The 286000-nt window shown below is 46.6% G+C and overlaps 12 protein-coding genes, 1 long non-coding RNA gene, 1 other non-coding gene and 1 pseudogene across 15 annotated transcripts; 9 read left to right on the plus strand and 6 right to left on the minus strand.

The window, feature by feature from the left end:
• Positions 1-713: 713 nt before the first annotated feature.
• Positions 714-27441, minus strand: LOC149332693 (protein Skeletor, isoforms B/C-like). The gene is made up of 15 exons (XM_089558284.1): positions 27312-27441; positions 24194-24266; positions 20806-20914; positions 17302-17467; positions 16441-16519; positions 15588-15771; positions 13857-13995; positions 12946-13088; positions 10437-10560; positions 9421-9540; positions 7149-7346; positions 5280-5479; positions 3243-3303; positions 2336-2499; positions 714-999 (listed from the first exon to the last, which is right to left on the minus strand). The coding sequence occupies exons 1-15, from the start codon at positions 27400-27402 to the stop codon at positions 823-825; spliced, it is 2028 nt and encodes a 675-aa protein (XP_089414410.1). The 5' UTR covers positions 27403-27441; the 3' UTR covers positions 714-822.
• A 2789-nt stretch (positions 27442-30230) lies between these two features.
• On the minus strand, positions 30231-62199 carry LOC149332694 (protein Skeletor, isoforms B/C-like). The gene is made up of 16 exons (XM_089558283.1): positions 62145-62199; positions 60225-60383; positions 59055-59127; positions 57169-57277; positions 55879-56038; positions 54779-54851; positions 53720-53900; positions 51189-51318; positions 47844-47986; positions 45458-45581; positions 42822-42941; positions 41762-41953; positions 39216-39415; positions 35422-35482; positions 34300-34463; positions 30231-30711 (listed from the first exon to the last, which is right to left on the minus strand). Exons 1-16 carry the CDS (start codon positions 62197-62199, stop codon positions 30442-30444), a joined length of 2214 nt encoding a protein of 737 aa, XP_089414409.1. The 3' UTR covers positions 30231-30441.
• Positions 62200-70029: 7830 nt separating this feature from the next.
• Positions 70030-95362, minus strand: LOC149332695 (U4/U6.U5 tri-snRNP-associated protein 1). Its single transcript, XM_089558285.1, has 21 exons — positions 95003-95362; positions 94178-94226; positions 94024-94082; positions 93437-93599; positions 92110-92215; positions 91334-91408; positions 91166-91262; positions 90892-91031; positions 89186-89258; positions 88550-88623; positions 86066-86125; positions 84254-84372; positions 83090-83184; positions 80584-80711; positions 79795-79962; positions 79540-79644; positions 77689-77773; positions 76225-76315; positions 71156-71378; positions 70253-70374; positions 70030-70166 (listed from the first exon to the last, which is right to left on the minus strand). The coding sequence occupies exons 1-21, from the start codon at positions 95253-95255 to the stop codon at positions 70142-70144; spliced, it is 2310 nt and encodes a 769-aa protein (XP_089414411.1). The 5' UTR covers positions 95256-95362; the 3' UTR covers positions 70030-70141.
• On the plus strand, positions 72244-72366 carry LOC149332696 (U6atac minor spliceosomal RNA). The gene has a single exon (XR_016285392.1). It is a non-coding gene; the product is annotated as a U6atac minor spliceosomal RNA (small nuclear RNA).
• Positions 95363-98146: 2784 nt separating the features above from the next.
• LOC149332697 (kunitz-type serine protease inhibitor dendrotoxin DaE1 pseudogene) lies at positions 98147-101932 on the plus strand (annotated as a pseudogene).
• Positions 101933-104488: 2556 nt separating this feature from the next.
• Positions 104489-105197, plus strand: LOC149332698 (uncharacterized). The gene has a single exon (XM_089558286.1). It carries the CDS (start codon positions 104489-104491, stop codon positions 105098-105100), a length of 612 nt encoding a protein of 203 aa, XP_089414412.1. The 3' UTR covers positions 105101-105197.
• A 2881-nt stretch (positions 105198-108078) lies between these two features.
• On the plus strand, positions 108079-108888 carry LOC149332699 (uncharacterized). The gene has a single exon (XM_089555844.1). The coding sequence runs from the start codon at positions 108082-108084 to the stop codon at positions 108685-108687; it is 606 nt and encodes a 201-aa protein (XP_089411970.1). The 5' UTR covers positions 108079-108081; the 3' UTR covers positions 108688-108888.
• A 2079-nt stretch (positions 108889-110967) lies between these two features.
• Positions 110968-111601, plus strand: LOC149332700 (uncharacterized). The gene has a single exon (XM_089555845.1). It carries the CDS (start codon positions 110990-110992, stop codon positions 111593-111595), a length of 606 nt encoding a protein of 201 aa, XP_089411971.1. The 5' UTR covers positions 110968-110989; the 3' UTR covers positions 111596-111601.
• A 5182-nt stretch (positions 111602-116783) lies between these two features.
• On the minus strand, positions 116784-119290 carry LOC149332701 (uncharacterized). The gene is made up of 3 exons (XR_016285249.1): positions 119136-119290; positions 118070-118177; positions 116784-116928 (listed from the first exon to the last, which is right to left on the minus strand). It is a non-coding gene; the product is annotated as an uncharacterized LOC149332701 (long non-coding RNA).
• A 5505-nt stretch (positions 119291-124795) lies between these two features.
• On the minus strand, positions 124796-159674 carry LOC149332702 (uncharacterized). 2 transcript variants are annotated; one of them, XM_089558287.1, is made up of 19 exons: positions 158766-159298; positions 157428-157928; positions 156624-156706; positions 154821-154941; positions 151764-152015; positions 149327-149445; positions 148184-148291; positions 147958-148084; positions 146543-146744; positions 145731-145875; positions 136327-136491; positions 136161-136228; positions 134338-134419; positions 134023-134092; positions 133222-133435; positions 132055-132145; positions 131388-131501; positions 130387-130565; positions 124796-125786 (listed from the first exon to the last, which is right to left on the minus strand). In XM_089558287.1, exons 1-19 carry the CDS (start codon positions 158784-158786, stop codon positions 125653-125655), a joined length of 2796 nt encoding a protein of 931 aa, XP_089414413.1. In that variant the 5' UTR covers positions 158787-159298; the 3' UTR covers positions 124796-125652. The 2 variants fall into 2 exon arrangements, with proteins under 2 accessions (XP_089414413.1, XP_089414414.1); XM_089558288.1 differs by lacking the exon at positions 158766-159298 and adding an exon at positions 159316-159674 and having other exon boundaries at positions 124798-125786; positions 157428-157719.
• Positions 159675-160323: 649 nt separating this feature from the next.
• On the plus strand, positions 160324-176925 carry LOC149332703 (UBX domain-containing protein 1-like). Its single transcript, XM_089558290.1, has 10 exons — positions 160324-160543; positions 160669-160722; positions 160841-160927; positions 163367-163477; positions 166818-166949; positions 168258-168377; positions 171894-171965; positions 172633-172795; positions 173806-173986; positions 176713-176925. Exons 1-10 carry the CDS (start codon positions 160491-160493, stop codon positions 176754-176756), a joined length of 1017 nt encoding a protein of 338 aa, XP_089414416.1. The 5' UTR covers positions 160324-160490; the 3' UTR covers positions 176757-176925.
• A 1354-nt stretch (positions 176926-178279) lies between these two features.
• On the plus strand, positions 178280-198001 carry LOC149332704 (arginase-1-like). Its single transcript, XM_089558289.1, has 10 exons — positions 178280-179489; positions 183394-183466; positions 185152-185255; positions 186013-186190; positions 187253-187343; positions 192698-192754; positions 194415-194519; positions 195301-195377; positions 196020-196079; positions 197520-198001. Exons 1-10 carry the CDS (start codon positions 179334-179336, stop codon positions 197726-197728), a joined length of 1110 nt encoding a protein of 369 aa, XP_089414415.1. The 5' UTR covers positions 178280-179333; the 3' UTR covers positions 197729-198001.
• A 4144-nt stretch (positions 198002-202145) lies between these two features.
• Positions 202146-203335, minus strand: LOC149332705 (beta-1,3-galactosyltransferase 5-like). Its single transcript, XM_089555846.1, has one exon. The coding sequence runs from the start codon at positions 203269-203271 to the stop codon at positions 202243-202245; it is 1029 nt and encodes a 342-aa protein (XP_089411972.1). The 5' UTR covers positions 203272-203335; the 3' UTR covers positions 202146-202242.
• A 9339-nt stretch (positions 203336-212674) lies between these two features.
• Positions 212675-226515, plus strand: LOC149332706 (ubiquitin-like protein 7). The gene is made up of 9 exons (XM_089558291.1): positions 212675-213140; positions 216087-216188; positions 218062-218147; positions 218630-218711; positions 220409-220466; positions 220763-220928; positions 222312-222587; positions 224091-224153; positions 226179-226515. Exons 1-9 carry the CDS (start codon positions 212987-212989, stop codon positions 226326-226328), a joined length of 1137 nt encoding a protein of 378 aa, XP_089414417.1. The 5' UTR covers positions 212675-212986; the 3' UTR covers positions 226329-226515.
• A 15814-nt stretch (positions 226516-242329) lies between these two features.
• Positions 242330-274248, plus strand: LOC149332707 (retinol dehydrogenase 13-like). Its single transcript, XM_089555847.1, has 7 exons — positions 242330-242432; positions 258593-258816; positions 260869-261108; positions 261510-261602; positions 264662-264865; positions 272667-272776; positions 273522-274248. Exons 1-7 carry the CDS (start codon positions 242407-242409, stop codon positions 273849-273851), a joined length of 1227 nt encoding a protein of 408 aa, XP_089411973.1. The 5' UTR covers positions 242330-242406; the 3' UTR covers positions 273852-274248.
• The last annotated feature ends 11752 nt before the right edge of the window (positions 274249-286000 follow it).

The following is a 286000-nucleotide window of genomic DNA, read 5'->3' on the forward strand; positions in this document are numbered from 1 at the left end:
CGTCGTGATGGTCACGAATGTGGACAAAAAATCCCCCGAGACACAACCTAGGTTGCAGGTAGGTCACCTGGGTCACGTGACTTTGTGACGTCACCACAGCCTGCTCCACCGGATATAGAAATCCACCCTTCGTTGTTGGGTTCTTTTAGTTACGTAAAAACAAAATTTTTATTCGTCGATCACGAATGAATTGCTTTGTTTTAACGTCTTTCGTTGGTTTCTAGCGTTAAAAAAGTAGCTACATCTTCAAACTACTTTTCAAAGCTCACTTCTGCCTAAGGCCTCGCACAGAAGTCGGTGGTACCGGAACAAAATAAATAAATTTTGAGCATGCCATGAACATGCTGTTTAGTTTGAATATAAACTTTGAGTTTCCGATATAACGCATGACGTCATTTGCTATTTTTTTTAAATTAATGTATGTGTCTGATGGACATGTAGCGCATTACTGCAACTCACAAAACAATTTATAACGTTATTATAATGCTTGGTGCTATACCCGGCAGCACCAAACAAGGGCGTGTTGCACTCTTCGTCGTGAACCGTTCACATTTATTGCATCCCAGAATCAGGACAATCACTATTCGAACATTTTCTCGTCTAGGCACACTAAGAACTTTCTTTTAAGCACATTTGACAGTTTACCGAAGGTTCGCGATTTCACAATTAAAATGCAATTCCGTGATCAGACCACCTTCGGTTGAGACGAGACAACTAAGGTGCTGGCTGGCCGCGAAAAAAAAAAAAAACAAACGCACCGTGACATTGAAAACATAATAAGGCCCCAAAAATGAACATGCATGCATATTGCGGGCGAGTGGGTCAAGGCATCCTTGTGAGGAGGCCTCCGAGCAACAGCAGCAGCGGAGACATCGAGGAGGCTCCCGGTGCCACGCCCTTGCCCTTCTTGTCTTCGCTGGGCACCTCGCCGAGCGGCTTGTCCTCTTCGCCAGGGTTGGTCACCGATATCTTCCAGCCGAGGTAATTGTGCGTGAAACACTGCACGGGACAGTACGGGGCAATCGACAACGTCACGGGATCATTTCGCAGATAGGCCCGCACGAGAAACGATGCGGTATTGCGTATGCTAACTTGATGGCACATGCCTTGGCGTACCGGAATCATTCACCATCACAGTAGACTTCTTGTAACCAATATTTCAAGGTCAATACAGAAAAAAAAATTATCCCTCTCTTTAAAGACACTCGTTGAATCGCATGTCACAAGCTGTTGTTTTGAATAAGTAAGCGTTACAAGTAGACAACCAGCGAAAAGGACGCGTTCACAAGGAGGAGAAGTACACAGGACAACGCTGGAAGCAAACCGTTAAGATCAAGAGTCTCCAAGAGCTCTAGGACGTGCCTTTTTATCTTAGAAAGGCTTAACGGTTTGCTTGCAGCGTTGTGCTGTGTACTTCTCCTCCTTGTGAACGCGTTCTTTTCGCTGGTTGTCTACTTACCATGCACCAACTGGCCCAAGAAGCTACGCTTCTTCAATACTAAGCGTTACAAAAGCAACAGAAGTGACGTGTTACATTCGGCTGTTCTGTACAGTATGCAGACGGGCGAAAAAGCTTGCAGCGCCTTACGATTTTTAGTCGCGCGTCAGCCGTTGTTTCAGCGCGTTGTGCCGTTATCTCTGCATAATCATTTAATTCAGAGAATCCAAAAACCGACTATATTACAGCCGTTTGCCTTCTTATGCCATCTTTTGAATGAAGGAGTTCTTTTAAGGTGCGCGGCCTTAGAAAACGATTGTTGAAAAGGCCTATTTAGTCCTCATATTCGGCCCGCTAAGGACGGGGAGACGTGATATAAATGAAATGAAATGAAAGGAGGCATTCGAACCGAAAAGAAAAAGCAAAAGAGCTCATGTAGGCTTCGACTCTTATAATTTGGGTGTCTCCATTCTATCTAGGAGAGACTGGGTTGGCAATTTCGTGCCTGCGCTGCTCAGCATGTACTTACTGAAGTCTCCACCAGCGGACATGGCTATCTCAGTTTAACGCCCTTTTGGGATGAAAAGGAGTGCTTCCACTTCCTTCACCCTTTGCAACGCCCTGTTAACACCCTTTCTTTTTTCTTCAACAGTGTTGGAGGAGCGGATACCCTTTTCAGTTTTCACTTCACCCCTTTTCGCAGAATGGTGGGAACAAGGCTACGAAGAAGTTTAACTGTGGTCGATTGTCGGCTCATTATGGGTGTGCACAAATTATATGTATGGCGCATAAAATGAAGAAAGGTGTTTTAGTGTTACATCAGCTTAACAAAACTTGCTGAGCGGTGACATTAGAGTCTCAGACGGCAACGCATAGCTATACGCTGCGCTGAACAACCTGGTAGTAGACGAGGTTGGGCGTGTTCTGGTCGGGGGTCCAGGTGAACTCCCCCGACTGGCCGGGGCCGCATTCGAGCTTCAGCGTCTTCTTGTACTCCTCCCACGTCTGGGCGCTGTCGCTGGTGGCGAGGTCTTCCTCCCACTTGCAGTAGCGACCCGTCCCTGGGTTGCACCGCGCAGAAGAAGGCTTCAGTTACGCGCACGAGAAACAACGTGAACCGATATGCTATTCTCGTGAAAACGATGTGCAGCCTCTGTATTGAAATTAACGAGCCTTCGCCATTTGCTTATAAGCCGTTTAGCAAGGCTCTCGCCGCAGCCGTAGCAGTCTTTACTATCCCAGGGGAGGTGACGAGAATTATTCCCATCTTCAAGAAATTTGAAACGCTGGTCACCGGCAACGAGTCACGCAACATAGCCCAGAAGTAAACCCCTCGTGCCCTATAGCTGCGACTTGTTTCTCCGAAGAGTAAATATTGAAGGCCTTTAAGGGTTTAGGAAATGGCTCAAGGAACAAAGAGCCCTGTATTGCCTGTGTAGACCTATCGCCACAGCTATCGCTATCGATGTTTAGGCCAGTAGGAGGAAGAAAAAGTCCAGGAATGTTTGCAGGGACGCATATCAAAGCCTCGTGGATATGAACTGCGAAGTCGGTATGGGCGCACGCATTTTACTCGCGAAACCGGCCAGTGGCGGCGAAATCTGTATTTCATTTGTTGGTCTTTTATATCTTATAAAAGTTCCATTTTCGGTGCCAGTGGTGTCTCTGTGATTAAAGCGCGGTAATCGATCGATACAGGCCAACTCAGTGTCCGTTTAACGGTGCAAGCATGATGTTGACCTTCGCAGGTCTTTCCTCCTAACCCTTCCACAAATAACAATGTCCCCCTAAACGGTGTACTTACCATTGGACACGTCCGGCTTACTTTGGGAGTCCAGGACCACTCCTGCGAACAGCTGGTGACCCTGGTATGAAGAAAAGGGGGTTGACGGAAAGGCACCTTTGTATGCTAAGCAAAAAGATTTTCGTGGCCGTAACCGGGGAGAAATACGGCGGAAAACAAAAAGCCAGGTGACGTATTCGTGGGCGGAGCGTAGCCCCAGCCTATAATCTTTATTCTTTTTTTATGTATGTGTGTAACTTTCTCCGGTGTATGAGATCAGAGAGAGCAAACGGAAAGGGTCGTTTTTATGCTATATCTGGTGCTTCATAAGTCATCTAAAAAAATGATAGGGTTTTAATGTAGTTATACCGAGTAGACGAGCGAAAGCGTGTGTTAAGCCTTGTTGGCTCATTGCCATGTCAGCGGCACGTGTGGCGACCATACTAGACTCAGGTTGAGCTCTGATCGAGGTTAAGCGATATCTGATCTGTTTGCGCCGCGGGTGGAAGTTGTTGAAGACGACGATGTGCGATGCACAGCGTGAGAGTGCGTTGCAGTTTAACACGAGGCATGACCGGCTGCGATGTTTGTACCCTGGAATGCGAATTGCCGTCTGTGTGACGTGCCTGAGACAATTGATCATTGCTTCATCCTGTGCCGTGATGCCATGTTCTTTTGGGACATACTACAACGAACTCTTAAGAAGGACATTGAAATTACACCATACACTATTAGATTTCTGCCTGTTGGCAAAAACTCTGTTGTGCCTTGTGATCGGTTTGTGTTGATGGGACTATTCAGTCTTTGGAAAAGCCGTATGATGGACAGACATGCCGAGCCACCAAGATCGTCCAAATCTGTGTTTCGTGAACAGTGTGCTTAGGTGAGGAGTGTATATGCTGCACGCGAAGAACCTCCAAGCTGGCTGCCGTGCCTAGATGCATGTGTGTGCCTCCCTGAATTTTGATGTTTTGATGGGGATGCAGTGTTGAGTTAGGGCTATGGCGGGCTCCTATTAAGCAGCCCGGTAACTTCAGACGTGAACCAGTTTCCTTGAAGTCTTCCCCCTTTTTACGGAAGTTCTTCCATGCAATAAAGAAAAAACAGCGGCGATAGCGTAGTGCTCTCGTGCAGTGGCCAGGGAAGCTGATTTGCTCGCGTCGCCGCGGGTTCGAGTTCCATTCCCTTTATTTATTTAAGGTCAAGGTAAAGATTTCAGCGATGGCCTGGTTCTTGCAGCTGTGGTCCTGAGGTAGAGCTTTCGCTCTGAAAATTTTTGCGGCCGAATGATGGGCGTTTCAACATCTACCAAAGAAAAAAAATGGAAATACACGCCGTTTTTCTTGCTTTAATCATCAACCAACTGGCCCAGAAAAACTTCTCTTTGTAATATGCATCAGCCTTTCGCTTTTCTTGTCCTCTGTGCAATCGTTTCAAGGAACTTTTAATGGTCAATCCATAGAAGTATGTGTTCATCTATAGAAGAGTAACAGCGCATGGCAGGGTTTCTAGGCGGAGTCAAGAGCAAGTCGCATTGTGTACGAGTGCATAACGGCCTTTAACTTCTTGCTTGGACAGGTTTCTTCCGGCCTGTTGTCAGGACAGTTTGTGTGCGTGTTGTGTGTGAGAAGTCATCAGCTAGTGGTAGGACACAACAGGAAGAGTCGCGAGACAAATAACAAAACACAGCACAAAAGAACGCTGTGCCGCGCCCGTGTCCTTTTTGCGTTCTGTTTCGTACTTGTCCCACGTCCGTGCATGCGCCTTCGAATAACGGGCAAGTATTTTACATTCATGGGAAGTGCTGCTTCTGAGAAGTCCTTTGTCACTCTAAGCCAGAACCGAGTAAAAAAGGAACAGCACCACCAATGACCTGGTCCTCAAGACGAACGATTGATCCGTGCGGAAACTCATTTTGATTGGCATTCCTTTGTAATTTCTCTCTGAAGGAGTAATGCTGTGCCTTCTCAGAGACTTATGCTGGTGGCAGTGCATTTACTCATAAAGAAGTAACCCCATGTGGCCCTTTTAGCCCTTATTGGCATAGAGGGCGCGTACCGGCTTTCCGAGCTTTGCGGCCTCTTCCTTCGAGCCGCCGCCCGTGCTGCTGTCGGTGATGTAGAAGGGGTGGTACTTGGACGGCTGGCTCGGGTCCGTGCCGCCTTCCACGATGAACTTGTACGTCTTTCCCCGCTCCACGTGGAGTATGGGGATGAGCTCGTCGTTGATCCACCAAGCGATGCCCCAGCCGGCTCCGCCTGAACGCAGCGCCATTTTCTGAATTAGGCCCCGTTGCCCACCAGGATCCACGCTAATAATGTATTAGGATTAGAGTCAGCATTGCGCAGAAATGGCGGCGTCTGCCGCGAAATTCGCTGATTGGTCGGCAGAGGTCGCGTGACCTGGTGACGTCATAGACTGTGAACGGAAGAAAGAAGAAAGAGCAGCAAGCAAGAGAAGCACCGAAGTAGCAATAATGAGAATCTCTAACGCTATCACATCTCACTCGTTAGGGGCGTTAAGTGTCCCGCAAGTTTGTCGAATTTTGCGAAAACAAGGAATTCGACAGATGTGCACACTTGTTGTACGACACGCAGCGGCCGATACGCGGTTAGTCGTGAGCGGAGGCAGAATTATGCAACATTTAAATACCCGCCGCGGTGGCTCAGTGGTTACGGCGCTCGGCTGCTGACCCGAAAGAAGCGGGTTCGATCCCGGCTGCAGCGGCTGAATTTCTGTGAAGGCGAAATTCTAGAGGCCCGTGTGCTGTGCGATGTCAGTGCACGTTAAAGAACCACAGGTGGTCGAAATTTCCGGAGCCCTTCACTACGGCGTCCCTTTTAGCCTGAGTCCCTTTGGGCCGTTAAACCCCAATAAACCAAACCAAGCAACATTTACATTGTGTAGCCTAATAGGTTAAACTCGGCGAGAGATGAACTGCATGGGCCCGCTGTGCAGCTTTTCGCGGCTTCGCATGACATTTGCGAACGCCATCTATACTGTCACCGAGATACTCAACATCGTCCTTCCCTCCCATCTTCCGCTGTGCTTACCCTCACCCCCGCGCCGGCGCTGCTGCATTCCTCTGTTCTCAGCTACCACCTTCCATCCACATCATTGCTCGCTTTCCCTCATTCGCAGGTAAACTTTTAAGTATGTTGTGGAAGTGGAGGGACAATTTAGACCGGGTAACTCTTCAGAGAAAAGCTGAGAAAGCGGGGATCAAACAGTCTGCATCGCGTACAGGGTCGCTCATTATTAAAGAGAACATGGGAGCGCGTGGTCTTCCCCGCATGAAGCGCTGCCGTCGAGCGCTGGCGGGAATGGGCGGCATCAGGCGAGTAGTGCTTTCAAAAACATTTAATACAATGCCGCTTTTTGTATTCAACGCCATGGCTGATTCCAGATAGGCCGTGTGCACGAGTGAGTACATTATTCACTGCTACTTCGGTAGTTAATGACGTATTAATCGCATGTAAGCATTTGACCAAATGAGCGGCTTACAAGCTGGCTCCGTCAGCGGCGATTTTACGGCTCTTCAATGAATAATAAACGCATAAAACGAGAAACATCGCCTTAGCAGCTTTCACTGTAAAATCAAGAGTTGAAACGTTCCATTCCGAGCAGGGTGAGCCGTAAGTGACCGCCTTGAAATCAAGCAATGCAGAAAGTTGGGCGAGTTGGTAATACATGTTGAACTTAGCAAAGCGCAATAAAAAGACAGGGACAAGAAGAAGAAGAAGCACGCAGGACAAACGCTTGAAGAAGTTTTCGACCTGCCAAAACAGCCTCCCCCGGCCACAAGCGTTTGTCCTGCGTGCTTCTTCTTCTTCTTGTCCCTGTCTTTTTATTGCGCTTTGCTAAGTTCAACATTGAAATCGCTCCGGATTTAAAAAGAAGGCGAAGGGGCGGCGTGCCCGCACGTACCAGTGATCTTCTCGTAGCCGTTGACGCCCGCCGTGGGTCCGATGCGGGCTGTGAACGTGTCGATGTTGTACTTTTTGAAGAGGTCGCGGCCGCCGAACAACTTCGGACCCCCAGAGGGCGGTGGCGGCGGAGCCCCGTGGCCAGCCATTGGCGGACACTCGCGCTTGGGGCTCCGGCCAAATTGCAGCAGCACGGGCGCTGCGACAGCGTGCAGAACAAAGGGATCGGCCTCGGCGGCGCCATTCCGTTTTCTCTCGAAGGCACAGCACAAAAAACTTAAAACTAACCAGCGTCATCGCCACTGTTTACAAGAGAGGGCACAAGATACGCGTAAGATAAACGCTTTCCTGCCGGTCTCGAGTCAACCATGTTGTGCGCCAGCAGCACTCCCCTATCACCGTGAGCCTTCTAATCTAATCCGTCCACCTGAATCTAGCGGGTGTGCCCCACATTGAATCACAGTACGTGTACTGGCCAAAGCATGCAGGACGCTCCGAAAGTCCCAAACCCAAAACCGGAGCAATGGGAGGCCGCGCTATCCAGCTCAAGCCTACAGAACCAAAGACAGGTGGTTCGCCAGGGGCAGATAACAGCTGAAGCCGTAGAAGCCCTGGACCACGGGTCCCTCCCATTTCAGGGAGCGCAATGCTCTTTATTGAGTAAAATATTTATTACCGTCATCCTTCTCCTTTTCCTCCTGAATATCTGCCGTCGCCTGCTACTTGTGTCTTGTCTTAGAATCCATCCCAAGGTTAACGTAGGATAATGGGTTTCTGGGCTACGGAAAGTGCAGCCCAGGGTCAACCAGGAGGCATTTTATGAGAATGGATAATGCTAGCATTAGAAGCAGTCTTGTAAATCGATATTTTGATGCAGTTCGGTTAGGGCCAGAGCAAATAATGCGGTGTGGAGTGCTGTGTCATTTGGTGCATGATGCTTCAAATAAACACGTAGAAAAAGACGAAAACACAAGTAAAAGGAGGTCCAGAGGGGAGATAGCTTTTGCTAGAGGTCAAATACCAGTAATGATGTTGCTTGGCACGGAAAAAATAAAGCATGGAGAGAGAGAGACTCTTTAATGAAATACAGAGAATTTAGCCGGCGTTTCAATATCGCTGGCATGCTACTCTGCGTGGGGAGGGGAATTTGGGAGATAAAGACAGAAGGAGAGCAGGATATTTTGCAAAAACTGTTTGGTATACCATGCCACTGACTGAGAACAGGTTGATGGTGAGTTCCTGTCCTTGTTACCACAGTTAGATGACTCGAAATGTCACGCATCAGGCCCCCGTCACTACGCCGTAGTGGAGGGCTTCAGATAATTTCGACCACCTCAGGTTCTTTAACGCGCACTGATAAAAAAGCACATGGGCTTCTAGCGTTTCGCCTCAGTCGAAATGAGGACGCCGCGGCCGCGTTCTAACCGCCGCATCTTTCTGGTCGGCAAGCCAAGCACCACAACCACTCAGCCACCCCGGCGGCTAAGAATGAAGTAGAAAAGTGGTTGTCGAAACAGATGTGAGCATGCTCTCGGGCAACGCCGGTCACTTGGTTTATTATCTTCAGTGTTCAGTTTATGCAGCACTTTTTCCACTGATCATGAAGGAAATGTAGAGAGGCTACAAAAAGTTTTTGCAGTGTGTCATCTAGGATTCGCCTCGAGAAAAAAGAAATCCGGACAGACCTTTTCCGTGATGTAAGCTCTAGTGGTCTTTCCTTGTCACATTTATTCTACCTTTCACGGTTATTCCTGCGACGAGTTGCTCGAGTTCCTTGCGTAATAGAGACAATCCTTTTTGTGACCGTCTTTCCAGGTGCGTATGGAGAGTGGTTTGCCGATATTTATTGTATCAACAGTGTGCAGCGTTAGTTGCAGAGATTGTGGTTACTTTCGCAAAATTTTGAAGGCATCACTGTTATATGTGCACATTCTAATTCGATTATTTCACCATTGTGGCCAGAATACGGATGTAAACAAACTTATTAACGATGCCTTGGCTGTTTTCTTGAACCAATCATTCAGTTTTCACGGACAGGGGCAAAATGTATTGAAACGTGATAGAAGAATGTCAGTACAACTTTCTGTGAAGGGTGAGGTGAAGATTTGTCAACCTATATCGGAAAACTCGAGATAACTGCGTATATTTGATTTTTTATTCGTGTAGTTAGGCTCACTCCAAGAGTCGGCATCACGTGGTACGAAAATATTCGCCTCCCCCCCCCCCCCCCCCCCTTTCTTCCCTGTCCCTCACTGAACACTGCAGGCACTTACCCTTGGTGTATATCATTGTGTGGTAGAGCACGGTTTCCGGCTGGTCTTTGTTGGTGGGGCCCTGGGCCGCAACTACAGCCACCTGGCCGGTCGCCGGTATTGGCTTGTCTTTGCTGTCAGCTGCGCGAAAGCCGGTTAAGCTCCAGACTAAGCCAAGAACCCCGGTTCCCGCACCAGAAACGCTGTAATTTAACACATCCGTTCTTCCAATACAACTCCACCCTTACAATCCGCCACGTCGGCTGAAAGATCCAAGGAACAGTGGGGGCATGGCGCGCATCACTCGAGCCAGTTTTCAGAGACGACGGATGATGGAAGGGAAATAGGGTAGATATTTTGTCCGGACTCTAGTGCGATTTGGTGCGAAGAGGAAATATCGATTCGAAGAACAGTGCATGCTACGCTTTCTGCCTTCCGTTCACGTTCTAGGGAGACCGCTGACTACACGACTGCACCGCGTGCTTGTCTAATCAGGCACGCATAATCTTGCTTCACGCAACCATACCGGGTCACAGAAAAAAAAAACAAAAAACATGTGAACTGAGAAAAAAGTCAGTATGACGAGAGTCTAGGGTCAATCAGCAAATAATCTGGGTCTCATCCTGCTATTAAAAACCAAATACGAATATTTGGTACCCAATTGATTTCAATGAGTTCTCACAGACCATGTATTTTAGCGGTATATTCATGGGGTGTAAGAGAAGGACAGAGAAAATTCTCTGTCTTCGCCTTCCCGTCCTCCCCTCCCCCTGATGCTTAAGACTTTAATGTATAGGGATCACCGCGCGGTATTCGCCTACAACCGCTGAATAATTTTCCATTTCATTTCTTCTCTCATACTATTTCGGCTCAGATTTCAGCACCCGAACAGTGGCAGTGAAGTCGAAGGACAGCGTATGTCGTTACAACAAACTTGACCTGCTCGTGCTTTTTTCACTTTTTCCGCCCGGTGTACCTTAGACAAGGCGCTCGTAATATAGGTGTGGTATTCGTCACTCAGGAAGGGAGTGGCGTACCTGTGGTCAGCTTGCGGGAGTAGACGGCTTCGAGTATGCCGTTAGCATAGCTGCCCTTCTTGAGCGTCAGGTCATCGGTGCCGCCCTGCTGGGTGTCCGGGCACACGCCACTGGATCCGGAGCACTGCGCTCGACACAGGTAGATTAGCGTCAACTGTATACACTCACCGAAAGTGAATGGGCATCCTCTGCGGCGCAATTTAATTACTGCTCATCCTCTACGTTTGATTAATAAAGGTTTGCTCTCTCTCTCTCTCTCTCTGCACTGCGACGCAACCTCCGACTACATAGCATACGCCACTGCAATGCCCTCTGCAGTTTTTCCAACGATATCACGTGAGCAGCGACTGGCCAACCTTTAACCGTCGGCTTACAAGCGTGGCGGTGGTGGTAGCAATTTTATTAAAACAGTAATAATAAAGAAGGAAAAAATCAGCAGGATCACAGAAAGGGCTAGGGCAGAGAAATAAGGGTACGAAAAATACGGGAAATTATAGCAGAGAAGATAGATGGAGAAGTAGAACATGTTACAACGGGGGTACGTTGTAACTAGTTACAACTAGTGTAAAAATTAAAAAAAGAACGAGAAGTACAGTTAAGACTCTCCAATCACAGACACGTGGCGTCAGCAAAATGCGGCTGCCGACATCAAAGCGCACGGTTGTAGGAAAGTCGACCGCTGCATCCAGTGCCCTCTTAAGGCCACCGCAATAGCACGTGTATGGGGACGCGCACATGCCACGGCGCGTGCGCGGCTGGCATCCGGCGCTGGTTCGGTATATGCCTATAGCAGTACATCTTCGCTGTGCTAAAACTCTCTTTCTTCATCACTGCCCATCGTTGTCGATGAGAGAGACAGACTGCGAAAACGAAGGTGAACCGTCGGTTTGGATTGTTTTACCGCGAGAGCTGTTTCTAGGACATTTTAGTACTGGAGCACACGTCGCCACCCAAACCAATTTAGTTTGCTTAGCACAAGATGGCGCGGAAAGTTCTTGACCTTTTAGTTAAGTTCAACCGAACAGAATCAGACTGCAGAATGATATAATTTGAAAAAGACATATCAGGAAAGAATCGCTCTATGATAACTCAGTAGGCAGCGCCCTACTCATTGAAGCTAGAACGCGAAGCTACAAAATGAAATTTAACCAGAAGATGACACATGCGCAGTGTCTGGTAAATCTATAGGAATAATTGAACATGCTAGAATGTGGCAGTATCAATCCAGATCTCGATACAGGCACAGTCGCTCACCGTGAGGATCTAGGGTTTAGAGACCACAACGGTCATGCTAATGAATATGCGGTAGAAGTCAGCAATAAGAGCTCGGAATATTGGTGGCTCAAAATCGGGGCGGTGACGGAAGCTTAGAAGTTCAGGATCGCCCCGCCGCGGTGGCTCAGTGGTTACGGCGCTCGGCTGCTGACCCGAAAGACGCGGGTTCGATCCCGGCCGCGGCGGCTGAATTCCGATGAAGGCGAAATTCTAGAGGCCCGTGTACTGTGCGATGTCAGTGCACGTTGAAGAACCCCATGTGGTCGAAATTTCCGGAGCCCTTCACTACGGAGTCCCTCATAGCCTGAGTCGCTTTGGGACGTTAAACCCCAATAAACCAAACCAAACCAGTTCAGGATCAAAACTGTATTTAAAGAAAATTGGCGGGTTTGTGGAGAATACCGTCAAGTTGGACGGGCAGTTCAAGGAAATATAACGGGAAAAAAGCTGAGTGTGGTGGCAGGTGCCGCCAATCCGATTCAAAGGGGACGCTCCTAACTTTCATCCAACCATTCAACCTTGCGCTTTCATAGCATCTTGCACTCTTTAGGCAATTAACAAACTGATGCAGCGGCCCGAGTAGAGCGTCGCTAGAGGCTGCACATGTCCCTTTTTACTTATATGCTGTAGGAATGTTACGTAGATGCGCCATTTAGTTCCTTACTTTGCGCGTTTTTGTAGTGTACTGTAAACAAGCAGTGAGGACGACAGGGAAGAGGTCTGTGGCAGACGCGGTTGCGGCGACACGCGTATTATTACACCGAAGCTGTTTCTAGGGCAGCATATAAGATGGCGCTGCAAGTTGCTTAGAAGTAGAGTCACTGGAACTTAGAAGTAAAACCCCTGAAGGTGCTGCACTATGCCTCGTCCCCTTAACTCGAGATTGCGCTGCGTCCTCTTTACAGACGAGGTGGTGCTGTTAAAATGTCATGCAGGCAGTTGTTGTTGAGCGATTAGACAAAAATTACTGGTGAAAGGTCAGCGGGTTCAGCTCAGCTCTCTCTGTTCTGCGACTTACCAAGAAAGGGTGAGCGTTGGGGATTTTTTTTTTTAACTTCTGCTAGTTAAACGTGGGACAGAAAGGAAAATGAAGGGACCTCTTTCTTTGAGAAGTTCCCACATGGCCCAATGCTGATGCCCACGTGGCCCCTTGCTAGAGTCGGATGGACGACGTATGTTGTTCAGGAGGTGCCTAAGAGAAGAAACTGTTGGGCCCCCGCGCGCCGTACCGCACCTGCGCCTTGGCCGTAAGGTGGAAGTCGACGACGTTGACCCGGTTGTCGGGTGCTTTGATGAACAGCACGGCCACGTCAGCGCCCTCCATCACGCTCTTGTCTGGGGCACCGCTGACGCCGAAGGCCGTCCACGTGCCGGGCACTGGGTGTGCACGAGACGGAAGAGAAGACCACTTGTTACGCCTAATGCTTCGCTTATTGCACTCGTAACGCTTATCACCTCTGTTGCGCTTATTGGGCTTGTTGCGCTTATTCCGATTGCTACGCTTACTGATCCTGTAACGCTTATTGCATTTGATTTGCTTATCATATTAAATCGCTTATTGCTTCCGTTCCGCTTATCATATTTGTTACGCTTATTTTTTTATAGACTTTTCGACTGCTACATTTATTGCATTTATTTATTTATTTATTTATTTATTTATTTGATTACTGCACACCTCAAATACCTCTAGTAGCTGTAGTATGCCGACAAGACGAGCTATTACTCTGGCAGTTACACTCGTCGCGGCTTCTACACGTTTGGTTTCTCGACACTCAACGCCACCTAGCTGCTCAGTTCAGAGCAGGCGCACCCATTGTTCTTCCGGAAGACATCATCTCTGGGCAAGCATATGTGCATAGACTTACACTGCGACAAGAACCACGAAGATTTCTTCCTGAAATAAGAATTCGACGACTAAAAGCAGTAACGCACAGCGCATAAGCTATAGGGCCAAAAATTAATAGGAAAATCCTGGCTTCCTCTATAATTGCGCTCCGTTTATGTAAAAAAAAGACAGTAAATGGTCGCATTCGTACGCCGTGGCACATGCAGCTACCTTTCATGTGGTTAAAGAACGGGTGAGAGAAGTCTGTTGGGGTAAATGCCCGAGCCCGCGGGCCGGCAGTACACGTCCGCTAGACTCACTGGCTCGGGCCCGCACGTGGAAGGTGATGGTGTCCGCCTCCAGGTGCCAGCCCACTTGTATCTTGTCGGCGATGACGGCTTCGCAGTTGGCGAACTGCGACGGGTCGTCCGGCGCCTGCTGCAGGAGGCCTAGTCTCGACTGATGTAAGAAAAAAATAAGAAGGTGAGAAGGTGAGTTCAAGCCGCAGGAACGGAAACAGATATTAACAAGTTCGAGACAAGTACGACAAAGCAAGAACTGGTCAAATGTTTAGGGGAATCCCCCAAGGTGGAGTAGATTTGTAATAAGGGAGTAATTACTCATTGACATCCACCCGAGCGCAGCCATACGGCTACAAAGGGAACCTATACAGCTTTCTCAGAAACTTTGTAGTTAAAGAAAACTTCGTCCTGGTCCGCGGTTCGAACCCGGGACCACCGCTTCACCGGAGCAGTCGCTCTACCAATTGAGCTAACCGGGACGGCAAGCTTATGGTAGGACGAAAGCGAATTGATCAATAACTCGAAGTCAATGAGTAATTACTCCCTTATTACAAATCTACTCCAGCTTGGGGGATTCCCCTAAACATTTGACCCACACTGTTCCCACTTCGAGTTATTGATCAATTCGCTCTCGCCCTACCATAAGCTTGGCGTCCCGGTTAGCTCACTTGGTAGAGCGACTGCTCCGGTGAAGCGGTGGTCCCGGGCTCGAACCCCGGACCAGGACGAATTTTTCTTTAACTACGAAGTTTCTGAGAAAGCCTTTCCTTTGTAGCCGTATGGCTGCGCTTGGGTGAATGTCAATGAGTAATTACTCCCTTATTACAAATCAAGAACTGTGGAACGTGGTAGCGGGCGCTTGATGACATAGACGACCTGACGTCGCTTCTGAAAAGCTCGCAGACTTTTCTCTCCCTGCTTATAGCTGCACCACTCTGTTGCCTCTACAAACGAGCACATCCATCGGCCTACCGGGAACACACGGTAATAGATGAAAGTGCATTCTCAAGTGTCCTCTTCCTGGCTAACACGTTTCCCATGGCTCTGTTTTACCAGCAGGAAAATGTACCAATTTCCAGTCATAACCGCACTGCGACAACTTTATCCAAAGGAAAATTCCCTGCATAGCGATCGCTATTCTTTGGGGGTCGTACGTAGTCCCTCTCAGCGCACTGGTCGGCATGTACTGTACAGTGGTGAGCAGCCTTGTCTAGAGCGCTTGAGCAGTGCGCACTTGGTAACAAAAAGCGAAATTAGAGAGCAGCCCCTCATTACAGGGCAAAGTTTTCGTGCCTGCTTTGTTTACGAGGCTATCTGGCGCTACTTCCGTGCAAGCGTTGCAGCTGGACCCTAGAGGCTGCCACAAAATCTGGATTTGTTTGCAAGGAAGTGCACCGTCCGAGCGCTCTAGACAAGGCTGCTCACCACTGTACTTTCAACAGAAGCTGCGGCAAATGTGAAATTTAGTGCTATCGCATTCCACTTTTGAGGTGACTTAACCGTCTCCATAGTATTTTAACAATGGTGCCGAGACGGATGAGAGGTGTAAGGTCGAATCAGGGATCTCGTCCTCAGTAGTGCCTAGAAGACGACGACCGTCGTGGCGGGTGTGCCGATTAATTTTTCTCCGGTGCCTATTTGTGCACCCAACCAGCTCAGCAGGGAGTTCTGATCTCATAACAAGTACTTGCCTGCAAAATACTTAAAAGGTGCCTGGAAAATGCCAGTGTTGCCAGATCTTGTGCTCACCTTCTTTCTGGGTGACCACACAGAGCCAGGAGGAACGTTTAGGTCCTTCGGGATACGAACGTGGATGAGGGGCTTCGTGAAGTTTGCGCAGTAGACTGAAAACCAGTCAATGTCGTCCACGGTGGCGTTGCCCGGCAGGGTGAGACTCAAGTGTGCGTTCATGTATTCTTTCGGCCTTCGGGCCCTGCGAAGAGAGACGGAAGTTTGTTACCACTCAGTGTACAGTTACTCTAGAAAGTTCCCAACCCATTTCGCATGCATTGGCAACAGTGATTGAACTTTGCAGTGCGGATGGGGGAGAGCGGTGGCGAGTCTATAAATGTCGAAAAGAAGCTATTTATATAATGCTGTGTCCATCTCATCGTCTCTTCAAAACGTGACAGGTCCGGTAACGCTCGTGGTCAGATCAGTCAGGCCATAAAGTGCAACATTCGGCTTAACTCCGTTTGGTTTAACAAGGACTGCTATTCACAGCAATGCCACAGCTGTACACTTAGGAGGTCCTTCATTATGGCCGAAAGAAGTGCAAAAAGCAAATGCGAAAAAAAAAACGTAGGGACACCTAAATCCATATGTGTTGTCCATGCGGTAGCGTTAGCAGCTGTTGGTGCCTTCACCGGAAGTGAGGTCACTTCTCTGTAGCCAATGGGAATGCTCTCGTCTGGTGACATCACTTACCTCCAGCCGATAGCAATTATTCGGTCAAGTTGTGCCACTTTCGTCAAGCCAAGGAGTAACTTTTATGGCCGACGAAGCATTTTGGTCCAATGGGGCATCTAATGGTGTTGCATTAAAACTGCTCCCCCCCCCCCCCCCGGAAACAAAAAAAAAAGAGCACGTAACACAAACTCGCCTTTTTAATGTCCGCTTCTGTACGGTAGCCCCTCGTTGTCCCACAGACGCGCCCTCTCTTCCGACGAGGAAATACGCATCTGAAGATGTGAAGGAACAGTTAGATAAGTTGCACCAAACATAGAGTTCATGCAAGCGGCGTGAGTTTCCTTTAACATTTCCTGACGTTCTGCCGGCACCGCGCTGAAACACAGATTGCGTTTTTCCCTACAGATATATGCTTGGCCACAAACCAAGATTCCCTGCCAGCAGTGTACAATTGTAATGTGGAAGTAATAAGCAAGTGATGTACAGTCTTTGTCAAGTAACCAGGCTGCATGGTTTGCTTCTAGCTCGAACAGTGGAGCCCTTAAAGCTTCTCTGAAGCTGAAATCGTTGTTAAAGGTAAGGACTGGGGGTCTTCTTACCTTCCAACACCTTTTGATCTTTAGGAAAGCCACAAGGGTTCCACTATACAAGCTAAAAGCAAACAATGCAGCCTGGTTACTTTTGACAAATACTGTAAAATTGTAAGGTCTATGGTCCAAATACGAGGTTCTCAGGGTACAACTGTGAGGTCCAGAGAACTGGCCAGTCGTGGAACAGCAACGCAGAAGGCGGCACACACAGAAGTCGACACAGAATACGTGCTGTCTACTTATGTGTATTTTGTCCTTTACACATGCCGTTCCGCAATGTATGCGTACTACCAACGCGCCAGGTTTTCTGTCCAGCTGACCAGACTTGAAGGGCTATAGCCACACAACTGTAGGTACTGTCTTCAGTCAAGCGCGGTAGTGTAGAATTTGCTTAACTAAGCCCCGCTCTCGGTATCCATATCGAACACGAAGACCGTTAATTATGCAGGCTGAAGGACCCGAACCTGAGGCTGAAGCATCGTAGTAGAAACTCCTAAGCACCAGAGTTTTCTTGTCTTCTACAACGATGGCCTCGACGCTCGTGTTGTGGGCGCCTAAGACCTGGGTGGCCACAGTCACTGGCTTTGGGTAGTCCAGGCCGGCCGGGATCTTGACGTGCGCAAGGCTCGTCTGCATGAGTAGAGCAAGCACAGTCGGTTTCGTAGCCTGGCTGGACTTCTTCAGTCCTTCAAATCCAGAGCGGACACACGCGGGCCACATCTTTTCCTACCAACCCGTACCCCTTTTTAAAAAAACACAAAGCACAACAACAGCATCAGGTTTTCTATCTTCAACGACTCATGGCATGGCCTATCAACAAATTGTGGTTTTACGCTGAAGGTACTAGCCACGACGTTGTTATGCGTAATTAGAAAAGAAGCAGGGCTCTACGCGCGCATTTGAGCTAGAAATTGCAGTTTGAAGTTATCGGCTCTAAGTCCCTCCTCCTGGCAGTGGCGGCAATATAGAAGCAGCCTGAGTGACGTTATGGCCCGACAGCGCCGTCGTCTTCTGCAAAACTGCAGAGGTCACTTCACAATATTTACACATTAAGCAACAAGGAGATGCAACGATAGATAAGCGCGGATGTTTCATAGACCTCCATTATTCTTCTATCACACAGCGAGTATTTATTGAGTCAACTATTGATAGCTCGAAATCGAAGAAGACCGAAAATTTCTTCAAATTATGTGAAGTTCGAATCAAGCAGGCACTTGTTAATAATGCTCTTGATATTGCCGCGCATCTTCGTACTGTTTGTTCGTTCACCCTCAAAGCCGCCGGCTGGTGGCTTTATCTTTTGTGTGTGTCGCGAGATGCGACCAGACTTATCTCATTGATCGTGACCACGCGCAACTGCTTCCACATTTTTGCAGATTGTTGTAGTTGCTTTTGGTTCCTTGTCTCGAAGGTTCCCTGCCAGCTTTAAACTGAGCGCGGCCGAGAACTGCAGAAATTCTGTTCGACGACCGCCGAGCACACTTGTTGCTACGCCGCCGCCGAGTCATTCAGTTCTTTGTGGGCGCAGGTCTGATAACTAATTTTGTTTGGAAGCCTTTTCGCTGCCTTCCTGGTCGCCGGACAGCCACACCACTGCGTTACAATATTGGCGGGACCAAAGGATCAGCTCCAATGATGGTAAGTTTGAAATGTGGGGATGCATTTCGAAAAACTTTTAAAGGGGTGGAGACACCAAATTTTGAAGCTATAAAAAGCCTACTATGGGATTCCTATGTATGCAAGGGCACTCACAGCCAGGTGTTCGACGCAACAAACGTTTAAAAGATATTTTAATTCGGTTCCAAAGATTACCTAAATGCTCACTCTCACGATCTAGACCCATCGCTAGCGCCATCAACCATGACGTCACAAGGGGTGTAGAAAAATGAAAGTTTTAGTGACGTCATACCAAAATACAGTGACGTAGGATGAGCGGGGCACAGCCGCGTGAGCGCAGTCGCCGCGCCAGCGAGCCGCGTTTGCTGCTAACCGCCGCTCGCTCGGTTTGTGGCGCGCCGTTGCGAACAGCGTCGCAACGTCCGATTGCAGCTCGTTGCCTGCGTCCGGCCTGCTAGATGTCAACGGCGGACCGCTCGCGGCAACAACAACGACGAGAAGCGGCAGCCAATGCGAGCGCGGAGAGCGGCAGCGTCATGATGACATAGGGCGCACTCCTTGGGGCCGGGCGGCCTGCGCCAGTCTTCGTGCCGAACGCCGGCATCTGAAGAACGCGATAGTATTGTTTGTTCACGTTCATAGCAAACCCTGGGATATATGAATATCAAAAATGCATCGTTTCTGACGATCGTTGGCAAATACCGAGTTCCTGGTAGAAGTGATGACTGCGATATGCATGCAAATTTCATCCCATAGCCGGTTTTGTGCTGCTGCTACCTGGTGCGGTTCGCCTGCCGTCTGCTAGCTCTGTTACTGAAGACGTCGTAGAAATCGAACATATATTTTATTATGGGACGAGTTCACAATAAAGGGGTGCCGAGCGGAGCACGTTTCTGAGCGCTGGCCAGTCCCGAAGCGCCCTCAGCTGCGGAGTCTATGCGAAAGCAGCTAGGCCTAGCGACGACTAGGGCAGTCTGGGACCAGCGCGCAGGTCGTCGGCCGGCGTTGCCGCAGGCAGTGTCGTTACCGAAAGATCCCCTTTTAGCACAATCATGCTGTCGTATCTCGAATCTAGAAAGCATCCTTTCTGGTAGCATGGTTGTTTTGTATTTTCTTGTGAGGACGTGAAGTACGCCGAGTCTGCCGGCCGGTCGGTCAGCCTGGATACCGTCTGCCGACTTCATAAAAGCGAGCTAAAGAGTGTTCTTGACGTAAATAATAAACCATGGGACAAGAAATGTGAAAAAAGTGTCATTTTTGAGGATCGCTGACCAATACTGAGCTGCTGGTAGAGGTAACAACTGTGATATGAGCAAATTTCTTGCAACAACCGCGCCTAGCAGCTGCCGCTGGCGCGACGTTGGGGTCCGGCTCGCCTGGCGCCCGCTAGCTCCGCTGCCTAAGGCGTCGATGAGATTGACCATACTATTATTTTATTGTGAGATGATTCTGTTAACACTACAGCTATTTGTGAAAAGTAGGCCTTTCATTATAGCGCAGGCGACTTCCGAAGCGCCGGCCGCTTGCTAAACAGGCTATAGGCCTAGCGACGACCACGGCAGCCAGGCAGCAGCAGAGCTCGTCGCCCGGAGCGCCCGCGAGCGGTGCCGTTGCCGAAAGCTCCCAACATAAGCAGACATGCTTTGTCGCTGCTCGAGTATAGCTGGCAGTTCTGATAACAAGGCGATCTTGTCTTTTCTTGTGGTATTTGTACACCATCCCAAGCAGCGCTCAGGTACTGCTGCACGGTAGCGAAGTGTGACACCGGTTGTGGGCGTAGCTTGGGAGAGCGGCGCAGCGATGCTTACTGGCATTTTGCAAAGTGTTTCGCATCCTCACGCGAACCCGCGAAGGCGATATTAGCGTGCGAACAAAAAAAAGTCGATGTCCTCACTCATTGGAATCAGATCTGTCAGAATCCGAGCTGCTGGGACTAGATATGCAGTTGTTTGTTTTCATGCGCTGGTCAGCACGTGTGTGAGAAAGCAGACGATGCAGCAGTAGGTGCGTCACAACTTTTTGTGGGCCCACGTGACCAAGCGAAGCAGTTGATCTTCCCCCTCTGTGACGTCACTGTACAACTCGGCGTTCCGAAACCGAAACCGAAAATCATTCACCTAAAAATGCTATAATAAATTATTCACTGTGAATATATGAATCTTTGAGTGTGTATCATGCTTCCTGGAGCCATAAGAAACGTTTGAAACTAAGAACGCGCGAACCACAAATTTGGTGTCTCCACCCCTTTAAGCTTTTTTCGAGAGTATAAGAGACGTTCAACCCAACTGCTGTATTCCCGACGCCTGGTAGCAGCGGAAAAGGCAGGTAAACCGCGTGCCATTCCAACTCACCGAAGATTGAGGGCAGTATACGGCCAGGTAGCGGTAGTCTCGTATCGTCTTGCGGTTGTCAAGCCTGATAATAATCGTCTTTTTGTCGTATCTGGCGAGTGGTCGGTACCTGCGAAGAGACGGTGGTAACAGTGGAGTTGGCGTTAGTATGGGGGCTTGGTCGGCCTATAGCAGAATGACACAAGAATTGCCGTACTCCGACCATTGAAGATGCCCCCCCCCCCCCCCCCCCCCAAGGAGTAGTACAGTACGCCGCTGACCGTGGCCCAGTGTTCATAACTGATGTTTCTTTAAGCTGTATCCTACTATAGATCCGCGGCTTGCTATACTACTCTGCTCACCAATCACAGGAGAAAACAAAATCAACTTATTAATATTTCATTAAACAAGTCAGAGGCAACCAAATTCATAGCTTATATTTTCGTCCTGTGTTTAACCGGTAAGCTTCCTCAGGAGATTAAAGATCTCGTCTTGTTGAGGTCGCAAGAAAAGCTTGAACTGGGGACTACTTCTTGTTGCCAAGGGATTCAGAGTTGCGGCTTTGAATATGACGGAGCCTCAGAGAAGACTTAGTTGTGTCCACCACGACTGATGACAGCCGCTCCTACAGCTATAGCTATTGCTATTACAACTACTAAAACCACTATTACTTTACTAACACTGCAGTTACTATCACTATTACGATCACTACGGCTATTGCTATTGCACTAATGTGAGAATTGCGAACAGCTGGTCAAGCTAAACCTTTTTCCTTTTTCATCTAAAAGTGCTAGATCAGAGGAAAAAATTCAACTTCTGCGACAGCTGGGGTGTAGAGAAATGCTGATTCCAGTCGGAGTGTTAGCAGTTCGGAGTGGGGGCGTAGATTGTTTGTTGCGTTTATGCTGCTACGCTCGTGTTAGAGTAAGAGGTAATTAAGCTCCAGTAAATTCCTCGTGAGGTCACAATGGACGTTACTGTGTTCGGACCAATCAGCGTTTGAATTTCTGACCAATCAGCGTGGTGCTTAGCCAGGGTGATTGAGAGACGGCATGCGTAACGTCATTTCATCCTGAATAATCGGTATGCCGCGTTTTTATCACATAATGCGAAACCCAAATTCATTCTGGCCAGTCAACGTGATGCGCTTCACCTGGTGTGTTACACCGACAAAGACGGCGCATAAACGGAAACATGGCATTAACAGCTGGCGCTGTCCGCGCACCTTTCTCGGTTCTACCAAGCGAGCACGCACTTTAACCCCGACGTATACTCCTTGGAGAGGCGCACTCGCATGTTCTTCGCACATCTTTAGGTTCTCGAGAAAGCAAACGTTTTTAACACTTCAGCCTAACATTTTGAATTTTATGCCATCTATCAACCCGAGAACAGGCACATTTAGCGCAGTGTTCGACAAATGGCAGTATTAATCGCTTACGCGACGTAAAACCCAACAAAACTACAATTTCCGCTGCTTCTACTATAACGATACTGCTACTACACCTCGTGGTCCTTCAATTTCTGCAAGTACCTCCAGTACTAATACTCCTGTTATGGTTGCTGCTGCTGCTGCTAGTACTGCGGCTAGCAGTGGTGCTACTGCTACTATAGACCAGATTTTTTTACCCTCGCACGCAGGCTGCGGACGCGCGCCTACTCTCGACGCCAGTCGCCATCTGTCGGCGCGCGCGGCCCGAGGGACTGCGGGTCGCGCCGGCGCCGCGCATAGAACGCATGTTTACGTGTTCGCTTCTGCCGTTTTGTGCTCCATCAGCTAACGTATGAGGGTGTGTGCTGTGCGTCACTACTCACATTTGCCCTCTTCCAGACAGTGCTGGGGTTATCTAGTGCGCAGTTACTCGTTAACGTGACATCCGAGTGTAGTCGACCAATTGTAGTGTACGGACTGGAAACCGGCACTTCTAAGCAGATTTCTGCGCTGTCGTGTCGTTTGTCGTCGCCTTTTACGTGCGATATCATCTATGATAATTTTATGCATCAGAATGTAGATCTATTGATTTGACTCAGTGGAGTAGTAACTGGATAGGCGAGCTGCAGACTGAAGGTTGTCCCGACGGAGCGCGTGTTTTCGATCACCATGTACGTGTTCGGCACCCTTGCGCTGAGCTTGCTCTTGTTCCCATTAAACACATTTCATGCAGAGGATTGTAAGCACGACCGCTACCGATTTCAGCTGCTTTTTCCGCACGCATGTTAGAGGTATCTGGGGAAAGGTTTATCTATAGTATCTTTCTGCTGTTGGTATATACCTTAGCTTGGTTTGGTTTATTAAGGTTTTACGTCCCAAAGCGACTCAGGCTATGAGGGACGCCGTAGTGAAGGGCTCCGGAAATTTCGACCACCTGGGGTTCTTTAACGTGCACTGACATCGCACAGTACACGGGCCTCTAGAATTTCGCCTCCTTCGAAATTCGGCCGCCGCGGCCGGGATCGAACCCGCGTCTTTTGGGCCAGAGCAGAGAGCCGTAACCACTGAGCCACCGCAGCGGTGCGGTATCTACATTATTCATAGGAAAATATGCGCGATTTCATTACATTTTCCACACTTAGCCAAACGCCTACGCAACGCTCTCACACGCGGCGAGAGCTCCTGAATAAAATAACGCGACTTCGGACCTCAGAATTAGTGAAAGCTGGATTAGCTGCTCATATCTATTCAAGCTTTTATAAATTAAGCGGAAGTACGTTTTTATGCACCAGGTTGCATAAACCATGACAAAATATGTTTTCTGTTGGCGCTGCGACTCAGTTGAGCTCACAGCGGTAATTTGTTGATAAACTGGCGCGGCGACAAGAAAGCCGTTTGTGGAAGGGGGGCGGGGGCTTTATGGCCGGCAGGAAGGAATAAGAGTGCATGTGAATTGGAACTGCATACTAGCCGCACACCTAATTCTTGATATTGAATAAAAAGTTTCTTTGCGGTGGAGCACCAAGACGGAATTCGATTAAGCACGAGCGCGTTCTAATAAGCGCCGGCACAATTAACTTGAATGTCAAACTAAATGTCATTAAAACGCGTCAATGTTATCGCTTTGATAATGTAAATACTTCCTGCAACACAGCCACGCAGCGGAAGTATGCTCGACAATGTTTTTTTTAGCGCCCGAAGCGCGGCTATATGCAGGCGCGGCCGCGGAACTGCCGCAGCCCCGCAGTCCCCAACGAAACGCCCGCACCGCGGCGCGCCAGTCGGTGCAAAATGGCCGCGCCCAGGAGAGGCTCAAAAATCTGGTCTATATCTATGATGATACTACTCCCACTACTGCTACTACTGCTACTACTGCTGCTAGTAGTACTATTTACTACTGGCATTCATAACAGTACCGCTATTAATCTATCACTGCTAAACGAAACGCAGGTATCGCTTCGAAGCTTGCGCAGCACTCACGTGCCGTTCTCGTCGGGCAGTGCTTCGCCGCGGCCGTCAGGGGTAGTGGTGTCGCCGGCCCAGAAGAAAACCCCTGCGCCAAAGAGTGTAAACGAGCATAGGAGACCCAACGACAACAGACCTCGCTCCAATATCTATTTTCAAGTGGGTGCTGTAGTGTAGATCACTATTTTGCGAGAATTACACGACCAACACCCCCTTTGGGATAGTGGCTGAAATTAAGCCATATACACGACAGTATCTGTTACTCTTCATTCGGAACTTCAAAGGGACTTCCCCATTGTAGGACATCACCGAACACGGCGACTACTGAGAAAGACGCCCGCGTTCAGCTGGTGCATTTTCAATCCACACATTAACTGCTTGCTCAAAGGAACATTAACCCCAACTTAGCTAAGCCTAGGGCGGCGTACTGCCTAAGAAGGATATCAGTCATTTAGGCTTCACTAAAGTTTTGTTGATACAGAAAATACGGCGGATTAAAACTCTTCTCACAACTCGCTATACATTTTTCTATGCAACAAATGACCGCACTTCTGCGAATATCACCTTGGTTTCCCGATCCTCGCAAATTTTTGGTAAAACCCTAAAGCACAATAATACCGGCACTTTGTAGTTATGGGACGCACGTAATTGAGAAATACAGAGGCCAAATACAAAACAAAAAGCTTGCGCAAAATAAAAAAAAAAGCCTAGAGCTACGTCGTCACATGTGACGGGTCAGTAGTGGACTGCGTCCGTAAGTCGTAATGATCGACGTTAGAACCTCACTGCTGTGGCGAGAAAGTTGAAATCGTTTATCCCATTGAGAATTTATCGACCAAGGGAAAACCTTTCCATGCGTAACTGACGACACGGAGTTATGATTCTGGGAGAGAGAGGAAGGGGTAAAGGCGGGAGGTTAACCTGAAGATTTCGGCCCGTCATACGAGGCACACAACTATTCTACTAAGTAGTAAATCGATTATATTTGTCATCCATGTAAGGTGGGTTGAAAGTGATCATATAAAGTGTTTCCAAGTTTCGTATTGGGCTCTCTTGTCCACAGCGCCGAGGAATTATGCATGCAGCAGTTGGCTAGAAGCTGCGACAGATGATGCTGCTAGTAAATGGGGGGTAGTATTCCCGTATATAGAATATCTAGGAACGATAGCATGTAGTACATCAAGGAAATCTGTGCAAGCGAAGAAGCAGCGCTGCACTTGCGAAGTCGGCTGTCCCACAATGAACATTTGACGTCAGAGGGATTATGTGATCGCCGCTCCGCGAACAGCGTTGTGAGCGGCGCGGGGAAAACAGTCGCGCAACTTTGCTCCTTGTGAGAGCATATTTATTTTATTTATTTACAATACCCCTAAGGGCCCTCGTACGAGGGTATTACATAGGGGGGGGGGGGGGGGGATACAAGCATGAAAATACGCACTTGAAACAAAATACATATAATAACGAAGTATGAACTAAAGCTAGTAATGTACACAAATATCACAACAAACAACGCAGAATAGAACACTCAGTAAATGCACATAATGCAACAAAAATACAAAATATGTTAGTCCATGGTTTGCTTTAACGAATGCTGAAAGGATTGTAAGTTAACCTCAGTACTTCTGTGTGATGGCAAGTTATTCCAGTCTATTATGGTGCGAGCAATGAATGATTTCGCGTAAAGCGATGAACGGCATGTTATGCGTTTTATTTTGTTATCGTGGTCACAGCGAGGAAAGACTGCAGGGTGTGGCAAAAAGAAGTCGTCATGGAGGGCGGGATGGTGATACAGTTTGTGAAGTAAGATTAGGCGAGCGAATTGGCGAGGGACATTATATATGGGCACTATATGGAGGCAAAGGTCCCTATTTGATCTGGCTGCCGAAGTTCTCGATTTCACGCTTTCTCTGTTTTCACCGTCCTCCGCTTCTGCGACTGGCCGAGTGCGCCCGCGTGATGCATCGTCCTGCTAGCGGTGGTTGCTGTTTTGCTTCGGACGAAAAGGAAAACTTCAGCTCATGAGACACAGCCAGGTCGTAACCAACTGCATGAGCGACTGCGTTACCCATTCAAACTAATAATAATCGCGGCTAAAAGAGTGGCCAAGTTTCCCGTTTTTTATACCCGCCGACAAGTTTTGACCCTCATTGGGCGCGCTCGCAAGCAGTAATGGGTAAGTAGGTTCGAGGAGGGAGCCTGCAGGAAATGGAGAACGTCGCTATGTTTAGTATAGAGAAACCTTGTTTCGTGTTCATCTGGGAAGGGTGTCTCGATGCCCAGCGAGGCACAGTAAGTCGGAGTAGAGTGGTGGTAAACAACTGGGGACGTTATTTGCACAACCAAAAAAAAAAACACACAGTGGTAAAGCATTATCCGCTCATTCTAGGTGTTTCATGGACAGCGTCCACGATGTTTTAATGGTTGAAAATCGGTGCACTGTAGTAGCTGTGGGCGAGCTGTAGTGAGCTGCTGCTCTCTGCCGTGCCAGCTGGTGGTGCACTAAGCTGGTCTGCTGTCATAACTCCTTAATTTGTCAGCATTTATCAGTAAATTTAACATTGACAGCTGTGTGCGGAAACTTTATCGGGCTTTAGCTTTAACCTTGTCTATATATTGATGGTTGGTTGGTTTATGGGGTTTAACGTCCCAAAGCGACAAAGGCTATGAGAGACGCCGTAGTCGAGGGCTCCGGAAATTTCGACCACCTGGGGTTCTTTAACGTGCACTGACATCGCACAGTACACGGGCCTCTAGAATTTCTCCTCCAAAGAAATGCAACCGCCGCGGCCGGGATCGAACCTACGTCTTTCGGGTCAGCAGCCGAACGCCATAACCACTGAGCCACCGCGGCGGCCTTGTCTATATATTGAAGCAGAAATCGCGGCTTCATCCGTTCACTGAGAGAGTGCACTCATCAGAGGGTTTGATTGATTGATTGATTGATTGATTGATTGATTGATTGATTGATTGATTGATTGATTGATTGATTGATTGATTGATTGATTGATTGATTGATTGATTGATTGATTGACTGACTGACTGACTGACTGACTGATTGATTGATTTATTTATTTATTTATTTATTTATTTATTTATTTATTGATTGATTGGATTAAACTGAACTGACACTCACCGGGCCCCCTGCCGTCATAGCTGAAGTCGACCAGATAGAAGGCGTTCTCGCTGGCCGCGTACACCGCACCCGATATGCCGTGCTCGGGCATCCAGAGGCGCCCGATGAACTTGCCGTAGTGCTCGGCCCTCACGCCTGCACACGAACTAACGGTGACACGTCGTCCAGAACGACCGCGAACGCTCCGTGGCTGATACCGATATGACTGACGAGCGATACGTTTCTACGGGAGGACCGACCGGTGGAAAAGCGGAACCAGCGAAATAGGATGCATGCAGACGAGAAGCGAATAAGCGCGGAATCATCTGACAAGGGACTGACTTCACTACAGCTTTAGCGACGCTGCTCGAAGCGCAGCGGGTATGGTGCACAGATGGATCCTCTCGGCAGGCAATAAGTGGCAGCGATAGGACCACCACTGGTTGTGTTATTCAGGCTTTCATACAGTTATAAAAGGATGAGTGACGCTTTTTTTAAGAAGCATTGGTAGTTGCTATCACTGCCACACGCGAGGCCTGTGCTTGCTCTCACTTCAGTGTTGCTTCTTCGCCTCGGCTGCCGTTTTCCAGCACGAAATCTCACTTTTTTCGGGAAACGGCCAGCTGAAAGGCAGCGCCTGTACCGTCGTCATTTTTTCCTGACCTCGTCCTTTTGAGCTGGAACACACACGAGTACATTCCGCCTCCGTAAGTTCACGATTCTCCTGCCATGACAGTCGCGTGGAATGCGAGTGCGCCTCGGTGATGCGAACGCTGTAGCTGCCGCCTGCGAACAGATGAACACAGGAAGGAACGCACCTTGGCGAGGGAGCGGCAAGCATAGGGTCACGAACAGCAACAGCGCTGCTGGCGTCTTGTGCTCCCGGAACATGACTGTGAGCATTCGAGGTGATGATGATGATGTCCTCAGGCTGAATGACACATACCCACGGCGGGGGATGCTGATGATCGTGATGACGACGGCGACATTCGTTGTGCTATAGGCACGCTTGCGCTCTGATCATTTAGACTGGGTGCCTGAGCGCTTGTTTCTGTCACGAAGTTTATTTTAGAGCGTTAGCTGTGATTAGCTCGCTGCCTAAAAATGTGGCGTCGCGGCGGCCGCAGAGCCTGCCGCCAGGCACCGGGCAGCCACCCACCTTCTGCACACACCAGGGCAGCCCACCGAAACCGAGCACCTCTCGAATACGAGGCGGATGCTCCGAGGCCTCCGCTACGGCTGTTGAGTGGTTAGCGCGTCCACGCTAATATACTAACTCCAATATGTATTCACTTTTATTGCGATCATTTGGCGGAAGACGATGAAGATGACCTCTGATGATTGATGATGATGTCCTCTGGTTATGATGATGACGGAAATAAATATTTAATTAGAGCTAAAGTTGGTGGTCGGTTCCCAGCGGAGTCCGTTGGATCCTGCAGCCGCTCTGCCCTTTCGGTCAGCTCCTGCTGAGATAGAGGGAGAAACAGAACGTTTAATCACTGCTGCTAGAGTTTAAGAGAGTCTTCATGGGTGGAGTCCCTAGTCCAGGACTCCTACGGCGGCTGCGGAGGCTTGGGTTCGTTCGACCAGTGAAACCTGATCTTCGGATTCCCAACTGGACAGCACTGCCTCACACTGCTCCTGTGTGGCATTGTGTATGAATGGGACTGCAGGGCTGCGTTGACATACCCATGTGGCGTGATAGTGTGGCTGTCTCTCCGCTCCGTGGACTTGCTGGCCTGTATGTAGTGGGGTATATCTTACTGAGGATGCATAAGCATGAATAAGTGTTTATTTGGGACTGTCTCCTTCTTACAGACTGATCTTTAGTTAGTTGGCCGTGGGGAGGGGGATAGACCCTCCTTAGTCCCCCAAGGTGCTCGAGTATGTCGCCGTGCGCCTGTATAACTAGCTCGAGTCCCAACGCATCAGCCGTTGCTCGGTTAGTACGTCCTCGAGCGATGGCGTCATGGTTCCCTGCTAGGCCGACTTATCCCGCTGCCCACACGATGCAATGTTGTTCGCTTGAGGCGCGTTGGCTTAGAACGCGGATAACTTTCTTTCCAATTCTACCTTTCAGGAAGTTCCAGTAGGCCATCTGCGAGTCCGAGATGATTGCGAGGGATTCTCCTCTTTTGTTGACTTCGGCTACTGCGAGAGCAATCGCAGTCTCCGCAGCTTCAGTAGAGGTACAATACCTTATGGTGACGCTGGCTGGCTCCTTGTGAGCGTAGTCGATTGCCGCTGCCACCACGACTCTGTGTTCTGGGTAGCTGGCTGCGTCTGCAAAGACTGATAATTTTTTGCCAGCGATGCGCTGTTCTGTCGCCTGAGTCTTTGCTTTCCTCCTGCCTCGGTGCAGTTGTGGGTGCATGTGCTTATGGATGGGTAGGACTGTGTAGGTCGATTTGATGTCGTCCGGTATGTCCACCGTATCTTGAATCTTCTTGTGGCTGTCAGGGTAGCCTAGTGGGCTGAGTAAGGCCCTGTCCGCGGTAGTATGTAGAAGTCGTTCTTTCTGGGCACCGTCAACAGGGAGCAAGAGTGCTTCCTGAACCTTAATAAGGCACAACTAAGTCACACACACACACACGCGCACACACATCGTACGACGTCAAAGCATCATTTATTGCACCACTTTTCGGATGGCCGCATTCGCTTCTAGTTACAATTTCACAGCAGTAGTGCTTCCTGCTTGTTTATACCATACATAGCCTATACGCTTGAATATACGTCATAAACGCCTTATACACAGTGTTGTAGAAACCGCAGCCGTGTATTTAAATGGGCTGCTGCAGCTCCCTTTCGATATATATCCTAACGTTCTGCATTCACAGAAATGCCAGTCAGGCATTTAAATTCGTGCCTGTCGCTCACCGTCGTTAATTGTTAATTGTTGCGCCCTACAAAGCAATCATCATCATCATCACTCAACAAACGTCGCAACCTGTTACACACAGCGGCATACGCACGATGTCGTGACATAACGCTACAGCACCATAACATTTATTGCGCACTACTACCGCTGCGCCCACTCGCTTCTTACAAGACACAGCTCAAGTAGCCACAGCCCACCCTCGGCTAAAGCGCCCATGCAAGTCGCACACTGTCATGGACGGGATTTCCCCCGTTCCGCGGTTCGAAGTGGTCACTCCGGTGGGCCATGCCTCGGCCCCAAGGCGAGCAAAAGCAGCGGCGGAAGAAGCAAGGTGGTCAGCGGCACCTGACTCGTGGTACTCGACGACCCCCCTTTGCCCGAGCTTGGCGCAGGCGCTGGAGCCGGCGCAGGCGGCGGCGGTGGCGACGGTGGCTTCGGTGTTGGTTTTGGTTTGGGTTTCTTTGTTGTAACCAATGGATTGTCCGCTTCACCCGGGTTGGTCACCACAATCTTCCACCCGAGATAGAAGTGGGTGTAGCACTGCAAAGTATGACACGCGAAGTGAAATCGGTGAGGCGAAATACAGCTGCCCACTCTTAAAGGACTTAGAACACCAAATTTGTGCTTGCGTGTTTTCTTTTTTAAAACGATGCGTTAGACACTGGTATAAATGAAGCACCCTGTGAGATTCGACTGCGACGGATAAATAATTTAGAACTGAATTTCTTCTAGATGCTGTTTCGGTTTCAACTGCCGAACAATGGCTGTGACGTTTAGTTGATGTTTAGGTCAAGTGAGGAATGAAAAATCTGCTGTGTAATTGCTGATAGGTGGTTTTATGTCCTTCAAGGCCTTGAAGACTAAAGTGGTGTAGTAAATTAAAACTGCGTATTAATGATGATAGTTTCTCTAGAGCATCACGTGACCTAAACCCCCGACTACACGTCGCAGCAATCGTTCGGTCGATGAAACCGAAACTAAAATAGCACGAGAGGAGAAATGCAGTTATGAATTATTTAGCTGTCGCGTGCGAATACCACGTGGCAATCTATGTATTCTAATGTCTAACACGTTATTTGAAAGAAGAAAAGACGCGACAAAATTAGGTATCTATAGTCCTTTAATGGGACACTGAGGACAAGCTGAAGTTTACCTGCAGGAATCGATTAATTTATTTATCATCGTCATCAGCTTAGCTGCTTCCCCTGCAGCTCAAAAGCCTCTCCCATAGGCAACCTGCAGTGCCCAGGGTGCGCTGCAACTCTGCAACTGTTCCACAGTTGCCCTAACCCTAACCCTAACTGTTCCACAGTTACCCTCTGCAACTGTTCCACAAAAAGGGAACGCAGGTTTAAACGACAGACAAGTAGCGTTAATAACAGCAGGCGTTTAGGAAGCAAGAGAGAAGTGCCCAACGGAAAAGTGGGATTATAATCAGTCAGAACAAGTAACTCACCAGTACGAAAATGAAACAAGTATAAGTGGCAAACCACTGGAAAGGAAAGCGAAAGCCACGACACTGTGGGCATAAGGAAATTAAGGAGGCCATCGAACAACGGACGGGTGTCTTCGAGAGAACACGGAATGGCAAAGATGGCGCAGCTTTCTCTAGAAGGAACAGACGGAATATGTGAATCTTATCGACAAAAAAAAACGGGAAGTACAGATCCTTGTCCAGGGTAAACTAAAACAGTCCACTGGCCGCCGGAAAAGTGAAGTTCGCGATGGGGCGAGAAATTTCTGGAAACATATAAAATGTGCGGATAAAAAGAATCAGGGGAAGCAGGAAAGGATTCAGAATGCCGAGGAAAATGTTTACAAAGAGTCGACGCTGTGATAAACATTACATCAGTTAAAGCTGAAACATTTAGGAGCGACGATAGGGCACTCACCGAATAGAGAAGCAGCACGGGAAAGCATAACATAAAGAAGCTTAGAACTGACCAATGTTAACTGCGAAGAGGTGGCGTCAAATATTCCTAAATGCGTAACCACAGGGTTAGAAGAAATTCTATCTAAGCAGCAAGGAAACGTTGTCAAAATTACTAAAAACATTCATAACAAATTAGCAAATTCCAGACAGTTGGTGACAGTGCATAATAAGTTTTATTTTAAACGGAAAGGAGGTAGGACGAAAATCCGTCTGACTGATTACGATAACATCTGTTACACACAAGCTGGCAATGCAAGCGGGAAAATTAAAAATACAGACATAGGTACGAAGCAATTGGATAGCTGAAAAGCTTCAGAATAGATTTAGAAGCGGGAGACCATTAGATGATAGCCTGTTCGTGCTTATCCAATGCATAGAAATAGCTAGGGCCTTCCTAGCTAGCTAGCCTTCCTGCATTAAAGCGGTGCGAACGACAACGCAAACAGAGAATTCCTGTGAAACGTACTGAAAGATGAAGGTACCGGTCATGAGATAATTGATTTCCTGCAGGAAATATACCGAGATAACAAAGTTGAAAGTACGCAAAGGGTTAAGGCACGGTTGTCCTCTTTTACCGCTGCTGTTCAATATCTTATAATAAATATAGAAAGCAGGCTTCATGAAAGCAATCTAGATTCTGTCGTACAGATTAGGCGGAACGGTACAGCAGCGGCTCACCGGTTTAATGTAAGCGGACGGTAGTACAATATCGTCGTGTTTTATAATTCTAGCTCTTGAAGCGGGGTGGTTTAATTAGTGTAATCACATAAAGCTACGCATCAAGATTTATATTGCAGTCCTGTGCTTCACGTGACCCAAAAGGGTTAAGGCACGGTTGTCCTCTTTTACCGCTGCTGTTCAATATCTTATAATAAATATAGAAAGCAGGCTTCATGAAAGCAATCAAGGTTCTGTCGTACAGATTAGGCGGAACGGTACAGCAGCGGCTCACCGGTTTAATGTAAGCGGATTCAACTGCACGTCACTTCTATCGGTCAGTTGATGAAACCGAAACCGAAACAGCATTAGAGAAAAAATTCATTTACAAAAAATTTAATCGTTGCAGGCGAATACCACGCGGTGATCCGTGTATTCTTATTTCTAACGCATCATTTTAAAGACGAAAACATGCAATCAGATTAGATGTCCGTAGTCCTTTAAGCGCCGTAACTGCATTCCTATGGGCCGCTGTACAAGCTACCAGAGATCATCGATGAACGACAATTTATATCGTCATAGGCAAAGCTTTGTGCACTCACTCTGAGGCCGCTGGCGCATGCAATGCTTGCACCTGCGGTGTCGAATGAATTACAGCGGTTCGAACTAGCTCAGGTCTCAACGACTGAACGTTATTTTTAGCCAAGACCTTCTAAACTACAGACCTGCACAAATGGCATTGCTCCAGCGCGCATGTTCTGTTCATGTCTTTTGCCGCTAGGATAGAAACATTATGGGCGGCGTGGCGCTAATATATACCCATTGAGAAAATGGCCTCCTCCATCATTTTATTTCAAACAGGTCAGTTTTGTCATTTGTCCACATAATCATTATCATCAGTATAATCAAAGAGTATAAAGTGCCGACGAAAAGAAAGCGGTCAAAAAGGAAGACGTTTTTTATATTCTTCCAGAGCGAAAAAAAGTCGTTATTAGGGCTATTTTTATTGTTGATGTTAAGATAGCAGAGAAAGAAAAAACAAATGTGTGCACAAAATTGCAAACGATGATGATGATCATAGCAGACGATCAGGTTAACCGAGCGCCCTCAACGGCTAAAAAGCTAACGAAAGTTGGCACACGCTGCTCCATAGGACCCCGCCAAGTGTGCAGGTCTGTAGTTCAGTAGGTCTTGTTGTTACCAAGGCCATTTAAATACTCAAACTAGTGCGCTGCCTTCGGGCCGGCATAAGAACTGCCCTTTGTGAGATTAGGTGGAGCAGCTTGGCTTCACATGTCTCGTGTGAGTGCAGTCCTTTGTTCCCTTCCGGCTCTCCTCCTGCTGAAGGTCAAACTGCAACACCCGATGACCTAGGCGAAACGGCGTAGTGGAGCTCTCGCTCCAAAACAATCCTGGCTTGCCGCAAGCACGAATTATCCGACTCGGCACTGACGTGAGTCAGCTGTATCACGCATGCAAAAGCGGCTGCGACCAGCAGTGCGTCGCGTACTCCAGTGCCTGCTGCATACATGTCGTACCTGATAGTAGACCAAGTTTGGCGTGCTCCGGTCGGGGGTCCATTCGAAGTTTCCCGCATTGCCAGGTTGGCACTCCTCTTTGAGCTTGCTTTTGTACTCCTTCGCTGACTTGGCTTTCTCGAATCGGATCCCTTCTTTGTACTCGCACAGCCGTCCCACTCCGCCTGCGCCGAGTTGCAGGTGAAATGAATGAATGAATGAATGAATGAATGAATGAATGAATGAATGAATGAATGAATGAATGAATGAATGAATGAATGAATGAATGAATGAATGTTTATTTCGCTTTTTGCCTTACAGAAAGCGTGGGTGACGAAATAAAAGCGGTTCGCAATAACCGCTTGACGGGCTTCGTCACCCGAAAAAGTCGACGATGACAGCAGCGGCAATTCTTACGGCATACAAATAACAATTCACATCTCAAACAAAACAGATTGTGCTATATTGCAGGTAGGGGGGTAGATATATTAAACAATGACAAGGGAAGAAAAAATAACGGTCGACATATGCATTTCAGCACTAATACAACCTAATCAATAAAAGTTTCACGAAGTGCACGAAAAGACATTGTGTTTATATTGTTATAAAGAGAAGAGTTCAAACATCTTGGTAGTATATATTTCAGCATAGTAAAACCATAGTTCGTTCTACATATGGGTACCGAAAACATTTCAGCGTTTCTAGTTGTATACGGCGTGTTGTGTGGCACCAGCTGCACAATACGGGACAAAAAGGGGTCATCTCTTGCAGTCTGCTTTTTGTAAAAACAGGCAAACCTGTACTCAAACAACCTAGGAACTGGAATTATTTTGTATTTTATTCGAATGGGACGAGTTGGGGCGTCATAGCAGGAATTTGTAATGACTCGTAGCATTTTCTTCTCAAGGCACGCAGCGGTTGCTAAGGTTGCCTCAAAGGTTGGAGAAAGCAAATATTGGCGTTGCCTGTTTATTTTTTCTTTTCTTTGAAATGGTGGGCTAGGTACACAAAGAATTGAGGGCGCTCTATACGCAAGCACCAAAAGGCGACACAGCGTATGACACCTTCTTTAAACATAGTTTCTCCTGGCAATAAGTGGACAGCGCTTGCGACGGCCGGTCGTAAAGGTTGGTAAATTCTCACCTTGTGTTAAGTCAGGCCTGCCATCAGCGCCGAGAACGACCCCTGCATAGAGCATGTTTCCCTGCGTTTAGAGAGAGAGAGAAAAAAAAAGAGCAAACCTCATCACATCGTCTTTATACACAATGGTCAACAGACCTTTTATGTACTTCTTATAGACGCTATAGCTTTCCTATATATAAATATATATATATATATATATATATATATATATATATATATATATATATATATATATATATATATATATATATATATATATATATATATATATATATATATCCTTTTGTCTATTCATATAGTCTATAGATCAACACCGATCGGTAGCGCAAGCAAGATGTAGTGGAGCTGCTGTCGCCGGTTGAGAGGACTTGGGTAAAACTAGGGGTGAAAGTAGCCATAGCGCCCATAGAATTACATGCAACCAAAAGCTTTGAAAAAGCAGTTTTCCTATTTCTCAGTGAACCTATATGTCGCCCCTTCATGCATGAAGAACAACCAAGTTCATCCTAGAACATATTCTGAATGTGTGAAGAGTCATTTCGAAGGCGTTGAATTTTTAACACCGCGTTACGTTCGACTAAGGGTGATTTCTGGCGGTGGGCACGGGGCGCGAACACGGCCCATATAAACAAATGTGAGCAAAAATGTGAAAAATATTTTTTCTTGTTTCACAGGGTGCCCATAGAGGCGGCTGTTTGATAACAGTTGGTCAGTGTTTTGAAAAAAATGCCGCCACCGCCTGGAAGACGAAGTAATGAGCGTTAGCTATTCGGTAGCGCCATCTATCGTCCATGTGATGTATTGCCAGGTGATTAGGCTACTTTTCTGTACCATACGGTGAGCGGGCGCCTACCGCCTCGAGGTCGGATATTTTTTAGCAATTTGGGCCGAATGACTTTTTCGACTCTTTGGAGGACCATTTTTCCTTACCTCAAGGCGGTAGATGCCCGGTCGCCATGAGGTATGAAATTGTGAGTTGCCGAGTACTGACGACATGCCATGTTAAGCCTAACCTTAAGTAAATATTAACCTAATTAGACAATACTGGTGATGGTCTATACTCATCGAACCCGTTACGAATATGCATTAGTTAGATCATGACGTCATCGGTTAGTTAATTATAAGCAATTAAATGTAAGGATAAACAATTAAATATTAACTTCATTATTTAATTTTGGTGTCAGTGAAGTTCGCGGTGCTGTATTTTGTTTGCCGCATCCGGTCGCGTAGTGGAATGCCAATTATGTTCTTTTCTTGGGCCCTCTGCACAACCGCACAGAAGGGGTCAGCAACCCAGCGGGAGAAGAGGGGGCGCCGAATGGCGGAGGATTACAGGAGACGTCAAACTCCCCGCATGGACGGAGTCGTTAGGTGGCATCCTGTGTGCACGTGTGTACGGCGAGGCTGACCAGCGTCACAGTGCGTGGCTTTTGTGCTATGTCGGCAGCGGCGTGCTTTGACGTATTGTCACTCTAGCTGCAGGCATGAGAAGCGAGGATGAGAAACAGATGGATTGAAGTGGCTTTCCTGGAACTTGGGTCAACCGGACGTTGGGAAAGTGGGAAAGTGAATGTTCGCGAAGCTCGCAGCAGTGATAGTAGAAAATGTACATATGTGTACGGTGTCGCGAGGGGCTACCTTCTTTCCCCAATCATTCATTGGTTGTATTTTCCTTTCCCCAATAAGTTATTGGGTGGATGTTTGTACAGTACCTGATTGGTTATTCTCTCACCGAGGGCGGGGACATAGGATTTAAAACCCGCTGCTTCGGCAGGACCGAGGGCTGGTTTCGTCACGTAGAAGTACGAGCCAGTCAAGTGTAAATATCTTTTCTCCTTGCTTGTATCTTTCTTTGTGCTTTTAATTGTTATAAAAAGTTAACCTCTCCTGAAGTGTCCTCTTGCAATGTGATTGAGCAATTCGAATCTGCAAGACGTCAAGAATCCTACAACAATCATCTTCAACAGCAATTCCCCTCTATGAGATCTTAAGAGAGGATTTCAACTGGCGCAGCCGTAGAGGGGACACTTTTAACTGTGTCTAACCTGTTCTACTCATGTAGAGGATTCCAAATATGTAATTCGTTTTGTAATGCCTCATTAATTACTGATTAAAAGCGACTAAAAATAATCATGTGACTAGTTAATTGTGACGTCGTAAAATCAGTGACGTCCCTAATCAGCAATTCGATATACTAATGACGCCACCAATCAATCACAAATTGGGTTGCTATATCGGCTTACTATGGGGGCCGCCATCTTGAATTCTTCGGACAGAAAATTTCACGCCGAAGGGAGGTGGTAGCAGACCCCATGAAATCAAGAAACATGAATAACAGCTAACGCTGCTAAAAGAGCGTGACAAAGTATGCTACGTCATTTCGAAGCTATCTTTATAAAACGCCACGATAAAGGTTGAACCACAAGGCAAGAGTATCTTCAGCGGCGCGTCAGCGTCTCATCTACTGGTGTTGTCGCTCGGCGCCCGCAGTAGAGGGCGACCAAACACATGAAAGCATACAAACTGGCGTCTCCAGACGGAGGTGTGGAGAGATCGTGGATAAAGCCCCTCAGTTATCCCCTATCCGTACTTAACCGTCCTCTTCAGCGGCGACGAGAACCCATTGCGGGGTCAAGGGCGACCATAGCACGGGGATAGGGTGGCTAGGAGATATTCTAGCCACCCTAACTGGGACAGAATGAGAATTGCTGCCGTCGCAGCGGCGTGTATTAATCAGGAAGTCGCTGCCAATGTGGGGCTGTTCACTGGCCCCCACCAACCCCCACCTACGCGGCAATTCCGGCGCCGCCTCTCCAGATATCTACGTCTCCTTGCGTCGCCTCGCTCCAAGTGCCGGAGGCCCATACGCGGCGTCGAAGGAACGCTTCCTTGTGGTTCGACCTTTAATGTGTGTTGTGAAGACGCACAGACCTACAAAAAACTCTATATAGTATATCCGCTGGGCATTTCCCCGAATCGCGCAAGGCTCTCGTATTCTGCCGCCCATGCTACATTCCCTCACAAATACGGCCGTTCAAACGATATCAAGGTTTAAAGACAGCCTTGAAACAGCACGACAAAGGAACCGGAACCGCGAACTGTAGAAGGCGCCTAGCTAGCACAGTTATGACACTAACAGGTAGCGTTGGCGGACGCCGGAGCCTAGAGTCCCTACTTCGCCGGTGGCTCTGTCGGAGCCGGTGGCGGTCTGGGCTTTCGTCTGCGGCATCGTCTGCTGCAGTGCGCGGTTCTCTTTCATGCGTTTGATAACTGCGTAACTGCGGCCGGGCTAATTGAAAGAGCGAGTTGGTCGCCCATATTCACTCCGCTAAAGGTCAAACGTAACTGCGGCCGGGTCACGCGAAGGCTTGAAAGTGCGAGTAGTATTGATTTCGCAATAAAATGGATCCCCTTCGAAAAGACGCTTCATACTTTCAGAATCTGTTCTATAGGATGGACTTGGTTGTTCTTCACGAGGGGACATCATTTGTGCGCTGTGAAATTGGAAAACTGCTGCTTTGAAAGCTTTGGCTTCCATGGGTTCCTATGGGCGCTAAGCCTACTTTTCACCCCCAGGTGAGTCCGTCTGCCATGAACTCCCCTTTTGTTTCTAAACACGGTGTTGGTCTATAGACTGCCTATAGAACTATAGAACTTGTCTTTAGAAAGACTACAGAATTTATTTTAAAAATGTATTAAAAATATTTGTACAGGCGAAATGTGAACACAGCGTAAACATGGGGCCCCAGAGCCACATGTTATCAAAACCCGCTGTCCGCCAGCCGTACACTCACCTTCTTGCCGAGCTCGGCGGGATCTACTTTTGACGCACCCCCCTTGCTGCTGTCGGTGATGTAAAAAGGGTGGTACTGGGCGGATTTCGTCTCATCGGAGCCGGTTTCCACAATGAACTTGTAGGTCTTCCCCCTTTCCACGTGCAGCACGGGGATCAGCTCGTTGTTGATCCAAAAGGCTAAGCCCCAGCCGGCGCCGCCTGTGCGCCGCGTTGGAGGGACCATGAGACGTTGAGAATGAAGACTGCCGACAAAATTGCGCTCACAGCGTAAAACGAATGCTCATGGGTGTTCACACCAAATACGGGTCTTTCGAACTATAGTGAACTAGAATGTATTTCGAACTAAGCTTGCGGTTTTGCTATTTAAGTCACACAGAAGACACACTAAGGCTGGCCTTTATCTATGTAGATGACAGCTTTCGATAGAGGTTCTACCGAATACGGAGCTTTTATAGCCGAAAAAAGTTGGAATAGAACAGGAAATATAGGTACCAACACAGCTGGCCATATTCGCAAGCAAACGGGGGTGCACTCGAAACAAGAATTAGCGTGTACGGGGGTGAAAAAGGAGCAACCTGTCCTCTAGCGCACTCTCTTTTCGGGGCAAGGTATTCTGCCCGCGCTCTGGGGTACATTTCCATCACTAAAGATACAAATACAGAATAATAACGATTGGTAACAGAACAACATCGAAGTTCTAGCATTTGCGATTATTTTAACCGACGTTTTCATCTCCTCTCTCTGCTGACCTCAAGACCTCCGGTGCCACGTTTAAATGTCTCCTCCTCCCATGATGACTGCATCATGTTAATCGTTTTTGTGATGGGAATATGCCTCAGTTGTCAAGAGTAAGCATTCCGCATATTTAGAGATCAATTCTACCACGTGACTTGGGCAGCACACCCTGCCCCTAAAAGGGAGAGCTCTAGAGGACAGCTTATACTCCCTTTTAACTCCCATACAGGTAGACTCGCGTTTAAAGTGTGCGTCAAGATAGTTTTTTTTTTTGCGCTGATTAATTAAGCTAAGCTAGCAAAGTGCTCTCGCGCGGTGGCCAGCGAAACTGATCTGTTCGCGGGGCCGCGGGTTCGAAACCCAGTCGCGGAAATATTTATTTTATTTTTTCATGGGCTGATGATATGCATGCTATACTCCGTTTCATACATATCATGGCAACGCTGCCAAAGCTAGCGCGCCTGTTCGCGCAGGCTAAGTCCGCACGCAAAAAAGTAGTTCGCCATACAACCAAAGTGAACTCAAGCATATTTCGTAGCGACAAATCTTAAGTGCCGTGACTGGCACCTCCTGGACTTCTTTTTACCTCTTGCAACATTTTCGTCCTGCGACTCGTCGAGATTTCGAGAAGCAAAAAGTACACGTGGCGGTGTGATACGCGGTTGGTAGGGCGAATCGCTTCTACTAAATCCGCGCCCAAAAAGTTGTTCGCACTCCGTGAAAATTATGGCCAGAGCGCCCAACACTGAGCGCCTCACAGCTTCGACCATCATTTTCAATGGTACTACATCGTTTTATACCGCTCTTTGTATCCATCCAAACAATGAATGGAGTTTTATGCCGTTCTTTGTATCCATCCAAATAATGAATGGAGTTTTGAGAAGAACGAATGATACGTGGCGAGGTAATATAGTTTCGCGGACGCACTACTTCAGCAACCTCCGCAGCGTTGCCTGCTATGTATGAAACGGAGTGTAGGTTTGGCCAAGGTCACCCTCAAGGTCACCATTCCATTGCCTGCAGCTGGCGCGATGCTCGTCGGAACTAACCCGAGCTTACCCGAGTTGCTCCGAGGCTTCTCGCAAGATTCATGGTTGCAATCGTGTTAAGTATTATTTTCGTACCAAAAACATCAATAACCAAGCCGACATCAGCCAACGCGAGAGCGACCGGCAGGCCCGGCGCGCGCAAATATGTTGGATCGGATTGGCTACGTTGCGGGGTGACCAGACCAGGTGGCTCAGAAACTCAATTGTGATTAAATTTTGTGTTTTTTTTTTGTGTTGGATTGGCTGCGCGCGCAATCTGTTGTATTGGATTGGCTACGTTGCGGGGTGAACATACCAGGTGGCTCAAAAACTCAATTGTAATTAAATTTTTGAAGTTTTCAACAGCCATACGTGTACCAGACGGTGACTCTGGAGGACGCGGGTAGTAACTAGCCTGCGTTAAACCGTTAACAGCTACAGAGAGATGCGCGGTAACGGATGGAAATGAAAGCCATATGTTTTTTTGGAAGAGCAGACAAGTTTACTGAGGACAAGCACAAGAAAGACAACACAAGCGTCGCGCAATTCACTCTTACAGAATGTTGCCGTGCCAACAGGCCCAGGTTGAAGTCGGCTTGCAGCTACGACGTTACTGGCAAGTTTCGGGGGAAAACAAGTCCTAAATTTCAGGAAACTCCCCAGTGAACTATAGCCATCGTGGGACCATCCGTACAAACGAGACTCGTTACAAACGAAAGCACGAAGCGACAAGATGTGACCTTGGGCTCTGGTTACAGCTCGGCGAGGCAGCCACACGTACCGGTGATCCTCTCGTAGCCGTCCCTGCCCGCTGTAGGCCCGATGCGAACGGTGAAAGTCATGACATTCTCCTTCTTGAGGATGTCGCGGCCGCCGATTTCTTTCATATCCACGTTGGTGGGCAGATTTGGCTCGCGGGTGAACGGGGGACAGTTGCGCGCCGGGGGCCTGCCGAACGTCAGCAGGATCGTTTCTGCGCAAAGACACGGCCGCAAACGGTCACGGCATCATGCGGGTCTCCTGCGCCAAGTTCTTTCTGCACCCTGAAGGACAAGTTCATTCGCTGTTGTGCGGGAAATATACGAAGTAAAACACACGCACACTCTCACACGCTCACGCACACTGTCTCACACTCTCACGCACACTATCTCGCACTCTTTCACGCACACACTCACTTTCTCGCACTCTCTCACGCACACACTCACACTCTCTCACGCACTCGCACTTTCTCGCACTCTCTCACGTGTACACACTCACACTCTCTCACACACTCACTCTCTCATGCACTCTCCTACGCACGCACACACACTCTCACGCACTCTCTCGCACACACTCACACCCTCACGCACTCTCCTACGCACACACTCACACACTCTCTCGCACACACTCACACTCTCTCACGCACACACACTCTCACGCACTCACACTTTCTCGCACTCTCACGTGCACACACTCACACTCTCACACACTCACACTCTCACGCACTCTCCTACGCACACACTCACACTCTCACGCACTCTCTCGCACACACTCACACTCTCACGCACTCTCTCGCACACACTCACACTCTCACGCACACACTCTCTCGCACTCTCTCACGCACACACTTACTCTCTCAGGCACACACTCCCTCACACTCACGCACACAAAAAGTGCACGCTCCTAGGTATTCGACGCGCTTATAGCATACAGTGGAATCACGTTAATTCGAACGCGCTTAATGCTGCTCAATCCGGCAAAATCATCGATTTCCTTTCTGTTCAAGTTATAGAGGGTCGACTGTAATTTGTTCTACAGGCAGAAACGCACGGGCGCGTTTGAATTTTGCAAGCCATACTCACGCCTGGTGACTATCATGGTGTGGTAGAGCACCAAGGTCGGATCGTTCAAGTTTACCGGACCCTGGGCCGCCACGACGGCTATTTCGCCTGAATTCGGGATGTCCTTGTCCTTGCTGTCACCTGCGTAGTAGACATTCAAGGGAGCACACATACTACCCGGCCGGGAACATGTCATGGCAGTCTAGTATTTCCGAGGCAGCTTCTGGCATTAGTCTCTTGGGGAATCGGAGGAGGGCACAGTGGGGGACGGATCAAACAAGGGTTAAAGGACAACTGAAGCGGTTTTAGAATTCGATGAGTTTAAGGTTGCCGAATGTGCAAAATGTGCAGGTAAAGCCTGCGAAATCGTTTTGCTCTACCATTTGAAATGGTGGCGTAATCTCGGAATAAATTCGTCGTCGGCGTTCAGGCTTCTCTGAAGTGCAGAGCGACGGGCAGAGGCCCCGATAATGACGTCACGTATGACAGCACTACGTTTCCAGCGGAGAAACGGTTATTCAATGGATGAAAACCGACGCCATCGAAGGTGAAGCTCACGATGCATTGTTTGGCGCCATCTGACGACGCACAGCAGCATGCAGGCTCAGGCAGCGGACATCTGAAATTTCGGCAACAATGACGTCACTGACGAGTTTCTTCGCACCCCTCCAACGTAGTGAGGAGAAGCCGAAACATCGTCGCGGTTTTATTCGACGATTATGTCACCATTTTAAATGCTAGTGCAAAAATACTTTGCATGCTGTATCTAGAAGCTTGATGGCTTCGAATTCTTGAATAACCTCGAATTCTAAAAAAACCGTTTCAGCTTCCCTTTAATTCCATCCTAGTTGAAAGCAAGAGGAAGAAATGGGCTTGGGCGAGGCATCTAATGCGAAGGCAAGATAAAAAAAAAAGAAAATGGACTGGATTCCAAGAGAATGCAAGCGTTCCAAGAGAAGGCAGGAAAATGGGGACTTTTTTTGGGGGATATTTTTTCCGGGAGAATTTTTTAGCAGACGTTTTTCCCGGAGCCCGTTTTCTGAGTGTACCCTGTCGAGACGAGCACTCAAGATGCGACGCTAGCACAAAATCGGCTGCGATTCCGCATCAAGCCGAAGCAAGCCGAAGCAAGCCCAATCAAGCCGAATCAAGCCGAATCAAGCCGCTCGTCTGTCAAGGCCAGCAAGCCTCCCTGCATCTAATCTGCATTTTCTTCCCATCTTAGCACTTGATTACTGCTGCTCCAAAATGCTCGGACTATGTAGAGAGAGGCTCAAACACCACTTGCACGCGTTGCAATGAATTCTGCTTACTGAAAATGTCGATCACCTAGAAAAGGAATAACTAACTTTTTGAAACGACACGCAAATAAAACAACTGCCACACGAATGTAAGCACCCCCCCCCCCCCCTTCAGCCCCCCACCCCCTACCAGACTTAACCTACACCTAAATACACCTAAGTGATAAATATTAAAGGAAGGAACTCGTCTATTTGACGCTGCCAAGTCGCTCCCGCTGTAGTCAGTCCTTCTGGTCCCGACCGCCACGCGCAATCCTCCCTTACAAAAAAGTTTTAGTTTTAGACAATCTATAGAGTGTCTATAGACTTCTGTCTATAAAGTCTATAGACTGTCTATAGACAAAAGTCCATAGGCAATACAAATGCCATAGACAGTCTATAGACAATCTGTAGATTTATGGTCATGCACTTTTAGTAGACTTTTGTCTATAGACAGTCTATAGACTGAATAGACAAAAAGCAATATCTATAGGAAGTCAATAGAGTTATTAAGAAGTCTATAGACTGTCTATAGACCATTTTTATAAGGGATAAGAGCACCGGAACACGCGTTCGAACCGCGCGGCTGTCAACTGTTCAACAGGCTGTTCGTCAGCGCCACCCTAGAGACTCGAAATCTTACTGTGAATAACGTACGTATTAAGCTTGTTTCGAATACTTTATAATTTCTCCCTGAAGTTGTAGACGTGTTCTTTGAGCACATAGTTTGGTTTGGTTTTAGGGGGTTTAACATCCCAAAGCGACTCGGGCTATGTGGGACGTCGTAGTGAAGGGCTCCGGAAATATCGACCACCTGGGGTTCCTTAACGTGCACTGGCATCGCACAACACACGGGCCTCTAGCGTTTCGCCTCCATCGAAATGCGACCGCCGTCTCTCTCGGGTCAGCAGCCGAGAACCATAACCACTGAGCCACCGCGGCGGCTCTCTGAGCATATAGTATAGTCAACACCATAGAGCCGTAGGTTGTGACCTCCTCTTTTTCTGCTGCGTATTCCACATTTCATAATTTTTCCTTAATTTTATGAAAGCTGTCTTGCCAAATGTTGTCTACACTGTCATACTTACCCCCCCCCCCCCCCCCCCATCCCATTATACGGCCTTAGTTGCGGTGTAGCTATCTCGAAATTAAATACGTAATCCAAGAATAGTTATTCGGGTCGACCTCGGCACTTTCCAGACAATTCTGATCGACAATGTAGGTTATTCATTATCTAATGACTACATTCTAGCCATGAAGCAAATTATGTTCACGGCAAGGGAACACTGTTCTGAACAACTGGTGGCTGGCTTTATCCGCATAGTGCCCTGGAAAAACCTGTGCGCACACATACAGAGACGAGTAAGCATGTTGTACCGGTCTTTAACTTGCGCTCGTAGAGGACCGTGAGCAGGCCGTCGGAGTAGGTCGACTTCTTGAGCTTCAGGTCCTCCTTGCCACCAATGTCCTTGTCCGTGCACACTCCACTGGTACCGGAGCACTACACAAAACCGTACACGCCACCCATATGTTCACGCTAAGAACTGGCGCTCTATCAGATAGAGTATACTGTACTCTCTAGCAGCAGTTTACTCCGTCCAAATTGCGTAAAGAGTGAAACGTTTTGCCTACCCTGCTGTGACACTAAAGCGTTGCATTTCCTTACATTTGTAAGCCATGTACAGGGCGCAATGCAAGTTTTTTTTTCACATCGAGCACCGCATTGCATATTAGCGGATATATTTGTGGTTTTAAAAATTACTGGCTTTTTAGAGGATTATGAAAGCAGCTCCAGCGGAATACTTGGCGCCACGGCGGGACTCCCGCCCCAGCACTCTGTAAAAGTGTATGTTTTGCCGACGCCAGGATTCTCAAACACACTACACCTTCAGACGCTACTGGACGGGGAATTGACAGGAAACCACGTAATCCCTTCTGCAATCCGTAAGCAAACGCACATGACTTCGTAAGGAAGGGGGCCCCGCCAGGGTGGCTGGGGATTCCTGTTTTTGCTGCTCGACAAGCTCTCCCAAACTGATTCGGCTCAACGAAGTTACATCAGGTGGCGGCACGCCTCCTCGATCTGGTCTTCTCGCTTCATACGCGACACCCGAAGCTCCATTGCCCCTAGTTCCATGTACTATACTCCGTTTCATACAAAGCAGGCAACGCTGCGGAGGTTGCTGAAGTAGTGCGTCCGCGAAACTATATTACTCCGCCACGTATCATTCGTTCTTCTCGAAACTCTGATCATTGTTTGGACGAATACAAAGAGCGGTATAAAACGATGTAGTAGCATTGAAAATCACGGTCGAAGCTGTGAGGCGCTCAGTTTTCGGGTTCTCTGGCCATAATTTTCACGGAGTGTGAACTACTTTCTGGGCGCGGATTTAGCAGAAGCGACTCGCCCTACCAACATCATACCGCCACGTGTACTTTTTGCTCCTCGAAATCTCGACGAGTCGCAGGACGAAAATGTTGGAAGAATTAAAACGAAGTCCGGGAGGCGCTAGTCAAGGCACTTAAAGGGTCAGTCTACTGAATTTTATCGACCATATTTTCTTTGCGGCAACCGATAGCTCTTTACTCAAATTACCGTTTAGGCAGCTGTGGTGCCAAGGAGTGTGGTAGAACATTTTAAAATAGTATTTATTAATGTGGGAACACATCTGTATGAGATGGTAGTCTCATCTGGCAACCATCTGGATTTCCGCCGCGCGGCGACAAACATGGCGGCGCCCGTCGAAGCCGGACCTCTCGCTTCGGACTGAATTCTCGTTGTTGCTGCCTTTTTCAGTGCGTTCACTGGCCATAAATGGGGCGCCTGTCTTTCGCTTCGTCTCATCTCGCATATAAGAAAACATATAAGAGATAAATTTGCTTTATTTTAATAATTAGAGTGACGATTCTGCCGCTCCTAGGCTTAAGTGGAGAGTCGGTTTGTTTACAGCAATGGTTCCCGTCCTGACGACCAGATGGCGCCACTATAGGCTAAGTTTATTTTTGCGTCTCTGCTAGCATACGCTGAACTAAAAGAGGGAATGTGCCTGCGTTTTGCGTACGTGTAACTATAAATATTCATGTGATTTACAGAAAAAGCGAGCGGTACGCCTTCTACAGTTTACTAGAACAAAACGTGCGTTTCTCTGACATTGGGGCATACAAATGGTACGTAGTATATTCACTTATGCTTCTACAAAAAAAGATTACCACTTTCTTGAACAAAATGAACGTTTGGGGTCGCCACCATGCTTTTTTACGCGACTTTTAACCCCGAAATAAAATATAAATTCCTGCCTAAACCGGGCGCAGACCCCTCGTTATTGATGTTATAGAATGCCAACTACCAGAATATGCCATTATTTATACACTCATCTCGGTGAGTAGACTGACCCTTTAAGGTTTGTCGCTACGAAATATGTTTGTGTTCGCTTTGGTTGTACGGCGAACTACTTTTTGCTTGCGGACTTATCCTGCGCGAACAGGCGCGCTAGCTTTGGCAGCGTTGCCTACTATGTATGAAACGGAGTATAAGCAAGTTAGAATAAATGGGCCCTCTTCTCCTGCTGTCGCAGGTGAGGTCCTGAACTGCAGCTCCCTTGCCCCCCCCCCCCCCCCCCCTCTTAATCCAGCGCCGATAGTGTTAGCTCTCAACGGCCACTCGCAGGTGGCGCGACCGGTAATACACTCCGATTCCAGTTTTATTCCGACGGGCGGGTTGTATTGCACTGCTGAAGAACGCAGATGCGAAAGACGCCCCAACCTGAGACTTTGCCGTGATGTAGTGGTCGACGATGGACACCTTGCTGTTCTTTGGGTGGATGAAAGCCACGGCCACGTCGGCCTGCTCCATTGCGCTCTTGTCCGGCTCCCCGCTGAGCCCAAACGCCGTCCACATGCCGGGCTCTGCGTCAGGCAAGGCACGCCAGCTCCGCGTGACAGAAAGCAGCGGAACCACACACAGAATGCGAATGTCTTGATGCCTTTAGAAGACACATCACGTAGAAAAAAATATTCAAGGGGGCACTTTGTTGACCTAAAGTGCGGTGAGGCGAAAGCCTTTAGCGCGCTGTTGCTGCTTGTGTCACTGATGCGTGGTTAAGATGTTAATTAAGTACACAATTGTTTATGAATCTCAAATGCTGGAGACACTGGAGAGCGTTTGGGAGGCATCCATCTGATTCGACGCCTTTCTGCAAACACTCTCCAGCGTCCTAGAGAAGGAGAACTGCATATGCGTTGGCAGGAAGTAGCGTAGCCATTAGCACGCTCGGCTGCGGAGCGGAAGGATGGTGGTTCGAATCCCATCGTGCACAAAGGTTTTTTCTGGTCTGACTAGAAAAAGCGTGACACCTCTGCTGAAAACCTTCTGCTGACAACGTTCTGTCGGCAACGATGAGGCATTAAGGTCTTTCGTCTTAAAACCGGCGTCGTGCACGGTCTGTCATACAATTCGGAAAGAAACCCGGCGCTGTGGTCTATCACAAAATTCGCTGATTGGTCGAGACAGTTATGACGTCATCGGGTACCTGCACGCTAGCCACCTCCCCCGCCCTCTCTCTTTAGATGCAAAGCCACAAACAGCAGCCTCATCACGGGAAAAAAAAACCGGTGTTGTGGTCCGGTATAAAATTCACCGATTATAAAGCTATCGCACTCCCCACATGCAATGTAATTAAGTGCCCCACAGTTTCTTTTTTTTGTGTGTGTGTGTGCGGAAAGGAGAGGCGCAGTAACTGCCTCACTCAGCGTGGACGCTTGAACTGCGCCGTGAGGGAAGGGACGGAGGAGGACCCGGGTAAAAGAAGGCAGAAAAGAGAATCACGGTAGTAAAGGGTTCCAGGTTAATTTCGACCGCCTAGATTTCTTGAACGCGAACTCACATATCGCACAGCCCTCGGGGGTAAAATGCATTTCGTCTTGGCTGCAGCTAGAGCTTATGGCTGGAGCTCCTATTTCGAAACCACTACGATGGGGCACGTATAGAGCCGGCGCAATTAACGTATTCGAAATTAACGCAAAAAAAATGTTTTTAAAGCCTCCGCGTTTTGCGGTAGCTTTGGTGCGACTCTGGTTCAGTTTGTTTTAGTTTACTTGTCTTACAAGCGTGAGAGTTTCAAAAATGTTCGTCGATTTGTCGACACGACGACTTCAGAACGAAAGTTAAGGTACTTTTGAGACCCTAAAAGTGGTGTTCATCAATGGTCTTCTATGTGAGGACTACATTGACATTGCCTAATTAATCTTTTGGGAGGCTAGATTTTGGTCTGTATACAACCATCGCAAAGATCAAACGTTTATCATTGCACACAGTGAAAAATAATTCGTTATTGGTGGGAATAAATAAATATGCTAGAGGCGTCGTGGTGATTCGATACTGTTTGGGAGCCCAAGCGAAAACTACTGGCATTTACACAGCCTGTATTGCATGCACGGCGCGTTGCCCGGTATTTAGAGGGTGAAACCCGTGCCACATAACCGCAAGAAATGGCAGTAAATGCGTAAGGCATCAAGTTTGTTAATGTCATTATTTTCGGAGTTTGTGCTGCACGTCTACATTTGATACCATCATACGAAAGTCACGAAAGTCAAGGCAGTCAAAATTTCGCTTGAAGGTAAACAGTGCTAATGAGTACATCTCTGCACAGTAGTAAAATGTAAAATAAAATAAATGTAAATGATTTGGTTTGGTTTATGGGGTTTAACGTCCCAAAGCGACTAAGGCTATGAGAGACGCCGTAGTGGAGGGCTCCGGAAATTTCGACCACCTGGGGTTCTTTAACGTGCACTGACATCGCACAGTACACGGGCCTCTAGAATTTCTCCTCCAAAGAAATTCTAGCCGCCGCGGCCGGGATCGAACCCGCGTCTTTTGGGTCAGCAGCCGAGCACCATAGCCACTGAGCCACCGCGGCGGCAAAATAAATGTAAATGTATATAAACAAATAATATAAATGTAAATAAGTGTAATAAGTAAATGTAATACAAAAATTATTTTGCAGAAAATGCCGCTGTTCTTGCTTGACGGATCCAATAAGTAGCCATCAACTCGCCTGTCAGCACACAAGCTGAAAGTATCTGCCAGAAGTGCTAGTAAGAATGGCGCCCTTCGCACTAACAATGCAGTACAGACGCAATATCTGAACGAAAGTTTTGTATAAACCACTTGCTGCTAGGCGGGAACTTGTTACTAACAATGCTGAATGCTTTTCTGCCGAAAATGGCAGTAAGGGTAATGCCATTAAATTTATGTGTGTGGCACCACGCGAATGTCATTAAAACCTAAGGCAGTAAGCCCTTAATGACATTAAATTTGTGCGCGTGGCGCGGGGATTAGACCCATCAGCTGCTGTTCCATCACGCACGATACTGCAGTGTATGAGGCGCCGTGCTAGAGCGACCGACGTACTATCACGATTTAAAGAAACGCGAACAGAGCGGAGCATAGGTGCTCCCCTGTTCGCATTTCTTTTGATCACGCTTTTGCTTCGGTGGTAGCAAAAATTCGCTGTGGCTTAGCTTGGTTAAGTCCGGTAATTGCGAAAGCAATATCCGTACCCACGCCATGGTACAGCTGGTAGTGTAGCTGGTGGTGGTGCTTGTGGCTAGACTTGTGGTGATGCATCGGTTATGCAATCCAATCAAATCCCATCCAATCCAATCCATTCCAATCCAGTCCACTCCTATCCAATCCAATGCAATCGAATCCAATCCAATGTAATCTACTCTAATCCAATAGAATGCAATCAAATCCAATCCAATCTAATGTAATCCAATTTAATCCAACTAATGCAATCAAGGTCAAATGAAGGTCAATGGTGGTCACCGCCGCGGCACGAAGGTGGTCACCCTGGAAAGTGCAAGTAGTATTGCTTTCGCAATAAAAGGTGCTAAAGTTGTCCGTAAAGCATTGTATATGACAACCCTAACGACTTTTTCTTACCACCCAGGTAAAACCACCGTCAAGAGAAATTCTAATAGAGGAGCGGGTAGGCGCCGTGTTCTTCGTGTTTCCTTCCATCGTGATAGAACGTCTGGCGCGATAACACTCTCTCTCAGCGGAGCCGCTGCACGCTCCCGAGTGACGTCATTGATGAGCCGGACTCACTCGCATCTGCCTTCAGCTCGATCGCTATGGTGTCTCCTGTGATTTTCCAAGCCACTTGTATTTTATCTGCGACGATGGTCTCGCAGTTGTCGAGGGTGCCTTGGTGTATCTTCACCATGCTTTTTTTCGGCTGGCATATATGGGAAAGAAAGAAGAGAGAGACTGAAAAACTGAAGCATGCCCTACGGCACTGAATTGTTCAGAAAATCCGCACGCACGCACGCACGCACACGCAGACGCAAACAAACAGAATCGCCGAATGATGTGACTTGCTATGCAATATGTAGGTCACACTTTGCCTTTCCCGTATCCGGTCTCCCGCTGCCCGTCCACTCAGGCGTACACCGGTGCAAAAGCCAATCTACGGTTTTTGGTAGCGACTATTTCTACAATTCTTTCATCCCCAGTATGCAGCCATTGAGTTGTAAATCACTTTCCTACATCTGTCGTCAAAATTTATGATAATTCTTCCTTCAATACTGGATTAACCAACCCGCTGCTGTCGTAAGACCAGGAAATTGCAGCATTGTAATTTTTGTTTTTGTTTAGTCCATTTCCTCATCCAGCCAATCTTTTTTAAAGCGGTTATTCTGTTTTATAGGCGCATTGCTGCTTTTTGAGCGTCATATTTCTTGTCGTTTTTTGTATTTCATGTTTGCAAAACTTGTCGTTATCGCTTGTATGCTTATCTTTTTATTTTTTTCTGCTGTGATATTTACTGTTGATTTGTTTTATTGTTTTGATATACCTCCTCTTCATCAGCCTCATTTATATTTACATGTATATTTACTGTTGTAGTCTTGTGTTTCGCTTTCGTATGTAGCTATTCCCTTCTGTAATGCTCTCGGGTCCTGAGCGTAATGAAATAAATAAATAAATAATCTTGCATTGCACTTTCACGCACACTGTGAAATTGTTCAGTCGCCACCGAACACCGTTAAACGGGCCATTGTCCCTTACATGGCTAGCTCAGCTCACCATCTGGATAACAGAGGATCTATTCAGAAGCGTGTATAGGCGACAGCGTCGAATAATACGTGGACCTCTATGGAAGCTCCCTTAAGGGAAGTGCAAGGAGAAGGTATACCTGCAGCATAAAAGAATACCTGCTGCATGCAGTAGGGCTATCCGGGCGTGGCCTGGATTAGCCTGCACGATTCTCTCTTTTGTGTGTGTGTGTGTGTGTGTGTGTGTGTGTGTGTGTGTGTGTGTGTGTGTGTGTGTGTGTGTGTGTGTGTGTGTGTGTGTGTGTGTGTGTGTGTGTGTGTGTGTGTGTGTGTGTGTGTGTGTGTGTGTGTGTGTGTGTGTGTGTGTGTGTGTGTGTGTGTGTGTGTGTGTGTGTGTGTGTGTGTGTGTGTGTGTGTGTGTGTGTGTGTGTGTGTGTGTGTGTGTGTGTGTGTGTGTGTGTGTGTGTGTGTGTGTGTGTGTGTGTGTGTGTGTGTGTGTGTGTGTGTGTGTGTGTGTGTGTGTGTGTGTGTGTGTGTGTGTGTGTGTGCGTGCGTGCTTGCGCGCGCGCGCGCACGCGTGCACACATTGACGGCAATGAAGCCTGGCCAGAACCACCTACAAAACACATGAGACGTGGCAGGACGTCGGATGAGGCTTTTGTCCGGCAGCGGACGTTTCAGTGGACGACAACAACGGCGACGATGCACGATAAAGACGAGGTGTTAACAGCCAAAGTGCTCTTTTCCATCTCACATGAAGGACATTGACTCATCCATCATCTGTGATGGCGAGGTGGTGGACACAAGGACTATTAAGGATAATTGGCAGTGTTTGTTTTGTTAATTAAATGCAGTGCACTGAAAACAGAGGGACACGAAATACAGATGAAGACAAGCGCTTGTTTCCATCCACCTGTCTTTCAGATGCACTGGTCTTCATTACCAAATCGGTCAACCAGCTAGTCCATCTGGCAGCATTACTGCAGTTGTTGTGCAGAAGGAAGATTCAGAGGATGTTGACAACAGCGTCTATCACTGGGCTATTCTCTAACCCAACTGTCTTAATTTCGCACTTTCTCTGTCTGCAAGCAAACATCTTAACGCGATAGTATTGCCACCTACCCACCTTAGCAGGTGGCAATGAGATTTATTCAAAAAATCGAATACATTTGCCCCCTTCCCACCACGTAACTGCCCATCAGCTCATTAATCGAGAGAAAACAGCCTCCAGAAGAACTGTCTGTGCAAAAATGAGCCTTATGGGAGTTCGCGGACCGAGCAACCTGTGTCTTACAAGCCCTACCGGTGGCTGTCTTTGAAATAGTCAACTGCTGGGACAATTGCGCATTGCTTAACCGCTGTGCGCAGCTGCTCAAGTAGCGGTATGAGGACTCGCTGTGGTCTATGAATCTATGAAAGCGAATTATTTGCGCAGGAGGGATCTATGTTGCTATCGCATTGTAGTCTTAAGGGTTTAGGTTCAGCGTCGTTTATGTACCTCTTTGGCCCCAAACGTCCTGGGGCAGTCAGTCCCAACAGGGAATATCCTCACGCGGAAAATTGGGCGTGTTGGTACATCCTCACCTTCCTCCTGAGCGCCTGAGTGCTGGGAGGCACGTTGAGATTCTTGGGCATCCTTATCTCCATTAGGGGCTCCTTGCACTTAGCGCAGTAGAGCGAAAACCAGTCGATGTCGTCCACAGTGATCCGTCCCGGAAGGGACAGACGCACATTTTTGCCGGCGCTCTTCTTCACCCTGCCGATTCTGCGGGCAGAAGTCGAAGCAGCAGTTTACAGCCTCCATGGCGTAAATCCGGTTCTCGGTGTCGTTATATCTAAGTATCAAGTATAATAGGGTAGATGAGATAGATAGATAATGAGGATAGATAGATAATGGGATAGATAGATAATGAGAGAAATAGGATACATAATGATAGATGATGGGATAGATAAGAGATAGATAATGAGAGAAATAACAACCACATGCCGCTGGTGGGATCCCAGCACACGACCTCCGACCTCGGAGGATCCGAACATCCTCCGAGGTCGGAAGCCGTGGGTTCGGATTCCACTGGCGGCATGTGGTTGATTTTTCATATGCTTTCATTAATCTCCCATTGATAAAAAAAGACATCTTTATGCTCCTTGATTTCGGTTACTGTTGGCTTCCGTCATGTATGTCATAACGGCACCTCTTTTAATTTCCTTGTGTTCTTATCATATCGTTATCTTGCATCATCATCTGACTAGAATATTATGTATTACGATCTTCTTCTGACCTTATCTGATCATTTCTGATCTAGCGATAGTACCTAGTGATAGCGATCTTGTGATATAGATAGTGAGCCGATCTGACCGAGAGCTGGCATTAAAACGAAACCCGCTAAAATGATGTGGTTGCTCCTATTTCACGGCGAACTTAACTTCCCTGCAGCTTCCATCACTTATGTGTACCGTCTTTGCCAAAGTACCACGTAAGGGGGTCTGCTTCTATGCGCCACCCCTAGAGACCGGAATGTCTCTAAATATAAGGACAAAACTCCCGATTAAAACAACAAACCCCGTTGGCTGTTACTTTTGACAAGTATGGTACGCTGCATATCTGTTTTGGGCAGCGGTTGGAACACATTTGATGCCACGCACATTCCTTTCTCGTCGGGAAGCTTGGTCCCCTTGGGTCCCGGACGGTCCCCTTTTCCAGCCATGAAGTAGGCATCTGAAAGGAAAAAAGGAGGAAAAAAGTTTAAGTGAAAGCCACGTGCGATTTAAACAGCTAGCTGTTATATATTACGAGTAATTATTTTTTTCAGTATGAATACGAAAAAAACAGCAAATGACGAGAAAAGCTGTGTATTTACTGTTCTCGCGTTGACACGAGCTAATGTAAATTAAGGCCTGACTCAAAGCATTGCATTTGCATACCTGGCGCATCTTCAACACAAGCATCTGTTGGAGGAAAGCTTGGGACGTTTACTCTGGCCCAACGCATCTTCTGTTTCATTTCTGATAATACACCCCCATTCGCTGATTTTATCCACCCGTATTTCCTTCCTAACATAATTCGACAACATCCCTCTTTGTTCCCTATACAGCAATGCTGCGCTGCGCTGGAAGGTACTATCGTACTCAGCCATTCATGACTTTTCACAAACTTCTTGTGGGGTGTGTGTGTGTGTGTGTGTGTGTGAGAGAGAGAAACATTTCGAACGAGACGTCGAGTGTCCATACGACATTTCGGCAGGAGGACCAGCCTTTTTCGAGCCTCGAAAAAGACTGGTCCTCCAGCCGAAACGTCGTGAATTAAATCTTGTTATGTTTTTCAATTTCTGGTGACTTTATCTCATATATATATATATATATATATATATATATATATATATATATATATATATATATATATATATATATATATATATATATATATATATATATATATATATATATACGAGAGTCTTTAAGAACTCCTACGAACAGCATGACGTGGCATTGACAAAACTCTTTTTGAATACACCATAAAGAAGTTCTTTAAGAGTTCAATGGAAGCTCAACGTCACGTGTGAAAAGCAAATACTCCGAGACTAATTCCATAAACGAGGAGAAAAAGTGTCGCCATTGCGCACCGAAAGAACACCCTTTTGGTGGCAGATAACAGGTTTTCCCGCCGCCATGAGGGCAGGAAATGTCCCCGCGTTGATATATCCACTAAACACTCGCGGGCTGGGCGAGACAGCGTTTGGACGAACCTCCCCAGCCGTCGTAGTTGAATTTCACCAGCAGCAGGGTCTTCTTGTCCTTGACGATGACGGCCGTGGCGTTGGCGTGCTTGCCACCGATTCTGGTCGCCACGGTCGCTGACCGCGGGTAGTCCAAATCGGCCGGGATGTTCACGTGCGCAAAGCTCCTCTGCGTTCGCGAAGTACCAATTTTTGAATTTCATGCTAATGCAAGGAATGTTCAATACCTTCCACTTTCTAGCCATAATCTTTTTTTTTTATTATGCAATGAAAATCAAAGATTTTGCATTCAAATGAAAGTCTGGAGTGTCCTCTGTTTCAGAGACAAATAATTTCTTCAACACATTCCCCGCCAGCGGAGATAGTACTCGTGCCATCCGAGCGTCTGGTCCCTGCATGCCATCGTAGTAGAGCGAGGATGGATGCTTTTCCTCACCCACATCACGGCTAAGACCTTATGCTATTGCAATCTTCGGTTGTTTCCTAAGAAAAAAATTCGCTGTGGCTTAGCTTGGTTAAGCCCGGTAATTGCGAAAGCAATATCCGTACCTACGCCATGGTTCAGCTGGTGGTGGTGCTTGTGGTTAGACTTGTGGCGATGCATCTGTTATACAATCCAATCCTATAAAATCCAATTACATCCCATCCCATCCAATCCATTCCATCCCATCCCATCCCAATCCACTCCAATCCGATGTAATCTAATCTAATGTAATCTAATCTAATTTAATCCAATCCAATCTAATCCAATCTAATGCAATCAAGGTCAAATGAAGGTCAATGCTGGTCACCGCCACGGCACAGGCGTGAAAGTGCAAGTAGTATTGCTTTCGCAATAAAAGGAACCTCTAAAGAGCACACGCTCGCCAGTGCAAGGCGCTGGTTTGTGCAGACGAGAGAACTTCGCTTCCTTTTGATACACTTTGAAAGGAGGCCCGCGCAATACAATATACACCTGATTCCGGCTCTTCCGGCATGTTCGAAAGGGCCCTAATTCTGTTCCTGTCGAACACGAGAGCACCGCGGGATCGGTAGGGCTCTTTATCGGCGACGTCGACCCGAAATATTTTTTCCCCTACACGTGCATCAAGAGGGACCCAATTTGCAGTATTCAGCACTCGCTCGTTTACCATAGCTAAAGTTACCATGGCAACCTGCTCTCGCCACTACATTGAGGCGCGCCGCTGAGGTCACACGGCTGGACGCTTCATGACAGCATTGATCAGACAGAAAAAGGACCCGATAAGATGTTCGCGGCGACGGCATAACGAAGGTTCCAAACGGATTCGGTTGGCTTACCTTGGATTTCCTGGAGTACACACTGAGCCACTTGAAGTCTGTAATTTTCTTGCCAGCTGGCAGCCTGAGCAGCATTCTCTCATGGGCAGAGGCTTTCAGCTGTTTCCTCCTAAAAGACGAAAATTTCATTTTCGGTTGTATAGTATTAGCGCCCTGTCGCCAAGTTTTGCCATGTTCGTCTCTCCAGACTATCCAATAGCGTTTGTTTCTTTGTCGCTGTGGATGCACGTTGTTGGCGGCTACAGCTTCGCTTTACAGAGCCAGTCATGCAGTTTTGCTTGCTTCCCTGGCTGTCCTTAAGCCGTTTTTGTGATAAGAGGTCCGCATTCCTGAAGTGACTACAAAGCGGACGTAAACTGGGCGCTCTCTCTGGCTCGAGAAAACGGCAAACCCTACCGCCGTCACCATGTCGGTGCCTAGAGGCTCCCACCGCCATTAATTCATGCATAGTCACCTGTTTCTGGTTTCGAACTCTTAAATATGATTCGTAAGCATTTATAGCCGGAGTTTTGTAATGTTCACTTTTCGAGAACAATTAGTAGAAGGAAAAGCGGGTCAGCTGAAAGGTCACGCGGCCAACACCTCCACATTTGCGGCTAAAAAAAAATTGGCTGTGGCTTAGCTAAGGTTACGCCTGGATATCTCGAAGCGAAAAGCTCTCGCTTCTTTTCAGCCAACTCCCAAGCTACCACTTCTGGATTGGTGTTTCTGCGCCGTACGACTGTAGCTTCTTCTTCTCCTTCCATGGCCAGTGTCTGCGCCTGTTCTATGGGCAAGCGGGCCTTATATACCCCTCCTTTCAAATGCGCACTGCGCGACTGCGCACGGCTGCGGCGATAGCTCAAACGGTGGCGAGGAGGAGAAGCGGCGGCGCAAATGCGCAGTAGCGCGCGGCGGCGGCGAAAGGTCAGGCGACGGAGTCAGTGGCGGCGAAGGCGGCCACCTGCGCCGTGCGTGACGTCGCTCGGTTTCGCACATGCGCAGAAGTGGCAAATCTGGCCTCCGGCTCACGCGAAGCGCGGTGTTGACTAGCCTAGTGAAGCTCTTCGCTTCAAAAATTGGCGCGGACCAATGGGGACGATTCGAGATTAAGGGCACGCGTTTAAGCAGAACGCAAAAACGCAGAAAGAGCACCGTTTTGAAAAAGCGGTTCTCCCCAGATGATGTTCCGGTATAGGGGCGCGTTAATAAAACCAAGGTACGAGTGTTTTTTCAGTGCACCCTCGTTCATTGCACTGTTATTGTCATAAGTTTCGACAAGGACCCGGAAAACGCCTTTAATGTGACCCCGAGGACACACTGAGTTGGGCCTGTATCAATGAGGTACCGCGTTCTAATCACAAAGAGACCACTGTCACCGAAAACGGCGCTTTTACAAGCTAGAAAAGAGGAAAAATAAAATGAGATGCAGGTGTCGTCGCTACCGGCCGATTTCGCAAGCGAAATGTGTGCATGCGTCGACACCGACTTGATGTGCGGATCTCAGAGACGCTACATCGCCATTCGCATCAAAACGGTGGCAACCTGTCCCATTTTTAAATACATCTTTCACGGCAATAAATGCTTCTTTCGCTACCGGACAAACGTCAAGACAGCCAGAAAGAGCTAGATAATCATTTTTTACTGAGAACAATATTCGCGTAACGTGTTCCTTAAACTCCGGTTAAAATTCATCCACATTATAAACGACGCATTGCTGAAGCCAGCATCGCAAGGCGTTTTCCTACGTGCGTCTCACTTCATCGCTTCTAGACCCCATTGCACGTAAAGACACCTTTGCACGACTCCCTTTGTTCAACATGAGCCAATGTAGAACCTCGCAAACTTGAGCTTGCCTCAAAGGAATCGCCTTCGAATTTTTTTAAAGCGAGTATATGAGTGCTTACTTGCTGTAATAATTCGTCAACACCACGCCTCTTCCGTTTGGCTTGCGCGCCGTGCCGACCATAATGTAGGCACCTGGAAATTTAAAAAAAAAATGGCTTAAGTCAAATATCACATTTTGCCCCTGCTTTTCTAGCGTGCTACCGCCAAAGAATACTTGATAGCTCAACGACCACCCAGGCGACATCGTCAACGCGACATGCAATTTATTTCAGCCAACATGCCTTCAGAACGAGTTAATTGAAAAGCAGAATTGGCAGCTTTTTTGTGCTCCAGTGCATTTTACAAGCTGTCGATGCACTCAAGGTATTTACGCCGACGGCCAATTGTTCAAAATCAAGAGAGTGGGACGATATTAAGCTTTGAACGACGATTTTCTGATTGAAATAATATTGATGCGAGCGGTTATACAAATGTTGCGATTAAGTTGACCTCAGCTACGCCAGCAAAGCGGCTGTTCGATGGACTAGGGCAACGTTTCTTCAAAAAGGGGGAAGTGCCGGCGCCCACTTTGAAGCTCAATGGCGGTGCAAACAAAGAAACCTGAAAATGTTGTAGGAACTATTACGAATGCGCAACTTTTTATGAATCACAGCTAAAAAATAACTTATAAACAATTTTCATTACTTTTCGGAAGTTATTGCAATGTAATGTCCTTACTTTTTAGAGCAGTATATTTGTAATGTTTTTAATTACTTTCTCGAGATTCCTAGGATAGTAATTAGTCATGTAGTTTGCTTATTTTTCAAAAGTAATTTTTCCATGTATGCCATGCCGTGTATGCATGTAGAATGGCAGAGCTCGTCGGACGTCGTCATGGGGGTACAGTACATAGTATATGTACCCTCACTGTACGTAAGATATATCAATACAAGAAGAGAGCAGAGTAGGTCGGGGAACAAACACGAGTTTCTGATAACTACACTATAAATCAATAAGAAATGGGCATATGGGCAGGGCATGTGGTGCGAAGGCAAGATAACTGATGGCCCTTAAAAACAGTGCAGTGGCTTCCAAGAGAGAGCAAGCGTAGCAGGAGCGGCGGCATTGAGTCAGGTGGGTGGATGAGGTCAGGAAGTCTGTGGGGACAGACGCCTGCAGATGGTGCAGGACAAAGATGTTTTTGTCCTACAGCGGACATAGAATGACGATGGTGATAATGACAAAAGTACCGGGCTCGCGTCCGTCGTAGCTGAAGTCCCGCAGCACCAGGGTGTCTGCCGCGGCCGCGTAAACTTTCCCGTGGACGCCGTGAACGCCGGTGTCCAAGCTGCCCATGGGTTGGCCATCGTACCCGCTGTCCGACGAATGCTTTGGCGCATGACGAGCTCCTGAGTGTGGAGAATAGCATTGCCAGTGTTGTAACGCGTGACGTCACGTACAGAGGGCAAAATGCATGTCTAGAACGGCCGAACTGCGTGCTCCGGGCCGCTCGGAGCTACGTGCGCGACATCTAGCGATATGACGCCGGGTTCGAGACGACGGAGTGTGGGCATGCGTGGCCAAACTGATAGCGCTGCCTGTCTTTTCGGGGCTCGCAGGCGTCCGCGGCTTTACCACCTGCTTTTGTTGCTTGTAGCGCTGATTTGCGCTGCCGTCTGCGAAAGAACATACGCGGCAGAGCGCACACCACTGACTTCTTTGTTTTTTACTTTCTTTTTGTGCACTTGCAAAGCTCTGGCGAGGAGCAATTCACCGCATCACATACGCGCCGGTGTACTGCATCGTCATCGCGGCTACGAGCCTTAGATAAGGGACCGAGGTTTGGCATTTTGCCTTCTTCGGCAAATGCCACAATAGGCATGTGATTATTGAAAGCATACTGGGGCCTCAGGTGAGGTGGCTGTCGTCGCACAAAAAGAAAGTAAAAAAAAAAGAAGCCAGTGGTGTGCGCTCTGCCACCTATGTCCTTTCGCAGACGGTAGCGCAAATCAGCGCTACTAACGACAAAAGCACGAGGTAAAGCCGCGGCCACCTTCGAGCCCCGAAAAGACCGGCAGCGCTATCAGTTTGGCCACGCATGCCCGCACTCCGTCGTCTCGAACCAGGCGTCATATCGCTAGATGTCGCGCACGTAGCTCCGAGCGGCCCGGAGCACGCAGTTCGACCGTTCTAGACATGCATTTTGCCCTCTGTACATCTGCAGCGCTATACGTAACAGCACAACACACACACGTGTCGTGCAGCGGAACAAAGTAGGTCTATTTGCTACCCTACTTTCTTTGGCTGCAATTCTCTGCGATGCAACATCACGAAGAGTTGTAGCAAGTTGGCCATTGCTGCAAAACCATTGTAATTAGTGTTTATGCTTATTCTACCCTCTGGCGTCAGGGAGCGGCATTTAAAAAGCTCACACAGACTGCCACACAAGAATACGCATCAATACACTCAGAACCGAGGCTTGTGGATGCGACGTTACACGCGATAGATTAGTGGAACGGGGTGGGGGGTCTTTTCCTCAAGCCTCTTCCTATACTACCCGTTGATGCGACGTGCAGATACTGAAATCTTTTCAGACTGAAACTTAGACCTTATTCCGAGGTGTCTATATAAGCGCATTTCAACGGTATACGTACAAGATTACTTTAAATTAGTTCTTGTCTTTCACATCCATCTGCTTCCTAAGCTGCCTACGGTTGCACTTCAAGAGGTACACATACGTCCCTGATGTGAGGCTGTAGATCTAAAGGTCTTCACGATGACAAGGGGCTTCTCCACTCGTCAGCGGATCTCCGATTACAATTATTTTAAGGGGAAAAAAATTGACGGATGATTACTATAGTCGGTAATGCGAAATTTGAGCGCAGCTCTTCAGTCGTGGCAGCAAGTACCTGCACGGCTGGCAGTTGTCCCTTGCTCCGCTCTCGCCGTAGCGGGTGGCGTTTCGCTCTGCCACTACCCATACACAGAAACACTACTATTACCTGCTGCTACACTGAGCTACCATCGAACGAACTGCGTAGGCAAAACCTTCAGCTGGGCGGCTGCGAAGTGCTATAACACATCGCAGCGCCATTTACGTTGCAGTCGAGCGGGCTCCAATTGCAAATCGCACCGCGAACGTCGCGCACGCGTGAAGATCGTTCACCTACCTTGGCAAGTGAGGACGCACACTGCAAGCAGCAGAAACACCAGTGTGTAGACCATGGCTGAGCAGGGCGAAGTACAGAGCGACCGTTGGACGAGCACGTGGAGCCACGAATGAAGGAACTTCTTCTCCTCAGTAAACATGCAGGAACGCGCCGATATCTTCCTCTTCTTCTCTGCTTCGTTCGTGGCCGCGGTAACAACGTCAACGATAAATTTCAATAAATGCTGCGTACTTATATCAACGTGACGTCTCTATGCACTGTTAAAATGCGCTCCTTTGGGTTGGCTATCAATTTTTTTTTGTGTGTTCCTCTAATACTTTTGCCGTCCATCTGATATCGTTTTCCATTTTTTTCTCTTTCCCTATGGCTTAAGTATTCTGAATCCCAGGTTTCTAAATTTTCATGATTTCTTCTGTTTTGATTTTGTCCAAACTTATTTCAGATATAGGTATCTGCGTATTTTTTCGTTGTTTTTTTTTTCAATTTTTTTTTTGCTGCACTCTCACAGATTGTTATTACAGTGTGTTTCGTGTGCCACCCACCTATATAATACCCTCTACTAAATCAGGTGTGGGAGAGTGGTCAAGTACGTCAAGAGTGGAATAGGGCTAAGATCACCCTAATCCACAAGCAGGGAAAACCACCGGGCTTATCTCCGCCTCAATATCACTAACCTCCTGCGTAGGCAAACTACTAGAGAAAGTCATTCAGAGGAGGCTAACCACATACACCGAAGAGAATGATGCGTGGCCGGCTGAAATGGTCGGATTCAGGCACGGCCTTTGTACAGATCCCATGCTCAGACTACATAACGATGTAGTCAGAGACTTCAGGAAAAAAATACGAAAGCCATTCTAGGCTTAGATCTCAAGAAAGCTTTCGACAACGTCAGCCACGACGCCATTCTCGACGGGCTCGCTGAGCTAGGAGTAGGCGAAAAAACCTACAACTACATTGGATCATTCCTGTGAGACAGGACGGCGATCATCAGCTTTCAGGGCTTAACATCGGAAGAGTTCCCGCTGGGTAACAGAAGCACTCCGCATGGGGGCTGTGCTCTCACCCTTCCTTTTTAACATCGTAATGAGGAAGCTCCCCCGTAAGCTTGGGCATCTCGATTACTTAAAATTAAGCATCTAAGCGGACGATGTGACCGTCTGGATCTGCAAAGGGAACGACTCGTACATCACATCCAGGCTCCAAGAGGCAGCAGATATAATCACCAAACACGCGGAGGACGTAGGTCTATGCTGTTCGCCAGAAAAATCGGAGCTCCTGGTAATGACCAGCAGTAGCGGGAAGATAACTCCAGATATCAAAATTAAAGTCAATGGGAACGAAGTCCCGAAAGTCGATGAAATTATAATATTAGGTATGATTATCAACCGCATGGGTAGTAACAAAAGCCTGATTAAGAAATTAAAAGACCAGGCGGAGCTCGTAGTCAGAGTTTTTAAGAAGACGTCCAACAGAGGGAGTGGCCTCACGGAGGCTAGTAGACTCAGACTCGTACAAGCTTTTGTCACGAGCAGAATCTGCTACGCGACTGCATTCCTAAATATCAACAAGAGCGAAGAACGGGAAATAAACACCATAATTAAGAGATGCACGAAGTGCGCTCTAGGGCTCCCCATAACTACTTCTAACGACCTTCTAGAGAAAATGGGGTTGCATAATGAGTGGAAAGAGCTGGCTGAGGCGGTCAGGATATCCCAGAGAGAGCGGCTCGCAGGAACGACGGCAGGTAGACAAATCCTCGACTGGGTAAACCTACTAACGCCCAGGGAAGGCGAAAGTGTCAGAGAAAGCATAGATAGAGAAATCAGAAAGCATCTATACGTCTCGCCCATATCGAAGAACATGCAACCCCTACACGACAAGGGCAGGAGGAAAAGCAGAGCTAAGCACCTCGCTAACAAATTGGACCAACTCCCGCCGGGATCGGTCGCCTACACCGATGCAGCGATCGGGAAAGAAGGCGACGTAACCTCGGTCGCCCTATTAGACACAGAAACCGAGATCTACCGCCGGTAGAGGCGGAGGAGATTGCAATAGCCATTGCCATTGCACGACCAGGCGTGAAACACGTCGTCAGCGATAGCAAAGCGGCGGTTAGGACTTTTAGCAAGGGTAGAGTCAGCAATCGTGCTGCCAAAATTCTGAACGAGTCGTCCCTCTCCGAAAGCGTGACTATAATCTGGACCCCAGCACACGCCGGTCTCGCCAGCAACGAGGCTGCCCACATGCTCGCCCGCTCCTCGCTACCTCGGGGTGCTGCGGACGCCTCCACAGCATCATCTAAAAGCAAAGAAAGTATTGGTACGTTTAAGGATGTAACCGAAAATGTGAAGAAAGACCGGAGGATATATCCGCCACCGGATAGATCGTACGACTTCGATCGTACGATCGAAGGAGTCGTACGACTGGAGAAGACTCCAAGCTCGAAATTTCTTCTCGCCTTTGTGGAGGAGTTGGACGGGTGCCAGAGGGCGGAAGAGGGACGGTGCAGAAACCGAAATTTGTAAATTTTGCGGCCACGTGGCAACATTAGATCACATAATTTGGAGATGCGTTCGTGCCCCAGGGCGCAACGCGATTAAAACTATCGTTGAATGGGAGACCACGCTGAGAAGCTCCGACGAAAAAACTTAGCGCTTCGCCGTCCGCCTGGCAGCCGAGGCTGAAGACCTCTTCTCCTAGACGGGATCGGATGTCCTCCGGCCGCGGTGCGACAGACTGCCTCCCCGGACGCCTGCGTGCGGACCCGGAGGTGGCTACCGCGCTATATTCGGCGGAAATAAATGTTCTTCCTCCTCCTAAACAGTCGTGGCGATATAGCAAGGCCAGTGATGATGTCATCACCCCCTAAACCCTAAAAAAAAAAAAACAAAAAAAAAACACTGGAGGGTACACTTAAGCTCCGCCTTTAGGGTATGACGCAACAACGTAAATGGGTCCCTTCAGCGGCGTGGCCCTGGCATCCTCTTTGTGTATCACTTAGAAGGCACAGGTACTGTTACTTCCTTCACAACATGATAGCATCAGAAATGTCTCTCCCGCGCAAGCACTCTTTCTCTTGGGCTAGTTTCTGCCTAAATACCGATTTATGTGGAATTGGTAATTTTCGACTTTACATTCATAGATCGCTGGTCATTGCCACAAATCTCGGAAGCGCGCACCAAAAGGAAACAAAAGATTATTTCCGTTTCTCGATTGTACAGCTAGAAACACAACACAGGCGGGTAGGCTCGTGCGCGACTTGACGTGAAATGATCGACGCTATTCACGGCGAAAGCAGAGTACATCTGTTAATTTTACCGCACAAAAGCACTGTTACAGTTCCTGCGCAGTCTTTAGGATGACTGTACTCGTTGCAGTGCAGTTATTGCAGCCTGCGGATGCTTCGGATCTCCACAAAGCGCACAAAACATCAATGAAAACGAAGCTGAACCACAAAATCCCAGACGGTACACAACGTTCGAAGGACGTTCGATCAAGTTCCGGAAATCCAGAAAGGTTCGACAAACGTACGACAGCGGACGTCCGGAGGACGACCGCCATGTAGGATTGTTTTTGAAATTGATGAGGCTGTTCATAATCGTCGTGCTCGTCTGACCGACACTGCTGCTGTTGGAGACGTTCGCGGGTGTTATCTGCTGCGTGTCCGCTTCTGGTATTCTGGTTTGGTTTATGGGGTTTTAATGTCCCAAAGCGACTCAGGCTATGAGGGACCCCGTAGTGGAGGGCTCCGGAAATTTCGACCACCTTGGGTTCTTTAACGTGCACCGACATCGCACAGTAACGCCTGTCGGCTTCTATGTTTCGCTTTTTAAGCGGAGGTTCACTACCAGAGGCCTCGGGCTGAGATCGCCGTGCGTTGCCGATGACCTTCAAGACTCAGCCAAAGTCAAACCTTCAGTTTATAAGTTTGGAGAGCTGGTGGAGAGTCAAGCAATTGGACAGGACAAGGTCATTTCAAGGTCAACCAAAATTTGGTCACGTGATAGACTTCGGGCTCGCCGAGGAGCCTAAACGCGGCGTTTACGTGATAGGGCGTGACGTCACGTTATTTTTAACTGAGTACATAACGGAAGTAGCATCGGCGCGCCTGGCACGAAGTGCACGTGGTGTTCACGTGCTAGGCAGTGATGTCAGGGTCTGCAGCAGCGGCGCGCCATCGAACCGCATAACAAGACTTTTTGCCAGGCTAAACCATCGTGAAGCTACCGCTTCTCATTCTGTTTAACCAAAGCTAAAGCACCGTTAATTTTTCAACAAAGCGCGGGTTCCGGCATTCTCGAGAAGCCCATCGCATCTGCTATTAAAACGCGCGGCTGTGGTTACAGGCAGCAGCAGCACCATTTTCGTTCACTTCGCGCCCTTTTCCAACTGAAATTTATATGTCTACTATATCATGAAACTATTATATATGACATGCTTATTTTATTGCATAAAAAAAGACAGAGAAACATGAGAAAATTGATTTTTTTTTTTTTGTCTTGTGCAGCAGCGGCAGTCGCACGACCGTTGGCAATAGCGGAATCGACGGCAGCGACCTAAGTTTCGCACAATTTTCCGATGTCGTCTGGTTCGAACCGTGTTTCACTGCGCTTTGACTGCTAACGGCAACAAGTTTGCAGCACAACGACTATCCAAAGGTAAGCAAGTTTATTTTTCATGCGGGTAGTACTCACCAAGACGGCAGTAGCAGCAAGCGGCGGAAGAAACTTTTGTTCTCGAAAGTTTGCAGTTCCGCCTGGTTATTCTCGGCGACGTTGTACCGTGCTTCCAATGGTATGGTGCACTTTGGCAAATGCGTTTTAAGCTGTAAGGACGCGTACGCAACCAAGTCGGCGCTACGTAAGCTCGTAGCTGAGGGTCGGAGCGTCGTCAGCAGTTCCGTGCTACGTTCACGAAACTAAACGAACCGTTATCAGTTTCTTCAGGTTCCGTACAATGCCATTTTTCCGTGGTTCCATGTTGTGGGCTTTGGCAAATACGTTGCAAGTATTACACATCTTTAGCATACTGTGCAGTGTTACCGTAACTGGAGTACTGGGATCCGGCCCACGGCGGAAGTGCCGCATGTGTGCAGATGATGATGATGATTGTAAGGGATCATTAGTGTACGCGGGGTCTCGGAACGCGGCTGGGAGCGCTCAAAGCGAAGCGTCTCCTATTTGGAACGCGGCCGCTCGCGAACGCGCCAAGAAGTACGGGTGTCCACTCCGCCCCGCGGTACCGATTCGCGCACGTGCTGGCACGAATGTCTATTTGTGTATTTGTGTTTTTATTTTGTGGTGGAGAGAGTGCTCTACCTTACGGAAGCTGGAGGGCTGGCCATGCCCTGGATGAACCAATGATGTTAAAGGGGCCCAGAAACACAATCTTAGTTAACTGTTTTGCCTGTTGATTGCATACAGTGAGTTATAATGGTGCTATTAGCGTCGGCAATACCGCGTAAACTCCGTTTTTTAATATTTTAATGTCCTCCCAAAACAACTTCATGGATCTGATGGTGTCGCCACACAGTGGCGGGTTTTTAGCAGCGGATACGACATCACCTGGCGCGAGCTTGATGACCGGACAAACAGTAAATATACTGCAAATTGTGTGAATAAATAGAGACACATTTTGTCACCTGTCTGCGTTTTATATTAGATCAACAAAAACAATTTGTTTGTCTTAGATAAAAGCCCTGCAAAGCAAGTAAAATAAAAATATACCACCAGGGGCGCTCTGGCATGGAAACAACACTGCCAGTCTCACAGAGAGCAGGCAACCATGGAGTACAAACTTCCGCGACGTGCTCTGGCTGGCTGTTTTGATTTGTTGCGCCAGGTGCCGTCATTGGGAGAGCGAAATAGGAGTGGGAAGCCCCGCCAAAATCGAGTTGAGGGCAGCGTTTTGTTTGCTTGTTTTTTGAAATTTCACTGAATAACTCCCGTTCCTGTGCATCGATTCCTGTAATTCTTTTCAAGTCAGCATCTGTGTGACATAAAGAACCCACCTGAAGTATAGCCGGTATTCCCCCAGGCAGTGTTTCGCAGCCCCTTTAAGGCCGCAACATGATTGGAAGCAACGGAATGTGGGCCAGGCCTTTAGGGCTTTAAAACTGGGCCCCGGAGCTGGAAGCGGGGTTCTGCGCTAAGGTGAGATGCTACGCATCATCGGCTACGCCGAGTAGGGGCCTCCCCTAGTATTAGCCAGTTCCGCCTTTTGGTTGTTTGTCTTTTTGCCGTTGTATCTAACTTGTATATTCTGTAAATATTTGTATATAAATCTTCAGTTATTGCCTTTTTTATCCCTGCATCTCAACTGATCACAAGACCGTCTCTGACAGGGCGCCTCCGGTGCAGAGATCAAGCTTCAGTCTTCAAGTTACCAACCGTCTCTGGCGGGGCACCTCTGGTGCAAAGATAGGGAACCTGTGAAACTTTACTATGACGATGCCGGGTACCTGGCGCCATCTGGCGCCCTCGATGCGATCTACGCATGCGCATTGGCGGTGGGCGGGTTACCGGTACTTCAGTAACACTAATGGTAGCACGGTATGCTTAAAGTGTCTATTAAGACAACTACACACACCTTTTCAGCACCTTCGGCGGTACTTGTGCGACCGCTGAAACTTTCTGCTCCCTCCAGACTGGAAGAAGCGACAATGTCGCGAGTTGAAGCTCATGTAACATTTGGCGTCATGAGTATTTTTTTTAAAAGCCAGCCGGCATTCGGGGCAAATTGTGGGTGTCTTAGGTGAGCAGGTAGAGGACTCCGCACCAACAACGGTTAAGACACTGCCGTTATTCTTCACTGCAGAGGAGGACAGTGGCCCTGTTGGCAGTAACGCTTCTGCAGGTTCGTCGGAGTAAGTGTCGGGAGTGCAAAGGTGCTTGTCTCTGTGCATTCTGCGAGCCGTCAGCTCACGAGCAGCAGTCAGCATTTATCGCAGGTAGAGATTACGTTGCACTGCAAGCCACCACTGTCATCTCTAGCGAGCCGGCTTCAGAATCTGACCTTGAAAGAGAGCTGCAAACTTGGGCACTAAAGCAGAGTCGAATGAAGTGCAGTAAGCGTCCTGCTAGAGCTTTTCAGAAAACACCCATGCCATTCGTCTCTTACCGCTGACGCTCGAGCACTTAAAATGCCCAGACGTCGTCGTCCAGAATAGCCAGTTACACAGCATTCACCAGTACTGCCATTTTTGGGCTTGAAAGAGGACTGCCATGCGATCGGAGGCTTGCATGATCTTTTTATTTATTATAGAGTCCTGCAGCATCCGAAGGCATTACTGCAAGCTTGGGGGGGAGGGGGTGGCAAATTTTGCTGCGGGCGGTGTTTTGTTGTTGCGCGAACGAATTTTAAAATTTCCCACTTTGTGGCCTCAATCCAAGATTTCTACAGGCAACCTTGCGTGTGTGACGTCACTGGACGCACGGCCGTCGTTATTCACTCTGCGTGTGCTGAAGGACAAACTTCTGAGCTGGCTTTTGGTCATTTCAGACAAATAATGACCCAAGCTCTCACTTAGTCACCAGTTTGGTCAATAAACGTGCACACAATATGTTTTGTGACAGTAACCGTGCCGTGCTGTCACTGAATGGTCCGTCGTAGCGCCATTTGGTCGAAACTCAGTTTCAGTTTCGGTTTTCTTGTCTTTTGCTCTTTTTTAAATGCTTCTTACTTGGTATTCTGAAAAGCAGTTTTCTGTAACAAAGCGAGGGAACCTAAGGAATGTGATGCAATTATAAACTCAAAGCATTCAGCCCCAAGAGTTGAACTTTAATGAGTGATTGTGAAGAACTGCATAGTGAATCTTATCTTGAAGTTGTGCTAATGATGCACCAAAAACCAGCAAAGGCATCACAGCAACAGGTGACAATCACTATTCACCAGTTTCAACTCGAACATGACACGTCCCATCTTTATTTGATTACACAGAAATTTTCCATGTTTGAGGTGTTTTATTTACACAGGGCAGGAGGAAGTAATGCAAGGTGTTACTTAGGCTTCATTAACGAGCTCCTGAAAAAGAAAGGAAAATATTCACATTATTTATGCAAGACAAAATAAGTGAAAAACATTGACCATGCATATAAGAGATCACTCACTGGTTGAGTGCTTTTGAGCCGCCACTTAGTAGGATATATGGGCTCTGCAGTTCCTTCTGTTTCTCTTGAAGCAACTTCAGCGTGCTGAGAGGAGTGTCAGTAGAGCTCATCTGCTTCAGTTTCTGTGGGAAGCATCAACGTGGAAAAATACTTAGCCAATAGCTTTTACGAGCAAAAAGCTGTCAAAAATTTAATGGCTGAATAAGGTATCAAAAAAGCAACAAAGGTAATGAAAAATGAGCTCTCAAGAAATGAAACAACCAACAGTCCTTACTCCGCTACAAGTGGTCAAGAATGAAAGATGTTAAGTGCTGCACATGAAAAAAGAAAGCAGCAGCCTTTCCACTTGTCCTTACTTCGCCACAAGTGGCAAAGAATGAAAGATTTTAAGTGCTACACACGAAAAAAGAAGCCAGCAGCCTTTCCACTTTCACACAGATATGTTCAGGAACTAAGAAGTCACTAGATAGTAGTTACTAAGGTAGACTGAGGTAGGTAGGCAGGTAGGTAGGCAGGTGGGTAGGCAGGTAGTAGCAGTATAAAACTTTATTCCGCAAAATGGGACGGGACAACAAACAAAAGAGGTAGGCAGGTGGGATGCTCGTCCTGACCTCGCTTTTTTGTGTGTTATCTTACCACTACGCTCTCCATTCAAACATCAGAAGTAGATATAAGGACTAGTCTAATTAAAAGTTTAAGGATATACAGTATATGCACTGGCAAAATGACAGCCTATGTTCTGCTACAAGAAGTTCCTCAATAGAAGGTGGTCAGTAAATGAGGACTGGAACAAACTTCACAAGATTCAAAATATAAGTTTGTAAGCTTGGGCTATGAAAAGAGAATTCATATTCGAAGAAAAAAGAGACAGCAGATCAGGTTTTTCCGCCAAGAGAGCCATACCACATGCTGGTCGAGCTTCTTGGCACGCTTGTCGACCTTGTTCTTTCCCGATCCCTTGCCGTGGAATTTGTGGGACAGGTAGCGGAACGCTTCCTTGGCATTGAGGAGTCGTCCGCCATCGTCGATGTACTCCAACTTCACGTCCGGCTTGTACGCATCCTTCTCCTTGAAGTCTGACACGGGGCCCGAGTAACGCTCTCGCCGACTCGCCTTGTCGTCATCGCTGATTTTATGGTAAAAAGAAAGGGGTGGCAGACGGAAAACAATGTCACGACTTTTGTTAAAAACGACAACGAAACGCGACATCAGCGTCCCTGGTGAAACGCGCACGTCAAAGCGAGAGCCGTGAATCTCGTTGCCGCGCACCTTATTTTGTACAATTCAAAAGTCGCGCCTTTTTTTTCCGCGGGACGGCAGAAAACAAAAACAAATTCTCCGCAGATTCCAGATTACATTCGAAATTGCGCTGTCAAATCGTCTACCTTGAGGGTTACACCCATGCAGAAAACAGGAAATGCACACGCACTTCCAAGACAAATAATACAATTTCGTTAATTACGTAATTGGCAAATTAACGCGTTAATTAATCAAATAGTTAATTCAAACGACGCAATACGATGGAGCGTCAGTTTATGCTCGGGCCAATAAACCAAACACACACCGCTAACACCGCCTTCTGGCGTGGGTCGCCCTTTGAAATAATTCAAAATTAATAATTTGTCGCTGGAAATCATTCTAAAACATCACAAGATACTTATGGTGACAAACCACCGCACACTACCAGCAATGCGCGGCTGGACCTGTCTGGCGATTTCACGCGGACGGGCCTCGAGCATCTGCCTCGGAGAGTTCACGCGGATGGGCCTCTCAGTGAAGAGCGAATTTTTGGGTTTTTTACATTAAACTTGAGCGTGGCGCGAATTTGAGATAACAGACAAGTGGTTGACGGTCATTGAAATAAGGATTACTCCATAAAGTACACTCAACTTAAGCCATTGGCCGTTATTTTTGGTGTTTATAAAAGTGGTCAGGCTGCCTGAGGGCCGCCGAGCAGGGCTATATAAGTGCGGAACGCTGCCTTGTAGTTTGTGTTGTATAAAAGGAGAGACGGTTAGCACTCCCCTTGATAAGGACGGAACGGCCTCTGGGCCTCACAACACACATGGTTAAGGCACAGCCGCTTACTTCGCGGCACTTAACCTCATTTTTTTTTTCTCTTTTTTTTCGCGGTTTTACTTTCCGCTAAGCAGAACGCTCGGCCATTTGCCGAGAGCGTATTACAGTTTTATGCATTCCTCTCGTTCTCGGCGTTGATGACGGCGATACAAATTTTATTCCCGCACTCCACTGAGCATTACATTAAGCACAAAAAAAAAAAGATGGCGGCTGAATTAAGCCAGATATTCGAATTTCCAGCTGCATGCTGATAGTGAAAAAAACCTAGACACATCGTGTAAGCTACCCAAATGTATGTTTCGACTAGCTCTAGCTCATTTACATTGTATTTTTTTTTAAACCATGTCTAATAGAACTGCAGGCAAGAAACTGCAACATTGAAAAGGAAAATGAACTAAGGTGGTCAGAAATCAGTATTTGATATCATTAAATATTCTGGAAGTGCTTGAAATTCTGCACTTGATAATAAAAACAGTGGGCCTATATTTTATCTCTTTCTTGAATAGGCATTGAATGAGTGGGCATGCTGTATAGTTCAGACAACAACTCATTCTACATTGATTTAACCTATGCCTTCCCACCCACAATATTCTACATATCAGCCATGATATCCCACAGAACAGAGCTATCTGAAAGCTGATTTCAAAAGGAAGGGTGAGGGCTAATGCGTAATTGACATCACAAATTGAAACAATTTATTTTGTGCCATGGAGCCTCATTTCAAAAATTACTGATTTACAACTAATGGGCTGTTTGAATTAAACTGAAATTGGTTTCTGAGGGAAAGAAATGGTGCAGTATTTGTCTCACATCTCTGTGGACATCTGAACCAAGCCGTAAGGTAAGGAATAAAGTAGACAGTGGGGCAGTAGTGGAGATCTCCCAAATAATTTCGACCACCTGGGGATCCCTCACTTCAAATGAGCATTCTGTGTACTTCTAAGCTACAACCATATTAATCAGCTCTCCAGAGCACCCCATTCTATTTTCTCCACCGTGGATATGGTTTTAAAAATTTTCTCATGAGGATCTCCAAACTGAAAATCTCTGGTGTACAGATAAAAAAAAAACTGAGAAGGAAGTACTAGAGTGACCAATCCAGACACAACCTTGATGTAAGCTTTTATATTCTTGAAGCTTTAGTAGAATCAAGGACTTGAAGATTTTTTAGGTGGAGGCCTTTAATGCCTTATCGTTGTAAGCAGGAGTTGTCGACAGAAATGTCACGCTTTTCATTTGGTCGAAATGGTCCTGACTTCACAGTGCGCGAATTTCAAACGGGCCAATTGTACTTTGGCTAGTAACCATGCAACCAATTAAAGGGATGGTATAGTGATGCTCCAAGTAAGTGGGACTGAGGTTAGCTAATTGCTTCATTACCCAATTACCCTAATTAACCTTTTAGTCAGGCCAGATAAATAAATAAAACCGAGTAGGAAATTGGTCCAGTTGAGGAATCGAACCAGGGCCTCCAGAGAGCAAGATGAGCACGCTACCATTCTGCCATGCCAGCTGGATGGTTTGGAATGAACAAAGGCCCCTCTAGTAAATAAGGTGTCTTCCACTCCCATCTTCCTCCCTTCCCATTACAGCAAGGTTCAGGTGTCCACCCAGATATGCCAGACAGATACATTTCCTTTCCTCAAAAACCAATTTATGGATGAGCAAGGCCTAGAGCTGAAGGGGCGATGGCGTTTTGTGGACTCCCTGGCAGCATTCCAAGACACTGTCCCATTCCACTCTTAGAGGCGAAGCTTAACATCTTAACCTTACATCGGTGACACAAGCAGCAACACCGCGCTTAAGGTTTCCGACTCTCCACACTTTAGGTCAACAAAGCGCCCCCCTGAATTTTCCAACACTACAAAAATAGACACCAAAATTACGTCATCTGGAGCATTTACAAAAGAAAAAAAATCTATCTGCCTTTCATGTTCTGCTCTATGCTAATGCTATGCTGTCAAGGCTCAATACTATTATTCTTACTTGAGTACCTAAGTAAAAATGCTGCTTAGATGAGTCACTTCCATTATTATCCCTTCTTATTTTTCACAGAACGTAAAGTCAGTAACTAATACTATCACCCCACTGCTATGTACACGAATGTTGAAGCTGTCGTTTAAAAGACTTACACTTGCAACATGAAAACATTTCCAGCAGCGAAAGCTGGCATGCTCGCAGGATTATCTCCTACATGAAGCAGCAGAACACCACAAGCTAGGTGCTTCAGGTGCCAAATAAGAGTCGGTGTCATTACTGCGTCCACTTAAAGCATTACACACACCGAACTACAGATGATGTAAGGTCAACACAAGTACTGGCTATCAACTACTGCAGTTTATTTGCAGAAGTGCATTGTGTAGGTTTAGAAATAATCTATATAGACAATAGGGGAGCAGCAGACATGATAGAGTAAAAAATAAAGCACATGAAGAAAGAATGCGCAAGATTGAGACTGACATACCACTGAAACATTGTTAACAGACACACCCTGCACGTGTATGGCCCAGCACGCTAAAGGCATGAAATATATTCCACAAAAAATTGATAGAAGGACTTGTACAAATTAATGATGAAACTTGCTGCACATACGGAATGCCTGTTAAGTTAGTAGGGAAGCCCAATCATAACAAAAACACTGGTGTAAGGTTGTCTGTGGCTAGTCAGTGCTCGTGCAGTCACGATTTCATAGTTGTGCTGTAGGCCCATTTTAATATTCAAGATTCTAGTTGTTTTTTTTTGTGCAGCCTACAGATTTCATGCAGCCTTGAGAGTGCACACTATCTTATCCCCCCAGGAAAGTAGCTTTGCAACAAGTTATAGCAGGTACTATCAGCAATAAATGAAACACAAACAAACACCTGAACCGTGAACAGCAAAATGAGAAATTCTTAGCGGGGAAAACCTCAATATTAGTGAAGGGCAATTTCATTTTGAAGGCGCAAAGACTGCCCTACAGAAGAATAAATCAAACCTCACTTGTATTTCCTCCCCAGGAGGTAGTATGTTGGGGTTTTTGTGTAGGCACTTTAGCTCTCTTCTTCGAGTTTCATTCGTTGCTGATGGTACTGAAATGCCAGCTTTCTCTATCGTGTGTTGCGGAAATAAACGCGCCCCGTAAAATGCTTCTTTCAGCTAAACGGGCGTATTGTTCGAGCTCAAATTTCGCATAGAAATGGCATTTGGTCGGCAGAATTGTTTAATACCACGTTTGCTTGGGGTACTTACCTGATTCGAACAGAATAAGTCGGATATTCACATCGTCTGCGGCGACGATGAAGGAAATTAAGCTGCTCTGTCAGCTATCGCACTGGTGGCTCCATCTCGTTTGTTGGTCGTGAAGAATCAGCAAAGGAGGGGGCTTCGGGGGGTTTGAAGGCGCTCTTTCAACTGGTTTTTTAATGGTTACAGAAAACTTAGCTTGGCAAAACTAAGTTTTCAGCAAGTTAAGTTTTTTGTGAGCATTAAAAAAACAGTTGAAAGAGCGTCTTCAAACCCCCCGGAATCCCCCTCCTTTGCTGATTCTTCACAACCAACAAACGAGATGGCGCCACCGGTGCGATAGCTGACAGAGCAGCTTAATTTCCTTCTTCGGCGCCACAGACGATGTGAATATCTGACTTATTCTGTTCGAATCAGGTAAGTACCCCAAGCAAACATGGTATTAAACAATTCTGCCGACCAAATGCCATTTCTATGCGAAATTTGAGCTCGAACAATGCGCCCGTTTAGCTGAAAGAAACATTTTACGGGGCGCGTTTATTTCCGCAACACGCGATATAGTAGCAGCATACTTTTGAAACTGTCTAGCACACTTAACGATTTCTCCAGTAATGAATATGCCTGCTATTTAAGACTGAAGAGAACACACAAAAAAAAAGCCAGGTACTCACTAGAACTTTTCCTCAATGGTGTATGACTGTGCATTCAGGGCACTGTGCTTCTTGGGTTTAACAGCTTGCTTCTCTCCCGTTTCGATGTAGCCTGCACGAACAGCTCATCTCATAAACAAACTGCCAGAGCAATCATGGCAGAAGTGATAACGCTCGCCAAGCAATCTAAAAAGCATAGTTCATTGTCATTAAGCATGGAGATTTATGCGAACAGGCAAACGTTTCCGCATGAGCTTTTTGCTCAACAGGAACTTTTTAAGGTGCTCATTAGTTATTCTATAAAGCTCCAAAAACATATACTTGAAACATGCACTGGCAAATGTTTCCAGGTGAGCTTTGTGCTCGACAGGAAAAGCCTTCTGCCAGTGCATGTTTCAAAGAAACATTTTCTGGAGCTTTATAGAATAACTAATGAGCACCTTAAAAAGTTTTATGGGCACCACTGACATGCTATGCACCAATCAATTCAGTCCATATCACCTATAGTAAGGTGAACTTTACCAGAAATATGAACGACTTGTGTGCTAGTATAATGCTAGCACACATCAAAAACAGTAAAATGGGCTTACTATATCTTGACCTAACTGGCCTGAATTAGACAAACAGAAAAACAACTAACAAATAACTGAAAATAAAACTTTCTTTTAGAATTACTCTGGTTACCTGCTTACAGTAGTTTGATGGCTGATTTCAGCTTGTATCACACGGTCTGCCTTCTGTGCATAATGCGAGGGTGATTACCTCCTTACCAAAAGTAAGGTAACAAAGAGTTCTCACAGATATAGTGTTTCACCTGTTGTCTTAAACTCCCTCCAGGGCTGCAGCAGACAACCACAGTTTTATTGCACAGCTGTTAGATACTTCACACCACGGTGCTAGAAGCACTTGAGGTGATACCGAGGCATGCCTCTGCCATGCAGATGCCACGGAGAGCATTTGCACGAACTTCCTGAACATAAAAACTACTATGTCTTTGCCAGGAATCTTTGTGCCAATAGACAGCACTCTAATAGACAACTCCCTGACTCTCCTATTTTAACCTATGTTTGCACAATTACAAAGCTTAGACAACACATTGGACACCATAAACAATTACCCAACTCTTTTCAGACAGAGATTAGCTTGGCCAGAAAAAAATAAATAAAAATAAACAATAGGAAAAATTTTTAATGTTAGAAGTCTGCGGTTATTCCTTTCATTTTATTTTTTTGCGGTTTTTTCTGCGTTGATTTCTGTTGCGCATATTCCTGCTTTGCTTGGTTCAATGCGAGTTGCAAAGTTCTGCTCTAAATCGAAGCTGCGTACGCCTCCCTCTTTTCGTCTCTCCACTTCTTTGTGTGCTATATATGACCTACCAGGTTCCAATACTTCCACGACTCACACCGAAACCCTTTCGACAGATGGGATGAGTCGGGCATGAATCACACACACAAGTAAGCGTCAGCTATTCACACATGCCCTCACCTTTCTTAACTGCCAGCTTCAGGGCCCCCGAGACACCAACTGAAAGGTCAGGTTCCTCTTCTAGAATGGGCTCTTTTTCTCGATCCTGGCACAAACAGCAAGATAAGAGAAACAAAAACAAGCATAGCGGGCAGCTTATTCAGCGCGAGCTCCACCACTGAAGCGAATGGCGCTATACTCTGCGACAGCTTTTTCTGCCAATGGAGTGGAAGCTATGAAGCCGAAATATACACCCTTTCTTCCTAAACAGCAGAGTTTAGTCCCTGCCTGCAGTTACCGATTTTCTCTTAAAGCGTAGTACATTGTTAATATTTTTTATTTAAGACATATGTACAGTCTAGCACGGTTATAACGAAGTCGGCGGGAATCGGAAATCACTTCGCTATATCCGCTATTTCGTTATATGTGGACTACGAAAAAAAATGCAAACATCGGCATACCGATTTATTGCCGCTGAAAGAAGTCGTCCAGCGTCCCCTGAACACGTTTCGCGAGTGCGGACTTCAGGATTGCGGCTTCCATACCATCCAACTGCGAACCAAAGATCTGGTCGAACTCCGCGATAACGATAAAAATGAGCCACGCTTCCAACATGCACAATGCTGCCGCGCTTTCTCCCTGCCTTGTGCACCGCGGCACTGACATAAAACAAAGCGCGCGCTGCCACACCTCCTGCAGACTGCAGTCCAGCCGTGGCGCCGACTGCCTGGGAGAAATAGAGAACCGAGATTGGCCAAGACGGCCGCTCTCTGCGACGTCATCGAAAAAAAAAAAATCGTCTCTGTTCTTTTTTACATTTTTCCCCTGCGCGGCGTGCTCTACCCCGCTCTACGCCGTGACGCCGTTCAAGGACGGCGCAACACGAGACCGGCGTGCCATGCGATGCAGTGAAGCAACCTTTCGCTCCGCAGGAGAGCAGACGACGCCACGAAAGGACGCCGTAAGCCGAATTTTGCTCTTATTTTCGCGGAAAAAATCGCCTCAAGGACGCAAAAATGTGTTGATTGGCAGATTATTTTTCGGTTGGTATTAAATCTCTTCGTTATATCCACTGACGCTCTCTTATTTACTTCGTTAAAACCGGACCCAAAATGTATTGAAAATGCAAAAATGGGAATGGGAAATTGAAATCCCTTCGTTATAACCGCTATTTCGCTATAAGTGGCTTCGTTATAAACGGGCTAGACTGTATAGCTTAAATGCCAACTTTAAATGTTGAAAGCCAAGGAAAAGAACAGTTTTCTTGATCAGATTACAACAAATTTGCTGGGCATGTCCAGTTACAAGAAGTCTCCATAGATGGCGCCAGCTGCCCCAGTGACCGGATGAATGCGCCACGGAGAGCAGTACACCAAGTGGCCAGGTGCACCGTCATGTGCCTATACTATTTGGCGGAGTGAAACAGTTAAGGATGCTCCACCCCTGTAGCGTTCCGCTGACTGTCAAGAAAAACTGTCACATTTGTATAGCGTCATCTCGTGCTCAGAGGGGGGATTGTGCGACTCCTCTTGCTATGGGAGAAGTCTGTGGATAACGATGTACAATTTTTGTCAAGCGCGGTATTCGGCCACTCCGTTTCCCGGCTACTAAGTTTCCCAAGGTGGTGCGTTTCTTTTTTCCGCAGTCCCATGAAAACCTTAAGAGCTAATTTTTACTATATCTGTCATGAAACCTCACTTAAGAATATTGCCGCATGCAAGAATAACTGATAAAGGAAAAAGGAATACATTCAAATTTCAAGTTCCATTCACGCAAGGTCCACAGCACTTCCCTCTTTCCCACACATGAATACTTTCTCTTTCTGTAGAAACTAACGAAAAACGGATCAATGATGGGAACAAAATGCAGAACCTTGATCTCCACAGGTTTTTCTTCAATGTCAACCTCGTTCCAAGCACCACGATTTGCCGCATCTGGTCCACCCTCTTCTTCAGCATTCTCCTCTATGTCCATGTCCTGCAAAAGAAAGTAAGAGCTGGTCAACAAGCATTAACATCCCATGACAACTGTCACAGTCTACGTTAGGATCACACATTAAGCAGATTACCCTCATGAGCCAGCACCATGAATTATAAGAAAGAAAGGATATAAATTTAAGTCACGTGCCAAGAGTTCCTCGGCTTCTTCGTCACGGTTTCCAGACATGCCATACGTTGGGATGTCACCAAGAGTTCGGCAGAATTCCGCTGTAGAGTTCAGCACAATTGCTTTTGCAGAGTCTGCGTTGCCTTCGCCCTCTTCTTGGTCGCGAGCCAGTCTAGCAGACTCAGCTATCTGTGGTGAGAAACAAACAATGAAGCATTCACAGACCTGAGCAGCTACCCAAGTAAATGAATTCGAATGATTGTTACAGCACTATCTGCGGCTAACAAAATTTCAAATCTCTCATACTGATTCAGGAAATCCGGAAGTCTGTGCAATATGCTTATGGGAATCCCCAGACGCGCAATGGGATTCCAACGTAGATTTGAAAAAGCTGCGCAGCTTTTTATTCTGCACAACTCCACTGCTTCACTTTGATTACCATACTAATTATTACTAACAATGAGGAGTATTAAACAACCAGCTGCTTCAAGTTGTCTACCAATACAGTCTCGCTCTGCCATTACATGGCCATCCTCACCAGCTCAGCAAGAACAGCAGTCAAAACCAAAATTCCTAGTCTAATAGTAGCTCCCACTCCAGTCCCCAAAATGGGACATACTTTCCTTTCACTACAATTAAAAACCAAAAAAGAATTGTAAAGATTTCATTAGCAGCAGCCATACAACTGCACTTAGGCGCACACCAATCCTAAGTACTTCATAATTATATTGGCTGAAGATGAATATAAAAACACCACAATGCAACAGTAAACCAAGAATATAATATCATTAACTAGTCTATATTCCCCACCTTCTGGAAGGAGCTACCCTCAACCTGACGCAGCCGCCGTGCTTTGGTTAGTGCAGCTTCCAAAGACTGTTCAGCATCATCATCTTCAACAGCCACGCCAGTCAAGTCTTCATCGGGTCCAACCACATCTAACGCAAGAAGGTGCACAAAAGCATGAACACACTGTACACCACAACTGCGCTTCGCATTTCAGATTTGAAAACAGTACTGTCCACTAAATCCGAGACTGCAGTTTAAAAATCGGTGTGGGTACTCTTTCTTATCAAAAATTAAAAACTCTTCTCCAATGTGCAAATGAGCAAGAAACATTAGAGTGGAATCTGAATGTAGGCAGCATATATATATATATTTAACAACTTGTGGAAAAGGCTGTGGCCAAACAAGCTTGTACACTATAATTAATTGTCTGATTATCGCAATGCCTTCAGGCAAAAATGAAACTCAATAAAAAGACATCGCAGCAATGGTACGCGTGGCGCCATCTCGCATCCATCGGAGAAACGAGCTCTCCACTTAGCACAGCTGGGTTTCTCCGGTGGGTGCGAGATGGCGCTACGGGTACCATTGCTGCGATGTCTTTCAGTTTTGAATCGTCGTCGCCACATACGATGGGGATTTCCAAAAACTTCTGACTGAATCAGGCAAGTACCCCACCTAAATGTAGTATAAAACAAAACTGACCACCAAATGCAACCTCTGTGCGAAATTTGAGCCCAAACAAACGCGCGGTTAAGCCGAGAGAATTTTTCTTCGATTTTCTCTGATTTACGCAACACGCGATAGTGTTTCTGGGGCGCTTGCCCGCTTGCTTTATGTGGTTTCAGTTCCGAGTATTGCCGCATAGATGGCTTTTTTTTATCGCGCTTTCAACGCTCGGGGGTCAGTCAATACACGAATCACGATCAGGCCGGGGTGCGAACCCAGCTACAAACGAAATAAAGGTGAGGGCGACGCGCTCTTGCGGAAGATCCTGCGTTCTGGCCGTCTCCGAGCCTCCGCACTAAGGCTGCCATAAGCCGCGTCGCTGCCACCGTGTCTGTCGAGGCAGACGCAAAGAAGGAAGACCACAGCCATCACTCGTCTAAGCTTCAAAACAAGAAACCTCAGTTTACTGTTGTTGTTGCGACTGAGCGAAGGATGAAAAGGAAAGTGTACGGGCCTGCCCACTGGCTCTAGCCGAGCCACCACCGCTGCCACGTGCAAATAGAGGAGAGTTCAAAGATAAGAGGAAAGAAAGAAAAACGAAAAAAGACGCGCGTCACACAACGCAACAACCGCGTCCGCCGCGGTGGACGCTGGCTGGAAGATCAGATAAGCACCGAAGCCGCGCCCGCTCCACCGCCTATCGATTTTTTTTTTTTTCGTTAGAGTTGCGGAAAAGATTACCAGATAGGACAGATGCGAAGATAAACACGCAGCCCTACCGCGCTATCGCTTCACCAAGTCAGGTGACGAATCATGCGTACAGAACATGAGCGACCGTTCTCGGCAGCTTTCAAGCAAGCCATCATATTACCGGCGGAGGCGCGAAAAATTCAGCGGCAGCGCGGGGACTCGATGTCGCCGATGTCGCCGACTTACGTCAATGGGAAGGGCGCCTTTAGCGCGTGATAACGCTAAGCTTATTGTGCACCCGTGGAGGATTACTGCCGTTCACGCTCGGCATTTACGACTGGCGTCTTTTCTTGCTATTCTGATTGCTTGCGCGTTGAGGGGAACGGAACGCCGCCGTAATCAGGGCATTGAGCCATCTTCAGTGGTGTGCCGAACTCCGTCGCCGCAACTCGGGCACTCCGATACGTTGGAGGCTGAGAGCATTCTTGATGGAAGCGCGATGCTGAGTGCTGCTCGGAAGTACTACCGGGGACAATTTTGCCAGGACGCGCGAGCGGTGCTAATGACGTTCCGCTTGCGGCGCGAGTTTTGTACAGCCGTTTCCATTCTTGCTCGAGGGAATGCAAGTCTGGGAATGTAAAAGTTGTTCTTCCAGTATAAATTGCCAGTAAAAATTGTTCTTCACTCTAGGTGTTAAAATTTTGAAGTGTGGTTTTAAATAAAGCCTCAGTGCAGTGTGTAATGGCATCGTGTGTTGGGAAAATAAATGGTTTTGGAAATGCCTACTGTCACTCAGCCTCTTTTTAGTGCCAGAAGTACTATTCGAACTATTCGCTTCCAAATTATTCGAAGAAAATCGCTATTCGCTTCGAATTCGCTTCGAATCAAAAAACCACTATTCGCACACCCCTACTCTTTTCACTTACTTGCATGTTGCTCAGCTGAACACGTAACCATTTACTTGCACAAGCGAACAGTCGAACATGTTTTGGAGGATATCCGTTTGCACTCGAGCCCTTATTTGATATTAAATCCAGATACCAAAGCTATGTCGTTTTCAGAACACTACTATTCAATTCAACCCAATTAGACCAATAAATCAACTGGACACTTCTACAAGGTGATGTTAAAGCTTCCCTCCTCCACAGGCAGCGCATGCAGGTTTGCTCACCTTCCTCCTCAGGAGGTTTTGAAGCGTCCTCGAAAAAGTGCTGACTTTGAGGATTCACAAAGACAGGCTCGGTAAAGTTGTTCTCGGGTCGCCGCCTGCAAACAACAGAAAAGTACAACATTCAGTGCTGCCTAGTCCAATCGACCAAAGGATTTAGCTCTCTCACATTACTGTAGGCAAATGCGTCAGCCTAACCAGGTGTGGCCACATAATACAAATATACGAGCAAAAGCAAGAATACAAGGGCAAGGAATAAGCAGTTGGCAATGACACAAAAAAAAAAAAACACTTCGAATAAAACAACGGAGATAAAAATTTCGGAACAACTTTTCATGGTCACCAGTTATATATTAAACATGCACAATTATGATAACTCTGTCATCATGACGATCCAAGCCATATGTGACAAGAGATGGTTCATACCTGCTCTGCTCCAGATTACTACAGCCAATTAGCTGCACAACACACTCAAAGAACCACTTTAGTTTTTCTTCCAAGGCCCACTAAAGAGTACTGAATAGTTCGAAACAATAATACACTGCCTGCAAAAACTCCAGACAAAATGTCACCATCCTCATACTCCTAGTACCCTTCAATGCTGGTTGTACTCCTGCGTACTACGAAATTCTACGAAGAGTTCTTTGATGGTAAGCCACACTTCTTCACAGTAGAAGCACCACTCAGCTTTGAAACTTGTTTTCGTTTTGCGAGCACTGAAAACCTCAGTCATTCTAAGGATGCAGTACTACTGTTCACATATAACCGTCACGAGCGGGTATTCTATCCAATAAACCTGTAGTCCGCCTTCAGACTTGACACAGCATCAGCTAACTACCTGCTCTGACATGAATACCAATAATGCTAAATAAGGAGCTGCTTTCTGATGGCCACGTCTGCTTAAAAGGATTAAAATGCTACGCTGCACAAAAAGCAAGTTGGGAACTTGCTTTTTGTGCAGCATAGGTCAGAAGGCATGGAACATCATCCACAACCTTATTAATGTTTGAACAATGCAAGCACACCCCATTTCAGCATGTGCCTCAGGCAAACCACTAGCAGAACTTTGCTAGTTGTAGAAAACCGAAAGCTGCAGCAACCATGTACGACCTACCAAGGAGAAAAAATGAGTACACAGTGGCACAGCAGAGCATAACGCATTACTACCTTGATCCATGGTCCCTCTTGTCGTCTCCATGGCCCGGTAGAGGAGCAAGGTCATCTGCACTGAAAGTCTCGCGCTTGCGCGTCTTCCTCACTTTCTTCTTGGGTTTCTTGAACTTTGCCTGCAAAAGATAAACATGCAGTGACGCACGAGATTCATGCAGGCTCTCATTAACATAAAATCATCATCATCATCATCATCAGCCTGACTACACCCACTGCAGGGCAAAGGCCTCTCCCATGTCTCTCCAATTAACCCTGTCCTTCGCCAGCCGCGGCCACCATATTCCCGCAAACTTAATCTCATCCGCCCACCTAACTTTCTGCCGCCACCTGCTACGTTTGCCTTCTCTTGGAATCCACTCCGTTACCCTTGAGGACCAGCGGTTATCTTTCCTTCGCATTACATGCCCTGCCCAAGCGCATTTCTTCCTCTTGATTTCAACTACAGTGCCATTAACCCGCGTTTGTTCCCTCACCCACTCCGCCCGCTTCCGATCTCTTAACGTTACACCTATCATTTTCCTTTCCATAGCTCGCTGCGTTGTTCTTAACTTAAGCTGAACCCTCTTTGTTAGCCTCCACGTTTCTGCCCCATAGGTGAGTACCGGTAGGGTACAGCTGTTGCATACTTTTCTCTTCAGGGATATTGGTAAGCTACCATTCATGATCCGAGAGAACCTGCCATATGCGCTCCACCCCATTCTTATTCTTCTAGTTATTTCCCTCTCATGATCCGGATCTGCGGTCACTACCTGCCCTAACATAAAATAGACATGTGCAAGTACATACTACAAATGGTTGATCAAGTGTGCATTATTTTGATAATTTAACAACTTAAGAACTGTGGCCCGATTTCAGGTCATCGACCCTTCCCATGAGATGCGCACCACAGTTTAAAAACCAAACCGATGTAAAAACCTGCTTCTGTCAATTCCATTTCTTCAGAAATGTGTAATGTCTTAAAGCAATTACTTCTCCTTTTCCGAGCACTTCCTCCCCGACTGCTCCTACGGTTGAAAATCTCATGAAGAAAGCACATTTCCATTACAATAACATACAATGTCACATACTATTCAGCTCCACTTAACCAGGATGCCAGCAAAAAAAGATTTAACCCTTTAAGGCGCTTTGTACACAACTGTGTAGACAGCAAACTCACAGCTTTTTCTGAGAGACTGGTGCACCTAGCAGTGATTTCATTGTTTCAGTTGAACTGTGCAGCCTTCTTGTCGCAAATAAGTTGGTTTTTTGTGCCATGTAGCGAATGCAGTAAATAATATTTCACCCAACAGTGGGCTAGGTAGCAGTTTGTCCACCATTTTTGTGCAGACAGATTTTGTTGCAAGTAAAAAAATTGATTATTTTTGCTCAATTTCGGGCGTTATGTGCATCTTCGAAACGCAAAATGATTCCACAATTGCTAGGGTGCTTACCAGACACATGAGAACATTTCGGTGCTACTATTTCTAACAAATCTGGCACTTTGTACGGAACTCTGCACATCGTTGTACAAACTTACCTGCTGGTCTTTCACGCTCAAAAACTAGCAAAGTTATTTTCTTGAGGCCTAAATATACTACTTAGGTGAAAAAAATAACTGATTTCAATAAAACAAAAAATGGCGTCTGAAAGGGTTAAGAGAACACAGGCAACTACAGCTTTCAGGGCACAAGTTTTATAGAATTATGAACTAAATGCTGACATCGCAGCAGAGACAGTTTAATCAACTCCACAGTCTAACCAACGCATTAACACAGTGCTTGTTCGATACAGAAGAACAATAGCCTCAGAAGGAAAAGTAAGACTACATACCATCTCATCAGGGGTGAAGTACTCGGTAGCAAGCTGAGGAGCAGGCATGGCCAGGCTGTCCTAGAAAACCAATCAAAAGGCAACTTGAAAAATGACACCTGAAGAACAAGGGCAAAAAGGCAAAATCAAAAGAACTCAAGGCTATGAAGGAGAGTTTTTCAAAATGCCTGCAGGGGACCCAGTGACAAACATACAATTTAAAGGCTATTAACTTCAATCACGATAGTCCACAAATGGCACAAATGATTTAGTAAGATCAATTCAGCTGTACATTTTGTGTCTAACTAAAATAAACCAAAAAAAGAGCTTTTCTACTGCATTTACAATAGGCCAATAGTAGAACACGGATGTGTTGGTTAGATCCCGCAAACTTCAAATCTATTTAACATGCTAGGATTTGTGCAAAACTGTGCTGCTTGATTTGTATCTCGAAGTTACAACTTCACCAGTAGTGCTATTGAAATTAAAGTACCCCTGAGATAGGGTCTATCGAGCACAAGTTAAAAGCACTTTCAGTTAGAGATGCTTTGTAAATTTTACCATTACAGAAAAAAAAGTACAAAGAAACTTATTTGCTTCTCCTGCATTTCATGTCAAGTATACAAGGCCATGGGTTAAAGATAAGGGCAGTGAAATTAACAACCAGCACATTTCAAAGTGAATTCTTTCGCCTCACAATCAACTAAGAATCGATAGCATAAGCAAGTCGTCAAGTGCCAATCTGGCCTGAGGGGTTTAATGTCCCGAAGCAACACATGGGCTGTGAGGGATGCGGTAGTGAACGGGTCCGGATTAAATACGGCCGCCATAGCCAGGATTCAATCCCAAGCTGTTATGACCAGCAACCAAACATCAACGCCACTGAACTGCCATGGTACATTCGAGCGCTGATCTGAAATTATATTACAAGCTCTAGAATGAGATATGTAAAAGCATGTGCAGTTATCCTTTTTTGTGTTTGCTTTTTTTATTGACTGTTGTTGTTCTTTTCTGTTATATTGTTCTATATTAACACTCTGGCCTGTAGTGTTATGTATTCATTATCCTCCCCACTGCAATAATCCCTCCAGGCACTGCAAGTACAGTGTATTCACAATTGGGGTCACAAACAATACACGTATCACCCAAAAATCGCATCATCAAAAGCGAGAAAATCCATATGCAGAAGCAAAGAAATGCATTCATGCTAATCTGTTTGCCAGTGACAGGATTTATTTACGGCCACAGGCCGCTGCTCACTGCGCGAATGCGTATCATGCACACCAACAATCATGACGTCAGTAATGTACGGGCCGTGCGCAACCCATGCTCATTCACAATATTGGCAATGTGCCAGTGCATACTAAGCATCGTGGATCAGTGATATGCAGGCAATGCTTAGCACTAAAGGGTGCGATCGAGGCCCAGCGTTTTCATGTCATCTGTAGTGGCACGGGAGAATGTTTGGAACATCTGAAATTCTGCATACCGCACACAGTGCACTCCAGCGAGGGAATTTCACAAATTTGTATCATCCTCAGATTAGTATCAACCGTGATCGTAACATTGAGATTCTACTGAAAGTACGAATAAATAAATAAAATATAATGAAATGTCTTAACACAAAGCTGACAGTAATAAGTGTAAAGCAAGAAAACTAACATAAATGCAATTACTTCACAGGAAAAAAAAAAAAAAGGACTCTGCCTTGCAACATAAAAAGCACTTAAACCAAATGAGACATTCTCAAACTCGTGACAGGCTGCAGAGAGAAAAAAGAACAGTGCACAAACTTTACGTTTCAGCAGGAAATACCAGCAGCTTTCAACAAATGTCACACTTTTTTTTTTTTCCAATGCCTCTAAACATTTACATTCAATGCCTACACCTTATTTTACATGTGACAACGAGATCAATAACACAGAAAATAGATTGCACATTTGATCATCCCAATCATGATCGTGCCATCAGTACCACTACTTGAGGTATTTAGACTACCACTGGAGCATTACCACAATGCACTACGTAGCAATGTACACTCCGTACATGGTCAAATATTTAGGGGAATCCCCCAAGGTGGAGTAAATTTGTAATAAAGGAGTATTTACTCATTGGGGGATTCCCCTAAACATTTGACCAACACTGTTCCCACTTCGAGTTATTGATCAATTCGCTCTCGTCCTACCATAAGCTTGCCGTCCTGGTTAGCTCAATTGGTAGAGCGACTGCTCCGGTGTGGCGGTGGTCCCGGGTTCGAACCCCGGACCAGGACGAATTTTTCTTTAACTACGAAGTTTCTGAGAAAGCTGTATAGCTTTCCTTTGTAGCCGTATGGCTGCGCTTGGGTGGATGCCAATGAGTAATTACTCCTTTATTACACTCTGTACATATTAAATATCTTTCACACTCCCTTCAGAGTTTTCCCCAGACAGGTCACCAGCAATTTAAATTAAACCGACATTTCTCTGGCACCATGCAGAACAATCAAAGTGCACCAGTACGCACCAACTGTTTTTGCTTGAGCTTCATTCGTACCATCTCCAGTTCCCGTTCCTTATCTGCCTCCGTGGGGCCCGCACCTGGAATGTGAACATACCACCACGTACACAACCTTCAAAATGTAATACGATACAATCATCATCAGCCTGAATACACCCACTGCAGGGCAAAGGCCTCTCCCATGTCTCTCCAATTAACCCTGTCCTTTGCCAGTTGCGGCCACCGTATCCCCGCAAACTTCTTAATCTCATCCGCCCACCTAACTTTCTGCCGCCACCTGCTACGTTTGCCTTCTCTTGGAATCCACTCCGTTACCCTTGAGGACCAGCGGTTATCTCGCCTTCGCATTACATGCCCTGCCCAAGCCCACTTCTTCCTCTTGATTTCAAGTAGGATGTCATTAACCCGCGTTTGTTCCCTCACCCACTCCGCCCTCTTCCGATCTCTCAATGTTACACCTATCATTTTCCTTTCCATAGCTCGCTGCGTTGTTCCTAACTTAAGCTGAACCCTCTTTGTTAGCCTCCACGTTTCTGCCCCGTAGGTGAGTACCGGTAGGATACAGCTGTTATATACTTTTCTCTGCGATACAATACGCAAATAAAAGAGAAGAATGGACCTCAAGAACTTGCAGAAACTTACCAATGCAGAACTTGTCCCGCTTGACTCCTTCAATTTCTTCGTCGTACTTATACAAAAGAGACTTCTTCTTCACCTAAACACAAGACAAGGGTGAGTGAGCCCACAAAAGTTAAGCAAAAGGTTCAGCGACGCAAGTAGAACTTAAAAGCCATGTTCAAGAGTGCCAAAAAATATTTAGCAGCAACCGTTAAGGGTGGGTTAAGAACCACGCAGAGAGATAAACTGACTAGCTCAAAGGAATAACTAGAAGAGGGCAGTGTGGTTCACAAGTGGCAACTCATTTATTTCAAGGATATACTTTCCTTTGTGGAAAAGGATTTTCCGGGCTAGTTGGTTCATTTCTGAAATAAAGATTTAACTGCGCGAAATGGTTAAGACACAAGGGAGACACATTCACGACACATGCGCTTCTAAGTGTCGTGAATGTGTCTCCCTTGAGTCTTAACCTTTTCGCGCAGTTAAATCTTTATTCCTTTGTGGAGCAACTGCGTAAAAAAAAATGAGTAGATTTGCATAGTTAGGCCAGATGTAAATTAGGAGCACTTCGGTTTTCACTTCGGTTCCAGTGTCAGGATCCACTGTTTATAGATGGAAGTCATTCAGATAGCAACAATGGGCTAATATGCAGAATCAGTCATTCTCTACTTTCCATTCATAGATCCCTGGGAGTCCTCATACCATTACAGACGCAGTGGTGCAGCTGTTAAGTGATACTCCACTGCCCTGTCACGGCAGGTGCTGCCATTGGTGGGGCTTGTGAGGCCCAGGTTGCTCGTCCCGAGCAGCCTCTCGAGACCAATCATTAACTAAAAACTGCCACCGCGGTGATCCGCGGTGTGGTGTGATCCGCGGCGTCAATACAGACCCCTCTTTCGCATTGACCCCGTTTGTGAATTCCGCACGCCCCGGAATTTAAATAGACGTGACTGTAATTGCCTGCACCGAATTCGTCTGGACATTGCCTTTTCTAAATTCTATCTTCATAAAATTGGTGTATCAAGTAGCCCTCTGTGCCCGACATGTGGTGTGCGCGAAGATATTGAACACTTGATTTGCCACTGCCAAATCTTTAATACTCATCGCAAGGCACTGTTAAATGCAGTAGGACTTCGTCAGGACGACCCCGTGCACCTGGAGCATGTCCTTGGACCCTGGACTGATGCAACTTCGGCTGAGCGAGGGACAAAAGCTTTCTTAGTTTTTCTAAGGGACACGGGTTTAGTGGACATACTTTGATAGTCATCTAAGGGACACGGTTTTGTGGACATACTTTGATAATCATTGTGTGTGTGAGAGTGCGTGAGTGTTGAGTATGTTTGATGTCACTTTTTTTTTTTTCCACCCTCTTCTTTCATCCTCACCTGGAGTAGCATGCCAGGCCTATAACCAGGCAGACCTCTCCATTATCCATTAAAGTCTCCTTCCTCCCTTCCTTCCACCTGCCACAGTGGGCAGTTTGCCCACAATCCAGTGGGCAGATAAACCACAACCCGGTGGACAGGTGGTCAGCCTGCCACAAAGTGGGCTTCAAACAAACAAACAAACAAACAAACAAACAAACACTAGCTAAATGCAGAGAATGGCCACTATAAGTGCTAATGCACTCAAAGAAGAACTTAAAATACCACACTTTGTTATTCCAAGCACTCCATCCACTGAACACGAACAATTTTATGAGTGGCAAGCAACAAGCCCTGAATACTCACAATTCCAAACTCATCAACTTCGGAGTCCTCATAAGGCTGGTAGCCTGGCTTGCCCTTGCGGTTTTCCACATTTCGCTCAGCCCTCTCAGCGTCTACCAGGTTGACATTTTCAAGCACATCACCACCTTCATCCAAGACGCCTAGAGAACAGAAAAAGAGCTTTGATCAGCTGAGCGCTTCTTCATAATTCGTAGAGGCCAGCAAGGAACACTGTGTTGTCAGCTTTTCACAGCTCAGTGAGACACTCTAGCAGTAAGGATGTTCCCACAGTTACCTTGATCCTTCAGCGTCAAAATGACGGTCTGGCCTTCCTTGAACCGGCCTACACCGTGAAGAACTTCAAGACCTTTGAGGTGCTTGGCTGAGTACTCCTACAGAAGAAGAGAATATAAGCACTCAGTTAAAACAAGTTCAACATTCATTAAGAAACTGCCAAACTTACCTTAGCTGGTCTCAGCTCTTCTTCCACAAGCTTTCCAACACCAAATTCTTCATCCATTTCCTCTAAAAGCTTGGCCTACAGTAACAACAAAGACAGATGCTCAACTACTCAACATTATAATTCCTCATTTCAATCAAATTTCAACGTGAACGTCAAAGTGCAGACTGCAGCAAATGTCCAATGAAGTCGAGCTCACCTCCGGTCCACTGTGAGCATTATAAATCAGTGGCCTAGCCAAGCACAGCACTCGGCAAAGCATAGTAAGGCACAGAAAGAATGTTTAACCACACATCTGTCATGAAAGAATAAGCCATTCTGGACCCATGTTTCTGAAGCACTGAGACCTATTTATTTAGCTTGCTTCTATGCATGTTTATAAGTTCAGCTTTTCATTCCATTTTTTCTAGTCACAAAGATCAAAAGGCTTACTACTTTGAAGCTTTTACATTTAAGCAATAGCTTTGTATCTAATGCTGTCTAAAATATCAACAAAACATACTGTCTGATGAAATATAAGCAATATTACAGATGAATCTTCTTCCATTTTTTTTTGCTTTTCTTTTAGCATTAGTTCAAAATGAACAGTGGCGATGGTCACGCAACTTGAAGATGAACAATAACCACATACAGCGCAGTCAACATGTTGTCATCTGATGTCCATTCATTCTCGCATGCATACACTGTGCAATACAAGCTCCGACCACCACTAGGACTTATTAAAGTTTGCGAAAATAGAAAAACAGCCATTCAAAGCCGCCAAATGAAGACCTGCTCACCCTCTTTTCAGCCTTTTCTTTTTCTTCCTGGAGCTTGCGGCTTTTCCTGACCCATGCCAAGGCATCATCGTCTTCATTTTCCACGTCACCCAAGCTTTTGACCTCTCTGGAAAGAGACACGCCCTGGATATCAGCCATAACCCCACACTAACAAGAAGCTGGAGGTCATATTTAACATTTTTACTCTCAACCACAGCGGCTATCAGACAAAACATTGTGCTCAATTAAAAACAGGTCCGGACACCGAAATTTACCTTTTTGATTAAAATTATGACTCCAGCACTGATTCAAAGGAGTATGTCCAATGTTCACGATCTATAGGCGGCACAACAAAATCCAAGGTGGTTGTCTGGAAAAGGGCAACGCTGTTTGGTCTATGCGCACCATACCAGAATCTTAGCGTTGGAATGTTGAAGTTGGTAGGCAACAATATGGCGCTGTCATCTACTGGCCCATTCATCTGAGAAAATATGAGCCACACCGTAGCACGGAAGGCGAGAATTCTTTGATTAACTTAAGGCGGAGAGCTGCTGACCGATAAAGCATGTCACATCATTTATTTCGGAGTGAAAGCTTTCACTACACTAGATCAGTGCAGGCAGCGGAGCTGCATGTATTTTCTCTGTTAAGGTATTTTCAAGCTTGCCATGTTTGGCTGCAGAGCACACGGCCCAGTTCAGCCCATGTACAATACGGGGCCATCGGATTGGTAGAGTTGGTAGAGCGACTGCGCCAGTGGAGCGGGGGTCCCGGGTTCGAACCCCGGACCAGGACGAATTTTTCTTCAACTGCGAAGTTCCTAAGAAAGCTGTTCACTTTACTCTGTAGCCGTACGGCTGCTCTTGGGTGGATGTCAATGAGTAATTACTCCCTTATTACCAACCTACCCCACCTTGGGGGATTCCCTAAACATTTGATCAAGTATATAAGGGAAATGCGCAACAACTTAGACAGGACACAGAAAGAAACACATACAACAGTTCACGAGCGCATTTGATCAAGACTGTTTTACTTGTTAATTTGAAAAATGATTTCTTGTGCCGGAGATAGGGGACTCCTAAAAATGTCATGCGATAACTAACTTAAAATGTTGGAAAAGCCACTGAAGTTGCCCTTTAGGTGCAACAGTTTGATTACATGAAGAAAGTACTTGGTTACACGACTGAATATGACTGAAACACAGCTCGTTCCTCAAGTTGCAAAATTATTCTGGTCAAGCTGTGATAAACTGCATTTGACTAACACGTAAACCTCCCTCTGAAACAGCAGGAACTTGCTCCACCACATGCCGTACAAGTCACCCTTAAATTTAGGTGATTACACTCACCTATACTTTTCAGTAATTTTCCTCTTCTCCCGGTTAGCAGTAATCTTCTCTCTCAGCTTTTGTGCTTGCACCTTTTCCTGCATGTTCTCTGTCTTGACAAAGACCTCTTTCCGCTTCTCACCTTCCTCTTCATTGGCATCCCCGGGCGGCACATCTCCAAGACCTAGCAACACAGACACAATTTCATGCACAAATTTCACAAAATCTAACGACCAAATTCTGCAAAGGTGAAGATAAATGAAAAACACCTAAATAATGACAGACAGAACAGCTGTGAAGCATTACTGTGTCTAACATTTTTTCCCTGATTTTCGTTTCAGGCTAATAACGAACAAAGAAAAAAAAAGCAAAATAATACATTCAGCCCTGCCATGTCTGTTCTTATTCTACGGTGATGGAAGTCTGAACGTCATGTTGCCCTCCACACTCCATTCAACAAACAAGCCCACCAACTCATCTAGGCATGTATGCATACATGCAACAGCCTCATACACTCAGCCCAACTTTAAAAGCAAGGTGACTCACATATTTGCACACACCGCACAGCCAACAAAGTTTCAAAGGAAGAAACAAGTGAGAAATCTTACCTGGTATTCCACCTCCATCTACTTGTAGTGGCTTAAGTCCAAGTTTCGCTCGTAGCTTGCTGGGAGGAGGAAAAAAAGAAAATGACAAGGACGATACAGTACGCAACCCTGCCAGTAGCAGTTGGTAGAGTCAAAACCAAAATAAGCCACTCACTTGGTCTCGTCAATGCTGAGAGAAGACCTCTCTTTGTTTCCACTGTCACCTGAAGAAAGATACGGCACATAGTAAGTGTGTTAGAACTTCAGACAGATGGTTACTATCAAACACTACTGAAACAAGTCGTGTGCACCGACGACGCGGGCAATCCAGACACAACCAATTCAATATTCACTGATGCTAACATTAGAGCACTTAGTGTCAAGACCACATTAGCTTAGAGTTCAGCTACGTTGCCTACTGTGACAAAGTACACACTCTGCCCTACTCATTAAGTGTATAGGCAAGTTATTCGAGCATGCAGCAGTGCTGACTACATGGCAAGATCTATATTTGTAAAACTTTCAAAATACAGTACTTCTTGACAAACATTTTGTAACAGGCACTTGAGAGAAAAAGAGCAAGGTCTTGGCATCTGTTGAAAAGAATGTGTGTACGGAGAAGTTAGCACGAAGAGTGATTTTATGGGCACCGTAAGGTGACCGCAGCTACTTCCGGTTTTCGCGACCAAATCGTGCATATAGCCATAATTTAATGCTGTCGAACCTGCAGCAAGGCTTTGACAACTGACATTTCTTCCCCAAGTACTTGTTCGTCTGCAGAATTCTAACGTTCCCTCGTTTCCTGAACGCGTGCTATGTTTGACCTGTCAAGAAGCAGCTTCTCAGAAAACTAACAGGCAGCTATTTGTTGAGACACACGGTGTTCGCACAGTGAAACGTCAGAGACAGCTCCTATATCTGGAAATAACGGATACCGCGGTCAGTCACGGTAGGTTTCAAGCAATCAGCACTGCGCGTACAGTGCCACTCAGGTACTCACTCTCCGATCCGCTCTGCTCTTGCTTGATTCGGGGCGAGATATCGCGTTCTTCTTTAACCCGGACCTTCTCTACGGGCTGCTCCTCATCATCGGCGGGCGCGCGGGTGCGCTTTCGGTCGCGGTGTCGGTGTTTTTCCTTGGTGCCATCGCGCTCCCTCGATTTGGAGCGCGAACGACGCGACTTTTTCTTGTCCTTGCTCTTTTCTTTGTCCCTTTCACGATCCTTGTCCTTGTGTTTCTTGGAAGAACCCATAGCTACTTTATTGCAATTCGCAGAGAATCCACCCGAACTTTCACATACACACTGGCTTTAAAACAACGACGACAATACGTTCGTCGCCATTGTATATTGATTTCGATTTTGGATTGGATTGGATCTGTGGTACACAGATGGTTCTCTGCCGAGCTAATAAGGCTTGGTGCTTTAAAAGTAATCTCATTTGCTGTTTAAATTTAAACGGCAAAAAAAAATTTATAATGTACTCCAAGACATAGTTGTAAAAACTTTTTTTTTTTATGACGAAGAGCGTAAACTAGCGTAAACTGGGTATAGGCTCAACGCGGGAAATTTGGATGTGAAGAATATAGTTACTGTAAAATCCGTCCATGGTTTCGCAATATTATTCACAGCTCTCTGCAGATACCCACACAAACTAGCTACATTCCACCAACTTTCAGATATTTGTCACGTGACCGTAGTTGCAGGCCTTTGGCCAAGTGGCACGCGGCCTGTAGTAAGCGCGCGTGCTCGTGTGCTTGCGTGTGTGTTAAGTACATTTTTATTTATTTATTTATTTATTACAATTACCTACAGTACCCATTAGGCATTATCGTAGGGGGGTTAATTTGCAAACATAAATATATAAAAAGAAACATAACAGAAAAGCGGAAGCGAAAGCATGCATTCAGTTCTGAAGAAAAAAAATCAAGCGGTCATTTTAACAAACAGGACGGAAACACATTCAATGCCAAGTGTAAAAGACACACAGAACAAAAAAATTGTTACTCAGTTTCACAACGAAGTACACTGCATGTAAGGTAAGACAGGTTCAAATAATGTTCTCGATGGCAGGTGAAAAATTAGGCGCAGATACTACCTCATCCGGAAGTAAATTCCAGTCTGAAATTGAGCGCGGAAAGAATGAAAACTTAAATGCATTTATGCGACTTTGATATGGCCTGATTTTTTTGGAACCAGGCCATATCTGTCCTTTACTGTGCTTTACTTGCTTTACTTACACTGTGCAGATCTGTGCTTTACTTACACTCTCTAAACAAGCCTGCGTTAATGGATGGAGTATTACGTCATGGACGCGCCATTGTTGCACACTACTCATAGATTCCAGCATTCGCCCATCCGTTATGTTGTGGTTCGTATAGTAAACGAATTAAGCACACTAACACGTGAAGAGATCGGATGTTTTTTCTTTGAACTTTTTTTTTCCGGCGACTTCAATGCAGCTGCGCTGTACATATACTGCGCAGAAATAAACGGATCCAGCATCTGAATCCTTTTCCCCCAATTGCAGCAAAGTCCACCATTTAACCGCCTGGGTGGCGCGCGTGATTTTCTCCTGTTTCGTCAAATATGCGCTGACATGAAGATATTTACAGAGGCACCTCGTTAATATGGTCACTTCGGTTACCGAACAAAGCTGTCCAAAGCGAGTCGTCCATAATAAAGAATCGCGAATAAAAATAAAATTCAGAAGAAAAAACAAAAAAAAAAACGAAATGAGTAAGATCTTTTTCTATACATAGTGCCAGCCAGTAAAGATGAAATTAGACAATTTTGGGAACTACAAGCCCATTATCCTGGTCCTCATTAAATGCGGTGTAGTTTGTCCTTTTGACGTGTTGCAACAAAAAGAATCCCGCCTTGAAAACATCCACCAAGCAAACATCATCATCATCATCATTTATTGAACCTTTAAAGATCCCGTCTGGGACATTACATAAGGGGAGGGGGGGGGGGGGGAGTCAGTGGTGTGAAACGGTCATACAAAGGCATGTAAACATAAAAAAGCATAACAAAAATAACAAGAATAACAAGTTTGACGTGAAATTAGCGTCAGGTAATTCAAATAGTACAGAATATGTAACGCAAAGCAGTAGTATATAAAATTCAACATTAAAATGTACGGAAATTAAATAAGTGGGAAAACACTTGTGGGGGGGGGGGGGGGGGGGGTGTCGCAATGGCACAAGCAGTTCAAATTGCAGGCAGAGCATCGCGAGGGAAGTAGCTATAGTTGGTTCAAGTGGTCTGTTATTAGCTCTAAATCTGGTGGGATTACTTTCGATGACAACGGTTTCAGGAAGGTTGTTCCATTGTTCTATGGCGATGGGAAGGAAAGATTTGTTGAAAGCGTTGGATGAACCATGCAACCGCTGAATGCTGAGGGAGTTGAATAATCGGCGAGATGAGCGTAAGGGAGCAGATAACAAAGTTAGGCGTAGTGCTGAGATGCAACGCTGCTGAGATACAGTTCATGGCGCCTCATGCATGGCTAAACGACCTAACTCCTACTGCGACTCTCCATATCCCATGAACCGGTACTACATATATAATCACTCAGTTGGCTCTGAAAGGAGCTCATTGTGGCTATGGCACAAAAGTGACAGAGAGGCTTTTCTTCACAGCCATTCATGCGTTAAGGGAAATTTTGCAACTGCAACTCATGAAACCACAAAAGAAAAAGGCCATCACTCAGTCATTCCCCCCCCACCCTTTTTTTTCTTCACTTCACTCAAGATGCAGAGTGTAAAACATGTCTGACTGAGGCAGTAAAGATTTTGTTCTCATCATCGTTCATATTAACGTGGCAAAAATGCATGGGACCTAATAGGCTCTGTGCATTTCACCCTTGTGTACATTGTCCGGACAGCGAGTTTCCTTTTACAAGTATTAATGAGGCGTAAATACATTGAAAAAATTTGGTCTATTAAAGATTGCCCGTAATTCGAGTCGCCTGTATTAAAGTGGGTCAACGAGGCACGACTGTATTCGCTAACGCCCCTTGAGCCCAGCTATCGTTTACGCGCCGGTCTTTATCGCTGTGGCTTTTGAAGAACATGCATGCGACCCCGAAAGCCGCGGATAATCGAATGCTACACAGAACGGATATTGAATGCGGGGAAGACATGACCAACCATTGTAACAAAGCAATTTTTAACAAATATACAGGTTGCATAGTGAAACTCGCACGAGTGTAAAAGCTTTCAAAAACTGATTCTATTCGTGTCTAACAATTAAACTGCACCTGTGTAAAGGCACAGTTTTTGAAAACCGGGACTCGACCCTTGGGAGTTTCAAGTTAAACGCAGGTGTGCATGCTTTGAAATCTACTTGAACAAGCAGCATTCACTGGAATTTCATCTGAACATACGATCAGGTAGTGTACACCTGCACCGTTGCCATCATGAAGAACGGCACACACGTAATCCTGACTGTCTTGTTTTTGGTTATGTACATAGGTGAGCAGAGATATATGTTATTTTCCTTAGTCTCTTTTTTAACTATATTGTGCCACACGCTCCAAACAGAAAGGAGTAAAACGGGAGTAAACTATCTAGGCCGCCGCGGTGGCTCAGTGGTTACGGCGCTCGGCTGCTGGCCCGAAAGACGCGGGTTCGATCCCGGCCGCGGCGGCTGAATTTCTTTGGAGGCGAAATTCTAGAGGCCCGTGTGCTGTGCGATGTCAGTGCACGTTAAAGAACCCCAGGTGGTCGAAATTTCCGGAGCCCTCCACTACGGCGTCCCTCATAGCCTGAGTCGCTTTGGGACGTTAAACCCCATAAACTAACTAACCAAACCAAACTCTCTAGCGCTCTTACTTTTATGAAAGGGAGTGCGCTAGAGGACAGATTACTCCCTTTTTTACTCCCATATAGGTGTACTGGTGTTTAGAGTGCAGTTTCATAAAAAAACGCCCGCTGCGGTGGCTCAGTGGTTAGAGCGTTCGGCTACTAGATCACCTGGGTTCGAACCCGACCGCGGCGACCGTGTTTCGATGGAGACAGAACGCAAAAGGAACCCGTTGGCTGCGCGATGTCAGTGCACGTTAAAAGATCCCCAATGGCTCGAAATTATTCCGGAGCCCTCCACTACGGCACCTCTTTCTCGCTTTCCTCTTTCACTCCCACCTTCCTTCATTCGCTCATGGTTCGGTTGAGGTGTCCACCGAGGTGTGAAGCAGTTACGTACCGCGCCTTTCATTTCCTGATAACCAATTCGTCTTCCAGAGAGTAGAAAAGAAACGGCAAGGAAGGTCTGTATTCGTCCGCAGTTTGGGAAGGGATGAAAAACGTGTGCGGCTTGTTAATTATTCAAGCGGAAATATTCGGTCCCTCGGCAATAAGGCTTGCAAAGCGAAAGGATCTGAACCATTCCCGCGAGTAAGAGTTAAACTGTTCAACATTTAAACGCTTCCAACTTACCGCGCCTATTCAAATTGTCCAACTTGAACGATGGCTCAAAATGGCCCAATCTGGACAAGTACCCCACCCGTGGTATGTTGTAAAAGAACTGTACTTCAGTTCCAGGTATGGTGTTTTTGTCAGCCATATGAGGAAGTATTTTTAAACTTCCAGCAAAACCTGTCAACTGCGGTGCTATCACGGCAAACATATATGGCATCTATGGTGGCGTCCTCGTCTCGCGCCACGGATTCTTCCACCGTGTCTCGTGTCAACGCTGCTCAGCAACGGCATTGTTCTCGCGACTCTGCAGCATCGACATTTGACTTTGTGACAGATTTGTGAGAAAACACGGCGTCCATTCACCCGATTTTAGCAACTTTCGTTTTCGCCGCTGCCGAGGTGGTAACACTCTTATAAAAACATCCTTTATGTTAGGCGTTTGACAGGTCCTGGGCCAAGGTCACGAGGGCGAGTTGCAGTTTCAGGTCCTGGAGAGGTGGGCCAGAAGGGACACGGGGGGGGGGGGGGGGAGAAGGCTGAGTGGCACTGTGTAAGGCGGTGTTCTATACCTGCATATGTGTGTGGGCAGTTTGAGAACTGAGGTGTGGAAGTGTACGGGTACAAATAAAGTTTGGCTGCTGTATGTAAGAGAATTGCAATTGCAATGTATTCGGCGAAGAATGCTAGCTTCACGGATCGATAAGGATGGGTGTCGCGGTGGTAAATCAGCTAAGTCCAATTTTTGCTGCGTGTAGTATTTGTGGACACTGAGTTTGCAAGCCCTCACTGTGTGCACCGTCATTGGGCTCGTCCATGGGATCCTCGGCGCCCGGTGTATAGTATCGCAGGCAAGCTGGTGAGCCAGCTCATTGCCAGGAATGCCCATGTGACCAGGGATCCACCCAAGGGTCACCGGTCGTGGGCTCATCTAAGGTCGATCGGGTAGGGAAGAGGAGCGCTCTTTCGTGAAAGGCACGCAGAACTGCCTATTGTCTGTATAGACAACGTATACGGGGGCGGGGAGTATAGATGGCGATGACGGCGATTCTTTTGTGCAGTACGTTTCCTTTGTGCTGTCATCATCATCATCAGTCTAATTACGTCCACAGCAGGACAAAGGCATCTCTCACTGGCCTTCCAGCTAACCCTGTCCTGCGCCAGTTACGTGCAGCCTTATTCCGTATGAAGCGTATATGAAAGATCATCAGCCCACTCCGCACGTGTCGACGCGCATGCGCAGGCGGCTCGGCCGCGGTGCCCCGCTACTGCTCGTTCCGCAGCCACCCGGGCTACTGCGAGTACGGCATCAAGCGCTTCTACTGGGACCGGCGCTCGGGGAAGTGCCGCCAGTTCCACTACAATGGCCGCTTCGGCAATGCCAACCGCTTCGACACGCTCGCCGAGTGCCGCAGCGCCTGCGACGTCCGTGAGTGGCTCTCAACAGAGACAGACGCGAGAGTTCCGTGCTAAAGGCCCTATGCAGGCGAAGCATCAGTAGGCGAAAGGAAGTATAGAACTATTGCGTAATGGGCCTCTTCAAATGGAATTATGCGACGCCAGATTGTACGCATATCTACAGCCCCCAAAAATCTCATATGAAAAAAATTTTTGGTTATAAGAATCCTCATGGAACACGTACAGGAGCAACAAAGTAGAACAGGGTAGGTTCGGGACAGTTGGTAAGCCATGTTGGAGAAGAAGCTGTACTGATACTTGGGACAAGACTTAGGGCAGAGAAATGCCCCAAAGTCTTACCCAAGTCACGGTGCCGTTTCTTCTCCAACATGTCTTACCAAATGGCCCAAACCTTCACCATGCTTAACTTTGTTACGCCTACATTGGGCTCTTTTAGGTGTTACTACCCGTACAGCAGCAAGTGTGCATGGCTTCTAGCCTCATCGCTTACCGCTTGTAGCTGTCCACTTCTCTGCCCTCCTAAGTCCAGTCCCCAAGTCGCGGTACGGTTTCCTCTCCAGGAAGTAATGAGCAAACGTCCCGCGCCCTTCAAATCGCCGAGGGTTCGACCGTGTTCCATGCGCATTTTTCTCAGTTCCATGCATGACTGAAAGAGCAGTTTGCATGTAGAGCTCAGTCACCTTGCTTGGTAAGAGTGAAATAATATTATGTAATATACGTGATAAGAAAGAACCAATCTTTACAGTGTACACACAGCTACAATCTTCCTTCTTTAAATTACGCTGGGCACAGGGGATATCGATAGCTATATTAGCAGTTGCTTCACTGAACTGTCACCGAGAAGAAGCGAAAAAAAAAAAACCCAACAACACAAAATATTTATTTCGTTTGAAGGTTAACTCATGAACCAGACGCCAAGTTGATCGGAGCGAACTGTGGTTTAAACCACTAAAGTCGTATTATCAGAATGACATTGTGGCACTTATTTGCACTCGTATAGAGGGAATATGTGAATGAGAACACTGATGCTAAGGGACGCACTAACCACGCTCTCCGCTCTCTGCAGGGAGGAGCTACGACAAATATGTCTAGGAGAAAGGGCACTTCGAACTTCGTAAGAAATACTAATAAAGAAGGTTGACGTTCATGTCCATGCAATTTCATTTGTGGGGAAATCCGACGCGCTTGCCCCATATCTTGCATGCTTTCTCCTGAAGCAGGCACAGAGAATTAGCAGTCATTTGGGGATCTGTTAATGACCAAACACAATACAGGAATGCGTCTAACGGTTGGTGGCTGCAACTGGAGCCACCTCTGTTCTGAGTCTGCTCCTCGTTCTAGTTCGATCGGCTGCCTTCGCTCCGGATTATTAGGCCGCCGCCGCGCGGAATCACTATGGCGCGTCATGTCTGCTGCTCCCATAGAAATCTACTTCCTGTATTGTGTATAGGGCACAACAAGGAGGATGCCACACACCCGGGTCAAACTTGTATTGGCATAAGGGAAACGCGGCGGGCCGGGCTCTGACTACCTAAATTTCGCGAGTAGACCAACGAAACTTGAGTCATAGTATAAAGGATTTAATTGTGGAGTTTAACTTCCAGAATCGACACGTGGGCTGCCTGGAAAAGATGCCTAGAACTAGAAGGAGGTGATGTGAAGAAGATGCCTTCGGCGCCTTGAGGCAGTACTACTGAAAAAAAGAAGAAAAAAAACTCGCCGGACGGTTACTAAAGTTAACGCGAGTTTCAGTGATATCTGTTGGTATATTTTCACTCCTCGATAAATTAAGCTATAAAGATTTCAAGAGCGACATGCATATGTGTATAGGTGTAGACCGCTGTTTTTATTTTCACACTCAGCCTTTCCTTTCCTCAAAAAACCAATTTTTGATGCTCAAAACCAATTTCCAATTTGGGAAGCGGCTAGAGATATGTTCGAGGTGTTGGACCAAAACCTGGTTCGCAAATACAAAGTCTATGCGTGTGTATCGGGAGGTCGTCACATCAGTGGGAGGAGTTACGAGGTAGAGAAACTACTGCGTCACTTGTGACGTCACTGGGCTCGAATCGAAAAGCGAGATGCGTTGCCAAGATACGCTCAACCATCAAGACCTCCGGTGCAGCGTTTAAAAGCCTCTTCCCATTGCTATATAACAGCATCAAGTTGCTATGCTTTGTGCTGGGATTATACCTCCGTTGCAAAAAGTAAGCATGCATTAGGTATATTAAGTAATTGAAATCTACTCCGGGACTTGGACAGCGTACCTGATAGAGGAGGGCTTACTCCTTTTTACTCCAATATAGTCAGATTTGTGTTTAGAATGCACACCACCACTACGTACCACTGCATGCTACTACTATTGCAACAACGCCGACGCTAAATCCAAAGAACGAGTATTTAACAGCTGTCGCTGTAACAAGATGGCCGTATGCGCTATATACTCATCAGCGTGATCGCTTCTTTAGCCAGAAATATACATTGCCGTCCACTCGACATCGGCGCGATGCGCACCGCCCCTTTTCCACGCAAGCGCAGAAACTGAAAAGTGATCGTGATCATAACATTCACCATCTCTCTAGACTCTGTAAATTAAAGCACGGCCTCCCCATCGTCGCCGCAACCAGCCGGAGGTCACGAGAACAACGACGTAGTGCCCTGCGCTCCGCCTGTCCAGCACACCTGTCCGCAAGATATCGAAACTGGTGTGGCAGTGCAAAAAGCGTCGGCGGGTACACTTTCGTGGAGACGTGTCGGAATTTCGCCAAGAGAAGAATGCCCAGCACTGCGGCACGGCTTGCTCGGGCAGTGCTCCTGCTGCTGCTTCGGTGTCGAAACCGGAGCGTGGCCGGAGGAGGAGCCAGATATTTTTCACCTGGACTCTCAAGGAAGAAGGGGGATTTAATGTTTTCTTTTTTTGTCCTGCGTAGTTTTCACTTCGCAGAAAGGTTTACAAAACCGCGGCGGCTGAAGCATTCTCGGAAAAAGATTGTAATCAGTGTTGACGGTAAGTTTTAACCGACCGCTATGGACCACGCGGAGTTCTCGGACAGTGCATGTGCGGACGCGAACACGATTCAACCTCTCACACTACTATTCAACTGACAGCAGATAAAAGGGGGATGCTCAGGGGTTAAGTTGGCTCATTGCTATTGCCAAAAGAGAAGCGCGGGACGCAAAGCGATCTAAAAAAGAGAACAACCAAACGGCAACTCTCGTGTCCTTTTTATTTTTTACCGAGAGAAAAAGAAAAGAAGATGCTTCGACCTAGAAGAAAAAGAAGGCATGAGGCAATAAGCACAACCAAAGAAAAAAGATGGCTGTCAGATCTATGTGCAAAGCAATAGCATTTTTGCTTCATTAGTACTTAGTACTACAGGCGGTCCACTCCGTTTTGTCGTGATGCACTCCTCCTTCCAAACGTGGCGTCTGAAACCTCATCCTGACAATCATCATCATCATCATGACTCTAGATGCTATCAAGCACATCAGCGCATCCGGCCGGACGTCACGAGCTCGTCGACGTGTCGCCGTGGCCACCGCCAGTCCAGCAGCCTTTCCGCAACATGCTCAAGCCAGTGAGGCAGTGGAAAAGGCAGCAGTGAACTCCTGTCTTGCTTCCGGCGTGGATTTTCACCAAGAGACGGGATGCCCAGTACGGTGACACGCCTCCCTCTGGCAACGCTGCTGCTGCTGCTGCTGCTTCTGGCACCTTCCGCCTGTCTTTGTCTCCAAGCGAACCTTCGAAGTCAGCGCGAGGTCCATAAGCGCGCGAAGCCACCCGGAGGTGACGACGACGGACGGCCCATCGCAGACCTCCAGAGCTTGGACAGCGCCAGCAGCAAAGCCAAGACCAATGCCAGCAGTAACAGTCACAAGCAGCGACCGCACTTGGTGGACGTCGGCAAGCTCCTGCAGGTCGTACTCTCGTCGCACTCCAACAACGGAAGTGACCGCGCCGCTGGGTCTTCGTCGAAGCGGCAGCAGCAGTCGGTCGGAAGCGGACCCATCGGCGCGTCCATGGCAGAGCTGGTGGCCGTGCAGACGCTGCAGGGTGACGTGTCCTGGATCGAGGCAAAGTTTGTGAACGACTCGCACGGCACGCAGCCGCGACGGCACCGCCACAGGACGCGACCGTACAGCCTCGAGGAGCGTATCATACTGATCGTGCCCTTGGTCTTCTTCGCGCTGCCCTTCATTGTCTGGCTTACCTGCATGGTCACGTGCATTGCCCGTTCGTCGGCTAAAAGTCCATACTGAGAAGTATATGGGCTGGTTAAATTTGAGCTGACAAGCCCGCCGTCGCATATACGAGTGTTTGGCAGTGGAAGTATGGAAAAAGTCCGTACTCGCAAAGCTTGTGAGGCAAGTTGTGCGGCTGACTCTATTTGTGCAAAGTTTGGGTTCCGGAATAGCTCTGCGTTACGTACTATGGTTTGCAACGGTTTGATTCCATCAAGAACGTTGAATTTGTTACAGACCGTATAACATTCAGTGAAAAATATGATAGAACGAGCGCCAAAGGTAACTCCGGATAACTTTTTGGCTCTTCAGCTGGAGTCCATGAGTATGCACATGCACAGAATTAGGCGCGCCTTAGGAATGAGCAACTTTGTTACTGTAGTGTACGAGTTAGAAGAGGAAGCGTTCAACTATAACCTGGATCAAGCTCGCCAGGCCTACGAAAAACGCTGTGGATTGTGCCCTGACTGCCGAAATTGTGCAAGTAAATCAAACAAATTCATGCCATTGGAAAGCTTTCGACGATACCTTTCGTACGGCTAACGTCGGTTTTCCGTACTGTTCATAGTTCGCGTATAATTTAAGCTAACAATTTCTTGAAGTGCCTTCCACCACCCTTGAGCAGAAGGGTACTTTAAATGTAGACTTGAATTAAAATAATTTTTTATCGCTGAATGCAACACAAGTGTGATGCGCTGGAATTAAATGAACAGACAAGCTGCACATAACGGCTGTAATCCCGGACCCACCGTGTCCCAAAATACGGCGTACCTTCTTATTTCCGAGTTGCGCTTGCAAAGCAACCTCCTTTCCACCATTCATGTCGAAGCAATTAACTGTGGCATTTCGGTGCTGCAAAATAAGCCGCACTGTCCAAGCGATTAAATTAAATGGAAGAACGGTCACCTAAGAGTCCCGACGAAGGCGTGCTTGTATGGGATTGCTCGAGAACAAATAGAAATCTGAGAAAATCAAAACAGTCATTGCTTCGCTCCTGGTGCCAGAGGCGGGGGCCTTATTCTGTAAGAATCCATTATCCATTTTTCATTTATGATTGCTGTGGTCCTGTGGCATTGGTCACTGCTGTTTGGTAACGTATAGTCGCGGCTTTCACGAGTCCGCGGGAAGAGACCGGACCATTGGCTGGTTGGCTACCGGGCTTATAGCTTATACTATAGTGGCTGCATATACAACAGCCGATGGTTAGATGGACAGTGCGTGCGGAGAGTGGCGAAGGCGATCGTCGACGTGGGCGCCTGCTGCCTTGTTACTTCCATGGTTGGCCTCTTGCTCCTTTCGTGTGATGCAGCCGTTAATAGAATGGAAAATGGGTTTTTACAGAATACGGCTCCAGAAATATAGAAAGGTTGCAAAAACTTGGAAGCCAGCTACCCTGTAAAGTAATATCTCCTTCACCACGCTGAGGCTGACTACAGCGCTAGAGACTGCTTCTGCAAGCCTTATAGAGCTCCTGGACTGTTAGGAGCCGGCTCGCCTGAGGAGCAAGAGCCACACTTATTTTTCTAGTATATATTCTTTTTCTCCTGCTTATCCTGCATACACATGGCGAGCAGCAGCTTTGGCACAGCTGTGCTTCATCTTTCATAGTTACTGGTATATGTACGGCAGGTGTGTTGCAGCTGCCAAGCAGTGGCTCGCAGTGATGCGCTAAATTCTTTTATCACGACGCATGGCGGGACCATGCAGGAAAGATGCGCGACATTTTTCTGATTCCAGTGGTCTCCCGTGTTGCAAATAACGTTTCTGCCGCCAAAACAGGTTTCTGGCCGCCAAAGTGAAGGTTTCGTTGTGCAGGGCAGCTGACTTCCTAGATCTCTGTAACCTGACCACACCAGTTTAAAGGTTTGTCCAATGTCTCACTTTAAACCCATAGTTCGTCACGCTAACCATCCAGTTGCCGCGAGGTACAGTCGGGGACAAAAGTCTCTGGACCCCGTGTTCCGTAAACGAAGCAGGTAGCTCTATTAGCCTCCACCTGGAGACTACACTTGTGGAAGTGAAAGAACGGGATTTTGACTTTCATCTCCACAAGTGTTGTCATCAGTGAGCAGCTAACAAGAGAGCTATCGGCTTCGCTTACGGAGCACGCGGTCCAGAGACTTTTGCCCCCGACTGTGCTTCGTTTGTCAAAAGCAGCCAGAGGCGAATTTATGGGAAGATGTGGTGGCTCCTCCGCTTTCACCGTGGAAGGTAGAGTTTCGCTTGGCTAGTACCTGCCACTTGCCACCTGTAAGGTGGTGTGTTACGCCGACGAGTAGTGGCATGGCAGGTGGCGTGTCACGCTATTCGCCACCCTCCGCGGGGTCTTCCCGTGGGAGCCACCATCCAGGTAGCGTTTCACTCTGCTACTTGGACAACGGGTTACACCGACGCCGACGACCATGCCGACAACACCTACGACTACGAAGACTATATACTACACGGAAGCTAGGAACGGGCGCCTATAAGAGCTGCGCTCTAAAAAAGAAAATCTGTGTAACCAGAAGAAGAAAAAGCATGAATTATGTGTCTTACTTGCTAAGTCTAGGCAATAATTGCAGCCTTTCCCCTGCCCCCCTTCCACCCCCCCCCCCCCCAAGAAAAAAATATGGCCGTCTGCACTGCGCGCTAGTCATTATAGAGCCTTTCCTTTTTAGTTTAGCCACTAATGCGGTACATTCCGTTTGGTCAGGGTGCACAACTACTTCTCCAAGCGGGGAAACTGAAATGTGATCGCGATCATCATCATCACTCTAGACACAAAGGGAAATGGCGGCAACAGCATCATCATCAGCCCTCAAACATGGAGGAAGGAAGACACGGCCTCTTCCTCGTGAACTCATAAGACCGGAGGTCACGAGCACTTCGACGCAGACTGCCGCCTGTCCAGCAGCGCCCCGACATAAGACGCCAGTGCTGTATATATAGTGGAAAAAGAAGCGGCGAGCATCTTCTTGCGAGGACGCTGGGGATTTTCGCCAAGAGGCAGGGTGCCCAGCATGGCGACACGACTCCCTCAAACAACGCTCCTGCTGCTGCTTCTCGCACCCTCCATCTGTGTGTGCCTGCATGCGAACCCTCGAAGCCGGCGCGAGGTACACAAGCGCGCAAGGCCTCCCGGCGGCGAGGACGATGGGCGGCCCATCACGGTCCTTGATAGCATCGACAGCGCCGGCAACAGCGGCGGCAGCAAAGCCAAGGCCAATGCCAGCAGTAATAGCCATAAGCAGCGGCCGTACTTGGTAGACGTCGGCAAGCTTCTGCAGGTCGTCCTCCCTTCGCACTCCAACAACGGCAGTGACCGCGCTGGTGGGTCTTCGTCGAATCAACAGCAGCAGCCGGTCAGAAGCGGGCTCATCGGCGCGTCCATAGCAGAGCTGGTGGCCGTGCAGACGCTGCAGGGTGACGTGTCGTGGATCGAGGTAAAGATTGTGAACGACTCGCACGGGAGGGGGCCGCGACGGCATCGCCACAGGACGCGGCCTTACACCCTAGAGGAACGCCTCGCGTTGATCGTGCCCGTGGTCTTCGTTCTGCCGTTCCTCGTCTGGCTCACCTGCATGATCACGTGCATCGCACGTGCGTCGACCAAAAGTCCCTACTGAGACGCTTACGCTGGCCGCACACTCTATAGCCGATGTAGCAACGTCGTGGTTGAAGCCGGGACTGTAAAGACTCGAGTTAGCATGACAGTTTGGTCATGACTTCTACGACTGGGCTCTGCATGGCATCTGCAGAGTAGTTCGCGCCTTAGTTTAATTCCGTCAATAATGTTTAATTAGTTTTACCAATTAACGCTCAGTAAAAATACGAATGAACAAGTGGTAGAAGAACTGCATGGAGGACATTTTTTGTTCGCTTGCTGGTGGCCACGAATACGCGCAAGCGCATAGTGTGCCACTGTTACGGCGGCGGAGAATTCTATGCAAAGCACCTTTCCGAACCAAGGCAAAATGGGGTGGAGTTTGACGCCCAGCATTATCCGGTGTATGTTCAGCGTTGTGAATGAGACAGAGCCGAGAATTCAGGTAACAACAAAGATATTGTCAGGAAAACAGGCAAACCAACCGCGGTACTACTGGAGTACATGCTGCTACTGCTGGAGTACATGCAGATTACACACAAGCGGTTACAATTAAATAAGACACATTAATATATAATAGAATGAAGCGAAAAGTTTAATTTCAAGGGAGATTGAAAACAAGCACGTGGTGATCGGAGGCTCAGCGACAGTCCATTCACCAGGATACGGAGTGGTTCTCGAAGGTGGTGGTCCTTTCGGCAGCGGGTTGTTGAGGGAGACGCGGTGTCGTGGTGGTGGTGAAAAATATTTATCGTCTGTTAAATTTTTTACATAAAGGTGATTAGGGTAGGGCCCTATTGGCCCTTTCCCCTCACACTGCTAGGTGGAGCTCCTATTCCGGGACCCCATTGGCAAGCAACGCCGCCCGCGTCCGTTGAACCAAGGCCTTTTGGTTCTTTAGGTCTTGACAGCCGAGCAGGGCCGCCTCTCAGTCCTCTCTGGTGGGGTTGGGGGAGATATATAGGTTTGATTGACACGCCCAAACCATGTGGAAGGTGTCAGCCACATCCCCACAGAACTGGCACCCGCCATCAAAGGATGTGTTGAAACGTTTAAGCACCGCCGGGCATAGTACAGTGTTAGAATTTTGATGAGGAGGCGCTCGTCAGCGCGATCCGCTCCCAAGGGCCCGGGTAGCGCCGGTGCTCCTCCTTGCAGTAATCGGTGATGTGTTTGAATGTAAGGGCCAGGTTGTCTGATTGGGAGTAGGCTTGCAAGGACAGGGAGATAGCCCGGGGAGAGAGTGCGCGGGCGGCCTGATTGGCCTGTTCGTTTCATTGGAGTCCTTGGTGTCCGGGGGCCCAAATCAGGCTAAGTGGAGTTGGATCTTCGTATCGGCAGCTATACTGCAGTATATATGCGCCAGGCAAGTGGGGGAGCCCATCCCAGCTCACAGTTCCAACAGGCCCATCGCGAGTCGGTGATATGTTTCGACTTGAGATTAGTGAGAGCCAGAGCAATGGCAATCTCCTCCGCGTGTGTTGCGCTGTAGGCTGTGAAAGTGAGCCCGTTAACTGTGTTTGTGTTGTGTACGACTGCGGCCGTGTATCACCTCCCCCGCCCCCCGTGGTGTGGGCCGGCAACGTTCACGTAATACACGTGTTGTTGGTTACCACAGTATCGCGCCAACGCGTCCGCGCGCGCCTGGCGACGACCGCTATGGTCTTCTCTGGACATGTTGGCGGCTTGGAGTCCTGGGTATGCTCTCCGGCGGTTCTACACCTGAAGAGCGCATTGCCGCAGGCAGCGGTCGGTCCTCTTTTTTGTACGCTTTGCGGCGGACGCCGGATCTTTTGTTATCCAATCACCACACCTCTTTAACGTCGCACACGCTCACACACCATTTTGTCACTGCTTGGCATTCATCTTAACCATTTAGCCACCGCAGCAATACCTGCAACCAGAAGAAGAGGAAGGCACGAATATGTATTCGATGCCTGGCAATGATCACCGACCCCAACCCTCCCAATAAATAAGATGTCCGTCCGCTCTATCCTTTAGTCTTCATAGCATCCCTGTTACTTTAGGTCCACTCCAGCTCTTCGTGGCACACACCTACTCGTCTTTTTCCTTAGCGGGGCAACTGAAACGTCATCGTGATCGTCACCGTCATCACTCTAGACGCTATCAAAGCACGGCCTGTCCCACATCAGCGCCTACGGCCGCCGGGGGCCACAAGGATGTCGAGGCGGTGCCCTAGCCGCCGACTGGCTAGCAGCCTCTCCGCAACATCGTGAAGCCAGTGTGGTAGTGGAAAAGGCAGCGGAGAGCATCTTCTTGCGAGGACGCTGTAGGTTTCCATCAAGAGGCGGGGCGCGCCCAGCATGACGGCAGGGCTACCTCAGGTAACGCTCCTGTTGCTGCTTCTGGCACCCTCCATCTGTCTGTGCCTGCATGCGAACCCTCGAAGCCGACGCGAGATCCACAAGCGCGCTAGGCCGCCCGAAGGCGGCGACGGCGGACGGCCTATCACTGTCCTCCAGAGCGTCGACAGCGTTGCCAACAGCGGTGGCAGGAAAGCCAAGGTCAACGCTAGCAGGAGCAGCCACAAGCAGCGGCTACACTTGGTGGACGTCGGCAAGCTCCTGCAGGTGGTCCTATCCTCGCAGTCCAACAACGGCAGTGACCGCGCCCGTGGGTCGTCGTCAAAGCAGCAGCAGCCGGTCAGAAGCCGGCACATTGACGCCGCCATGGCGGAGCTGGTCGCTGTGCAGACGCTGCAGGGAGATGTGACCTGGATTGAGGTGAAGTTTGTGAACGACTCGCACGGGACTGGACCAAGACGGCATCGACACAGGACTCGGCCTTACACCCGAGAGGAACGTCTCGCGTTGATCGTGCCCGTGGTCTTCTTCGTGCTGCCGTTCCTGGTCTGGCTCACCTGCATGGTCACGTGCATCGCGCGTGCGTCTGCCAAAAGTCATTACTGAGACGCTCACGCTAGCTGCCTGTAAAGTCGAGCTGACGGGTGTGCCGTGATGAAAAGTCTGGGCTCCACAATGGCTCCGAACCTTGATCGCACCTATGTTTCATTCCGTCGAGAATGTCTGATTTGTTACGCCGATTAACATTTTGTAAAAAAAATGCGAAAGAACGAGTGTCAGAGCCACAACTGAAGGACTTCTTGGTCCGTCTCTTGGCGTCTACGAGCACGCGCAAGCGCACAATACGCCGTGCCGCGGGTAGCTTCTTCAGATATTTTCGCAAAGAGCGTAAAACGTGCTATTACAAAATGTGACGTAATTCATGCTAGCTTCCTTCTGATAGTTTATTTAATGGCCCGAAGGGTGTTTGCAAGGCATTTATATAGCCGATAAAGATACTAAAATTATAAGCATACTTTGATAAATTTGCGGTATCGTCTGTGGTATTTTGGAGGTAACGCAATTTTTATTCCTTTTAGACTTGCTCAGCAGATCTGTCAATAACAGCGTTTGGAGCAGAGCCAAACATTCGCGTTAATATAACGTTTACAGTTAGGCACGTAGTGATTGCAATAAATGATTTGTAGCTAGTTCTCAGTAATAGCCATGTGCGTTTCTCGATTTAAAGAAACAGGGTTCTTCCCGTGGCTTCGGAGCTAACAATTCAGGTTCTTCTGGTGCTTAAAACCGAAACAATGCAAGCGGCCAAGAAGCGTACGTCAGCGTACGTCACGAGCGTACGTCACGAGCGTACGTCAAACGCCGGCTCATGGATTATGTGCCTCTTTCAGTCGAACTGCACTCCGAACTGCGGCCAGGCGTCCGCTGCCAAGTGCCGGAAAGGCGATGTCAATTGAAACTTTCTATTTTCACCCCACGCCGTTTATTAATAATGACCCTCTTGAGTGCGTAGGGTAGAAACAATTTAGTTTTCTGATATGAACCCATTCAACACGTGTGCTTGCGGTGTCCAACGCTGGCTTGGCAGATGTCCAGAGGAATGCTTGGAGCCACTTCCGGAAGATGGGGTTTTCTTCCCTCCATGGGTGTTAATTGGGTTCGGAGGTAAGCTCGACGCACGCGCAAGAGTGCTGAGACGCGAAGGACAGGGCGGAAGTGGTCGTTGCGCGCACCATGGGTGAGCTAGCGTTTTCCATGTGCCCATGAAGCCAACCAGACCGCAGCTCTTTGACTGTACTAGTCGGGGAAACTCCGCTTCAAAACCCCGCTGCACTTCGCGGGTTGGTAGATGGACGCGCCGCAAATAAGCTGAACTGTCAGCACATCCTGCGACCCGCGCCTCCGACTTTTATTTCTCTACTAGGCTACTCTCTCCAGCACCGTTCTGCAGTTCTCCTGAAATCCGCAAGTGGTTGGTCGGTGGTTGTTCGTGCGGTGAGGACGTGTTCTTGAGCGGCTCTTGGTAATGCGTCTTGGAGACCGGAAGTTTTGCTGTTTTTAACGCGGCAGAGGGCATCGGGAGCGACCTATCCCAAGAGTCGATGTTTTTCCTTTTTTCTCTGTTTTTTTTTGTTAGGCCCAGACTTGGCTGCAGAATTTGAAGATGTATAGATTATGAGATCATGGCCAGGTTTGGTCAAACCGGCAGCTAGAAATTGCAGGCCTAGGCGAGTGTTTCTCTTCCCAAATCACGACTTTCTATCAAAGAAGCAGATTGGAATATCCCCTTCCCAGCGCCACGCTCACGAAAGAGCAAGCAACCACTCTCAGGCAGCTCCAAATGCACACATTCCCATGCCGCGTAATACAAGCCAAAATTCATCCAGATATATACTTTGCAGAATGCAAAAGCTGCAGAGAGTACGCTAACCTTAACGTGGGCCTGCAGTAAAAACCCTTTAACCACAGAGGAGCAGTGGGAGACCGCGCCGCGCAGCTCGGATCTGTGGCAACAAGTGTTGCTCACAGAGAGAGCTGACCAGGTTGCCGAGTTGCAAGAGATCAAGGCCACCAAGCGACAGTAGCCCGCCTGCGCCAGAAGAGAGCCTTCCTCTTCAAAGGCTCTATAATAAAGTTTATTATCTCTCTCTCTCTCCCACTATTGCGAGCAGCTAGTAGTACACAAGTATAATAGTTACCAGAATACAGTTACTCTTCGCGTAAGAGCTCAAGGTTTCCGGTGGGAAGATTTCTTTGACCACAGGTGCGTCAGCCCGTGGCATGGATCTCTGTCGGCGCGTGGCAGTAGGACTATTTGCGCAGAGACTGAACTATATATAGTGCTGAGCTGTAAACGGTACGGCAGGTTAGTGGAACCAAGAACACCGGTATAAGTTTTCGATATTTTCTAACAACCTTGTGTTAGGGAAGGACTACGTGGTCCTCTACAGCTGTCCGGCGTGTGGTGTCATCTGGTGCCCGGGTCGATCTGCGCATGCGCGCTGATGGCGCGCTCTAGCGATGGCAGTGCGTGCTATGCTAAAGGTCTTTATTAGCGCCGATGAGCGCTGGTCACTGGGCCCGAGACCATGCTGCATGGCGTGTTTGCAGGGACTGACGGAAGCGGGCGACTAAAATGGTGTCGTGCCCATTATTAACGATCAGCGGCGGTAAAAGTCCGAGCCACGCGCTCAAGCGTTTATGTTTCAGGGGTTTCGTACCTGATCTGTGGTATCGTATAATATCATCAAGCCTGTCCTCTCTGCGCCAAAAGTAAATCCTAGAACGCCCTCTTCGTCTGCAAAAGTATTAACCAGAGTCTCTAGGTCTTGAAAGAATGTCGTACGCAAAAAAAAAAAAGGACGAAGCATTTAACATATAAACATAAAAGAGCGCCTGGTTTCCTTTCCTGTTATTAAAGTCGGAAGTTGCGCCTCTTTCCTGTTCTGTGTTTCCTTCCTATTTCGTCCTTTTTTTTTTGGCGTACGACATTCTTTCAAGACGATGTACCAACTAACCCGTCAAAAAGTTCTCTGTAGGTCTCCCTGGCTATCAGCTAATAACACAATATCGTTCGCAGACATTAAACCCGGGACGTGCTGCACGACCATTCGCATAATTTGTGCCAGAGTTTATAGACCTTTTCAGGACCCCCGGCAAAACCGGTTTTCTGCACTGTGCGGAGAACGTGGGGGACCTTCATCCCAAACTCTTTCCTGTACGACGAGCACAGCCCGGCGCCCAATATGGCTGCGCCCACGGACCTCTTTTTGAAAAGGTCTATAACCTATAGACTGTTCTTGTAGCCTCCTTTCCATGTTTATCATGTAAATCATTAACAGCGAAGGTGATAACGGGAAGCTCTGCTTGAATCCTTTGTGCACCTCAACTGCTGTCGCGCCCCTTACCTCTCGGCATGCAATTTGTACTCTATCATCTCTCTAAAATTCGTTTAGTAATTGTATTATCTCATGACCGATAGATTCGCCCTTAAGTATGCACAATAGGAGAACACTGTTTACGCCGTCAACACAGGGACTCGTTTATCGGACGACGGTTGGTTCTTTTCATTTGATAACAGTTGCGACATATGGCAGCGTCGCGCACACGCGTATGGTCGCAACCACTTTGGGGTACTGTTTATTTTTCTTTTTTGCTTTCCGCCATCCCCCTGGGGTATTTTTTTTTTTTCGTTATCAGTTAGCTCGTTCCAACATCCCCATTCCCGTCTTTTCTTTGCGGAGGAACGCACCCTCTCCGCCATTTCTCTAGTCTGATTTTTGCTTGCATTTTGTTCCCTTCTGCTCCCCTTTTTTTATGTGTTTCCTTTATTTGGTTGTTGCTGTTTTGTTTTACTTCCAGGCGCACCCTTTCACGCGAAGATTCGCAGAATGAGTCTCTCCAGGCTAGGTAGCGCTTGTCCATTTTGTTCATTTTGACTTAACGAGAAGTACCCCAGAGGCATATCATGCGCACACGAAATTCGGCTCCTCCCGTCTACGTTTCTCCACGCCACACTGCTCCGAAAATCCTAGCGCCGTGCCTGCTTTCTGTTTCTTTTCTCATCGCCGCCTTCCCTCATATTTTGCGCATGCGGAATATTGTCCTTGCTAGTAAGCGCACTTGTCTCCTGCTCGTCTAAGTCCTTGCGCTCTTTCACTTTCTGTAAATATTAACCAGTTGACCCGCCTTGTCGTTGTGTACAGTATATATGGCGGTGGTGGTGGTTATTTTGGGCTATTCCGGGGATAGGATGCTGCGCACTAACAAGCGAGCAGCGTGTGCAACTAACACAGGTGGCGCGCTTACGTAGAGCGAGCTCGAAGGCTAGCGTCCCCCCCCCCCCCCCCCTTCCCGATACACATCCCATTCGCCGCCGGAAAGAAGAAAAAGAAAACAAATCAAAAACTACGGCGCGCAGAGACCGCAAAGACATGACGTAGGCTTTACGTTATTGTCACCTGACCAGAATCAGTGACGCCCGAATAACCATACCAGTAGAGACATGCGTAGAAACATAGCGAAGAGATGCAGCGCAGGAGTGAGATACCTACGAGCGCTCTTTCGCTTAGTCCTGTATCTCCAGCGTGTATCTCTTCGTTAGATCGCATCAACTAGCCCCACGCGACACTCGTAACGAGCACGCGAGATGGAGAAAACGATTAAGGTATACTAATAACGTCACAGTCTGCCACTGGCGATTTTGCAATTTTTTAAACTTTCGTCACGAGGACCGAAAAGAGCGTCCATCAAGCGCTGGAGTTTCAAGCAGCGCCCTAACTAATGAAGGCGTGCAAAGGCGACGGTCTTGACCCATTCCGGCGCACACATATCTATTTGCGGAAGGTTTTCCTGCGCGTGACGCATTTGTCCCAAGCGCTTCCGATCTCCGCGTCATACTGCGCAGTTACACATCTGGAAAGGGAAGAGAAACCACGTGACCTCCCCTTCCCGCTACCCCCCCCCCCCCCCTCCCATATTCCCCCTTCTTTGTGGGGTGGCGCAACAGCTCGCAATATCATACGGTATAGGTGTAGGAAGTAATTGTGCTAGGTAATATAATTCTTGAACCGTGTATTGAAATTTTTGTAAGCGGATCCCCAAGAGGGCGGAACAAGTCCTGTATACCGTTCACCAGCGAAGCCCCCGCATGAGCCGATCGCACACGAAAATACCTAACCTTCTACGCTCAGATATGTAATGATGTGCAATGTCAATAATTTGTGCTCAGCACGAATGGCGAAATACTATGGCAGCGTGCGAGCGCTGTATCACCTATAAAAAGAGGCGAAGCTTAATTCAAGGCACAGTTTATTGGGCATCTATAACGGGGTGCAAGGCCACGCCTTGGGCTAGCTGAATTCTTTATGCTTCATATTATTCGGCGCCTTCCGCACTTGCGGTGTACATCTTGCGCCCAAAAGTCCGCAGCCTGGGCACTGGAAAGCAAGGAAGACGCACATGCAGCAGACTCCACGCGGAAAAGAAAGCGTTTACCGCTACAGTAGCGATGTGCATATTGCGATGCGGCACTGTCTCTCCGGGATGCAGGCTCCGTGCGTATGTGCAAACGAAAGAAAGTGACGGCCAGTCGGAACGCAGATAATGCGCAAGAAGGGAGCTGCATATAGAAGACTGATAAAGCCGCTGTTAACGCCGCACTCAGGCACACACGAACAGATTGAGCAAAAACACATATAAACAGACGAGAGTGAAGGCAAATTGATAAGGGGTAGATCACAATAAGCTGCTTCTTACAAACACATTTTACCGTGCGGCACATGCAGGGAGCATTTAGTGTGTATGCAATGCATGAAAGAATTGCAACAGCAGTTGCGGGTATCGTTAGAAAGTATACATACATACTTCATCCTCATCATTTATTGTACCCTTAAAGATCCCGTCTGGGACATTACATAAGGGGGGGGGGGGGGGGGGAGGGGGGGGGAGACAGTGGTGTGAAGCGGTCATACAAAGGCATGTGAACGTAAAAAAGCATAACAAGAATAACAAGTTTGACGTGAAATTAACGTCAGGTAATCCAAAAAAATACAGAAAATATATGGCAAAGCAGTAGTATATAAAATTAAACATTGAAATGTGCAGAAATTATATAAGTGAGAAAACACTTGTGGGGGGTGACGCAATGGCACAAGCAGTTCAAATTGCAGGCATAGTAGCGCGAGGGAAGTAGCTATAGTTGGTTCAAGTGGTCTCTTAGTAGCTGCCCAAATCTGGTAGGATTAGATTCGATGACAACGGCTTCAGGAAGGTTAATTGTTCCACTCTGAGACGCTTGTCTTGGTGCTCAAGGGAAGCCGTGAAAAACACATCACGAGAGTTGGTGCGGTCGGATGTCTCCATACAGGTAGAAATTACAAATCGTCATCAAAAAGCAAACAACCGTATACCTCAGCTGAATATTGCGCAAATAGCAACTGCGGCGCAGAGCACCACCTCTCGGCGTATGCGGCAGGTGCGACGGGCATCAAAACAGCCACCGCCTGACGCATATGTTTTGTTGAAAGCGAACCCTCACTCGTCACGCCGGAATGAGCAAAGCGCGCGTGACGTGCTCACCTCCGTTCCTTCCCGGTAAAGCCCTTTACTTGGTGCACTTGTCGCAGGGGCATCCGCGCGTGCCGCACCGGCACTCGCTCGGAGCCGCGGTGCAGGTGCACGTGGGATCTGCGGGAAAGGGAATAATACATCGGCAGTCAGATGTGTGTACGCGTAGCCACGAATTTAAAATGAGTCCAAGATTGTAGGCGTGTAATGTTGCGTAGGTAAAGGTGAGCAACCTTGACGGAAAGCACCGGTGAATCCAGTATTTGGATATCTACTGCGTAGCTTTCGCGCCCGGAAGGGCAATGGAAAGTTGTTAGCGCAGTCGGACAGCTGTATACGGACATTACACGATAACTTGCCGTTGCTACCGGTGTCCCAATAGAGAGAGAGAGAGAGCTTCCACTGAGCATGCGCAGCTGACGTAAGTAAAACCGGCATACGTCTCCTCTAATAAGTCTCCGGTATGCTCAGTCTCTGACTTAGCCGCATTTTCCGTACAGACTTAGTCACTGAAGTTAGCGTATTTGACGCACGACAGTGAAAAAAACACTCTAATTACTACTCTGCCCCCGTCAGCAGCTAATGAGCGGCAAACATGAGCAATGATGCGACGACCTTGGACAGAGCACCGTATATTTACACGGGCGCAAGTCGGCCTGAGCACTGGCAAACGAACTGCGTGCGCTTTTGCGAAAGAAGTTAACCGCTGCAGCGGTAAAATGCGTAAAGTAATATTACTGTAAATATGTTATTCCCTGAGTCGAGCCAAGTTTGCAGCCCATAACGGTTACACTGCGCAAATATAGGGCCCCGACTTTTCTCATTTGTAGCAAAAGGCGCGTTCGACTGAGCTCTCAGATTGCCCTGCCTCAGAAACAAAAGGCGCCACACGTTGCAGAGATAGTCTGCGTTCTAGCAGGGAGACAATTAGAAGCGGCCCATAAACTGAACCGCGAAAGAACTCAGCTCGAAAATTCGTTCGAGCACGTAATAACCTGTCTTACTGGTATACAAGTGGCCTCGGGAGTATTATATTACTATAATTCCAGAACAGAGGCAGATATTTGTAAAAGCTCACCTCCACACTTGCAGGCGTGGTCCATGGTCCTTGGAGAAGGGGTTAGTCTTCTTTCCACTGTTTTCTTCGCGCGAAGCTGGCTTCCGCTCAATGTGCTTGTGAACAGCGCGCCGCGTTTTTTATAGCAGGTTTTCGGGCCGCCGTAGCGTCGTGTGCAATGCGTATCTGATTGGCTCTCGCCTCATCGGTGTCGTGCGCAAGCAGAGCATGCCGTGCGCAGATCTGGAGCCAATGAGAATGCTGCGCTCGGTCGAAGGGCGGAGCAGGCAGTGGATAGGTAAATTGCGTAGTTGGCGACACCAGTTTCCTCTACCATATGAGCTGGTTGCCGCAGATTGCCGCCACCAGCTGATATCCCATTCTTGGGGGCGCAGACAGGCTTTTGGTGCATAATGTCGCATCGATGTTTAGAAACAAACTTAGCAACGAAGAAAATGTGGCAGTTCGGCCGACCCCGATGCTGGTAATGTTGTTTGCAGGCTGAGGACGTTTGAGACGTGTAATGAATTGGTAAATTGGTTTTCGAAGAAAGGAAATGGCGCAGTATCTGCCTCACATATCTCGGCGGACACCTGAACCGCGCCGTAAGGGAAGGGAGGAAGGTAGGAGTGAAAGAATAAAGGGAGAAATAGGTGCCGTAGTGGAGGTCTCCGGAATAATTTCGACCACCTGGGGATCTTTAACGTGCACTGACATCGCGCAGCACGTGATAGTACATTTCACTCCTTTCGTTGATGTTATGGTCGTTGCAGCAAGAGGAAGGGGAAGCAAGAGGAAGGGGAAGGAGCATTTTAATTGCAGTAGTACTACTACCCGCACTTGAAGCAGCCCTGAAGCCCCTGGAAACAGAAATGAAATAAATGAATGGCACAATCGGCACAGCCGCGAACCACTAGTCATAGACTGCGCGCATCGCAGAGCGCGTATGCAGTATTTGTGTGCAGTGGGTGCCTGGTCTCTGCGACATCGGAGGCAACGAGGAGGCCGACAATCTTGCCACCGCCGTTCATCAGCTTCCTCCAACGACGTTCCACTCTCCCTGGAGGATGTTTGCGTGGCGACCACTGTCAGGAGAGCGCATCTCCGTCGTCGGCGCGCGCTAATTATCGCGCCTCCAACGCACGATGGTACTTTGAATGCGCGTCGGCTGCGTGTGGCGAGGGAAATACGGGTGCGCCACGGACTTACGCTCAGCGACGGGTGCAGTGATGGCGGTGCAGTGGAGTACCGATTTCGTGCAGTCGCGTCTCGAGATGCTCGCAGCATACAGGGGCAGGGCATCATTTCGGTCTTTCTTGGCGCTCACCGCACGGTAGCACGCGCGCTAATGACAAACGAATGGTGAGTCTCTGTACATTCAATAAAGGCGGGCTTGTCGTCCCGCTTGGTCTTCGTCAGGTAGTGCCCACGTGACGCGAACGCTCCGTGTATACTCCTTCGTACAATATGCGGCCAGGCGCCCTATCCCGGCCGCTTGTGCAATGCGCCGAGCGCGCGATGAATTAGTGATAGGGCAGTACGTGCGAGAGGCTTTACATATACAGTGTGTTTCCATTTTGAGAAAATATGGGCTTTGGTCGCTCACGCCCCTTTATACATCGGACAGTGCCTGGACTGGGGAGCGAGCGGCGCAAACTTGTTTAGCTTTTGTATCCTATAAATACTGCACATTAGCTCTCCCCTATCCTCTCTCGCTATCGTTTCCCACTGTGCTGTTCCTTGCTCTTCTCTCCTTGTCCCTTTCATTTCCGCCGGCCACACCCATGGTGCTTAAGGCTGCCGCGGCCGGCTACATCATTTCCTTCCTTTTTTGTATTTTTCTTTCAAAAAACCACTGCTGTTGCAGGGGAGCGGAGTGCCCTTCGCAAAGTCTGGCAACGCTCACCACCTACGTGCATATGCATATTCAATTAACACCTCCGTTGAAGCAGCCGACTGCACTCTCAGCCTTCTCCCCCAAGCGGTGCTGAAGTAGAATGCTAGAACACGTGACTAGAACTTGCAGCGCACGTCAGTTCCGCGAACTAAAGCCACTGAATGAACCAAAAGTAACGATGGTAACGACTTACTTTGAACTTTGTCGCTTTCCCGCCTTTCCCGCAACCCTGCCCGCGCTGGGAGATCTGATCCTCTCATTGGTCGAAGCATCACGGTCACGTGTTAAAGCGCGCCTTTTAACGTCACCATGTTTGCACTCATGGAGGTTTGCACTTATCCATTTCGTTCCTTCGTGACTTCATCAGACGCCGGCGCCATTCCTGGGTATGCTTCGTATTGTTTTTGCGCAACGGAGTTTTAGCAGAAAGCGTTTCGCCAGCGTTGACGGCTTTTACATGTTGCGGCGATGCCGAGCTTCTGTTGTGCTTACGGGTGCAACAACCGAGGAGACAACGGGAAACTAGTTTTCATTATTCCATCCGTGAGAAACAACGCACAGTAACGGCTGGGAAAACGTCGATAATGCACTGGATCCGCGCCTCTGTGAGCTCGTCTTTCACTGCTCAGTCGTGTGTTTTCGGAGATAAAGTGTGAAGTGCGAGCGACTGCAGTCGTCCTTCACAATAAATGACGTTCGTCGTGGTCGCAGTTTGACTGGTTCGCTTGCGGGCTCCGAAATCCGCGCATCGTGTTCTCCGAGCCCCGCCGTTCAAGCCAACGTTTTTAGATCCCTTTCAGTTTGAAAGCTGCGGTGCGCGGATTGTCGCCTTTCCGTTTCCTTCCGTGCGGTGGCGCTCGCCACGCTGTTTGCCCGACCAGCGTGGCCCTTCGCGTCTACGCCATGGTCACCGCCGCCTGATTTGGAGCAGCCAGCAGATATCAGCATGGAAGATATCAGCTGTCCTGTGCCAGTTGTTGGCAGTGACGCTTATCTTACAGTATACAAAAGCTTCAAGCAAGGGTGCTTAAAGCATCCCACCAAAAAGATGCTAGAGTTTACCAACATTGTAAACAAAGCAATCCCGATTTCTTTGAAGGAAGGTCCCGTTTTTGAAAGGGACGTTTCTTGGGAGCTGCTAGACGAGCTTGAATTGCAAAACCTTGTTCGGCTTGGATGTGCAGAGAATATGGCCACTTTTACATGCCAAGTGCTGCATTTTGTCATAGTGACACGCATCCACTTCTAGGCGAGAGACGTGAACCGTCGGCTAGAGAACAGAGAAATATTGTCATTGCAAATAAAAAAGCTCGCCTTCAAGTAGCCATTCCCTCCGTGCTTCCGACTTAGTGTGTCTGCATTTAATGCTTGTCTGTGTTCAATGAAATTAACATTCTAAAAATGAAAGTGCAGTACGCTGCTCCTGTCTGTGCTATCATTGCAAATAAAAAGCTCTTCTATAGTTATTCCCTCCCTGCATCCAGCTAAGTGTGTCTGCATTTATACTTGTGTTCTCTGAAATTGGAATTCTAAAGAACGTGCAAAATGCTGCTCGCATGTGCGGTGCTTCGTTGATAATATAGCGCGGAATTTCGTGACTGATCTAGAAGCGGAACATCGCTAGTTTTATCCTTTCATTAATGTGTCGTGCATTCTCCCGAAGAAATATTGATAGCTCTACTCCAACATACGCATATCATCAGCGCTAAAGGTCGCAAACGTGATGCGATAAAGCGCAATGCAAACGATTGGTTTTTTGCGAACTGGCATCAGCCTGCTCTTTATCTCACCCTTACTAGCCAGGTGAAACATTTCTTTAACCATGAGGCTGAAGTTTCAACGTGACAGCTCCAAAAGTACAGCAAATTTGAGTTCGACGTGTTCGCTCCCAATGTTATCGCGGATGAGAACAGGCTGTCACAGCAACTGCCAAGCGCGAGCGCTTCGGCGCCTCCGGGCCGACAGCGACAGCAGCGCCGCGTGGTGAGTGGAAGCGGACGGGGGCCGCTTTCTCGGGCGCGGCGCGGGGGAGCTTGCAAACTGAAAGGGATCTAAAAACGTTGGTTCAAGCGTCTGGCCCTGCAAGTCAAGTGTTGATCTTGCGGGCATTGCTTGGCGCATTCGTTTGGTCTAGTTGGACACCTTCGCTCACGAACTCGAGATTAAAGCAGCGGTTCGTTTTGTTTCTGCCCCCACGGGTCATGCTGCTCGCGGTGCAGGTCTAGCTTTCATGTTGAGCTCACTGCTGAACTTATTCGTTCTGGCGGGGTTGCTACTAAAGCTGGCCATTACACTACGTATGCACGTGCAGTAACGGCAGCCATCTCTTGAATACGCCATATCTGCGTATATAATATTTGAGTATGCAAGCCAGAATCTGCGTTAAACACAGTCACAGACATGCTCAAGGCCGTCGTCACGGCCGCCGTATACACGTGGAAACCTGGCTGGTTAAAACTTTTGTAACGTGGACAGGTGAAGTAAAAGGGATCCCTCATGCAGGGACGCACGCAGTGACCCGAAGCATTTACAACATCCGATCTTGTTAAAGCTGTTGTTGTACATGCATACGGCATGCAGATGTGTTAACAGTCGTGCGTTCGTTTTCAATAATCTGAAAGTTCGCACTATTTTTTTTTTTCGTGCCTTGCATCCTTCCTGATAATGTTCTGGCACACCAAATCTTACTTTATTTGTCCCGGTAGTAGAGGCTGCTGCTCGTTATGCATGACAACTATATGATGCAAGCCAGTGTCCTCTTATCAACCATTACTGCATGTGCTAGCACAAGATTACAATTACGGCCCCAAACGAACAGCATTCTAGTGAGTCACGCAGAGCTGCAGCTTCGCGCGAAGCAGTGGTTATAAAGACTTTAATGGATACCGTCAAAGAGAACAATTCATGCATAAAAATTTTTTCGATGACAACCGAGTAACAGGCACGCAACTAGGTCATCGTATTCGCCAATCTACAGGTGAATACCTCCACAGGTATTGCAACGCTAGCCTGTGACGTATCTGAGGCAGAGTCACTTCGAAACAATCGACAAGCTTTCCTGCATTAAAAAATATAAATCAAGACAAGTGGGCAGACACGTCCTGAACGGCTCAACTGACTGAACTCCACTTTGACAGTAGAATATATCAAGGAACCATTGCACCTCCATTGGTTCATATGATGGTCAAATGATGGTCAAACAACCCCCCAAGGTGGAGTAAATTTGTAATAAAGGAGCAAATTACTCTTTGGCATCCACCCAAGCGCAGCCATACAGCTACAAAGGAAAGCTATACAGCTTCTACAGAAACTTCAAAGAATAATTTGCCCTGGTTCCCGTACTGCTACGAATTTTTCATTCTGCATATGTGGGATTTAACCTATTATGCTATTGTGTCATACCCTTAGTGTGGAGCCTAAAAGTTCCCTCCAATTTTTTTTTTGTTCTCGTAGCTATAACAACAATAACAATAAAATAACAATAACAATTGCTTACAATAACAACTAAAAATGTTATATTTTTGTTATTTACCTCTTCTGACTATCAAGTGTGCGTGCATTAATTTTGAATATTGTGATTGAACTGTGAGCTTTCTGCGAGTTTTTTTTTGGTTGTTGTTGTTCTATCGCTGCCTGCTTTGTAGGGGGGCTGCGGGCTTCAGTCAAGTCGCTTGTTGTCAAGCGGCTTTTATCTGCAGTCTCCCCTATCACTGATGGAAATAAACAAATTATTATTATTATTATTATTATTATTATTATTATTATTATTATTATTATTATAACATTTAGCTATTGCTTGTTCACCTGGCTTGAAATTATCAATTGGAAGAAATCACAAGATTCAGTAGTCTGGTAATAATGAGAAAAACAAAAGCAATCAGCTGTTATTGCAAATACTGCGCATTTACAAAAGTGAGCAATGAAAACACGCACTACTTTATAAGGATGATCAACAGTGTAAAGTTTATTTAAATACAGCAGCACGCTTGCCTTACATTCATAAAACACGGCATATCAGTGCCGATCACTCTAGCTGCATTATCATAGTCTAAAGGCCACAGATCTACACAGTTATATGACTATGGCCAGGAGTGGTCCCTCTATAGAGTTATGTACAAATAAGGTACAATACATATGCAAGTTAGCTACAAGGGCTGAAAAACAAAATGGAATGGAGGTTTGTATACAAGGCACCAAGTGTCATATTTGTAAATAGGGAGGCACTTGCGCATTATTTTGCTCACTAAACTTACGTCCAAACATTACGTCGATGTACAAGTACAGCTTGTTTGAGCAATTACAAGCTGGCTGACAGAACTGTAAAATGTTCTGAACAATTGCTTAGGCTGGAAACATGCAATACAGGACAAGCCTAAATGTGCTACACACATAAAACAGACAGTAAGTATTGTTGACATAATATTGCACAATTCTTATGGCTTCGTTGTCCCATCAAAATTCACGCCTATGCTATCCAGTCAGCTAATTGCAGCAAGGCAATGCTCTGTAGCTTTCATTATGCCTCTCAAAAAAGCACCATGTACTGGGTGAAGTCCGGAAGACTTGATGGTCTTCAGTGGAAGCAGTAAGGTTTGCAAAGCATGCCAAAAGACGAGATTTCTTCACCACTGTGCATGGTTGTTATGCAGTGGCCTGTTTTTTGCCACAAGTGCACGGGCAGGTGCAAGACACGTTGGCAGCGGCCATGGCCATGATTTCCAGCTCTTCAAGTTCGTCTTCAAACATCATCACCAAGATGTCTTCTACCCTCCTCTCTGAAAAGGGACAGACATATTTCGTAACAGTTTTCATTCCATGTCCAAGCCTTAGACAAATTCGAAAGGCAGGTGTGGTGCAGACACACATCAGGGATGTCATTGCGGTGTCCAGACAGCCTCATTTATTCATGAAATGGAATGTGCACATGCAAGCAGAACCGGTGGTGCCATCTAGGCAACATTAGCACAACTACAGTAAAAGCTCGTTAATTCGAACTTCACGGGACCGGGAAAAACGTTCGAATTATCCGATGTTCGAATTATCGAATGGCCGCGAAAAAACCGACAAGAACCATTTGCATTACGGTGTATGTAGGGTATTTACTCGCGTAACGAACCCACTTACATAATGAACCCACCCACCCCCGATTTTTGCCTAAGAATCTGAAAAAAAAAAAAAAAGCGTCAGTCGTTAACGCTTCCCTCCGTTCGGCACCGTCACGGCCCACAACGCATTTCTTGGCGGCGCGCCAAGATGCTGCGCAGAGATAACATCACTTTTGACGTTAGCTCCAGCAAGGGGGAAGCGAACTTTGGCAGAGTGCCAGCGCTTGTTCGGTTGTGCAAGCCTCGTTTTCAGCACCGGCACGCCCCCCCCCCCCCCCCCCCCCCCCCCCCAACGCATTTCTTGGCGGCGCGCCAAGATGCTGCGCAGAGATAACATCACTTTTGACGTTAGCTCCAGCAAGGGGGAAGCGAACTTTGGCAGAGTGCCAGCGCTTGTTCGGTTGTGCAAGCCTCGTTTTCAGCACCGGCACGCCCCCCCCCCCAACGCATTTCTTGGCGGCGCGCCAAGATGCTACGCAGCGATAACATCACTTTTGACGTTAGCTCCAGCAAGGGGGAAGCAAACTTTGGCAGAGTGCCAGCGCTTGTGCCGGGGTGGGGGGGGTCTCGTTCGCGGCTGAGCGCGTGCTTCCGTTGGCGATCGACCGATGGGTGGAAGCATGGACGACACTCGCAAAGAAAAAAAAAGTTTTTCGCTCGTAATTTGTAGCGCCCGTCCGAAGTCATAGCCTTCATGGGCGTTGGCTGGGACCGCGCTGACAGTGCTTATCCGTATTTTCGAATTAACAGGGCTCGAATTTACGAGCATTTAGTTGCGAGTTCCGGAGGTTGCGCGGAAAAGAGGGTAGGCAGCCGCCAGCGCGGTTGCCAACCCCCTTCCCTCCGGTGCCGTCCCGCCGGCCACCGCGCCAGTGATGGCGCCATTTAAGCTTTACCCACTCTTCCAAGGTTTTATCTAGTTCCATCTTCTGTCCCCGTTTAGGACATACGCAGCCTCTAACTATGCGGAGGAGGTGCTTTTTTTTTTTTTTTTGGCCACATGCTGTGTGCCAAGCCGCCCAGACGCGGTGGCGCGTAGTTCGAATTATCCGTAACGGAACCGACTCGCTTTCGAATTAATGGGCTTTTTTATACACAGATCTCTATGGAGCTTGGCCGGACCAAGTAGTGTAGTTCGAATTATCCGAAAATTCGAATTATCGAGTTTTGAATTAACGAGCTTTCACTGTATACCATTGACCTTCGAAATATACGAGTGATTATGTGTGGTTTGCTCGCCCACCGAACAACACTTGCAACAAAACGTGATGGCTTGTCTGAGATCACACGATAAAGTGTAGATCCATGGATGTCGCGGGATTGCAAAACTGGAGAGTGGGGAAGACACGGGACCTTTGAGAAAGGGAACCATGATCACCCACACAACAAGTAAAAAAGTGGGACGTGCGCTTCTGCCAGAGCAGGCGGCAGGGTGCATCACCCTGTGGCAGCAGTCTCGCGAAAGCAAAGAGTCCTTAGGTATTTTGTCTGCGACTGCAATTGATTTCATGGGCACTCGAAAAAACAAAATAAAAGTGAAAATGAAGTTTTCCAGAATTCTCTGTAGTGCACCTTTAATGCTCACATAACAAAAGAGATTACTGAGTGCTAATATGAAGCATTGTAAAGTGGCCATTGCATGCAGATACTTCCTTACTGAAGGCGTGATGTCAGTGGTCAAATATCCGAGGGGCAAGGGTGCAACACATAGCTGGCAAAACGCAACAGGACAGTTCACAAAGCAGCAACCTGAACTGCAACTCATGCGGGACTATCCCTCCCTCCCACGCTCCCTCGGGATGCCTGAAGACAAAGCACCGGTTATGGAATGCCACCCCAAACACAGCGTTCACGACGACCTGTAGCCCACTTACCTCTCATATCAAAATGGTGTCGTAAACCAGAAACCGCGTAAACGAAAGCATGCCACAAGAATATGCCCTAAGCGGTTGAGCGGGCTGGCTTAGAGACCAATGTTTCTGTCGCACGCTTTTTCTTATCCTCGGTAGCTTGAGATACATAGTTTCGAGATTCTAACCACTTTAACAAATGAAAAAGCGGTCTCCAAAATAACCGCAGCAGCTAGTGCTCATGGGCCGCAACTATCCTCTGTATGCCGGGCTGTTACCATGTGCGTCGCATGTATTATCGTAGCGATCTAAAATAAGCACATTGCTGCCTGTCAGGTCCACGGCAAGCTGTCCACTGAATCATGGCACGAGGCAATGACAAGCTGCGTGGTGCGGCACTTTGTTTTCAGACCCGGGAGCATTAAAGCCCCTAAATAAACTAAAAGTAGCGACATCTCCTCCCTCCTCCTCCTATGCCGGCGCTCCTTCTCTCGGCTTCTCCCGGGCGCCGACGGTGGCGGCACCTAGGCCGGGAGCAGCTAGCAGACGATCCCAACCGTCGCCTTTTGGCGCCCGGCAGACCGCGCGCTCGAATGAGTTTTGTGTTGCGTTTTCTGCCTTGGCTTCGGTCAAAATGACATCATGAAATGAGAGATTGAAAAATCAGTTACTGTAATAACTGCCCAGACCAACGTTGCACTGCTTTATAGAAACTTTTTGTTCTTCGATCGCTTTGACTGCGGAGCACACGTTGGAAGTGGCGCGCGCGAGTGAGTTCGCGGCACTAGAGTGACTACCATCGCTCGACGAGTGGCTTTCTCGTTGCTCGCGCTTTGGCGCGCAGCGGACCGCACGCCTGCATGATTTTTGTTGCATTTTCTGCCTCAAATTCGGCCGCATTGAGATCTTGGCGTGGGAGATACAAGGCACGAAAAAAAAATATAGAGCGTGACCTTTCATAACTGAAAAAAGAATACACAAGTGTTAACACGTCACCACTCCGCATTAAAGGCCATGAGGAGCTTTTCCAGTGTCGAACTTTGGAAATGGTCTGGATCATTGCGTGCGCCCCTGCGTTAGCAATTCATTTGACACCACCTATCCACATTACATAGCTCCACGCAGCGTGATTTTCGCAGGAATTCGCGGCAGCGACGACGGCCTAAACCCAAAATGTCTGAAACTATATTTTACAGAGGTCCTTGCTTGCATTCTCAAGTATTATCCACGCAGATATCGAGTATTCAAGCGACAGGTGCGTTAATGTGCCTAGGCACAGTAACTCCCGATTTCGGTTTAGAACCCGGCTTGAAGAATACGTTCAGCAATGCGCGCAACATGAAAGCTTGACCTTAATCGCAAGCAGCATGAGCAGCAGGAGCTTCAACAGCAAGTACCACACCTTTGGTGTCGAGTTCGTGAGAGAAGGAGTGCAACTGTAACAAAACAAATACGTCTAGAGATGCGTTCAAGATGAAACCTAGACCTGCACCGCGTGCAGCATGAGCAGAGTAGGCTCAAACAGCGAGTACCGCCCCTTTAGTATCGAGTTCGTGAGCCCAGGAGTCCAGCTGCAGCGACACAAATACGGCAAGCAGTGCGCGCAACATCAAGCCTGGACCTGCATAGCGAGCAACGTAAACGGCGTGGCTCAAACAACATGCGAACGAGCCTGCGAACGAGCCCGACTGCAACCAAGCCGACACGCCGCGCAATGCCAGCAACATTAAACCTGCACTTCAGCACGGCTTTCGTACCCGCTAGCGAACGAGCCTGTTTAAAATCATGCCAAACGGCATTTAGTGCGAAGACAGACTGCAGCCGCTGGCGCTTCACTCCAAATCATCCGAAAAAACACGACTGCTAACTGAAAAACGACCACAGAAAACGAAGCGCGACTCCCAGCCCCGGCAATGGCGCCGGCGTCTGCTGCGGAGCCAAAAAGCGCGCGCTAACACGTGACTACGGCGCCTCGGCCAATGGGAGGCTCAATTCTCCTGCGGAGCGCCAGGAGAGGAGGAGTGTCGGAAAGTTCAAAGCTTTTCGCTACTTTTGTTTCATTGAGGGGCTTTAGGGAGCATGCTGCGGTGGCTCTCGATGGCCGTCAGCGCATTGATTTTATGCACAGGTTTTTGCTGCATGCTTGGCAGTCGATGCTATATGAGGAAAGGGCAAGTTAACTCACGTGATATGTGTATGATAATGCCGCTTGGAAATGTTGCAATGTTACGCCGTGAGCTTAGATGAACTCGTAATATCTGAATGCTTGGTGGGTTCGAATAGTAAATACTATCAGCAAACTATTAGAGGTTTCGAATATTCGCATGGCCATATTAGCAACCCTTTTATTGCTTTAACAGGTGCGGCTGGTAGTTTGAAGATTTGAGGATGAAGGTGTAAAAATGAACAAGGAGACTCACTCTTCATGATGTGAAACCTGCTAGTCACACTGTCAGACATATCAGGAACATTTGGATTCCTTGCGGTGTCCGACTTGTCTAAGCTGTCCTCGAGGACATTATGGTCAGAGTCAACATGCATCGAAGGGAACTGTGGCTGGTCCCCATCCCCATTCTTGGAGCTCTTCTTGCGTGAGTGCCTAGAACAAATGACAAACACTAAGAGACCAAACTCATCATTTCGTACGGGGAGGATAATGCTATATATTTTCACCTCGAATGCATCACAGGCAGAACTTTAATGGCTTGTAAACAAAAGACTTGCATACTTCAAAGACTTAGCAGGTGTTGAGTAGTACATATGCATTAGTGCTATCAAAAATGTACTTGGCCCCCTTGTCAAGGGGGAGACCATGGAAACAAACTGCGGTATGAAGAGACAGTAAAATGATAAAATGCTGAGCCTTTACAGACTCTTGGTGTAACCGTGTCAACGTATTTAATATGCAGTGAGCATGTTGAGTACTTGCACAAGAAAGTCTCCACTGTCAGTGATATTTTTGAGTTGAAAAGCCAAGGTTATCCCATACAATTCTAGCTGCCGCGGTGGCTCAGTGGTTATAGTGCTCTTCTGCTGGCCTGAAAGACGCGGGTTCGATCCCAGCCGCAGTGGTCGAATTTAAATGGAGCCGAAATTCTAGAGGCCCGTGTGCTGTGCGATGTCAGTGCACGTTAAAGAACCCCAGGTGGTCGATACTTCCGGAGCCCTTCACAACGGCGTCCTTCATAGCCTGAGTCACTTCGGGACGTTAAACCCCCCTGAAACCAATCGTACAATTCTCTGGAATTCTATTCTGTACAAAACTGCGGCATTGTTTGGTCAACTGCTCTGTCCCTTAAATGGTCTGTGAGCATGAGGATCATGTTTATTCTGTTTATGCCCATGTTTATTGTTGCAACAGATAGAAGTGCAATGGTGAGACAGCTTTTATGACAAAGAGGACTGCAAAAAAAAAACTCACTTTCCAAACTTAAGCCCCATCTCTCCAATCTTGGTTTCTACAGCACTTTCAAGCTTTGTCATGTCAAGTGTGTACTCCAGCAAGAAAGCCTCGAGCACAAATGCAGTGAAGATGCTAGACAAAGAGAAAGAAAAGTCAGACACCCATTTAGGTGGCACAAACACTCTTGTCACATTGCAAAGCACTCAGGGTGAAACTCCCATATGGGATTACTAATCCCATATGGGACCCGCCTGACCAAATACATACCACAACAAAGTAAAGCTACATAGCTTTCTCAGCATCTTTGTAGCTGAAGAAAAAAAATTTCCTAGTCCAGGGCATGAACTCTGGACCACCGCTTGTCTGGTGCAGTTACTCTGCTAACTAGACTAATTAGTGCAGCCAATGAATAATTCCTCCCTCTACTCCAACCTGTAACTACTTTCACCTTTGGAAAAAGCAGGTGCTTACATCACCTTGGAGAGAGTCTACCTCACGTACATTACCCAGCAAACCAAAAACCTCTCAGAGACGTCTAACTAGACGTCTCTGAGAGGTTTTTGGTTTGCTGGATAAGGACAGTAGATCCCTACTGCACCTTGGGGGAGTCCATTAGATACACTGTACTATGATAAAATTCCAGAGGTTCAATCTCCAAAAAAGACAAAGCCGAAAGCAAACTCACTTCAATACGATGACGACACATGACAAGTGGAACAGCAAAAAATAGAGCCGGGCAGCTTTGCTTGTGACGTGCACGAAACCCTCCGTCAGAAGTGAGACTTGAGTTAAGGAAATTTCTTTTACCCAAATAGCTGAAGGAACTGCACACTTGCTGGATCTCTAAATTTAAGCAAAGGTTTGCCTCACGCAAGCAAACGATGCTTGCATGCTGGCACCTGCTAAAAGAGAGAGGCAAAACAAAAGCAACGTGTGGTGTAAAGTGCCAGAAGAAATGGAATGCAAGCCATCTTCACACACTAATATCATTGTACGATACAAAAGGCTTAACATTGATACTTTGTAATAAGGCAGTAAATTATTTCTGAGCACCCAAGTATTGTGTTCCCTTTTTAAAAATTTACTCCACATTGGGGCTTAACACTGATACTTTGTAATAAGGCAGTAAATTATTTCTGAGCACCCAAGTATTGTGTTCCCTTTTTACAAATTTACTCCACATTGGGGCTTAACACTGATACTTTGGGGCTTAACACTGATACAAAAGGCTTAACACTGATACTTTGTAATAAGGCAGTAAATTATTTCTGAGCACCCAAGTATTGTGTTCCCTTTTTAAAAATTTACTCCACATTGGGGCTTAACACTGATACTTTGTAATAAGGCAGTAAATTATTTCTGAGCACCCAAGTATTGTGTTCCCTTTTTACAAATTTACTCCACATTGGGGCTTAACACTGATACTTTGGGGCTTAACACTGATACAAAAGGCTTAACACTGATACTTTGTAATAAGGCAGTAAATTATTTCTGAGCACCCAAGTATTGTGTTCCCTTTTTACAAATTTACTCCACATTGGGGATTTCCCCTTAACATAATTCACTTTTTTTCCACAAAGCACCTCTCCTTTATTCATTAAATTCTCTCTCTCTCTTTTCGCAAAGCAGATTCCAAAGCAGACACATTTCTATTGAAGAGTACATTAGTTAATTTTGTGTGACGGGTTTCACTTTCTGAAGAGGAATGTGCCAAATAACGCTCAAACATTATTAGTAGAAACGAAATAAATTAATGCATCACTTGTTTTCATTTACCCGCCAGCAGCTCTTTGCACACGCTATAACATTCTGATCTTGAAATATACCACCAAGGAGATGGTAAAAAGGATATTGTGCCACTGATTGACAACCATCAGTTCAAAGAGCACGACAAATGAGCTGAAGATGTCGTTGAAGTTGTTCTTGCAGTAGCCTGCCGCATAGAAGGCTGAATTCTGCAATTTGGGATTGCCACAGTATTTCACTGTCTCATTGAAGCCCCCATAGAAGGCGATCTTGTCTCGGTAGAGCTCCATACCAATCACAGCATAGACGTAGTAAACTGCCTGAGAAATATAGAACAAATAGAAAATTTGTACCACAGTGACCAGAATGATAAATTCCCAACTTAGGTATATACACTCATTTCATTGTTCAGCCAATTAATTCCTGATGTGATAAGTGACCAAAGTATCCTGATAAAACCTGCAGCAGTTGATTCATTTCCCCTGTGCTCATACAATAGTTGTTGGATAGTGTTGTGAAACAAGCACTAAAATATAAGGGCAGAAAAAAAATTACCCCAGAAACAAAGAAACAAAATATATCAGTCAATAACTGTGTTGTTGGGCAACTATACGGAGGTAGCTGTGCAATAAGCATGCTCGAAAATGACGCACTAACATCAAACCCAGCAGCTTGACATAACTTAGGTTCATTTAAAGTACGAAAACATATTTACTGCACCTGACAAAATAAGCTTTAACAAATTACTTCATTAATAATAACAGTGTTCAAGAAGCGAAGGAATGTTCCTTAATATTGACTTCACGTAACCTAAAAAGTACAATGTACAATATGGGTAAGACAGACCAGTTTACAATAAAGGGTTTCACAGAGAAGCTGTGTATGTAAGATTAGAATGTGTGCTTACGAATAAAACACCGCCAAAGGTCAAGATCGATGGCCCAAGATTTGTAATCGTGTTTATGATTCCACGAAACCTGAAAAGAGACAAGCATTAAGACCAGTTAGACATAGTACTTTTTCTTTTACTAATAAAGCAACCTAAGCACTATAAGCAGTTTAATAATCTTTTGTGCAGTGAGGAGCTACTGGATCATGACCTATACTAAGACTGCTGTGGTGTGCATGTATGGCTCTTGGTGTCTTGATGTCAATAAATTTAATTCAACATCATCCCTGTAACATGCATGTGATGAAATTGGCATCAATTCCTGGGTCTTACTTTTTGAAGTTGCGAATCAACTTCACCAGTCGCAGAACTCGCAAGACCAGCAGTATGTCAAGAGTCAAAGTCCTGCTTGCATCTGCAAAGCAACAAAAAAAATCCTCACATGACATTCATTCACAGCTCAGTGCAGTCTGAACAAAATATCAGTTATGTGCAGTGACTGTGTATGACTTGTAACACATATTAAATGCCCAGGTGATAAATATTAAACTGTATTTAGATAAGTGGACTGCTCTTTTCCCAGCAAGGATAGTTAACACTCCGGCTGCATCCCAATCAAAATGGAGATAAGCGGCTTTCCTTTTACTCAGTAAGAATAGTTCACACTCCAACTGCTTCAAGTCGGACTCCAGTTAGGTGGCCTGAGAGGTTTTACAGATTTGGCAGGTTTCGTGTAGGCTCCCCAGCAAACCAAAAACCTCTCAGAGACGTCTAGCTAGACGCCTCTGAGAGGTTTTTGGTTTGCTGGGCTCCATGGGTCTTGATATGAGATGACCTCACAAGCAGCTCAATTTGAAAGTGGTCTTCCATCAAGTGCCCCTGCTTTCAGAACATGACTATGTACCTGATAGTTCTGCATAGCTACTTGCCTTTCTAGATGGCTCATTGCTAAAAGTTCATATGCTGTCTTCACCTCTTCCAGTGTGCACAGTACACCAAAAATAATATATGCAGCCATCATTAGCTCTAAACGTAAGCTGGAAATTGCCACCACTGCTTCAAATGTAATACTAGGTGCCATCTTGCTAGCCAATGTGTATGAATTCAGAACAATGTATAGCACCTGTAACTCAACACACTAACTTGTAAAGGTCGCTTATCAGAAATGAAAGATGATAAAATGGAAATTAAGGATTCCAATTTAAAAGTTTTATATCCAATCAGTGAATTAACTGATTCAAACTGAGCTTGTAGGCTCTTGACTGGCGCTATCTAGAAATAATTACAGAGTGACAACCTTAACAGGTTGTACTTGGAACCAAAAAGTGCCTATTATGTTTCGTACTCTTGCATTTTAGATTCGCACGATATCTGGTTCACCTCCAAATGGACCAAGGTTAAACCATTTCATTATTAGCTAGCCTTCAACAGTAAATATACTGCACCCGGCTGCTTCCAACACAAACGGATTTTGATTTAGTTGATTACCAGGTAGTGACTAGTAGCTATTCAGTGACCCTGCCAGTAAGACCAGCTGAGTTACATATTAGAATTAGTAGACTTTCAGATGCAGGTAGTTGACTGGCCTTGATGCAAGCTACGAATAGTTGAGTTTTCCTTCGAGATGTTTGCCAAGGCTATTGGGAAGAATTTCAATTAACCAAACTCTGCCTTCTTGTTCCAATTCAGGGATTAGAATCTAAAACATTAAATGATTAACATAGATTAACTAGGCTACAGTGTAGCACATAAATTAGGAACATATCTAGTGTCAGCAAAACTAGATAAAGCCAATATAATGGATTTTTTTTCAGCTCCCAGGCAATTGTGCCCTTTCAATTCAATGCAGTTACTGACAAGAGACGGGCAGATTGCCAGGCTGCTTTTAAGGCAAACTTTTAGTAATACGAATTCTGCCAATCACCTTCAAGAACATATCGAACAAAAGATTAAATGCAAAATGTTGTCACTTGTTGTTGTCACCTTATATTTTATGTTTGCTTCAACACATAGTATCAATAGGTTGTTCTTTCTTGTACGCTGCCAACTTATTATAGCATACAGTTAAAACGATACCAGATACACCACAAAAGCAATAAAACTTATGATTGGAAAAGTGCACTCTACAGATAAGTCAAGTAATCATTCAAACTCACTTGATGCCCCAATAGCAACCTCATAAAGTGTTCCAATGACTGCAGAGCCAATAATGATAACATCAAACCTGTCCATGAGAAAAAAGGATGTCACAAAATATGTCAGTTTTGAAAACTGCAACAAAGGAAATTGAAGTCTGGTTCATTGTGGCAACCGAATACTTACACATTCCATGCTTGCTTGATAAACCTGACAAATCCAAAGGCGTAGATTTTGAGGAGTATTTCAGCGCTGAATACAGTCAGGAAGAACCACTCTGCTTCATAGACATCCAGTCCGATGACTACGGCGTTGATTAGAATCAGCAAATCGAAAAGATACCTGAAAAAACTGTAGAAAAAAAAAACAAAAAAGTTTAAAGCTTCATATTAGCAGATATAATAACACTAAGCAAAAAAGTCCTTCTCACACCTGGTAAGTTCTCAGTGATGAGAACTGCCACAGGAATTTCTTGTTAGTACTAATGAGAAACAACGACTACAGCACAGTATTTTATATCTAAGAAAGTACAGACCATGAGGACTACCAGTGAAGAGAGCACCTATTATAAAGCTGAACCTCATTACAATGAAACAGTTTGTAGCGAATTAATGCATATAACAAAGGAATGACGATTCCTCTTGAAAGTTAAATCAACACGGGCTATAACGATGTTATGCATATGACAAAGTAATTGCCAAGCCCCTTCAATTTCTTTATAGTGAGGTTCAACTGTACTCAGAGGAAAAGGCCACCAGCAATTCTTTAGCATAGATGCCAGTAATTGAAGTTTTCATCTTCATTGCTAGCTTATGATTACCGCTTCACATGTGTGTTCCAATTGGGTAAATATATGGTACGTCTTATATGTATGTAAAAGCTGAAAACGTGTAAAATAGAAATTTGTCACCTGGCAATGATTCTTGCCTGAAGGCAATGCAGTGCAATGGATAACCAGTATCTGAACTTTATTGCACTTGTTCATTTTTTTACATGCTTTTATATTACCCCTGGAACTAAGCTTTTATGACCCCAAACCACCGTGTAAGGTTCCCAGCCACAAAAATGCACCCGTTTCAGCCACTGGACACTTCTGAGATACTTACGTCACCCTTAGGCAACCCGTATATTAACGACGACCAACATCAGCTGAATTACATCCATCTGAGATATTCAAAGGCATCTCCTAATTCTCTCCAGTGATTCCTTTCCTCCGCGATATGTGGCCCACATTACTCCAGAACCTAAGCTCATCTTTTTATCACACATTCAGTCACCCCTGACTGCATTTCTTTTCCCCTTGAAATCCACTGCAGTATGTAGCAGACCATTGGTTACCTAAGTGCTGCAGTGCATGCTCTTGCTGAGCACGTTTTTTCCTTTTAATTTCTGCTAGGATATCACTAATTTGTTCTTTTGTCTGCATTGTTGTCTTTCTGTTTCTCAGATGGCCGCTATCATTTTCCTTTCCGTAGCACAGTGTGATGTTCTCAATTTATTATAACTCTTACGACCCTTATGACTGCTGCTGCCTTCATGGGGTCATCAGAGTACCCCTCTAGCTTCATGCAGAAACGTGCAGGATCCAAGTTCCATGTGCGTTGTGCATCTGTGCAACTAACAACATGCAGGTAGAAAAGGCATGCGGGCTTGTGAAGCAAAAAACAGGATCGGACTGGCTAAAACCATGTGCGTTTGTGAAATTCAAAATGCAGATTAACATGCCCCACTTTCGCTCTGACATGAAGTGGAACGCACACAGGAGCCCGTGCACTCCCTCGCTCATGCACAGCAAACAATGCTCCTCTAGACCCATTCCCACCTTCCATGTCTATCAACTTTACCGTCTGCCCCATTTGTGTTCCCAGATGGGTTGCACCTTCCTGAAACTAAAAATTTACCAAAATCAATGGCAACTCATCACCTTTCAATTCTTGCACACACCATTTTCACACTACACAAGAAAGCAAACTGCTTAAGCTTTTTTTTTTAGAAGATATGCATACTGCCTTTTCACAATTTTTGGTGCTTAGGAGGGTCTCTAGCAGGTAGTTCATGCTGTTCTATGCATGCAATTTCTACACCAACCATGTTTCGACAAAAACCAAATCTGCGTATCATGCTCAATGTATCCCGATGTTCGGAAGGATTGGTCTCCTTTTGCATCAACTCATCCGTTTCTGCAAAACTGTACGATCACCCACCAGACAAAAATGAACTGAAGTTGGCAAGGCGTGACAAGCATCTGATCTAGCAGCTACTTAAGTGCAAGCAGTATGGACATTAAAGGTGCAGTGAAGAGGAATCTGAACTCACCTTTTCGCCGCGGGAACTCGATCTATACGTTCCAAGCCTTCTTAGAAACGTCGACTTATTGCCCTGCGTGGCCAATTCCCCTAATTAAATTGAATTAACATCCGGCTCCCGCATTTTTTTTTTAATTCTCCCCGTACGGTGGGCAGAGTCGACGAACGCGTGGAGTGCATTTCACCCAGTCCCGTGGCAGCTTGCTGCTCTATCAGCAGAGTAATGCGTAGTAATCCGTAGAAGCAAATAGTCCACGTGTATTTTTATTTCTGTGGGCTTATTTTGCGGCTATATTATCTGCGAATGAAACTATTTATTCACGGAAACCTAAAAAACAAAATAAACGAAAGCAAAGCCTCCAAGGAGCTGGCTGCAAGGCACTCCATGCGTTGGTCGACTCCGCCCACTGTATGGGAAAAATTCGAAAAATAATGGCGGGAGCTGGACGTTAATTTGATTTAATTAGGGAAATCGGCCACACAGGGCAATAAGTTGAGGTTTCTAAGAATGCTCAGAACATGTAGATCGAGTTCCCCCGGCGAAAAGACGAGTTCAGATTCCTTTTCAGTACACCTTTAACTCTTGTTTTTGTGTTTTACAGAGAATAATCAGGGATACTGCCCTTATCGCGATATTGAGCCTCATTTATGACAGCATGAGAGGCATGACTAATTATTATTCTGTAAGTTGGAAAAAAAAATTGAAAATTTGTTTTGAGGAAAGGAAATGGTGCATCGTGCACTGTGAGGAAAGGAATAGAAGCGGGAGCCAAAAAAGGAAGACAGAAAGAGGTTCCATAATGGAGGAGGAGGGCTTGCCTCAATCAAAACGCAGCTGCTGTGATCAGTTTATGGCTACTTCACCACTGTGAGTGCTGTGATGTGAAAGGTATGTTGTGGAGAACCTTCCTTAGGAACATGTGGACTCATAAATTTCTGATATGACTACTGTTTTTGCACCAGTGCCCCCCCCCCCATGTGTGTCATGTCATCAGGAACAAATCAATCCCTGAAGTCAGCACTCAGTAGTCCTAGTCAAATGTCAGAGAAGCAATATCATGGGCTTCTCCGACACTGGTGGTTCAATTAGTAAACCCTGTACTATGCGAACCACCTCGTTGCATAGATATCTATTCGCAACTTTCACGGGCTGTAGGGGGTGCCATTGGAAATCCAATACGGCAGCCCATGAGATGATCTAGTAGGTGTTCTAGCTTTGTGTTGAGCTGTGCTACACTGCCTTAAACTACATTAAAATATTTGTGCGAGTGTGCTGGCTTAGGTGAAGAACCTCTCAGTGTAGGTCATGTCATGTAGTCTGGTGTGAAGATATGCCCGGAATTGTCAGCCAGCGTATCCAAGCTCTCTGTGAGCAGGCACTGTGTATGTGATAGAAACCATATGATGCAGGCATGTCTGGTCTGGTATGCAAACAAAACATTCAATTGCTGATGTTGCTACACACATTGAGGCAGATCTAATCGCGCCACAAAGGGTGATGGGGAATGCTCGACATATGCGCGGTGTAAGGGTTCGGTAGCGTTCGCGCGGGTCATCGGAACGCGGCTGGGGGTGCTCAAAGCGAAGCGTCTCCTTTCTTGGAACGCGGCCGCTCGCGAACGCGCCGGCAGGTATACGGGTGTCCCCCCACCCGCGGTACTGATTCGCACACGTGCTGGCACGGATGTCTATTTGTGTTTGTTTTTATTTTGTGGTGGAGAGAGTGCTCTACTTTACGGCAGCTGGAGGGCTGGCCAGGCTCTTGAAGAACCAATCATGTTGAGAGCACAATATGATTGGAAGCTACGAAATGTGGGCCGGGCCTTTAGGGCTTTAAAACCGGGCCCCGGAGCTGGAAGCAGGGTTCTGCGCTAAGGTGAGATGCAACGCATCTTCGGCAACGCCGAGTAGGGGCCTCCCCTAGTATTAGCCAGATCCACTATTTTTATTGTTTGTCCTTTTGCTGCTTAATGTCTCGAGTACCTAAACTTGTATATGCAATGTAAATAGCTGTATATAAATCTTCAGTTATTTCCTTTTTTATCCCTGTGTCTTCAAGTCTTCAAGTTGGAACAAACCGTCTCTGGCGGTGCACCTCTGGTGCAAAGAAGAAGAAGAAGAAGAACCTGATCTTTACTGGCGCAGTCGACAGGATCCTGCGGCCATCGGAAGACGGCGCAGGAAGAAGACAAGGCAGGGAGAAAGGTGACGATCAGGCAACAGCAGCGTTCGAGAAAGGACCTGCGGAGAGACGGCGGCAAGGACGCAAGGACCACGGCAGTATTTCAGCGACGCGGGACTGCGTCCGGTCAAGGAAGCAGCGCGTCGAGAACTCGACGGTCACCGGCGGGTCGCAGCAAGTGGCGACAACGTGCACAGGACCAGCGGCGTCCGACAGCTCATCGCAGCATGCAGTGAAAGTGGCGGTGGACTGCGACGCCAAGGAGCTGGCAAAGCGGATCGACGCATCGAAACTGTGAGTTTCCTTCGTCGTATTGTTAGCGTCCCTGTGCATGTGTTCGAGCCGGTAGGACAGTTGAGGGATTAAGACGGCGGTATGGAGGGCTATCCATGCCGGCCCTCACTCGATGTGAGGTACCAAGTGGAATTAGCGAAGGCGCGCTTAGCGTACTTTCAGGCTGAACTTGCGAAAGTGAATAGAGGAAAGGCGCCGCTGTGCGAGGAGAAACCTCAGGATGTTAAGTGCGTCTTGGATGAATTAGAAGCAAAGCGCCAGCAGCTAGCGCTGGAGCTCGCTGAGCTCAAGGCGTCTAGGAAAGCTAGTGAACTAACCAGGGAGAACTGCTCCGAGTCCCGAGAGGTGAGGCAGCCTGTGCTGGAAGACAAAGGATTATGCTTGTCATGCACAGGTCAGGGAAAAAGCAGTGAGGACGCTGAAAGCAATCAGCCGGTATGCGGGAACGCATGTTTCTTAGGAAACGCCGCGAAAGGTTCAGGAAGTGAAAACAGGATTCCTGAAGGAAGCGGAAATACCACAGCTTTTCCGCCACCGCGGGCGGCTAGCAAAGAACAGGAGCAGCCCAATTCTAGTGATCTAGGGCCAATCGTGACCAAGGTGTCCGATAACAAACAGGACAGCGGTGGAATTCCTGTAGGCTCTATAACTAAGATTGTGACCTCTGACGCGGAGCTAGTAACAGCCAGTGAAAATCTGGCGTTGCCGCAACCGCACACTGTGTCGGGTATGGAGCATGAAGTGCCCCGTAGCGTTTCTGGTGGCAAGAGCCCTTCATCCGAGGCAAAGAGCGGAGGTGGGCCTGTTGGGCCGACCGGGCAGAACGCCGCGCAGTTGTTGAACGCACCCGGTGTGTGCCCGACCAGGTCAGTTGAGGACCCGGAAATGAGTGGCGACTTGCCGCAAGGCAAGCCCGGGTCAAGTGACTGTCAGGGAGCTCATGGAGCCTCGGAGTCAGACTATGCCATGGGGCCAGCGGGCGCTGATCAAGCACGGAGCGGCGGTTTCAAAGTTTGCTCGTGCAGTAAAGGTGCAGATGGCCCCGGGCGAGGTGGAGTGGCAGGAGGCAGGTGGGTAGCTTTCACACTGAAAGTCGGCGCGTGGAATAGTACGTTCCGTGCCGCAGTACGCCAGATCAAGTGTAGTAAAACCGGCCTCACTGGTAAGGTTAGACTGAGAAGGAGATATGCCCCTTACGCAGGACACGGCTCGTACTGGCGCGCCGGAGCGAGCGTGCCCTCAAGGGCGCTGCGTGGTCAGGGATTTAGACCCATCGAGTACCACGAGGTTTTTGATCCTGGAGGGCACCGGCTTTTCAGTTCACGCCCCGTTGTGGCGCCAGCCTAATGAGTGAGTTGCCGTTTAGGCGTTAATTGTGTTACTGACAACACGTGGTGGCTCGAATGGACACAGGGACGCTCGGTGCGACTAAGGAGGCTCACGTGGCCACTTACGGACGTCGTGCGAGTGCTACTGAACGCTCCACTTGCGAGCGTCTGTGTGTGTGTGTGTGCTCGTTCGCGAGCAGGACGCGGATGTGCATGCAAGTGAACTGAGTAGCCTGTCAACTTGGACTCCGTTTTACGGCGCACAGGAAGCGTGTCACTGCGTGTATTTGAGTGTGCAATTTGCTTGTGTTGTGTTGGTGCCCGTGTGCATTTTTTTTTTTTTGGTTTTGTTCGTGCCAGTGTTTGTGTAGCTGCGGTATGTCACCCACAGGGTGGTTTTGTGACCCGTACCGATCCCTTTGTTAGAATTCTAAAAGTGGCATTTGAGCCCTTTGTAGAATCTTGGGAAGGGCGTGTAAGGGTTCGGTAGCGTTCGCGGGGGTCATCGGAACGCGGCTGGGGGTGCTCAAAGCGAAGCGTCTCCTTTCTTGGAACGCGGCCGCTCGCGAACGCGCCGGCAGGTATACGGGTGTCCCCCCACCCGCGGTACTGATTCGCACACGTGCTGGCACGGATGTCTATTTGTGTTTGTTTTTATTTTGTGGTGGAGAGAGTGCTCTACTTTACGGCAGCTGGAGGGCTGGCCAGGCTCTTGAAGAACCAATCATGTTGAGAGCACAATATGATTGGAAGCTACGAAATGTGGGCCGGGCCTTTAGGGCTTTAAAACCGGGCCCCGGAGCTGGAAGCAGGGTTCTGCGCTAAGGTGAGATGCAACGCATCTTCGGCAACGCCGAGTAGGGGCCTCCCCTAGTATTAGCCAGATCCACTATTTTTGTTGTTTGTCCTTTTGCTGCTTAATGTCTCGAGTACCTAAACTTGTATATGCAATGTAAATAGCTGTATATAAATCTTCAGTTATTTCCTTTTTTATCCCTGTGTCTTCAAGTCTTCAAGTTGGAACAAACCGTCTCTGGCGGTGCACCTCTGGTGCAAAGAAGAAGAAGAAGAAGAACCTGATCTTTACTCGCGGAGACCAAACACGTATTTCAAGAAAATTTTAAATGCTACGCACAGGGGTAAGACTGCTGTTTTGCGAACACTGAGTAATGAAAAAAAGGTGACGAATTTCATTTTTAAGGCGGAAGCCTTTAGTGCCTCATCATTGTAAGCAGGAGTTGTCGACAGAAATGTCACGCTTTTCAATTGGTCGATATGGTCGTGACATCACAGTGCGCGAATTTCAAACGGGGCCAATTTTACTTTGGCTAGTAACCATGCAACCAATTAAAGGGATGGTATAATGATGCTCCAAGTAAAATAAGTAAATAAATAAAACCCAGTAGCGAATTGGTGGAGCGCTAGCCACTCCACCATGCCAGCTTGATGATCCTTCACTCCCATCTTCCTCCCTTCCCTTACAGCGAGGTTCAGGTATCCATGGAGGTTGAGGTGTCTACCGAGATATGCGAGACAGATACATTTCCTTTCCTCAAAAACCAATTTACCAACGAGCAAGGATGGCATTCTGTGGACTCCCTGGGAGTGTTGCAAGACGCTGTCGCATTTCACTCTTGGAGTGAAATACTGCGCTTAAGGGTGGACATGGGTCTTAGAGCATTTTTTTTATTTACAGACCAAATGCAATGAAACTGCACAGACTTATTCAGTTTTTTCTGCTGATTTCAAATATGCAATTTGTTTATTTCCAGGCCAATTAGTTCCTGAGATATTATTGTATATCATGCCATTGTCTGCTCAAACAATAGAAAAAAAGTGGGCCACCAGAAATTTAATTTTAATACGTGCGTAGATACTACAAAGTGTGAGGAATGCAACGCTGGAAGCAGTTTTCAGTTTTTTGTCCGTGTGGACAAATGGGCTTAATAGTTAGTTTTCAAGTGAGTTAACCAGACATACAGTGCCAGAAAACACATGACACACATGAAACTAACTATTAAGCCATTTGTCTACATGGACAAAAAAACTGAAAACTGCTTCCAGGGTTGCATTCCTCACACATTGTAGTACCTACCCACATATTAAAGTTAAATTTCGGGTGGCCCATTTTTTTTTTTCTATTGTTTGAGCAGACAATGGCATGATATATATTAATATCTAAGGAAATAATTAGCCTAGAAGTAAACAAATTGCATATTTGAAATCAGCAGAAAAAACTGAACAAGTCTATGCAGTTTCATTGCATTTGGTCTGTAAATAAAAAAAATGTTTTAAGACCCATGTCCCCCCTTAAGGCACGGTATTGCTGCCTGCGGTGTTGACCTCACCGCACTTTAGGTCAACAAAGCGCCCCCTTATATTTTTTTGCACTTTTTACTCGGAGAAGGAAGAACAATCTGTTGGTTGCCAAAAAAAAAAAATGGTGCTTCTGCGTTCCATCTAATGTCTAGAACACAAAGTGGCTCTACAGGCCACATCCCACAAATTGGTGAACCATACATCGACATGCGACGACATGCCTTTGCATTTGCTGATGGCAGTGCATGTGTGCTTGCAGATGCCCGTAAACAGCTATCTTTCCTGCTTTGTCTATCAAGTCACCTGAATAAGCTGTGCCCGTTTGTGCAGTTGTGTCACAGCAGCTAATATTGTTCTCATACTCACCTATGTGCAAGTTTCATAACGTGTACTTAGAAGACACAGATCGCATTCTCTTGATGGCTGCCAATTTTGCTCATCTAACAACTTCAGTAAGATTTTGCACGCTCTGCAGTTATACGCTGAAAAAGCGCAGCAGCAGTGTAAACAGGATAGTTATACTCTCACTAATCTGAAATACTACATCATAACCTTTGACACGATTGCAAAAACTTCCCATGCAAAAGTGACAGGCATTGCTCATAAGCAGATTGAACACAGAGTAGACAAAAAAGGAATCCTTACCAATCTCCAGCAATGCTGCTGGCATAAAAGACAAACAGCAAACTCTATTGAGCTCCAACCTCACCCCCTGACATGCTCGAATGCAGCATACTGCACTATACATTCTGTAATAGGCAACCAAGAGAGAGAGTGCTAAAATGCTAAGAATTGTATTGTGCAGAACTACAAGTTGCCAGCATTCAGTGTGCAACTAGCGTACTTAAAATGACCCTCGCTTCAAACACCTTAATGCAGATATATCATTACATTACCAGAACACTGTCTTGAAACCTTTCTCTCCATCGTTGATAACACATGTTTACGTTCTCTCAATCACATTCACTCTAAAGCTAAGTAGTGCTGTAGAAAAGTCAGTTTGTCAACTAAATGACCTCCTTAGTTCAGTGTACTGACTAAAAGCCTAGTTACTCGTACACTCCGGTAGTTGTTCTAAACAAATTCAAAACATAATACACAACACATTCTAGTAAAACCTGTAACCCGAATACCAGTCATGTAGGAACAATGTCAACTTACATGTGAGCTGTCATGGTACGAATCATTTGGGACACCATGCAGTTGTACACTCGTGGCATGTACTTCTCAAAGCAATTCGCAGCTTCTTCAGTTTCAACAATTCGCACATTGAGCAGGTCAGCCAGGTACATGAAATCTGGAAGGTCTGTGCAAATGCATTCACATATAAGGGGCTTGAATAGACATTTGGACAGCGTACTAGAAATGGTACAAATACTTTGCAACAGTGAAAGCAGCAGCCTGATTGGTACTCTCCTGCTCCTTAACAGCAGCCATAAAACAAATTAAATTGTAAACCCAGGTGAAAATCTTTCCCAGCCCAAATGGTTTATGGAACAATTTCCAGCTGGTTCCAGTTGGAACCAAATGGGTTCCAGTTGGTTCCAACTGGAACCAACTGGAAATTGTTCCATGAACCAGTTGAACTGGGAAAGATTTTCACCTGGGAATTGTGCAGCTCAACATCTCGAAGCGATGCACGGGCTATAAGGGATGCAGTAGCGGAGAGCTCCGGATTAATTTAGACCACTATACCTGGGGTACTTTAATGTACATCGATATGACACCGCAACCAGGCGCCTTTTGCGTTCTGCCTCCATCGAAACATGGCCAAGGTGGTTGCGATTGCCGCCTTATCCTCCAGCTCTCAGTAACAGAGTGCCCTAACTACTGAGCCACTGTGGTGCGTCATAAAGCAAATTAGAATCAATGATAAAAGCACGACATGGTAGCAGATTTGCTAAGTCTGGCAAAAAAAAGCAAGCATCACTCGGTGCCCAAAGGAAATGTACCGTAACTACAACATGACCTACCCACTTTGTTGTCCCCATTCTGATCAAGGACATACCACAGAATCTTCTTTGTGATTTCACTTCTTGCTGGCGGTATCTTATCAAGCAGTGCCGCAAACCGGCTGTATGTGATAACAAATGTATCTCCATCGCGCACTTTTAGAAGGTCGAATGCCCGAGAAAGATTGTCTCGCTTGACTGCAACCATGTTCTGCACTTCGACCTGAAATGAAAACTCTGCTGTTGGAAAACCATGGGAGCCTTGCACAACTGTGGCTACAGAAAAACTCATACAAGAGGCTCGGCAAAAAGCTCCTTAGGATCAAAATCAGACACAAACAAGCTCCTCGCAACTCCTACACAGTTGAAGGTTGCTATGTTTTTGAGCAGTATTTAAAACTACATAGATCGACTCCGCTCGCACGCTTAGTTGTTCCTGGCTGTCATTAGTCTAAACCACTTCAGTCCATACATAAAGAAAAGCATTTCATATAAGGCATCAGCTCTAATTAGGCAGATCATATTGTTTCGTTTTAATTTTAAACGAGTATAGGCACCTAATTTTTTTCGTTGCGTATTTTCTTCTTTGTAATAATGCGTAAGACATTAAGTATGCATGGGTCAGAACATAGCATCCACTAACAACCCTAAATAATTTATAATCGAATTTTCTTCACTTAACTGTTTTGGTTTCATCAGCCCAGTGATATGGCTCGATGTCAAATGTCAGTATAGATCACATGAGGCATGAAAGAAACTGCAATATGATCACTGCTTCATCATTTTAATTCACTACAACATTAAAGCCAGCCAGCCTCAAAGACCGGAACACGGGTGAAGAAGTAGCAATTATATTGCAGTTTTCATCGTGCCTTGTGTGACCTTTACTGACCTTTTGTGACAGAGCCATTGCTCAGCCGCTGAAACCAAGACAGGTGAGAGAAGAAAGTCAAATTATTTATTGACCATAGGCAAATACCATGCAGTGATCCATGTATAGTAACGTTTTACACATCATTACAAAAAAGAAAACATGCAGCCGAAATTTGGTGCCTATAGACATTTAATAAGCTCTGCAAGTAGGACCTACTGAAATACTAGTACCATAGAGCACTTAAGCAAGTTCTAATGCTGGAACTGTCATCTAGAACGGTAGATCCAAGTAAACCAATTCAAACAGAACTTTAATAAAAATGAAAGCAGGTAGAAACAATAAGGAATGTGTAGGCAAGAAAAAGCATAAACCAAAACATAACACTTTGACCTTTGTTTTTCCTGTCAAGTGCTTTGTAACACTTTGACCTTTGTTTTTCCTGTCAAGTGCTTTGTGCGGAGAGCACACATGATCCCTATTTGAAATGCCAGTGATTCATCTCATGCCCTTTCAGACTTGTTCCCCCCCCCCCTCACCCCCTCACTAAAAACAGCACACATACCTTGAGATTCTCACGATAATTGAAGTAGATAACGGCCAAGATGATATTCATGAATATGTAAAGACAAATCAATGTGTAAACCACGAAGAACAGAGCAAACAAGGAATTGTCATTGTAGGCGGGCATCCTGAAACGAAACAGTCATGATCAGGGTGGGTTACACAGCACAGAGCCCAGTGCTACCTCAAAAGCATGGAACCCAAGAAAGCTTCAGAAATGTACTTACATCACGTCAGGATTATTCGCAGTGGTGACTAGAACATAAAGGCTGAAGTAAATGTCGAAGTAGTCCCTGAAGTATGGGCTTCTCTTTTCATCAGGGTAGTATAAATCTCTAGTTGTGGAAGTGCGAAATAAATTAGCTCAATGAACATACAAACCTCAGTTACAAAGCCAAGCAATACACATGAAAGCAAAAAGACCACATTAAATGACTGAAGGGAGCAAGTACAGTTGAACCCCGCTACAACTAAATTCACGGGATGTGCAAAAAAATTTCATTGAAGTGGAAACTTCACTAGACTATACATCTTAGAAATAACGTTTAATTCCATTATCCAGTCAGCTTAAGCAGCTTTCACCATTTTGCCATCACCTCGTCTTGCAGATATCGCTGACTGATCTCTTGCGCCCTACTGGGACTGCTGAAGCATCCCAAGAACCAAGAAACAGGCAAAGAAACAAACAAACAAATGTAACTTTTTAATTAGTCAAGTTTTCTGCATACCCTTATGTTCCCTCATGATCGCATTGCTACAGATATTAGCCAACAACATGCCACCACAGTAAGGCTGCACGTATCGCTCCATAGTCGTCAAAGAGCCCATGTGATCTGACAAAGCCAGGTAGGAAGGCGAACATGCCATGGCGGGGAAATGCTTAGTCATACAAAGGGCACCAAAAATGGGAAGGCAGAGATGGCGAAAGAGATGAGGAGGCTGAGTGGCTAACACACCCATGGCAAACACTCTGACGGCGTTCACTTTTGTATTTAGGTTTTGTGGTCCTGAGCTGAGCCTTGAAGCTGGAGATTGTGTACACTTTGTGACTTGGATAAGATTACAGGAAGTGAAATGCTATTAGCATTGGCTATGGAAGAATCAGGGTTATGAAGCGTTTTTTTTGTTCATGAACCCTGCTTTGCAAAGCCAAGCCATTTTTATCCGTTCACAGTCTTGGATTAGCCTCTTACTCAGCCTCTCACCGAGGACAAGACAGTGTCCTGTCCACCCATGACATGCTTAACACAAGCTAATAAAGGAACCAGATATATCTTTATTTCTTTTCTATGTGGCTCTTTGTGGCATTTATTTAAATTGCACATAGTATAAACAGACCACAGCTGACGCAGGGTCAACAGATTGCATACCTTTTCTGAAACAGCTTGAGGGCCAGCAACGAGAATAGAGCTATGCTCATGAAAAGCAGGATAAGTGCGTAGATAATCTCTTTCAGTGTGTTGCGAATGTTGCGTACAGCCCGGCGTACCTGCAGAAACAAGACTGTCATTATCACAATACAATATGCTAGGCAAGGTGGTTTTTAACTTCCATATCTACAGAAATGAAGTATCTTGATTGCAAGATTCGACAGGTGCCACTTTTCCGGTGGCACTAGTTGCTTCCGTACATGTTTTTAGTGCTTTCTTTCCTTTCTGGTAGCCAGTAAGTCTATGAGCTCGCTGGCTATCCAATAAGATATCAGTTGTCAGTCAGCGCTCTGTTGTGTGACTTGTGTGTGTTCCTTCTGTCTAGTCTTTAGCGCTGTAGATAAGGATGTCGTTATCACTTAAGTGGATCTGTGTTTACTCACCGACCACTTCCTCGAAGCAAGGGCATTTGCTGTTTCTACAGAAAAGATTTGTGTCCTGCAGCCTTTGCTAGCCTGCCATAGCTTGTGCTTGGTTTCACCGATAGCATTGAAGATAAGGTTATCAGCACCTTTGCTGTGCTTTCACTTGTTCTTTAAGGGACACTGGGGACTAGTAAAGTTGGTCTGTATCAATCAGATACCGCATTCTTATTGAAAGAGACCACTGTCATCGGAAACGAAGCTCTTATAAGCCAGAAAAGACAAACAAACAAAATACAGGTGTCGCCATCATGAGTAGACTTCATAAGCAAAGTTCATCTGTCACCACAGACTTTTGGTTTGGATCCTAGAGGCGATGTTACACCGTTATTCTCTTCAAAATGATGGCAGCCAGTCCTTTTTGATAAGGACGTCACAAGTTTGAATCGACTAGCGAGAATGTTATTAAATGCAATTTTCTTGCCAGTAAATGTATCTTTTGCAGGCAGACAAATGTCAACATAGACAAAAGGAGTCGTAAACCCATGTTGCTGTTCCCGAGCAATGCAAGAAGGAATAGCTCCCCCTTTCCCCTACAGCTGAAGAGGGGGAGAGGGGTGGGGTGGAGAGGGGGAAAGTTGGTAGGTGGCAGGTGGAGAGAGGAAAATCGCCCTAAACACCACCTGTCACGGTTTGCAGGCAGAGGTTTCACACAGGTGCAGATACCCCCGGCAGTTTCTGCCTTCATGGCTCTCCTAACGGTGACATAAAAACATGAGATATCAATACTTAGACACGTAACTTGTTTTTAAGGAAGTAATGGGAGCCCACACAAGCTGTCCACTGCATTTGGGAGTCGTGCCACAGCACAAGTAACTTTCTGGGGTGAAAAGATGCTCAGCTAAGCATCTCAGAACAGTTTTTTCGCACTCGATCTGAGGTGAAGAGAACACGGTCAATGGGTTTCCCTAAGTCGCCTCGCTTGTAACATAGCACTGCTGCGTTATGTATCTGGTACAAAAAGCTGTCAGTGTATGCCAAATTCAATCCCGTCTGGTCCCAATTTGTACTGTAGCCAGATACAACTCAATTCTGCAGCGAAGCTCCAGCCACATTCAGGACCTCTAAACAGATTTCTACCGTGACAGAAAGTAGACTGTTGTCAAAGCTTTTCTTGTTACCTAAACAAGAAGCTAATCATGAGAGGAAATTATAAGCTCAAGAATTTTAATGCCTATGTCTTGTTTGATAGATGATTAAAAAGATGATTTTGTTTGCTGTTTTAATTGGTCAGGGTACCGTGTAACATGGCTAGTGTTACCAACTGTTCTTTTGAAATTGTATTCTGCTACTATAGTAACATTTTTCTACGCGCAGTGCTGTAGAATTCCCCGCCGAATGACATATGTCATGAGAGAGAAGGTAATCGGTCCCATTTTGCACACGCCTTGAAAATGTGCTCGCACTTCTCACTTTATCAACAGGTAAAAAATCTCATATCTGACCGTGAACTCCTTCCTCTGGATTGTAGCATCCAATATTTTGAAAATGTTTGACTTCTGACACTGCATGCCATTAGAGAAACTAACTGAATTCCTTTAAAATTAAGATTAGCGAAAATTATATTCGGAATTGCATTCTGGCATACCCATGCTTCTAGCGAATATAGCTAACGGTCCTCTTCCATTTGCAGTGCAAGTAGAAGAAGAAGTGGAAGTAGAGATGTTTCTCTACTTTTTTTTATTTTAATTTTTATTTTTTTCATCCTCTCCGTGCCCTTCTTGTGGTAGACTCCCCCGGTGTTCCTCTCCCGTGCGCTTTCCTTTTGCCTTTACTATGTACAGGTGAATACCAACCTTTACCTCCCAATTCTTGGCCGATCCCCCAGTGTGGGTATGTGCCATTCTGTCGTAGGCTACAACAACAACAACAACAACAACAACAACTTCTCTACTTCCCTGCTTAGGGCAAACACACCATGGCCACACATGGGAGTGGGCATTGCAGCTCCTTACCTGTTTGTTCTCTGCAAAATTGACCATAAGAAACGGCCGTAGCGGACGTGTGCAGCGGATTCCGATGCCCGGAAAGCCGCCCATCTCCATGGAAGCAAAGATGACCATGTCAATGAGGGTGACCCCGACTACGCCCATGACGACCAGGTTCTTGGGGTCCTTCCAGAACACTTCTGGCCGGCTGAAACTGGACGCTTGCACAAGTCGGAATGTGTAGAAGCTCAGGCAGATGAATTCTATCAGCATGGTGGCCTAGGGTGGACAAGAAAGGTGGAATAAAAACAATAGGTGTGAGCATAAAAGGATAAAACTGGAAGTGCAGGAATTGACATTTTTAGTGCGCTAACCCTTATAGCGGCCATTAGTGCACTGCACGGGCTCGGGCCAGCCCGAAAGCCCGGGCCCGGGCCGGCCCGCGGGCCGGGCCGGGCCGGTACATGATTTGTTTTGCCGGGCCTGGGCCGGGCCCGGGCCTGAAATGCGGGCCCGGGCCGGGTTCGGGCTTAAAGCTGCGGGCCCGCGCCAGGCTTGGGTCGGTGCAGAAACGGCTGGTGTCCGACTTTCCATCACTATTGCAGAGTGAAGTACACAACTGCGGCATTGAAGCAGCGACACGGATGAGAGATGAGTTATAGTACGCGCTGAGAAAAAACTAAGCTTTATTCATTAACTTATTCATTTCCCTATTTCCACGCCGCGGTGCAGTAAGAGTAGAATTCAACCGGCCTTAATTGGCCATTGATCGTTCGTCATCCCAAAACATACCTATACACTATTAGAAATGCATTCGGGAAGAACATATTAGTTTACGACGCTTATAGTCTTCAAAACACACACCGTGAAATGCTCAGGCCTTTTAGCTTTTCGTTTCTGCTGAAAGGCGACCAGTTGGGCTATGAGTTCTACCTGTGAGATCGCGTTCACTAAAAAAATAAAAAATATCCCACTGCTTGCTACGCAGCTTTAATGTTTATACTTTGCGGGCGGCAAAATATAACTGATTAAATTCATGGGGGAATGCAAAGTAGTCTATTACGCGTGTATGCAGCCCTTTTTCATTTGGCTCTCGGAACTTCCGAGTTTATCTTTGCGCACCTACACGAGATCACTGTCCAAAAGACGGGCCTGACGAGCACTACTCTTAATCACTTCCTTCTGGGTTAAAAAGAACCAACTTTCTGCAAGCCAAACTGTGGTTTCAGAACCTTTGTCGGCCAGTTTCTTATCGGTCTAGTCTACTTGCTCAGAGTGAGCAGTATACCTCATGCGTTACTGTGAAAGGGGCCGGGCCGGGCCCGGGCTGGGCTTCACTCCGGGATTCACGGGCCGGGCCGGGCTCGCTAGAGCGATAATTTAGCGGGCCTGGGCTGGGCCTGGGCTTGAAGCCGCGAGCCTGGGCCGGGTTCGGGCTTCAGGTCTCGGGCCCAGGCCGGGCTCGGGCCTCAGATTGAGGCCCGTGCAGTGCTCTAGCGGCCATTCCCTGCATTTAGCCATTGTGTGTGTGTTTACTTGTCTGAAGCCTTTTTGTGGCAGGCTGCTCACCTGCTAACCATGTCTGGCGGCAGATCAATTAATTGTGACAGGCTGCTCGGGAATAGCAACCTGAATTGCAATCCAACCCAAGCAGCCCAAGTCCCATCGACGGCAGCACCTGCCATAGAAGGGCAGTGGCGCACCGCTTGACCACTGCACCACTGCACCAGGAGTGATAGGAAGACTTCCAGAGATCTATGAATGCAGAGAATGACCAGTTCCGCATATACGAAAATTAGCTCGTTATCACTACCCAAACAACTGCCATCCGTGAACACTGAATCTGAACATCGGAACCGAAGTGAAAACTGAACTGCTAGTGCACCTAATTCGCATCTGGCCTAACTACGCAAACCAATCACAATTTTGTTCTTTTTAAATATTCTTTCATTCCAGCATTATAGCTAGTGGATGAAGAGAAATCCTGCGACAATGTCCAAAAGGATATAACTAGATGCTCTGATGTTATGACAAGAAATTCTTGCTCTTAAGGTATTGCAGTACACAGATGGTGAATGAAATAGGGCGGTCGAATGATGATTTATGGGGTTTAACGTCCCAAAACCGTGTATTTTGTACAATATTATTTATAGTGGGTTGTTATTCTTGTTTTGCTTGTCTGTCTGTTTTTCGCCCTGCTAATCTATTTCATTCTCAATATATAAATATTACTCATTTAAATTACCATTTTTATTACAGCTAATTGTACCTGTCTGTGATGCTGCTTGTTTTTTATTCAAGTTAGTATTAATCTACCGGGGGTCCTGTGACAGTCGCTTGACTTTGGAATCCTCGCCTGTATACTGAATTTATGTAACCAATATGTACCCAATAAATTCGTATCTTATCTTAAAGCGACTCAGACTATGAGGGACGCCGAAGAGGAGGGCTATGAATGATTTTGACCGCCAAGGGTTCATTTCCATGCACTGACATCGCACAGTACACGGGCCTCTAAAATTCGCCTCCATCGTAATGGGACCGCCTCAACCAGGATCGAGCCTGTGTCTTTCAGATCAGCAGCCGATGAGATCCAGTGATATGTTCCTGCTGTCTCCACCTATTACTGGCCATGAACAATTGAATTTTCAGAGAGGCCACATCATGAGAATAATTAATGATAATGACAGGATGTCAGAAATTTGTAGCTAACTATACTGCCTTTACAAATAAATTAGCTGATATTGTTATGTCCACAAGAAAAGACCAGGAAGATAGTGGGTGTCATTCCTTCCTAGTGAAGACGACCCAATTGCTTCTTCTCACGTAAAATAACATAGTATTTCACTTTATTTTGGACAAAACAATCAAGTTCTGCACACAATTGTTAGTAACAAAAAAACTGACCACGATACACCACCTCTGAAATTTTACAAACTGTCCATATATTTGTACGGGAAGAGCAAATGCCCATGCCTCCAAAAGTAATGGAGCAATCATTGACAAGAATCAAAGGTGCCTGGGTTCAATAAAGTAAGGCTTGACAAAACTGCATTTGGCACGGTGCAAATTCCTGAAACATACCCAAAGTGGAAGCTCACAGCCATGAACAGCCGGCCTCTCGAATACCGCCAGTAGATGATTGATAAGAATAAACATGTACAGGACCAACTGAAGACCCCAGTGGTGATAGACATTGTAGATTCTGGAAGACAAACAAACAAAAAATTAAAATACAGCAACACTACTTTTAAGTGGCCTGCAAAAGTTCACAGTACAAGCAAAATAGAAGCAGCATAAGACACTGCTCAGATGACTATACTTCATGTTTTTGCTAAAGCGAAAATTAAACCTGATTTTGCGCTACAGCTTTCTTATCAATGCTGAACTCATGCAGAACCCTGAAAACTACAGATTTCCATTCACAACACAGCCCGGAGATAAAAGGTTCAATTTAGGTCAGCGTCTATGGAGCAATGGAATGCTATCCACAAAACAGATAACTCATGAGTGCAAGGTCACACATTGCAGAGATAGAGGTACAGGTGTGCTCTAAATGCAGCTGGACAGACAGGAAACTGTCGCAAATGACAGACCGAAAAGAATGAGAGTGACAAGTGACACTGCTCAAAAGCTCGTGAGGCACATTATTCAGCTCAGCTAATTAAACTTTTGGTTAATACTTTATATTTCCTTAACAGCACCTGTGGTTCACCTGTGTGTAAATTATTTCTGATAAAACTACCGTATTTATCCAGATATAATGCAAGCATGAGTGTTGCGAGTGTTTTGCGATTACTGAACAGCATAAAATTCCATTTACAAATAGTATTGATTCAACTGCAATGCGAGGGGTGACTTTTCACTCCTGCTATAGAAAAAAGCAAACTTTTAATACGTTCAAGAAAATATGTTGCTTTAAGTAATGCACACCTACAGCACATACCGTATTTTCCGGTGTATAAGACGCGGCTTTTTTTCAAAAATCTTGCTGGTGCGTCCTATACAAGGGTGCGTCTTATATGCGAATTTTTCGGCTTTTTTTTTTCCGAGTTCAGAAATTACTCAGGTTCATGTTCAAGCTTTTTTCACCGGAAAAACATGGCTACCAATAACGCAGTTGTAACACGGCTATAATATTGGGACTGCCATGTGCAACTTTTTTAGGTGAACTTTATCATGAAACGGCGGGGTTGATGACTTCCGGGATCATAAACATGCGGCCGTTTCGAAGGCCCCAAGCAAATGTAATGTGAAATGCCGAAAGATGGTGACAATCGCGCTTTTCGCCATTGTGAAGACAAGCCAAGACAAGCCGGCATTTTTTTTTAGTCTCCCTTTGCAACTTTGTTTGCTCTGTGTACGTAATACGTGCGTTGTGCAAAGAGAATGTTTCAGCTCCACTGCCTCTAGGAATGGGCAAACTTTTTGATAGCGCATCCGAAGATGAAGACTTCGAAGGTTTTAAGTAAAAATAAAATGTTGTCATGGACATAAGGAGAGTTCTTTCGTTTTTTTTTTTTTTTGATAAAACGTGGGCGGTTATGGCGTGAGTGTTGCCTTATCGATCACTCAGCGTTGCTTAAGAACTCACAGGTACGGTGCATTTCACGATGGTCACACAAGCACGTTTAATTAAGTCTCACTAGCCTAACTGGGTAAATTGGGGTGCGTCTTATACACGGGTGCGTCTTATATACCAACTTTTTCAACGACAGCCTGCATATAAGGCAGGTGCGTCTTATACAAGGGTGCGTCTTATACACAGGAAAATACAGTATGCCTCACTATTACGGAATGATAAGAGATAACAAAAAAGTCTTTACAAGCTGGAAAAAGTGCATGCATTCAGCCCTTCACATATATATGACACAAAGCTATACAAACCTGACTGCTTTTTCAGTCATTTGGAAATCTGAGTGATAGCTTTCCATAGCATCTCTAACAAGTGCGCTTGCTATTACAAGGTCCTGCAAAATAAGATATGCAAAAAAAATCACAATTCAATACAGAAAGCCAATATGCAGCATATATCGGTGTTGCTTGCAAAAAATACAGCCAACTCCCAGTGTATGAAATTTCAATACATAAATGTGCATATATTGTGTTTTGCCATACAGGAAATTTAAGGACTCAAAATTCTGCATTCTGCAGCTCTAGATTTAAGCTCACTGATGAAAGCTAACCGATAAATAAACCACTGATGTTTGTGTGTTTGCTACCACGTTGTTGCAGTTATTACAGTTATTATTATTATCACAAAGACATATACATATCCGTTGTTGGAATTTTCTTCTCTAGCAAACTTTTGTGGAAAAAAACTATGTGTCATGCTACATCTCAAGCTATAATGCAAAACAGCTGATCACTTGAGGTTACTCCTTATTACCACTACTACAGCTAATTATTATTATTATTCAATATGCTGGACACTTAGCGCGCAACTGAAATAAAGTGGTTCCTCCTTTCTTGTCATGTGATGCACTTGCAAGTACCAGTTTTGCAATGTGTCAGATAAAACTGCAGTCACGGGAAGTAAAGTCTTATAAAGTTTAAGGCAAGTGACAGAAAGGTTAGAATCACAGCACCTTGGTGACTGCCTCCTCATTGAAAAGTGCATTTGTTTCTTGAAAACTTTCCCAATCCACCTAGATGCAATAAAGCGAGACTACAACTGCAGACGCCACTTACCCTTTCCAGAACAGGAGCATCTTCACCTTCCCTGAGCTGCGCCAATGCGTCCTTCGCCTCCAAGTCGATGCCAGTCTGTTCCCCATCCTTGCGGAAGGCCACTGTCGGCTCCCCGCGTACATCCACATCATTCTTCTTGTCCTGGAGTATTCTGTCGCGGACGACCGCGTCGAAACTGGAGTAGCTTCCAGAAGGTGTGTTGTCTTCCGTTGGGGTCGCACTGCTGGTCGGCTTGAGGACAGCGGCCGCCAGACTCAGCTTCCGGTTCAGCGCTTCTGGAGCCAGGCTGACCCTGCGGCCAAGGAACAGTTCGGGAGGAATGTAGCTGCCTCTGCGTTCGGGGCGTACACTCCCCCGGCGAACCGCGGCAAGGCCTTCGAAGGGCAGCAGGCTGTCCCGGCGTGGTGGGACAACACCTTCTTGTAGCAGACTCTCTCGGCGTGCCGCGACATAGCCTTCGGGGACCAGGCTGTCGCGGCGAGTGCCAGACATCATCTGCGACTGGAATTAAGACGTGCGTGGAACACAGCCGTGCTGTTAACATGTTCGCCTAAGAGAGGTGTACGCAGGTATATCATGCGGCGATACGGCTAGAAACTTTAAGCAAACAGGAAGCTCACATGACTGCTGTAATGATTGGAAGCGGTAACAAGCTAAGTATATGCATGCCCTGAGCGATTAGTTCACCTGTGCAAAAGGTATAGGATGTAGAGGAGCTAGATTTTGATTGCAAGCTTAATTACAGTAGAATGCTATCAACCATATTAAATGAAACTATCTCTGCCAATAAAAGCCTCATATTTTCAGCCTTGCCACACCATTTGCATATACATATAATTAGATGCTAAAACACATGCCACTCGCTGTGATGACTGAATGAAATTTGTTGAATGTACATGGGAGTACATGCTTTCAGTCCAATACATGGGGATAACAATTTAGCTTTTGCTCTGGGATCTTTGCATAACTATATGACACGATTTTTACTTATCTTGGAACATGGATTAACTGATGGAATATCTGTCTGCAGTGCAAAAGCCAGTAGTTCATTAGTTCACATAGTGTGCTTATCAAGTATATATATATATACATATATATATGTGCATGCTATAGCTACAGCTGCTCAACATAGACTGCAAAGGTAACCTATGCAACAGTGTCGAGCAAAATAGTACATGCCAGGGACTCCAGAGAAAGTACTCCGTTTCCATTGCGGCTAATCTGACGAACTGCCACAGGCTGGGATTTTTTTTTTTTTCTGCCGCTGCCAGCATGTGTGCGCGTTCTTTCCACAATATTAAACAGAAAGTCGCAAAGTAATAAAGAAGAGGCTCCTACCAGAATCATGCTTCGCATCATGGTTGAGTGCAGCTGCAGGGGCTGGCGTACCAGCGCAAAACGAAATAAAAAGCAGCAGCGTATCGCTGGGGAAAAAGAACAAAAGCCAACGATTGACTCAAAAATTGACGCTACGCGCTATGCGGAGATTTCGACCTCCGCTGGTGCACTTGCACACAGTGCGTGCTGCACGGTATGAGCGCGACTAAACGCGCAGGGCCTTTTCTTTTGTTTGTTTCAACTGAGTTCGAGCCACAGGTGCGAACCTCTAGAGGGGCCACGGGAGCAAGGGCATGTCAACAAATGACGACCTGCCTTTGTTCACATCGGCGCCGTCAAACGTGCCGATTGATTCCGATACACATGTTCCAGCCAGTCAGTGTCGCAACGATGCGACGGCAGACAGAAGCGGCTGAATACTATTAGAGACACAGACGTTAATTGGCGTAAAAAACAGAAGCGTGCAAGGTGTGTAGTCAACAGCATCGATATGAATTATGAGGCGTAGGGAACAACTATGATACGATCCAAAAAGTGTGCACTGGGCTACCTGTTGTCACCTGTCCGAGAGCCGATTGCTGGGAGCGTCGCCGCACTGCCCTCCCGGAGTCGCGCGTACGATTTGAACATGACTTGTGGGAGTATTTTTCAGGACGAAAAAAGGCGCACACGTGTGTACGTTCACGATCACCTGTCCATCGCGCAGGTGTTGAGCTCTTCCCCGGTTCTGAAGGTCCGGCGTTTCAAGCGCCGCGACTTTTGACAGCTAGGCCACTCCACACATGCAGCGACAGAGCGCGCAGCGCACAAATGCGGGAATCCACCCCCTTGCAAAACTGCCAGTCCGCTGCGAGCGCACCGGAGCGGATAAAGTTACGGTTCGATGCGGGTTGGAAGGCGTTGCGCTTTTCAGCCCATGCTCGGCCCAGCCGCTGTAATCGTGCATAAAGCGTCTACATTTCAGGCGAAAAACGGAAGAAATAAAATGAAAGAAATCGACTGAGCCTACGTGGACGAACTGGTCGCATAATTATTGTTACTGAAAAACCGTGCACTTGCTGATCACGCTTTTATATCATTGCGTTAGACGGGACAGAACTCATCGTGGCTAGCATGCTGCGTTTGCCCTTCGTTCACCTGTCTTTGAGGGTTGAAACAATTTCGTGGTAGCTTATTCCGAGTTTTATTCTAGCGCAAAGGCACGAGCTGCATTTATAGCTCGTGCAGTTACCGAAGTTTGCCACACCATACTAGGTTACGAGCGATAGCCAATGACCTACTTTAAAATTTCGCGGGTTCAGTGTCAAGGTTAGAGCCTCGGTTAGGACCTTGGCCAAACCGTCACCGCCCTAAACGTAGCCCACGCTACGAAACAAGAACCGAAACTAGTATTTGTTCTCTGACAAAAAAAAAAAAAGCACAATTGCATCTGAAGCAGCTGAAATGGGAATGGTAAATAATATATTGATTAGTTGAATACAAGACTCTACCTGTATGCATAATGTCATGGCTTCAACGCCGGAATGATTTTATAGACACGGGAAGGAGATGGAAGAGGCAGCGGCATTGGCAGCGCAACAGCTCAGCGTCAAGCCCCCTTTTGAGGCGAGGAGTTTGCCGTGTGTCGTTAACCGATGAAATAATTTCGCGTTGGTGGTTTTGTATATCTCGTTGTGCCTTTGCAAATCCGACGGTGTAGGGCCCGAGCAAAACAAAGCCTTCATCATGTCGTCCGTCGTGCAAATCCTCGAAGAAATGGGGTTCAGTGCGGAGAGAGCGTAAGTACACAGTCGGCATGTCTGTTTTTGTTTGTCATGAGAGCTCATTTAGATTGTTTTATGACCTCTCGTCGGCATTTACTCCTGTTTACTTACTTCTCTCTTTCTTTTTGTCGATTTTCTAGCAAAAAGGCGATTGAGGTGTGTGGAGACGAGAGCGTGGAAGCCGCTATGGAATGGTGTGTTTCATTTTTGTACACAAACCGATACTTTACGTTTTAGTCTTTGTAGAGCGGTTGAGGTGTCATTTTTTACCGGTATATTCTGCTTTTTTTTTTGTTCTTCATCTGTATGAAGGCTCCTAGCGCATGCTGACGAACCAATGGATGTCTCTGAGCCTGCTCCAAAAGTCTCCACCCCGCCTGCACCTGCAGCGAGTGGTGCCTCAGGTAAAAATTCATATAGCTATGGCCTAATAACCCCTGCTGTTGGCGCCTAAAAAAGCGCGCATCAAAAGTCTAGAATAACACTCGCTGTACCATTGACGAACGTGATGTGCACGTTCATTTCGCTGGCACGCGCGCATGTGCCGTGGAACACTGCACGTGCTCTAGACTGTTCGTCGCGGAGGAGCTTGGTGAGCGCTGTGATTTGTAGCATGCTTTCGGCGATCGTCCTGGTCGCCAGAGTAGTCTATGGCAGTGTTGCCGGAGCTTGTGGTAGGCGTGCCGCGTTTAATCTGTAACTGCGTAATTGCGTCGGTGAACGAGTGTGGCTGTGTATGGTAGAAGAAACTGCATGTCTGTCATATGAGTAGGGAAAAGCGCTTGCCTGACGTGTAAGTCAACGTCAGCACAGTGAATGTTGCTGAAGGGTAGAACTTTTTGGTGGCTAGTTGGTACATGGCTTTGAAAAAATGTTGTGGGCTAGAAGGACGAATACGGGGAAAAACACAAAACAGGACAGAGGCACAACTTCCAGGCATTCCTGTTTCTTGTGTGGCATTCAGGAGGCTTGTATTGGGCACTTCTGTTGCATCTGAAAATGGAGAACTGTCATTTGAGTGCTCACAGAGCCGATTTTTTATTTTTCTGGTTGCTTTATGTTGTTCTGCCAGTCATGTTCAAGAAATCAACCTGGAACCCTCCTCTACGGCATTCGTCATTAGTGTACTCAAATGGCTGGCACTCTTGCCTTCAGAGCCCCAGTATCAGATGCCAGAGAAGTGAACGATTTGTCCTCAGTATGCCCCCCAAGAAAAAGAGTGGGAGGTGTGATATGAGAAGAGCAAGAAGGTCATGGCATTGCCCTGTTGCCGCCAATCTATGAATGTGGTAACTTTGTATTCCCAAGCCAATTAACTGTGGAACCTTGGCATAGGGATAGGCTATCTTGTTGGTGCTTAATGCTCTGTAATCAAACAATTTGCGGAACAGGCTCAAAAAACATGACATTTTCTCAATGGTGATGATAAGGTTAAACTTCTTGTGCAATTTTAAAATACATGTTATGCACGGACACCGTAACACAAGTTACCATCACTGAAGTGCAACTGACAAGTGTCAGTTTACTACATGAGAGGCGATAAAGGACCTAATGAAAAAGGTTCAGGTTTCTGGTCAAGTCAGCCTTACGGTGAGATATGAAAGAAAAGGATAAATGGCAAAAGCGAGATGAAGAACTGGGACGCACCTGAGTCTGTGCAGTGTTGAGGATTTATTGTGTTCCTGCGTCCATGAATGCCGTGTGCACGGCAAGAACTTTGAGCATCAAATGTTACTAGCCTGTATCCAGCTTTTTCAAATGGTGAAAATTTGTTGGTCACACTCTTTCTAATGGGCCGCCGCGGTGGCACAGTGGTTAAGGCTCTGGCTCGGCTGCTGACCCGAAAGACGCGGGTTCGATCCCGGCCGCGGCGGTCGAATTTCGATGGAGGCGAGATTCTAGAGACCCGTGTGCTGTGCGATGTCAGTGCACGTTAAAGAACCCCAGGTGGCCGAAATTTCCGGAGCCCTTCACTACGGCGTCTCTCATAGCCTTAGTCGCTTTGGGACGTTAAAAACCCCATAAACCCACAAACCATCTTTCTAATGGATGAACATTCATAAATAATCTGATTTGAGAACAGAGAAATGAAGGAAAAGGAAAGGCATATACAGAATAGCATGGCATATGTGGGAGATTAGCAGATGGCTCCACCTGTGATCCGCGAAGTTGGCTATTTCTTTTTGTTTTGAGCAGTTCCTGTGACTGCCACTGGTGGCATGACAATTTGCTAGCCTCTGAGTTTTGGACTAGACTAGTGCCAAGTTTTGGCATTGGCAGTGTTACTTGTTCAGAAGAGCTCTGGCTGTATCAGTACCCAGGCTGAAATTGTGCAGACGGGAGTATGCTTGTCTAGACCACTCAAGCAGTGTGCTGTAAAGTAAAGGAAGCAAAATTATAATGCAGCTGCGTTGCTAGAGGCAAAATACTTGTTTCTGCATGGTTTGCATGTCTATATGGCTGCACTGAGGTGCAAGTATGGTCATTAAAACTCAGTACCCGCTTTAAAATTTCACTTTCCTTTCTCTGTACTGTATCTCTCGAGTGCTGTAAATAAATCCGCTCACACTGTACTCATTGCAGAATGGGAACGTGCAGCACTACGAGAACATTTGCCCAAGTTTTAGATTTAATGAAGGAGGAAAGTTTCAATAGTTTTGTCATGAATGAAAATGTTGTGAAATGTTCGCCTTAGGACTCATCTTCTCATATGTTAATGCAGCATTGCCTGCTGTGGAACTAATTAAAGTTAACGAATTGGCCAATGTGATGTAACTTCCGTGTTTTTATTGGTCAGCTTTTTAAGCTCGCCCCGTGTAATTCTTTGCACTGATTCACCTCAGAGGCTGCAGGCAACACTGCAGACAACAAGGACCACATGCAGCAAAGCAGTACAGAATCCAAGGAACACACATCTGATGCAGCTGCCAAGAGTCTCAAGTGTGACGAGTGAGTGAAAGTTGATAGCATGCGGATGCATGCTTACCTTTATATTCAGCTATGATCTGTTATTCTGAATAGGTTTTGGTGATATGTCTACTCATCCCTGCTATGTTAGACCCATGAATTTGGGAGTACAATAACCACTGGCAAGAATTTCTCTGCTTGAGATGGTAATTGCATTGCAGCATTGTGATACAACATTTGCGTTCTCTCTTGTTCTGTTCTGACTTGGTTCACTTTTATGGTGACTACAGTGAGTGTTTTGAATAGAATTAGACATACCAGAGCTTGTTCCTTAATGTAAACAGTAGTTGTGGTTGCATTGAAAAACTGGGAAGCAAGGCAGTTGAGTGAAGGTGCCGTACTCGGCAGGGCAGTGTACACTCATATCCTTATTGTGCTTTAAGACAGTCTCCCTGTCTCCTTAGTTACACACATTCCATCACTTCGTTTGGTCAGTTAACTGAAGTCTGCCCCAATAGAGTATAAAGTTTCTCAGAACGCTAACAAGGATGGTTTGGAATTGCGTAGCATGGTCAGATGACCACGGTGGGGAGGTGTAGGTGTCACAAATTGGGTTAATGACTGTCCAGTGTGGATATGGGAATTTTTTTTTTAAACGTCTAGCATTCTATTAGAATATTCGTTTCCATCGTCACATGGCTTGCACGTATAGTTTGTGCATACACCTAGGAGAAAGAGGTGATAATTGAGCACTGTGAGAGTGTGCCTACCATTGCAAGGTGTCTCTCCTCAGCTACATTTCTATTGTAAAATTACTTCTATGTTTTTAATATAAGCTTGTTGACCTGGAAGCACATTATCTAGACACTGCTGCAAGAATTCGAAATAGACTCGAAAGAAGCAGCTGTGGACATTGTACTCTGTGTAGCACTGTGGCCGGTTCATTAGGTGTGATGATGATGATGATCATGTTGATGATGATGTTTGTGGCCCTTCCTTTGCAACGGGCTATGTATGAAAGTTCGGATCGAGCCGAAGTGTCTAAGAAAAAAAAAATAAAAATGAAAGGAAAACTTTCACTCTTCTAGGTCAGCCCAATTAGCAACCCTCAGTTGTGCTAGATTCCTCTTGGGTACGCCACCAGTGTTCCAGCCTTAGCTTGGTGGCTTCCACTGCCTTTCATTGGAGGTGCTCATTCTCCCCACGAAATCCCATTGCTATCGTGAGCCCATCACAGGCCGGCATGGCATCGGTAGCATCAGGGATTCTTGCATTGCCTGTGCAAGTTGTGTGGGACGATTGGGGGGATGGGGCACAGGTAGGGGAAATCCAGCACGATGTTTCGTACAGACTCCTTGGCCCTGCGGCAGCGTTGATAGGTTGTGTAGAGACCAGCCATGAACTTTGCGCGCACAAGGCATGTTTGCGGTACTCTACTGCGGGCCTCGCACAGGAGCCCACTGCCCTGGGAGTTGTCATATATCACCTCCTTTTTGATAGTGGTCTTGCAGATGCAGTACATTGCCAGTGCCGGTTTCTCCATAGCTAACCGCTGCCATGTCTGTAGCTCTATGCCTGCCACCAGGTCTTGAACCTTTCGTCGCTGGTTAGGCCGAGGTGTCACTGCGAGTCGGGCAGCCTCCTCACCATATCGGTCCATGAGCTTCTTGTTGCACGAGACCCATTTCATGTTCAAACAGTGGTAGTGGACTTGCTTGGACATCGTCCTGGCCGAGCGTTCTTCTGGTGTTTGGGAGAGGCATCTCTCGTACATGAGCTTTGCGACCGCCTCTCGTGCCTCGAATGATGACCAGCCGAGCTCTCCCTGTACGGCGTCGTTTGGGGTGTATCGATGTACTCCCAGGGCGGGGTGGCCTGCTGCTCATTGCTTGGTCTTGAGGACCCGTCTTGTCACCGCTGACGCACAGATGACCGCGGTGGCGAACGTCAGGGCTGGCATGGCCACCGTCTTCCACAAATGCCGGGCAACTTCAAAGCGGCTGAAGGCCCACAGCGCGTGCTACACCAGGAACGATCGCCGCGCTGTAGCCTTCATTCTGAGCTGCTCATCGTATCGCTGGGCGTAATTTGGCTGTGCCACAATTTCAACCCCCAGGTATCGGTACCTCTCAGCCCATTCAATGCAGCCTCCCTGGAGGCGGAGTGGTAAGCTCTGTGTTGCCACTTCATTGGGGAAGAGCAGGGCCACCGATTTCTTTGTGTTGGAACCCATCCCCAGCGCAGTTCCCTCTTCTGCACATAGGTCCAGCAATGACTGGAGCTCCCCTGGGCCTCTCGCCAGCAGGGCAATGTTGTCCGCATAGAAGAGTGCTGGCAGACGTCGCATTACGTTGATGCCTCCCTCCATGTGACTGAGATCAAAACCCAGCCCACTTTCTGTGACTCGCCGTTCCATCCCACACACATACAACATGAAAAGAAGTGGGGACATTGGACAGCCTTGGCACAGTCCCTTGGACTCCTCTGCTGGGTTGATGAGCTCACTTCTCCAGTGGATGATGGCCTGGGTGTCTGCATAGAGGGCCCGCAGCAGTCACAGGAGCTCCCCTGGTATATCAAGGGCCTGGAGGGCAGTCCACAGTCCTGCACGTTCCACGGAGTCATATGGCTGCGTGATGTGTAGAAGAGCAAGAGCTTGAGGGCGTTTTTCCTTTGCCACAATTTCTATCACCTGAGTGATCACAAAGAGGTTGTCTTCGAGATAGCGGTTTCAGCGGAAGCCATTCTGGAGCTCTCCCAGGATCTGTGTACCCTCTGCCCAGCTCTGCAGGCGTGTCCGCAGAACGTGACAGGACAGCCTGTGATGGGGCGGTAACTCTCTGGAAGGTATATTTGTCGGTCCCCTTTTTCCAGATGAGCCGGATCCGGGAGCATCTCCAGCTTGCAGGCACTTTCCCTGTCTGCACAACGTCATTTAGGGCTTCCAGCATAAGTGGCCGTGCTCCTTTTCCCACTCGCTTTTAACAGTACTGTAGGGATACCATCCATACCAGCCACCGTCTTCCCTGACAAATGTTTGATGGCTCACTCCAGCTCCCCCCATTGTGACTGTGTACAGTGTATGAAAGCATTGTTGCCAACATTGTCAAAGAGCCCTGTGGATGTTTGGTGGCCCAGATCGTTTGGTTGTAATTAAAGGGAGAAACCTCCTCAAAGAATGCATGCTGTTTTATACAAAGTTGGGCAGTATTGTTTGCCTGGAATGATTCTGATGAAATGTTTCTCATGAGAATGCCTGATGAATGCTTTCATTAAAATTAAGTTTCTTTTGTCTTAGAGTGTTTCCAAGTGAAGCTCTCTTGTGATCTGTTGGGATGTGCTCTTGCACGCAATGCGTGACGTGTGCTCTGCTGTTCCCAAGGTGTGGGAAACTCTTCCGAACTGCACCCGAAGTGGAGTTCCACGCTGTCAAGTCCGGCCACCAAAGCTTCTCGGAGTCTGTGGAGGAAATCAAGCCCCTGACTGAAGAAGAGAAGCAGGAGCAAGCAAAGAAGTAGGTTTTCGTTTGTCCCTGGCTTGTTCTGGTTTAACACAAGAAAAAGAAGCCTGAACTAGTATAGTAAAGTCAGGTTTAATTATTGGCTGGTAACTTGTAACAAGGTATTCCATCTGCCGTCTCTCCTGGTATTGGTATCAGTTAGTGGTTATACAATTACAGTGTAGGAACAGAGGGAAGAGAGGCTCTTTTGTAATGGTGCACATGTGAAATGCTGCCATTTGACCCGGGGACACAGATCAAGATCCTTCAGCTGGCTGAAGATGCCGCCGCTGCCCAAGAGATAGCAGCCGTCATTTAAGCGTGGGGCGGCTTCGGGTTGCTCCTCTGTTTCCACTGGTTTTAAAGTTTCACCACCACCACCACTTGTGGATTTGACATGATTGTTGTTAGGAAGCAGCAGGGTTTGTTGTTGTCGGTAACAGGAGGGTACAAAGTGTATCATCCGAAGGTCGAAGTATAAAATGCCAAAAATCACTTTGTATGTAGTGGTAACTTCTTTCAGTGTGTGACACAGTAGCACTGGAGCTTCTCCACATGTGGCATCACATATAGGGAATGTGGATGTGATGCCACATCCACACAAACAATGAACAGCATGTTCAACAAAGGGCACTGCACTCATACAAACAAGGATGAGAAGGGTATACAGCAAGTGCAGTGTGCACATTTATCTTTATTTGTATGTGCACAGTACCTTTCTTTGATTATGATTGACCGACTCGCCCAACAATGTACTCTATTGAACAGCGTGTGATGAGTGTGGAGTTTTGGCGCTCTCGAATAACGGGAATACCACGCGGACTGAAGTACGCATTGGCACTGGAGCGGCAACATGCCTTCGAAAAATAAAAAAAAAGATTGGCTGGCTGGCTGATGTGCATGTATGATTGCCGCGTCACCATAAGCTGGCAGCAAGGCTCCGAGAACGAAACTACGCGGCTTGGTTTTCTTTTGGTTTATTAATGGCGCAACATGCATGCCATTGGCACGGCCAGATGGTGCATGTCTGAGGGGCGCGGGAAACAATGTAATATGCACTTCAGGCTGGGGACGAAAACTTGGACGATCACTTGTCAAGAAATTCACACTTGACGCGGTGGTGCCGCTTTGGAGCCTTTCCTAATTAACCGGTGCCAGCTCCAGGGCATCTGAATAAACGAGCTTCCAATGTCATCGAATTACATTGGTGTTAGTGGCACTCCGGCGACCTATTCCTAATTAACGGGGTTTTTACTGTACTGGCTTTATCATGCATGATTGCTGGTGGTTGCGACTTAATTTGCCGACTCCGTTGCTGTGCAGGCTTGAGGAGAAGATCCGCCAGCGGCGGCAAGAGCGGGAAGAGAAGGAGAAGAAGGAAGCCATTGAGCGCGAGAAAGAGCGCCGGAAGTTTGGCCAGGAGATTGCTACCAGCCGGCAGAAGTGAGCTTTTTTCTATATTCAGTGTATCCCGAATTACTTTTTTTGAATTGTGCTGTCTGCCTAGAGGAGACTATGGTTAAGGTGTCTGTTGGTCACGTAGCTGGTTGGTGGAAGAGCTTAACTTGTGTCTTGACTTTCTGGGAAAATCAAGGAAACAACAAGCTGCATACCATAAAGCCCATTTTAAAAGAATGGAAATCATGCCGCCATAAAGAGCGTTTTATTGAAGTAATTTTATGTCGTTTACGCATAGGTCACACACACATCACCCATAACTTCTTATTAACAAAAAAAGACAAAACCTGTGTGTGAAATGTGTGGTGAGGAGCTCACAGTAAATCACATCTTAATTTCTTGTTCGCATCTCGAAGAACTTGGAAAAAAATTTTTTACGCCATTTTACAATGACCACATTCCATTTCATCCCGCATTGCTTTTAGGCGAGCAAACACTTGTCGAGTTTTCACTTGTTTGTAAGTTTCTAAAGAAAGCGAATGTTTTAAATCTATTATAATGTAACCTCTATACACTTAACATAACATCACCTAACCTTGTGTTTGACGCATGATAGCCATAGTTGCTTATGCGCCATAAAACCCCATATATAACTAACTAACTGTGTCTTGACTTTATTGGTGTGCAGTAGTGAAGTTTTCAAATGGAATATCAATATTTGAGAAAGAAAAAGTGCCCTCGGTTTTGGAATTAGGCAGTAAACATTTTGTTTTCAAAAATTAGAGAGAAAATTGAGATAGGGCACCAGGTCAGCAAAAATTTTTTCACCTCAGTTTGATTGCTGGCTAATACTTTTGCTGCATCATTTTTAGCCAAATGCTTGGTCGCCCACTAATTGTGAGCAAGTCTTAACGTTCGACAGTCTTTGTGATGGATGCTCGCAAATTACGAACAAATCTTATGTTCGATAGTCTTTGTGAAAATGGCCCCTGAACTACATTGCAGGAGACTTTTGTGGAAAAAGCAGAGTTTCCAGTCGTTTTTGCCATTGTTACAGAGCACTGGCTCTGCGTAGCCGAGTGCAAGTCGGGAAGCACATGAGTCTTGCCTCAAGCTTCGAGATGTGGACGCTGTGTTGCTAACGAGCATGTGCGACCTGATAATGTTGTATTCACTGGGCTATTGCAAGTGGAAGTGCAACAGCACTGTTCATAAAGGGTGTTGCATTAGGCCTTCTGCGGGTGTTGACCGCAATGGTAGCGTTGACCAGGTGAGACTTCGGACCTTTTGAGACTCTGACATTGAGAGGTGGTCGCCGAGGCAAAAATGGGCTGAGGATCAGAAACCCTAAAAATGATTTATTCTCATGGCAGAAATGAAAATGGCAGTTCTTTGTACAACACAGAACACTTTTATGTGCTCTTATGATGCCTAGGGCAGTTGTTTTCCTGGGGGAAATTACAACAGTGAAAAGATAACGCAACACTACTCTCTGGTTTACATAGCCCCACCCATTGACATGCTAACACCTCCAGAGGAGGGTATATGCGCCTGTCTTATGGGACTGTGAAAGTTAACTGACCGTGGTGATGTGCGACGTATTCCTTGTAAGCCCAGTTCTTGCCTTGCCGCAACTGGGGGGGAGCACAGCAGCCTTGATGTGGGTGGTGGTGGTGAAAACTTTTATTTTGTGAAAAAGAGTTTGGGAGCCACAGAGTGGCCCCGCTACATGGTCGGCGTCCCTAGTCCGGGACACCGCATGACGAGGCCCTGTCTCTCGCCCGTTTCACCAGAGCCCTTTGGGACTCGAGCGAGGAGCAGTTGCGGAGGGCAGTCTCCCATGCCTCTCTGGAAGGGGTAGGGGAAGGGGGGAGGTGGGGCTTTTGAGTACATGCCCACACCATATGGAAGATATCACAGGTCTCCCCACAGTGTGGGCATCGCCCATCCGTGCTAGGATTGTAATGTTTTATTATTGCAGGACAGAGTAGAGTACCTGTCTGCAGGCGCCTTAAAGTTCGCTCCTCCGTCTTACTCAGCCCTTTTGCAGGGGCCGGGAAAAGGCGGTGGTTGTCGCTATAATGTGTTAATATTTCCCTGAATCGCAGCAGCGGCTGGTTAGTCTCAGAGCCAGAAGAGCTGGGATGAGGAGCCCGGTGAGTAAGCGCTCGGGCAGCCGCGTCAGCGGCCTCATTACCTCGTAAGCCCTGGTGGCCAGGAGCCCAAATGATTCGTTTGGGTGTTGGATCAGTGGCAGTCCGTCGTAGAATACAAGCAGCTAAGGGGGAGATCTCCCCTGCCAAGTAATGTTCACATGCTTTTCGGGAGTCCGTGATGATCACAACACAGCAGCCTTGATGTGGGAGCCCAAATTCGCCAAACAGGCTCCGGGTCACTCGTGCTATTTGTTAATATGCACCAATTTCTGGTATGGCAGTAGATGAGCTTGCAATTGGTGATATGAACAATGATGACACGAGGCGGTCACCAAGTGTTGGTGTTGGATGCGCTGCCGTCATGTGGCCTGCATGTCTCTCATGCGGTTGCATCCTGGTGCGCACGCGGCTTGACATCTGTTAATTGCGGTACTTTATCTATTTTGAACACGATAAAGGCTCCTGTTGTGCAGAAAATTTGATGTCAACATTGTCGGCATTGTGAGCAAAAAATCCCGGAGAAGCAACCTAGGTGGTCAGCCTAGGTAACGTGACCTTGTGGTGTCATCACAACATGCCCATCGGATCGTGAGCAAACTGACCACCTTGGCAGGTGGCAGTTAAGTTTAATGATTGGTTGCAATAAGCTGCCCAGCAGGAGCAACCTGGGTTGCACAAATTCCAACGATGGCAACAACTGCCATCGCAGGGCAATCACTTGCTGCACCACTACAGCACTCCGCCAGGAGGGGTATGAGGACTCGAAGGAATCCATGAATGCAAAGTCAAGAATTACCAATGCCGCATATATGGGCATTAACCCACTAAAGTGATCATGTAATACCCTTAAGACAGAGCTTAAGTGTCCGCTCCAATATTCTCTCACTTTACACTAATGATCGGACAGATCTTTTCCTATGAAGCTTATCATTGGTCAATAACCCCTTCGTCGCTAACACTTGAGGCCATAGTCCATAGGTCAGACTTCATGTATGTTTAGAATGTAGAGACAGCAGCTGAAACACCTTTGCCTTTTGATTTTCTCTCTATTATCCATTCAGTCCTGGTGTATGAGTGCACAACCACTGTGTAGGTTTGTGCAGTGCAGAGAAAAGCACTGCAAAGGTATGCAGGGAGTGGTTGGATGCTCTCTCATCTAATACCACAGAACAACCCACAGTGGTGGCTTTCAAAACGAGGGGCAGTTGTGTGGCAGAGTAGCACTGCAGAGCATCTGTGGTGCTCAATTCGTACAAACTATCCCTTGCGTCAAGGTACATTAGTGATGAAAAGAAGTGCAAACAGCAGAGTACATCGGCTCTGCTTTGTTCTCATTTCTTTTCATCGTCCCCTGTACTTTGTCTTGCAGTGATAAGTTCCTTTTTTTTTGCTCCTGCCTTTTCAGGATTGAAGAGCAAGAGATGCTGAAGTTGGCGGAGGAGAAGAAGCGAGAGAAGATGGAAGCCATGCTTGCAAAGTGAGCCCCAACTCTTGCACAGCCATCTCTTGTGCTTACTGTCTCTGATGTTTTGTCTGACCAAGCGCAGTCTAGTCTGTATTCCCCCATAGGACCAAGGAGACAGTAAGAAGCAGGCATTCTAACACAACCATATTTTATTTACTTACGGAGGCTGTAAAGAATGTTATGGTCATTTAGACAGAGATGTGCGTGGTAACTGAAGTCTTGACGCATGTTTGGAAGAAGCCTCTCTTTCAGCCCGGGTTTCTTTCCTTGCATTTGACACCGCTTCCATGCAGCTGTCGTCTATGTTACAAATGAAAAAGTTCTGCTTTGCGCTGCTTAGATGAGGAACAGAAGTTGAGACTAATTTGTAGTGTCATTACATTTTCAGTGTTAATATAAAAGAACTAGCTCTCCAAGAGCATGAGCAATGCCAGTTTTGAAGTCTGTTTCACTCCCCTATTTGTCTCTTTTGTGCTGAGTGTTTCCTTGTTGGGGGCTCTCTTTTCTTTTTGTAGCGGTAAGTCCCACGAACCCAGTGCCAGATCATTTTAGGGTATCCGCTTCCAACATTCTGAATGACTTACTATTTTTTATATGAAGAAATATATTCTAGCTTACAAGTGAGAGTGCTGTTGTACTCGCTTTCTTACTGTGTCATTCTTTTCTCTGCGTCAAATAGGAAGAAAGTCCTTGAGGACATTGAGAGGGACAAGCAAGAAAGGAGGGAAAAATTCAACATGGGGGCGGCGCCCGCTGCGAGTGTGCCGAAGCCCGCTGCCGCTGCTGCTGCTGCTCCTGCACCTGTGGAGCCCAAGAAGGAGTACGACCAGTGCAGGCTTCAGGCGAGTCGCCCTTTGCTCATCACTCTATTTGGGGAAAGAAATAAAGGCAGAAACAAGTACGCTTAGAAAAGCAGTTTGGATTGCAATGTAAATCACTTTTTTTAAAAGGACAGAAATCTGCTGTGTTTCTGTACATTCTCGTTCGCACAGCACAAAAAGACTTAAAGGGTAAAGAAAGAGCCCAGGCAATACAAGACAAGGTGACTTCATCCCTCGTCTTTTTATGCTTTGGTGGTCTTGTAAGATTGCAAGAAACGAAAAAAAAAATAGACTGGACGAGACCACAGCGTAGAAAAGACGAGGGCACACTGCAGGCTGCATGACCAGTAGTTTTCGTATGTTGCCGAATAAGCCAGGAATAGCGAAAAAAAACTTCCAGTGTGCTAGAATGTTACCTTAATGGGCAGTTTTGTCACAAGTTTACGGAGAGGACTATATGTTTTCATTCACCAATTTTTCAGTAGCTTCGTCACTATTCTGAAATGTGCTAGTATTGGTGTGCCAAAACCAGGAATGGAAGTGTTTGTTATTGAGAAAACATTATATGGCTCATCAACATGAAAACCCGGCATCGTTGAAAAAGCAGTGGCATTGCAAAACTCCGAACGTGTGACATCATCAAAGGCGGGAAAATATGAAATGTTAACTAGTAATATGTCTCTACTAGTACTTAAAACTCCAAAATTCTTCAGTTAGTACACAGTGCACTCCAGCCAGGGCATTTTACAAATTTGGATCAATTGTGACCGTACAGAGACTACTGTATGATTTCTAAAGCTTGGTAATGGCTATACCTCAGTACAGAGCTTCAGTGGCATGCTGTCTCTCCTTATTCTTTTTTTCGTTGCCTTACTGCAACAGTTCCAGCTTTCCAGTGCCAGTGGACTGCGTCTTTTCAATTTTTCAGCGCTGAAAAAAGCATGACTGTCAGATGTGGTTTGCAAACAACTGGGAAGGCCGTAATCGCACAGCTTTTGTGCTTGAGTGTGGAAGTGATTCGTGCTTTACAGATACGGCTGACCAACGGTCAGACATTGACGCAAACGTTCGGAGCCAACGAGGAGCTGGCTGCGGTGCGGCTCTACGTGGAGCTCAACCGGACAGATGGCGACCAGCCCTTCACGCTCATGACCAACTTCCCGCGGAAGGTGTTTACGGAGGAAGATTACGTGAAGCCACTCAGCGCACTGGGTGAGACATTCCGGGGCTGTGCTGTGTCTGCTGTTCTGATGTCAGTCTCATAGGTTTTTGCTTTTGAGCTGGACTATCCTTCTAGACTTCGGGGAACCCCCGAATGTTTTCGAAAGGTCCTGAGGAATCCTCTGTGTCTTAGGTTCTGTCCCTCCCTGCCTTGCATGCATGCAGATGGAGCTTCCTATGAAATGTGTTCAAATTCGATTAATTATGGCTGGCTGTAGGGTGAAACATTCTGAGACAAGAAATTGCAGTGTGATTAGTGCCAAAATAAATTGGCTAAAGGAGTCGTGGGAATCGATGCTTGTGCAGATCTAGGTGCTTAGGGAACCCAAAAAGAACTCCAGGGAACCCAGATTCCTTTGAACCCACTTTTTGGGAATCCCTGGTTAAACAGCACCAACAACTGACTGAAATTTGTTACAAGAGTGAGGCTGACTAGAAAAGTGCTTGCTTTACTGTAATATAATCAGGCATTGTTATATTGGTTAAACAAGGAATCCGAGTTTTTAGTTGGGACTGAAAATCTTGCAAAGCAAGGAAAACTGACTTTCCTTGGTGAAAGCTTTATACAGTTCTCCATACACTTTTCTAGATCGTATGAAGGGCGCACTAGGTAGTGTATTGGCATCATTTATGAGTGACCTGGGGCTGACGTGCTCCAAATATACCTTAATTAAAACCAGAGGTGGCTGTCGCAGTTTAGTGTCGGGTCGTGTCAAGTATTCCCTCAACATCAATAATGGTGCCCCAGTACACAGTCCTGTATCTGCTGTGGTGACCATGTACACAATTGAAATGGAGTGCCACAAGGGTTTGGAACTGGCTTGACACTCACCTTTGCTCCTGAAAAAGCCTACTGCCACTAAACAAAGCACCCAGAATAGATGCTCAGAAATACTTGAAACTAAAAACATTTTCTGCCACTACAAGTAATATTGTCCTTTTCAAAAGCCAACAGTATACCACTGAAGATGGCTATGGTTTGCCTGAACAGTTATAGTCGTTATAATGTAACAATACTAGTTCTATTTTTATTTTTCCCAAGGTCTCAAGCTCCCTCCTCATGTTATACTTGTGCAAACAAGGTAAATTAGCCATGACATCATTGTTCTGTCATTTTTACTGATGTCCGTAACAACAACAATGCTTTGGAAAAGAAATAAAGTGAAATCTCGTTATTACAATCCCCACATTAACGAATTTTTCAGATTTACGAACTTTTCAAAAATTCCCGCCTGAATGCCTATAATTTCAGTATAAAAATATTTCGCTACTGCGAATTTCAAAATACTGAGCATTTCAGAATCGTGTGCGTAATTTTTTAGTAACCCATAATAAAGGCACCTCGTTATTACGAACTTGCCCAGGAGTAATGGCACTGAAAACACTACTGAGGTGCTCGATTTATGCCGTGCAACATCACCAGTCTCGTGCTGGAAGCTGGGTGTGGGACTGACGGAACAGCAGACCACGTGGCTTTCCGTTTTTAAGTGCGTGCATTTTTTTAAAAAGTGTATTGTTGTGTGAACAAGGCTTCACTATGCTTCACTAGCCTCTCCGTTTTTCTTTGTGCTTTTGCTGTCGCGTGTGTTCAACTGCACCACCAAAATTTGCGTGGTGCATAGACGGGTGTTTGACTATCGGATCTGCTGGTGCTCGTGTTGAGAACACGCGATGACAGTTTTCGCTAGAGAAGGCATGATGACAACGAACTGCCCCGTCTCCGCGAATGGTCGGACTGCTTAGTTTAGGTTTTGCTTATCTGAGCTTCGCGCCAGCTCGCAGGCGACGGCTTGAGCAGCCAGCATCTGTCCGCCAGTCCAGTCCAGCTGAGCACCGTTTCGGGCGCTGATTGGTGTGTCACTGGTGTTTTCTTCCCCATTTTTTTCCCACCGCTTCGGCGGCGCTGAGCCGTTTCCTTCGCTGCCGTCCGCATGCTTCCATTCTTCTAGTGTACTGAAACTGCGCGCTTGTTGCGTGCCGTTTACTGTTTTTTCGGTGAAGCCTCCACACACGCGACGGTGCCTCTTATGATGGGTGCGGCGTGGTAGCTGTAGAGCTCCACCACGTTGCACCGTGAAGGATACGGGAGGCTGTTAGGATATTGGAGCAGTTCTGCTTTGATGCTCCCGACAGTATGCATTCAGTTAAGCTTTGATGGAAACGTGAAAAGTGGTCATTGCTGCCCTGTTCTCATCTCAAAATTGGGCAGCCATTGCCCAGCCTTTCGCCAAATAAATTTGACATGACGCAGGCAGCTCTTGACAGTTGTTTCGGGGCCATTCGATAATTCGAACATTTTAACTAATGAGCTTTTACTGTGCTAGCTTTGATTTCCGAGTATTTCATTATTACGATATTTCAGCATAATGAACTAAACTTGGCGGTCCCACGAAGTTCGTTGTATTGAGGTTTCATTGCTAAAGAACATGCCCACTAACGCAATTCCATGAGAAATGCACATATCTGTGGTTTTCAGCAGAATCGTGACGAAACTAGAGGCCTGACTTATGCCTCAGAAAGCTTTTGAGGAAGCAGTAGCATAGGTTGTCAGTGTACTCTATGGAGTGCACCATTCAAAGCGCTCTACTCAAGTGTTTGGAGGACTGTACTGTTGGATCCACCTCATAATGCGAGTGACCACAAATTTCACGGAGCAACGGAGTGAAGGTAACTGATCCTCAGTTCTTTTCCTTTTTATTTTTTTTCTCCTTGCCCAGGCCTTGTTCCATCGGCGGTCGTGATCTTAACGAAGGCCAAGTGATCTAGCCGATATGCAATTAAAGCAGCCCCAAGGAAGGCCACCTTGGAAGCTGTCACGTGCAGGTGGAGCGCACTGCAGAGATTTGTATTATAATAGAAACTGTGCTCTGGAATAAACGTCTGTTTCCACTGTGCTTTGGGAAGCATGGTGGACATTTTTATTTTCTTTATCACGACTCTTCTTTGTCGTCTCTTTTTTGTTTTGTGTGTGAAGGTGAGCTGCATTGAGAGTGTCCAAGCTAACTGCATTTCTACTCAAAAGCTCTTGGTGTAGCAGAATGAAGTGGTGTATGTACAGTTTTTCAAGAGTTCCCAGGCTACAGGTTCTGTTTTTGAGTTTAATAGTCAGGTATATGCGACACCTCCAGTGGTCACACCTGTGAAAGGTGAGGAAGAGCCTTATCTTCATTCCTGAGGGCCTTGGTAGCTTAATGTGCACCACAAGTACGAAAATATGTTGCTTAAAGAGAGACCGTGTGGCTTGGAAACTTTGACTAGTCCTGTACGTAGCGATCTGTTTTTTGAGAGTGAGGGTCATAGCTGAAAGCCTCTACTTCTACAGTTTTCTGCGTCGCATGATGCTGACAAAAGCATGCGACAGCTTTCATCTGAATGTCAGCTTGAGCCCGTTTGTAGAGGCTGTTGAATTCCGAAGGATGGCTTTGTGAGCGAAGCAATTCATAGGTCTCGTGCGGTGGCAACTGATTTGTGGGCTGCGTTCATGTGTGGTTGGAAAGGGGGTATGGAGCACCTGCTGGGAAAACTTGTATTGATTGGCAGTCTGATTGTTTTCAGCTGTGCACAGCTGTGGGCAGATGGAAAATGCCTACAAAAAAATGAAAGCAAGTATCCGATGGTATCATTTTTTTCATGAACAGGCTTTGATAATTGTGGTAGGCTGTGGCGTAATCTGTCATATGGAGGCAGCTTGACTTAGCTTTTGAAAGAATGAATGCATGCTCCACATAGCCATTTCTGACTGCCTGGTTAGAGAGGTATGTAGCACATAAGCCGCACACTATAGAATTCTGTTTTCAGGTAAAATAGGAAGTTACGACGTCCTCTATAGCTGAGGAAAATCAGTCTAGTTGTATTGATGTCTAAAACCTACCTAGGTGAGCTGCTGTGTAATCAGGGACAACCTTTTGGTTGTCTCATTTGTTAAGCCTGTAGCAGTATGAACAGTCTGAGCTCTCCGGTACATTGCTCTTTACTTGCATGCGACTTGAAACCCTCTGAGGGACCTCAATATTGTGCCTTGTGTCACATTTGCATGTTGCCTGGTAGACCTTTATTCAAACTTCGCCCGTGTGTACTTAGTCTAGTCCCCCGGAGATAGCCAGGGATCATGATTTGCAGCGATCTTGTGCCAGTATGAGGACTCGCATGTGATACCCAACTGCTTGAGCCATTGAAAAGATATAGGCAATCCGCGAAAGTTTGAAAGCCTGCCTGCCTCCCGATAGCATCGTGTCTCCGCTGACGCGGCATGGACGCAAATTGAAAAGAAGGCTTGCCATCGAGCTTTTCGCATCTGCTCGCGATAAGGTGATAACGACGTGGAACGTAATCTGCTTTTGTCTTTTCGTATCTCCTGGCTCTCCCTTTCTTCTCGTCGGGCATTGCTGCTATCGACTCCATCTTACCTCACCCCCTCCGCTAGCCTAGATAGAGCTTAAGTAGAAGCCGCGGTTCTTTCTGCAAACGGGAGAGAGGGGGGTCTTTATGGAGGAGACCGCCGACGGAATCTCGACTTTTTATGGCGCCCCGCGACCACTGCTCGCAGTAAAACGGACGCGTTGAGAACGTTGTGCGGACGGTGGAGAAAGACAGGCGGTTGTTACCTTACGCATAAATAACAGAGCGCCAGCATCCGGGCACAACAGGATTGGGGAGAAGACCCGCAGAAGAACCAGCGAATCTTGCTCAAGAGGGACATCCGAGCGTTGGACCGTCAGATCGACGAGTCAGTATCGTCGAGATTCTTCCATTGGATGAAGAGCCGAAAGCCCCCCACATTCACTCCAGCGGACTTACTGATTGCCGCGAGTGGTCGACTGTGGTTCCAAAGAAAAGGGAGGACTCGTTTTGTTCAAACTGTTATCGCAAAGTCGTCAGATTGCAGTGGTACGGCGTCGAGCGTGAGTTGGCAACGGACCGGTACAGTTGGTCGTCGAGCTTCTTGACGTCAGCAGCTGTAGGGAGGGCGCATGTAATCGGGACCTGTGCCCCTAATTTCCGCAGGAAACAAGGCGCTGCACATGTTCTACTGGTAGCCGACCTTCAAGCATACCCTACCACAGTGGATGGATAGTGACGTCAATGGATTGTGTTGAAAGGTAGTCAGGCGTTGTTTTAGACTGTGTGTAGTGTGGTCCTTGAGCTCTTCTACTAGGAATTCATCCTCGATCGGACTTGTGAAGAGGACGTTTACGAGCAGTGTGGTGTTTGCGTTTCCAGAGACAGGCGCCGCATCGTGCCTTATCAGAATCGATTCGCTAAGCTGGAGGCAGGTGGTGCTTGGGTATCACGGATTAATTAGATTTGGAGGTAGCAGGCGATAACGGGAATTGTGACAATGGGGCAGGCCGGCTCGCGGAGAGTAATGAAGGAGGTGGCGCGTAGCGTCCAGGCTGCCAAAATGAACCACTACCGGTCACCGTCTGCGGCAGCGTATTCCACGAGCGCACAGCAGGAGATTGGAGTCCTTGGAGTTCCTCTTCACCATGGCCAGGTAAGACGGAAGAGTACGGTTCTCAGCTAGAGGCGACGTTACGTTAATTCGGCACGGTGGTTCGGTCGACGAGTGTCGTCGTCTGCCAGCAGACCGATCACAGGAACAAAAGGTTTGGTAAAAAATGAGTAATGGCCGCTAAACAGGAGGCAAAACAGAAGAAGACAACACAGATGCTGATCTTCTGTTATGTCTTCTTCCTAACGGTAACGCTACACCAAATGGCCGAAACTAATACGCTTGTGCAGTTTAGAATAGCTGCTCGATTCAAATGTGATGGCATTAATTGCCTTTGCAAACATTTTAGAAATCTTTTCGTACTTTTATTGCAATTGGCTTCCTTTATTGCGGTTATTTTTCTTGATGCAAACTAGCTTATAGTAAGTAGAACGTGTTGTCGGGCTAGTTGGTTCAATACTTCAGAAGTGGCAGTTGCGCGAAACACACACACAAAAGGCGGTACGGGACGAGCGCAACTGATTTTATTCAAAGTACACAGCACGTATTTAAAGGAAAAAAGAATGCACTTTGAGCATGCGCAGCGCAAGGATACATCATGTGGAATCAGTAACACACCAAGGCCTGAACTTGCATCGTCTTATCGTGAGGTAGCCTTTCTCGATAAGACGATGTAAGTTCAGGCCTTGATGGTTGACTGATTGCCACATGGTGCATCCTTGCGCTGCGCATGCTCAAAGTGCATTCTTTTTTCCTTTAAGTACGTCCCGTACCCTGTCTTGGAGGCAGGAGGCAATGAGCCCTGGCCGTTCGAAGCGCCCTGTACACCAGCATGAGATGGATCTCGGGGGCTCGACTGGTTAGCCGGGCCTCCCACTGCCATGTGGTAGCTTCTTTATGGAATGGAGAAGGCGTAGCCATTCCCAAGCGGCTTTGCGCCGTTGTTTTTCTCGCTAAAAATACTCATATGTTGGCTTGAAACTGGCAATAAAAGAAAAGGTTTGGTTTATTGAGGTTTAACGTCCCAAAGCGACTAAGGCTATGAGAGACGCCGTAGTGGAGGGCTCCGGAAATTTCGACCACCTGGGGTTCTTTAACGTGCACTGACATCGCACAGCATACGGGCCTCTAGAATTTCTCCTCCAAAGAAATTCAACCGCCGCGGCTGGGATTGAACGCGCGTCTTTCGGGTCAGCAGCCGAGCACCATAACCACTGAGCCACCGCGGCGGCAATAATAAAGGAAAAGATTAAAAAAAAAAATGAAGTCGCTGCTACGAGAAGACGAGCCCCTCACATTAGATTGATTTAAACGATTCTTCCGAGACTAGAGTTTCACGTGAACAAAGCCGTTCAAAGGAACTTACGCTGTTTTGGTGTTGCAGGCACGCTCTAAAACGAACATCAAAAATAATAAAAATCAGGCTCTTGTTAGAACAGTTTCACTAACGTTTTCTTCTTCCGGCACAGGTGTTTAGAAAGCAACGTTTCTTGAAACTAAAAGACCCGGATGAAGGCTGCCTCGTTCAGTTTAACATTTTCACTTGTCCCTGGGGTATGTACAGCCGGCCAAATCTTTAGCTGGCGTGCGCGACGGCCGCGTTTTCCGTGCTCCTTCAGCTTATGACGGAGGAAACTTGCGAAAATATCAAATCTAAGCACAGGCTCACTTAGCCCGTGGTTAATATTGAGCCTTCCGCAAGTTTACTTCATCGTAAAGCACAGGAGCGCGGAAAAAGCGGCCGTAGCGCACGCCAGCTAAAGATTTGGCCGGCTGTACTCATAGTATCAAAGTGGCTGTAGGAAGCGAGCGTACTTTTAACGCTGCAAGCATAAAGTGGCAGGAAACTCTCTACAGGGTGTTTCACTTTAAGACTGAGCAATTTTTTAAAATAGGATTTTAAAGCCAGAATGAGCTTTTTCGGCGTAGCTTTGCCAATGGTGTAGTAGATTAGAATACAGCTAAAAATGTGCTAATAGCAGGCTGTTTAACTAATTTTGAAGTCAATTTTTTAACTAATACCGTTAGACTCGTTATTTATTGAGAGGCTTGCAGCTCGCCATCAGTAATATCCATATCAGTTTTCAGAATTTCATCAATGCGATTCTCGTCGTCGCTGCACCGCAAGCAATTCTGGGGCTGCGCACCGCCTAAACTGAAACTATGTGACCAGAGAGAGAGCTCTAGCCACACCCTACGAGCGCGCCTCACAATTCGGCGCGCCTGCCACGTGTTCTCTGCCTGCTCGCCGCCCCCTGTCGGGTTCTGCGAATGGAGCACGTGAGCTCACTGCGCTTCGAAATTGACCTCATGCCTTGTTTGATAGTCTTCAGTCCCTTATTGACGTAATTAGTTTTTGGCAGGCGGAATAAGAAGTCAAATCGACGAGGTAGTGACTGCGTAGTTATTTATATACCTTAAACACCCACGGGATTACCCACGGATGCCTGACGCCCCCTTTTGGAGCAGACGACAACTAATAAAAAATAGTTGTCGTCCGCTCCGACAGGGGGCGTAAGGCGTCCGTGGGTGCATACCTTATTACTGCGATCAGAGCAATGGATACAACCGAACTCATCGAAGCAGAGAGAGAGTCGTGCTAAAGAAGCAGTCAAAGTCGGCAGTCAACGTGTTTAGTTGTAATGTGTAGTCAAAGTGCGTAGTCAAATAAAGCGCTAGTACAGCACAGTCTCGCAGTCAATGCCAAACAGTCCGCCAGGAAAGGCTTTCGCCTTGCAGCACTTTAGAGAGCCAAAGTGCCCCCTGAATTTTTTATTCCTTTCTATTTAGAGTGTACGCCAAAGAAGTTACCTCGAAAAAGTGTATATTGAGAGGAAAATAATTCCTTTGTGATTGTATTCAAACTCCAGAGAACAAAAAGGAGTAAAAGATTACCTTCCAGCGTGGTCCTGATACACCGCTCTGCGTACTCCCCCTGAAGAGAATACTATAGGCTGCTGTGTAGGGTCATTGCTCTTTTTTAACCTTTAAAGAGCACTCCAAGGAATTTCAGTTAACCTAGCGTTTCTTTTATAGCCCACGACAACTTTTCTTGGCAATGCAGCCAAGCCTGAACCAATCGAAAGGCCCTTTCTTCTACTCATTGGAATATCCTCGGTTGCAGTTAATATTTTCCACTTAAAATACAATATCAACGTTACAGAGTCGCGGCAAAAAAAAAAAAGTTTCTTTGATTACAGAGATTTTTTTTAGGCACGTAGGGTTACAAGACGCGTCTGAATGAATGGCGCCAGCGACCGAGCGAAGCAAGTCGGTCGTCCTACGGCCGAACTATTCGCGAAGTGACAGCGTTCTCTTCATTGCCAAAAAATGTTGTCTCCTAGTATAGTGCTGTAGTCGCTGGTGAACCTTTTTCAGCGGTACATCGCTTATAACTTGCATTCGTTTCAGTAATAGCGTGTGCTGCAGCGCTGCGGAAAGAAAATAAACGTGTGCACACGGTTATCGGAAGGAAGCTCAAAATAAATAATAGCATGAATTATGTGACAAGACGGCATTTATTTTTCGTGTGACATTCCTCAAATGTTAGAAAAATGCGCACTTGGAATAAAGCAATGTCTAGCGCCGCGCTATATTGCAGTTCAGAATACGAACGCATAAGCAGTTTATGGCCTTCGTTTAGTGCCTGCTAGTGCTTGTCACCTTAGTGACCAGAGGACAAACATGGAAGTTAAAGTTTAGGTTAGTGTTTCTTTAGAGACGTCTAAGTGCCGCGCCCTCTATAGCTTGAAACCTGCAACATCACGTAGCAAATGAATCTCTACGCCGCAATTATTCGACGTCAAAATTAAACGTCAGCTTTTGTTCTATTATCCGCTGTCAGCGTCGTAATTGAAGATGGTCGCTTGCACATAATTGCATGTCAGAACCATCTTCGTTGAAAATATTTTGTTTTCTCTCTTTCCATACGTGATGTCGTCGACAGCGAAAGCTGGGTGTTGAGGATGCGCCAAAGCTCCTGCGCGAGGCAAAACTGCTGGACCAAATCAGAGGCCTCGGTAAGTAGTGCGACGCGAATGACGAACACACCCACCCACGCGCGCGCGCACGCACACACACACGCACACACACACACACACACACACACACACACACACACACACACACACACACACACACACACACACACACACACACACACACACACACACACACACACACACACACACACACACACACACACACACACGCGCGCGCGCGGAAATTTCACTTGCATGACGCAGAATGGTACACTCTACTGTATACGCCTAAATGGGATTAAAAAGGGAGTAACCTGTCCTCTAGCGCACTCTTCTTTAGGGACAGGGTCTGCTGCCCCAGCTCCGGAGTAGATTTGGATCACTAAATATACAGAATGCTTACTCTTAGCAACGAGGATATGTTTCCAGTGCAAAGCATAGTAACCTGATGCAGTCAGGTCGACATCGGAGGTCTTGAGGTTAGCGAATAAAGGGGGTTGAAACATCGGTTAAAATCTTCGTAACTGCTACACAGAACTTCGAATGATTTGAAGAGGGAATTTGTTTCCGTTGCTAACCTTGACTATTCCGTATTTTTAGTGATGTAAATCTCGCCCAGGGCTTGGGCAGCATACCGTTCCCCTAAAAGAGAGTGCGCTAGAAGGCAGGTTACTCCCTTTTTAATCCTTGCTGTTTAGAGTGTAGGCACTAGCGCAGAACACGCACGGTGTGTTTTGACGCCTAAACATTGCGAAAGCAGCGCAGATAAGGACAACATCCGATAGTCAGCTGCCCTAAAAGGTTGAAAAATAATTAAGCACCGTCTACAGTGGTCGAATGAAATTGAAAACGTCAAGGGAGGAGAGTTGTAGTTTTGTACACCCGTAGGTTATGATAGAAATGTGAAGGGGAGAGATGCTACGCGAGCAGCCAAACCACACAGCTGGGAAGTGAGTCCGGGCAGGCTCCCTGAATCTGCCCTGCGAATCGATGGGTCGGGTCGGATGCGGGAACGAGCATTTAGTTATCAGGAGCGGGTTATGGGCATTTGGATGAGAGTGGGGACAGCGTAGGATTTTACAATTGGTCGTGATAGAATCGAGCTCCTTTTTCAGGCCTTCGCAGAAGGCGAACACCCGCTGGTTTTCCAAATATGCATGTTCTTATACTACAGCCTTTACCCGCCACGGTGACTCAGTATAGTTATAAGGCGCTCGGCTAGTGAGTCGGTAACTCTTCCTCTTGCAACCTCTTCCTCTGCTTGCGGTTGCCGTTGTATCTGTGGTGATGCATGTTTGCCTTCATTTGCATAATTCAGGCCAAGAAATAAGGTAGAAAGGAGCACAGATTTCGTCACTCGCTAACATGTTTGTATGCTGGCCAGCAGGACACGTCGTGCTCTCTGCCTCTGCTACTTTCCCTTCCGATATGAGCCTTCGCTCAAAAATCCTCCTCCTCTGCTGCCAGCTGTTGGCAGTGAATCCTGTTGCTGTCTTTCAGAGGGTAAGCGAGTCATCGTGTGTGGCGGCAGCTGAAATAGAAATCAAAACTGGATACACGGGATTCACCTTCACAACGTATGGCGAAAGTGGCGTGGCAGCAGTAATGGCGCGGTACGATAGCTGTTTTCGGCTGAGTCCGCGCTCGTGTCCGATGTACACCATTGTTCAGACCTCACAATAGTTCCACAAAATGAGCTTGTAATACGTTATCATCCTTTTTAGGCTACACGGTGAAGGACTTCGGCGACGTGCGCGTCGAAGGCGAAAAGGATGTCAACGAAAACAACATGCTCGAATCGGACATTGTGGGAAAGACCAACAAGAACGTGAGTGCGAAATCCCCCGTCTAAGCTTTGTCGTTAACCGGGCGGTATGATAATTGTTACCCCACCACCCACCTCGATGACTACAACCAATCCCAAACAAGCTTGACTCATGTGACCACGGAGATGGTGCATTATTAGAGAGTGTTAGCATAACGGAGGCGTACTATTGTAGACGTGTACCGGATTACCGGACGCCTCCTGCGCACGCTCAGTGCTAAAGACTAAGCCAGACGGAACAACTGCGCGTGTGTAATCGGCGTCCGGTAATCCGGTATACATCTACTCTAGTACGCCTCCGCTGTGCTATATAAAACTCTGTTATCGAGAACGCCCACTCCTTAATTGGGAATGAGGGAGGAGTTACGACATATATTACGATGATGTTTTCCCGTTTATTTTTAAGGAAGTACTGTAGGCGGCTACTGCTGTGGAGAGTGCGTCGGTACAAAGACACGTCTGCCTTTTGTCTATACGCATAGGCTTTAGTAAATTTTAAGCGTGCGTTGTAGGAAAGGTTGAGCTCAAATGTTATGAAAGCAAGCTCCACATATAGCACTTAATGGCATGATATTTCGTTTTGAACTGCCGAGAAGCTCATTTCTAAATTTTGTTGATTACGAATATGGATACACGTGCCATATACCTATTTTGTCCCCAATGAATGTTGTCAATACGACGTTCAGCAGTGTTCAGAATGGCGACTCCCACGGAGCTTCTTACTTAGGTGCCCTTATACCTTTTTTGTGTGCCTGCCCAGATCCGCGACGCCGTAGCCGGAGTGCTGCGGTCGGGCCGCGTGTCACTGAACCTGGGCGGCGACCACAGCTTCTCCATCGGCACGGTGACCGGCCATGCCCTGGCCACGCACTCCGACGTGGCCGTCATCTGGGTGGACGCACACGCCGACATCAACACGCCCAGCTCCTCCGCATCAGGTGCGGGCACACGAAAAATTCTTCAAATACGCAAGTGAAGAAACCGGGCATGTGCCGCGGCCTTTTTCTGGAGGTTACGCGACGATGGCGCCATCAATCAACAGTGCACTTAACTTTATCTGTACGTCCGACAATGTCTTGCTCCCGGACCATGAGCATCCTCGGCAGTTCGACTACTGCAAGTAGCTGGTGGCACGCGCAGAGGCAATGTATTTTTGTTTCTTTGTATGGCCTCGGCATAGCACCGTACCTTAGTGTCACGGCAGCCAGCGTTTTGTACCAGATAGAGTAGGTGATTTTGATGCAGGAGCCCTACTGGGTGTTTCTCAACTGGTAGTCAAAGAGCTTTGTTCCTGGAACACGTCTGGTCATGTGACAGTGGCCCCATCAAGCAGCCGCAGCTCTTTCTGGGCAGACCATATGTCTGGGCCAGTTGGTACAGCCCTGAGCTGAAGTAACGAACGGCTTTCGGCCCCATGTTCCCGTTCCCATTGTCTTATCTTACAGTGAGATATCCCATGCAACACCGTTAGTCTCCATGGAAGGGACGGAAGTTTCTCTCATTACTGTCATATGTATTGCCAAGAAAGACTAGAAATGTTAGTGGGCGAGGTTTTTTCGGCATAATAAACCCCGAGCTTCGGACGTGAGGAAGGCTTGGACACTGGGTTCATAATCGTTAAAATGTGGTCGTAGTAGACTGGCAGCACTTATTTTTCATTTGCACGCCGCCAGAATGCGGGCCGAAAAATGAAAAGTGAGCTGATAGTGTATGAGAATTCTGTGATTGAACTACATAGGATTAGCCAAGGAGGCAAAACAGGCATTTTCTTTTGTTTTCTAAGTTTACAGCACGAAGACATTAGGTATCGGAATGGATGCAGTGCCAGTGTGATTGTTCTCTGGACCTTTCGTCGAATAGTTAACGGCAGAGACTCCGTACATGCTATGTAAAGAGTTTAAAGGGGACTGTTTGCCGCCGTACCAGGCGGAAGCGGTTGCGTTAAGCCCACGGTTTACACCATGGTTAGGCCTCGCCACTTTTCTTTTCTGTCGTGACAGGCAACATCCACGGCATGCCCGTGTCCTTCCTCCTGTACGAAATGGCACCGTACGTGGTGAAGCCCAAGGCCTTCGAGTGGGTGCAGCCCTGGTGAGTGGAAAACAGGTCACGTACGTGACCTGTTCACGTACGTGGTACCAGGTCACGTACGTGACGTATGCGCCTATGCACGTTATACCATGCCGTGCTCATGGTTCACTTCGCCGAGGTGTAAAGGCGGATAAGCTGCTGAACGCACGGTGCGCCAGAGCGCCGCTTTATCTGGCTGATCACCGTTTTGTGATTGAGCAGAAGCGTGGTAATATAAGCAGACATACAGGGGGCTTCAGTGCGTCTTAGGTTTATTCTGATGTACTACACCACTGGCAATGCTATGCCGAAAAAAAGCGCTCTTCTGACTCAAAAAGCTTATTTTTAAAAATTTTGTAAAGTCTTCGATGAAACACTCTGTACTGTCCACTTTACATGCACGTCTTTGTGTAACAGCAGTCCTCACGGAACCCGGTGTCCGAGTTTAGTGTTGTCATATTGAAAGCTTGATCTTCAAAATATCGAGAAAGTGCTGAATTAACAAAGGTATCCGGTCGTGCGCAAGCCCAGAAGGTACGACTCAAAGTTCATGCAGACTCGAACTTTGTAAGGTGTTGTCCAAGTTTGAATGCGTGGTATCTATCTATAATCGTTCTGCACTTAGTAAAATTGCGCCTTGAAATGTAATGTTTGTTTCCTTTCCTTGTATGCTCGAATATTCAAATGAGTGTTATTTTTGTATGCATATATTTTTTGTTTATATATCAGCAACGCGATGTTGCCAGTAGGGAGCCCGCGGCTTTGTCGAGCTGTCTATGTGACAGTTTTTCCTGCAGGCCTCCAGCATAAGCGACGCGAATAAAGTTGTCATTGTTATTATTAATGTTATTATTAGCCGCGCGCGGTGGCTCAGTGGTTACGTCGCTCGGCTGCTGACCCGAAAGACGCGGGTTCGATCCCGGCCGCAGTGGCTGAATTTCGGTGAATGCGAAATTCTAGAGGCCCACATATACAGGGTCTGTTCTAAAAGTAGTAGGACTGGTTTTTTCCTGGGTGAACGGGCGGACGAGAGGCGGTCTGCGCGTGCAGGATCGTTGAAGGGGGATATTGGGAATGCTGGGGAAAATCGGCAGTCGGCTCTCGGCCGTTGAAGAGAGGAGGTCTCTTGTACTGTGAACCCCTGTCGAAACGTCTCGTCACGCAGAATCATAGAGCGTTTATACTGGAGCAGCGATACGCGATCAAATTTTGTGTAAATCTTAGTAAAACGGGCAAAGAGACTCACGACATGATTAAGGAGGCCTACGGTGAAACTGGCATGGGTAGATCAGATGCTTTTTAAGTGGCACAAGCTGTTCCGAGAAGGTAAGAAAAGAGTGGAAGACGACGACCGCTCCGGACGCCCTTCGAACAGCAAGACCAACGAAAATGTGTAGCCAGGGAAACATTTACTTAACAGTGATTGTAGAATGAGTATCAGAATGATTGCTGATGACTTGAGCATTCCTCAAACCCAAGTTTTTGAGATCGTGACAGAAAACTTATCCATGAGGAAAGCGTGCGCGAAGTTGGTGCCGGGAGTGTTGTCAGAGGAGGAAAAGGCCAATCGGTAGGATTTTCTTCATCATCTGAATGAGGACCCCGATTTTTTGCCCAGCACAAGGCGGCAACGCTGCCTCAGCTCCCCTACAGCCTCGATTTGGCCCCGCCAGACTTTTTTCTATTGCCGAGAATAAAATCGACGCTCGAGGGGAAACATCACGGATCGGTAGAGGTGGTTCAACAGGCCGTGACGAGGGAGCTAAACAGCATTCCGGTCCAGGCGTTCCTGGAGGCGTACGAAAACTGTAAAACTCATTGGCAGCAGCGTGTAGGTGCGGAAGGGTGCTACCTTGAAAAATTGTAATCGTTTGTAGTATTCTCTTGAATAAATTTTGTTTTAAAAAATGAGTCCTACTACTTTCAGAACAGACCATGTATTGTGCGATGTCAGCCCACGTTAAAGAACCCCAGGGGGTCGAAATTTCCGTGCCCCTTCACTACGGCGCCTCTCATAGCCTGAGTCCCTTTGGGACGTTAAACCCGCATAAACCAAACCAAACCAAACCTATTATTATTATTACGCTGAAAGGTAGTCGTCGCGGTGAGGGCATTTGTGTTTTTCGGGGAGGCCTGGAAGACTTTCTTATGGCTTTTTGTTGGCGCACACAACATCCTCAAGACTTTGAATAAACGAATTGAATTATGAGGTGAGCGGAGTATTTCCATGCAACTAATTTCTTATCGAAAAAAACTGTAGAAGAATAAACAGAAGAACGAAAAGGAAGCCTAAAGCAGTGAATAACGAAGAAGAGGGGAAAAAAAGTGACGGTAACACGAGATTCAGCGACAGCTGTTAAGGTGTTGCTGTATTTCACGATATTGTGAGGTAGAGAACTTTCTGGACAGTCCTCGTGGTATCCATCCTCCGTTTACGCTTTCTTACGCTCTCTCCATACCTTCCTTCTGCCACGCCCTTCGGGTGGTTTCGCTGGTAACCGCCCGCTGGTTAAGCATTCCTCCGCTCTCATCACACCCTCGTCCTTTTACGTCAGGTGGTTACGATGGCAAAGTACCCTCCGGTTACGCCGACTAGTACTACAACGACGTCAAACCCAACGACGGGCGCTTAATATCCGTTGCTGTAAAAGATACAATATTGATACACGTCAAAGCTTGTGGATAGATATTGGGGGAACAACAACGACTACTCGATGTGCTGAAGTACAAGCCACAAAGAACGTTATGGAGCTGCATAGTGGCGCTAATCCGCGCACTGTTTTTTTTTTCTGGCCATGCTAGATGTGTCCTTGCGTATAACATGCCGGCTACCACCGGCGACATCGTTGCAAGACTGGGCTTCTGACATACATTCACATCTTCTGACGCATATATCCTGGTTTAGCGATGCACTGCCCATAGTCGCTCAATATCGGGCCGCGGAAAGTAGCAGATAGCTGCTTTCTTTCTTCTCTTTTTAAATCCTGCAATCTGTACGCGCTACCAAAGCGAAGAAGAATTTCTGTGCGGAGGGCTTATCTTCGTTATGCGAAGGCGTTTCGAAACGCCACCCCATGGAGTCTGCAAGCCTCCGTTATCGTCTGCAGATATCAACGAGTCGGCAGACGATTGCTCAATTCTTGTGTGTCTAGCTGGTGTGGCGTGCCGATAAGGAGCTGTCTCCAATTACGATAAGCGATTGTTATAGCAAGCCGATATCGCTTTTTGTTCGAGTGCCTGCGATGATAGATGAGGATGTAAGCGCGAGGTAATGTCATGCCCACTTCAGCTAGCAAGATAATCACCATTGACTTCTAGCTTTTAGGGCTTCTTTTTTTAAAGTCATTTTTAAACGATTCACCTCTATTTCACCATTTCGTTCTTGTTTCCAAGCGTTAAATTTCTGCTCTTCTGCTTATCAATTAAGAAGCTGAACAAGATACAGTGAAGCCAAAGACGCTTTTGCCCGTTGGCAGTCATATCGCCGCGGGATCATCATCATCATATCGCCGGGGCGAGATTCCTTGCCAAAGATCCAATCCCATCCAGTTCTTCGGCCTATACCACGTCACCAGTGTCAGGGGCATTCAGTCTGCGTAAAACGAAATCCTGTACGCCTGTGTTTGAAGGCATCGCGCGATCTTCAGGAGTGGTCGTTGCCTGACAGCGCCCCAAGTGCCACGTGAGCGGTGAATTCAACATCAGCGTTAGTTTTAGGCTTACTCAGGGGCGCGGACCATGACTGAGTCCCGATGACAATCCGTGGCAAGGTCTTCGATCTACCACTTGTTCCGCTGCTTCGACAGTTATATCCAGCACTGCAGAGTCGGCCAGCTCGTGAGCCGTGACGGGATCATTGACTTGGACTCTGTGCCTTGACGTAAACCTTGTGGACTTCGATAGCCATGGCAAGCTCTAGTACTACTTGCACCTTTACTTCGACAGTTACTTCTAGCGTTACGACGACGGTTACCGCATCATCAAGTGCGACTCCAAACGGGGCTTCGAACGTGAACCAGACAGCTAGTTCGAATACCACTTCAAACTTCGTTTCAAGCAGTGTTTCAACGACAAACCCGGACCAGGCTTTAGCCACGGCTTCGAATCCGACCTCTACTGCTAGTACGACCTCGCCCTGGACTGCATCTTGGAGTGCCACGTTCAGTTCACCTCGTGATGGAAATTCTGCCGCGTCCAGCTGGACAAAATCTTGGCACTCTGCTTCTGGCCCTTCGGCTTCAGCGGACGCTTCTACGGGCACAACGTTTACTGCGACCTCTAGCTTTACCGTTCACGCTGGCGCTGCTTTCGGACCAGAACAAAGCCAAGCGATCGTGTCTGGCGAAACAAAATAGCTGCGTCATAGCGACTTGTGAACTGCTATGACATGTTAAAAATTCTCGAATGTGAATGTGACTTGTAAATAACTCTTTCGTTTCTTCTGTATCTTTGTCATGGTTGTCGGGGTGCCCTGTGTGTTTTCCTTCTGCGGGTTGCAGAAGTTGCTTTATTGAAAGCTGCTGTACCTCTGCGCTTTCCTCTTTCCTCGTTATCGCGATGCAATTAATCTTGTGCTATATCAACTTTTTTTTTATCTCCGAAACACTTGCATGCTTTCATGAGGCACTAGTGGAAGTGGTGCGAATGGCTAGTTGACAGAGCCTAGTTCTTACCGAAGCCACATCGGACATGGTCGACAGAGCGGAGACGACACTTTGCTGTAAAAATGTAAATAGTACAAAAATAAAATTGATAAGCGGGATTAACCTTACGCAGGTGCACAAAACACAAATTCAGATACAAACCACTTCAACTTGGCTTATTATTCGAATTTCAAAGCCATTTCATTTCGTGAGATTGTTACTGTGGGATCTGAAGTACTTTCCTTAAATTGAGCTTTTACCCACTCCGTCCTTGGTCCACGCCGCAGCCTTAGGTGTCTCCTAAATAAAAAAAAAAGATAGAATTCACCGGACATTTACCCTTGTAGTAATACAAATTTCATTGACGTCTGGAGAGCTGTGACGTCACCGACGACGGTGAAGAAGCGAAAAAAATCGTGGTGTCACCGACTACTTCTTCAAACATCGCCCGTACAGCCGTCGCTGTAAAAATAGAAATTCGCAAAAATGACGTCATTTCTGAGCGCACACGTACTGCTCGTATTTGCTGGCCGAAGTCCAGTTGGCCATTTTTTTTATTTTCTTTTTTGAGGCTATCGGAGCGCTGCGAACACCCAAAGCAACTAGATGAGATGGGAAGACGTGGATTTCTAGAATTTTGTTGCCAGCACTGAAACAGAAGCGTTTTGTTTTGGATGTAGAGCGCAATTGTGATGTCGTTGAGTACACATAACGCGCCCTTGCTGTTTGCAGTGTCCACAAGGAGAACTTCGCCTACATTGCCCTAAGGGACGTCGACAGCTACGAACGGTGAGTGTGGCGCGAATTCACCTGTGTGCTGCGTGTGTTCGCAACTTCATGGCTCATAGGCCTACCCTGGAGCTATTGAACATGTAGATGGTATTCAAGGACGTATTAGCGGCAAAGCTGTTTATGTTGTCAAGTCTGGCGCACTGACTGGTCCACATTTCGAAAATGTGCAGCTCGTCGATCGTGTAACCTGGGGTAGTGAAACGGCCGACTGCGCGAAAGTGAGCCAACCCACTTCCGCGCCCACTGAGCCGTCCGGCATCCGACACCAGATGTCAGTGATATCGCTTCCTTTTGTTATATCTTTTCGAAAATGGCCTCCGCGGGAGGGGCTTGGATACGGTAACGGCGTAAATTCCGGCACTAACTGACTGTGTTCTGCACAAATACCCTTTCGAGGCTCATCTTCTCTTCGACTGCCTCAGCTCTGAAAAGGTCGGAATGTTGATCACTTTTTCTACTTCAGACTGTGCAAGCTATAGGTAGTCAATGTTGAGACGCTGGGCCAATACTGAATCTCAATAACTCGAACGAAACGGGGAATTTATTCGAATTAGCGAAGCATGACAGATAGACGTGACGCTGCCCGGATTAAAGCATCAGTTCGTATAAACATGAACTTCGGATTAAGCGAGATTGCATTGAATTCTTGACATGTGTGGTAGCTTTGTGTTTCTAGCAATGTCACTTCACGTAAGCGTGCATATGCTGCTGTGCTTGTATGAAGTCGTAAATTCATTCGGTGGAAGTAGTACTGTGTTCGCTTATTCTTTCGGTTCAGCTAAGCTGTAGTGACACTCGACTCATTCTCATGTATCATCCTAGCTAAATAGTGCGTCGGCTGGTTTTATACGCCCAGATTCACACAGCTATTCATAGCTAAGGTTCGTGATGGCCACCTCCTGTGCGTTAGCCAACTGCAAAAGCCAACGATGAGATAGCAGTATACGTAACTGGTCTCCGCCCTGGATAGCATCGTTGAGTACATCGCGCTTGCACTGGCCAGTCACAACTTCTTTCGCGCGAGCACTGTCGGGAATTCTTCTTTTTCCCAAGATGTGGCGCCTTCTGGGGAGTAGGCGAAAAGTGGCTGAAAAAAGATGCACGTGGAAGAGAGAAGCGCGATCCGGTTCCTCGAGGCACGTATGTGCCTGTGAAGTGGTGTGTGCTTGACAGCCGCCGCCATCTACCGTTCGCGTCCGTCGCTAATACCAACAACTCATGCGCATAGGAGCTGGCGGTGTTTTCATCGAGCTGGAGGAGGAGAGGCGCGCATGCGCACTGTGGCTGAGTGTAACAGACAGATTTGTCCGCACCCTTAAAGAATTTCTTAGCGCAATCCATATGATGTTTATGAACTTCTGTTCACTAAGTGTAAAAACTGCCTGTTGACAGTTACGTATACGGCCTTACACTAGATAACGTTTGTATATAGGTAATCTCCCAACTGTTCTTATGGACTCGCTGCGTACAGTCTGTAGAATTGCAGTCTTCAGTACAGTCTTGATGCCGCCTATAGACAGACTGTTGATTTATGGCCTAGGCTGACTGCGGCTCTGGTTCCTATGCAACGCCGCACGGTTTGTTGACACGTAATAGCAGGTGTTGTCGCCGCGTGACGTGCCTGTGAGTTTATACATTGATGTCCTACATGGCGCAGGTACTTCATCGATCAGCTGGGCATAACGGTCTACGACATGGCCGAGATTGACCGCCTCGGCATACGAAATGTCGTCCAGAGGATACTCAACAAAATCAACCCGACGTGAGTGGACGCGCCTCTGCTTTTTCAAAGATTTGCGGACTGTGCAGACGAGTTCTCTTTTTAATTGAAAGGTGTCCTCTGCCCGACTTCGGCAAAAAGCAGTGCTATTCCATTCTGTAACCAAAAATTCCATTAATCAAATAATTCCTTCTTGGGGGAATTTTCCCTGAATGTGTTCGCAAAATCTCTGCATTTTGCCCGGCGTTATTTTACAGTATTTTTAAAATTGGTTTTGCTGTTATGGTCTAGAGTTTCAGTAGAAGGAGAATTCCGTTTTCTCCATTTTTCGCAGTTTAAAGTTCAGAATGCCGACGACCACGAGTGCTGAGCTCAAGCCGGAACAAAGGAACAAGTGCTTACATAAAGGGCATTTATTGCTATAGCAACGCCGGCCAGAAACAAAATACGCTACTGAGTTGAGGACATCCGACTCACCAATAGGGTTAGGAGCAGGTGTTGGCAGGAAAGTACACTCGGAGGTCGGACGAAAAGCTCGCTGGATAGATTCCCGCGAGGTTTCGTACCAGCTTGCGGGGAGCGGTGCCGTGCCAGAAGTTCCGAAATGCAGAGCAGCCCGTGTGCTGAGCGATGTCAGCGCACCTTAAAGAATCTCGAGTGGTCTAAATTAACCCGAAGCACTGCGCTACGGTGTCCCTCATAGCTGGATGTGTCGCTTTGGGACGTTAAACTCCACATACCATCGCCGCGTATCGTCTCCTTTGCCTCGTTTTTTTTTCCTTTTTCTGTTCGGTGCGTTTGTGATTTCTCGCTCTTTTTTCAGGGGCACAAAATCTCTTCACGTTAGCTTCGACATCGACTCCCTTGACAAGATGGTAGCACCGAGCACAGGAACGCCCGGTAAGTGATTTGCGCCTCCGAAAATGCGCGTTCCGAACCGTATGTATAGGTATACAAGAGCAAAAACGACAATAAAGAACACGCGAGCATGTGCCGATGTGTACTGGTCGCGCGCCTGTGACTGTTTATGGACTGGAGGCACTGGATAACTGAATTTATGAAGGAATGATTCAGGAAGTTCGGGGGGAGGGGGGGAGGGGGGGATCTGTTTGATCTTTGTAATGTGCTTTCATATCTTCACCAGAGAGAAATTGCTGTCAACTTTGAATACGCTCGTATTAATACGTGGCTTTCACCGACATCACAGTGGCCACCATTTTGCTGTACATATAGAGTTCGGTGAAAGGCCGCTGGCATGGCTATTGAACACCATAGCATTGCTAACGGGCTTATCTGGCCTGCAGCGCTGAAGCTATGCGCTGTGTAACAAAATGGCGCCCTTGACGTCACGTGATTACCTCATATACACTATTTGGCCCACAGGACATTAGGCTGTTACAGTTACAGAGTTCTTGTTCGCGTTATCAAGTACATTGCGTTGTTCTTCGCATATCGGTCTTCTTAATACGAATAACGAGCTGATTGTTTAGGTAGAGCAGTGGACATCGGACCTCACATTTTCATTTCTCCCCTCCGTTATAGTCATGGGAGGTCTTACTCTTCGAGAAGGATTGATCATCGCGGAAGAAGTCAGCAATTCAGGTGAGAATGCGTGGTTGTTGTTGCCCCTGCATGGAATTCCTTTTACAAGATTTCGCACAGGAGGCGCGAACTTTCATTCTTGGGCGGCGTGAAGTTCCTTTTGGCGAAAATCAGGACGCAGGTACAGTCTTGGTCAAAAGTGTTAAGGCTGCAGCGTTCAGCTGTAGCAGCAGCAGCGGCCTTATGCAGCAGGAGCAGCACCAGCCTCCGAAGACGATGACGCCGAAGTTCCTCCGAATGGAGCTAGACTCTCGTGCGGGCGAGATGCACCGTTCGGCTGCACGCCATCTTACATCTTAGCACTCAAGCTAGTAAATCCATCATTTCCTTCCTAGTGCCGGCCTCATACTTTTCGGGTGCAACAAACTGGTGACCCGGACGTGATGACCCGGTGATGGGGTGACCCGGGCGCAACGAAATGAATGTCCCTAGAATGTTCCGTGTAGCGGGTCATTCAGAACACAAGTCAGGCAGGAAGCTTCTGTATCGCAAGCAGAAACCTTCTGCAAGCATTTCAAGGTCATTCGGTCTTTAGTAGTGCCGTAATGGGCTCTGTTATACGGCTGAAGCGAAAAGCCTTTGGCCTTTGGACTTTTGACCCAGACTGTACCTAGAATGGAACAGTTTTTTTTTTATTGCGAAAGCAATACTGCTCGAGGTTTCCGCTCTTGGCCGTCGTCCCGGAGAATCCACCATTGACCTTTAGCGTGACCTATGTGTGACGTCATACCAGCTGTGGAAAAGCGAGGCCCCAACTCGGCTCGTCGCGATCGTCCCAGCGAATCCTCCATTCGCTCCAAGCGTTTCGTCCTGTGTGTTCGTCCCCTTTTCCGTGTTTTTATAGCGCTCATCAGTTCCTTCAAGTATGTATTTCCAACTAGCCCCAGTAGTAGCTGTTTTGAATCCTCCATGCCGCAGCTGCGCGCCGCTGCCGTGAGGGGCGCTCGCTGTACGTGACGTCATGCCAGCTGTGGAAAAGCGGCTCCCCCAACTCGGCTCGTCGCGATCGTCCCAGCGAATCCTCCACGCGCTGCTGCCGTGGGGGAGGCGCTCGTTCTACGTGACATCATGCCAGCTGTTGAAAAGCGGCCCCCAACTCGGCTCGTCGCAGTCGTCCCAGCGAATCCTTCACGATATGTCGGATGATGTGTATAAGGTTAAGCTGCAACGATGTGCTGCAGCTAAGAAGCGGCGGCGTGCGGAATAAATATTATGCAGGCAGTCGAATGCGTTCAACATCTCTTCATCTGGGTGCTTGCTTTCGCAATCCACTAGGCTTAACCAAGCTAAGCCTCTGCCAATTTTTTTTTCCCCTTCTGTGCTATGCTTTCGCATTCCATTGTATTTACTCGACAGTCATTCATTAGCAGGTTCCGCTAGCGATGTGTGACTCTGTTTCAAACAACGACTTTGCCTGAGCTGCTTGCTTTTCCGCTCCAGGTCAGCTCAAGGTGCTGGACCTCGCCGAGGTGAACCTCCGCCTGGGTTCCAAGGAGGACGCCGATCGGACTCTTGACTGCAGCCTGAAGCTGGTGGACGCGTTCTTCGGCAGCCAGCGCAAGGGAAACCTGCCCCTGCACGTGGACGAGAAGATAGTGGGAGTACAGGACGGGTTCCCAGAGGGCCCGCACAAACCGAAGGCCGTGTGAACGACGCGCGTCCTGCAGCCGTTATTCGGAGCGTACCTATATGCGGAGCTGATTTGATTGATGCACCTCTCTCCCTATACGAAAGAGGTTTGAGGTTAGCAGAAACCAACAGTTTCCGCCTTTCTTGGTTCCTCATCCCATGCGCTGGAAGATACATACCATTCCTTTGAAGAGAATGCTCTGGCTGCCCCATTAAAAGTGTACCTTCAAGAACTGTTAAGTTTTAGACACTATATATGGAACGGAAACGTGAATAAACCGTGCACAGAGTTATCTATATCGCATTGACTATCTAAACTATCGCACAAACTATTGATTAGACTGTCGTCGTTATTTCTCGAGCTCGGGGTTAGGTAGACAAAAAAAAGTTTGGCAGTATTTCCGTGCTTCAGTCGTATGGGGGCGAGCTCTCCCCCTCTTAGCAGTCAGCCCCTGTGCTAGTCCCAGCATGAAGCTTGTGTTCGTGCTCGATAACACTGTCAAATGCGCCCGACGCACATTATGGTTAAGTTGCAGCATCTTCTGTTCACGAAGAAGAGCAGTAGACTCTAATCCTGGCAGCCCTTAATTACCAGAGGTGCATACAGAGAGGTACAGTCTTTGTCAAAAGTAACCAGGCTGCACGTTTTTCTTCATAGTCGTATATTAAAGTTATTATGTCAGCCCTCAAGCTCTAAATCTCTGTATGGTAAGATGAACCCCCGTTCTCACCTTCAAAGAACTTTTTGATCTTTAGGGAAGCCTTGAGAGTTCTGTTATACGAATGAGAAGCAAACCATGGAGCCTGGTTACTTTTGACAAAGACTGTACATCGCACTGCACAGTTTATACAGGTTACCCTGTAACCTTCGTTTCACCGTCAGTTGTGAACAATTAAGTCACGCTGTAACCTTCATTTTTACCGTCCTTTGTGAGTGACTTGCTGGCTACTCTGGAACCTGCGTTTTTACCAGCAATGGTAATTTACAGGTTACGCTTCATATTTTACTGCCCGCGACGGCTCACGTAACAATCTCAGGCTCCGGGCGGGAAGCAGGCTTCGTGATGCCGCTCGATACCGCCCCCTGGGCTCGGCTGCCTGTTCACCGTGGCCCGTGTCGGCATGCCTTTGTCGCTCGCGGGGCAGATGAATCACGCTGCTATGTTGCCGCTCTCTGTGGCTTCAGGAGGCGGCCAGCTCGAGGAATTTTCATTGCTTTAAATGCGCAATAACTTCTGGCACAACTCAGTACACATACCCAACAACTCTGGACAAAAGCATTTTTGGATGGGAAAGAGTTTATGAATGCAATTTTTTTGTAGCATTTCACTGTAACAAACGATATGTCTGCTGTTCTCCTTTCGACACGCTTGCATTTTTGCGCTGTTAACGATTTTGCTATCGTCAAGACCATTCCCCATTGGTTTTTCTCTGCCAGTCTTAACTGCTTCATGCGTTCGATGGGAAAAGTTTAAAAGAAAGGCTTTGCTACACATCTACACATCAGAAGAATGGACCATTATCTTAGATAATTTTGTAATGCCTTACAATTATCCGTTATTCAATATTTTTCTCCAAGAATGTTGGACATGTTAGGGTAAGGGATAGAAAATTAGGAGGTAATGCTCATGACTTTCTCTCTGATTTACCGAAATGTGCCAGTTTTTATTGCTTGTATTGGCATTCGCGTTATTGCATTCATTACACTTTAATGATGGTAGAGGCTAATCCGCTCTACAATATCTGCCTAAGGTAGTCTATGAACAAAATTGGACTCTAACCAATGCAGCGTTCAAGACTGCGATTACCACGTAAGGACGTTAGGGTAAGTACTTATAAATTAGCACATTTTCGGCCGTAAGCAAGGGAACCATATACGCCATCTCCTTTTATCCTGTCTTCTGGGTGCGCACTGAAAGCACGTACTACGCATTATGCATACTGTGCTTCAGAAGCAATAAAAACTAAAGGACACGCTAACGTAACGCTTCAGGAACGGCAGCACAAAAAAAAGGCAATTTTGTAAAATCACTGAAAGAAACGGAACTTTTTATTTTGCCTGCTTTACGGCAGTAAACACTAATTTTGGTCTTAAAAAAAAAAAGCTTACGCGGTCCTTGGTCACTCCTGCGGGCACGCTTTTGATAGCCAGCGTAAACGTTTGATGGAAAAGCAGTGTCGTAAAAAACGCATTCATTTAAACGTTGTAGATATTTGGCTAATCGCTATTGCAGGCGAGCGGCTTTCTGATCCTCCGGTTCTATAACCATACAAAACTTTTCCTGTATGCAGCTCAAAGTGTAGAATGAAACACTACCGAAAAAAAAAACTATTATTTATATAAGCACTGTAAATTAATGTATACACGTAGCGGCAGTGCTTGCGTAAGATTAAAAAAAATAAGTAGATTTAACTGGCGACCGTTACCGAACAAAGAATACACGGAGATGACGAGTTAGTATGGAGTTCAAGCAGAAAATATACAGCGCAGTGACCTAAATTCCTTATACTGCTGACCCGCCGCGGTGGCTCAGTGGTTACGGCACTCGGCTGCTGGCCCGAAAGACGCGGGTTCGATCCCGGCCGCGGTGGCGGAATTTTGATGGAAGCGAAATTGTAGAGGCCCGCGTACTGTGTGATGTCTGTGCACGTTAAAGAACCCCAAGTGGTCTTAAAAGAACCTCCGTTAAAGAACCCCAAATCTCCGGAGCCCTCCACTACGGCGTCCCTCATAGCCTGAGTCGCTTTGGGACGCTAGAACCAAATAAACCAAACCTTATATTGCTGTTACGCGGGCACTTCAAATCCCGACTGAGTCCCAGACGTGCAACCGTTTAGCGTACTGCATTCAGCACACATGCGCCCACTGATTCGTCAGATTGGTATATAGATTTACGCAAAAAATTGAAAATAGGCGCGCGAAGCTGCTCGCATGCACTATAATACTGCGCACTCTGAAAAACTGCGCTTAAACTCGATCATGACGGCATGCAAATAAGCCGCAAATGAAAGGCGGCAATATTCGGTCACTCCTGAGACCATATAAATGTGCGAGTTCAAAAATATTCTACAAACGTAGTCTCGAAGCATCTGTATTAACCAGCATGCGTGGGCGGCTCTATCAACAATAAAACGACCATCGCCGACCAGAATTATTAAGACGCGAAAACCTCAAGCCTGGTTTCGAAACCTGTAATGTCAATTCAGCACACGAACAAGCGTCACTCACCGGCGCTGCGCCCTCTTAACGAATCCTCGACATTGTGTCCTCCAACCTCATGAACATTTTTTTTTAATCATGCGATTTGCTGATGACATATATGACTTACTCACTGCGGAATTTACATGCTCATATGCTCGCACATTTTTTTTTTATGCAGTTCGACTTCGCGATTTCAGAACGCCATCACCCTCATCCGACCACTATAGGGCCCCCACGTTCTTCGGCGAGCAGATAATATGCTTTCATCCAGACGCGAATAAATAAGGAAGTAAAGGAGGTCCAGAGACAAAATGGTCACGTTACTGAGTAGTTAATTTATACTGCAGGAATAAGACCAATCGTGACTGTAGACAAACCAGTTATAATGTCGTCGGTGTACAATGTGAATCAGCAAACCGACACATTCTTCCAGCACTGTTGTTGCAAAGGCGCAACTACAATGGTAAAGAAATAACTGCTGTCGGTGTTATGCCACAGGAAGTAAAAAAAAGAAAAACGTTGGCAGTCTGCCAGCAAGTCTGCTTGTTGATCACCGAGGCACGCCTCCTTCCATGAGAGCTACGTTTGGTAAGGGCGCTACACGGTCTCCGACCGATGTACGAAGTGCAAACATGCATCCTTGTATCCTCACGTCTATATTTGCTGTTGATGTCTTCTATGCGAGTTCCAATCATAATTACAGATCGGCCTAAAACTGCAACATTATGTTCGGTTATAGTTTAGTTTTATCAGGCCCGCTTTTCATGCCCAGAAATTTTGGACAAGCGCAGTTTTCGACGGGAAGTTGTTTATGACGCAGTTTTTTCATATATCGTAATATTCCACAATAACAATCTACAATATATCCGCAGATGTCCCCTCGGCAGGCCTGTATTTTTTTTTTGCTATTGACCTTCTTGCTATCGCCAAAAACGTTCCCCATTGGTTTTTTTGTGGAACCTTAACTACACGGTGTGAGCGATGGACATACTTCAAAGGAAAGATTTTGGCACCCATTGGATTAATGGGCCGTTACCTTCAATATTTCCATAACAATACCTTACAATATCCCACAGATACCTCACAACTAAAATTTTTGTCCAAGAATTCTGGACTTTACCACTGCTGCGCACCTGGGCATATAAACAACGGCCTATAAAATTTAGCCTGCGCCTCCGCAAGCCGAGAAAGACCAATAGTGATCGGGAAGCCACGCGTCAACTCACAATAACCATCGCTCAGTCATTTCAGCTTATGTGGCGTATCACATCATGACGCCCCTTAGCCGACGCGTCAAACGATTTGTTTTTGTTTTTTTGTTTGTTTTTCACTCTAGTCCCAACCGACGTCGCGTTCCACATCGCGGCACTGCTGTCTCGCGTCTTGCACGTTCGCGACGAGAGTGGCGTGTTGGTCTTCGGACACTCCGTGGATGACCACGATGTAGAGGAAGTTGCACGTCCACAATCCTGACGGCTGAGACACGAACCTGTAACTTTGCACGGGACGCACACCGGCTTCTCTGAGCACTGTTCCGACGTAAGCGTCCTCGTTCGGGAAGGGTCTAACCCGCCTCACATTGCTCGTGAGGACGTCCAGCGCCCGGGCGTCGAGAACGTACCCCGCTCCACTCGCGTAGGGTGGGTACTGGACCTTTGCGTAGTCTTGCTCGGAGACAAACCAACGGCTCGTTGGGTTCCTGACCACCTTGTTTGTCCATCTGACGTTGCCGACGTACAGCGGGGACGGAAACCTGGTGATGGTTCGCGTGGCGCTTCTGTAACTAAGAGTAGATGGCAAGTACCTTGTGCCTGCTGCGTCGACTGAAGAAGTCTTATGCATTGAAACTTTCTGTTCGGAAGCTGCCTTCGCCTGTTCCGATTGAAAGAAGAGCGTTTCCATCAAGACTTCCAATAGGATGTCGACATTAACAAAGCAGTCGTCGTCTGTCTTGAGGACGAATCTAGGCTTCACGTGTTCAGAAACCCACATGAAACCATGTACCGTCTTGAGCGTTAGGTTCCGGTAAGTGTCCAGGTAAGGGCCTACGAGCATGTCGCCGAATTCCATGGCTTCTTTGTATACTAACTGCCTGTGGGAAGCGTCTTCAGCATCGCCAACCAGAAACACGGGGAGAACGCTTGTGGAAGTGTCCTTGTTTTTACTTGATTCCGAAAGATGGCGACGTTTACCCCAAGTCGATCGGATGGCACTGCGACGCCGCAAGTTGGTGGGTGCGGATGCGACGATAATTACCACAAAAACGCCCTCTGACTCTACGACGGGCTGAGCCCTAGCGGTGAACAGGATGTCCCACAGGTCGTTGCTCCAAGCGTGCTCGGTGTGGAGGTGTGCACGCATTTCTTTGAGCCTGGGCCTCAGAAGGAACTTCGAACGTGTTCGACGGATGTCGGGCAAATCTGACACGGGGCTTTCATAGTCCTCCACAACACAACTATTTAGGAAGCAGATGATTCCTAACAGGCCGACCGCAGACAAAAGAACAAGCGTCAAATACGTTGTGCCCTGCATAGACCACCCAGGGTTTCGCCTACAGAATCTCGAGATTAAGAACGACATCTGCTTATTGTGGACGCCTGAGGGTGGCGTCAGCATAACTTTTTTTTTCTGAACTTCAGTTTCGAGGGTGACGGGAAGAAAAGAGTAAGGCGATACGAGTACGAATAACTCAGCACAAACTGACGGGCATCAGTCCTTCGACGGAACTTTCATTGCGACAGATTGTTGTTCAGTGGAGAAGTGCCTATGGTGAAGCATTCCCTACACTGGTTCGCATTTGGTGGACTGGGCGGAATGTTTTTTTTTTTCAGCTGAAAGGTGATGAATGAACGAAAGGGGGAAATAACGCACTTTAGTCAAAGCGCTAGCGTGGTTCTGCTTTGATATCCTGACCCCATTAAGGCTGACAGCGCCACTTTTCTACTTAGCTGTCACAGGTTCTCTCTAGAAAAAATAACGAACGCTGACAAAATGACTAGGTAGAAAAACCTGTAAGTCTTGCTTGGAATTTCCACTTGCTCTTTTTCTAGCTTAATTTTTGTTCAGGTTATTAAGCATTGCAGATTCACTTCCTGAAACAAGGTACCATGTTGCAATGTGCACCTTGACGCATTAACTGCCACGTAATATGAATGAATGAGCACCTAATGCATTTGGTCATGGCCGTAGACTAGAAGCAAGACGCGTTCTGTGGGTATCAACTACCGCCCTGAGCACAGTGACCTTCAGGCGTCCGCGATGCGGACATGTCGTGATTGAGGAAAGATGTCAAGCCAATCTCGTTATGGCTGCCTCATAATCCAAGTGGATTAAGCTAAACACGCTTGTCAGAGTGTTTTTTCACTAGCTTCTTATGAAAGCGATCAACACCTCTAACTGAAGCAGTCCGCAGATATTCCGGTTCTTCCATGCGCTTTGCGTCAGGTATCACACTTCTCAATGTCGAGATAGCAAAGAGAATCGGAAAGATGTCACCTTGCCTCGACGGAAGAGCTTCCACATTGAGTCTTCAGAGCCAGGGTATAAGCACGACACGTGTCTGATGTCTGGACAGGTGGTCTTAGAGGGCAACCATTACGAAGCTTTTCTTCGAGATGTGAGCAGAACGCGTGTTTTCACTCTGCTTACGTCACTGCTCGCATGGATACTCGAGAAGAATCTTGCGCCCAGTACAGGACGGTCAAGGAAGTGCTGCTCATAGCGTCATCAGGCTGCTTCAAGGGGAATTGAACAACATGGTCACATGAGTGCGATTTCACTTCTTTCCTCGTTTGCCTCGATACGCGCACATAATGACACAAGAGTCTTAATTGTTCCCTTCTCGAAACACTTTTCTTCGGGGAGGCCCCCAACTCGCTTGTGCACCTGCCTTGAAGCTCGTTCGAGTGCTTACTCCGGGTCCGCCACTCGAGTTTTAGTGTGAGCGCGTAGGGGTACACTTAATCCCGTCGACCCCGTTGCCATGCTACGGGGCTAATGGGATTTGACAACCGTACACGGATCGCTGGCCGGATTTAGACGCCCGCTCGAGCGGTGCGGGTATATGTTGCTGACATTCGATGGCTAAGCGGAGTCCACTGGCCTCGCGGTCGCTTTTGCTCGCCGTCCGTTGAAATGCCTTGCACGAAAACCGGGACGCGGGAGAAACAGGAGAGGGCGGATAACGTGTCGATACCGGAGTGGGAACCCTTTATGTAGAGTGTGGGATGGAGGGGGTGGAAGGACGGAAGAGTGGAAAAAAAAGTATACCGCGAAAGACAGTGAGGGGCGAATGATGTTCAAAAAAATGTCAGAAACGAAGACGAATTAACTAGAAAATGCCAAAGGATATGTGAAACCCGTGCGCGTGTGGCGTTCTGTGACCGCTTGAGTACGGCTGCAGTGATCGACAAAGGTGAATCCAGATGGACTGAACCGTATTGCGTTTAATTTATATGTATTTTAAATGCTGAAAACTCGTCTTATATAGCACCTCTTCTGATTTTTTTTGTCTAGTGTGTTTGTGGCAGGGCATTTCCTTTTGTTTGCTTTCGGCTACTGCCGATTTGCTTACAAATTCTTGGAAATACTGATCGATCGATATATCAATCAATCAATCAATCAATCAATCAATCAATCAATCAATCAATCAATCAATCAATCAATCATATTGGTCGAAAGAAAAAACTAAAGGAGGCAAGGAGAAAAGAAAGGAAGAAATGAAGAAAAATGAAAAAGAATGGCGTGGTGAAAGCTTAAAAAGAATTAACAAGTCCGCATTTACAGTCTAATAGGGCGTAGAAGAACGGCAGATTGGGCGAGTTGGTGTCCCATGGTGACAAGTACATATAAACAGCGCTAAGCAACAGGACGAGATTGTCCGTGTTTGTCTACTCCTCTATCTCGTCCTGTTGCTTAGCGCTGTTTATATGTACTTGTCACCATAATAGGGCGTTATTCATCGTTATTTTATTCTTCGTAGAGCTGGGATAGCTGTAAGCAAAGGGTACCTGCGGTGTGCTGGGATGGGCGGCGTGCTGAAGTGCGCTGACGGCTGTTCTAGCAAAATTTCGATGTAGGCCTTCGCTCGTTGACAAAATCAAAATTCCAGTTCCGTTTGTCGAGAATTGAAGTTCTAATTAATACTCAAGAAAAAATCTAAAATCTGTAGTTCTCATGTCCAACATTCTCGGACAAAAATTCTGAAAATTGAAAAAAAGAAAGTAAGACACTGGTATGCGAATATTGAAGGTAATCGTCCATTCTTCTGATCTGTATTAAAATCTTTCCTTTAAAGTGTTTCTCTCGATCGCATCGAACAGTTAAGGCTGCCATATGAAACCAAAGGGGAACGCTTTTGATGATAATAAAAATGTTAATAGAAGAAAAAATACTAGACTGCCGTCTGGTGACCTGCGGATATAGCGATTCTTATAGTGAAATCTTATATTATATGAAAAAATTGCGTTCATAAAAAGTTTAACGCTTAAAAATGCTTTTGTCTAGAATTGTTGGGTATGCAGCAGTGCTGATTATTCATGAGTGTCACTACATGACGCGCAGACGAAAGACGCTGACCATCACTAGAGGAGAACGCAACTGTAGACGAGGCCACACAGCTGAGACCTGCTTGATGCATGCCAGGCACTGCTCTAATGAAGATGCACTCGGCGGACTCTACACTCGTTCCTCCGCAGGCGGAGCTCGAACATTCGCGGAAGTGGAATCACTATGCCGGCATGTCACAGTGACTACTTGAGTGCTCGCTAAATACGGCCTTGGTGGAGGCGCAGACGATATGGCTTCTGCACAAACGAGTATTGGAGCCATTCCTCTGCACGTGTAGTTTGCACCGCGATCTGCAGTGGTCGACTTGCGCATCTTGCGTGGACGTGTTCTGCGACGACGACAGAATTTGCCTCCCCCTTGTGCGTGCAGCGATCCCTTACCATTTTCTTTAGCACTTTCATTTCTGTTTTAAGCTTTGGACAAGCCGTCAAGGTTGCCTCATATGTCCCATCGCAGTTCGCGCACGTCTGCGGTTCCACTGTGCACTTGATCCATCGTGGGTGTCGGCGTAACGCAGACATATTGTCGTGCTTCTGCTCGCAGCGTTGACGCCCAAGCCTCTAACATTTGCGGCATTGCAAAAGTTATATAGGCACATACTGCAGGGCAAAGTGCATCACAAGTTCTACCTTTACACGTGGTGGTAATTCCTCCTCTCCAAACACCACCTTCACACACCTCGACCGTCCAAAGCAGTGAATATCAGTTATGCGCACACTAGGTTACAGCAACTTCGGTATATCACCGTTTAGTGTACACGTCGACGGAAATCACAGGTACCGTTGTACTTTTGCAGTCGAAAAATGGACTTCCTATATATTGCCGAACTTCGCTACGGCCTTCAGGGTGTCAGAGGTTGCCCGGTTCGACACATCAACGGATAGGACACTCCGTATGACGTTGATGCGGACTTCCTTAACTTGCCCAGGAACTAGTTGTTCAGGAGAGGATGTTCGTCTGTTGAAAAGATTCAAGTCGTCTGCGTTCGCAACAGCCACATGAAGGGTATGAAAATGCTTGGCCACTGCAATTGGTATATATTGCTGGGTCGCTCGGCGACGTCATGCCCGTACACCTTCTAAATCCTGCGCGGCTTCCTTTTTGGGCGTCGATTCACGACCGCGGTGTGTCCGCCACCTTGCTCCATGTCTTCTGAGCCGGAGAAGGTATAGATATCATAGCGAGCTCGGAGGTGAAGCTTTTGGGAAATGCCGCCCACCTTCGTTAGTACGGTGAATCTGTCACATAAACGTTAGCAGAAGCAATCAAGCAAAAAACAAGAGGAACGCACGAAGAGCTAATTAGCATTACTTCATATTTTGATCTATTAGTTGTGACGAGATGTAACTGCACAAATGCGAACTGGCGCGAAGACACGAGGACGAACACACAGAGACATCTTGAAAGCAAAATGCAGCGCATACGGATGAAGGACGCAGAAAGAATAGACACTATGAGCGCTGTCTCGCAACTAAGTTTTTATTGTGAAAGGATGAATATGTATACACACGCAAAAAAAAAATTTCTTTGTGTCTTTGTATGTGTACACATATCCATCCCTTCACAATAAAAGCTTCGTTGCGAGACAGCACTCGCAGTGTCTATTCTTCCTGTGTTCTTCGTCCGTGTGCGCTGAATTTTGTTTCCAACATGAACTACATCTGACTATCCCAACTCGCCATTTTTCCACACAGAGACCGGACTGGCGCCAGCTAAGAACTGCAACTCAGTAACTACCAACTATAAACTCAGTTGGTATAGTTGACTCCGGTCTTGTCTCTTTGCGTTCGCCCTCGTGTCTTCGCGCCAGTTCGCATTTGTGCAAACGCTAACAGCACTTCCAGTCTAGAGCCGCTGCAGACGAAGAAATAAGAAAAATCTAACGTATAGTGTCTCGCCGTTTGGACGTGCTATGCACAACTGTCTGTATGGTTTTTGAAGGCGCTTCGTTCACTCTGCGGAAGTTGGAACCCATTAGATTTTTTAATTAACTCGAAGGGATGCGAAAATGGTTCATATTCTTTTAGTCCGTTTGTTTTAAGTGCGGGGTAAGAGATACACGAAAAACGTCGTCCAAGCTCTACAGTGCGCATGCATGGAGAAACTTGCGCGTCTAAAGCAGTCTTGATATCACTTCACCGAGCCGCTCCAAGGGCAGGCAAAGAAAACAGAAAAAAAACAGAAAAAATCATGGCTGCAGGAAACGCGACGGCGCGCTGTCTGCCCATGAAAGTAGCGGCGCGGCCCAGTGCACTGTCACTGTTCCCGGTCAGTGCACCCAGGGAGACTTTCGTCTCTATTTGTCTACTTAGCTTCTTCTTTCACTGCCTTTCTTGTTTCCTTACGCATTTTACCTGTATGTTCACATCTGAGCCATATAGCCGCCGCGGTGGCTCAGTGGTTATGGTGCTCGGCTGCTGACCCGAAAGACACGGGTTCGATCAAGGCCGCGGCGGTCGCATTTCGATTGAGGCGAAATTCTAGAGGCCCGTGTACTGTGCGATGTCAGTGCACGTGGCGCCTCCTAACCTCGCATCTGGCCCTGGAGTGACAGCCGCGTGTCGTGCAAGATTTCCTTGCGCGTACGGGTTTTGTGGGGGCTATCGCGATGTGTCTTTGTGTTTTATCGTTGTGTTTGGTGCTTATATATGTAACCCTTCTGGAAGTAAAATTCAGTTGTTAGATAGCGCTCGTGTCTCTCTCGTTTCTTCCACTACGTCCTGTGTTTCGCGCTGCTTTAAGATGAAGATTTCCTTCTGTTCCTCACGAGCACAATGAGGGGGCCAGAAGCATCTCGTTGTTCTCCTCCACCTGGAATGTGCACTGTTACTGCATTCGGCGGGAGTCTTGCCGTGAACAGCATACATCGCCTTCGCTGCGGCGTTCAGCGTGTTCGTCGGGCAATGTACTCCACCACATTCATCTCCCATCACGATACCTGACTGAGAAAGAGAACTCCCGTGCCTTCTAACGCGGTCTCTTTCACAAGAACTGCCAATAAATCCTTTGCACAGCAGTTTCTTACGAGCTTCTTGTCGCCACTTGAGTGCTCGCCGGCGTCAGCCGGCTTGAGCACGTTGTGGTTGACGCGACTATCACGATTCTCAGTATGACCGCAGCTGTGGCCTAGTCGTTTGCATCCGCCTCGCATGCGTGAGGTGCGGGTTCGATCCCCAATGCCACCGGGTACCCACTGGCGATACAATGGGTACAAGCTTTCCCCTGCCTGGTGCTCGGCTTTTTTAGGGTTAATTCTTGGGAAATGGGTCTTTGACCCCACCTTGAAAAGACGAAAACACCTTGTGCCATGCGCTCTTTGGCCACAGATGCCCTTGCGCCATAGAAATCCATAATCATCATCATCATAATCATAAAGATCATCACGATTCTCAGTTTCCTGCGCTGAGAAAGGAAACGAGTGAAAAGGGGTGGGGGCTGTCCTCTGGTGCACTCACTTTCAAGGGAGTGCTCTTGAGGAGTTTATTCTCTTTTTACTTGCCGTCCCGGTTAGCTCAATTGGTAGAGCGACTGCTCCGGTGTGGCGGTGGTTCCGGGTTCGAACCCCGCACCAGGACGAATTTTTCTTTAACTACGAAGTTTCTGAGAAAGCTGTATAGCTTTCCTTTGTAGCCGTATGGCTGCGATCGGGTGGATGCCAATGAGTAATTACTCCCTTATTACTCTCTCTTCTTTCACTCTCACTTTCCCCTCTTCCCTTACGGCGCGGTTCCATTTTCTTTCCTCAAAAAAAAAAACAAACAATTTTGTATTTTTGCACATTTTGCGTAGTTGCTAGTCGGAATTGAAATATCAGAATTGAGTAGAAATTGGGGAGTGAAAGACAACATGGAGCAAAAAAATCTACGGCCGAAATAAAAACTCCAGGGCCGAAAGGGTTAAAAACATAAACGACTCAGAATTGGAATCGATGCACAAATGGGATTGGCGACTGAGAGAAGAACGATATTGCATTTGTTTCGCATAAATACAACTGATCGCTTCTAAATTTTTTGCGATAATGCTTCCCCCCCCTCGTTTTTCCCTGTCGTCATTTGTCTTGAGCTCCTCCCCCACCACCACGGTAGCTCAGTGCTTATGGCGCTCGGCTGCTGACCCGAAAGACGCGGGTTTGACTCCGGTCGCGGCGGCCGAATTTCGATGGCGGCTAAATTCTAGAGGCCCATCTCCTGTGCACTGTCAGTGCTTGTTAAAGAACCCCGGGTTGTCAAAATTTCCGGAGGCGTTCACTACGGCGCCCCTCATAGCTTAAGTCACTTTGGGACGTTAAACCCCATAAAACCAACCAAACCAAAAATTTCTGGCTACACCACTGATCGAGAGTAAATCCAACTACTAGCGCAGCTTTCTCTCACCAGATTTCATGGTTGTCGTGTCAGTTTTATTTTCTTAATTTCATGGCTTCATGCGGGGACGATTTCCAAACACTGCTTTCAGGAGCGCACTTCACTCTGAGCGCTGCTGAAGACGCAAAAGGCTGCTGGTTGCAGGACACTTGTGCAGGGATGTCGCGTCCGCTGTCGAACGCCTTGTGAGCAGAGCGTGTATACCTCGGAAACAGCAATAGTGGTCATTCATATGGAGCAGAGCTCCTTGAAGCCCCCTTGAACATCTCAAGACACCATAGCATTTTGGTACTGAACTCTAAAATCGTTTCTACAAAACAGAAGTAGTGAATGACGAGCCTAAAAAGTGTTACCGTAGTGTCCTTAGGGCCGACACTTCTCGTAGCTTTGATTTCAACAAGGAACAACGTTAGCTAGTCTTGTAACGAATGGCTTGATTGATTGTAAAACATTTTATTCGCCGGGAAGAGCTTGGCAAGAGGTCGCGTTAAGTGGTCGAGAGTACATAGCCCTCGACGACTTTGTCAGCCCACTCCACCGCCAAAACTTGCGTTCTGGGGTCAGAGCTAGCCAGCACGGTCTCCCACCGCTCGAGAGAAGGAGCTGTAACTAGATCACCCGGAGGTGGCTCTATTTTGCAGTCCCACAGGATGTGATCGTAGGTAGCACGTTGGCCACAGTGTTTGCAGTTTGGGTTGTAAAGATCTGGATAAATGCGCGCGAGGAGTGATGGGGTGCGTATCGATCTCGTCTGTAGACGACGCCACGTAACCTCTTGTTCTTTACTAAGTCTTTTGTCTGGAGGGGGGAAAATTCTCCTCTCTAGTTTAAAATGATTGGTGAGATCATGATATGTGATCATGGAGTCCTTCGTGAAATTCAGGGAGCCAGACTCATCCACTGCCCGGTCGACGAAACCTCGGGCTTTATTGTGGGCTGCCTCGTTCCCCGGATTCCCCGAATGGGCTGGGACCCATATCAATTCGGAATAATTTGGTGAGAATTTGGTTGCGTTAAGGATTCTAAGGGAGGTGTTTGTAATTCGCCCTTTAGCGAAATTATTGATACCCATTTTGGAATCGCTGAAGATGATGCTTCCTTGGGTATGCGCTAGGGCGAGGGCTATAGCCGCCTCTTCTGCCGTTTCAGAGGATTTCGTTTTGATTGTCGCCGAGACGATGTGGTCACCATTCTCGTTCACAACCACAATTGCAAAGGCATTGGTATTTTTGTATTCTGCTGCATCTACATAAAGTGTTCCAGCGCACTGTCTGTATTTGTTATGTAAGGCTTTGGCTCTTGCTTGTCTTCTACCCTCATGGTGTAAGGGGTGCATGTTTTTGGGGAGTGGTTTGATTAGTAGGGCCGTCCTATAGTCGCGGGGTAAGTCCACTTTAGCATCGTTATTCGTAGGTTGAAAGTTAATTCCGAGCCTGGTAAGAATACTCCTGCCAGTTCTGGAATTGGCTAATCGCGCTGTTTGAGCCATGAAATGGGCTTCTTTCAGTTCATTGTAGGTGTTATGTATTCCTAACCTCATAAGCCTTTCAGTTGAGGCATTTAGTGGGAGTCCTAACGCAGCCTTATAGGCTTGCTCTGAAAGTCAAGGGCTGAGTTCAAATTTCCCGCCTGGTGCGCGGAAGAACGGCTACATCATTGCTCCAAATGTAACTAAATATTCAAACACAAATAATATTGTGCGAATAGTATCGCAAGTAAGACAGACGCTATATAAAAGATAAATGAGTTTTTTTTTTACTGTAGCAGCATGAATGTCATGCCATATATGGCATTTTGTTGTCGGATAGTGCTGCCATCTTGTTGGCTTCTCGTTCGGGAGTTTCGGACATGGCTCGGCAGAAAGAATGAAAAAGTGGGCAGCAAAGGTGTCGCGACCAGCGTCGCAAGCGCGTGTTGTGTTTTGGTTGTGCGCGCCCCACTCCTACGTGCATCATCTCGTTGATTGTGTGCTGATTTCGGCCGTGATTTCGCTAGCCCTCCGCTGTGGAGACATGTCTTTCGTCACGCCGCGTCGTTTGTTGGCCTGATCAGTCGAGGCATCTGCGTTGTTAGGCGGGCCGACGTCGTCGCCACCGCGTTTTATTTCGGGTGTGCGTTGCCGAACGAACGACCGGTCTCTCAACATGGCAGAGGAGTGCTCTATCTATGTGTCTCTGGTGCCAGAGAATTCGTGCAAGTTCGAGCGGCACAAGCTGTCGAGTGTGAAGCTCGACGATAAGGTGTCGGCTCTGCACACAAAAGTGGCCGAGCTGTTCGGCAAAGACATCGCTGATCTGGGTAAGTGTTGCCCCTTTAACCGGGCCTCGTGCGGCAGCAGCGGCGGCGCAGTTCGATCATTGTTTTTTTTTTTCTCCTCTCTCAAACCTCGTTTGTTTTACGAGCTCTTTTCGCGCCTCAGTCGCCTCTAATGATGTGCAGATGAATTGCGCATATCTGCTATAGCGCTTTCGCTTTTAGCTTTTTACTTTTCCTCGCGCTCCTGTCACTGTCGCATCGTGACCGTGAAAATGCGGAAAAATGCGGAAGTCTTGCTTCGCAGCGTGGCGACATTGTTTAGTTTCAGTCACCTTGAACTTGAACTTTCGAGCGATGACATTGAGGCGCTCTCGCAGATCTTCACCAGGTTACTTTCGCTGACTGGTCTAGAAGGACTGACGACGGGAGTGCTCCGGTTTTCTTGAGGCGATGGCACTCCACTGGAACGTAATAATTGAAACTTTTCACAGAACGCTTTGCTTTGAAGTGAATGAAATATTTCAGATACCCTCTGTGTTGTGCAGTTGATAGAATGATCGCGATGTTTTGATCGATGGGGCAAGACCGCATTTTAAAAGCACGGTAGAACGTAGCTGGCTCTCGGTGCGGTTCGATTTTGATTGTCACTAGCCTTTCATTTATAGGGAGAATTTTAATAGGCTTAGTCGTCAACTTGGAGCAGTTGAGCTAGTTTTCCAATGCAGACTATGAACTCAGATGTATGACACTTGATTTTCTATGCCTGGATGATGAAGCAGTAAAACTGTGCTATGGACAGGAAATGACCCCGCCTTCTGCGACATATGTTTTGCCGCATAACGTTTTGCCGCATACAACTGCTTATTGCGTGCATTATGCCACTCAGTTTGTTAACTGTTTTGTACTGCCCATCTAGAATGACTATAATCTGGTGTGCTTCTCAGTATCATGTCTAGCATATGGACACATGGTTGTGAACTGGGCAGTGAACTGTACTGCTTCTTGCAGATATGATTGTACATAGCTCAGTGTCAGTCCTTTCATCAGGACATTGAGTGTAGCTGTGATTGTAGTGCACAGAATTAGTGTGTTGAACATGTACTGTGGGCATGCTGTTGTAGTCAAAACGTGCTTCTATAAAGCTGTGTAATCATTTTGTAGAGCAGGTAAAAGGGGATATACTGTTTTAATGAGGAAGAGCTGACTGGTTTGCATACCGATCAGAGCTGTTCTACTGTATGCTGACAAGATATTTGTGGTAATGTTTTAAAGGAACTCGAATGGCAGCATCATTGCAGCTTATTGCAATGCATACTTATTGCAGCTGTTTGTGTGCTGAAAAGATGTTCATCGTGGGGATTTAAACGACTCGCACCGGTAGCATTATTGCATAGTTCTGTGTTTACTGGTCTCTTCAGAAGCATATGTGTGGTAATTTGCTGGCATCCTCTTCGGAACCCAAGCAAACTGTTGTCGCTGATGCTTCCTTGCAGTAGATCCATCACTGCACATAATTACCTTAAAAGCACCTGAAAGAAAGCATAAAGTAAGTCTAAATACGTGCATGAAACAAAATGACCAAAGGTCGAGACAGGACCCTCAGTTTTCGCACGAGCCAACATTTTGACAAGAGGACTTTCCTTCATAGTCGTGGTGGTAAAATAAAACATACACTCGCCGAAAGATGGTTTTAAAAAAAAAACGACGTTTCGGGACCCCTACGGGTCCCTTGTTCACAATGAATGATGGACGGAATGGGCCGCTTATATGCGCATTTGACAGCGCAGTGAGTGGGCGTAGTTATCCGGGAGATTACCCTTCGTCCTGTTAATGACATGATCCGTGGTCTGTATATAAAAAGATTCTAAAAGCAGTCTTGACGATGTGGGTTTCATGGTATCTAATATTGTGGCGTTCTCCCAGTCAATGGTGTGGTTCTTTTCTTGAGCATGCTCTGCGAGCGGGTTCGATGAGGTGCGACATTTGTTGACGTCGTTCTTGTGTTCTCTTAATGTTCTTCTGAAATCGCCTGATTTGCCAATGTATGATGCATCACAGTTTTTGCAGGGGATTTTGTACACCTCTTGCTGAATAGTCCTCTTGCTGAAACGTTGGCTAACTGGCTTAGGCTCCCAAGCTGCCCTTTGTTCATTTTATTTTCTGCTGTCAAGAATCCAATCTTCCTGCCTTTCTACCCCGTATCTAGATCAACAGGTTACCATTCAAGGAGGTAAAGTGCCAGTTCGGAGAGAAAATAAATGTGTAGTATATTTTATGACCCAAAATACATTTTTCACATGAGTGTCGGCAGTTTTTAGATGATTTTTCATTGGCTGCACCTTGAAAATTCTACAAGTAGCACCACTCTTTGAATAATAATGTGAGCTCCTTTGGCTCGGAGAAGGTATTTCAGAGCGGCAAAGAAATAACAAAGTGCAAAAAAAAGCATTAAAATAGGAAAGAAAGGGTCCCAATGGTGTCATCTCAAGCAGATGGCTTGCAGTTGCGTGGCATTATGATTGATGCCATGGGTTTGACTGCTGTGGTGTGAAACATTTGTTTGCTATCCATTTGTGAGGTTCCTGGCTAAAAGAACAGCAATCTATGTAAAAAAAAGACGGGGAAATAGTAGTGTGGAGGCTAGTAATTTGTCTGCACTTAAGATACTGAGCAGTTTAAGTAACCATTGCACCTTTTCATTTATTAACGCTGTTTTCTTATTCATTTTAAAAAATGTGAGGAAGTGCAAAAGCCAAAATGTAATGTTGTGAAGCACGGAAGGTGAACATTTAACAGTTGTCATAAAATAAATAATATAAAAACGTGCATGAAAAAAAAACTATGCAGTGCCCTGTTTGGTGAGGTGTTCAGGATGATCCATGTGTAATCCGTTTGTAATGCATTTCAAGGTTTCATTGGGTGTGTTCCATCGATAATTTTTTTTGCTTCTAAACATTTCCTTTATCTCGCGTTGCTTGTGCCTTGCAGAGCTAGTTTTCCTGGGCAAAATACTGAAGCAGGATGACACCCTGGAGGCTTGTGGGATCAAGAGTGGCATGACAGTGTTTGCCTATCCTCACTACGAAATCGGTGAGTGTGCTGCCGAGGGTGTTTTCCATTTGCTTCGTTGTTAACCCAATGAAGTTTTTTTTTAAAGCATTTATTACCTGTCTACCTGCCTGATAACCTTGTTTTATTTTTTTTTCCTGTTCTTTTTTCAGTCATAATTGAGCGCTGGCTATTCATTTTCATTCCTTTGCCAATGTAATTTAGTTGTATAAAACATGCTCTCTCATTTCCAGCCTTAACGAATGAGTTGTCTGTTGAGTCTGAGTAGTTTTACTCTCTCTAGGAATTGCTGTTCAGTGTTGTTGAAATTTGATGAAAGGAGGAATGAGCAAAAAGCAACTGGGAAAATTGGTTGAATTTGCTTGCTGCCTCATGACAACTGCTTTACTAGACTTTCACTTCAAATTGCTTTAATTCTGTGTTTTGTGGCTGCAGTTAATTGCTTTGCATGGCTAGATGACCGTAGATGATTGATTTTTATGATTGTATACCTGGATCTGAGCTACAGGTTAGGATGAATTTCTCTTCAGCTGCTAAGCTCAAGAGAAAGCTGTATAGCTTTCTTTTATAGCTTTCTCTGTGCCCACGTGGATGCTGATGAGTAATTACTATCTTAAAGGAACCCTGGAATGATTTTAGTAGTCATATTTTAGTGCAACAGATCTGTAGGGGTGGTCTTCGTGAATATTCGAGTCAAATTTAAAAGCTCTGTGTGGGCTCTGTATAAGAATTGTTGCTTGCAAATGCTGCTTGCACTAGCTTACAACCAATTAGAGCGACACCTCACCACGTGCATTTAGCCACTCCCTTACCCTGATGATGTCAGGGGGCAGTTTGGGCGAGCCTTCTCATTGGGCGTGCTTACGTGGCATGGGCGGCATGTGGCTAGATGGGATGCTGAGGGATGCAGTCCTGAACTGTCTTCATTATTTTTTTTTGTTTGGCATGCTGGCGCATATGAGTTGAGGGGGGTGAGGAGGAGCGCCATTTTTAGTCACCCTTATTTTCGGTATTAAAGGTGCACTAAAGAGGAATCTGAACTCGTCTTTTTGCCGCGGGAACTCGATCTACACGTTCAGGGCATTCTTAGAAACTGCGACTTATTGCCCTGTGTGGCCGATTTCCCTAATTAAATCGAATTAACGTCCGGCTCCCGCCTTTTTTTTTTAATTCTCCCCGTACGGTGGGCGGAGTCGACCAACGCGTGGAGTGCCTTTCAGCCAGTCCCGTGGCGGCATTGCTTTCGCTTCATTTTGTTTTTTAGATTTCCGTGAATAAATAGTTTCATTTGCAGATAATATAACCGCAAAATAAGCCCGCAGAAATAAAAATATGCGCGGACTATTTGCTTCTACGGACTACTATGTATTACTCCGCCGATGGCAGAGCGGCAAGCCGCCACGGGACTGGGTGAAAGGCACTCCCCGCGTCGGTCAACTCCGCCCACCGTACGAGGGAGAATTAAAAAAAAAAGGCGGGAGCCGGACATTCATTCGATTTAATTAAGGAAATCGGCCACACAGGGCAATAAATCGAAGTTTCTAAGAATGCTCGGAACGTGTAGATTGAGTTTCTGCGGCAAAAAGACGAGTTCTGATTCCTCTTCAGTGCACCTTTAATGAAGCTAGCTTAAAAATTTTTGCGGTGTGGTGACGAGTGACGGAATACTGATCGCCTGTGTGCTTTTCCTAACCTCAGTAAATGTCATTTTGTCCCTTTAAATGGAATTTGTGTTATAGAGTCTTTAAGCCTTGTAATATTCTCTCAGGGCACATTGTTTACAAGCAAGTTCCTTTTGACTTATCTGTTGTTATCTCACTGTACTGTAGTCTGTCCCATGTTCACTATGTGTGTTCATGTATGTTCACTCTCTTTTTTTTTTCTGGGATTGCAGAGAAGCCCAACTGCACACTTGACATGCAAGACATCCCAATGATAGCTTTCGGCACAGCACTGGTGAACCCAGCTTTTCGAACTGTGGTGAGTTCGCTCTCACTGACTTTCGTGTACAAAAAAAAGAAAAAATGGTGAAAGGAAGGCAAATTATCTGTTTTTCTCCCAAGGGCGTGTATGAGGACAAATTGCACTCTGTAGGTTATTTTAGTACCTTCCAACTTTGTGCAAAGAAACTTGCGACATTATCTTTGTCGTCATTTGTCATAGTACCATTTAGCTTCATGCACCTGACTTCTCTTTGCCTCCACTGCCCAATGTGTCAAGCCTCTGTATTAAGAAGTCTAAGCTCATCTTTTATGTGTGCCAGGTTGCAAATGGTACCAAGGAGCCTGAAAAGGTTGCAGAAACGTTTTTTTTTTCTTGCTGGTCATCTTTTCCATATACTTGAGAGCACGGACACTTGATGGGGTTCTCTCACTCTCACTGATTCATGCCCCTTTTTGTTCCTTGTTTTAACTTGAGAAAGTGCTTCAACATCTTCTCTGCCTCAATTTCTATTTGCTAAGCTGCAAAGCCTGAAGGATCCGGATGTCCTGGAAAACGTGATGGCAGCAAACCCTGCTCTGGCTGACGATCCGGTTGCCGTTGGTAAGACTTCTTACTTCCTAGCATTTTCTTGTCTGGCACTTTTGGTCTTTTTCTGGCTGGATATGTGTTGTGTTGTGTTTTATGGCACATAGTTGACTAAGGCCATCATGCGCCAAACACAAGGTTTAATGATTGGAAATGTTGCTTGTTACTACATTGGGGAGTATAGGTGTCTTTACGGTTGTATATAGTATTTGTGAAAGATATGTGTGGTCTGTGCTGCACATCAGCAATTGCTGAAACTCTGGAAGGACCTGTTTAGCAGTTTAAGCTCTGAGGTTGTTACTCACTTGATGACAGCTTGCTCACACTTTTGGAGCCAAATTGGAGGCAAATAATTGGTTGTGTACTGCAGCTTCCTCAAGGACATGATGGTCCTCTGTTACAGAAATGGTCTGGCCACGCTGAGCTTGCTTTAGCAGAAATGTGTTGACAAAAAAAAAACTTAGGGAATAATTTTCATCGTGCTGTCCTAAGCACATTAAAAACTAGCTTATGCCACACCAAGCGACAGCATCCTATGAAACGTATTTCAAGGTGTGAGCATGTAGGTTGGCTTTTCCGCTAATGGCAGTTAAACCAAGACTTAGTGCACACAAACATTATTGAACAGGCTTTTGCATTTGTGTTAGGTCTGCCAATAAGGAGCATGAGACATTCATTACGCATTGTATGCTGCTACTGAATACGATGCACCAGTTTGAGTGACCAACTCTCGTTCAGGCATGCAGTGAGTGAATGTTCAAGGCATGAAAGCATTCCAAGGGGGCTTGTGAATACATTTGGTAGGTAGTCTCTTATTTTAGAGACTCTGGATGTTTCTATTTTGCGATTCGTATAGTGTACAGAAGGTGGTCAGCCTTCTTTGTTTTAAAGGGACACTTAGGACAAATAGAAGTTAGCCTGTACTGAGAGGGTTCTGTGTTGTGATCGCAAGGAGAACACTCTCACAGGAAACGGAGCTTTCATAAGCTAGAAAAGACCAGAAAGCGAAATTCAGGTGTTACCATCACAGCCGATTTCGCTAGTGAAATGCGAGCGCTGTTACTGATTTTTGAGCGCACGTCCCAGACGCTGTGCTACACTGTTGAAGATTATTAAATCCAGTTTTCTCGGCGGTAAATTTGTGTTTAGCTGCCGGTCAAATGTCATCATATCGAGAGGGAACCAGAAAATAATTTTTTACTGAGAACAATAGCTGAATGGAGTCGTCCTCAGCGTCTCCTTAAATGCTTACTTCATCTGTCTCTCTCTTTCTATTACATCCCCTCTTCCCGTTCCGCAGCATGTATTAAACAGCTGGCACACCCATTTGGTTAACCTGTCTACCTTTGCTCTGCTCCTCTCTCTTTTTGATGTGGTGAAGATGGGCCTTGGAAGAAAAAAAAAAATGTAGGGAAGGTGTTATTTTTGGGACCTGTTTAAACGTCATTGACTTTCCTCTTGGTGACAATTAGTTCTGAATGTATTGGAGGCAGTTGTCTCTCAAGCCACTAAATGATGAACAGGCACGTGAGAGAGAGAGAGATTGATTTGAGTGGTTTCATTTGTTTGTGTCTCTATCATGTCGCGCTTTATACAGAGGTTTTCCTCCAAAATATTCATGCTGCAGGATGTAGATGTCGATTCATCACAGTGCATGAACTGAAGCTCGTTCTGTGTATGCTGCTCACCTTTGTCTTATTCCCAACTTGCAGGTATTCTTCAGGACCCTGAGCTCATGACACTGCTTGCAAACCCCAACTTTCTGCGAAAGTAAGTCTCGTAGAGCTCTTAGCTTGAAGTGTGCTACTTCATGTACCTTTATTGTTTGGTAGCTTCTTTAGGTAAGTTAGATTCTGCTAAGGTTTGGTAATGGCGTCTTTGATACATTTGCCCTGATGTTGCCCTGAAACCAGTGCGATGTGCAGGGGCCACGTTGTAGGGATCTCTATGCTCGCTGGTGCAATTACTGAAGATAAAGTAGCATGCTGGAGTTGTTTAGATTTTGCTTGGGCACCTACCCTTGAGGAATATGGTGCCGTGACCCTGTCCCCGTTGCTCCTCTGCAGGATGGCCGAGAGCCACCCAGCCCTGGTGGAGGCCGCAGTGCAGATTGCCGTGTCGTTCCACGAAGAAGGTGCTGCGTCTAAGCGTTCCACGTCTCCGCCGCCTGAGGTCTCCTACTCTCTAGAGGCCCTCAGCGATGACGAAGACATGGAAGGGCAGCTCGATCAGGTGGGGTGAACTTGCAAGAACGGCATTTAATGTGAGAAGCCCAGAAGCAAATGATGCGCTGATTTTTTAAAAAACAAATTTAATGAATCTGAGATGAAGCTTGTATAGTGAGTGAATCTGAAATACCTATCCATACTCAGGGCTGTCAGAGTTGCATTAAAAAAGGTTTTTAATTGCAGCTTCAAACCCCTGCAGAGTTTAAAGGCAAATTGAGGACTAAGTACATGCATTTATTGTTCTCAGTAAGAGTTAATTTTCTAGCCTTTTCTGGCTGTGTTGACGATGCTAAAGATGGATTTATCAGTGAGGAAATTGTATTTGAAAGTCTTCCTGCCAGTGGATTCATACTGATGACGCCAACACCGAACAGATTGAAAAGAAAACATTTGATAGAGGTCTGTTTTGTTGCTTTTTATCTTTTGTTCGCCATTAAAAAGATGCTTCTAGCAAACTGTGCAACATACTAGTATTTGTGTTCGGAACTCTGGAAGCTGAAGGATTTTTACTATGACAGGGCAGTATAGAGGTACTAAATAAAAAAAAATAATATATGGGTTGTCTCTCTCTGTCTCTGCCATTTGACCAGATGGTAGGCAGCAAGACGGCTGAAAAAGCTGCTTGGGCGGTCCTCAATTTTTGCCCATTATGTGTGCCTTTGCACGTTACTACTCTAGTGTGCAGAGTTCACTCTCCTCCAAATTCTACCCAATGTGTACTTCATGTTTAGAAGAAACACTGCTTTGGGTGCATTTCGTTATGCGTTCAGCGTTATTGCCTGGGAAGTGCTGGGACTGCCATAAACAAGTACACAGCTTGTAACTGAGGCGCATATGCCTTGCACGGATTTGTTTCTGAGGACATTTGGAGAGCAGGCAGAGCTATGGTTATGTTCTTCAGAGAGTGCTACTACCAAATAGGGTGTGGTTGCATTGCAGCAGTGCTCTTTGTTTTTTCCAGGACTGGCCAGTTGGTGTGGTAAGCATTACACATTGAAGTCTTTTATTGCTTCTTCTAGTTTGGGTACAAAGAAAATGGCTGTGGCTTAGCTTGGTTAAGCCCGGTAATTGCGAAAGCAATATCCGTAGCTACGCCATGGTACAGCTGGTAGTGTAGCTGGTGGTGGTGCTTGTGGTTAGACTTGTGGTGATGCATTGGTTATACAATCCAATGCAATCCAATCCAAACCAATCAAATATGCTAATATGGTAGCTACCGGCCTCGCTACGCGACGGGCTGAAAGTGCAACTAGTATTGCTTTCGCAATAAAAACAGTAAATGGATTGTTGTGTCTTGGTTTTAGTAGCTGAGATCCGGACAAAAGTGCTTCTGGGGTTACCGCTGGCGAGACCGTTCTCTGGCCTTTTCTGTGTGCTTCCCCTGCAGGCGGGACCAGGCGAGGGAGGCCTGTTCTCTCCGAACCGCATCACGCCGGCACAGCTGGCCGCAGCGTTGGCCGCAGCCGCAGCCAATCCGGCGGGCTCTGGGTCGGCTTCCCCGCCGGCGGCCACAGGCAGCCCCCTGATCCCTCCCTCCCCGCGTCTGCATGCGCCCCCTTCCACGCCCCGGAACCCCATCACCTCCGAGATGCTCAACAGTGCGGTGCAGACGGCCCTGGGAACCCTGTCCGCACCACCGAACCCTGCAGCAGCTGCGCCACCTGTAAGTCAGGTTAGGTTAGGCTTAGGTGTATTGAAACGAAATACAAATCAATCAAAAGTGTGTAAAAAAGTTAGTACAGCAGGAGGTCCCAAGGTAAAACTTCCTGGGGGACCTCCCATCAGAAGTTCATGAGTATGAGTACACTAATGTTAGGTTTAGGTTGATTGAAACGAAATACAAATCAATTAAAAGTGCATAAAAATGTTCATGAGTATGAATACACTAGTGTTAGTTTAGGTTTATTGAAAAAAAATACAAATCAGTCAAAAGTACGTAAGAAAGTTAGTGCAGTAGGAAGTCCCAAAGTAAAACTGCTTGGGGACCCATGAGTATGAGTACACTAGTGTTAGGCTTAGGTTTATTGAAGCGAAATACAAATCAATTAAAAGTGCATAAAAATGTTCATGAAGAAGTTCATGAGTATGAGTACACTAGTGTTAGGTTTAGGTTTATTGAAACGAAATACAAATCAGTCAAAAGTGCGTAAAAAAGTTAGTACAGTAGGAGGTCCCAAAGTCATACTGCCTGGGGACCTCCCATCAGAAGTTCATGAGTATGAGTACACTAGTGTTAGGTTTAGGTTATTGAAGCGAAATACAAATCAGTCAAAAGTGCGTAAAAAAGTTAGTGCAGTAGGAGGTCCCAAAGCAAAACTGCCTGGGGGACCTCCCGTCTGAAGTACATGGGTATAAGTGCACTAGTTTGGCAGGGGAGCTGGAAGAAAAGGTGTAAATCAAATTGAAACCTATTAATATAATTTGCGGCTATGAATAAGTTATAGAATAGTTAGCGGGCATAATTCTTCAGACAAGAAAAAAAAGGTATAAAACGGCAAAGCGTAAGAGCATAAGAGAGAACACAAAAGACATCATAAACCGATGGGTAATGAATAGCGCTAGGAAACTGCAGGCGCTGTGCAGTGGTTAAGGGATTGGGTCAATAGCTGTGTTTAGTTTTATTTATTTGTTTATTTCTTAGGTATGCGTGCATTGGATTGTATTTTCAAGCAGCCATTTGTGCCGTGTGAAAACTTGATCTGATTTATTAGTGCAATCAAACTCTTGCGATAACAAAGATTGCAAACTGACACGTGCAGCAAAATCTTCTGCGCAGGGCACATGAAAACTTTCAGGGTTTTCTTTGAAAAGCACCACTGTGCTGTGCAATGTCAGCGCATGTTAAAAAACCTCAGGTCTCGCCTTCATTGGTAGGTATAGATTTCCTTGATGGGAGAGGTGGATGCATGACGTCCACTGCTGCAGAGTATACGTTATGTCTGCTTTGAGTGATTCTGGTGGGCCCTCTTGTGGCAGAAAGAGGAACCATGCTGCACTGACTGTGCCACTTGGAGGAGTCTAGCATTGCTTATGGAGCCAGGTAGTGAGGCTGGGAATGTGGCGTTACGGAAATTGCGAGTCTGATTCGGTGACATTCACCTGCTGCTGGCAGTCTGTTAAATTGTTGGAATGCCAATGCTAACGTGTGCGGTGCTTTGATTTCCAGGCCCAGCCTCCAGCATCACCTGGAGCGGCCTCTGAAGCGGCTGACCCTGCCGTCACATATCAGGTTCATTTACCTCTTTATTATTTTTTTAATTTGCTGCTCTATCCTGATGAACCAGAAGCATTGCGTTTTCATGGCTGTGCCTGTTGAGCACTTCACCTTTTTTTTTTTCTGTATTAACTGTTACTGTTTAGGCTGTCAAGATGCAGTTCATGTTACTGTGTTTCGTAATGTAGGGTGTTGCGGCCAATAATTTTACTGCGAATTAAAGTGTCTTGTGGACTTGTCTAATGCTTCAAGTTGGCAAAGCTGAATGCGGCATCGAAGGAATGCTTTAGTAAATTACCCGCAGTTTTCAAAATAATGCTGCTTATCGATCAAAACAAAAATAGTATAGGAGAAGAGTAAGATTGTAAATGATGGTGTAGTGTGGACTGCGTGAGCTATTGAGCTATGCCTTTTAACACATATGCATGTTGGTTCACCCAGGTTTGGTATTGAAACCTTTGGTCCTCAAGCCAATAACTAAAGAGATTGGCTAATTAGGCTTAACTAATCAATTAACTTTGAAGAACTAAAGAATACTGTAGACTATGCCGTGCGACTGAACAACCCTCAGTTGGTTTCACTGGGGCTAGGACACTTCGTCTTTTTTTTTAAAAGCTTGGTTGTATTTAGCTGGTATATGGACATACCTCGTATGCTCGCATATCTTTTTTAAGGGCACTTTTGTTGAAGACATTTCTGTTAAGATGAACTTGGCAACCCACTTTTCTTGTGTTTTTTGCGGCATCAGTAGACCAAAAGAAAGTTTTCCAGGTACGCTGTTGGTCACCTGTTGGGCAAGCTTTCTGTGTGTATGGATCAGATTTGATCCCAATGGGCTTGAAAATAACTGGTGTACCTCTGTTACCATAGTTAAAATGGCACATGCGATCATATAAATCAAACTTAGTGTTAGTCTCGGGCATTTGCGATCATACAAATCAAACTTAGTGTCTTGCCATAACCATGTAATGTATTTCAAACGTCCTGCGTCGCACTTGTGAGCGTTTTAGTTAATAAATGCAAATGTCAATGGTCATGGATGATAAGAAACAGTTACTATAGTCCAAAGAGAAAAATGAACATGAAAAAATATGAATAATGAGAAAATTAGCTTTTTATTTTGCTAGAAAACCTTTAGTTTCGGTTTCATGAGATGTGGAGGGGGATTACAACTTTGGCTATAGCTTTTTAACGGTGTTAATTAGCAACATATTTTTGTTGTGGTTTATTCAGGAATGAATCACATTTTGGTGATACAAAATTTGAAAAATTGATTTTGTTGGTTCAATTTGAAAAATTGAACCAACATTTTAGAAGTGTCCTCATACCTTAAAGGTGCACTGAAGTGGAATCTGAACTCCTCTTTTTGCCGCGGGAACTCGATCTACACGTTCTGAGCATTCTTAGAAGCTTCGAATTATTGCCCTTTGTGGCCGATTTCCGTAATTAAATCGAATTAACGTCCGGCTCCCGCCTTTCTTTTTAATTCTCCCGGTACAGTGGGCGGAATCGACCAACGCGTGGAGTGCCTTTCAGCCAGCTCCGTGGAGGCTTTGCTTTCGCTTTATTTTGTTTTATAGGTTTCCGTGAATAAATAGTTTCATTCGCAGATAATATAGCTGCAAAATAAGCCTGCAGAAATAAAAATACGTGCGGTCTATTTGTTTCTATGGATTACTACGTATTACTCCGCTAATGGCAGAGTGGCAAGCCGGCACGGGACTGGTTGAAAGGCACTCCACGCGTTGGTCGACTCTGCCCACTGTACGGGGAGAATAAAAAAAAAAAAAGGCGGGAGCCGGACGTTAATTCGATTTAATTAGTGAAATCGGCCACACAGGGCAATAAATCGAACTTTCTAAGAATACTCGGAACGTGCAGATCGAATTCCCGCGGCACAAAGACGAGTACAGATTCCTCTTCACTGCACCTTTAAAGGCATCTTACTGTATTACACAAAGGAAGCAATATCTAAAAAGTATCTTTAAAATACCTAAAATATCTAGATGTTATCTAAACAGTACCTATCCGTCACTGCAGAACCAGTTACAGCAGCTCCGGGACATGGGGATCGCCAACGATGCAGCCAGTGTGCAGGCCCTGGTCGCCACAGGAGGCGATGTGCAGGCCGCCCTGGAGTTGCTGTTCGCCGACTTCGGTGACAACGATGCGACCAACATGCCCACGTAACTCCCCTCGCACAATCAGCCGGCGCAGAGACGGTGTTTCAGGCTCTTCTTCCTCCTTGAAGAGGGGAAGAAGAGCGACAGCCAGGCCTGTTGCCATTAGTCGCTGCTGTAAAGGTGCGAGGGATATATTGCCTCTAGTTGTGTGCACGTCTCAGAGACGGTATCAGTAAACAACCTTTTGCTGCCTCTTTGTGTTTGCCACTTGTGGTTCGTTGTGTCCGCTTGCGGTTGGTAGTTTTCGTCACTGTTGTCTCTGGGAACATACAAGCTACACGTGAACCTGATCGGCTAGCCGAATGCGTGAGCACCGTAAGTGAAGCACCCATTTGTGTACGGTATAAAGTAACTACGTCAAAAATTAGTGCTTGATGGGCGTAATAAAGAGACTTTCACTGTTGAGCTACAGTTGGTATAGTAAGGCTTATGGGGGGACACTGGTCTTGAAATGAAAATTTTATTAATTTAGTCATAGCTATGAAACTTTCAGGGCACATGATTATTTTTGTGCGCTGATTCTAGATATGTCATTTAATTTCATGTAAAACAATTCCTTGAGCACTTGTGCATTTTTTATGCAAGTATTTTGCGGAGAGTTTTGAAGAAAATTCGCTGCAGGAAACTCGTTGAAATGTATGCCATTGGGTTCTCTTGACACCAAGGAATACAATAAGGGTAAGATTATCATCCTGGCTCTCATAGAACTTGAGTAATAGGGTACTGAAGCTGCCACTTTAGGAACAGGAATACACACTTTCCTTCTCATTTCTGAAGCGACAACTTCAAAACTCTATAACTTAAGTTCTATGATAGGCAGGAAGACAATTTCACCCTTATTGTATTCCTTGGTGTCAAGAGAACCCAATGGCATACATTTCAGCGAGTTTCCCACAGCAAATTTTCTTCAAAGCTCTCTGCAAAATACCTGCATAAAAAGTGCATAAGTACTCAAGGAATTGTTTTACATGAAATTAAATGACATATTTAGAATCAGCACACAAAAATACATATTCCCTGAAGATTTCGTAACTGTGACTTCATTAATAAAAATTTTTTTTCAAGACTAGTGTCACCCCTTATGAAAAGAGTTTTTTTGTCTTATAAATTCTTTCTTTATGCTCGATCAGGCATCTTTAACCAGAGATTGGTAGGCATAAGCTTATGAGAGCCAATATTCATTAAAGCACTGTTTGTATGTTGACATTGACAAACCCATCTTTCACTTGTCTGAAGGGTGAGGGCCCTTTTGTTTTTTCATCTGAAATGTCACCTTGAGATCTTTGACAAAACTTGTCATTGTTTCCAAGTTTCGTAGTGTTTTTTTTTTTCTGCTTTGGACATCGTGCAATGTCATCTTAAATGTGTCGGCTAGAAAGAGCAAAAAATACTTTTTTGAACAAAGAACGAGAAGAGTCGTTTTCTTTCCTAGTCTTCTTTGTTGCAGCTGCAGCTTTTTTTGAGGCATTTGAAGTTTTTTCATCTTTTTGTTTGCTTTGTTCTCTTAGGTGATCTCTTGCATTGCTGTACCTAGTGTTTTTTTCATACCACCACACTTTTGCTCACTTGTGTCTGTATGTACCATGCCATGGTTTATATTCTGTCTTTTGTTTCGATCCTGTTCTGCTCAAATTCAGAGAGCATGATGGGATTGGCTTATGCAGTGTAAGCAGTTGTTACTACTTTCGGCCGACTGCAGTGACTGATATAATGCACTTCGTGGACATATTTGGCTGACTAACGAGTTGAATCTTGTCTAAAACAAAAGTGTATTCATTGCCCATTGTTGACAGACTTCCCATCACTTCATCAGTAAGAAAACGGTCACACAAATTTCTGCTGCTTCAGCCAACCTTTGTGCGCCATACACATCTTGCACTCCCACTTGATGACAGTAATAAAGGAATAAAGTGTTTAACAAGGAAAGTACTGTCACGAAGTCATATGTGTAAGCTCAATTTTTATGACTTCTAAAAGTCACATAATTGTGTTTTCTGATTCTTCTTAAAAAAAACACCATTGAGAATTGATGTTTCTCACGAGATTAGCTGATCTAAAGTTGAAATTTTCATCATGATGCCTACTTTGGCACCTTCTAACAATGCACAGGTCTGTCTGTGTTCGGAATTCATGAAGCAGCCATGGCTGCATAAATGTTGATGCTCCATGCTCAATCTGACCACCTCTGTGGTTACCGGTTCGGTCAAGTTGTGTACAGGCTTGGCCTGGTGCGACTGAAGCGATAAGTGTCAGAACATTCAAACTATTAGTATTCATGGAAGCCGCTGCTGCTGTTTGAATCAGCCTCTGAACCTTTATTAGACATCACCCGCCTCGACATCACCCGTCAAATATTGAATGTGCCCCAGAAATCGCGTCATCTGGGAACATATCAGCCGGAAGTAAAATAGTGTTTTTCTATAGGACATTTTTGTTGCCCACAATTTTGAGTGTATCAACAAGGTTTTACTGTATTCTTTTATGCTTGAATTTCGACAAGAACATTTTTTTTTGATGAGGTGTGCCTGGGAAGTTGTAACTTTAATTTGCAACCGTCTTCTTGGGGTTGCTTCCGCGTAATGCTAGTACATAAGGCCTAAAACATAATCATCCTTACATAACTCTGGAGAGCAAAAAAAATGTGGCGGAGACAAAAATGTGACAAGATGAGACTAGAACGGAACCTGGGGATGGGAGTAGTGTCAGTATTGTCAGGATACAGTGCGAGGAGAGGTGACTGTAATCTTGTGGCAACGGTCCTGATACGTCTTTTTTTGTGTATGAAACAGGAAGAAGGAAAAAAAAAAACTTGTGAACAGCTTTGTGAATGAGCAGTTATGGCCAAGTGAGAACCAATGCACCCTTTAGGAAAGATCATCTGTAAATCGAGCAGATTGCGTCCTTTTTTTTTTATTCTTGACAATCTTACTGAGATGCATTGGTTCTGCAGTGTTGCCTGAACAGTTTTAAGTTGCGAATCGTAAACTGCAACTGTTACGTAAACTGCCAAAAGAAATTCAGAAAACTGCATTTAAGGAAGATTAAGCCCAGACCTGCCTTGTGGCATTGTGCAGAACAGTGTTAAATAAAAATTAGCGAAGGAAATGCCAGTTAACAAACAACATGGCCAACTTTTGTGGTGAAGGAAATGTGCCGCAGACATATTTAATGGAACGAACAGTCTGACTCATATCATGAGCTGTTTGTATTTGAATATAACTGTGCCGATCGGAAGGCATTTGCATTGAGAACGTTTCACTTTTATCGCATCTCATAATTTTCGATTGGGCTGATTGGAGCGGGGCCTCGGCTGCAGTAGTAGTGACGCAGAGGCTGTCATAATAAGCAGGTTTGAGTGAATTGTGCAGTAGGCTCCTTTGCCCCTTCACACAAAAAAAGATGGGGGGGGGGGGGGGGGGTGCATTTTGTTCATAGATATTTTTTCTGCTGTATTCTTCTGAGACTGCTTTATTTGGTAGGTCGTGCTATGTTTTGAATGAATGAATATGCGTAATATGTATAGCACAGACAGGTCATAATTTTATATTGGATGTATGGGCACTCGGCCTGTGTTCCTCCCTCTCAGCCTCGTCTTTTCCTCCGTTTCCCTCAAGAAAGGAAACAAGCTTTTATTGAGACTCATGGCCATATTGAAATTCAGTGCGTATGATTTTTGACTGTAAAGTTTCTGTTCTTGCAACTTGCTCTTTATCTGAGCAGGATATTGAGAGCATTTATTTTTCATCACTGGCAGTATGTACAGAATATGCTGAAATGAAGACTGTAATCCTACAGTGCTCGTAAAAGGAGGTGATAGCTTTTTAAAAATTTAATCATAGGTGATGTCATTTTGGTGCCTCCTGGTGAACTATTAGAACGAAGCATAAATTCGCAGGAACTAAAGCTTTGCTGTAAGACACATTGTAATCGCTTGTTGCCTGTGTGGAAGGGATATTTTATCTGAAAGGGTCGTTCATTTGTCACCGAAACATGGTTTTGTTTTCTCTGCACCATTGTATCTGCAGATTAATGCAACCCATTAATAAATTAATTCATCGAAGGGCGACAGGGAGTTTTACTGTTTAATCAATGCAGAGCCCCAGTCAGTATCTATCAGCACATATCAGAAACTGTTCTGTTTAATAATTACGCTGAGTTTGTGACCTAAACGTAGATTCTGAATTCTTTTCTAGGTTAGTTGCATCAGTTGAAGTAGTGAATGGAGCATCGTCCTTGTTCACAGTGCTCATTAAGGAGCATTTACAATCTACACAAAACCAGCCATTTTGGTCACTTCAAAAGAAACTTGCTCCTGTAATTGCATTTGGTGTTAGATGCATGACATCAGCTTGCCATTGAAGGTATGGTGTTCCCTTGTCATGTCCGGTTCCACTCACCCAGCCAGTTGGCGTGCGCTGAAATTCTTGCGCACAAATAAATTCCTTCTATGATATAGCCCTAGATGTATTTCTTTGTCCATTGCTGAGAGAGTGAAATACATCTCAGTGCAACTTTCTATGTTGTTGTCTTAGTTCTACTAGACTTGAAATGTGTTTAACTGGAATGTCACTATCCTTGATCTAAATTGTCATGGTGCCGAACTACTCTTGTTGGCCCCTTTTAAACGATTCTCCGCAATTTGATTTTCGGTTCTGCGCAATTCTTTTTGGCTTTCCCTGTCAAGATTACTTTTTTACTGCACCACTGAAAATAGTGATGTCAGTGCACGTTAAAGAACCCCAGGTGGTCGAAATTTCCGGAGCCCTCCACTACGGCGTCTCTCATAGCCTTAGTCGCTTCGGGACGTTAAACCCCCATAAACCAACCAACCAAAATAGTATGGCCTCCTAGGCCGGCTTTGCAGTACAATAGCGGTAGAGAGTGTGTTAGCTGCTGTGAAAAAAGATGTTCAGCTGATCAAAAGACAGCGGCATACTCATGCTATGATTGGCTGATGGCTGAATGGTTTGGTTTGGTTTATGGGGTTTAACGTCCCAAAGCGACTGAGGCTATGAGAGACGCAGTAGTGAAGGGCTCCGGAAATTTCGACCACCTGGGGTTCCTTAACGTGCACTGACATCTCACAGTACACGGGCCTCTAGAATTTCTCCTCCAAAGAAATTCCAGCCGCCGCGGCCGGGATCGAACCCGCGTCTTTTGGGTCAGCAGCCGAGCACCATAACCGCTGAGCCACCGCGGCGGAATGTCAGAAGTATGCACTGGGCTTCTTGCCTACCTTCCAGCATGCTAGCAATACTGGGAGGAAAGGAAAATGCTCACAGACATCTTACGGCTTTAGTGAAGGGTGTTGAGAGGCCACTTTAAAGCCTTTTTTCAGAGTTGCATTACCTCGCAAAATGAGGGTGCATCTCGGCCTGCTTTTGGGGCTTATGTAGTTGTCCTAAGCAGCCTTGCTGTCCTCATCAAGAACCATTTTTCTATTCTCTGAGGCAACTTTCTGTGGCTTTGTGGAAAGGTGAAACTCTGTGTTGATGCAGCATAAACTAGGAGTGGTAGGTGACGGCTTCCAGACCTGTGTTTGTGAATTTCTTTGTGTAGTTGGCTCGTAAGCATGTGGGAATAACCTGTTTACAAATGCCTTCACCTTGTGCTCTTATATTCTGCTGCATGACCACAGTAAGCTGTTTCTGACCCTACATATGTTGCATCACAGATGCAGCAGAGACAAAAAAATTGTGTTGAATTTAACATTTGAGGCAAAGAAACAGCATTGTGTGCTGCATGGCACGTTGAATGTTTAGAACAGTGCAGGCTCTTGATTGCATTTAAAAGTTTGCAATAACTGTTGGGAATTGTATTTCCATCCTTTGGTTTAATAATGGGCTTATCTAATTTTGAAGTTCCTAGAAATGTGAAATTGTTTGTTTCATGTTGTGACTAAGTGGCATTTCTGTTCAAAGATTTAATTTAATTTTATTTCTGTAGTTATAAATTTTATTTTATAACTCTCTCAAAAGCTATAAGTTGATGGCAAAAAACAAAACAAAAACAAACAGGACAGAACAGTATCTGTACTCCTGCATTTCAACTAGCATAAAGCCCATAGCTGTCATGCAGGTGTCCAAGGAAAGCCTGTCATCTAGGGTTGCCTGAGGACATATCGCAACTGAGTTCGAGACTAGGCAGGTTGTTTAAAAATCCTTAATTCATTAGTGTGAAGCATGGATTACACATCGTAAAGGAACGGTTTGCTTGGCTTCCGAGGCAGTAATATTATTTAAGATGAGGTTCTTCGTTCACTTTTTTGTCTGCAAGGGGTTCAGGGATGCACTAACATTTCTCTATAGTACAGAATATAGTACACCTATATGAAATTACCACAAAGCCACCTTAATTGTTGATATCCTTGTAAATGTGGATTTCCTGCATAATATGGCACATTCCTGTCAGCAGCTCTACACCTGTTTTCGAAGATTGTGAGCCTAGAAGGAAAGGTCAGCCTGATGTACAGGCAAATAGTACTTGTACGTGCAGTGCATTTATTGCTTTTTAAGTCGCAAAGGCTGGGGTTTAATTTAACTTCTGCTGGTGTAAATGAGGTACTTTGTCAGCAAGATCAGTTTTTCATCAGTTAATTGAAATTGAACATTGACAGATTTGATGTGTAGTGACAGCTATTTCAGCAGCTTTGCATGGTATGCCTTACCAGGTCATGAAGAGGGTGTGTCATGTTCATTAACTGCTGTGTAATACATTTCAGGAGTTTGGTAGTAAAACTGCACAATTTACACTGAGTCTCACAAATTTCATGAACATCTATAACTGCTTACCTGTGTCTACTGTGTTGTCTGGATGTTCTGTAGAAGTAGCCATCACCTCAAATACATTGTGTTTCAACTTGCGCGGTGTGTTCATCACGCTCATGAAACTTTTTGTGCGGGTTGATTGGTGTCGTGAGTACACATGGTTCCAGCAGAACTTCACAAGGTGGTGTATGTATGCTCATGTGACCAGCGATTTGTTGAAGTACATCATGCCATGTGGTCCATTCATGTCTCCACATATTTGCATGGGATCCTGTAACTAGGTCAACTAGACTGCCTTGTCTGAGTGATAGATGTTGTGTAGCTAAATTTCAAAAATGATGAAAGTATTTTTATGCTTATATCCGGTGGGTGGAAATGCCTGTTGCCATGGCGTAACCTTGCACTCACAAAAACTGTACAAATGGTTTCACGTAGCTCCCTCAGTGTTGTACATTAACCCTTCCTTCAAACTTGGCATTTGTGGCCATGTACAACTTGAGAAGTTATTTTCTAAGAACAGTGTATTAGATGTTTTTGGTGACATGTCATGAATTATGCTTTATGAACACCTGAAAGACTGTTACAGTTGTTGGCATGGTCTATTAGAGAAAGGCTTGCTTTCAAAGGAGTAATGTATGAGTTAGAGGAGTGACCTGAGAAAGTAATGCATGCATTCGTGTTTTCTTAATGTGTCCTTGTGACTTTCATTAAAAAAATTGCTTTTCGTGTTGTTTGAGGCAGTTCTGCGAAATATTGCTCATTGCGTGATGACCATTGTGCTGTAATATATTAGCTTATGAAATGCAGGCTGAGTTGGCTGTTTCAGTCTCGTCGCTTCATTTCTAGCTAGTGATGCTGAGCTGTGTAGTCCTCCAGCTGTTAGCAGCCTCCATGTTTGTGCAGACTTCTTGCCAGCCATCTGACATACTTATTATATGTCCTCTTTCTGTTGCGTACCGTGTGCTGTGTGTACCTCTTAAGACCTGTACACACTTGTGGCAGAATTGCGGCTGCATTGGTCGGCTCTTGTTACACTGCACACAACACGTTTGTGTTGTTGTTGTTGCAAACAAAAGCAACCGCATTGACGTAAGTGATCGATGTGGTCTCCGTTCAAAGTCAGTGTTGTTAGTCGTGTTCTGTACCGAACGTGGTTCCAGCCGCCATGGTGTGTTCAGTCGTGGCATGTTCGGAAGTGGGACCAGTGGGAAGGCTTGTCGTTTACTGAAAAAAAAAAAAACCCACATCCTAAGAGACCGACAACTGGACATTAATGACTTCTACTGTTTTTGGTGCAGTGGAAAGCCTCATATATCGAGGGTGCCCGATTCTGCATGTTTTGCTAAATGTGACGTGGTAAATTTTAACAGGCAGTTTTTTGATTAGGTTATTCATTCATTTTAGGGGTGTTTGAATACTAGTACTATTTCCAAACTGAACTGAAAACGAGTAGTGTAGCTTTGCTGCCGAATCGAATATGAATCTAATATTTTTACGAATATTCGCTGCTTGTACGAATATTCAATGAGCAATCATGAGAAACAGCGAAGTGGTGCTTTCTTGGTTATAGCTGTATCTGTTAAAAGACGCAACACTGGTCTCCATTTGGGGTGTGGCAAAGTACCTTTTGCTGGTGATAATAGAAGATAATAAACTAGCGCCACATCTCAGCCATGAGACGAGCTAAAGCTATACGTATTAGGTGTGGCCTCCCAGATCAGGCTTAAAGGCTGGGTTTGCTAAACCTGCCTGGCCCTGCCGTGTTGTCCAATCTTGAGGCTGTGTGGACCGCATCAGAATGGGCGGCTTTGCGGTGCTGAACCCCCCCATCCTGTGCATACTGATCACGGCAGCATGGTATGTGGCATGTATGATATGGTCCCTGTTTTTGGAATAGTCGTGGAAGAAAAATACGGCACACCTTATTTGAACTTCATGCCAATTATTTGAAAACTTCCAGACATATTTTATTTGTTCTGAATTATTTCGAATGTACACTATTTGATTTGAATTATTGAATAGAAGGATATTTGGCATTCAAAATTTCTGAATATTTGCACGCCCCTAATTCATTTCTATGTACCCTTATTCCGGGAATCATTACAAGTAAAAGCAGTGGCTGCTGTATGCTGGAAAATGTGAGTAACCAAAACCTATGCTACCTGAGCTGCCGGGCAGTAATTGGGAAGTTTTAGTGTAGCTTAGGGTGTACTTGTATGTCCACATGCCAACATGTTGGCAACACATGTACATACATCTCGTTCACGACAGCTTTAATAAACCAGAGAGTCCAAAGTACCGTGGCGCCATCCAGTGACAAAAACACAAAGCACTTGGCTGTGTGAAAAAAGCACTGCCTTTCAACTTGCATGTTTCTTCATCGAAAGGTGCATTTGAGAGAGTGTAAGTCACAGTGAAAGATGATGAATACTTTATAAAGGAGAATCTACTTTCATGGCTGTAGAATGACGAAAAGTGCGCTGTGAATTCGACAAGAAGTGGTACATGCTCACAATGGCACATGAGGCGCACAAAGTACACGTGTGCACTTGTGTCTTGCGTTGTTCTCGATTTCTTAGTGCAGTTTTTATTATGCTACACTTATGAGCCACCTGCCAAATTGTCTGCTGCAGTATAAAAAACTTTCATTAAATAACATATAAATCATATTTTCTCAAAATGTGGTCTGGCAAATCATGGCTGATAATGGCGCACAACTGCAGCACCATCGGCGGCAGCGAAAGGGCTTTGCTAGAGTATAGCTGTGCACTGAATAGGCACATTAGACCCGTTGCTTTGATGCAGCTGTGTAGCTTCATGCAGTTGCAACATGCACCAGTATCTCCCACTTGTGCGATCTTACTTTATTCGGCAGTAACTTTTTAACATCACTACCACAACAAATTTTCGACGCTGAAATTCTTCACGGGCATTTCGGGGTGTACATTACTAATTAGGTTTGTGTCACTGTGCACAAAGTGGAAAACGGAAGAGCACATGCTGTAGCGACCAGTACATGTAAAATTGCCCTCAGCAACCACACCATTGGATGCGATGGTGTTGCTGTCGGCTGTTTGCCACTGCCTTGTGATAGAAACCAAGGAGCCACGTGACACTACTGCGATTCGATGGCAACGGTAACATGTGAAACGCCGGGTCTGAGTCAGTATTTTGGAAAACGGCTCAGTCAGGAGAAACGAAACACTGTGGAATAAATAATACAGTTAATATAACATTTTGTAGAGTTGCGACACTTAGGAATGAAAGCTTTGAAACATGCCAAGGGATTCTAGATCGGCAGCCTAGTTGACTTTACAATTTCGGCCGCTGTGCCGTGAGTAGAATTAAAATTCGGTCTGCACAAAGGAGAACTACTCCGCGAAATTTGGACTTGGAATTCCTTTACAAAATGCTCGCAGGTGGCACGTCTTGCGACTTCGGACGAAACTGGCTGTCGGTCATTTATAGCAAAAAACCTTTTTTAACGTCTTCTACCCAGTTCAGTAGTTTGGCTGCGTGCTTACTATGGTTAGCTGTGTACCGTACTTGTCATAGCGTACTTGCAGTTTGGCTGCATGCACACTATGGTTAGCTGTGTACTGTACTTGTCATAGCGTACTTGCAGTTTGGCTGCATGCACTTTATGGTTAGCTACGTACCATACTTGTCATAGCATACTTGCAGTTGCCAGCTGCGAGAGGCACCTCTTCTTAAGATTTGTACATCTTTAAACTGCCGGAGGTATGCGAGAAGCTTCGCATTGTCTCAGAGTCAACATTTGTTCAGAGCACGATTTGTTCGGAACAGAGAGCATGTGAATCGAGATGTCCATCGCGGGACTGCCTGCTTTACTGTGCTTCGGGCGGCGCACCCTTACTGGTCATTGCCAATGGCAGCCGCAGTCTGCAGTGCTGTGCACTTCTGGTAAATTGCGCCATTTGCCTACTGGTCAACTTGAAAACGTTTACCAACTTCTCAAAAAATGTTTGCACGCACCATCAGTGTGCTCAGTCTCAAAGTAGGTGCAATTCAGAACATTTCGCGCTAGTCTGAGTTTTTTTTTGTTTCAAAGCTTGCTTTTTAGTTAGCTGAAACATTCTGTGCAGGTGTATTTTCCTCTGTGCTCAAGTTTCACCGAGGTTCGGGAGGTAGTGTCCGAAAGGGTTTGGAGTGAGATGCACAGCGCCATATTTTTGGATCTGGTTTGCTGTAGCTACGTAAAAACCACCGAAAGATGGAATAAACTTGGAGAAAAAGAATGTGACTTGTGTTCGTCTCTGAGGAGTGCTGCAAAAAAGAAAAAAAAATCACTGGGCAGTTATGACACTGCAACTTCAGCGACATCAAGCTTGGTCGAACGCTCGGCTTTCATTTGCTTCTGGCGCCTCCCTGTCTCCGCTTGGTGAGCGCGGATAGCAGTATCTTGCCGCTGGCGTTTCGCCATGGTTCACGCAACACGGATTTTGGGATCATGCCTTTTCACCTTAATAGCTTGCAATAGGGTGCAAGAAGGGACAGAACGAAGAATCACATACAACATGTACGGAGCGGAGCGCAACTACCAACTAATTTCGTAGAAGGCAGCTCTACATTTGTACAGGCAAGGGGAGTCGTAAAGAACTAAATGCGTAGTTCATGTCAGCATTGCACTGCCAAGTGTGCATCCAAATATCATCACGTCAAAACTGATACAAAAACCTCAGCACAACTAGCAAGAAGAATTGATGATTTATGAGGCGAACAATGAAAGTAGGCGACTAAAACATAGCAAAAGCAGTGTCAAGAAGTAAACAAAAAAAGCTGGTCAACGTGTTAAATCTACTCGAAGCAAAAGCAGTGTCAAGAAAAGCAAATGTCAAAACAACTGTCAAAACCAAAAAACGGCCAGTCAACGGTAAAAAGGCGAAGCATGGTGGTGTTCAAGATACTCGAAGCTTTATAGTCTAGGCCAACTGAAGAAACAGCCACGGACTTTCCGAGGTAATGCAAACATAGGTACAGCAAAATCACACGTACGTGTCTATCTGAGAATTATCTTGGTAATATTAGATAACAAAGTATGCATCTTGTTAGGAATGAACAAACTCGCCCAAACAAAAGTATTAATTGAACTTAGTAGCTTGCGGCCACTGCTCAGTCCTTTCATCGCTGCCAGCGAGGCTGCCTTGAATACAAAGAAGCTCGCACTCGCAGCTTGACACTAGCGCAGGCGCCTCGCCTTCTCGCCTTCTCTCGCATCTTGCTCCACTGCGAGCCTTCCTTTTAGAGCGAAAGCTCTACTCCTCCCGTACAAAGCTGAAGGTCATCTGGCTATGAAATTTGACCTTGAAACCAGGAGAGGAGGCTTGCCTCTGACGTCATGCCACGTTACTCGCCACGCCTCGCCACAGGTGCGCGCGTTGAGCCTATGGCTGTCGCTCGCCTCGCAACTATCGAATCACGTGACTCGCTGCGCCTCAGAGCCGACGGCACCCCCGCAACTGCCGGAAATCGCGTGACGCGCCGTTCGCTATATAAAACCGTGTGGATGAGCAACGTGCTTGAACATTATATAATGCTTCGACGATGTATCGTCGCCGTCCAAGCCAAACCATTGATGTGCAGTAAAGTTTAATTAGATCTAAACCATAAGTCAAACATGCTTAACACAGCTTTCGCTCATCTTACTATGTTCGGCTGGGTTGAACCACAGCTATTTTTTTCTTCTGCTTTCTAGACGATCATCTTTAAATCATTACTCTATTAATCTTCCATTGATGAACATCACAAGAAAGAGAACATCCCATATATTCCTTGGTTTCGGAGGCTGTTCTTCCGTCATGTAACCTCTTGAATGTGTATCATCTGTGTGAGAGCAACTTAGTAGAATTCGAGCAAAATGGTGGTTTGAGCTAGTTGGTACATCTTCAAAATTTCACCAGCGCTGCGACTAGGAACAAGAACAGAGAAGGAAGCGCTTGTCCTTGTCTTCCTTCTCTGTTCTTGTTCCTAGTCGCAGCGCTGGTGAAATTTTAATAGAATTCAGGCACTCAGCCTCAAACGCCACTATCAGTTAGTTCATGTATTAGCAAAAAAAAAAAAAAGCAGTGAAAAACGAGACACAGAACCAGAAGGCGCTCATCTTTCTCTTCATCTTGCCTTCCGCCCCATTCTCTCGCTGTCATCCGGCAGAGAGTGCAGCCTCTTCTGCGGTTCAGGGAAATTCTGGACGACTATTGCGAACGCCATCGGTTTTTCCCGGTCCCTGCTAAGGGCCTGAGTAAAGCCGATGAGCGAACTCTGAGGCGCCTGCAGACCAACACTCTGTTGTGCCCTGCAATAGCGAAACATTTCGACCCCAAAATTGATGGGCGCTGCCCTCACTGTGGGGAAGTATCCGATACCTTCCACATGGTTTGGGCCAGTCAGAAGAATCCTTCCCTTCCCCCTTAATCCTTCCCCTTCCCGAGAGGCATGGGAGGCAGCCCTGCTCAATTGCTCGGGGCTGGAGTCGGGCTGCTCGGGGCTGCTCGAGGCCGCTACTCGGGGCGCGAGTAGCGGCCTCGTCCAGCGGGGTCCCGGACTAAGGACTCCACCTATGTAAAGGGCCATTTTTGGCCTGCAAACTCTCCTTTAGTTCATTAAAAAGTTGTCACCACCACCGGAAGAAAAAAAAACGAGTCGTACCAGCTAACCTTTGCACAATTCTTTGCAGGGAAACGCTGCAAAGCATTTAGCTCGGTGTTGTTCACCAAGTAGACGTCTGCGCATATGACGTTCAAGGATCCTATTGTGGGCGTTTTTCAGTAGTCTCGTCGAAGTGCTTTGCCTCATTCTCCCATATATTTAGCCTCGCCCCTCTTGCGAGGCTAAAGTGCCTTCTTATACGCGATATCTGCCTCGTTGCTCGAGGTTATGAAGCCGCTTCAGTCGGAGAAGAATCTCGTGTACGTGATACGTCCTTTCCTTGCTGCAAAGTTTGTCACCCCGCTAGAGAAGTGGAATAACCCATCAGCAGAAAGCCACTGAAGTGTGGACAGTCTAGTGGATATGATATATAAGGACTTAAGAATGTATGCCGTGCAGAATTCTTACAGCATCCTACACGGTGCTCAGAAAAGTTGCCGAAGCTCACAGGTGACTCCCAGATTGACGTACAATTTGTTCACCCTTGCGAAAAACGGCGTTTGCAGAGAAATTTGAACTCTACAAATATACCTATACAGACTCGTATTGCGGATGAACTAACTTGCCGCCATATTGCTTCGTGCTGTCACCATCGCTCCGCTTTTTTGGAAACTGTATGCGTGCGGCTAACCCGTATTGCCTTGACTGTCTTTGACATCTGAAGTGCTAAACAGCATGCTAACAAAAACAAATCAAGGCCAATAAGCCTACTTTACTACCACCAACTGTGCATAGGGCGCGTACCAGTTGCGTAAGAAAATTGAGGCTCTTGCTTTTATCGTCCATTTTTTAAACTTTAGATCATTTTTTCGCTGATCATTACCGCTGTTCGCGTTTGCACCGTACAACTAGCCGAGAAACGGTGATTCCCCAAAACAAAATAAGCGCACAGAAAAACATCCTGTTTTTTGCGAGAAACGTCGGGAAGTCCGCGGCCTAGCATATAACACCATACCTCTCTTTTTTTCCTCTGCCTCATTAAAGCTACAAAGGGCTGTTGCAGTTTAAGCTAGCATCAGATACTCAGAGGCAGAATGCACAATGTCCTTGGGCATAAAATGAGCATCCCAGCACATGGGAATTTTAGTATAGAGTACGCAGTCTCACACAAGGGTATAGCGCACATTGAAAATACCGTACTTGTAGTGCACATGTTGCAAATGCTATTTCAAATCCAACCTTAACGTAAGCACGCGTTACGTACGCAATTTCTGGAGTTCTGCGTGCGTGGCTCACGCGTAAGCCAAAATATCGTTTCCTACAAGGCGGCGCGCTTCGAAGCAGGACCCCTCGCTTAGGAGTGAATTCGTAGCTGTTACTGCGTTTTTCAGTAGGTTCGTGTCCGTATAATGGGGCATCCAACTTCTGCTTCATATAATGCGGCCTGCAAGAAAAACGTAATAGCGACACATTTTCTTTATTTTTTATTAAGAGTGATGATTCTGCCGCTGCTAGGCCTGGTAAGGAGCGTCGGTTTGTTGGCACAAGTGGTTCCCGCTCGAAAAACCAGGTGGCGCCACTATTTTCAAGCATCCAATCTAATTTAATCCAATATCGTTGCTTCTCCACTTGCTTACGTTGAACTAAAAGTGCGTATGCGACTAACAGCGTAACGTCCGACAAAATGCTACCGTAAAGCTGTATATGAATAACACCATCGGCGGGGCTAGTTGGTTGCGATCCATATGTATCAGCAGCGCGAACACAAAAAACAGGAAGGAGGTGAAGATAGTACAGAGCGCTGAACAGCAACTCAATAAAGCCGTCCGCACATACGCCACAGTCATTTTGGAAGGTCACCACACCGTGTATATCGATCCCGTCACGAACACATTCTATGAAGGTATCCTGAGGAATGGAATAAAACAGGTCCTTGATATCAATGGAGAAGCCACTGAACGACTTTGTTCTGTTTTCTTGCAGGAATCTGACAACTCCTTCGGTGTTTGTTGCAAGAAAGGGGTCATTGACTGAAAGTCACTTGAGGTTGCTTTGAAGAAACCTGGCGACTTCTTTTTGACAGGTCAACTTTTCAGACACAGTCATACGCAAAGGGCATCCAGTCTTGTGCATCTTCGCGGTAAAGAACATTTCCAGACAGCCAGTCCTTTTTCCTTGTATTGTACGTGAAAGCTTCTCTAAATTCAGTCGTTGGCATAGCTTCTCTGCATTACTTCTTAGTTTTGATTCGGATGTTCTGCATTCTATCTTCTCCTCCTTCCTGTTTTTTTGTGTTCGCGCTGCTGATACATATAAAGCTGGCGCGTTGGGACCGATGGCGATGGAAATTCGCCGGCGAGGATTTTTGCCAGTGAAGTCAATGTCCATGGTGGAGCTTCGAGGACTGTCCCTCAAGGCCACTGACACTTCTCCACGGAACTTTTTTGTTTGCGGAAGGCAGCCGGCGACTGCGGAGGAGTGGGAACGCATCACCTGTCATTCGCGCTCACCCGCCACTCGAGTCCGTCGCTCTTTCTTCGGCCGAGACAAACGCGGAACGGCTGCCTTCTTTTCGCAGCGCGGCCAAGGTAAGCGGAGGAGGAGGAGGAGGATGCGTTCCCATTTCAGGCCGGGCGTACGCGCTTTCGGACGGGGAGTTGGCGCGGCGGGCGATCGGCAACGGTTCGTCCGTAGTGGTGCACCTCTCCTTCCATGTCGACTTCGCAGCAGCGGATAACGTGAGCCACAGAGATTCGTTATATCCGTATGTTTGGAACAGCAGTAGTGATGCAAAACTATCGATAGTACTATCGATACTATCGATACTTGAGGCACTATCGAACTATCGATAGTCTTTTTATCATCGATAGTACTACCGATCGCGCTATATGGATAGTATTATCGATAGTTAGTACTATCGATAGTACTTTCGATAGTTCTGTTGATAGTACTATCGATAGCCGTGTCGATACTACTTGTTATATATAGCACTATCGATTCTATAAAATCAACTACGCGTACCCACTGCATCCTAAACTTGGCTTCCTGAGTGTGTGGTATGGAGGTGATGGTGTGAGTAACGACAGGACTCGCCCGTTTTCGCGCCGTACGCAATAGTCTATACTACGCAATAGTAGTATCGATATACTATCGATACTACTATCGATAATACCTTCGATGGTCTATCGATAGTAGCACTATCGATAGCTTTTTTTACACTATCGATAGATTAAAAAAAACTATCGATACTATCGATAGTCAATTTTCCGATAGTTTTGCATCACTAAACAGCAGTCATCTGAGTACGCATGTTTCGAACCTTCACATTGAAGGTAAAGGCCCGGAGTTGAAACAGAAACCAAGTAAATCAGGTCAGCACTAATAGTAGTTTTCTTTTAGGAAAAAGTCCCTAAGCGTTGGTGTGTCGCTGCACCGAAGTGGCAGTAAGCAGTGTTTCGGTTGTTTCAGGATATTCGTTCGGTAAATCTGGTATCAGAAATCTGTTTCTGATGGTCATATGTTACGCGGGAACGTGGAGTTGGTATTAAATCATGCCGCAATTTATACGGACCGGGTTTCGCATGATCGTACTAACTACGTCATTCACCGCTCTTTCTCTGGAACAAACTTCCGGAAAACAATGCATCAGTTAAGAGCCACGGTGAATTTATTCGCAAACTGGCCTTTTTTTGAACTGCGAAACATTTGCCGCATTGCTTGTTTTTATTCGTGTTTACCATTGTTTTTATTCATGCGTTGTATTCTACCCCCCCCCCCCCCCCCTTCCTATGTAATGCCGCCTGAGGCCTTTAGGTTCTCCGAATAAATAAATAAGTAAATGAATGAATAATTGAATGAATGAATGAATAAATAAATACACAAATAAGTAAATAAATAAATAAATAAACAAATAAATAAATAAACATATCCTGTTTGAAATGTTTTATCTGTTCGGTACTGGCGCAAAGTTTCCCGGATCAATTGGTATGTATACAATTTGTGGATGGGCAATATTTTTAAAATCAGGTGTAGCGTATTCTTGAAGTTCCAAATTTCCTATTGCTCGCTCGCTACATGTACAACATTCTTGGACAAAAATTCTGAATATTGCAAAACTGTAAGGCGCTGGTATAGAAATAGCGATGGTAATAGTCCATTCTTCTGATATGTAGCAAAATCTTTCTTATATAGTGTTTCCATCACTCGCATCGAGCTGTTAAGACTGTCATAGGAAACTAATAGGGAATGCTTTCGACGATAGCAAGAACATTAATGGGAAAAAAATTTAAGCCTGCCGACGGGAAAACTGCGGATATATAGACTGTTATAGCGAAATCTATCAATATATAAAAAAATGCGCTCATAAACACTTTGCCGTTCAGAAATGCTTTTGTCCAGAATTTCTTGGGCAAGTCTTTGCAAAGAAAAAAAAAGACAATCCAAGTTAATCTTAGTCGTTGTGTACCATACTGAAAAAACAGTAACAAAAACGTGAATGTAAGAGCGCATAGTAGATTTGTCGCTTCACCCGGGACGAGACATGACATTTTATTTAAAATTCAAGTTTTCCGCGATCTCCATGAAGCGCACCAACGTAAGGCATCCATGAAAGGTTTTCTTTAAATATTACCCCCAAAAATATAACTGATGAGGATCGTTCGATGGTAACGTTCTGAAGTTAGCAGGCGGGTGGGTTCCTCCCGGCCTGAAGAGTAATTAGTTTTGGTGGTGTTTAATTGAAGCCTGGTCAAATGGTTTTGGGGAATCCCCCAAGGTGGAGTAGATTTGTAATAAGGGAGTAATTACTCATTGACATCCACCCGAGCGCAGCCATACGGCTACAAAGGAAAGCTATACAGCTTTCTCAGAAACTTCGTAGTTAAAGAAAATTCATCCTGGTCCGGGGTTCGAACCCGGAACCACCGCTGCACCGGAGCAGTCGCCCTACCAACTGAGCTAAATAGGACGTCAAGCTTATGGTAGGGCGAGAGCGAATTGATTAATAACTCGATGTGGGATCAGTGTTGGTCAAGCCTATTTGAATGAAGCCATGAGACCAGCCCCAAACAAGCAACCATTCGTCAGCCTGATGAAACACCTCTACTAAGTCAGCACCTGAGAAGAACAAATTCGTGTCGTCTGCATATAACATAAACTTTGTGTAATTTCTTATATTCACAATATAGTTAACGTATAATAAAAATAATGTCGATCCAAGTAATGATCATTGCGGCACGCTGTTTTACAAATCTTCTGTCAGATTCTGCGTCATTTATGCGTGTGAACTGAGCTCTAGAGGTTAAATCGCTTTTTTTATTAATGACCTTGTTTGCACGAATTCCGTACAATGGCTACTTCCTTGAAAGCACGTCGTACTGGAACCAGTCGTAAGCCTTTCTAAAATTCAGAAATATGCCCAGTGTGAATATTTTCCTCTGAGTGTTTTCGAATATGTCGTCTTTTACTTAGAAAACAGCAATTTCAGACCACTTAGTTTTCTGAACCCGAAATATTCACCTGCTATAGTATTATTTATTGTCAGAGAGCCAAAAAGTTTTTTATGTATAATATTTTCCGCTATCTTCACAAACGCAGGAAGCGCAGAGATTGTTCGGCAATTATTCATGTCGTTACCGGAACCACCCTTGCGTATCACAGTCACACGACCTAGCTTCATTGTGTCTGGAAACCTTGCGGTCGAAAGAATAAAGTTGATAATATGCATAAGGAGAATGCTAACTACTTCTGCAACGACTTTTAACGGTCTGGATTGAATTAGCTCCACAGGCGTAATCGTTTTGTAGAGCCAAAATGGCGTCCAGTATTTAGTACTGATCAGTAGGCGATGTAAAGACAGTATTTTGACAGCGTGTTTTGACAACATGTTCACTTGGTATTTTAGCGGGGTTATTTGTGGACTCACCCACGGTAATTAAATGTTGTTTGAAGAGGTTTGCAACTTGTGCTTTGGTGAGCTTGTTTTGCACATGTCTAGGACGGCTTGGCACACTAGACCCGAATTTCTCAAAATTTTTAGAAAACTTATTTATCTTCCATGCTCTCTTTACTTTTTTTTAATATCAGCAGTTAATTTATTTCTCACCTTCTTAAATAACCGGAGATCGCCTTCACTTGATGTATATGAAAATTTCGGGAAAAGATTGTTGCGGTGTTTAATATTTTTGTCATATAACTCATGTGACATGCAAGTTTTTCTTGTGTTCTTAAGAGATTATCCGAAAGCATACATTGTGCGTAGATACAAAACACACCAAGAAAGCATTTTAGGCACTGTTAGAGTACTTTTTCTTTATCATAATACTCACGTTCTGCTACGTAATGAGTTCTTTAAACTTTAACCCGTTTCGTTCCCGCTGCCGCGGTGGCTCAGTGGTTATGGTGCTCGGCTGCTGACCCGAAAGACGCGGTTTCGATCCCGGCCGCGGCGGTTGAATTTCGATGGAGGCGAAATTCTAGAGGCCCGTGTGCTGTGCGATGTCAGCGTATGTTGAAGAACCCCAGGTGGTCGAAATTTCCGGAGCCCTCCACTACGGCGTCTCTCGTAGCCTTAGTCGCTTTGGGACGTTAAACCCCATAAACCAAACCAATCCGAGCAGACTCTTATCAGAATTCATTCTTGTGAAACATGTTTTTGTTTGGAAGGTATCAGACAGTAAATTGGCAAATTATCAGTAAGATAATTTTGCAGGTAATATGGACAAAAAAGTAAATAGACGAAGAAAGTTTTAAAGTTTTATTGCAGCGTACCATAGCTCGACACGCAGAAAATGACGAGCGCGAAAATGGCGGTTTGCAATGGTTAGCGTCTACGGATAGAGCAAACTCATAAAATGCGAGCCAGGAAATATGTTCGAGTATTCTGTTTTGGTGCACATTTCTAGAAACTCTATACAATTTTCTCTGCCATCCATATATAGTGTCTTACAGACAGAATAAGGAAGAAAAAACCAGAGGAGAGCAAAATGTTTTTTCTAAGCCTATATACTTTCTCGAAGTTTTCATTAGCTCTAAGCTGACTGAGAGAAACAGCTGCGGTCCTCTGTGACACATATGTCGACGTTGTACCTAAGACGATGCCTTGCGCAGCGCCCTGAGCGAAACTGCGGAGCTTTGCGCAACACACGCCTCCGTTGTTCGCTCAACAAACGCCCACTTTGGAGCCCTGGCCGCCGTAATGGCAGGAAACGCGCCTTCTGCATCTATTTCGTGCTTCCCGTAAAGCCTTTGAGGTTGCGCGCAAGGTTGCCAAGATGTACAATGGGAAACAACAGAGAAGAGTACGAAGGCTCCTGCATTGTTTTCCGAGTTGGCAACGTATAAAGGCGATATAACAACCTAAATCGTCTTCGTCAAATTTCTTGTTTGTTAATTTCCTCGCCGAAACCTGGTTTCCCTGTCCTATTTTTCTGGCTTTCACACTTCTCGGCTCGAGCAAGCGTACCGCAGTGAAGGCGTGCACGAAAAGGTCAGGAAATGAATATACACGAGAAAAAATTGGCATTGGTTTAGCTATCCCTCACAAAAATTTCTTTAGACAGCCTATAGACTTTCTATAGACCCTCTATAGACAAACCCTAGCCAACAGTCTATAGGCAATACAAACCCTAAAAGAGTCTGTCGACAATCTATAGATTGATTGCCCTACACTTCTAGTACACTTTTGTCCACAGACAGTCTATAGACTATGAATAGACAAAAAGAAATATCTATAAGGCAACAGTCTATAAGAACTGCATAGAATGTCTATAGACAAAAGTCTACTAAAATGTATGGCCATCAATCTATAGATTGTCTATAGACTGTCTATAGGCTTTCTATTGCCTTTAGACTGCTCTCTAGAGGGTTTGTCCATAGACTATGAATAGACAAAAATATCTACAAGAAGGCAACAGTCTATAAGAAGTTTACAGGCTGTCCATAGCTCATTTTTATGAGGGTGGTTAAATCTGGAGGATTGCGAAAGCAACGAGGAGAGAGAGAGAGGCGATGGAGAGCGCGCGGCAGCGGCGGCGGCCCCGGCACGCCAGCTACGCACCGCTACTGCGCATGCGCAACTGGAGAGCGCGGCGGCGGCACCTCTGAATCACCCGCGCAGCGACGGCGGCGGCGCGCCAGCTGTGTGCCGTGTGACGTCACTGCTCCTTGCGCATGCGCAGTATGGCCTTGCCTCAGCTCCGCGAAATGTCTCGGCGATTCGCGTAGTGTTGCTTTCGCAACAAAAACATCACAGAAACTGAACCTGTAATTGTGCACAACAGCAACTATATTTTACGCTGTACGTCTACACTGAAGAGAGACAGGAAAAAATTTTGCGCTCCTGTTCATTTCTAGTGCGAGAGCATTATACGATGCCCATGAAAGCGCAAATTGTCGGCGGAGGCGTTGGCATCTGTGTTCAGAAGCCTCCACCTGCCAATCGGGGCAGGTGGTGTTAAGGAGGATTTCCCTCCTTCACCTTGTAGGGGAGAGGAGGAGAGGCCGGACTAAGAATTACTAAACAAAAACGAATGAAAGAAGCAATTACGAATAGAAATAGAATAAGAATAAAAGAAGAAGAAAAGAGTGGAACAGAATCAAAATTCGAATAGAATCAAAATTGAAGTAGAATCGCAATTGGAAGATATTTAGAATTGCAATAGATTACTGGGTGAAAGACAATAGAAGCAGGATTGGAAAAGATTGGCATTTTCTCCGCATCAGTCCAATGCGCACTTTCCATAAGGCCGCTCTGCGCATGCGCTCCTCTTCTTCTCGAGCTCCACTGGTTGAAAATGAAACCGCCTGCTCCTACTGCGAATGCGCAGTTCACGTTGATGACAGGCGCATGGGACAGATGGCGGCAGCTGTCAAGCGCACACGCTATAGTAGGATACAACTTAAAGAAACAGCAGTTGCTAACACTGGGCCGCTGTACACGGCGTCCTGTATTGCTCCGCTGGCCAATGGCAACTGTAAGTGAAATCAGCTCTTCAATGTTTGACTATATCAAACAATCCATGTATCAAAATTCCAGAGCTCATAATTTTTTTCTTGCGCTAAGCTTCTTGTTTACGTAACAGGAGACGTTTAAGCAGTGAACTACTTTTTTGTCGTGGAGGAATTCTGTGCGCGGAGGCTGAATGTGGCCGGAGTTGCAGCCGACTATAGCCACTTAACAGGCACAGGTGGCTCCTTGTGGAAGCAGATTGCGCTTGCTTCTCTCACCTGAGTTCGTATTCAGTCAGTAGCAGACGAATTTGTGCCACTTCCGATAGGGTATAATAGCTTGTGAAAAAGTCTTATTGATCGCCCCCTAACCTTTTTTTTTCTATTTCTGCTTGGTCTTTATGGGTCTGTAACTTATTGTTTGGTTTGTGGTTTATGGGGGTTTGACGTCCCAAAGCGACTCGGGATTGTACTCCTTGGCAGCCGCGCGTGTCACATTCGTGTTTGACCTGGCAGTGACACGGCGTACGCCTGAGACTAAATTCGGAATGAGGGAGCGGCAGCGAAAACCAGTTGCAGCGGCCCTGCCTGCCTATGCACTCCTCGCCGCCGCATTCACAGCGCTCAGTTTTGGGCTGGGGAACAACGGCCGCGAAGAAGGCGCCTTTCATGCTTTTTTGTCCATTGCTTTTCTTTCCAGTTCTTTTCACTTTTTCGTGTGTATTTTAGCTCTTCTTCAATCCGCGCATAACTGCTTGCTTGTGTGCTAGCCTCACTGTGTAAAGAACCCAAGTTTAAATAGCCGACTGTTTAATGAACCGCACTGTTTAAATAACTGTTTAAATAGCTCGCACTCCTTGAATACCATCTCTTCAAACGAGTGACTGAAGAAGGGACAGTGTAAATAATAAAGTTTCCTTTCCAGGCAACCAGAATGAATATCTGATCTCGGCCCATAGCTATCTTGAGCAGGGGCCATTGTTCTGAGTTGTGGGAGGAGGCCTCGAAGACCATCGACAGCTCATCAGTTTACGAGGGTCTTGAAGGCAGCTCTTATTCTCCGCAAATATTTACCACGCGTTTTCTTCCTCCTGTTGAGACGCGGGCTCTCAGTTGCCGTCGGGACGCGGGTCCGCTGTCGCCGACTAGCCGGAGCAATGAAGAGACGGGAGGTTAAGGAGCAGCGTGAAAAAAAAGGTGTATGTATTTACATATTTGCAAGTAGCGAGAAGCACGATACATGGCACGATGTATCTCAACAGGAAAAAGACACAGACACAGGAGACGGGAGCCCTTAAATAGAGTCGGCACAGACTCCCGCCCCTTTTCGTCCAATCAGGAGCGTGATGTTGGCTGATTGGCCGGCAAGGCTTGAACGCCAACCCGGGTAGCGTTCGCGTAGCTGTCCGGCCCGAACGCACAACGCGTTCCACGATGACGACGCGCAGGCTCGGAGAGACGCCGGCTTGGACGCCGTCCTTGGGGAGCGTCTCTGTAGCTCACCGGCCGAACGCGCAACACTGGGAGCGTTCCGGTGGTAGAAATTCACGGTCACAACAGCTCGCCCCCGCCCGGAAAATCGTGCACGAAGGGAAGAGGTCCGCAGCCACTTCGCGAAGTGCCGAGGTCGGGGCTTAGTCTTTGTCCGCCGGCCGTCATCGGGTCGCCAACCGGTCTCTTCAGGTCTGGAAGGGAGGTGGTCTGGACCGGACACAACAGCAGCCAGCAAATGCCCTTCCATCTCCCCAGAGATATGCCAGGCTTCTATCCTACCAATAATTTCGCTGACAGGCGACAGGTTCAATCGCGAGTGCACTGTCGCATCACAGGCGCTTTTCTTCGCGAGTTGAAAAAAAAAAAAGAAACAGAAGATTACAAAACAGCAAAAAAAGTAACAGCCCGTCCAAATCCCTTCCATTCCTTTCCCTTTTCAGAAGCATCGGCTTAAGCCATCTGCGTTGGCGTTTGCCTTTCCTTTTTTGTACTGAACCTCGAAGCTGAATTGCTGCAGAGCAAGGCTCCAGCGCAGGAGGCGACCATTTTTGCCCGACATGCGTTCTAGCCAGGTTAGAGGACAGTGGTCAGTTTGTACGATGAACTTCGTACGAGACACGTAGCAGGCAAGTTTTTCTATCGCCCACGCCAGGCACGCGCATTCCTTTTCAGAAGCGCTGTATGCTTCTTCCCTGGCAGTGAGCTTCCTGCTTACATAAAGAATTGGGTGTTCATTCCATTATCATCTGTCTGGCAAAGCACAGCACCCATTCTTCTGTTGCTCTCGTCACACTGGATTATGAACTGTTTTGTATAATCTGTTTTGTATAACAGGGAATCCTTCATCAGGGCTTCCTTTAGAGTGAGAAAGGACTCTTCTTTCGCGGGGTTCCAGGCGACGCGCTCTGGTTCACTTTTGCGCAAAGCATCAGTGAGGGCGCTAGCGGTGTCCGAGTACCGCGGTATGTATTGCCGGTAGTACCCTACAAGACCGAGAAAGGCTCTCACATCACCCTTTTTTTTCGGTGGAGGGCACGTTGAAATGGCGAGCAGCTTTACCTCAGAGCTACGCATGTCTGTCTCCCTGCGATTGTCTCTCCATTTTCTACGGGAGGAACAAGACGAGAACGATTTGCTTTCTCTTGCTGTCTTGTCCCTTTCCTTACGCCTTGCGCGCCAGACTCGACTTTCCATTTCGCGTGCGTAACGCTTCCGGTGGAACCGTCCTTTCTTTTTCTTTGTTCGTGGTGGCAAGTGACACCTTTCAGAAGTGTTTAATTTCTTGCGCACCCTTCCTTTTCGCTCGGTGTGAGGTTCGCACCTATTCGGTCTTTTGATTTTGCGTCTACTAAATGGAGCTATCTTAGCTCGGGGCTTTCTATCGCGATACCTATGCTTGTCCTGATAGCGACAAAACAACAGCCCCTTTCTTTTTAGCAGCGTGACACTCTTCAGCCGCGCCCTGCGCGGTCGCAGACCGACAGTAGCTTTAGCAAAACCGAAGGTCTTAAGTGCGCGTTGACCCCTGCGAGCTGCAGACGCCGCGCAACAATGATTCGTACCGCCCTCGGCCGCGCGTCTCCGACACCTGAGCAGCACTTTAAAAGTTGAATGCGAAGGGGGAAAGATCGAATACGAAAAAAATTCCTGGGTGCCTTCCTTTCTCAGTTCCTGAACACCCTTCCTTTCCTTTTTTTCCCAGGCGCGCGTTCTGCTGCGTTCTTTCACGCGGTGGCAGTGCGCGCTTGTTTGTGGCCCACTGCGCGTTCCACTCCTCGTGCAAAAACTTCTGCAGTTTCGCCGCAATGGGGCAGGTGGCTTTCGCTTTCTTTGAACCCGTCTAGTCAGTTTGGCCTGCGTGCGGTACCTATAGCATCTGGAGTGCCGTGGTGAAAGTCTTGCATGATTACATTGTTGACGTGCCTTCACCCTTATGACGTTTTTGGCCCGTCCTTTGTACTTTCTCTGTGGACTACCCCTTCGCTTGGCTCTCCATGCGCGCAGCCGCTTTCCGGAAACTGCCCTAGCTGTTCTTTTTTGCACACCTCCCTTTATCGTGGTGCCTTCACCCTTCACATCTGCTTTTTGGCTCAACGCCGAGCCGCCTTTCCCATCTGAATTTGAACTATCGGCTCGCGCTTTCGAAAAGTCACTGCACGTCGTAGCCACAAATTGTCCCGACTGCACTTTACTTTCCGCTGAGTCCAGCAACCTGCTCTCCTGGGGATTGCTATCCGACCGCATGAAACTAACCTCCTGGCCCGCAACTGTATCTGAACCACACTCTTTGGTTAATGTTGCGTTCTGGCCTGGCGTTTCAGCGACGCACTCAGGTGACTGACGGTCACTCTGATTATAGCAAAGCGTCTCCAATAATTGGCTACTGTTGCTCACCAGCCGCATCGAAGGAGCGTCTCCTTTGAATCCTTCACTGCGCTGGCCTGTGAGCTCACTACTCTCTTCCTGAGAGATAACAACTGACTCACTGTTAAAAGCAACATCTGCTTCTGGGCTTAAACCTTCCCTGCCGTTACTTCCCTGAGCAACGGTTGTGTCCTCAGCTGACCAAGCGGGGTTCCTAGGCTGGTCGCTGACACACAGATGGGAGCGCTGCCCCCTTTTATCACTTCGGACTTTAGCGTCCGCCTCTCCTTTTGGACGGTCGTCCCCTTTTACTGCTCCGGCATTCTTAAAAACTGGATTCGCGCCTGTTTCGTCTGCTCTATGCCTAGCGGGGTACCGTTGCTTGTACCTGTTGCTTGTACCACGACTTTCAAGCAACACGCGGCGTGACGCATACTCTTCCGCGAGTTCAGCAGCCTTCTCAACAGTGTTTACCTCGGCCCTGTCGAGAATCCACCAACGCATTCGATCCGGAATTGTGTCATAAAACTGCTCTAGACACATGCATTCCATGATCTTCCCTGCGTCCGCGTGAACGCCTGCGCTCTTTAACCATTCCACTAAGTTTGTTTTCAAGTTATAACCAAACTCGAGGTAAGATTCTTCTTTAGACTTAGTGGCGTTTCTGAAACGCTGTCGACAAGCCTCGGCAGACAGGCGGTACTTCTTTAGGAGGCTTGCCTTCACGGTCTCATAGTCCTCCGATTCTTCCGCACTCAGTCTCCCGATCGCGTCCGCTACCTTACACGGCAACAGGCTCAATAGTTGCTGTGGCCACCCATCTTTCCCAAGATTGTTTTTTTGGCATGTCCTTTCAAAGTTCACCAAAAAAATACCAATGTCCTCGCCTAGCTGGAAGGGTTGCATGAAATCTTTAATTATGATTGTTTCCCTTCCTCCTGGGCTGGGGGATGGTGGCTGAGCGACGCCGGCTTCGGCTCTTTTCGACTCCGCGTCCAGTTTCCTTTGATCAATTTCCTGCTGTCCGCATGCTAACTCGAGCTCCTTCTCTCTAAGCTGAAGCTCGCGATCGCGTTGCTTCTGTTCCAGCTCGCGCTGTTCCTTCTCAGCTGCTTTCCTTTCCTTAATCAATTCCCATGTCTCGATAAGCTCTTCATCGTCCGCTCCGCAAGAAATTATTGCCTCTATGATTTGCGGTTTCCGCATGGCCTTCCCAAGCTCAACCCCTAATTCTTTGCTGATCAAAATTAGATCCGGCTTTTGCAAAGATTTCAGGTCCATGATGCGCTCAGACAGTCGACCGGTCCCCTATCTCTTCTTAGCAATGCGTACAACAATCAGTACTCAGAGCACTGCCAAAGAAAGCCTGCCAGCATTGACGCTAAATTCAAAAGCCTGGCAAAATACCCCAGGGAAGAAAGGTCGGACACTCACAGAGCCACGATCATGGGGTCCACCAACGTGGGAGCTCTTGCAACTGCGAACGCTGCTAGGCGATGCGAAGAGCTGACTTCGATCCCAGCGCTGCCATCCAGTTGTTGAGACGCGGGCTCTCAGTTGCCGTCGGGACGCGGGTCCGCTGTCGCCGACTAGCCGGAGCAATGAAGAGACGGGAGGTTAAGGAGCAGCGTGAAAAAAAAGGTGTATGTATTTACATATTTGCAAGTAGCGAGAAGCACGATACATGGCACGATGTATCTCAACAGGAAAAAGACACAGACACAGGAGACGGGAGCCCTTAAATAGAGTCGGCACAGACTCCCGCCCCTTTTCGTCCAATCAGGAGCGTGATGTTGGCTGATTGGCCGGCAAGGCTTGAACGCCAACCCGGGTAGCGTTCGCGTAGCTGTCCGGCCCGAACGCACAACGCGTTCCACGATGACGACGCGCAGGCTCGGAGAGACGCCGGCTTGGACGCCGTCCTTGGGGAGCGTCTCTGTAGCTCACCGGCCGAACGCGCAACACTGGGAGCGTTCCGGTGGTAGAAATTCACGGTCACAACACTCCTCCTCTTTCCCCTTTCTATGCCCCTGGTTAAGGTGCTAGTGGTTAAGGCGCTCTTCTACCGATCCGGAGTACCCGGGTTCGAACCCGACCGCGGCGGCCGCGTTTCGATGGAGGCGGAACGCAAAAGGCGTCCATGTGCTGTGCGATGTCAGTACACGTTAAAGATCCCCAGGTGGTCGAAATCATTCCGGAGACCTAAAGGAACCAGTGTAGACAGCTAAATCCATTCGTAGCAAAGCAATGCTAAAGAAACACACATAAGGCGATTCCAGTCAAAGGGTAATCAAGACGCATGACAAAGTGCACCAGGACAGATGTAGTGAGAGTTATTACAATGGTTACTGAAAATAGGCAGCAAACGGCGAAGCCATCTGGGCTACCTGCGTTAACTAACGGCGGCTGTTGTTTGAAAGCGAAGGACAAGGCCGACCTGTTCGCTGCGAGCGCGTGGCATCGTTATGGTAATGATTAATTGCGTACTGCGTCATGCCGGCATTGACTATGCAGTACAGCTAACTTCGACGTTCATGCACGCAGTGGTTGAGGCAAGGCTGTCTCAGCACTCACTGATCTCACTCTCTGTGGTCAGTACTCTTTCGCTCTGCGCAAGCTTCACAGAAAAAAATAAATTCAGCATAGACATTTAAGGCTGCTAATGTGTTGGATTGAGAAAGCATTACTGTCCCTTGGTGCACTGACACCAACCACCACACACATCACCTCCCCCCCCCCCTCCCCCCCTCCACACACATACATATACACGCGCGTATTACACCATCTGGAACGCTGTACCACAGTTTTGACACTGAACAGACAGTGTTCCTTTCCTCACAATCAATTTTTATTTCTCAATGTAGACTAAACTACAGGGTGTGTCCTGAAAGTAATGAGACAAGTCGCGACGTGACGCGCGCATGCACTAAATTGGGAAAGCGCTTTTGGGGGAAGGAGGGGGAGCCTTCAGCTTCACAATGCGACGAGCTTTGTTGGCTGCGAGCAGGCAAAGCGAGTGGACGTCTTCGAGCCTGTTCCCATGTTTCGTCGCTGCGTCGAGGAAACCATGAAGCCAAAGCTGGAACAGCGCTGCGCCATGAAGCTTTGCAATAAACTGAGTAAGTCACCTTCTGAGTCATTCGACGTGATCAAGACAGCATGTGGGAACGATGCGATGTCCAGGTCTGGTGTTCTAATGGCACAAAGCATTTACAAACGGCCGTGAAGACTTTCACGACGGACAACGGTCCGGGCGCCCTTCGATGACGGTTACGGACGGTAATGTTCACTGTGTGGTCTTGACCGTCTTCACGGCTATTTGTAAATGCTTTGTACCATTGGAACCCTTGCGACCTGTGCACTGCATCATTCCCACATGCTGTCAAATGTCTCGGTAGGTGATTTACTCAGTTTATTGCAAAGCTCCACCGCGTAGCGCTTTTCAGCGTTCGCTCCGTGGTTTCCTCGACGCAGCGACGAAACAGGTGTACACGTTCGAACACGTCCACTCGCTTGACCTGCTCGAAGCCAACTGAGGTCTTTGCATTGTGAAGCTGAAGGCTCCCCCCTCCTTCCCCCAAAAGCGGTTTCCCGATCTGGCGCATGCACGCGCCACGCCACGAATTACTTTCAGGACAGACCCTGTATGAACTCCAGACACTATGAAATTCCTGTAAGCTGCATAGCTTTCCTGTGTAGCTGTGTGGCTACGCTTGCGTAGACAACCCGACCTCTATAAAATGGCGTCATAGGGCTCTATATAAGTCATCTTATAAATCATCGATTAATTATCCGGAAGATTTAACGCTACTGCTTCCGAGGGCACGCAACGTCACTTGGCAATATCGCCGAGAAACAGTTACCGTAAATGGCTTCGTATAAAAAATTCTCCCTGTTCGCTGCGGCGTTCCGTAAGGCAGTATACTCGGACCATTCCTCTTTAATCTTTATATTAATGACAATCTATGCATTTCCTCTAGCAAAGTTTCTTGTACACGCAGAATATACGAGCGTGTTCCGGGCAGGTGAAAATTGCAATAGTTTAACAGAAACAGACGTAGTAAATTGCATGGTGACACATCCAGACGACTGGAGACAAATAATGCTTTGAAAAATAATGTTAGCAAAACAAAAGCAGTAATTTTTGAAGCCAAGAATGAGCTACTCATTTTGACAAAAAAATACATGTTTTAGATTATGAACGCTGGAAAAAGTACCATAATTCAAAGCCATGAGCGTTGCGTTTAACCAGCAGATGTCCTGGGGCGATCACGTGTATCACGTTATTTTATCGCAAATAACTGGTCTCCTTTATCGCAGCCGTGAACTCTTACCATCTCGTGTTGTGTTGTAAGTTTATTACTCTTTACTCCATTCTCGCCTTTGCTACTGCAGCTTTATCTGTACAACACACGAAAATCGGAATTCCTTGTACTACAAAAGAAAGCTTTACGGACAATAAAGAAGCTGTCTAGGTTATATCCCACGCAGTACTGGTAGGGTTTGGTCATAAACACTGTCCCATTTAGAAGATGGCCCCCAAGGCACGTTCTTTTCAGCCTCCGCCTTCCATGTTTGCTTTAAGACTTGCCCGAGACAGAGAGTAAACATCTTCCGCCGTCGTCGCTTTGTTAGGCCTCGAAGCGCCATCCTTCATGTCTTCCAGGCTCTCATCTTGCGTTCCCTTAACCGCTTCTTTGATTTAGGCCAAACTAAACTGCCTTGTTCCCTTCCTCGCGCCAAGTGCAGATGAGTCAAACTCGACATCTTTCCTTCTTGGGTTTTGCCTTCTACGTTTGAGAGAAAACTCGTGATGAATTCGTTTGGAAAGCAATCGCAATGGAGTTCTTCGTGTAGAAAGCCCTCAAAGGCTAAGGAAAAATCCTGTCGCCAAGGCTGCTTAACGGCTAGTTTCTGTTCGAACCTCATCTTATCCTCCAGGGCAAAACAAACACAGCTGCATATCGCAAAAAATGTTCACGACTTGAGCACACTTTCCTCTCGTCGAACTCAGAGCCCTATAGCACCGGAGGCAATTCTCTCTCTTGGCCTTGAGGCAAAGATAATGTTCTCCAGGAGTCATCACTGGCATACGCCGATTTTTGTGCGAGTACGCCTCTAATCAGATTAGGACGAATCTCCAATGATATCTAACAAGGTTAGCAAACTTGCTTGGACGGAGCGGCAACAATTAGCTCAAAATAAAAATGTATTTTAGATCTTTGGGAGTGGCGTTTGTACTGCAGTGGAATCGACCCTCAGTTGATGACGATGATGATGATACGCCCCCCCCCCCCTTTTGCATTCAGAAGAAAAAATCTTGTAGTCCGCTATGCTAACGCTGTGTCTAATGGCTGCATGCGTTTTGTTCAGTCGAGCCATAAACGGCGATGATGATGATGATGAATAAATTATGGATGTCTAATAGTCTAATGGGGCTAGCTCTAAACGCGCATTCCCGCTGTGATAACCTCCTCTCAATGTGCCTGCCATAGTAATGGAAATAAAGCAAACTGCCAATTACTCTTCAGATAGTGACCAGACAAGGGGAGGGACATGAGGGAATCGTTATACATAAGAAGGAAGCCAACAGCCACAAAAGCACAGGGAAACTTTTGTTTTTGTTTCTTTTTCAAATTTAAAATTTTTTTCAACTCCATAACTAAAGAATGCAGAAAAAAGAAAGACACGTTCCCCTATGCTCCTGGGTTTCTGCGGTTGCAATTGGTTTCCTTCATCTTTAGATAGCGATAAGACTGAACTTTACAGAGATACTAGTCACATTCTCCTATATTAATTTCTTTCATTTTTACGAGAGAAAAATGTGCGGACACTTTTCGAATATCTCCAGCTCGAAAACCATCCTTAAAATCATTCTGCAACAACAACAAAAAGAAATAAATGCAGTCGCGGTACACCACTAAAACTGTAAGCAAATTCCCACTCATCTCGAGTTCAGCCATCGTAGTTAGGCAGACAAAAATCAAAGTATCCTGATACTGAGTCGGCCATTATATTCCTAGACACATCAAATAGCGACGCCATAGATCGGCAAGTTGTTCAAAGCCGTCTCCGCTTCTTGTCGTCTTTGCAGTGGCCGTCAATCCATGCTGGTTGTGGAACCTATTTTATTCGTCGACGCCTGCGTCCAACACACGTTAATCTTGCTGCTCATCGCGGCCCTGTGCGCCGTCACGGCTGTCGTCATGTTCAAGGCACTCAGCAACAAAAAGAAGAAAGTCAAGAGCTGTGTGGATTCTTCGCACAGCGCTGCGGACATGCGTGGCAAGACCGTTGTTGTCACGGGGGCCAATGCAGGTGAGTTCAGCATTAAAGGGGCGCTTGCTTCCTCCCATCGCTTAGGGCGGTGTAATGTTTAGGGAGTCACGTGTGTAATTTCTACGCCTTTTTTTTTATGTTGCTCTGCGAATCGTCACCTCACTGTATTACACGAAGCAAAGCAGCGTGAACCTTTGAAATGGATGCAGACTCCGGATCGCTTGTCTAGTCTATGCAAGCGCGTAAATCAAATGGGTCGAAGATACGTCGGTTGTACCATAAACCATAGCAAGCGGTTCGTTCCTTGCGCTGAACGCGTCGTGTATTCGATTTCCTTGCCTTGTGGACATGAATACGCAGGGCTAAATCGGCACATGCCTTAATAAGAATTATCAGAACACAACTACAATGTGACAGAGCGCATTTCAGGCCATCTGGTGTTCACTGCCGAGATTGGAAATGCTGGTTTGGTTTGTTTTGGTTTATTTGGCTTTAACGTCCCGAAGCAACTCAGGCTATGAGGGACGCCGTAGTGAAGGGCTCCGGAAATTTCGACCGCCTGTGGTTCTTTAACCTGCACTGACATCGCACAGTACATGCGCCTCTAGAATTTCGCCTCCAAAGAAATTCGTCCGCCGCGGCCGGGATAGACTGGAAATGCGCCCCTCAATCGAGCAACATGAGCGTGCTGCGCAGATGCGGTGACAAAACCAGGCGAGGAATCACTGAAACAGAAGAAAATCGTGAGCCTAAAAGAGCGCTGTGTCAGCGCTCTTTCCATAGTCCTTATGGATAAGGAGTTGTGTTTCCTTTCGGGAGCTGGGTGATCATGGCTCTCCTGCTTGATTGATATTTCCGATGTCTGTCTATTAGGCTTTGTTCCTTTTGTTTTTGATGCTTGCTGTCTATTAACCGGGGTTTCAGAGCAATAAAACTTCGGTTGCTAGTGAGGGACAGATTCTAGTCTTCCCTTTCTGTGTCCTTTGTGAAGTTGACGCTGTTTTGCTTTGTGACGAACAACGAACTAACTCGAGATGTGGTGTGCGACTCTGTTACATTTTAAGCTGTTCGCAAGGCGGGTGTGAAGGCGCAGGAAGACGTGCACAAGCTTATTCCTTCCTATCGCCCCTCTTTCGCATAGTTCGCCGTAATGCAGACGTTCAGAGCCGTCGAAAACTCACAGGGCGGTTACCGCTGTGTAATGCGAGATTAAGCCGCAGGTGTTAAGGTACTTTCACTTCACTATGCATTGAGGTAAATAATTTGAGAATGGCACACATATAAGTATAGTTATAGAGCACACTTTTTAGTTCTAGGCACACATTCGTTCTTCGACTAGCTCTACTCTCCAGTCTTCCGCTCCAGGGGCGCGGCGCCACCGCCGCTGCAGCCTGTCCTCGGGCGGCGTGTTTCAAAGCAGCCACAGCAGGCGGACCGTGCTGCAGTACTCCGCTCTTACCGTAATAGACACGTTTAGCGTACCGTGTACCGGGCTACCGTTACCGATACCGGAGTAACGGGAGCCCGCGCGCAGCCAATGCGCATGCGCAAATCGCCTTGACGGCGCCAGATGGCGCCACCAGGTACCCGGCAGCTGCGCTCGCGCCTGCAGCATCGGGACCAATCAGCGCGGGCTCACCGGCGGTAGGCGCGCTCCCGGTACTCTGGTAACGGTAACGCGGTACATGGTATGCTAAATGTATCTACTCTCCTCCTTCCACGGTAACCACCTTCCGGATGGTTGTTGTAGTAACCACCCGCTTGTTAAGTATTACTCCGCTCACGCTATATCCTCCTCCTTCCACGGTATCCACACTGCAAGCAGTTCCTGAGGCAAACACCTTTCTGTTACGCGCTACTACTATACGGCGCGAAACCCGAGGAAAGGGCGCTTAACAGCTGTCGCTGTAAAAATATGGGGACAGAAGGTTTTCTTCCGAAGAGGAGGAAATAAGCGGGAACAGGGCGACCTCAGCTAACACAACGGGACTGACTGGAAATCAGTGGTGGAAGTGGCCTTTGTCATTTAGCGGAAGTAATCGGGCTGCCTATGATGATGATGACGATGAAGTCCACACCGGCCCCTCTCAGGTATCGGCTTCGAGACAGCGCTGGAGCTGTCCCGCCTCGGCGCCCGTGTCATCGTGGCGTGCCGCTGTCCGACCAAGGGCCTCGCTGCTGCCGAGGCCATTCGTGGCCTAACCGGAAACGAGCGGGTGGAGTTCGCGCTGCTCGACATTGGCTCGCTGAGCTCGGTGCGCCAATTCGCGGACAAACTCGTGGCTTCCGAGGAACGCCTCGACGTGCTCGTCAACAACGCGGGAGTCACAGGTGAGAAGATGGTGCAGAGAAGGTGGCCATCGCTCGTTTCGTCGTGGACCCCATTGTCGATGGGGTCTACAAGAGTCTTCGACTTCCTAGACCACTCTAGGAGTTTCCGGATTACGTCAGTTGGTATTCCGGTGAGGTAGACAAAGGTAAGGGTTAAAATGTCTCTGTTCTTACGGAATCATTTGCATAACAGCGGCCTGGATATCCGTTGGGTTGTCGGGTGGCCGTTTCCGTAAGACTGGATTAGGGCAAAGATGGACAGTCTGGTCATTGCTAGCCATCTAATCATCAGGTGTACATGTTGCGAACTTAATTATTCCATGGTCGTCACAATGCTGATTACATCGTCGTTACTTGGACCCACGTTAAGAATACTCAGCTTTTGTAATCCTCTCCTCCAGCGCCCCGCCAGAAGCGGCTCACAAGCGAAGGCGTTGAGGTCACCCTGGCTACGAACTACTTGGGGCCGTTCCTCCTCACCAATCTTTTGCTCGGTGAGTCGTAGTCGTACTCGGCTCCGTTGTTTTTCTGTCAGCGTTTTGGTCCCAGAAAACACTGGCTCGGGTCTGTTGGTGTGTTTATGTCAGGACAAAGAGACAGGGCGGCAAGAGGACAACAGAAGACAAACGAGGCGAACTTAGCACCTGTTCTTTTTTTTGTTACAGGTGTTGCTGCTGCTGTTGTACCTGTTTTTTTCACCCATTAAATAAACGTGGTTCAGCGGCCCTTATAGTCTTCTGCGGTCGTACTGTCCCCTCGCTGTTAACTTCTTATAGACACCTTTGTTCTTCTGAACAAGCAGAGTGAGAAGAGAAAAAATAGGCAAGTATATTATACTTAGAGCCAGTTTGCTACCGTGCTCATCAGGAAGAGAGATGAACAAAAGAGAAATTGAAAGATACGAAGCAAATTGAGGGGACACTAGCTCCGCCTTAAAGGTATGACGCGATAGCTTCAATGGATAGCTTCAGTGGCCTGCGGTCCTCGCGTATCACTGCGCCTTCAGGGATACTGGTATTTTTTTCCACCGTCACATAATCGTTAACCTAGCCTTATTGGAGTAATTTGAGTCCTACTCTTATAAGAGTATTGTCATAAGAGTATAGAGTATTCTTATAAAAGTACTCTTATAAGAGTAGATTGTAATCATATAAAAGTACAATGTGACAGCCTTACAGATCCCTCCCTCGCAAGTACTTATTCTCCGTCGCCTAGGGTCTGCCTACATGGCCATATACGCGAAATTGATCATTCTCTACTTTGCATTTATAGATCCCTGGGAGACTTCATACCATTCCAGGTACATTGGTGCAGCGGTTAAGCGACGCTCCACTGCTTGGACAGGTGGCTGTTTTAAACACTGCCACCGGTGGGGCTTGTGAGACCCAGGCTGCTCGTCCCGAGCAGCCTTTCGCGATCGATTGTTAATTTAACTGCCACCTGCCCTGTTGGGTAGTGTGTTCACAGTCTGACGAGCAGGTTGCCACCTGGGAAGGTGGGCAGGTTGTGGTGACGTCACAATGTGGCATGACGTAGGTGGAGTGTGGGTGACTTTGCTTCCGTGGGAATTTTTCGCTCAGGCCGCCGCCGACGACGACACCGGATTTTTCGCTAACGAGACCCTTAACTCTGTCGTGTTGAAAAAGTTATGTCCCAATATCAAGAAACGGGCTACCGTGAATTGGCTTGCGTAATCCAAGTGCGCATCTCTTCAGTGGGAACTCGATGCAGTCCTCGTCCAAACTCTTTATGCCATCCTCAGTCAGTAGCTCGTATTGTCCCTCTTCTTTCGTCTCCGGGGTAACCTTCGATTCTACTGCCTTCCCAGTCATGTTCGTTTATTTGCTTCGCGCACGCAAGCCGATGTCGATATCAGCCGCTTTGCTTGTTTGACGAACCGTGCCCATCGGGTGGCAGAGAAACATTTGTTTGTTATATACAGCGCGATCCGACTTAGGCCCCCAGGTCACGCCGTGGTGCCCTTGGTATTTGGGCTAGCATTCTCGACTCCACGTTTGGCTGAGGCCGGCGTGGACCCTCCCCACTCTCTTCTTTCGCTCACCCCCTCTGTTCTCTCACAAAGTGCGGCAGAAGCATCGCCATCCTTCTCTCGATATCTCTATCGAGAAGTTCCAGGATTAGTTTGACGTCCTTCTGATGACCGCAATGGTCGGGTTGACGTCTGTTGTGATGACACACGAACCAGTTACGTCATCATCATTTTCCAGCTTACCTCCAGAGCAGCCCAAAGCCGCTACCATCGACCTCATATTAGATTAGCCATGCGCGACCACAATCCGCCTTACCTCAGCTACATTTCCTAATCCCATCCCCGAATGTCTGGGCCATCCCGGCTAATATATTCCCCTTTCCTTGATATTTATTTTGTTACCCTAATAGAACACTGCTGCCTTTTCTGAAGGTTGCACGTCCAGTGAAAGTGGAATTTTTCTTGGAATCATCGACAGCACGAGTTTAAATCAGCAGATTTTTACGTCCCCGTAGGTGCACGTGAACTGCGAAATGTAACATCTGTTGTGAGAGGCCTCGAATAATGTCCCACCTCCGCCTCGCTTCATGGAGCAGCCACGTCAGTGGCCCAATTTTAATTCCACGATTAAATTGGTGGACTCGCGAATAATTGCAAGCAGGAACGTGTGACGTGTGAAGTAACTAGAAGAATAAGAATGGGAGTGGAGTGGCAGTTTACCAATATCACTCAAGAGGAAAGTATATAACAGATATATCATACCGGTGCTTCCCTATGGGGCAGAAACCTGGAGGCTAACGAGAAGGCTTCGACTTAAATTAAGGACTGCGCAGCGAGCTATGGAAAGGAAAATGATAGGTGTAACGTTAAGAGACCGGAAGAGGGCGGAGTGGGTCAGGGATTAAACACGGGTTAATGACATTCTAATCGAAATCAAGAGGAAGAAATGGGCTTGGGCAGGGAATCCTGTCTGTTACCCTTAAGCGTAACAGACAGGACTTCAAAGGAGGAGCAAGGGGGGGGGGGGGGTCAAAAAGTGAGGTGGGCGTAAGAGAATCAGAAGTCTGCGGGGATAAAGTGGCCGCAGCTGGCACAGGACAGGGTTAATTAGAGAGATAGGGGATAATCCTTTGTTCTGCAGTGGGCGCAGTCAGGCTACTTCAGCTGATGATGATGCGTGTGACGGTTTGCTGCCACTGTCCTGATTGTTCTCGGCGATACACGATTCTTACCTAGACAGCTCTGCGTCTTGTATAAATAGATTGCCGCCGAGAGGAGGGCGTTCATATCGATTCCGGAGACTTCCAGTGAGGTGCACATGTCAGTATCGCCACCATCAAGTTCTCTTTCTTAAAACAGCTTCCTCTCAAATTTTTCAAAGCGCCGCATCACCGTCCGCCTCCCATCTTCAATGAACAACCTTACGTTACAGAAGCCATTCTTTTGCACGTGTCACGTGGTCATTTCTACTAAAACGCGGTGGATTTCACCCCAGCGGAGTGCTGGGTTCACCGTCCTGGGTTCACCGTGCTGGGTTCAATGTGGTGGGTTCCCCGTGCGCAGATATTCTCAAGCGCAGCGCGCCCAGTCGAGTGGTCAACGTGACGTCAGCGTTGTACCGCCTGGGTCGGGTGCCCTGGGACTATTTGGACACAGCCGGCGGGAGCGCAGACGCGGAGTATCCAGGCGTCGAGTCCACGTACGCGAGCAGCAAGCTTTTGCTCAACATCTTCACCATCCACATGGCCCGCAGGCTGCAGGGAACGGGTGAGTTGTGCTCATTCGTCCCCTAACTATATTCGTTGTCTAACAACGTATTGGCGCTTATTTGGCGCCAGCAAACCAAGTACCGAATTCTCAATAATGACATAGGGGTATGCTAACTTCGGAATAGACACGGACAAGACACAGACAGTCTATTCTTTGAATTGGTTTGGTTTATGGGGCTTAACGTCCCAAAGCAACTAAGGCTATGAGGGACGCCGTAGTGGAGGGCTCCGGAAATTTCGACCACCAGGGGTTCTTTAACGTGCACTGACATCGCACAGTACACGAGCCTCTAGAATTTCTCCTCCAAAGAAATTCAACCGCCGCGGCCGGAATCGAACCCACGTCTTTCGGGTCAGCAGCCGAGCCCCATAACCGCTGAGCCACCGCGGCGGCAAATTTTTTTGATTGTCTGCTCCAAAGTTAGCGCATTCCTAAGTCATTATGAACAACCAACTAGCCCCCCTTAAAGCATTGCCGACCGAATTCTCATTGCTTTTGCTGTCGCGTTAGAAAACTGCACAACCGGACCAGTTATGATTTGTACGACGCGTTTCATGACTGCCTAAGTAGCGGGCTTCAGGTCATTAGGTGTTCTTCCATGAGAAAAGTCCAGCCCATGATTTTCTGGCGCCAGATGTCATCATCACGAGACATTATGTCCGCTGCAGGACGGACACCTCTCAAAATGACCTCCAAATAAACTTGTTTTGCTATGGCAGCAAATTTTCTTCTCATCTCCTCTCACGACTCTTAGAGCCAGCATGCCAGCACATATACAGGATGTTTCACCTAAGATGTTACATAATTTTTAAAATTAGGCTTTTTGGGTTCGAAGAGCACTTTTTTTTCGGCATATAATTGTCAGTGGTGTAATACATCAGAATACAGCTAAGACTTGCTGACTAGCAGGCTGGTTAACTGATATTGAATAATTAACATCTTAACTGTTACTTTTGGGCTCCTTGATTACTGCGACGCATGTAGCTCAGCGTAAGCAATATCCATATCAGGTCCGTGTACTGTGCGATGTCAGTGCACGTGAAAAAACCCCAGGTGGTCGAAATTACCGGAGCCCTTCACTACGGCGTCTTTCATAGCCTGAGTCGCTTTGGGACGTCAAACCCCATAATCTAAACCAAACTAGTTTTTATACTTTCGGAAACGCGGTTACGATCGGTGCTGTAGCCCGACAAATTTTGGCTATTTCGACGAGTTACGTGCACTGGAGAGGTTGCTTTGCCTGCAAGCTTCTCGAAAGCGCATGTATTTTGGCGCGGTGTAACCACAATTGGTTACACCGAGGCGCCGAGGGTAACCGGGTTTTCGAAATTCTAAAAACTGATATGGATATTAATTAAGGTGGGCTACACGCGTCTCATTAATTAAGAAACCTCACAGTAATAGTTCGATTACCCGCGTTAAATGCTAACCAGCGGAAAAAAATAATAATGCCGCACACATATATCTATCCCTGGTAAAGTGAAAGCTCAGCAAGGCAGAAATTTGGGCGAGTTGGTACGTATTCATGATATTATTCACTGATAAGTGCTTGATAAGTGTTTCTATATACACCCCCTTGTGTTCTTCAATAAAAACTAGTTGATAGTCAGCGCTTGTTTGTGTTACTCTTCCGTCTTTCGTTTTTCCCGTTCTTGTTGCGCTGTGAATAATATCATGAAAGTAAAAGCTTTTAGCACAAAACGACTAAGAAAGGACGGGGACAGAACATAGACACAAAGGAGCCCTACTCTCAACTAAATTTATTGTCAGATGAAACAGTCATTTTATACACTGGTTCCAGTACAGAATCTGCTCACATTCCAAAGACTGCGTACATGCGTGCCGTTGCTAAAACATACACGGGTTATCAAAAGAGGCAATGATGAGGCTTCTCGGGTGTTGGCAGAGGCGTTCCACATCAGAAAGAAGGGATCTATGTGTGCAAGCAGCCTCTCGATGAAGTTGTACTCTAACGAGTACAAGTTTTATTGCGAAAGCAATACTACTTGCACTTTCACGCCTTTGCCGTGCCGCGGCGGTGACCACCAAAGCAATACTACTTGCACTTTCACGCCTTTGCAGTGCCGCGGCGGTGACCACCATTGACCTTCATTTGACCTTGATTGCATTAGATTGGATTGGATTGGTATTGGATTAGATTAGAGTAGATTACATTGGATTGGATAGGAGTGGATTGGATTAGATTGAATTGGAATGGAGTGGATTAGATTGGAGTGGATTGAATTGGATTGCATTGGAATGGATTGGATTAGATGGGATTGGATTGGATTGTATAACCGATGCATCACCACAAGTCTAACCACAAGCACCACCACCAGCTACACTACCAGCTGTACCATGAGTAGGTACGGATATTGCTTTCGCAATTACCGGGCTTAACCAAGCTAAGCCACAGCGAATTTCTTTTTAGATAGGATTATCTTACAAGTTGTGTGATCGACAGCGTCACTTGGCGTGTGCGCATGTACGCAGTCTTTGGAATGTGAGCAGAATCTGTACGGGAACCAGTGTATAAAATGACTGATTCATCTGACAATAAGTTTAGTTGAGAGTAGCGCTCCTTTGTGTCTGTGTTCTGTCCCCGTCCTTTCTTAGTCGTTTTGCGCTAAAAGCTTTTACTTTACCAAGACGAACCTACTCGTCCAGCAGAACGTGTTACTGATATCCATCCCTGATGCCCACTGGCACGTGGAGCGTTTTATTTACAGTCTTCCATCAATTTCATTTGTTGCTTGCATGCGGCTTACTGTTGTGACTGAAAAAGAACGCACCGTCGCAGACATACGGGTTCCGCACCGACGCTCGCGTCGGGTTTTCCTGACACCCGAACAAAGTGGAAACGATGCAGTATTCCGGGTGCCGAGGATTCCGCACACAAACGAAGATGAATGCTTGGATTGGCCAGTCCGGCGCATTCCTCCAGTAATGTAGTCCCAGAGAGTCGAGAAAGAGTTGTGAAAACACATTTTATTCGGTCGAACGCCAACTCAGACACAAAAATGCTCGAAGCGGAAAGTGTCCGGGTCTCTGGAAACCAGAAATAGGCGGAATTCTCGCCGAAGGGATGAGCGCCTCCGAAGAAGAGAATGAGGAATTTAAAAACTACCATATTTATCCGAATACAGGTCGACTTTTTTCTCGTGAAATATTTTCAAGAACAGCGGGAGTGAGAGGTCGATTTATGGGCAACTCTGGTAAAGGGTGGTTACGAGGGAGCTGTGAAGGGCGATGTCATAGCTGCGGCGTACAGTCTCTGTCAAAAGTTTAGAGCCCAGGGGGTTCACTTCTAAGCTTTATACCGGGACTCCAGGAGCATTCGTGGAAGTCCTACCTATCGTAGGAGGCAGTACCAGAAATCTTCTCACGTTCAGAAAATTTGGAGCGCTAGAGAGCCATTAAGAACGACACAGTGTGGCTCAAAAGAAAACCCCCTGGACTCTAAGCTTTTGACAAAGCCTGTACATTTCTTTAACGTTCTTCTTCGAAAAAGATAGTGCTTGGTGCTAGTTCTTCTAGACAAAACATATCGCTTGAGGGAAAAGGGCTATCGCTCTTATGCCCCTTGAATTATCCCCAAAGCAAAGCAAACCAACATAATAGGACAGAAGAAGATCAACCGTTGGCCGTCATCAAGGAACCCAAGTCTGTTGCATTGGCCAAACACGTTGCGACCCCAGCTTACGTCTTCTACGCACCAGTGCTGATCTCTGTGACGGTGTTGTACTGCCTATAATTAGCGAGTCGGCAATGCCATCATGTAGAAAGTGTGCATGAGGTTGATTACTGCGGGCTCAAGGTCGGGTGTTCCACCTAATGCACGCTAATATCAAGATTCGTCGTTTCCTATATTTTTTCTGTCATCGTAAATACTGTCGACAACTTGTGTTCCCATAACTTTGCTGGCCTTTCAGTGGCCCCTAACTTAAGCAATTGAACCCCTGTTGTAGCAGGCCGAGTAATTTAAGAAAAATCAAGTAAGCGTGGTATCCTGCCGATCTGCCATTTCAGCTAGTTTCGGGAAAGGGATCCCGCGTCAAGTGTCCATGTACGAGCACAGACGTGAGAAATATGAGAGGGAACGAAGTTTGAGCATTGATTTGTTATTTAGTTCATAATTATGTCTGATAAGCGCACTTTTCTTTGGTATTCTAGATAGTTTTACACCTATAGCATATAATATCGAAAAGTCATTTCCGAGTTTAGCGCGGAAATAACAAAACTATTTTCAATTTGTTGCAATATACTTTGGTATATTGGGGCTTACTCATGCTATGAGAGACGCCGTAGTAAAGAGCTGCTGAAATTTCGACCACCTAGGGTTCTTTAACGCGCACTGACATCGCACAGTACACGGACCTCTAGAATTTCGCCTTCATCGTAATTGGACGTAATATATATATATATATATATATATATATTGTAACGTGGCGGCCAGCCGAAGAATGAGGCGTTATGAACCATGAACAAGAGATGATTTAATGGCCGCTGGCCTAGCGTGAGCGCTCCGTCCCGCACCACTGCCAGCTTCGTCTTCGTCACACAATATATATATATATATATATATATATATATATATATATATATATATATATATATATATATATATATATATATATATATATATATATATATATATATATATATATATTCTAACGTGGCGGCCAGCCGAAGAATGAGGCGTGATGAACTATGGACAAGAGATGATTTAACGGCCGCTGGCCTAGCGCGAGCGCTCCGTGCCGAGCCACTGCTAGCTTCGTCTTCGTCACGCACAATATATATATATATATATATATATATATATATATATATATATATATATATATATATATATATAGAAGAAGGGGTCACAACTTTGCAATTATCTTCATTTAATACCGACAGTTTCGAACGGAGGACCGTCCTTCCTCAGGGTATACACACGAAACGTGTGTATACCCTGAGGAAGGACGGTCCTCCGTTCGAAACTGTCGGTATTAAATGAAGATAATTGCAAAGTTGTGACCCCTTCTTCTACAAGTCTTGGCCTATTGAACGACAAGACCTGCTGCAACTACTATATATATATATATATATATATATATATATATATATATACACACACATTGTTACGAAGAAGACGAAGCTGGCAGTGGCGCGGAACGGAGCGCTCGCTGAAAAGAAGCTTTTTGCAGCAAAGTAATGCCAGTGTTGGCGGCATAAAATAGCAAGCGAATCATGTTAAATTGTAAAGTGATTAACTAAATTCTAATAGTTAACTTTTTATAACTGTTACCGATAAGCACCTGGTTGTAGTTAGAAATTGTAGCCGGCCGGTAGTAACAGCCACATCACTTTTTAGAATTTCGATAACACCCTCAGCGCTGTGGCTTGACAAAATTTGGCTATTTCGATTAGTTACGTACATTAGAGGGGTTGCTTTGCCTGCAAGCTTCTGGATAGCGCATGTAGTTTGGCACGCTGCAGCCAAAATCAATTGAGGCTCAGGGGGAAGAGTAATCGTGCTTTCGGAATTCTAAAAACTGCTATGGCTATTCACTTTACTAGTAACATGACTAACTTGTTTTTTGACGTCCGCCAACACTGGTATTACAATGCCGCAGAAAACTTCTCTTTACCTCAAAAACCCTATTTTTAAAATTAGTGATCATCTTCCGTGAAACATCCTGTGTCATATATATATATATATATATATATATATATATATATATATATATATATATATATATATATATATATAGATTGCGCACAACCAAATTGGGCATGCGCGAAGACAGCGACAGTGAACATGGAAATATATGCGATGTCTCTAAAGACGACGAAAATCTTCTGCTGCAACTCGTTTTTTTCGCTCTTGCTATCACTTTTCGCCCAGTTCTTTTGCATTTCCTGGAACGGGTGGGACTTCCAGAAAGAATGAGACAGCTGATCTCCGCCCAAAACAAACTATGTACGCCCGCCTCTCCACTTTTTCAGTTGTAATTTTTTGCGTGCCTGGGCATGTCACGAACATACTTTCTATGCAACGACAGTAAAGACAGAATTTGGCGAGGACGATCGAAGAATGTCCACCTCCCGCTCCGCTATCGCATTGCAGGCTTAGCCCTTATAAAAATGGTCTATAGACAATCTATAGACTTCTTATTGACTCTATTGACTTCCTAGCGATATTGATTTTTGTCTATTCATAGTCTATATATTGTGTATAGACAAAAGTCTACTAAAAGTGTATGGTCATAAATCTATAGGTTGTCTATAGACTGTCTATGGCATTTGTATTGCCTATAGACTTTTGTCTATAGACAATCTATAGAGTTTATAGACAGAAGTCTATATACAGTCTATAGACTGTCTAAAACTTTTTTGTAAGGGAGGGAGACCGATCGTACAACAGAAAACAGCGCGGAGCCGAAAATAGGCCTTTCATAAAGCAAGAGGTAAAGGGGTAGAAAAGCGTTGGGGTTAGGAAATGGATATATCAAGAAAAGGTAAGCTTCCACCATCAACGCCCCACGGCTACAACAGAACGAGCCAAGTCTCAGCGGATTTTCCTTTTTTTTCGTTTGCTGCGGACATGTTCTCGAGACCTTCAGCTGCTTCCTGATCGCGGTTGACTAGCGTCCGAAGAGTTTCTTGGCTCTCTCTTGTCCTGTATAGCTGAGCAGAACAGCAGAAGAGCGATCGCATACCGCACCTATCGAGCAACTTGCTGTAGACTGTGTGACGACCACTCAGTGAATGATGGAATAACTTCCGCCGCCACCACTGGCGAGGCGAGACTGCACGGTCACGCGCGGTTTTCGCCGTCTGACGCGTGACGTGGCGCACTGGAGGATGGTCACGGGCCTGTCGTGTCCAGCGGCCAGCGTGTGACGAAGACGGATGACATTAACCGCGGAAGCGGATATGGCGGACGCAGCCGGAGGTTTCCGCGTGAGGTCAGCTTTCCACGTTCCGGGATGCTGCTGAAGATTCATGATAACAAAGAAGAAATAAAAGGGGAGAGGGAAAAGGCAGAGCACGCAGTCTTACACAACTGCTGCTGGTCCTTTAATCTGGTTTGGTTTGGTTTATGGGGTTTAACGTCCCAAAGCGACTGAAGCTAAGACCTTTAATCATCACGACGCCCTGTACCTCGCGCACTCGACAGTGTGTGTGCTCGACAAGCTGTGCGAGCAAGGCCGGACTGCCGATTTACAAATGCTGGCCGGTACGGATGGATGGATGGATGGATGGATGGATGGATGGATGGATGGATAGGAGCGCCCCCTTTGAAATGGGGTGGTGGCAATTGCCACCATGCTGAGCTTTTCACAGCGCGCGACTGCAGCGCCGCAAGTGGCAGTAACTCGGCAAACACGTATCAAGCCCTCCTAAATCCATTGATGAGATGTTGTGTACCGTTTAGTGAAACGTTGCGGAGAGGACGTGAGTTCGATCCCGGCCACGGGGGTCGCATTTCGATGCAGGCGAAATTCTAGGGGCCCGTGTACTGTGCGATGTCAGTGCACGTTGAAGAACACCAGGTGGTCGAAATTTCCGGAGCCCTCCACTACGGCGTCCCTCATAGCCTGATGTGCTTTGGGACGTTAAACCCTCATGAACCGCGCAATGCGAGGCTAGTTCGTTATGCGTTTTCTGTCTGTGTGCTTATACGCGAAAAGTATCACTGTATATCTTCGGCTGCGAGTTGCCCTGATTCGGTGCTACGCGGTCTGTTTTTAGTAAAAGCACACTGAGGACAAATTTTGTTTGCTTGTTCTCTTTCCCGTGAAAGGAGTGACGTGCAACGCCGTTCACCCGGGCGTGGTGGCGACATGCTTCAACCAGAAGGAGCCGGGACTGCGACATTTCCTCTGGAACTCCTTCCTGCAGACATTCGGCACGGTACGCTTAAGACTCTCTGTTAAAGCAGTACACGTAGACCCCATTTGCTTTCTGTCCTCTTGGAATTAATCGAAATCCTTATCAGTCTGAGCAGAAAATCTTTTTATTTTTAATAGCACGAGGATGTTCCAGAGCTTGGATATTTTGCGACTCCACTGCAGCCAAGCTCGAATTCGTCAACTCGAATATAAGCTGGTCTCAATGCTTCCCCTCATTAACTTGGAGGCTAGTGCGCTCAGTACGTTTTCATGCGATATGATTAGAGTCCACGTCAGAAACAAAATGCCGTCCGATGTCACGAAATTCACTGATTGACCGAGAGAGTACACGTGACCCTTTGGCGTCATCTCAACGTGTCCACTGAGTTGTGAGTAATCTCCTTCTATACTAGGATGCAAACGTCGGCACGGTCACAGCAGGGTGGATACCTGCTACTGCAGATAGGGGCTCCAATATGGCGGCTCATGGACTGACAATTGCAAAGAAACTGATGCAAACACTAGCAGAAGTTGCAACAGAAGCTGCGACAAATATGAGATCTAATGCTATCGCAATTCACTGTTAAGGTTAATTGATGTTCGGTCCTGACAGCAAACCCGGCTACTCCATGTCGCATAGTAATTGTCTTTATATCCTATCCTATCCTATCCTATCCTATCCTATCCTATCCTATCCTATCCTATCCTATCCTATCCTATCCTATCCTATCCTATCCTATTTTTTATTTTTTGTTGTTGTTTTGCAGAGCCCCCGTAAAGGTTCCAGGGGTTCGGTGTACCTTTCATCCTCTCCCACGCTTCGTGACGTCACTGGGAAGTACTTCGTGTCGCTTCGTCAGTCGTCTTGGTCCTCAAAAGTGCTTGACGAAGAGGTGGCCTGCAGAGTGTGGTCCCGGAGCGAAGAACTCATTTGCTCCATTTTGGTGGGTACCCGTACATCAGAACGGACACTACCTACCGACATGGCGGCGTGTAAGCCAGCTGTCTTGCTCAAAGATGCCGACTCCAACAACGCAAAAGGGGGCCACCCTGATGGGACGACTGTTGATCGAGAGAAGGAGTGGTGTGTGGAATGAGGTACAAGGAAGCGAGTTACGATACTTTTTTTTTTGTTTAGTGACTGCGACAAACACGGGTACGTACAGGCCCCTCCAATATGAAAGGGAACAGCCAGTTTGCAGAGAAAGAGTTTTTTTGGTTATTTCTCTACTGAAGTTAAAATTGACCTTTCAATATTATGAGCCAAGTGTAAAGGCAGAAGCGTGCGTGTCACGCACAATTACGAAATAGTCAGTGATAGTAGTTTTTTCCCATGCACGGACCTGTGCTTGAGGAAAGATGCCAAAAGTCGGTGACACTAACGAATACACAAAATGACTTTAGTGCCATGAAATGATGAATGTATTATTTTGTTAAAGTGGCACAGACGCAAAAGTTTTGAATGCAAATAAACCAAATTGAAGATGCCTTGTAGGAAGTTGAAGTCGCAGGGGTTGTGTGGAATATAATTTAATATATGTACAGTCTTTGTCAAAAGTAACCAGGCTGCATGGTTTGCGTCTAGCTCGTACAGTGGAGCCCTTACAGCTTCCCTAAAGCTGAAATGGTCGTTAAAGGTAAGGAGTGGGGGTCTTCTTACCTTCCAACACCTTTTGATCTTGAGGAAAGCCCCAAGGGCTCCACTATACAAGCTAGAAGCAAACCATGCAGCCTGGTTACTTTTGACAAAGACAGTACGTATATGATTTGGATGTTGCTCGAGGAGCCACTCAGCATTTCAGCTCACAACGTGTGAAGGCAAGGTGCACTTGGACGAATTATTGCGACGTCACCGAACCCAGTAGTTGTTGTCACGAATAACCAGCGCTTACTAGCGACGCCGACGTCACCAGAAAGTGGAAGTCCAAGTTGGCCGGTTGACCGTGACATCAAAGTGCACACTGAATCTCTTTAGCGTTGCGGAGAGAGTTAGTGTTCGCTTGTAAACAAGCATGGCGGCGCCCTGCTCGCCCGCTTCGGAATAAATGCATGTCACCGCCGGATTCTTTGATGCGACAGCTCACTCAAATGGTAGCGGTTCGCTTTTATTTCGCATACTCTTACCCATACGTTGAGGTTTAAGTGACAACTAGCCCATGTTGTTGAGATAATTCAGAGATTTTCGAGACGTTAAGCCTAGCTATCCGCGTACGTAGCCAAAGTCGCCAAAGTAGCAAGAACAGTAGTTTTTGTGCCAGCTACGAGGCGGGCTGCGAGACGGCCGTAGACGAGCCAAGCCAAGATAGCTAGCTCGGAGAAAGGAAGCATGGCGGCGCACGCAGCGTGTTCAAACGAGCAGGGTGCTTATATCCACCCAAGCATGGAAGAAACGGACCATGCCAGCACAAGAAACAACGTGATGAAGCGCAGGGTGCGCTACCATATCAGTGACGACCTCGGTCTTCTTCGCGAGGTCGTCAATTTGAATCCTTTTGCGGACCCGTCGCAATGGGGGGCTATCGCAGTGAATGTGTCCCTTGCTACTGGCCCGAGATTTCTCGGCAAGAAGTGTGAAGGAGCGGCTGCTGCTCATGGTCAGAAGATTCCTCCACAACGAACGGCAGGTGCTGAAGCAGTAAGTGTTTACAAATTCATGACTGAATTTTTTTTCGTTTTCATTGCCTCAAGCTGCGCAAAAAACTGACTGTTCGTTTCAAACAAGGTCCGGCACCGAAGAACAGTATACGGAGCGAGACCAGCTGCTTCAACAAGTTGCTGACCTCTGTAAAGAGTTTGGCTTCACTCTGCGGCGTGCGACGAAAAGGGTCGCAAAAGGGCCCACGTGCAGGGCTCCGGCACGATCCGCAGCCCGCGCCTCGTTGCAGGACGGCAGAGTGATGCCATGCGCTTTTATGAGCAGGCTGCAAACCCTGCAAAAAAAAAAAAAAAACGGACTTTCCAAAACTTTGTGTGTCTACCCCTTGAAGGGGTCAATATGAAGGTCGGTTGAATAATGAGGCGTTTGTTCTTTTGGCGAGAGGAGAACATAATGAGGGCGATAAGAAATGATTAATGTACTGTTTTGGTGATAGGGTAGACCAATAGCATTTCCTTTTTCTCATAAAACACCCCCCCACTACTACCGCTGTGAAGACTCATTGAAGGTTACCAGAAGTTGCACTTCCTCGTGAGGCGTACAGCTACACGACATCTGAATGCTCGGTGAGCAAGTGAAAATGAAAATTGGTTTTTGAAAGGAAATGACGCAGTAACTGTGTAACGTATCTTAGTGGACACCTGTAAGGGAAGGGACAAAGGAAAGAGCGAAATAAAGGAAGAAAGAGGTGAGTAGTAGTCGCAGAAATGAACATCGCATTCGTCGAGCGTAGCAGCGCTCCTCCTCATCGTCACAAGCCGCCTTGTTGCTGTTCGCCTCTCAAACTCTACACAAATGAAATCAACGTCATACGGGAAGCCTTCTGCAGCATGTGTCTTCAGCAGTGTGTCCCTTTTGTGTCCCTCTCTGGCCTTGTGTTTTGTGCGTGCGTGTTTCTCTTTGCAATGGAAGAGAGAGAGAAAAAACTTTATTTACAAAGGAATTCGGGGCACGCCCCAGGGTCCCCGCACGACCCCACTGCACTCAAATGCAATGGAAGCTTTTCTCTGAGCGTGTAGCAACAAACAGCGAGTCTTTCAACCAGCGTTGGAAGCTTTTCTCTGAGCGTGTAGCAACAATCAAACAGCGAGTCTTTCAACCAGCGTTAAGCATACTTACAGACCCGACCATCCGCGCCGAACTGCTCTAGCGATGCCTGCCAGTAGCCGTTGGATCGAAATCGGTTGGCCAAGAGCGACAAAGGCGTAAATGCAGCAAGCAGTTATGGCGATCGAGATGAGAGGCTTGCGCTATTTGTGGGTCGCAAGCGTCGACGCTGAGTCACTGCGTGAACACTGCTGCTGAGGCGGGGCCTTGTCTCGCTGCAGCTGCGATGAGCTTTAGCGATGCGATACCGCCGCGAACGAACTCTTGCGCTTTGTCTTGATAGGTTGTAGCCGAAGCCTGACGCAACGTTGAACCGTTATCTAGACGGCCGGAAACAAGTGAGGTCACGGACACACACCGCACCGTTCAATCGAAGCTCGAGATCGACAAATCATGCAGGCGTGCTTTTTTACCGGATGCGAGTGCATACCGCATCCACGCTGTTGGCGCTCTTAGCCAATCGGTCTGGAACGCAGCGGCTACCACCAGGCGGACACTGGCACTTCGAGGCGACCGGTCGTCCAATCTCTTTCGTCCACTCAAGTGTGATCAGATCTGAACTTGGTAAGCGTGCTGCCTTACTCTTGGTTAGCCTAACCGTGTGACCTCGGCATGCTTGCGCTTGATTTCGAAAAGGTCAGCTGCACGGTTAGACCGACAACTGGTTGCCGGTACGCGTAAACGATTCCGCCCGGCGATGCCTTCCAAGGGACGATGACGTCTGCGGCGCGCCAACGTTCCTAAACGTGAACCCGATGACGTAACCTAATGACGCGATCCAGCGTTCCGCGTGCTTCTGATAGCAGCCTCTACCGTCACCAGCTGTCACTCACTCCCAACAATAGGCTGTTACCACTCCCGGCAAATAGGTTTTCGAGCGCACCCAAGACAGTATTGCCTGGCCGTGTGGGAAAAACCGTGACAGAACGTAGACGCACAGATAGCTGAGACATCCAGGCTTTGGTGATTGAGCCGGCCCCGTGATTGGAATTGGAAAATTGTCTGCTCCGTTTAATGAAAGCCCCACTTCGAACTTTCGAAAACAAGCTTACGTAATCGAGAGCCTCGAAGCTACCAAGACCGAGCTGGAGGGCCTGAAAACCGCCATACGTTCACCCATACTTTTGTAGTACACTGACAGCGCAACTCGCCTGGCAATTGGATCGCATCTTCTGAATATAAGGTGGTTAAATCAAATTACAGTTCATTAGTTTGCGAGGAGAATTATCACATGCATAGTAATACACACAATGCCAAAGATATATGATTAAAAGGGACCTTTGGTGGATTCATTACTATGGAAACTAAGAAGTATAAACGGCAAGATAAATAAGGGTTTGTAGAGTGTTAACAATGCATAAAAATAAAGAAGCGAATAAGGAAAAAGGGAATGAACAAGAACACTTGGCTACTGCATCGTCCTCCGTGCGACATTGGCTTACACGACAGCGCAAAAAACGGCAAATTTACTGCGAGAAGTTACTCTCTTCGTTGGTTCCTTGGTCGAGAACGAGTATGCGTTCCTCTTTGAAACGACGCAGTATTCTCTCTCCACTAAAAACGAGGAAAAGAAACAGGCAGGGTCTTTATCGATTTTCAGAATATAAATCGAATTCGACAACCAACTGATTCAGCGGTTCTATCCAGCTGCAGATTCTATATAGGCGCGCCGATCGAACAGCGGGGCGGCGCTGCGACTCGGCTGTGAAAAGTGGGCCACGAACGACCATATTTATCTTATGACGCCCCGGAGGGCCAGAATATATTCGTGACTCGCGCCCTAGTTTTGGCGTCACTCGCATCTCGAGAAGACTGTCAAGTCACCGCTCTACAACATTCTTTCAAATTTCTACCCCCCCCCCCCCCCCCCCCCCCCCCCCTGCTTCTCCACCTCACTTATCCTATTCCTGGGAGAGCTCGGCTGCTCGCGCAGTTACTGAACCGGGGGCATCCGGCTTAGATCCCAGCCATGCCGGCCACGCATATGTGAGAGAGGAAATGCTGAAGGCGCCCGTTCCTATCGAAAAATATGCGTAGGTTTGAAGGGTTCAGCAAGTAGGATTATGGCAAATTTGGTTTGGTTTTATAAGTTTAATGCCTCAAAGAGACTCAGGCTACGAGGGACGCCGTAGTGGAGAAAACTGAAAAATTTTTACCAACTTGGGTTCTTTAGCGCACACTGACATTGCACAGTACACGAATGTCGCGGGTTCGATCCCACCTGCGGCATTCACATTTCGGTGGAGGCGAAGTGCTCGAACCTGTGTAGAGTCGGCGTAGTATGTCCCTACTGACATGTCATAATTTACACCTGGCGGATATTTTCTTCCACTTGAGGACCTCTCTACTCAGTAAACGCAGACAACATGCCGCCATCATTAAATGATCCGCCTCAGCAGTGACAGTAGACGAGCCAAACTCCGATGCCCCTAGACCTGCAACCCGTCGCCAGACGAAACACTACCCGAGAGAGCAAGTAACTCTAAGGCGGACACCGAATGGAGGTAACTGTAGCCGCAATGCGGAACCAATTAACCTCTTCCACTCCGGAGCCAAGTGTCTTCGGTCACGCTTAGGCCGAGAAAGAAGCAGCGAAACTGAGACGGGACGAACATTAAGAAGTAGACAGACACGACGCTGAGGGGCTTCCTTGTACTATTCCTGTCTGCTCTGTTTCTTTCCATGTCTGAACATGCAGCGACTAGCTGAAAAAAGTACGCTTAGGTACGCTTAGGCACCTCAGTCTTCTTGGTTACTTCATTCATCTCCGTGATAAATACTTCATCTTCGTGATAAATACTTCCAGGTGGAATGTTCGCCAACGAGTTGTATTTTATCCCGCTCCTTCGAGTACCTGTTCCTTGATAATGCGTAGCTCAAGACGGCGAAGGTAAAATTTTTCGACTTAATACAAGTGTTCACTGCAGTTCCATGCAGCTAATGTCTACGATCGATCCTCAAAAGTCTAGGTGTGATAATGTCCACGTTCATTTTCGATTGATATTTTCTTTCCTCGCGAGAAGAATCATAGCTTCTGTCTGGCCGGTAATGTTCCGCATTTAGCCACCATCGATTGAAGTTAAACCGGTTAGTTCTTGCTCCTCCTACGCTCGTAAGCCGTTAAGGGGCGAGAGAGAAAAACACACATGCTATGGCGTTTCTGATGACATACTAATGGGCTGTGCTGGACGACCGAGCACTTTGATTGAAACAAATGCATAAGAAATTCTTCCAGCTCTAACTATCCAGCATTATGACTCACTTGTTAGATAACTTTTTTTCTTGCGATCTCTAAATGAAACAAACTTCAGACGATTGAAACAAGGAAGCAGATTATACTCAGCAAAATTGTTATCCAACTTTGTGTCCCCGCTCCCTTTTCCACGCATCATTTGCTGCGCTGCTGGTGGCGACAGAATTGAAACCTCAATAATAGCTCTGCTCCTTTTCTTTGTCCTTTTCCAATTCTGTTTAACGGCCGTGGAGAACTGCAGTTTTTGATTAAGGAGGTACAGTTAGAAAAAAAGCCGTGATTCGCTTAGTTAGCTTTCCCACCAAATACAACTTAACCTAAAGCAAATCAATAAGCCCTAAATTGCATAGTTTTACAAGAAAAAAATAGAGGCCAGAGAAGACGTTCAACACGACTAGGTGCGCCCAGTAGTGTTCAACGTCTTCCCTGGCCAGTGTTAAACAACCAACTAGCCCGAGAACAAACTATTCTTAAAGCAATAAGCGACCAATATAAAGTTGCAGGAGAATTCGCCCACACAGCCCCCTGTCTACTTCTGTTGTCTTAGTTTATTAGCGAAATAACCCCCTTTACAAGGTGAACGTCCTCCAAGTAGCCAAGCTTGCCGCTCTACCACAGTAATGGAACATGCTTGAAACGTTAAGAATAGCCAAAGAGGATCGCTTGTCGATCACATTCGTTCTTGCGAGTCAAAGAATTCTAAGCCTTTCCTTGCAAAATGTGTTGAGATAGGCAAAAGCAAAGACAGGGTAACAGAGAGATAAGTGCAGCTGAAAGTATTCATGAATTAAAACGCACACGTGTTAGCACTCCATCCCTATTCCTACGTGATAATAGTTCTGTGTTTCCGAGACACATGCTGTTCGCACATAAGATAACATGTCACGTTGTGGGTTATAAATGTGCTACTTTAGAAGAATAAAATTCTTTACTAGTTAGCCCTCGTGCTGTTCGTCTCTGTTTTCGTCCATGTCTTCGTCTTGTTGTTGTTGTACTACGTGCAGCTTGTTTATAGACGATCCATCATCCGTCTATACGCCATTCATCATCTGTTCTCCGGATGATTTATGATGGATCGGGGGCCCACAGTTCGTTGCTGGATGATATGGCCAATGTTAGGACTCCGGCGTGAACTGCCGCAGGCAATTAAACAGGGGATGAGTACGATGTGTACACCAGGTAGGCGTACATTTGGGTAAAATGCATCGATCCCGGTTTCAGCGTGCCTAATTCTGCTCTCAAGTTTGCCGGTGGCGTGATGCTGGTACGTCTTACTGTCGGAAACGATTTCGCTCGTCTGGAAAGTTTCCTTAACAAACCCGATGGCGATTTTCGTCTGTGTTTCTTTTTTTTCGGTCTCGCTCTGTGACGTTCAAAGTTGAGTAAGTGTAATGAGATCGGGAAAAAAATTTCCGGGCTGGCGATTGTGGCTGCAGGCTGAAGCCAAAGTCTAGAGGCACACAGTGTTGTGCTTGCTAGGAAGTAGTGTTTTTACGTGACAAATCAATACAGTGGCCAATGAATTATGCTGTACGGGAGATCTGTAGAGGGCGCTGCTGCCAAATAGCAAGGGCACTGAGCCACGATTGCATGTACTTGATTTCTGAACACATGCAAAAAAAAAAAAACTCTTCTCAGGATGAATCCACTTTGCACTTCATTGAACCCAGCGCAGTATTTTAGGTATGAAATGTCATTGCAGAGCGCAGGCACTAGGAAAAAATGAGTAGTGAGTCGAATGGCATTTTTCTTGGCGCTAATTAAAGGCAAGGGAGGAGAAAGAAGACAGATGCGACGAACTGTAAACCTTTACTGCTGCAGATAGCTCCAAGAAATGCACCTATCTCTACTGCATCAGAGCCTGCGCAATTAGCCACCTTTACCCCCGAAAGCAGCCCAGCTGAGGCCTTGGACTCGTGTCAGAACTTCGGACCTTATTTCCACATTGCCGCAACACGTTGGTGAGCCCCACGTTGAGCAGGGCAAGTGGCCTTGTTAAGTAACTTGAGGCAATGCTATTTAGCAGACAAGGGTTTAGAAATGAGGGGCTCGTTATGACATACATATGATGGAGACCAGCAGGCACCGAAACCAAGGAAAGGATAGAATAATTTTAAAAAATGTGACGTTGATCAGTGAGAAATTAATGGTGTAATTAGTCCGTGTCTGAAAGGTAATTTGTTAGAATGCAGAAGAATAAATTAACACATGCCGCTAGTGCGATCCGAACCCATGACCTCTGTTTTTCCCGTGTATTTGTGTCTAACCTAGCCTTGAGAGTGTTCACCTGCGCCCTCTTCGTCCATAGCGGCGGACGTAGCACGTCATGCAGTACCGCGGGTGTCGCGTATCTTTTCAAATAACTTTCCTTCGGCCCTCAGGTGCGGAGACAAGAGGGCACTTCGAACACTTATGGCCGCAATTTCTTGTGCTCTGCTTCCGGTAGAGATCGACAAAGAAAAAAAAAAATAGGGATGATCAGTTGGATTGAAGTGGAGGATATGCGATAACATGGTGCTTTTACTCACAAATCTATTCTAGTTGTATTGGAAAATTGAAAAATTGGTTTTTGGAATAGTAAATGGTGCAGTATCTGCCTCACATATCTCGGCGGACACCTGAACCGCGCCGTGAGGGAAGGAATAAAGGAAGGACTGAGAGAAGAAAAGAAGGGAGAGATGCCGTAGTAAAGGGCTCCAGAATAATTTCGACCACCTCGAGATCTTTAAAGTGGAGCTGACATAGCACAGCGCACTGGCGCCTTTTGCGCTTCGCCTCCGTCAAAACGCTGCCGCCGCGGTTGGTTTCGAACCCGGGTGCTATACCCGTTCTGATTCTATTCCAATTCGGAGTTCGTTGGCTTTCACTCGTCAGTCTATTGGATTTCTGATTCTATTCCATTTCTGACTAAGCAACAACGCAAAATGTTTTAAAGACTGCGGCGAGTGGTCGTACCACTACTGGCGCAGAGGTGCAGCGGTTAAGCGATGCGCCACTGCCCTGACTGGTGGCTGTTTCAAACACAGCCGCCGGTGGACTTGTGAAACCCAGCTTGCTTTTTCCGAGCAATGCGAGCAGGAATAGCTCCGCAAGCTTCATTGTTGCACAGATAGTTCTTTGGGAGGCTGCATACTTTGCGCGTAGGCCTGCTGTTGTCCGAGTCGTTTTCTTCTTGGCAATTTTCATTTTTGCTGAGTCATTATTCGTCAGGCGTCTCCTTCCTCTCTACTGCAAGTGAAGAGGGGAAGGGGTATGGGGGCCGGGAGAGAGGGGGCCGGTTTACAGGTGGCAGGTGAAGAGGGGCAAATCCCCCTGAATGTCACCCATTAGGCGGAGGCTTCGCACAGCCGCCGACGCCGCTGGACAGTTTTCGCTTCCATGGCCCTCCGAATGCTGTTGCACTAAGAAAGAAAATAATCGGCCTGCAAATCCAAGATATTTACGCTCTTTTTCTCTTTCCAGTGGCATATCAGGTGTGCTGACGCACGCATCACACGTGTACCAACACGAACGCAACACGCATCATAGAAGCAAAAAAAAAACAGTCTGTTTTCCTGGCCTCTGCTATTTTCCGCCTCAGTTGATCCCTCCGTCGGCTCGAAATGGTCCGCTCACCTAAGCAGAAATAAACGGCCGCACGTATTATAACGCTCTGAGAACAACACCCCTTATGCCTTGTGTCGCATAGCGATTCTGCTTCAGCAGTGAATGGTTGATTGCCATGTCGGAGTTAGAAACAAGCGTAAATTCTTATCTAAAGGAACTTCATTTGTGGTTGCAAAATAACAATCTAAGTTTAAACCTGACAAAAACCAACTACATTATTTTCAGACCTATTAATGCACTCATATCGCAACCTATCAATATACGATATGCAAACACTACAATAAGTCGGGTTACTAATCAAAAATTTCTTGGCGTTTGGTTTAATGAAACCCTATCCTGGAATGTACATGTTTCAAAGATAACTACAGAACTAAGTAAAGCTGTTGGATGCCTGTATAAAATTGCACCTCTAATACCTGTCTGGCTTAAGCTAGCAATATATTATGCCTTTTTCTATTCCAGGCTATCGTACTGTATTTTAGTCTGGGGAACCACGACAGCTGCTAACATTGAAAAACTTCACACACTCCAAAAAAGAGCCTTACGGGCATTAGAAGGATTTTATGGCTTACCGTTAAATTTGCCAACTGCCCCACTCTTTAGAAAATACAGTCTACTAAACACTAAGCAGATTTATAACTTTCGCCTGCTGCAGCATATACACAAAAATCGATTATATGATTCCACCAATGACACCCCGACAATGAGGTACCCCTTCCGCAAAATAATGAAAGTAGTACCAAGAATCCGTACAAACTACGGCAAACAAAGTTTGAATTATCAGGTACCAACTATTCTCAATGTGTTTAGCGTTAAAACTGAATTTACCATTTCTCTAAATAGTTTTAAGAAAAAAAATCAAGAAGCTTTTGTTAGAAACTGACCCTCTATTAACATGAAACTTTCTTAAGGTCGTCTCGTTTTTGGCCTACATTTTGTTCTTTTTACTTTTGTACTGCATATCGTGTTACTTTATTAAGTTACTATGCTTTTAGTCTTTGGTAAATATTTTTTGTTTACATGGTGTATGTTTTCTGTGCAGTGCCTGTGCACCTCTTTTGTATAATTATTGTGTATCATCTGTTCTATTGACGTTGTCAGTAATGCATGCAGTGTTTCTTTGCTTGCATTTTATTATGTCATTGCATTTATGTATATATATATATATTACATCCCCTGTGCGTTATATTCCGTAGCCACACTTTCAATACAGTGCATCTCCATCTCCTTTTGTGCCACCAATGTCACCAATTTTTTTGTATTTTGTTGCCATGATGCTATCATGCTTGTATGTGCTGCGCACCGCTGCCCCTGCTTCAGGTGCCGGGACCTCGTCAGGCCAATTGGCCTTTTGCCCCGGCTCCCTCTTTCTGTAGAAAGAAAGAAAATAAACTTCAATTTCAATTTCAAAAGAAGGCTTGACGTAGTGCTTTGAGCGCACTGAAACACGTTGGGCCGTTGACTTTTGTTCTTTGCGAGTGTAGCTTTCTTAGTATACATGGGGATCGGCTCGCGCGAGCGAATTAACACAGGTCAAATAATAGACTGCGCAGACAATGCCTGCGTCGCAGAGCTACAAAACGCGCTGCAGAACTCCTGTATACGCGTGCAAATCGATTCTTAGAGGCACATAGAGGCACATTTTCCTATGAAAAGATCCGTTGGGATTTATAAGCTTCATTTCAAGTCATCAATGGTTTCAAGCTGATGTCGCGAAGCGTAATGCAGTCTTTCATTTCGGAAAAGCGCCTTTGAGGATGAAGAAATACGAGACGTCCAAACGTGTGGCTCGATCAAAGGGTCATTGAACAGTGAAGATACAGAGAAGGCGTGCTTTAACGACTCTCTAAAGCGATGAAATGTTTTCGCATTATGTAGTCGTTTTCAATTCTGTGCGCCGAAACGCTGCAATACATAGCCTGCGTCGTTTTGGGACGTTAAGCTCCAAACCATACTTACATGCACGTCTTTATTATGTGAACTAACGACTGAAAGGAGAGGGAAATTCGAGCCTAGCTTCAGAATATGAATGAGAACAGCTTCAGAAAGAGAATAAAGACAGCGACCAGTGACGCGGAATAATATCTACAGCTTTCGCAAGAAAATCGTTAGCCTTTGTTGTGATGTGCAAAAGTTTCGTCACAGTACAGTTTGACACTGAACAGCTGTCGTTTTCTAGTCGGGGTTTGCAAGGCTCCTGCCTGACGAATCTAAGCCCTGGCTTTCGCACAGCTTTCAATCAAAGCCATTGATCGTGATTGCCAAATAGACTTTGCTCATGATACAGAACTAACAAACGCAAGTTTTGCGGTGCAAACCTGTGTGATTTCATCTTACATGAACAAACAAACAACAAAAGGTGAATGGTTTGCTCTTCATATTACCGAGCAGAATTACACAACAAGAAAGGAAGCTGATCGACCGAGAGCTTCAAAGCTGGTCTTAACGAATCTAGTTTCACTGTTCTGATCCAGGTGACTGCACGTCTATCTTTTGTTTTCTTTTCTAATTCCATCTGCTCACTAACATGTGTTGGTAACAGCGTGCAGGAGGTTCCACTGTTCTCAGAAGAACAAAGGACATTCCAGATGGGACGAAATAACAAAAGATCTGTTTCTCTCTCT

Source organism: Amblyomma mixtum, chromosome 8 (assembly GCF_055824585.1).
Source record: "Amblyomma mixtum isolate Tamu chromosome 8, ASM5582458v1, whole genome shotgun sequence".
In the NCBI taxonomy this organism is placed as follows: Eukaryota; Metazoa; Arthropoda; class Arachnida; order Ixodida; family Ixodidae; genus Amblyomma; species Amblyomma mixtum.

Bases quoted from the DNA above. Each gene is read 5' to 3' on its own strand.
- LOC149332707 (XM_089555847.1), top strand. From the start codon at position 242,407: ATGTCGACTTCGCAGCAGCGGATAAC. The intron at 261,109-261,509 runs GTGAGAAGATGG...CCTCTCCTCCAG, and splicing joins CAACAACGCGGGAGTCACAG to CGCCCCGCCAGAAGCGGCTC. The intron at 261,603-264,661 runs GTGAGTCGTAGT...CCCCGTGCGCAG, and splicing joins CCTCACCAATCTTTTGCTCG to ATATTCTCAAGCGCAGCGCG.
- LOC149332694 (XM_089558283.1), bottom strand. From the start codon at position 62,199: ATGGTCTACACACTGGTGTTTCTGCTGCTTGCAGTGTGCGTCCTCACT. The intron at 56,039-57,168 runs GTAAGCCAACCG...TCGCGAACGCAG, and splicing joins TGTACTCCAGGAAATCCAAG to AGGAGCTTTGCGCACGTGAA. The intron at 34,464-35,421 runs GTGAGAATTTAC...AACTCGGCGCAG, and splicing joins CAGGCCTGACTTAACACAAG to GCGGAGTGGGACGGCTGTGC.
- LOC149332703 (XM_089558290.1), top strand. From the start codon at position 160,491: ATGTCGTCCGTCGTGCAAATCCTCGAAGAAATGGGGTTCAGTGCGGAG. The intron at 160,544-160,668 runs GTAAGTACACAG...TCGATTTTCTAG, and splicing joins GGGTTCAGTGCGGAGAGAGC to CAAAAAGGCGATTGAGGTGT. The intron at 166,950-168,257 runs GTAGGTTTTCGT...GTTGCTGTGCAG, and splicing joins AAGCAGGAGCAAGCAAAGAA to GCTTGAGGAGAAGATCCGCC.
- LOC149332695 (XM_089558285.1), bottom strand. From the start codon at position 95,255: ATGGGTTCTTCCAAGAAACACAAGGACAAGGATCGTGAAAGGGACAAA. The intron at 86,126-88,549 runs GTGCGTACTGGT...TTGGTTTTCTAG, and splicing joins AGCTCAAGCAAAAACAGTTG to GACAGCCTGGCCATGCCTGC. The intron at 80,712-83,089 runs GTGAGCAAACCT...TTCTTGCGTTAG, and splicing joins AAAACCTCCTGAGGAGGAAG to ATGTGGTTGGACCCGATGAA.
- LOC149332698 (XM_089558286.1), top strand. From the start codon at position 104,489: ATGCCCAGTACGGTGACACGCCTCCCTCTGGCAACGCTGCTGCTGCTG.
- LOC149332693 (XM_089558284.1), bottom strand. From the start codon at position 27,402: ATGCCCGAGCACGGCATATCGGGTGCGGTGTACGCGGCCAGCGAGAAC. The intron at 20,915-24,193 runs GTGAGTGCTGCG...GTCTCTTCGCAG, and splicing joins CTGCCCGACGAGAACGGCAC to GTACCGACCACTCGCCAGAT. The intron at 13,089-13,856 runs GTGAGTCTAGCG...GTGCACACCCAG, and splicing joins CCACGTGCGGGCCCGAGCCA to TGCCCGGCACGTGGACGGCC.
- LOC149332700 (XM_089555845.1), top strand. From the start codon at position 110,990: ATGACGGCAGGGCTACCTCAGGTAACGCTCCTGTTGCTGCTTCTGGCA.
- LOC149332704 (XM_089558289.1), top strand. From the start codon at position 179,334: ATGGGGCAGGCCGGCTCGCGGAGAGTAATGAAGGAGGTGGCGCGTAGC. The intron at 185,256-186,012 runs GTGAGTGCGAAA...GTGCCTGCCCAG, and splicing joins TGGGAAAGACCAACAAGAAC to ATCCGCGACGCCGTAGCCGG. The intron at 186,191-187,252 runs GTGCGGGCACAC...CTGTCGTGACAG, and splicing joins GCCCAGCTCCTCCGCATCAG to GCAACATCCACGGCATGCCC.
- LOC149332705 (XM_089555846.1), bottom strand. From the start codon at position 203,271: ATGCGTGCACACCTCCACACCGAGCACGCTTGGAGCAACGACCTGTGG.
- LOC149332699 (XM_089555844.1), top strand. From the start codon at position 108,082: ATGGCGACACGACTCCCTCAAACAACGCTCCTGCTGCTGCTTCTCGCA.
- LOC149332706 (XM_089558291.1), top strand. From the start codon at position 212,987: ATGGCAGAGGAGTGCTCTATCTATGTGTCTCTGGTGCCAGAGAATTCG. The intron at 220,467-220,762 runs GTAAGTCTCGTA...GCTCCTCTGCAG, and splicing joins AACCCCAACTTTCTGCGAAA to GATGGCCGAGAGCCACCCAG. The intron at 224,154-226,178 runs GTTCATTTACCT...CCGTCACTGCAG, and splicing joins ACCCTGCCGTCACATATCAG to AACCAGTTACAGCAGCTCCG.
- LOC149332702 (XM_089558287.1), bottom strand. From the start codon at position 158,786: ATGATGCGAAGCATGATTCTG. The intron at 149,446-151,763 runs GTAAGGAGCTGC...TTGTTTCTGCAG, and splicing joins ATTTTGCAGAGAACAAACAG to GTACGCCGGGCTGTACGCAA. The intron at 146,745-147,957 runs GTATGTGTGCTG...TTTTCATTTCAG, and splicing joins ATTATCGTGAGAATCTCAAG to GTCGAAGTGCAGAACATGGT.